Here is a 236,039-nt window from a genome sequence, read left to right as displayed (position 1 = left end):
ATCAGAAATAAAAAGTGCAGAGTGTTTTATCACCACTTCCATGTAGGCTGCCTTCTCCTCAACTGATAGATTCTTAGCCAACATTTTTTCTAACCCCTCCTTCTCGACCTTTGGAAGCTGCTGTGGAATTTCACTACTAGAAGACCCTTTTAATGTAATCTCCATCACTTCTAGAGAGCTTTCTTCCTCCTCATTAGAAGACTCTCCCTCTGTTATAGATGACCAACCCTCGCTGGAACTCCATTCATCAGCGGTGGTCTCTAACACAAGATCCTCCTGTCGGCCCTCCTTCATGTTGTAGATAGTGCTCTTCCATTTTTTATGCAGCCCCTTTTGTGGTCTTAGCTCTAAAGCCCCTGTCTCCCAATCTTGTCTGGCTTTCATTCCCATTAGCCATGATCACCCAAGAATGAGTAGATAGCCGTCCCCCTTCACTGGCATCACATACATGTCAAGCTCCAATTGCACTCCACACACCTTTACCTTGACTTTCTTTATAACTCCCAAACAATTTACTACTACATTGTTAGCCATTTTGGCCCCAAATTTAGTAGTTTCATTTACCTCTAATCCCAAATGATACATCAACTTTTCTGTCATGACACAAATCTCTGCACCTCCATCCACATATGTCTTTGACACTCTCTGCCCATTGATTTCGGCTTCCACTAGAGGCACAATATCTTTCATCTTTCTAGCTTGGATTGCATTCACATGTCTATTCTTCATGGATCTAATGCTTACCATCTTTGACCATTGTCACCGCACTGTTGGAGATAGATGTAGTAATTGGGGCCATGAAATTTTTGGCCCTTGATTCCTCACATCAGCAAGCAAATCATAAGCTCTAGTACCTTTACCCATGGAAAAATCATATGGCTCAATGTGTCGGCGTGACCGAGCCCTCCTCTTTTTACTGTTGCGTGTCTTTGCAGCCATTGATGACTCTGCCTCCTCTTCCATATTTTCAACCTCCTTTGGTGGTGTAGGCTCCATTCTCTCAATTCTCCGGGCTTTCTTCACCGGCATTGCTTCAACCTCTACTACTTTGGCCTTCCCTTTGACATCACTCTCATCTAAACTAATTATCCTAACATCATGATTCTTTGGCGGCTGGACAGGCAAGGGCGGCACCTCTGCAAGTGGTCGAGGATGCTGGAGAACTTGAACCGGTGGTGGAGGCCCTGGATTTGGTGGAACAAACCTTTCCCTAGGTGGTGTCACTTGTTGTCTCCTCCTTCTTGGTTGGAACCCATTTCCTGGAAAACACCTGGGATGAGGGCAAAAGTACATACCATGGCCAATCTCCCCACAATCATAGCAAACATACTCTCTTTCTTGTCTCCTTGGACCTCGATTGCCTTCATTTATGAGGAAAGGGGGTCGTACTCCTTGCACCAAATTTAACGAAAGGCTTTCAAGTTGATTAGTAATGCGTTGTAGGAGCTCTTGCTGTGGTATCTCCGGTTCAAGTGGGGCCTCTGCTATTTCTCTAGGCCTTGGAATGGTTGGTAAAACCTGCATGGGCTCAACTCCCCCCTTCAATTGAGCTTGATACTTCAATTTTCTATCTTTCTCCCTCGCATAAGTGACTGATTCTTCATAGGATGTGGGAAACTTTCCTTTGACCTTATCCCTTAGTAGAGGATGGAGTCTGGCTAGAAAACAATCTTTCTTAAGGCAATCAGATACTCTTTCTCCCTCGGTTAAAGAGGCTGTCCATTTATCCCACAATTTTATAAACATGCCTTCATATGCTTGGTACTCCCCTGCTACGGTTTGGCAAAGATCAAGAGTTGTCTCCAAATATCTTCAGGTGGCTCTGTAGCTTGGTACTTGTGCATGAATGCGGTCTTGAGATTCTCCCAATTACCCCTTGTAGCCTCCGGGAGAGCTTGATACCACAATCGAGCATCACCTTTTAGAACTAAAGAGAAAGCCCGTACTTTGGTTGCTTCATCATCCCGGCCTGTGACTAGGAAGGCCATTTCTAAGCCTTCGAGCTAACAACAGTTGAAGGTAGTCTCCATACTTTGCACTTCTACAAAACTCCACACCGTTCATGCATAGTTGTCCTCCTTTGATATGGATTAGGCCAGAGAGAGAGAGGGATTTGATGATTTGGAGATGAGGACCTCTCGGAAGGGCCTTCACTTTGTTTGCAAAACACTCGCCACAATTATGAGAACCTAGCAATTGATGGCGATATAATTTTTTTCCTTGTGAGATAATGGAATTTCTAAAGTGAACACCTTTTACCCGCATGCGTGCCGTCATCCGATAGGCATACTTTCTTTCTTGAGCTTCGTTAGGAGACAATTTTGGGAGTCGTGGACTTCGACCAGCTTCAAAAATAGTTGGTGAAGGCGTTGAGGAAGAGCCACTTGGGGAACTTGTTGTAGAGGATGCACCACCATGTGTTGTATCATTCCACATAAGGAGGTAGAGAATTGTGGTTGAGAATGTCCTCTGTGGAGGCACCAAAAATGAGGGCTGAAATGATGAACGGGTTGCCTCTTACCCATCCAACCTCCAATCCTCACTAAGAGAACTAAAGAGGGGCACCACCTAGCCAAAGGGAGGATGGGCTAGGACATCCATTTTCTCAAAGAGAATCAAGAGAACCAAGACACAAATTTACAAGAGAGAATATATGTACTAGACGCCATATTGGAATATAAGAGAGAGAGATGAGATGGGAGGGAGACAAGAGGAGAAGAGATAGAAGAAGCTTGCCATTATGCTACACGGAATGAGAAGATAAGAGGAGAGGGAGATAATAGAAGAAGAGGTAGAGGAAGCTTGCCATTATGCTACATAATAAAAGAACTCACTCATAGCTTACCTCAAAGAGATGAGGGTATTCTAGAATGCTCTCATGGACTTGTCATTGTCCTCCCTCTCCCTTTTCTCAAAGAGAATCAAGAGAACCAAGACACAAATTTACAAGAGAGAATATATGTACTAGACACCATATTGGAATATAAGAGAGAGAGATGAGAGGAGAGGGAGATAAGAGGAGAATAGGTAGAAGAAGCTTGCCATTATGCTACATGGAATGAGAAGATGAGAAGAGAGGGAGATAATAGGAGAAGAGGTAGAGGAAGCTTGCCATTATGCTACACAATAAAAGAACTCACTCATAGCTCACCTCAAAGAGATGAGGGTATTCTAGAGTGCTCTCATGGACTTGTCATTCTCCTTCCTCCCCCTCTTTTCTCAAAGAGAATCAAGAGAACCAAAACACAAATTTACAAGAGAGAATATATGTACTAGACACCATATTGGAATATAAGAGAGAGAGATGAGAGGAGAGGGAGATAAGAGGAGAAGAGGTAGAAGAAACTTGCCATTATGCCTCATGGAATGAGAAGATGAGAGGAGAGGGAGATAATAGAAGAAGAGGTAGAGGAAGCTTGCCATTATGCTACATAATAAAAGAACTTACTCATAGCTTACCTCAAAGAGATGAGGATATTCTAGAGTGCTCTCATGGACTTGTCATTGTCCTCCTCCCTTCTTTTCTCATAGAGAATCAAGAGAACCAAGACACAAATTTACAAGAGAGAATATATGTACTAGACACCATATTGGAATATAAGAGAGAGAGATGAGAGAAGAGGGAGACAAGAGGAGAAGAGGTAGAAGAAGCTTGCCATTATGCTACATGGAATGAGAAGATGAGAAGAGAGGGAGATAATAGGAGAAGAGGTAGAGGAAGCTTGCCATTATACTACATAATAAAAGAACTCACTCATAGCTCACCTCAAAGAGATGAGGGTATTCTAGAGTGCTCTCATGGGCTTGTCATTGTCCTTCCCTCCCCCCCTTCTTCATTCTCCATGGGCTCTTTATATAGCCTCCATGAGGGATTAGATTAAGCTAATCTTCTTGATTAACATAATCCTGGATGATGTATGGCATCTTTGAAAATATGGAGCATAGTGAATGGGACAACTCCCCACCTTGGTCATCATGCAAGAAGCCAAGGGTGGTGGTAGACAACATAGAGAAATGGAGCTAGATTACAAGAGGTGGGTGCCCAAAGCACATTATTATAATATGTTTACAAGAAGGATAGAGTGGAAAGTTGGTGCGGTGAAAGAGAGAAGAAAATTTCATGTAGCCAGCAGTCTGCGCCTTCGTAACTTCAAATCCGTGAGGAATTTGAAAAAAGTTTCTTCTGCAACTTTGTAGACCAGGTCGAAACCGATTGGGCGTTGCGAGAATTTTCTTGAAATTCGCTTTCTCTTGGGAGTTATTGAGATTATAAGCATCCTTTCTGTTATCAAAGCAATTATCATAACGTAGCACAAGTGATCCTTCCCTTATGTGTTTGCTAGCCAGCTTCTTATTAAAGGTCTTCCTCCTCTCTTCAGCCTGCATGGAATAGTGTTGGACTGCTGCTTCTCTGTCTAACTCTAGCATCTCTAGATCCAAGATCCTTTCCTCTAACTTCTTATCTTGATTCTTCTCTTGACTGGCTACTAAAACACGCAAACTGGCCAGTCCACCTCTATAGGAAGCAAAGCCTCTTGGCCATAAACGAGGTGAAATGGAGTATAGCCAAGTGAGGTTCTGAATGAAGTCCTGTAGGCCCAAAGAGCTGCACTCAATTTTTTATCCCAATGCTTGGGGTGCATGTGTACCTGCTTGGTAATTATCTTACAAATCAGCCCATTCACTTTTTCGACCAAACCATTACACTGTGAATAGTAGGGAGTAGAATGCCTGTGCTTGATTTTTAGCCTTTCCATTAGCTCCCCTACTAGGTTCGCCCTAAAACCAGGACCCCGATCAGAGATAATTTCCAAAGGTGTGCCAAACCTACAACAAATATTTTCAAACACAAATTTTTCCAATTCTTGGGCTGTGATCCTACTAGTTGCTGAAGCCTCTGCCCACCTCGTCATGTAGTCTACACCCATTATGATGTATTCCTTGCCAGATTGAGTTCGTGGGAGTGGCCCTATTGCATCAATCCCCCATTTCTCAAATGGGCCATATGTAGTTATGGGATTTTGTTCCTCATGCACTAGCTTCCTTGGTCCGGCCTTTTGGCAATTGTCACAAGTGCGGCACCAATGTTGCGCATCTCGATGTAGACTAGGCCACACAAAACTGGCTTGGAGAATCTTCCTACTGGTTATTTCTTGAGCAAAATGTCCGCCACAAACCCCTTCATGGCAGCTCTTAATCACATCTATAATCTCCTTTGCTGTTGGCACCCTTCTAAGCACTGCATCCTTTCCTTTGCAATACAACACATCACTTATCAAGCGGTATTTGGTGGCCTTAGTAGCTAGCCACCTTTTCTCACTTTTACACATATGTGTAGGTGCCTCACCTTGCTTGAGAAAATAAAGCACATCTTGTAGTTGAAACTTACCTTGAAACAAGGGAAGCTTTACTGTAATCATGCCTACCATTACCTCTTTCAATTTTTCAGCTGCTGCTAGAGCATCTGCGTCACCATTTGTGCGCCTTGGCGCACAATAGATTTGGGCTTTTTGTAGCTTTCTCATGAGAGTTTTAGCTTCCCTCATTTTCATTGCTAAGTTATCATTTTTACAAGCCCAGATTCCTTTCATTTGCTTAACAATGAGCATAGAATCCCCAAAAACATTAAGTCGAGTGACACCATGTGAAAGACACCACCTTAAACCTAAAAGCAAGGCTTGATATTCTGCCTCATTGTTAGAATGGACATCCTCCAATCTGATACCTTCTCCATAAAGTTTGTCACCTTTAGGACTGAACACCACTATTCCTCCTGCCGCTCTGTCTTTAATACGCTCGTAGGCCCCATTGAAGTAGAGGGCATGGGCATTCTCCACCCGTGGCGGCTCCTCAAGAGGAGGTGTCTCCTCTTTTACCTTTCCCTTCTCCTTTTCCTTCTTTTGATGGCATCTATGGGTCAACAAATCAGCTAGGCAAGGTCGAGTAGAATCCTCCACCTTGAAGGTGTAGTCAAACTCTTGGAGTTGTATCACCCACTTAGCGATTCTAGTTGAAACATCCATGTGCTGTAAGGCATAGGGAAAATGCTCTTCTGTCGTGATCACTGTGAATGGCCTAGGGAGAAGATAAGGACGAAACTTTCTTACAGCAAACATTAGAGACAAAACCATCACCTCGACCATCTTGTACCCTCGTTCTGACGCTGTCATTACTCTACTAGAAAAGTAAACCGGTCTCATTAGGCCAGTTTTAGCATCCTTTTGTATTAGTGCTGCCCCTAGAGCATCTTCCCCAAAACTCGGATTGACAAAAAACTCTTGATCCCAACACGGCTGTAAAATTATAGGAAGGGTGCTAAGAGCCTTCTTCACCTCATGAAAGCACCTTTCGCTGTCGTCACTCCACAGGAGCTCCTCAGAGTGGGTTAACTGTTGTAGTGGAAATATTAATTGGGAGAGGAGATGAATGAACCGGCCCATATATCGCACCTTCTGAATGAAAGAGGTTAGTTGCTTCACAGAAGATGGTGATGGCACCGCCAATAGGGCCTTAACTTTGTTTGGATCTGCTTCAATGCCCCTCTCACTTACGACATGCCCTAACAAAGTTACACTGCTTTCGCCAATGCGACAGTTCTCATGGTTTAACTGCCCCCCCATTTGTGCGAGTCGGTTGAAAGCTTCATCCACCTTTCCTAGATGTAAATCCTTAGAACTATAAATACAAAATTCATCAATAAAGACCCTGATGGATTTCCCAAAATATGGTTGGAAGACATAATTCATGAATCGCTGGAAGGTAGCTGGGGCATTTGTTAATCCAAATGGCATTACTTTGTAAGCAAAACAACCCCAAGGTGTAATGAAGGTGGTCTTCTGTCGATCCTCCTCAGCTATTCGGATCTGGAAATAACCTGAATACCCATCACAAACAGTGTATCTCTCATGCCCGGCCACCTCGTTGAGTATTTCATCCTGAAAGGGAAGAGGAAAGCGATCTCTCTTTGTTGCAGCATTTAGCGGCTTGTAGTCCACACAAATCCTCCATTTTCCATTCTTCTTAGGTATCACCACCACAGGTGAAACCCACTCTGAATCCCCTATTGGATAGACGAAGCCTGCTTTTAAAAGTCGTTGCACCTCAGTGTGTAGAGCGTTTTGTTGAACTACTCCCAATCGTCGTAGTCGCTGCACTACTGGCCGTGCTCCCTCTTTTAGATTAATGTGATGTTGTACTGCTATCACACCTGTGATGTGTTCATAATCAGAAATAAAAAGTGCAGAGTGTTTTATCACCACTTCCATGTAGGCTGCCTTCTCCTCAACTGATAGATCCTTAGCCAACATTTTTTCTAACCCCTCCTTCTCGACCTTTGGAAGCTGCTGTGGAATTTCACTACTAGAAGACCCTTTTAATGTAATCTCCATCACTTCTAGAGAGCTTTCTTCCTCCTCATTAGAAGACTCTCCCTCTGTTATAGATGACCAACCCTCGCTGGAACTCCATTCATCAGCGGTGGTCTCTAACACAAGATCCTCCTGTCGGCCCTCCTTCATGTTGTAGATAGTGCTCTTCCATTTTTTATGCAGCCCCTTTTGTGGTCTTAGCTCTAAAGCCCCTGTCTCCCAATCTTGTCTGGCTTTCATTCCCATTAGCCATGATCACCCAAGAATGAGTAGATAGCCGTCCCCCTTCACTGGCATCACATACATGTCAAGCTCCAATTGCACTCCACACACCTTTACCTTGACTTTCTTTATAACTCCCAAACAATTTACTACTACATTGTTAGCCATTTTGGCCCCAAATTTAGTAGTTTCATTTACCTCTAATCCCAAATGATACATCAACTTTTCTGTCATGACACAAATCTCTGCACCTCCATCCACATATGTCTTTGACACTCTCTGCCCATTGATTTCGGCTTCCACTAGAGGCACAATATCTTTCATCTTTCTAGCTTGGATTGCATTCACATGTCTATTCTTCATGGATCTAATGCTTACCATCTTTGACCATTGTCACCGCACTGTTGGAGATAGATGTAGTAATTGGGGCCATGAAATTTTTGGCCCTTGATTCCTCACATCAGCAAGCAAATCATAAGCTCTAGTACCTTTACCCATGGAAAAATCATATGGCTCAATGTGTCGGCGTGACCGAGCCCTCCTCTTTTTACTGTTGCGTGTCTTTGCAGCCATTGATGACTCTGCCTCCTCTTCCATATTTTCAACCTCCTTTGGTGGTGTAGGCTCCATTCTCTCAATTCTCCGGGCTTTCTTCACCGGCATTGCTTCAACCTCTACTACTTTGGCCTTCCCTTTGACATCACTCTCATCTAAACTAATTATCCTAACATCATGATTCTTTGGCGGCTGGACAGGCAAGGGCGGCACCTCTGCAAGTGGTCGAGGATGCTGGAGAACTTGAACCGGTGGTGGAGGCCCTGGATTTGGTGGAACAAACCTTTCCCTAGGTGGTGTCACTTGTTGTCTCCTCCTTCTTGGTTGGAACCCATTTCCTGGAAAACACCTGGGATGAGGGCAAAAGTACATACCATGGCCAATCTCCCCACAATCATAGCAAACATACTCTCTTTCTTGTCTCCTTGGACCTCGATTGCCTTCATTTATGAGGAAAGGGGGTCGTACTCCTTGCACCAAATTTAACGAAAGGCTTTCAAGTTGATTAGTAATGCGTTGTAGGAGCTCTTGCTGTGGTATCTCCGGTTCAAGTGGGGCCTCTGCTATTTCTCTAGGCCTTGGAATGGTTGGTAAAACCTGCATGGGCTCAACTCCCCCCTTCAATTGAGCTTGATACTTCAATTTTCTATCTTTCTCCCTCGCATAAGTGACTGATTCTTCATAGGATGTGGGAAACTTTCCTTTGACCTTATCCCTTAGTAGAGGATGGAGTCTGGCTAGAAAACAATCTTTCTTAAGGCAATCAGATACTCTTTCTCCCTCGGTTAAAGAGGCTGTCCATTTATCCCACAATTTTATAAACATGCCTTCATATGCTTGGTACTCCCCTGCTACGGTTTGGCAAAGATCAAGAGTTGTCTCCAAATATCTTCAGGTGGCTCTGTAGCTTGGTACTTGTGCATGAATGCGGTCTTGAGATTCTCCCAATTACCCCTTGTAGCCTCCGGGAGAGCTTGATACCACAATCGAGCATCACCTTTTAGAACTAAAGAGAAAGCCCGTACTTTGGTTGCTTCATCATCCCGGCCTGTGACTAGGAAGGCCATTTCTAAGCCTTCGAGCTAACAACAGTTGAAGGTAGTCTCCATACTTTGCACTTCTACAAAACTCCACACCGTTCATGCATAGTTGTCCTCCTTTGATATGGATTAGGCCAGAGAGAGAGAGGGATTTGATGATTTGGAGATGAGGACCTCTCGGAAGGGCCTTCACTTTGTTTGCAAAACACTCGCCACAATTATGAGAACCTAGCAATTGATGGCGATATAATTTTTTTCCTTGTGAGATAATGGAATTTCTAAAGTGAACACCTTTTACCCGCATGCGTGCCGTCATCCGATAGGCATACTTTCTTTCTTGAGCTTCGTTAGGAGACAATTTTGGGAGTCGTGGACTTCGACCAGCTTCAAAAATAGTTGGTGAAGGCGTTGAGGAAGAGCCACTTGGGGAACTTGTTGTAGAGGATGCACCACCATGTGTTGTATCATTCCACATAAGGAGGTAGAGAATTGTGGTTGAGAATGTCCTCTGTGGAGGCACCAAAAATGAGGGCTGAAATGATGAACGGGTTGCCTCTTACCCATCCAACCTCCAATCCTCACTAAGAGAACTAAAGAGGGGCACCACCTAGCCAAAGGGAGGATGGGCTAGGACATCCATTTTCTCAAAGAGAATCAAGAGAACCAAGACACAAATTTACAAGAGAGAATATATGTACTAGACGCCATATTGGAATATAAGAGAGAGAGATGAGATGGGAGGGAGACAAGAGGAGAAGAGATAGAAGAAGCTTGCCATTATGCTACACGGAATGAGAAGATAAGAGGAGAGGGAGATAATAGAAGAAGAGGTAGAGGAAGCTTGCCATTATGCTACATAATAAAAGAACTCACTCATAGCTTACCTCAAAGAGATGAGGGTATTCTAGAATGCTCTCATGGACTTGTCATTGTCCTCCCTCTCCCTTTTCTCAAAGAGAATCAAGAGAACCAAGACACAAATTTACAAGAGAGAATATATGTACTAGACACCATATTGGAATATAAGAGAGAGAGATGAGAGGAGAGGGAGATAAGAGGAGAATAGGTAGAAGAAGCTTGCCATTATGCTACATGGAATGAGAAGATGAGAAGAGAGGGAGATAATAGGAGAAGAGGTAGAGGAAGCTTGCCATTATGCTACACAATAAAAGAACTCACTCATAGCTCACCTCAAAGAGATGAGGGTATTCTAGAGTGCTCTCATGGACTTGTCATTCTCCTTCCTCCCCCTCTTTTCTCAAAGAGAATCAAGAGAACCAAAACACAAATTTACAAGAGAGAATATATGTACTAGACACCATATTGGAATATAAGAGAGAGAGATGAGAGGAGAGGGAGATAAGAGGAGAAGAGGTAGAAGAAACTTGCCATTATGCCTCATGGAATGAGAAGATGAGAGGAGAGGGAGATAATAGAAGAAGAGGTAGAGGAAGCTTGCCATTATGCTACATAATAAAAGAACTTACTCATAGCTTACCTCAAAGAGATGAGGATATTCTAGAGTGCTCTCATGGACTTGTCATTGTCCTCCTCCCTTCTTTTCTCATAGAGAATCAAGAGAACCAAGACACAAATTTACAAGAGAGAATATATGTACTAGACACCATATTGGAATATAAGAGAGAGAGATGAGAGAAGAGGGAGACAAGAGGAGAAGAGGTAGAAGAAGCTTGCCATTATGCTACATGGAATGAGAAGATGAGAAGAGAGGGAGATAATAGGAGAAGAGGTAGAGGAAGCTTGCCATTATACTACATAATAAAAGAACTCACTCATAGCTCACCTCAAAGAGATGAGGGTATTCTAGAGTGCTCTCATGGGCTTGTCATTGTCCTTCCCTCCCCCCCTTCTTCATTCTCCATGGGCTCTTTATATAGCCTCCATGAGGGATTAGATTAAGCTAATCTTCTTGATTAACATAATCCTGGATGATGTATGGCATCTTTGAAAATATGGAGCATAGTGAATGGGACAACTCCCCACCTTGGTCATCATGCAAGAAGCCAAGGGTGGTGGTAGACAACATAGAGAAATGGAGCTAGATTACAAGAGGTGGGTGCCCAAAGCACATTATTATAATATGTTTACAAGAAGGATAGAGTGGAAAGTTGGTGCGGTGAAAGAGAGAAGAAAATTTCATGTAGCCAGCAGTCTGCGCCTTCGTAACTTCAAATCCGTGAGGAATTTGAAAAAAGTTTCTTCTGCAACTTTGTAGACCAGGTCGAAACCGATTGGGCGTTGCGAGAATTTTCTTGAAATTCGCTTTTTCTTGGGAGTTATTGAGATTATAAAAAACGGCTTCTAAAAGCTGCTTTGACTTTAGTCCCCCATATGTATATAAATACATATAAGCATGTGACAAAAGGGGTCCATGCTTGTAAGCTTTTGTGCAAGATCCAAATAACACCATGATGTGGATATTGACTTGTGTGCTAGGATGAGTTGTCCTCTAATGATGGTGATAGATTCCAAATCTTAATGATGCAGACGGAGCCCATGTGTAGTTGGAGGCTAGTCCTTTGAAAAATCTATGCATTCACTCAACTCTTAGGTGTAATCCATTTTCATCTTCACTAAGATAACCATCCCTTTTACCCTTTACATTGACATGCCTTCTAAGAACTGGTTCCCCCCATTTGCTAGAGTTATCATAATCGAGAAGCAATATAGCATACCTAATGCTTGAAGAGTAAACCCAAAGTGATATGGTAACCTCTTGATAGGGGCTTTGGCCAAATTTTGTGATAATAATCCGGGTTGTAAAAAACCCGCATCATTAGCCCTCCCCTTAGGCTAGAGGTATTCATGCCTCTAGCTTGATAATGATGGTCCAATAGAGCAAGGAGGACTGCACCCCCTCATTGGTGGCTCTTCATTGAATGATTGCTCCAAAGTGTTCATATTTCTTTGAAAATAAGGCTTTAGTCCGCCATCCATTTACCCTTGTCTTGTGAACCTTCCCATCCATGTCACCTAGCTTATAGCTGCCATTTGAATATCTCCTTATGAGCATGAATGGCCCTTCCCACTTGAACACAAGTTTAGCATCCTTTCTGTTATCAAAGCAATTATCATAACGTAGCACAAGTGATCCTTCCCTTATGTGTTTGCTAGCCAGCTTCTTATTAAAGGTCTTCCTCCTCTCTTCAGCCTGCATGGAATAGTGTTGGACTGCTGCTTCTCTGTCTAACTCTAGCATCTCTAGATCCAAGATCCTTTCCTCTAACTTCTTATCTTGATTCTTCTCTTGACTGGCTACTAAAACACGCAAACTGGCCAGTCCACCTCTATAGGAAGCAAAGCCTCTTGGCCATAAACGAGGTGAAATGGAGTATAGCCAAGTGAGGTTCTGAATGAAGTCCTGTAGGCCCAAAGAGCTGCACTCAATTTTTTATCCCAATGCTTGGGGTGCATGTGTACCTGCTTGGTAATTATCTTACAAATCAGCCCATTCACTTTTTCGACCAAACCATTACACTGTGAATAGTAGGGAGTAGAATGCCTGTGCTTGATTTTTAGCCTTTCCATTAGCTCCCCTACTAGGTTCGCCCTAAAACCAGGACCCCGATCAGAGATAATTTCCAAAGGTGTGCCAAACCTACAACAAATATTTTCAAACACAAATTTTTCCAATTCTTGGGCTGTGATCCTACTAGTTGCTGAAGCCTCTGCCCACCTCGTCATGTAGTCTACACCCATTATGATGTATTCCTTGCCAGATTGAGTTCGTGGGAGTGGCCCTATTGCATCAATCCCCCATTTCTCAAATGGGCCATATGTAGTTATGGGATTTTGTTCCTCATGCACTAGCTTCCTTGGTCCGGCCTTTTGGCAATTGTCACAAGTGCGGCACCAATGTTGCGCATCTCGATGTAGACTAGGCCACACAAAACTGGCTTGGAGAATCTTCCTACTGGTTATTTCTTGAGCAAAATGTCCGCCACAAACCCCTTCATGGCAGCTCTTAATCACATCTATAATCTCCTTTGCTGTTGGCACCCTTCTAAGCACTGCATCCTTTCCTTTGCAATACAACACATCACTTATCAAGCGGTATTTGGTGGCCTTAGTAGCTAACCACCTTTTCTCACTTTTACACATATGTGTAGGTGCCTCACCTTGCTTGAGAAAATAAAGCACATCTTGTAGTTGAAACTTACCTTGAAACAAGGGAAGCTTTACTGTAATCATGCCTACCATTACCTCTTTCAATTTTTCAGCTGCTGCTAGAGCATCTGCGTCACCATTTGTGCGCCTTGGCGCACAATAGATTTGGGCTTTTTGTAGCTTTCTCATGAGAGTTTTAGCTTCCCTCATTTTCATTGCTAAGTTATCATTTTTACAAGCCCAGATTCCTTTCATTTGCTTAACAATGAGCATAGAATCCCCAAAAACATTAAGTCGAGTGACACCATGTGAAAGACACCACCTTAAACCTAAAAGCAAGGCTTGATATTCTGCCTCATTGTTAGAATGGACATCCTCCAATCTGATACCTTCTCCATAAAGTTTGTCACCTTTAGGACTGAACACCACTATTCCTCCTGCCGCTCTGTCTTTAATACGCTCGTAGGCCCCATTGAAGTAGAGGGCATGGGCATTCTCCACCCGTGGCGGCTCCTCAAGAGGAGGTGTCTCCTCTTTTACCTTTCCCTTCTCCTTTTCCTTCTTTTGATGGCATCTATGGGTCAACAAATCAGCTAGGCAAGGTCGAGTAGAATCCTCCACCTTGAAGGTGTAGTCAAACTCTTGGAGTTGTATCACCCACTTAGCGATTCTAGTTGAAACATCCATGTGTTGTAAGGCATAGGGAAAATGCTCTTCTGTCGTGATCACTGTGAATGGCCTAGGGAGAAGATAAGGACGAAACTTTCTTACAGCAAACATTAGAGACAAAACCATCACCTCGACCATCTTGTACCCTCGTTCTGACGCTGTCATTACTCTACTAGAAAAGTAAACCGGTCTCATTAGGCCAGTTTTAGCATCCTTTTGTATTAGTGCTGCCCCTAGAGCATCTTCCCCAAAACTCGGATTGACAAAAAACTCTTGATCCCAACACGGCTGTAAAATTATAGGAAGGGTGCTAAGAGCCTTCTTCACCTCATGAAAGCACCTTTCGCTGTCGTCACTCCACAGGAGCTCCTCAGAGTGGGTTAACTGTTGTAGTGGAAATATTAATTGGGAGAGGAGATGAATGAACCGGCCCATATATCGCACCTTCTGAATGAAAGAGGTTAGTTGCTTCACAGAAGATGGTGATGGCACCGCCAATAGGGCCTTAACTTTGTTTGGATCTGCTTCAATGCCCCTCTCACTTACGACATGCCCTAACAAAGTTACACTGCTTTCGCCAATGCGACAGTTCTCATGGTTTAACTGCCCCCCCATTTGTGCGAGTCGGTTGAAAGCTTCATCCACCTTTCCTAGATGTAAATCCTTAGAACTATAAATACAAAATTCATCAATAAAGACCCTGATGGATTTCCCAAAATATGGTTGGAAGACATAATTCATGAATCGCTGGAAGGTAGCTGGGGCATTTGTTAATCCAAATGGCATTACTTTGTAAGCAAAACAACCCCAAGGTGTAATGAAGGTGGTCTTCTGTCGATCCTCCTCAGCTATTCGGATCTGGAAATAACCTGAATACCCATCACAAACAGTGTATCTCTCATGCCCGGCCACCTCGTTGAGTATTTCATCCTGAAAGGGAAGAGGAAAGCGATCTCTCTTTGTTGCAGCATTTAGCGGCTTGTAGTCCACACAAATCCTCCATTTTCCATTCTTCTTAGGTATCACCACCACAGGTGAAACCCACTCTGAATCCCCTATTGGATAGACGAAGCCTGCTTTTAAAAGTCGTTGCACCTCAGTGTGTAGAGCGTTTTGTTGAACTACTCCCAATCGTCGTAGTCGCTGCACTACTGGCCGTGCTCCCTCTTTTAGATTAATGTGATGTTGTACTGCTATCACACCTGTGATGTGTTCATAATCAGAAATAAAAAGTGCAGAGTGTTTTATCACCACTTCCATGTAGGCTGCCTTCTCCTCAACTGATAGATCCTTAGCCAACATTTTTTCTAACCCCTCCTTCTCGACCTTTGGAAGCTGCTGTGGAATTTCACTACTAGAAGACCCTTTTAATGTAATCTCCATCACTTCTAGAGAGCTTTCTTCCTCCTCATTAGAAGACTCTCCCTCTGTTATAGATGACCAACCCTCGCTGGAACTCCATTCATCAGCGGTGGTCTCTAACACAAGATCCTCCTGTCGGCCCTCCTTCATGTTGTAGATAGTGCTCTTCCATTTTTTATGCAGCCCCTTTTGTGGTCTTAGCTCTAAAGCCCCTGTCTCCCAATCTTGTCTGGCTTTCATTCCCATTAGCCATGATCACCCAAGAATGAGTAGATAGCCGTCCCCCTTCACTGGCATCACATACATGTCAAGCTCCAATTGCACTCCACACACCTTTACCTTGACTTTCTTTATAACTCCCAAACAATTTACTACTACATTGTTAGCCATTTTGGCCCCAAATTTAGTAGTTTCATTTACCTCTAATCCCAAATGATACATCAACTTTTCTGTCATGACACAAATCTCTGCACCTCCATCCACATATGTCTTTGACACTCTCTGCCCATTGATTTCGGCTTCCACTAGAGGCACAATATCTTTCATCTTTCTAGCTTGGATTGCATTCACATGTCTATTCTTCATGGATCTAATGCTTACCATCTTTGACCATTGTCACCGCACTGTTGGAGATAGATGTAGTAATTGGGGCCATGAAATTTTTGGCCCTTGATTCCTCACATCAGCAAGCAAATCATAAGCTCTAGTACCTTTACCCATGGAAAAATCATATGGCTCAATGTGTCGGCGTGACCGAGCCCTCCTCTTTTTACTGTTGCGTGTCTTTGCAGCCATTGATGACTCTGCCTCCTCTTCCATATTTTCAACCTCCTTTGGTGGTGTAGGCTCCATTCTCTCAATTCTCCGGGCTTTCTTCACCGGCATTGCTTCAACCTCTACTACTTTGGCCTTCCCTTTGACATCACTCTCATCTAAACTAATTATCCTAACATCATGATTCTTTGGCGGCTGGACAGGCAAGGGCGGCACCTCTGCAAGTGGTCGAGGATGCTGGAGAACTTGAACCGGTGGTGGAGGCCCTGGATTTGGTGGAACAAACCTTTCCCTAGGTGGTGTCACTTGTTGTCTCCTCCTTCTTGGTTGGAACCCATTTCCTGGAAAACACCTGGGATGAGGGCAAAAGTACATACCATGGCCAATCTCCCCACAATCATAGCAAACATACTCTCTTTCTTGTCTCCTTGGACCTCGATTGCCTTCATTTATGAGGAAAGGGGGTCGTACTCCTTGCACCAAATTTAACGAAAGGCTTTCAAGTTGATTAGTAATGCGTTGTAGGAGCTCTTGCTGTGGTATCTCCGGTTCAAGTGGGGCCTCTGCTATTTCTCTAGGCCTTGGAATGGTTGGTAAAACCTGCATGGGCTCAACTCCCCCCTTCAATTGAGCTTGATACTTCAATTTTCTATCTTTCTCCCTCGCATAAGTGACTGATTCTTCATAGGATGTGGGAAACTTTCCTTTGACCTTATCCCTTAGTAGAGGATGGAGTCTGGCTAGAAAACAATCTTTCTTAAGGCAATCAGATACTCTTTCTCCCTCGGTTAAAGAGGCTGTCCATTTATCCCACAATTTTATAAACATGCCTTCATATGCTTGGTACTCCCCTGCTACGGTTTGGCAAAGATCAAGAGTTGTCTCCAAATATCTTCAGGTGGCTCTGTAGCTTGGTACTTGTGCATGAATGCGGTCTTGAGATTCTCCCAATTACCCCTTGTAGCCTCCGGGAGAGCTTGATACCACAATCGAGCATCACCTTTTAGAACTAAAGAGAAAGCCCGTACTTTGGTTGCTTCATCATCCCGGCCTGTGACTAGGAAGGCCATTTCTAAGCCTTCGAGCTAACAACAGTTGAAGGTAGTCTCCATACTTTGCACTTCTACAAAACTCCACACCGTTCATGCATAGTTGTCCTCCTTTGATATGGATTAGGCCAGAGAGAGAGAGGGATTTGATGATTTGGAGATGAGGACCTCTCGGAAGGGCCTTCACTTTGTTTGCAAAACACTCGCCACAATTATGAGAACCTAGCAATTGATGGCGATATAATTTTTTTCCTTGTGAGATAATGGAATTTCTAAAGTGAACACCTTTTACCCGCATGCGTGCCGTCATCCGATAGGCATACTTTCTTTCTTGAGCTTCGTTAGGAGACAATTTTGGGAGTCGTGGACTTCGACCAGCTTCAAAAATAGTTGGTGAAGGCGTTGAGGAAGAGCCACTTGGGGAACTTGTTGTAGAGGATGCACCACCATGTGTTGTATCATTCCACATAAGGAGGTAGAGAATTGTGGTTGAGAATGTCCTCTGTGGAGGCACCAAAAATGAGGGCTGAAATGATGAACGGGTTGCCTCTTACCCATCCAACCTCCAATCCTCACTAAGAGAACTAAAGAGGGGCACCACCTAGCCAAAGGGAGGATGGGCTAGGACATCCATTTTCTCAAAGAGAATCAAGAGAACCAAGACACAAATTTACAAGAGAGAATATATGTACTAGACGCCATATTGGAATATAAGAGAGAGAGATGAGATGGGAGGGAGACAAGAGGAGAAGAGATAGAAGAAGCTTGCCATTATGCTACACGGAATGAGAAGATAAGAGGAGAGGGAGATAATAGAAGAAGAGGTAGAGGAAGCTTGCCATTATGCTACATAATAAAAGAACTCACTCATAGCTTACCTCAAAGAGATGAGGGTATTCTAGAATGCTCTCATGGACTTGTCATTGTCCTCCCTCTCCCTTTTCTCAAAGAGAATCAAGAGAACCAAGACACAAATTTACAAGAGAGAATATATGTACTAGACACCATATTGGAATATAAGAGAGAGAGATGAGAGGAGAGGGAGATAAGAGGAGAATAGGTAGAAGAAGCTTGCCATTATGCTACATGGAATGAGAAGATGAGAAGAGAGGGAGATAATAGGAGAAGAGGTAGAGGAAGCTTGCCATTATGCTACACAATAAAAGAACTCACTCATAGCTCACCTCAAAGAGATGAGGGTATTCTAGAGTGCTCTCATGGACTTGTCATTCTCCTTCCTCCCCCTCTTTTCTCAAAGAGAATCAAGAGAACCAAAACACAAATTTACAAGAGAGAATATATGTACTAGACACCATATTGGAATATAAGAGAGAGAGATGAGAGGAGAGGGAGATAAGAGGAGAAGAGGTAGAAGAAACTTGCCATTATGCCTCATGGAATGAGAAGATGAGAGGAGAGGGAGATAATAGAAGAAGAGGTAGAGGAAGCTTGCCATTATGCTACATAATAAAAGAACTTACTCATAGCTTACCTCAAAGAGATGAGGATATTCTAGAGTGCTCTCATGGACTTGTCATTGTCCTCCTCCCTTCTTTTCTCATAGAGAATCAAGAGAACCAAGACACAAATTTACAAGAGAGAATATATGTACTAGACACCATATTGGAATATAAGAGAGAGAGATGAGAGAAGAGGGAGACAAGAGGAGAAGAGGTAGAAGAAGCTTGCCATTATGCTACATGGAATGAGAAGATGAGAAGAGAGGGAGATAATAGGAGAAGAGGTAGAGGAAGCTTGCCATTATACTACATAATAAAAGAACTCACTCATAGCTCACCTCAAAGAGATGAGGGTATTCTAGAGTGCTCTCATGGGCTTGTCATTGTCCTTCCCTCCCCCCCTTCTTCATTCTCCATGGGCTCTTTATATAGCCTCCATGAGGGATTAGATTAAGCTAATCTTCTTGATTAACATAATCCTGGATGATGTATGGCATCTTTGAAAATATGGAGCATAGTGAATGGGACAACTCCCCACCTTGGTCATCATGCAAGAAGCCAAGGGTGGTGGTAGACAACATAGAGAAATGGAGCTAGATTACAAGAGGTGGGTGCCCAAAGCACATTATTATAATATGTTTACAAGAAGGATAGAGTGGAAAGTTGGTGCGGTGAAAGAGAGAAGAAAATTTCATGTAGCCAGCAGTCTGCGCCTTCGTAACTTCAAATCCGTGAGGAATTTGAAAAAAGTTTCTTCTGCAACTTTGTAGACCAGGTCGAAACCGATTGGGCGTTGCGAGAATTTTCTTGAAATTCGCTTTTTCTTGGGAGTTATTGAGATTATAAAAAACGGCTTCTAAAAGCTGCTTTGACTTTAGTCCCCCATATGTATATAAATACATATAAGCATGTGACAAAAGGGGTCCATGCTTGTAAGCTTTTGTGCAAGATCCAAATAACACCATGATGTGGATATTGACTTGTGTGCTAGGATGAGTTGTCCTCTAATGATGGTGATAGATTCCAAATCTTAATGATGCAGACGGAGCCCATGTGTAGTTGGAGGCTAGTCCTTTGAAAAATCTATGCATTCACTCAACTCTTAGGTGTAATCCATTTTCATCTTCACTAAGATAACCATCCCTTTTACCCTTTACATTGACATGCCTTCTAAGAACTGGTTCCCCCCATTTGCTAGAGTTATCATAATCGAGAAGCAATATAGCATACCTAATGCTTGAAGAGTAAACCCAAAGTGATATGGTAACCTCTTGATAGGGGCTTTGGCCAAATTTTGTGATAATAATCCGGGTTGTAAAAAACCCGCATCATTAGCCCTCCCCTTAGGCTAGAGGTATTCATGCCTCTAGCTTGATAATGATGGTCCAATAGAGCAAGGAGGACTGCACCCCCTCATTGGTGGCTCTTCATTGAATGATTGCTCCAAAGTGTTCATATTTCTTTGAAAATAAGGCTTTAGTCCGCCATCCATTTACCCTTGTCTTGTGAACCTTCCCATCCATGTCACCTAGCTTATAGCTGCCATTTGAATATCTCCTTATGAGCATGAATGGCCCTTCCCACTTGAACACAAGTTTAGCATCCTTTCTGTTATCAAAGCAATTATCATAACGTAGCACAAGTGATCCTTCCCTTATGTGTTTGCTAGCCAGCTTCTTATTAAAGGTCTTCCTCCTCTCTTCAGCCTGCATGGAATAGTGTTGGACTGCTGCTTCTCTGTCTAACTCTAGCATCTCTAGATCCAAGATCCTTTCCTCTAACTTCTTATCTTGATTCTTCTCTTGACTGGCTACTAAAACACGCAAACTGGCCAGTCCACCTCTATAGGAAGCAAAGCCTCTTGGCCATAAACGAGGTGAAATGGAGTATAGCCAAGTGAGGTTCTGAATGAAGTCCTGTAGGCCCAAAGAGCTGCACTCAATTTTTTATCCCAATGCTTGGGGTGCATGTGTACCTGCTTGGTAATTATCTTACAAATCAGCCCATTCACTTTTTCGACCAAACCATTACACTGTGAATAGTAGGGAGTAGAATGCCTGTGCTTGATTTTTAGCCTTTCCATTAGCTCCCCTACTAGGTTCGCCCTAAAACCAGGACCCCGATCAGAGATAATTTCCAAAGGTGTGCCAAACCTACAACAAATATTTTCAAACACAAATTTTTCCAATTCTTGGGCTGTGATCCTACTAGTTGCTGAAGCCTCTGCCCACCTCGTCATGTAGTCTACACCCATTATGATGTATTCCTTGCCAGATTGAGTTCGTGGGAGTGGCCCTATTGCATCAATCCCCCATTTCTCAAATGGGCCATATGTAGTTATGGGATTTTGTTCCTCATGCACTAGCTTCCTTGGTCCGGCCTTTTGGCAATTGTCACAAGTGCGGCACCAATGTTGCGCATCTCGATGTAGACTAGGCCACACAAAACTGGCTTGGAGAATCTTCCTACTGGTTATTTCTTGAGCAAAATGTCCGCCACAAACCCCTTCATGGCAGCTCTTAATCACATCTATAATCTCCTTTGCTGTTGGCACCCTTCTAAGCACTGCATCCTTTCCTTTGCAATACAACACATCACTTATCAAGCGGTATTTGGTGGCCTTAGTAGCTAGCCACCTTTTCTCACTTTTACACATATGTGTAGGTGCCTCACCTTGCTTGAGAAAATAAAGCACATCTTGTAGTTGAAACTTACCTTGAAACAAGGGAAGCTTTACTGTAATCATGCCTACCATTACCTCTTTCAATTTTTCAGCTGCTGCTAGAGCATCTGCGTCACCATTTGTGCGCCTTGGCGCACAATAGATTTGGGCTTTTTGTAGCTTTCTCATGAGAGTTTTAGCTTCCCTCATTTTCATTGCTAAGTTATCATTTTTACAAGCCCAGATTCCTTTCATTTGCTTAACAATGAGCATAGAATCCCCAAAAACATTAAGTCGAGTGACACCATGTGAAAGACACCACCTTAAACCTAAAAGCAAGGCTTGATATTCTGCCTCATTGTTAGAATGGACATCCTCCAATCTGATACCTTCTCCATAAAGTTTGTCACCTTTAGGACTGAACACCACTATTCCTCCTGCCGCTCTGTCTTTAATACGCTCGTAGGCCCCATTGAAGTAGAGGGCATGGGCATTCTCCACCCGTGGCGGCTCCTCAAGAGGAGGTGTCTCCTCTTTTACCTTTCCCTTCTCCTTTTCCTTCTTTTGATGGCATCTATGGGTCAACAAATCAGCTAGGCAAGGTCGAGTAGAATCCTCCACCTTGAAGGTGTAGTCAAACTCTTGGAGTTGTATCACCCACTTAGCGATTCTAGTTGAAACATCCATGTGCTGTAAGGCATAGGGAAAATGCTCTTCTGTCGTGATCACTGTGAATGGCCTAGGGAGAATATAAGGACGAAACTTTCTTACAGCAAACATTAGAGACAAAACCATCACCTCGACCATCTTGTACCCTCGTTCTGACGCTGTCATTACTCTACTAGAAAAGTAAACCGGTCTCATTAGGCCAGTTTTAGCATCCTTTTGTATTAGTGCTGCCCCTAGAGCATCTTCCCCAAAACTCGGATTGACAAAAAACTCTTGATCCCAACACGGCTGTAAAATTATAGGAAGGGTGCTAAGAGCCTTCTTCACCTCATGAAAGCACCTTTCGCTGTCGTCACTCCACAGGAGCTCCTCAGAGTGGGTTAACTGTTGTAGTGGAAATATTAATTGGGAGAGGAGATGAATGAACCGGCCCATATATCGCACCTTCTGAATGAAAGAGGTTAGTTGCTTCACAGAAGATGGTGATGGCACCGCCAATAGGGCCTTAACTTTGTTTGGATCTGCTTCAATGCCCCTCTCACTTACGACATGCCCTAACAAAGTTACACTGCTTTCGCCAATGCGACAGTTCTCATGGTTTAACTGCCCCCCCATTTGTGCGAGTCGGTTGAAAGCTTCATCCACCTTTCCTAGATGTAAATCCTTAGAACTATAAATACAAAATTCATCAATAAAGACCCTGATGGATTTCCCAAAATATGGTTGGAAGACATAATTCATGAATCGCTGGAAGGTAGCTGGGGCATTTGTTAATCCAAATGGCATTACTTTGTAAGCAAAACAACCCCAAGGTGTAATGAAGGTGGTCTTCTGTCGATCCTCCTCAGCTATTCGGATCTGGAAATAACCTGAATACCCATCACAAACAGTGTATCTCTCATGCCCGGCCACCTCGTTGAGTATTTCATCCTGAAAGGGAAGAGGAAAGCGATCTCTCTTTGTTGCAGCATTTAGCGGCTTGTAGTCCACACAAATCCTCCATTTTCCATTCTTCTTAGGTATCACCACCACAGGTGAAACCCACTCTGAATCCCCTATTGGATAGACGAAGCCTGCTTTTAAAAGTCGTTGCACCTCAGTGTGTAGAGCGTTTTGTTGAACTACTCCCAATCGTCGTAGTCGCTGCACTACTGGCCGTGCTCCCTCTTTTAGATTAATGTGATGTTGTACTGCTATCACACCTGTGATGTGTTCATAATCAGAAATAAAAAGTGCAGAGTGTTTTATCACCACTTCCATGTAGGCTGCCTTCTCCTCAACTGATAGATCCTTAGCCAACATTTTTTCTAACCCCTCCTTCTCGACCTTTGGAAGCTGCTGTGGAATTTCACTACTAGAAGACCCTTTTAATGTAATCTCCATCACTTCTAGAGAGCTTTCTTCCTCCTCATTAGAAGACTCTCCCTCTGTTATAGATGACCAACCCTCGCTGGAACTCCATTCATCAGCGGTGGTCTCTAACACAAGATCCTCCTGTCGGCCCTCCTTCATGTTGTAGATAGTGCTCTTCCATTTTTTATGCAGCCCCTTTTGTGGTCTTAGCTCTAAAGCCCCTGTCTCCCAATCTTGTCTGGCTTTCATTCCCATTAGCCATGATCACCCAAGAATGAGTAGATAGCCGTCCCCCTTCACTGGCATCACATACATGTCAAGCTCCAATTGCACTCCACACACCTTTACCTTGACTTTCTTTATAACTCCCAAACAATTTACTACTACATTGTTAGCCATTTTGGCCCCAAATTTAGTAGTTTCATTTACCTCTAATCCCAAATGATACATCAACTTTTCTGTCATGACACAAATCTCTGCACCTCCATCCACATATGTCTTTGACACTCTCTGCCCATTGATTTCGGCTTCCACTAGAGGCACAATATCTTTCATCTTTCTAGCTTGGATTGCATTCACATGTCTATTCTTCATGGATCTAATGCTTACCATCTTTGACCATTGTCACCGCACTGTTGGAGATAGATGTAGTAATTGGGGCCATGAAATTTTTGGCCCTTGATTCCTCACATCAGCAAGCAAATCATAAGCTCTAGTACCTTTACCCATGGAAAAATCATATGGCTCAATGTGTCGGCGTGAGCGAGCCCTCCTCTTTTTACTGTTGCGTGTCTTTGCAGCCATTGATGACTCTGCCTCCTCTTCCATATTTTCAACCTCCTTTGGTGGTGTAGGCTCCATTCTCTCAATTCTCCGGGCTTTCTTCACCGGCATTGCTTCAACCTCTACTACTTTGGCCTTCCCTTTGACATCACTCTCATCTAAACTAATTATCCTAACATCATGATTCTTTGGCGGCTGGACAGGCAAGGGCGGCACCTCTGCAAGTGGTCGAGGATGCTGGAGAACTTGAACCGGTGGTGGAGGCCCTGGATTTGGTGGAACAAACCTTTCCCTAGGTGGTGTCACTTGTTGTCTCCTCCTTCTTGGTTGGAACCCATTTCCTGGAAAACACCTGGGATGAGGGCAAAAGTACATACCATGGCCAATCTCCCCACAATCATAGCAAACATACTCTCTTTCTTGTCTCCTTGGACCTCGATTGCCTTCATTTATGAGGAAAGGGGGTCGTACTCCTTGCACCAAATTTAACGAAAGGCTTTCAAGTTGATTAGTAATGCGTTGTAGGAGCTCTTGCTGTGGTATCTCCGGTTCAAGTGGGGCCTCTGCTATTTCTCTAGGCCTTGGAATGGTTGGTAAAACCTGCATGGGCTCAACTCCCCCCTTCAATTGAGCTTGATACTTCAATTTTCTATCTTTCTCCCTCGCATAAGTGACTGATTCTTCATAGGATGTGGGAAACTTTCCTTTGACCTTATCCCTTAGTAGAGGATGGAGTCTGGCTAGAAAACAATCTTTCTTAAGGCAATCAGATACTCTTTCTCCCTCGGTTAAAGAGGCTGTCCATTTATCCCACAATTTTATAAACATGCCTTCATATGCTTGGTACTCCCCTGCTACGGTTTGGCAAAGATCAAGAGTTGTCTCCAAATATCTTCAGGTGGCTCTGTAGCTTGGTACTTGTGCATGAATGCGGTCTTGAGATTCTCCCAATTACCCCTTGTAGCCTCCGGGAGAGCTTGATACCACAATCGAGCATCACCTTTTAGAACTAAAGAGAAAGCCCGTACTTTGGTTGCTTCATCATCCCGGCCTGTGACTAGGAAGGCCATTTCTAAGCCTTCGAGCTAACAACAGTTGAAGGTAGTCTCCATACTTTGCACTTCTACAAAACTCCACACCGTTCATGCATAGTTGTCCTCCTTTGATATGGATTAGGCCAGAGAGAGAGAGGGATTTGATGATTTGGAGATGAGGACCTCTCGGAAGGGCCTTCACTTTGTTTGCAAAACACTCGCCACAATTATGAGAACCTAGCAATTGATGGCGATATAATTTTTTTCCTTGTGAGATAATGGAATTTCTAAAGTGAACACCTTTTACCCGCATGCGTGCCGTCATCCGATAGGCATACTTTCTTTCTTGAGCTTCGTTAGGAGACAATTTTGGGAGTCGTGGACTTCGACCAGCTTCAAAAATAGTTGGTGAAGGCGTTGAGGAAGAGCCACTTGGGGAACTTGTTGTAGAGGATGCACCACCATGTGTTGTATCATTCCACATAAGGAGGTAGAGAATTGTGGTTGAGAATGTCCTCTGTGGAGGCACCAAAAATGAGGGCTGAAATGATGAACGGGTTGCCTCTTACCCATCCAACCTCCAATCCTCACTAAGAGAACTAAAGAGGGGCACCACCTAGCCAAAGGGAGGATGGGCTAGGACATCCATTTTCTCAAAGAGAATCAAGAGAACCAAGACACAGATTTACAAGAGAGAATATATGTACTAGACGCCATATTGGAATATAAGAGAGAGAGATGAGATGGGAGGGAGACAAGAGGAGAAGAGATAGAAGAAGCTTGCCATTATGCTACACGGAATGAGAAGATAAGAGGAGAGGGAGATAATAGAAGAAGAGGTAGAGGAAGCTTGCCATTATGCTACATAATAAAAGAACTCACTCATAGCTTACCTCAAAGAGATGAGGGTATTCTAGAATGCTCTCATGGACTTGTCATTGTCCTCCCTCTCCCTTTTCTCAAAGAGAATCAAGAGAACCAAGACACAAATTTACAAGAGAGAATATATGTACTAGACACCATATTGGAATATAAGAGAGAGAGATGAGAGGAGAGGGAGATAAGAGGAGAATAGGTAGAAGAAGCTTGCCATTATGCTACATGGAATGAGAAGATGAGAAGAGAGGGAGATAATAGGAGAAGAGGTAGAGGAAGCTTGCCATTATGCTACACAATAAAAGAACTCACTCATAGCTCACCTCAAAGAGATGAGGGTATTCTAGAGTGCTCTCATGGACTTGTCATTCTCCTTCCTCCCCCTCTTTTCTCAAAGAGAATCAAGAGAACCAAAACACAAATTTACAAGAGAGAATATATGTACTAGACACCATATTGGAATATAAGAGAGAGAGATGAGAGGAGAGGGAGATAAGAGGAGAAGAGGTAGAAGAAACTTGCCATTATGCCTCATGGAATGAGAAGATGAGAGGAGAGGGAGATAATAGAAGAAGAGGTAGAGGAAGCTTGCCATTATGCTACATAATAAAAGAACTTACTCATAGCTTACCTCAAAGAGATGAGGATATTCTAGAGTGCTCTCATGGACTTGTCATTGTCCTCCTCCCTTCTTTTCTCATAGAGAATCAAGAGAACCAAGACACAAATTTACAAGAGAGAATATATGTACTAGACACCATATTGGAATATAAGAGAGAGAGATGAGAGAAGAGGGAGACAAGAGGAGAAGAGGTAGAAGAAGCTTGCCATTATGCTACATGGAATGAGAAGATGAGAAGAGAGGGAGATAATAGGAGAAGAGGTAGAGGAAGCTTGCCATTATACTACATAATAAAAGAACTCACTCATAGCTCACCTCAAAGAGATGAGGGTATTCTAGAGTGCTCTCATGGGCTTGTCATTGTCCTTCCCTCCCCCCCTTCTTCATTCTCCATGGGCTCTTTATATAGCCTCCATGAGGGATTAGATTAAGCTAATCTTCTTGATTAACATAATCCTGGATGATGTATGGCATCTTTGAAAATATGGAGCATAGTGAATGGGACAACTCCCCACCTTGGTCATCATGCAAGAAGCCAAGGGTGGTGGTAGACAACATAGAGAAATGGAGCTAGATTACAAGAGGTGGGTGCCCAAAGCACATTATTATAATATGTTTACAAGAAGGATAGAGTGGAAAGTTGGTGCGGTGAAAGAGAGAAGAAAATTTCATGTAGCCAGCAGTCTGCGTCTTCGTAACTTCAAATCCGTGAGGAATTTGAAAAAAGTTTCTTCTGCAACTTTGTAGACCAGGTCGAAACCGATTGGGCGTTGCGAGAATTTTCTTGAAATTCGCTTTTTCTTGGGAGTTATTGAGATTATAAAAAACGGCTTCTAAAAGCTGCTTTGACTTTAGTCCCCCATATGTATATAAATACATATAAGCATGTGACAAAAGGGGTCCATGCTTGTAAGCTTTTGTGCAAGATCCAAATAACACCATGATGTGGATATTGACTTGTGTGCTAGGATGAGTTGTCCTCTAATGATGGTGATAGATTCCAAATCTTAATGATGCAGACGGAGCCCATGTGTAGTTGGAGGCTAGTCCTTTGAAAAATCTATGCATTCACTCAACTCTTAGGTGTAATCCATTTTCATCTTCACTAAGATAACCATCCCTTTTACCCTTTACATTGACATGCCTTCTAAGAACTGGTTCCCCCCATTTGCTAGAGTTATCATAATCGAGAAGCAATATAGCATACCTAATGCTTGAAGAGTAAACCCAAAGTGATATGGTAACCTCTTGATAGGGGCTTTGGCCAAATTTTGTGATAATAATCCGGGTTGTAAAAAACCCGCATCATTAGCCCTCCCCTTAGGCTAGAGGTATTCATGCCTCTAGCTTGATAATGATGGTCCAATAGAGCAAGGAGGACTGCACCCCCTCATTGGTGGCTCTTCATTGAATGATTGCTCCAAAGTGTTCATATTTCTTTGAAAATAAGGCTTTAGTCCGCCATCCATTTACCCTTGTCTTGTGAACCTTCCCATCCATGTCACCTAGCTTATAGCTGCCATTTGAATATCTCCTTATGAGCATGAATGGCCCTTCCCACTTGAACACAAGTTTAGCATCCTTTCTGTTATCAAAGCAATTATCATAACGTAGCACAAGTGATCCTTCCCTTATGTGTTTGCTAGCCAGCTTCTTATTAAAGGTCTTCCTCCTCTCTTCAGCCTGCATGGAATAGTGTTGGACTGCTGCTTCTCTGTCTAACTCTAGCATCTCTAGATCCAAGATCCTTTCCTCTAACTTCTTATCTTGATTCTTCTCTTGACTGGCTACTAAAACACGCAAACTGGCCAGTCCACCTCTATAGGAAGCAAAGCCTCTTGGCCATAAACGAGGTGAAATGGAGTATAGCCAAGTGAGGTTCTGAATGAAGTCCTGTAGGCCCAAAGAGCTGCACTCAATTTTTTATCCCAATGCTTGGGGTGCATGTGTACCTGCTTGGTAATTATCTTACAAATCAGCCCATTCACTTTTTCGACCAAACCATTACACTGTGAATAGTAGGGAGTAGAATGCCTGTGCTTGATTTTTAGCCTTTCCATTAGCTCCCCTACTAGGTTCGCCCTAAAACCAGGACCCCGATCAGAGATAATTTCCAAAGGTGTGCCAAACCTACAACAAATATTTTCAAACACAAATTTTTCCAATTCTTGGGCTGTGATCCTACTAGTTGCTGAAGCCTCTGCCCACCTCGTCATGTAGTCTACACCCATTATGATGTATTCCTTGCCAGATTGAGTTCGTGGGAGTGGCCCTATTGCATCAATCCCCCATTTCTCAAATGGGCCATATGTAGTTATGGGATTTTGTTCCTCATGCACTAGCTTCCTTGGTCCGGCCTTTTGGCAATTGTCACAAGTGCGGCACCAATGTTGCGCATCTCGATGTAGACTAGGCCACACAAAACTGGCTTGGAGAATCTTCCTACTGGTTATTTCTTGAGCAAAATGTCCGCCACAAACCCCTTCATGGCAGCTCTTAATCACATCTATAATCTCCTTTGCTGTTGGCACCCTTCTAAGCACTGCATCCTTTCCTTTGCAATACAACACATCACTTATCAAGCGGTATTTGGTGGCCTTAGTAGCTAGCCACCTTTTCTCACTTTTACACATATGTGTAGGTGCCTCACCTTGCTTGAGAAAATAAAGCACATCTTGTAGTTGAAACTTACCTTGAAACAAGGGAAGCTTTACTGTAATCATGCCTACCATTACCTCTTTCAATTTTTCAGCTGCTGCTAGAGCATCTGCGTCACCATTTGTGCGCCTTGGCGCACAATAGATTTGGGCTTTTTGTAGCTTTCTCATGAGAGTTTTAGCTTCCCTCATTTTCATTGCTAAGTTATCATTTTTACAAGCCCAGATTCCTTTCATTTGCTTAACAATGAGCATAGAATCCCCAAAAACATTAAGTCGAGTGACACCATGTGAAAGACACCACCTTAAACCTAAAAGCAAGGCTTGATATTCTGCCTCATTGTTAGAATGGACATCCTCCAATCTGATACCTTCTCCATAAAGTTTGTCACCTTTAGGACTGAACACCACTATTCCTCCTGCCGCTCTGTCTTTAATACGCTCGTAGGCCCCATTGAAGTAGAGGGCATGGGCATTCTCCACCCGTGGCGGCTCCTCAAGAGGAGGTGTCTCCTCTTTTACCTTTCCCTTCTCCTTTTCCTTCTTTTGATGGCATCTATGGGTCAACAAATCAGCTAGGCAAGGTCGAGTAGAATCCTCCACCTTGAAGGTGTAGTCAAACTCTTGGAGTTGTATCACCCACTTAGCGATTCTAGTTGAAACATCCATGTGCTGTAAGGCATAGGGAAAATGCTCTTCTGTCGTGATCACTGTGAATGGCCTAGGGAGAAGATAAGGACGAAACTTTCTTACAGCAAACATTAGAGACAAAACCATCACCTCGACCATGTTGTACCCTCGTTCTGACGCTGTCATTACTCTACTAGAAAAGTAAACCGGTCTCATTAGGCCAGTTTTAGCATCCTTTTGTATTAGTGCTGCCCCTAGAGCATCTTCCCCAAAACTCGGATTGACAAAAAACTCTTGATCCCAACACGGCTGTAAAATTATAGGAAGGGTGCTAAGAGCCTTCTTCACCTCATGAAAGCACCTTTCGCTGTCGTCACTCCACAGGAGCTCCTCAGAGTGGGTTAACTGTTGTAGTGGAAATATTAATTGGGAGAGGAGATGAATGAACCGGCCCATATATCGCACCTTCTGAATGAAAGAGGTTAGTTGCTTCACAGAAGATGGTGATGGCACCGCCAATAGGGCCTTAACTTTGTTTGGATCTGCTTCAATGCCCCTCTCACTTACGACATGCCCTAACAAAGTTACACTGCTTTCGCCAATGCGACAGTTCTCATGGTTTAACTGCCCCCCCATTTGTGCGAGTCGGTTGAAAGCTTCATCCACCTTTCCTAGATGTAAATCCTTAGAACTATAAATACAAAATTCATCAATAAAGACCCTGATGGATTTCCCAAAATATGGTTGGAAGACATAATTCATGAATCGCTGGAAGGTAGCTGGGGCATTTGTTAATCCAAATGGCATTACTTTGTAAGCAAAACAACCCCAAGGTGTAATGAAGGTGGTCTTCTGTCGATCCTCCTCAGCTATTCGGATCTGGAAATAACCTGAATACCCATCACAAACAGTGTATCTCTCATGCCCGGCCACCTCGTTGAGTATTTCATCCTGAAAGGGAAGAGGAAAGCGATCTCTCTTTGTTGCAGCATTTAGCGGCTTGTAGTCCACACAAATCCTCCATTTTCCATTCTTCTTAGGTATCACCACCACAGGTGAAACCCACTCTGAATCCCCTATTGGATAGACGAAGCCTGCTTTTAAAAGTCGTTGCACCTCAGTGTGTAGAGCGTTTTGTTGAACTACTCCCAATCGTCGTAGTCGCTGCACTACTGGCCGTGCTCCCTCTTTTAGATTAATGTGATGTTGTACTGCTATCACACCTGTGATGTGTTCATAATCAGAAATAAAAAGTGCAGAGTGTTTTATCACCACTTCCATGTAGGCTGCCTTCTCCTCAACTGATAGATCCTTAGCCAACATTTTTTCTAACCCCTCCTTCTCGACCTTTGGAAGCTGCTGTGGAATTTCACTACTAGAAGACCCTTTTAATGTAATCTCCATCACTTCTAGAGAGCTTTCTTCCTCCTCATTAGAAGACTCTCCCTCTGTTATAGATGACCAACCCTCGCTGGAACTCCATTCATCAGCGGTGGTCTCTAACACAAGATCCTCCTGTCGGCCCTCCTTCATGTTGTAGATAGTGCTCTTCCATTTTTTATGCAGCCCCTTTTGTGGTCTTAGCTCTAAAGCCCCTGTCTCCCAATCTTGTCTGGCTTTCATTCCCATTAGCCATGATCACCCAAGAATGAGTAGATAGCCGTCCCCCTTCACTGGCATCACATACATGTCAAGCTCCAATTGCACTCCACACACCTTTACCTTGACTTTCTTTATAACTCCCAAACAATTTACTACTACATTGTTAGCCATTTTGGCCCCAAATTTAGTAGTTTCATTTACCTCTAATCCCAAATGATACATCAACTTTTCTGTCATGACACAAATCTCTGCACCTCCATCCACATATGTCTTTGACACTCTCTGCCCATTGATTTCGGCTTCCACTAGAGGCACAATATCTTTCATCTTTCTAGCTTGGATTGCATTCACATGTCTATTCTTCATGGATCTAATGCTTACCATCTTTGACCATTGTCACCGCACTGTTGGAGATAGATGTAGTAATTGGGGCCATGAAATTTTTGGCCCTTGATTCCTCACATCAGCAAGCAAATCATAAGCTCTAGTACCTTTACCCATGGAAAAATCATATGGCTCAATGTGTCGGCGTGAGCGAGCCCTCCTCTTTTTACTGTTGCGTGTCTTTGCAGCCATTGATGACTCTGCCTCCTCTTCCATATTTTCAACCTCCTTTGGTGGTGTAGGCTCCATTCTCTCAATTCTCCGGGCTTTCTTCACCGGCATTGCTTCAACCTCTACTACTTTGGCCTTCCCTTTGACATCACTCTCATCTAAACTAATTATCCTAACATCATGATTCTTTGGCGGCTGGACAGGCAAGGGCGGCACCTCTGCAAGTGGTCGAGGATGCTGGAGAACTTGAACCGGTGGTGGAGGCCCTGGATTTGGTGGAACAAACCTTTCCCTAGGTGGTGTCACTTGTTGTCTCCTCCTTCTTGGTTGGAACCCATTTCCTGGAAAACACCTGGGATGAGGGCAAAAGTACATACCATGGCCAATCTCCCCACAATCATAGCAAACATACTCTCTTTCTTGTCTCCTTGGACCTCGATTGCCTTCATTTATGAGGAAAGGGGGTCGTACTCCTTGCACCAAATTTAACGAAAGGCTTTCAAGTTGATTAGTAATGCGTTGTAGGAGCTCTTGCTGTGGTATCTCCGGTTCAAGTGGGGCCTCTGCTATTTCTCTAGGCCTTGGAATGGTTGGTAAAACCTGCATGGGCTCAACTCCCCCCTTCAATTGAGCTTGATACTTCAATTTTCTATCTTTCTCCCTCGCATAAGTGACTGATTCTTCATAGGATGTGGGAAACTTTCCTTTGACCTTATCCCTTAGTAGAGGATGGAGTCTGGCTAGAAAACAATCTTTCTTAAGGCAATCAGATACTCTTTCTCCCTCGGTTAAAGAGGCTGTCCATTTATCCCACAATTTTATAAACATGCCTTCATATGCTTGGTACTCCCCTGCTACGGTTTGGCAAAGATCAAGAGTTGTCTCCAAATATCTTCAGGTGGCTCTGTAGCTTGGTACTTGTGCATGAATGCGGTCTTGAGATTCTCCCAATTACCCCTTGTAGCCTCCGGGAGAGCTTGATACCACAATCGAGCATCACCTTTTAGAACTAAAGAGAAAGCCCGTACTTTGGTTGCTTCATCATCCCGGCCTGTGACTAGGAAGGCCATTTCTAAGCCTTCGAGCTAACAACAGTTGAAGGTAGTCTCCATACTTTGCACTTCTACAAAACTCCACACCGTTCATGCATAGTTGTCCTCCTTTGATATGGATTAGGCCAGAGAGAGAGAGGGATTTGATGATTTGGAGATGAGGACCTCTCGGAAGGGCCTTCACTTTGTTTGCAAAACACTCGCCACAATTATGAGAACCTAGCAATTGATGGCGATATAATTTTTTTCCTTGTGAGATAATGGAATTTCTAAAGTGAACACCTTTTACCCGCATGCGTGCCGTCATCCGATAGGCATACTTTCTTTCTTGAGCTTCGTTAGGAGACAATTTTGGGAGTCGTGGACTTCGACCAGCTTCAAAAATAGTTGGTGAAGGCGTTGAGGAAGAGCCACTTGGGGAACTTGTTGTAGAGGATGCACCACCATGTGTTGTATCATTCCACATAAGGAGGTAGAGAATTGTGGTTGAGAATGTCCTCTGTGGAGGCACCAAAAATGAGGGCTGAAATGATGAACGGGTTGCCTCTTACCCATCCAACCTCCAATCCTCACTAAGAGAACTAAAGAGGGGCACCACCTAGCCAAAGGGAGGATGGGCTAGGACATCCATTTTCTCAAAGAGAATCAAGAGAACCAAGACACAAATTTACAAGAGAGAATATATGTACTAGACGCCATATTGGAATATAAGAGAGAGAGATGAGATGGGAGGGAGACAAGAGGAGAAGAGATAGAAGAAGCTTGCCATTATGCTACACGGAATGAGAAGATAAGAGGAGAGGGAGATAATAGAAGAAGAGGTAGAGGAAGCTTGCCATTATGCTACATAATAAAAGAACTCACTCATAGCTTACCTCAAAGAGATGAGGGTATTCTAGAATGCTCTCATGGACTTGTCATTGTCCTCCCTCTCCCTTTTCTCAAAGAGAATCAAGAGAACCAAGACACAAATTTACAAGAGAGAATATATGTACTAGACACCATATTGGAATATAAGAGAGAGAGATGAGAGGAGAGGGAGATAAGAGGAGAATAGGTAGAAGAAGCTTGCCATTATGCTACATGGAATGAGAAGATGAGAAGAGAGGGAGATAATAGGAGAAGAGGTAGAGGAAGCTTGCCATTATGCTACACAATAAAAGAACTCACTCATAGCTCACCTCAAAGAGATGAGGGTATTCTAGAGTGCTCTCATGGACTTGTCATTCTCCTTCCTCCCCCTCTTTTCTCAAAGAGAATCAAGAGAACCAAAACACAAATTTACAAGAGAGAATATATGTACTAGACACCATATTGGAATATAAGAGAGAGAGATGAGAGGAGAGGGAGATAAGAGGAGAAGAGGTAGAAGAAACTTGCCATTATGCCTCATGGAATGAGAAGATGAGAGGAGAGGGAGATAATAGAAGAAGAGGTAGAGGAAGCTTGCCATTATGCTACATAATAAAAGAACTTACTCATAGCTTACCTCAAAGAGATGAGGATATTCTAGAGTGCTCTCATGGACTTGTCATTGTCCTCCTCCCTTCTTTTCTCATAGAGAATCAAGAGAACCAAGACACAAATTTACAAGAGAGAATATATGTACTAGACACCATATTGGAATATAAGAGAGAGAGATGAGAGAAGAGGGAGACAAGAGGAGAAGAGGTAGAAGAAGCTTGCCATTATGCTACATGGAATGAGAAGATGAGAAGAGAGGGAGATAATAGGAGAAGAGGTAGAGGAAGCTTGCCATTATACTACATAATAAAAGAACTCACTCATAGCTCACCTCAAAGAGATGAGGGTATTCTAGAGTGCTCTCATGGGCTTGTCATTGTCCTTCCCTCCCCCCCTTCTTCATTCTCCATGGGCTCTTTATATAGCCTCCATGAGGGATTAGATTAAGCTAATCTTCTTGATTAACATAATCCTGGATGATGTATGGCATCTTTGAAAATATGGAGCATAGTGAATGGGACAACTCCCCACCTTGGTCATCATGCAAGAAGCCAAGGGTGGTGGTAGACAACATAGAGAAATGGAGCTAGATTACAAGAGGTGGGTGCCCAAAGCACATTATTATAATATGTTTACAAGAAGGATAGAGTGGAAAGTTGGTGCGGTGAAAGAGAGAAGAAAATTTCATGTAGCCAGCAGTCTGCGCCTTCGTAACTTCAAATCCGTGAGGAATTTGAAAAAAGTTTCTTCTGCAACTTTGTAGACCAGGTCGAAACCGATTGGGCGTTGCGAGAATTTTCTTGAAATTCGCTTTTTCTTGGGAGTTATTGAGATTATAAAAAACGGCTTCTAAAAGCTGCTTTGACTTTAGTCCCCCATATGTATATAAATACATATAAGCATGTGACAAAAGGGGTCCATGCTTGTAAGCTTTTGTGCAAGATCCAAATAACACCATGATGTGGATATTGACTTGTGTGCTAGGATGAGTTGTCCTCTAATGATGGTGATAGATTCCAAATCTTAATGATGCAGACGGAGCCCATGTGTAGTTGGAGGCTAGTCCTTTGAAAAATCTATGCATTCACTCAACTCTTAGGTGTAATCCATTTTCATCTTCACTAAGATAACCATCCCTTTTACCCTTTACATTGACATGCCTTCTAAGAACTGGTTCCCCCCATTTGCTAGAGTTATCATAATCGAGAAGCAATATAGCATACCTAATGCTTGAAGAGTAAACCCAAAGTGATATGGTAACCTCTTGATAGGGGCTTTGGCCAAATTTTGTGATAATAATCCGGGTTGTAAAAAACCCGCATCATTAGCCCTCCCCTTAGGCTAGAGGTATTCATGCCTCTAGCTTGATAATGATGGTCCAATAGAGCAAGGAGGACTGCACCCCCTCATTGGTGGCTCTTCATTGAATGATTGCTCCAAAGTGTTCATATTTCTTTGAAAATAAGGCTTTAGTCCGCCATCCATTTACCCTTGTCTTGTGAACCTTCCCATCCATGTCACCTAGCTTATAGCTGCCATTTGAATATCTCCTTATGAGCATGAATGGCCCTTCCCACTTGAACACAAGTTTAGCATCCTTTCTGTTATCAAAGCAATTATCATAACGTAGCACAAGTGATCCTTCCCTTATGTGTTTGCTAGCCAGCTTCTTATTAAAGGTCTTCCTCCTCTCTTCAGCCTGCATGGAATAGTGTTGGACTGCTGCTTCTCTGTCTAACTCTAGCATCTCTAGATCCAAGATCCTTTCCTCTAACTTCTTATCTTGATTCTTCTCTTGACTGGCTACTAAAACACGCAAACTGGCCAGTCCACCTCTATAGGAAGCAAAGCCTCTTGGCCATAAACGAGGTGAAATGGAGTATAGCCAAGTGAGGTTCTGAATGAAGTCCTGTAGGCCCAAAGAGCTGCACTCAATTTTTTATCCCAATGCTTGGGGTGCATGTGTACCTGCTTGGTAATTATCTTACAAATCAGCCCATTCACTTTTTCGACCAAACCATTACACTGTGAATAGTAGGGAGTAGAATGCCTGTGCTTGATTTTTAGCCTTTCCATTAGCTCCCCTACTAGGTTCGCCCTAAAACCAGGACCCCGATCAGAGATAATTTCCAAAGGTGTGCCAAACCTACAACAAATATTTTCAAACACAAATTTTTCCAATTCTTGGGCTGTGATCCTACTAGTTGCTGAAGCCTCTGCCCACCTCGTCATGTAGTCTACACCCATTATGATGTATTCCTTGCCAGATTGAGTTCGTGGGAGTGGCCCTATTGCATCAATCCCCCATTTCTCAAATGGGCCATATGTAGTTATGGGATTTTGTTCCTCATGCACTAGCTTCCTTGGTCCGGCCTTTTGGCAATTGTCACAAGTGCGGCACCAATGTTGCGCATCTCGATGTAGACTAGGCCACACAAAACTGGCTTGGAGAATCTTCCTACTGGTTATTTCTTGAGCAAAATGTCCGCCACAAACCCCTTCATGGCAGCTCTTAATCACATCTATAATCTCCTTTGCTGTTGGCACCCTTCTAAGCACTGCATCCTTTCCTTTGCAATACAACACATCACTTATCAAGCGGTATTTGGTGGCCTTAGTAGCTAGCCACCTTTTCTCACTTTTACACATATGTGTAGGTGCCTCACCTTGCTTGAGAAAATAAAGCACATCTTGTAGTTGAAACTTACCTTGAAACAAGGGAAGCTTTACTGTAATCATGCCTACCATTACCTCTTTCAATTTTTCAGCTGCTGCTAGAGCATCTGCGTCACCATTTGTGCGCCTTGGCGCACAATAGATTTGGGCTTTTTGTAGCTTTCTCATGAGAGTTTTAGCTTCCCTCATTTTCATTGCTAAGTTATCATTTTTACAAGCCCAGATTCCTTTCATTTGCTTAACAATGAGCATAGAATCCCCAAAAACATTAAGTCGAGTGACACCATGTGAAAGACACCACCTTAAACCTAAAAGCAAGGCTTGATATTCTGCCTCATTGTTAGAATGGACATCCTCCAATCTGATACCTTCTCCATAAAGTTTGTCACCTTTAGGACTGAACACCACTATTCCTCCTGCCGCTCTGTCTTTAATACGCTCGTAGGCCCCATTGAAGTAGAGGGCATGGGCATTCTCCACCCGTGGCGGCTCCTCAAGAGGAGGTGTCTCCTCTTTTACCTTTCCCTTCTCCTTTTCCTTCTTTTGATGGCATCTATGGGTCAACAAATCAGCTAGGCAAGGTCGAGTAGAATCCTCCACCTTGAAGGTGTAGTCAAACTCTTGGAGTTGTATCACCCACTTAGCGATTCTAGTTGAAACATCCATGTGCTGTAAGGCATAGGGAAAATGCTCTTCTGTCGTGATCACTGTGAATGGCCTAGGGAGAAGATAAGGACGAAACTTTCTTACAGCAAACATTAGAGACAAAACCATCACCTCGACCATGTTGTACCCTCGTTCTGACGCTGTCATTACTCTACTAGAAAAGTAAACCGATCTCATTAGGCCAGTTTTAGCATCCTTTTGTATTAGTGCTGCCCCTAGAGCATCTTCCCCAAAACTCGGATTGACAAAAAACTCTTGATCCCAACACGGCTGTAAAATTATAGGAAGGGTGCTAAGAGCCTTCTTCACCTCATGAAAGCACCTTTCGCTGTCGTCACTCCACAGGAGCTCCTCAGAGTGGGTTAACTGTTGTAGTGGAAATATTAATTGGGAGAGGAGATGAATGAACCGGCCCATATATCGCACCTTCTGAATGAAAGAGGTTAGTTGCTTCACAGAAGATGGTGATGGCACCGCCAATAGGGCCTTAACTTTGTTTGGATCTGCTTCAATGCCCCTCTCACTTACGACATGCCCTAACAAAGTTACACTGCTTTCGCCAATGCGACAGTTCTCATGGTTTAACTGCCCCCCCATTTGTGCGAGTCGGTTGAAAGCTTCATCCACCTTTCCTAGATGTAAATCCTTAGAACTATAAATACAAAATTCATCAATAAAGACCCTGATGGATTTCCCAAAATATGGTTGGAAGACATAATTCATGAATCGCTGGAAGGTAGCTGGGGCATTTGTTAATCCAAATGGCATTACTTTGTAAGCAAAACAACCCCAAGGTGTAATGAAGGTGGTCTTCTGTCGATCCTCCTCAGCTATTCGGATCTGGAAATAACCTGAATACCCATCACAAACAGTGTATCTCTCATGCCCGGCCACCTCGTTGAGTATTTCATCCTGAAAGGGAAGAGGAAAGCGATCTCTCTTTGTTGCAGCATTTAGCGGCTTGTAGTCCACACAAATCCTCCATTTTCCATTCTTCTTAGGTATCACCACCACAGGTGAAACCCACTCTGAATCCCCTATTGGATAGACGAAGCCTGCTTTTAAAAGTCGTTGCACCTCAGTGTGTAGAGCGTTTTGTTGAACTACTCCCAATCGTCGTAGTCGCTGCACTACTGGCCGTGCTCCCTCTTTTAGATTAATGTGATGTTGTACTGCTATCACACCTGTGATGTGTTCATAATCAGAAATAAAAAGTGCAGAGTGTTTTATCACCACTTCCATGTAGGCTGCCTTCTCCTCAACTGATAGATCCTTAGCCAACATTTTTTCTAACCCCTCCTTCTCGACCTTTGGAAGCTGCTGTGGAATTTCACTACTAGAAGACCCTTTTAATGTAATCTCCATCACTTCTAGAGAGCTTTCTTCCTCCTCATTAGAAGACTCTCCCTCTGTTATAGATGACCAACCCTCGCTGGAACTCCATTCATCAGCGGTGGTCTCTAACACAAGATCCTCCTGTCGGCCCTCCTTCATGTTGTAGATAGTGCTCTTCCATTTTTTATGCAGCCCCTTTTGTGGTCTTAGCTCTAAAGCCCCTGTCTCCCAATCTTGTCTGGCTTTCATTCCCATTAGCCATGATCACCCAAGAATGAGTAGATAGCCGTCCCCCTTCACTGGCATCACATACATGTCAAGCTCCAATTGCACTCCACACACCTTTACCTTGACTTTCTTTATAACTCCCAAACAATTTACTACTACATTGTTAGCCATTTTGGCCCCAAATTTAGTAGTTTCATTTACCTCTAATCCCAAATGATACATCAACTTTTCTGTCATGACACAAATCTCTGCACCTCCATCCACATATGTCTTTGACACTCTCTGCCCATTGATTTCGGCTTCCACTAGAGGCACAATATCTTTCATCTTTCTAGCTTGGATTGCATTCACATGTCTATTCTTCATGGATCTAATGCTTACCATCTTTGACCATTGTCACCGCACTGTTGGAGATAGATGTAGTAATTGGGGCCATGAAATTTTTGGCCCTTGATTCCTCACATCAGCAAGCAAATCATAAGCTCTAGTACCTTTACCCATGGAAAAATCATATGGCTCAATGTGTCGGCGTGAGCGAGCCCTCCTCTTTTTACTGTTGCGTGTCTTTGCAGCCATTGATGACTCTGCCTCCTCTTCCATATTTTCAACCTCCTTTGGTGGTGTAGGCTCCATTCTCTCAATTCTCCGGGCTTTCTTCACCGGCATTGCTTCAACCTCTACTACTTTGGCCTTCCCTTTGACATCACTCTCATCTAAACTAATTATCCTAACATCATGATTCTTTGGCGGCTGGACAGGCAAGGGCGGCACCTCTGCAAGTGGTCGAGGATGCTGGAGAACTTGAACCGGTGGTGGAGGCCCTGGATTTGGTGGAACAAACCTTTCCCTAGGTGGTGTCACTTGTTGTCTCCTCCTTCTTGGTTGGAACCCATTTCCTGGAAAACACCTGGGATGAGGGCAAAAGTACATACCATGGCCAATCTCCCCACAATCATAGCAAACATACTCTCTTTCTTGTCTCCTTGGACCTCGATTGCCTTCATTTATGAGGAAAGGGGGTCGTACTCCTTGCACCAAATTTAACGAAAGGCTTTCAAGTTGATTAGTAATGCGTTGTAGGAGCTCTTGCTGTGGTATCTCCGGTTCAAGTGGGGCCTCTGCTATTTCTCTAGGCCTTGGAATGGTTGGTAAAACCTGCATGGGCTCAACTCCCCCCTTCAATTGAGCTTGATACTTCAATTTTCTATCTTTCTCCCTCGCATAAGTGACTGATTCTTCATAGGATGTGGGAAACTTTCCTTTGACCTTATCCCTTAGTAGAGGATGGAGTCTGGCTAGAAAACAATCTTTCTTAAGGCAATCAGATACTCTTTCTCCCTCGGTTAAAGAGGCTGTCCATTTATCCCACAATTTTATAAACATGCCTTCATATGCTTGGTACTCCCCTGCTACGGTTTGGCAAAGATCAAGAGTTGTCTCCAAATATCTTCAGGTGGCTCTGTAGCTTGGTACTTGTGCATGAATGCGGTCTTGAGATTCTCCCAATTACCCCTTGTAGCCTCCGGGAGAGCTTGATACCACAATCGAGCATCACCTTTTAGAACTAAAGAGAAAGCCCGTACTTTGGTTGCTTCATCATCCCGGCCTGTGACTAGGAAGGCCATTTCTAAGCCTTCGAGCTAACAACAGTTGAAGGTAGTCTCCATACTTTGCACTTCTACAAAACTCCACACCGTTCATGCATAGTTGTCCTCCTTTGATATGGATTAGGCCAGAGAGAGAGAGGGATTTGATGATTTGGAGATGAGGACCTCTCGGAAGGGCCTTCACTTTGTTTGCAAAACACTCGCCACAATTATGAGAACCTAGCAATTGATGGCGATATAATTTTTTTCCTTGTGAGATAATGGAATTTCTAAAGTGAACACCTTTTACCCGCATGCGTGCCGTCATCCGATAGGCATACTTTCTTTCTTGAGCTTCGTTAGGAGACAATTTTGGGAGTCGTGGACTTCGACCAGCTTCAAAAATAGTTGGTGAAGGCGTTGAGGAAGAGCCACTTGGGGAACTTGTTGTAGAGGATGCACCACCATGTGTTGTATCATTCCACATAAGGAGGTAGAGAATTGTGGTTGAGAATGTCCTCTGTGGAGGCACCAAAAATGAGGGCTGAAATGATGAACGGGTTGCCTCTTACCCATCCAACCTCCAATCCTCACTAAGAGAACTAAAGAGGGGCACCACCTAGCCAAAGGGAGGATGGGCTAGGACATCCATTTTCTCAAAGAGAATCAAGAGAACCAAGACACAAATTTACAAGAGAGAATATATGTACTAGACGCCATATTGGAATATAAGAGAGAGAGATGAGATGGGAGGGAGACAAGAGGAGAAGAGATAGAAGAAGCTTGCCATTATGCTACACGGAATGAGAAGATAAGAGGAGAGGGAGATAATAGAAGAAGAGGTAGAGGAAGCTTGCCATTATGCTACATAATAAAAGAACTCACTCATAGCTTACCTCAAAGAGATGAGGGTATTCTAGAATGCTCTCATGGACTTGTCATTGTCCTCCCTCTCCCTTTTCTCAAAGAGAATCAAGAGAACCAAGACACAAATTTACAAGAGAGAATATATGTACTAGACACCATATTGGAATATAAGAGAGAGAGATGAGAGGAGAGGGAGATAAGAGGAGAATAGGTAGAAGAAGCTTGCCATTATGCTACATGGAATGAGAAGATGAGAAGAGAGGGAGATAATAGGAGAAGAGGTAGAGGAAGCTTGCCATTATGCTACACAATAAAAGAACTCACTCATAGCTCACCTCAAAGAGATGAGGGTATTCTAGAGTGCTCTCATGGACTTGTCATTCTCCTTCCTCCCCCTCTTTTCTCAAAGAGAATCAAGAGAACCAAAACACAAATTTACAAGAGAGAATATATGTACTAGACACCATATTGGAATATAAGAGAGAGAGATGAGAGGAGAGGGAGATAAGAGGAGAAGAGGTAGAAGAAACTTGCCATTATGCCTCATGGAATGAGAAGATGAGAGGAGAGGGAGATAATAGAAGAAGAGGTAGAGGAAGCTTGCCATTATGCTACATAATAAAAGAACTTACTCATAGCTTACCTCAAAGAGATGAGGATATTCTAGAGTGCTCTCATGGACTTGTCATTGTCCTCCTCCCTTCTTTTCTCATAGAGAATCAAGAGAACCAAGACACAAATTTACAAGAGAGAATATATGTACTAGACACCATATTGGAATATAAGAGAGAGAGATGAGAGAAGAGGGAGACAAGAGGAGAAGAGGTAGAAGAAGCTTGCCATTATGCTACATGGAATGAGAAGATGAGAAGAGAGGGAGATAATAGGAGAAGAGGTAGAGGAAGCTTGCCATTATACTACATAATAAAAGAACTCACTCATAGCTCACCTCAAAGAGATGAGGGTATTCTAGAGTGCTCTCATGGGCTTGTCATTGTCCTTCCCTCCCCCCCTTCTTCATTCTCCATGGGCTCTTTATATAGCCTCCATGAGGGATTAGATTAAGCTAATCTTCTTGATTAACATAATCCTGGATGATGTATGGCATCTTTGAAAATATGGAGCATAGTGAATGGGACAACTCCCCACCTTGGTCATCATGCAAGAAGCCAAGGGTGGTGGTAGACAACATAGAGAAATGGAGCTAGATTACAAGAGGTGGGTGCCCAAAGCACATTATTATAATATGTTTACAAGAAGGATAGAGTGGAAAGTTGGTGCGGTGAAAGAGAGAAGAAAATTTCATGTAGCCAGCAGTCTGCGCCTTCGTAACTTCAAATCCGTGAGGAATTTGAAAAAAGTTTCTTCTGCAACTTTGTAGACCAGGTCGAAACCGATTGGGCGTTGCGAGAATTTTCTTGAAATTCGCTTTTTCTTGGGAGTTATTGAGATTATAAAAAACGGCTTCTAAAAGCTGCTTTGACTTTAGTCCCCCATATGTATATAAATACATATAAGCATGTGACAAAAGGGGTCCATGCTTGTAAGCTTTTGTGCAAGATCCAAATAACACCATGATGTGGATATTGACTTGTGTGCTAGGATGAGTTGTCCTCTAATGATGGTGATAGATTCCAAATCTTAATGATGCAGACGGAGCCCATGTGTAGTTGGAGGCTAGTCCTTTGAAAAATCTATGCATTCACTCAACTCTTAGGTGTAATCCATTTTCATCTTCACTAAGATAACCATCCCTTTTACCCTTTACATTGACATGCCTTCTAAGAACTGGTTCCCCCCATTTGCTAGAGTTATCATAATCGAGAAGCAATATAGCATACCTAATGCTTGAAGAGTAAACCCAAAGTGATATGGTAACCTCTTGATAGGGGCTTTGGCCAAATTTTGTGATAATAATCCGGGTTGTAAAAAACCCGCATCATTAGCCCTCCCCTTAGGCTAGAGGTATTCATGCCTCTAGCTTGATAATGATGGTCCAATAGAGCAAGGAGGACTGCACCCCCTCATTGGTGGCTCTTCATTGAATGATTGCTCCAAAGTGTTCATATTTCTTTGAAAATAAGGCTTTAGTCCGCCATCCATTTACCCTTGTCTTGTGAACCTTCCCATCCATGTCACCTAGCTTATAGCTGCCATTTGAATATCTCCTTATGAGCATGAATGGCCCTTCCCACTTGAACACAAGTTTAGCATCCTTTCTGTTATCAAAGCAATTATCATAACGTAGCACAAGTGATCCTTCCCTTATGTGTTTGCTAGCCAGCTTCTTATTAAAGGTCTTCCTCCTCTCTTCAGCCTGCATGGAATAGTGTTGGACTGCTGCTTCTCTGTCTAACTCTAGCATCTCTAGATCCAAGATCCTTTCCTCTAACTTCTTATCTTGATTCTTCTCTTGACTGGCTACTAAAACACGCAAACTGGCCAGTCCACCTCTATAGGAAGCAAAGCCTCTTGGCCATAAACGAGGTGAAATGGAGTATAGCCAAGTGAGGTTCTGAATGAAGTCCTGTAGGCCCAAAGAGCTGCACTCAATTTTTTATCCCAATGCTTGGGGTGCATGTGTACCTGCTTGGTAATTATCTTACAAATCAGCCCATTCACTTTTTCGACCAAACCATTACACTGTGAATAGTAGGGAGTAGAATGCCTGTGCTTGATTTTTAGCCTTTCCATTAGCTCCCCTACTAGGTTCGCCCTAAAACCAGGACCCCGATCAGAGATAATTTCCAAAGGTGTGCCAAACCTACAACAAATATTTTCAAACACAAATTTTTCCAATTCTTGGGCTGTGATCCTACTAGTTGCTGAAGCCTCTGCCCACCTCGTCATGTAGTCTACACCCATTATGATGTATTCCTTGCCAGATTGAGTTCGTGGGAGTGGCCCTATTGCATCAATCCCCCATTTCTCAAATGGGCCATATGTAGTTATGGGATTTTGTTCCTCATGCACTAGCTTCCTTGGTCCGGCCTTTTGGCAATTGTCACAAGTGCGGCACCAATGTTGCGCATCTCGATGTAGACTAGGCCACACAAAACTGGCTTGGAGAATCTTCCTACTGGTTATTTCTTGAGCAAAATGTCCGCCACAAACCCCTTCATGGCAGCTCTTAATCACATCTATAATCTCCTTTGCTGTTGGCACCCTTCTAAGCACTGCATCCTTTCCTTTGCAATACAACACATCACTTATCAAGCGGTATTTGGTGGCCTTAGTAGCTAGCCACCTTTTCTCACTTTTACACATATGTGTAGGTGCCTCACCTTGCTTGAGAAAATAAAGCACATCTTGTAGTTGAAACTTACCTTGAAACAAGGGAAGCTTTACTGTAATCATGCCTACCATTACCTCTTTCAATTTTTCAGCTGCTGCTAGAGCATCTGCGTCACCATTTGTGCGCCTTGGCGCACAATAGATTTGGGCTTTTTGTAGCTTTCTCATGAGAGTTTTAGCTTCCCTCATTTTCATTGCTAAGTTATCATTTTTACAAGCCCAGATTCCTTTCATTTGCTTAACAATGAGCATAGAATCCCCAAAAACATTAAGTCGAGTGACACCATGTGAAAGACACCACCTTAAACCTAAAAGCAAGGCTTGATATTCTGCCTCATTGTTAGAATGGACATCCTCCAATCTGATACCTTCTCCATAAAGTTTGTCACCTTTAGGACTGAACACCACTATTCCTCCTGCCGCTCTGTCTTTAATACGCTCGTAGGCCCCATTGAAGTAGAGGGCATGGGCATTCTCCACCCGTGGCGGCTCCTCAAGAGGAGGTGTCTCCTCTTTTACCTTTCCCTTCTCCTTTTCCTTCTTTTGATGGCATCTATGGGTCAACAAATCAGCTAGGCAAGGTCGAGTAGAATCCTCCACCTTGAAGGTGTAGTCAAACTCTTGGAGTTGTATCACCCACTTAGCGATTCTAGTTGAAACATCCATGTGCTGTAAGGCATAGGGAAAATGCTCTTCTGTCGTGATCACTGTGAATGGCCTAGGGAGAAGATAAGGACGAAACTTTCTTACAGCAAACATTAGAGACAAAACCATCACCTCGACCATGTTGTACCCTCGTTCTGACGCTGTCATTACTCTACTAGAAAAGTAAACCGGTCTCATTAGGCCAGTTTTAGCATCCTTTTGTATTAGTGCTGCCCCTAGAGCATCTTCCCCAAAACTCGGATTGACAAAAAACTCTTGATCCCAACACGGCTGTAAAATTATAGGAAGGGTGCTAAGAGCCTTCTTCACCTCATGAAAGCACCTTTCGCTGTCGTCACTCCACAGGAGCTCCTCAGAGTGGGTTAACTGTTGTAGTGGAAATATTAATTGGGAGAGGAGATGAATGAACCGGCCCATATATCGCACCTTCTGAATGAAAGAGGTTAGTTGCTTCACAGAAGATGGTGATGGCACCGCCAATAGGGCCTTAACTTTGTTTGGATCTGCTTCAATGCCCCTCTCACTTACGACATGCCCTAACAAAGTTACACTGCTTTCGCCAATGCGACAGTTCTCATGGTTTAACTGCCCCCCCATTTGTGCGAGTCGGTTGAAAGCTTCATCCACCTTTCCTAGATGTAAATCCTTAGAACTATAAATACAAAATTCATCAATAAAGACCCTGATGGATTTCCCAAAATATGGTTGGAAGACATAATTCATGAATCGCTGGAAGGTAGCTGGGGCATTTGTTAATCCAAATGGCATTACTTTGTAAGCAAAACAACCCCAAGGTGTAATGAAGGTGGTCTTCTGTCGATCCTCCTCAGCTATTCGGATCTGGAAATAACCTGAATACCCATCACAAACAGTGTATCTCTCATGCCCGGCCACCTCGTTGAGTATTTCATCCTGAAAGGGAAGAGGAAAGCGATCTCTCTTTGTTGCAGCATTTAGCGGCTTGTAGTCCACACAAATCCTCCATTTTCCATTCTTCTTAGGTATCACCACCACAGGTGAAACCCACTCTGAATCCCCTATTGGATAGACGAAGCCTGCTTTTAAAAGTCGTTGCACCTCAGTGTGTAGAGCGTTTTGTTGAACTACTCCCAATCGTCGTAGTCGCTGCACTACTGGCCGTGCTCCCTCTTTTAGATTAATGTGATGTTGTACTGCTATCACACCTGTGATGTGTTCATAATCAGAAATAAAAAGTGCAGAGTGTTTTATCACCACTTCCATGTAGGCTGCCTTCTCCTCAACTGATAGATCCTTAGCCAACATTTTTTCTAACCCCTCCTTCTCGACCTTTGGAAGCTGCTGTGGAATTTCACTACTAGAAGACCCTTTTAATGTAATCTCCATCACTTCTAGAGAGCTTTCTTCCTCCTCATTAGAAGACTCTCCCTCTGTTATAGATGACCAACCCTCGCTGGAACTCCATTCATCAGCGGTGGTCTCTAACACAAGATCCTCCTGTCGGCCCTCCTTCATGTTGTAGATAGTGCTCTTCCATTTTTTATGCAGCCCCTTTTGTGGTCTTAGCTCTAAAGCCCCTGTCTCCCAATCTTGTCTGGCTTTCATTCCCATTAGCCATGATCACCCAAGAATGAGTAGATAGCCGTCCCCCTTCACTGGCATCACATACATGTCAAGCTCCAATTGCACTCCACACACCTTTACCTTGACTTTCTTTATAACTCCCAAACAATTTACTACTACATTGTTAGCCATTTTGGCCCCAAATTTAGTAGTTTCATTTACCTCTAATCCCAAATGATACATCAACTTTTCTGTCATGACACAAATCTCTGCACCTCCATCCACATATGTCTTTGACACTCTCTGCCCATTGATTTCGGCTTCCACTAGAGGCACAATATCTTTCATCTTTCTAGCTTGGATTGCATTCACATGTCTATTCTTCATGGATCTAATGCTTACCATCTTTGACCATTGTCACCGCACTGTTGGAGATAGATGTAGTAATTGGGGCCATGAAATTTTTGGCCCTTGATTCCTCACATCAGCAAGCAAATCATAAGCTCTAGTACCTTTACCCATGGAAAAATCATATGGCTCAATGTGTCGGCGTGACCGAGCCCTCCTCTTTTTACTGTTGCGTGTCTTTGCAGCCATTGATGACTCTGCCTCCTCTTCCATATTTTCAACCTCCTTTGGTGGTGTAGGCTCCATTCTCTCAATTCTCCGGGCTTTCTTCACCGGCATTGCTTCAACCTCTACTACTTTGGCCTTCCCTTTGACATCACTCTCATCTAAACTAATTATCCTAACATCATGATTCTTTGGCGGCTGGACAGGCAAGGGCGGCACCTCTGCAAGTGGTCGAGGATGCTGGAGAACTTGAACCGGTGGTGGAGGCCCTGGATTTGGTGGAACAAACCTTTCCCTAGGTGGTGTCACTTGTTGTCTCCTCCTTCTTGGTTGGAACCCATTTCCTGGAAAACACCTGGGATGAGGGCAAAAGTACATACCATGGCCAATCTCCCCACAATCATAGCAAACATACTCTCTTTCTTGTCTCCTTGGACCTCGATTGCCTTCATTTATGAGGAAAGGGGGTCGTACTCCTTGCACCAAATTTAACGAAAGGCTTTCAAGTTGATTAGTAATGCGTTGTAGGAGCTCTTGCTGTGGTATCTCCGGTTCAAGTGGGGCCTCTGCTATTTCTCTAGGCCTTGGAATGGTTGGTAAAACCTGCATGGGCTCAACTCCCCCCTTCAATTGAGCTTGATACTTCAATTTTCTATCTTTCTCCCTCGCATAAGTGACTGATTCTTCATAGGATGTGGGAAACTTTCCTTTGACCTTATCCCTTAGTAGAGGATGGAGTCTGGCTAGAAAACAATCTTTCTTAAGGCAATCAGATACTCTTTCTCCCTCGGTTAAAGAGGCTGTCCATTTATCCCACAATTTTATAAACATGCCTTCATATGCTTGGTACTCCCCTGCTACGGTTTGGCAAAGATCAAGAGTTGTCTCCAAATATCTTCAGGTGGCTCTGTAGCTTGGTACTTGTGCATGAATGCGGTCTTGAGATTCTCCCAATTACCCCTTGTAGCCTCCGGGAGAGCTTGATACCACAATCGAGCATCACCTTTTAGAACTAAAGAGAAAGCCCGTACTTTGGTTGCTTCATCATCCCGGCCTGTGACTAGGAAGGCCATTTCTAAGCCTTCGAGCTAACAACAGTTGAAGGTAGTCTCCATACTTTGCACTTCTACAAAACTCCACACCGTTCATGCATAGTTGTCCTCCTTTGATATGGATTAGGCCAGAGAGAGAGAGGGATTTGATGATTTGGAGATGAGGACCTCTCGGAAGGGCCTTCACTTTGTTTGCAAAACACTCGCCACAATTATGAGAACCTAGCAATTGATGGCGATATAATTTTTTTCCTTGTGAGATAATGGAATTTCTAAAGTGAACACCTTTTACCCGCATGCGTGCCGTCATCCGATAGGCATACTTTCTTTCTTGAGCTTCGTTAGGAGACAATTTTGGGAGTCGTGGACTTCGACCAGCTTCAAAAATAGTTGGTGAAGGCGTTGAGGAAGAGCCACTTGGGGAACTTGTTGTAGAGGATGCACCACCATGTGTTGTATCATTCCACATAAGGAGGTAGAGAATTGTGGTTGAGAATGTCCTCTGTGGAGGCACCAAAAATGAGGGCTGAAATGATGAACGGGTTGCCTCTTACCCATCCAACCTCCAATCCTCACTAAGAGAACTAAAGAGGGGCACCACCTAGCCAAAGGGAGGATGGGCTAGGACATCCATTTTCTCAAAGAGAATCAAGAGAACCAAGACACAAATTTACAAGAGAGAATATATGTACTAGACGCCATATTGGAATATAAGAGAGAGAGATGAGATGGGAGGGAGACAAGAGGAGAAGAGATAGAAGAAGCTTGCCATTATGCTACACGGAATGAGAAGATAAGAGGAGAGGGAGATAATAGAAGAAGAGGTAGAGGAAGCTTGCCATTATGCTACATAATAAAAGAACTCACTCATAGCTTACCTCAAAGAGATGAGGGTATTCTAGAATGCTCTCATGGACTTGTCATTGTCCTCCCTCTCCCTTTTCTCAAAGAGAATCAAGAGAACCAAGACACAAATTTACAAGAGAGAATATATGTACTAGACACCATATTGGAATATAAGAGAGAGAGATGAGAGGAGAGGGAGATAAGAGGAGAATAGGTAGAAGAAGCTTGCCATTATGCTACATGGAATGAGAAGATGAGAAGAGAGGGAGATAATAGGAGAAGAGGTAGAGGAAGCTTGCCATTATGCTACACAATAAAAGAACTCACTCATAGCTCACCTCAAAGAGATGAGGGTATTCTAGAGTGCTCTCATGGACTTGTCATTCTCCTTCCTCCCCCTCTTTTCTCAAAGAGAATCAAGAGAACCAAAACACAAATTTACAAGAGAGAATATATGTACTAGACACCATATTGGAATATAAGAGAGAGAGATGAGAGGAGAGGGAGATAAGAGGAGAAGAGGTAGAAGAAACTTGCCATTATGCCTCATGGAATGAGAAGATGAGAGGAGAGGGAGATAATAGAAGAAGAGGTAGAGGAAGCTTGCCATTATGCTACATAATAAAAGAACTTACTCATAGCTTACCTCAAAGAGATGAGGATATTCTAGAGTGCTCTCATGGACTTGTCATTGTCCTCCTCCCTTCTTTTCTCATAGAGAATCAAGAGAACCAAGACACAAATTTACAAGAGAGAATATATGTACTAGACACCATATTGGAATATAAGAGAGAGAGATGAGAGAAGAGGGAGACAAGAGGAGAAGAGGTAGAAGAAGCTTGCCATTATGCTACATGGAATGAGAAGATGAGAAGAGAGGGAGATAATAGGAGAAGAGGTAGAGGAAGCTTGCCATTATACTACATAATAAAAGAACTCACTCATAGCTCACCTCAAAGAGATGAGGGTATTCTAGAGTGCTCTCATGGGCTTGTCATTGTCCTTCCCTCCCCCCCTTCTTCATTCTCCATGGGCTCTTTATATAGCCTCCATGAGGGATTAGATTAAGCTAATCTTCTTGATTAACATAATCCTGGATGATGTATGGCATCTTTGAAAATATGGAGCATAGTGAATGGGACAACTCCCCACCTTGGTCATCATGCAAGAAGCCAAGGGTGGTGGTAGACAACATAGAGAAATGGAGCTAGATTACAAGAGGTGGGTGCCCAAAGCACATTATTATAATATGTTTACAAGAAGGATAGAGTGGAAAGTTGGTGCGGTGAAAGAGAGAAGAAAATTTCATGTAGCCAGCAGTCTGCGCCTTCGTAACTTCAAATCCGTGAGGAATTTGAAAAAAGTTTCTTCTGCAACTTTGTAGACCAGGTCGAAACCGATTGGGCGTTGCGAGAATTTTCTTGAAATTCGCTTTTTCTTGGGAGTTATTGAGATTATAAAAAACGGCTTCTAAAAGCTGCTTTGACTTTAGTCCCCCATATGTATATAAATACATATAAGCATGTGACAAAAGGGGTCCATGCTTGTAAGCTTTTGTGCAAGATCCAAATAACACCATGATGTGGATATTGACTTGTGTGCTAGGATGAGTTGTCCTCTAATGATGGTGATAGATTCCAAATCTTAATGATGCAGACGGAGCCCATGTGTAGTTGGAGGCTAGTCCTTTGAAAAATCTATGCATTCACTCAACTCTTAGGTGTAATCCATTTTCATCTTCACTAAGATAACCATCCCTTTTACCCTTTACATTGACATGCCTTCTAAGAACTGGTTCCCCCCATTTGCTAGAGTTATCATAATCGAGAAGCAATATAGCATACCTAATGCTTGAAGAGTAAACCCAAAGTGATATGGTAACCTCTTGATAGGGGCTTTGGCCAAATTTTGTGATAATAATCCGGGTTGTAAAAAACCCGCATCATTAGCCCTCCCCTTAGGCTAGAGGTATTCATGCCTCTAGCTTGATAATGATGGTCCAATAGAGCAAGGAGGACTGCACCCCCTCATTGGTGGCTCTTCATTGAATGATTGCTCCAAAGTGTTCATATTTCTTTGAAAATAAGGCTTTAGTCCGCCATCCATTTACCCTTGTCTTGTGAACCTTCCCATCCATGTCACCTAGCTTATAGCTGCCATTTGAATATCTCCTTATGAGCATGAATGGCCCTTCCCACTTGAACACAAGTTTAGCATCCTTTCTGTTATCAAAGCAATTATCATAACGTAGCACAAGTGATCCTTCCCTTATGTGTTTGCTAGCCAGCTTCTTATTAAAGGTCTTCCTCCTCTCTTCAGCCTGCATGGAATAGTGTTGGACTGCTGCTTCTCTGTCTAACTCTAGCATCTCTAGATCCAAGATCCTTTCCTCTAACTTCTTATCTTGATTCTTCTCTTGACTGGCTACTAAAACACGCAAACTGGCCAGTCCACCTCTATAGGAAGCAAAGCCTCTTGGCCATAAACGAGGTGAAATGGAGTATAGCCAAGTGAGGTTCTGAATGAAGTCCTGTAGGCCCAAAGAGCTGCACTCAATTTTTTATCCCAATGCTTGGGGTGCATGTGTACCTGCTTGGTAATTATCTTACAAATCAGCCCATTCACTTTTTCGACCAAACCATTACACTGTGAATAGTAGGGAGTAGAATGCCTGTGCTTGATTTTTAGCCTTTCCATTAGCTCCCCTACTAGGTTCGCCCTAAAACCAGGACCCCGATCAGAGATAATTTCCAAAGGTGTGCCAAACCTACAACAAATATTTTCAAACACAAATTTTTCCAATTCTTGGGCTGTGATCCTACTAGTTGCTGAAGCCTCTGCCCACCTCGTCATGTAGTCTACACCCATTATGATGTATTCCTTGCCAGATTGAGTTCGTGGGAGTGGCCCTATTGCATCAATCCCCCATTTCTCAAATGGGCCATATGTAGTTATGGGATTTTGTTCCTCATGCACTAGCTTCCTTGGTCCGGCCTTTTGGCAATTGTCACAAGTGCGGCACCAATGTTGCGCATCTCGATGTAGACTAGGCCACACAAAACTGGCTTGGAGAATCTTCCTACTGGTTATTTCTTGAGCAAAATGTCCGCCACAAACCCCTTCATGGCAGCTCTTAATCACATCTATAATCTCCTTTGCTGTTGGCACCCTTCTAAGCACTGCATCCTTTCCTTTGCAATACAACACATCACTTATCAAGCGGTATTTGGTGGCCTTAGTAGCTAGCCACCTTTTCTCACTTTTACACATATGTGTAGGTGCCTCACCTTGCTTGAGAAAATAAAGCACATCTTGTAGTTGAAACTTACCTTGAAACAAGGGAAGCTTTACTGTAATCATGCCTACCATTACCTCTTTCAATTTTTCAGCTGCTGCTAGAGCATCTGCGTCACCATTTGTGCGCCTTGGCGCACAATAGATTTGGGCTTTTTGTAGCTTTCTCATGAGAGTTTTAGCTTCCCTCATTTTCATTGCTAAGTTATCATTTTTACAAGCCCAGATTCCTTTCATTTGCTTAACAATGAGCATAGAATCCCCAAAAACATTAAGTCGAGTGACACCATGTGAAAGACACCACCTTAAACCTAAAAGCAAGGCTTGATATTCTGCCTCATTGTTAGAATGGACATCCTCCAATCTGATACCTTCTCCATAAAGTTTGTCACCTTTAGGACTGAACACCACTATTCCTCCTGCCGCTCTGTCTTTAATACGCTCGTAGGCCCCATTGAAGTAGAGGGCATGGGCATTCTCCACCCGTGGCGGCTCCTCAAGAGGAGGTGTCTCCTCTTTTACCTTTCCCTTCTCCTTTTCCTTCTTTTGATGGCATCTATGGGTCAACAAATCAGCTAGGCAAGGTCGAGTAGAATCCTCCACCTTGAAGGTGTAGTCAAACTCTTGGAGTTGTATCACCCACTTAGCGATTCTAGTTGAAACATCCATGTGCTGTAAGGCATAGGGAAAATGCTCTTCTGTCGTGATCACTGTGAATGGCCTAGGGAGAAGATAAGGACGAAACTTTCTTACAGCAAACATTAGAGACAAAACCATCACCTCGACCATGTTGTACCCTCGTTCTGACGCTGTCATTACTCTACTAGAAAAGTAAACCGATCTCATTAGGCCAGTTTTAGCATCCTTTTGTATTAGTGCTGCCCCTAGAGCATCTTCCCCAAAACTCGGATTGACAAAAAACTCTTGATCCCAACACGGCTGTAAAATTATAGGAAGGGTGCTAAGAGCCTTCTTCACCTCATGAAAGCACCTTTCGCTGTCGTCACTCCACAGGAGCTCCTCAGAGTGGGTTAACTGTTGTAGTGGAAATATTAATTGGGAGAGGAGATGAATGAACCGGCCCATATATCGCACCTTCTGAATGAAAGAGGTTAGTTGCTTCACAGAAGATGGTGATGGCACCGCCAATAGGGCCTTAACTTTGTTTGGATCTGCTTCAATGCCCCTCTCACTTACGACATGCCCTAACAAAGTTACACTGCTTTCGCCAATGCGACAGTTCTCATGGTTTAACTGCCCCCCCATTTGTGCGAGTCGGTTGAAAGCTTCATCCACCTTTCCTAGATGTAAATCCTTAGAACTATAAATACAAAATTCATCAATAAAGACCCTGATGGATTTCCCAAAATATGGTTGGAAGACATAATTCATGAATCGCTGGAAGGTAGCTGGGGCATTTGTTAATCCAAATGGCATTACTTTGTAAGCAAAACAACCCCAAGGTGTAATGAAGGTGGTCTTCTGTCGATCCTCCTCAGCTATTCGGATCTGGAAATAACCTGAATACCCATCACAAACAGTGTATCTCTCATGCCCGGCCACCTCGTTGAGTATTTCATCCTGAAAGGGAAGAGGAAAGCGATCTCTCTTTGTTGCAGCATTTAGCGGCTTGTAGTCCACACAAATCCTCCATTTTCCATTCTTCTTAGGTATCACCACCACAGGTGAAACCCACTCTGAATCCCCTATTGGATAGACGAAGCCTGCTTTTAAAAGTCGTTGCACCTCAGTGTGTAGAGCGTTTTGTTGAACTACTCCCAATCGTCGTAGTCGCTGCACTACTGGCCGTGCTCCCTCTTTTAGATTAATGTGATGTTGTACTGCTATCACACCTGTGATGTGTTCATAATCAGAAATAAAAAGTGCAGAGTGTTTTATCACCACTTCCATGTAGGCTGCCTTCTCCTCAACTGATAGATCCTTAGCCAACATTTTTTCTAACCCCTCCTTCTCGACCTTTGGAAGCTGCTGTGGAATTTCACTACTAGAAGACCCTTTTAATGTAATCTCCATCACTTCTAGAGAGCTTTCTTCCTCCTCATTAGAAGACTCTCCCTCTGTTATAGATGACCAACCCTCGCTGGAACTCCATTCATCAGCGGTGGTCTCTAACACAAGATCCTCCTGTCGGCCCTCCTTCATGTTGTAGATAGTGCTCTTCCATTTTTTATGCAGCCCCTTTTGTGGTCTTAGCTCTAAAGCCCCTGTCTCCCAATCTTGTCTGGCTTTCATTCCCATTAGCCATGATCACCCAAGAATGAGTAGATAGCCGTCCCCCTTCACTGGCATCACATACATGTCAAGCTCCAATTGCACTCCACACACCTTTACCTTGACTTTCTTTATAACTCCCAAACAATTTACTACTACATTGTTAGCCATTTTGGCCCCAAATTTAGTAGTTTCATTTACCTCTAATCCCAAATGATACATCAACTTTTCTGTCATGACACAAATCTCTGCACCTCCATCCACATATGTCTTTGACACTCTCTGCCCATTGATTTCGGCTTCCACTAGAGGCACAATATCTTTCATCTTTCTAGCTTGGATTGCATTCACATGTCTATTCTTCATGGATCTAATGCTTACCATCTTTGACCATTGTCACCGCACTGTTGGAGATAGATGTAGTAATTGGGGCCATGAAATTTTTGGCCCTTGATTCCTCACATCAGCAAGCAAATCATAAGCTCTAGTACCTTTACCCATGGAAAAATCATATGGCTCAATGTGTCGGCGTGAGCGAGCCCTCCTCTTTTTACTGTTGCGTGTCTTTGCAGCCATTGATGACTCTGCCTCCTCTTCCATATTTTCAACCTCCTTTGGTGGTGTAGGCTCCATTCTCTCAATTCTCCGGGCTTTCTTCACCGGCATTGCTTCAACCTCTACTACTTTGGCCTTCCCTTTGACATCACTCTCATCTAAACTAATTATCCTAACATCATGATTCTTTGGCGGCTGGACAGGCAAGGGCGGCACCTCTGCAAGTGGTCGAGGATGCTGGAGAACTTGAACCGGTGGTGGAGGCCCTGGATTTGGTGGAACAAACCTTTCCCTAGGTGGTGTCACTTGTTGTCTCCTCCTTCTTGGTTGGAACCCATTTCCTGGAAAACACCTGGGATGAGGGCAAAAGTACATACCATGGCCAATCTCCCCACAATCATAGCAAACATACTCTCTTTCTTGTCTCCTTGGACCTCGATTGCCTTCATTTATGAGGAAAGGGGGTCGTACTCCTTGCACCAAATTTAACGAAAGGCTTTCAAGTTGATTAGTAATGCGTTGTAGGAGCTCTTGCTGTGGTATCTCCGGTTCAAGTGGGGCCTCTGCTATTTCTCTAGGCCTTGGAATGGTTGGTAAAACCTGCATGGGCTCAACTCCCCCCTTCAATTGAGCTTGATACTTCAATTTTCTATCTTTCTCCCTCGCATAAGTGACTGATTCTTCATAGGATGTGGGAAACTTTCCTTTGACCTTATCCCTTAGTAGAGGATGGAGTCTGGCTAGAAAACAATCTTTCTTAAGGCAATCAGATACTCTTTCTCCCTCGGTTAAAGAGGCTGTCCATTTATCCCACAATTTTATAAACATGCCTTCATATGCTTGGTACTCCCCTGCTACGGTTTGGCAAAGATCAAGAGTTGTCTCCAAATATCTTCAGGTGGCTCTGTAGCTTGGTACTTGTGCATGAATGCGGTCTTGAGATTCTCCCAATTACCCCTTGTAGCCTCCGGGAGAGCTTGATACCACAATCGAGCATCACCTTTTAGAACTAAAGAGAAAGCCCGTACTTTGGTTGCTTCATCATCCCGGCCTGTGACTAGGAAGGCCATTTCTAAGCCTTCGAGCTAACAACAGTTGAAGGTAGTCTCCATACTTTGCACTTCTACAAAACTCCACACCGTTCATGCATAGTTGTCCTCCTTTGATATGGATTAGGCCAGAGAGAGAGAGGGATTTGATGATTTGGAGATGAGGACCTCTCGGAAGGGCCTTCACTTTGTTTGCAAAACACTCGCCACAATTATGAGAACCTAGCAATTGATGGCGATATAATTTTTTTCCTTGTGAGATAATGGAATTTCTAAAGTGAACACCTTTTACCCGCATGCGTGCCGTCATCCGATAGGCATACTTTCTTTCTTGAGCTTCGTTAGGAGACAATTTTGGGAGTCGTGGACTTCGACCAGCTTCAAAAATAGTTGGTGAAGGCGTTGAGGAAGAGCCACTTGGGGAACTTGTTGTAGAGGATGCACCACCATGTGTTGTATCATTCCACATAAGGAGGTAGAGAATTGTGGTTGAGAATGTCCTCTGTGGAGGCACCAAAAATGAGGGCTGAAATGATGAACGGGTTGCCTCTTACCCATCCAACCTCCAATCCTCACTAAGAGAACTAAAGAGGGGCACCACCTAGCCAAAGGGAGGATGGGCTAGGACATCCATTTTCTCAAAGAGAATCAAGAGAACCAAGACACAAATTTACAAGAGAGAATATATGTACTAGACGCCATATTGGAATATAAGAGAGAGAGATGAGATGGGAGGGAGACAAGAGGAGAAGAGATAGAAGAAGCTTGCCATTATGCTACACGGAATGAGAAGATAAGAGGAGAGGGAGATAATAGAAGAAGAGGTAGAGGAAGCTTGCCATTATGCTACATAATAAAAGAACTCACTCATAGCTTACCTCAAAGAGATGAGGGTATTCTAGAATGCTCTCATGGACTTGTCATTGTCCTCCCTCTCCCTTTTCTCAAAGAGAATCAAGAGAACCAAGACACAAATTTACAAGAGAGAATATATGTACTAGACACCATATTGGAATATAAGAGAGAGAGATGAGAGGAGAGGGAGATAAGAGGAGAATAGGTAGAAGAAGCTTGCCATTATGCTACATGGAATGAGAAGATGAGAAGAGAGGGAGATAATAGGAGAAGAGGTAGAGGAAGCTTGCCATTATGCTACACAATAAAAGAACTCACTCATAGCTCACCTCAAAGAGATGAGGGTATTCTAGAGTGCTCTCATGGACTTGTCATTCTCCTTCCTCCCCCTCTTTTCTCAAAGAGAATCAAGAGAACCAAAACACAAATTTACAAGAGAGAATATATGTACTAGACACCATATTGGAATATAAGAGAGAGAGATGAGAGGAGAGGGAGATAAGAGGAGAAGAGGTAGAAGAAACTTGCCATTATGCCTCATGGAATGAGAAGATGAGAGGAGAGGGAGATAATAGAAGAAGAGGTAGAGGAAGCTTGCCATTATGCTACATAATAAAAGAACTTACTCATAGCTTACCTCAAAGAGATGAGGATATTCTAGAGTGCTCTCATGGACTTGTCATTGTCCTCCTCCCTTCTTTTCTCATAGAGAATCAAGAGAACCAAGACACAAATTTACAAGAGAGAATATATGTACTAGACACCATATTGGAATATAAGAGAGAGAGATGAGAGAAGAGGGAGACAAGAGGAGAAGAGGTAGAAGAAGCTTGCCATTATGCTACATGGAATGAGAAGATGAGAAGAGAGGGAGATAATAGGAGAAGAGGTAGAGGAAGCTTGCCATTATACTACATAATAAAAGAACTCACTCATAGCTCACCTCAAAGAGATGAGGGTATTCTAGAGTGCTCTCATGGGCTTGTCATTGTCCTTCCCTCCCCCCCTTCTTCATTCTCCATGGGCTCTTTATATAGCCTCCATGAGGGATTAGATTAAGCTAATCTTCTTGATTAACATAATCCTGGATGATGTATGGCATCTTTGAAAATATGGAGCATAGTGAATGGGACAACTCCCCACCTTGGTCATCATGCAAGAAGCCAAGGGTGGTGGTAGACAACATAGAGAAATGGAGCTAGATTACAAGAGGTGGGTGCCCAAAGCACATTATTATAATATGTTTACAAGAAGGATAGAGTGGAAAGTTGGTGCGGTGAAAGAGAGAAGAAAATTTCATGTAGCCAGCAGTCTGCGCCTTCGTAACTTCAAATCCGTGAGGAATTTGAAAAAAGTTTCTTCTGCAACTTTGTAGACCAGGTCGAAACCGATTGGGCGTTGCGAGAATTTTCTTGAAATTCGCTTTTTCTTGGGAGTTATTGAGATTATAAAAAACGGCTTCTAAAAGCTGCTTTGACTTTAGTCCCCCATATGTATATAAATACATATAAGCATGTGACAAAAGGGGTCCATGCTTGTAAGCTTTTGTGCAAGATCCAAATAACACCATGATGTGGATATTGACTTGTGTGCTAGGATGAGTTGTCCTCTAATGATGGTGATAGATTCCAAATCTTAATGATGCAGACGGAGCCCATGTGTAGTTGGAGGCTAGTCCTTTGAAAAATCTATGCATTCACTCAACTCTTAGGTGTAATCCATTTTCATCTTCACTAAGATAACCATCCCTTTTACCCTTTACATTGACATGCCTTCTAAGAACTGGTTCCCCCCATTTGCTAGAGTTATCATAATCGAGAAGCAATATAGCATACCTAATGCTTGAAGAGTAAACCCAAAGTGATATGGTAACCTCTTGATAGGGGCTTTGGCCAAATTTTGTGATAATAATCCGGGTTGTAAAAAACCCGCATCATTAGCCCTCCCCTTAGGCTAGAGGTATTCATGCCTCTAGCTTGATAATGATGGTCCAATAGAGCAAGGAGGACTGCACCCCCTCATTGGTGGCTCTTCATTGAATGATTGCTCCAAAGTGTTCATATTTCTTTGAAAATAAGGCTTTAGTCCGCCATCCATTTACCCTTGTCTTGTGAACCTTCCCATCCATGTCACCTAGCTTATAGCTGCCATTTGAATATCTCCTTATGAGCATGAATGGCCCTTCCCACTTGAACACAAGTTTAGCATCCTTTCTGTTATCAAAGCAATTATCATAACGTAGCACAAGTGATCCTTCCCTTATGTGTTTGCTAGCCAGCTTCTTATTAAAGGTCTTCCTCCTCTCTTCAGCCTGCATGGAATAGTGTTGGACTGCTGCTTCTCTGTCTAACTCTAGCATCTCTAGATCCAAGATCCTTTCCTCTAACTTCTTATCTTGATTCTTCTCTTGACTGGCTACTAAAACACGCAAACTGGCCAGTCCACCTCTATAGGAAGCAAAGCCTCTTGGCCATAAACGAGGTGAAATGGAGTATAGCCAAGTGAGGTTCTGAATGAAGTCCTGTAGGCCCAAAGAGCTGCACTCAATTTTTTATCCCAATGCTTGGGGTGCATGTGTACCTGCTTGGTAATTATCTTACAAATCAGCCCATTCACTTTTTCGACCAAACCATTACACTGTGAATAGTAGGGAGTAGAATGCCTGTGCTTGATTTTTAGCCTTTCCATTAGCTCCCCTACTAGGTTCGCCCTAAAACCAGGACCCCGATCAGAGATAATTTCCAAAGGTGTGCCAAACCTACAACAAATATTTTCAAACACAAATTTTTCCAATTCTTGGGCTGTGATCCTACTAGTTGCTGAAGCCTCTGCCCACCTCGTCATGTAGTCTACACCCATTATGATGTATTCCTTGCCAGATTGAGTTCGTGGGAGTGGCCCTATTGCATCAATCCCCCATTTCTCAAATGGGCCATATGTAGTTATGGGATTTTGTTCCTCATGCACTAGCTTCCTTGGTCCGGCCTTTTGGCAATTGTCACAAGTGCGGCACCAATGTTGCGCATCTCGATGTAGACTAGGCCACACAAAACTGGCTTGGAGAATCTTCCTACTGGTTATTTCTTGAGCAAAATGTCCGCCACAAACCCCTTCATGGCAGCTCTTAATCACATCTATAATCTCCTTTGCTGTTGGCACCCTTCTAAGCACTGCATCCTTTCCTTTGCAATACAACACATCACTTATCAAGCGGTATTTGGTGGCCTTAGTAGCTAGCCACCTTTTCTCACTTTTACACATATGTGTAGGTGCCTCACCTTGCTTGAGAAAATAAAGCACATCTTGTAGTTGAAACTTACCTTGAAACAAGGGAAGCTTTACTGTAATCATGCCTACCATTACCTCTTTCAATTTTTCAGCTGCTGCTAGAGCATCTGCGTCACCATTTGTGCGCCTTGGCGCACAATAGATTTGGGCTTTTTGTAGCTTTCTCATGAGAGTTTTAGCTTCCCTCATTTTCATTGCTAAGTTATCATTTTTACAAGCCCAGATTCCTTTCATTTGCTTAACAATGAGCATAGAATCCCCAAAAACATTAAGTCGAGTGACACCATGTGAAAGACACCACCTTAAACCTAAAAGCAAGGCTTGATATTCTGCCTCATTGTTAGAATGGACATCCTCCAATCTGATACCTTCTCCATAAAGTTTGTCACCTTTAGGACTGAACACCACTATTCCTCCTGCCGCTCTGTCTTTAATACGCTCGTAGGCCCCATTGAAGTAGAGGGCATGGGCATTCTCCACCCGTGGCGGCTCCTCAAGAGGAGGTGTCTCCTCTTTTACCTTTCCCTTCTCCTTTTCCTTCTTTTGATGGCATCTATGGGTCAACAAATCAGCTAGGCAAGGTCGAGTAGAATCCTCCACCTTGAAGGTGTAGTCAAACTCTTGGAGTTGTATCACCCACTTAGCGATTCTAGTTGAAACATCCATGTGCTGTAAGGCATAGGGAAAATGCTCTTCTGTCGTGATCACTGTGAATGGCCTAGGGAGAAGATAAGGACGAAACTTTCTTACAGCAAACATTAGAGACAAAACCATCACCTCGACCATCTTGTACCCTCGTTCTGACGCTGTCATTACTCTACTAGAAAAGTAAACCGGTCTCATTAGGCCAGTTTTAGCATCCTTTTGTATTAGTGCTGCCCCTAGAGCATCTTCCCCAAAACTCGGATTGACAAAAAACTCTTGATCCCAACACGGCTGTAAAATTATAGGAAGGGTGCTAAGAGCCTTCTTCACCTCATGAAAGCACCTTTCGCTGTCGTCACTCCACAGGAGCTCCTCAGAGTGGGTTAACTGTTGTAGTGGAAATATTAATTGGGAGAGGAGATGAATGAACCGGCCCATATATCGCACCTTCTGAATGAAAGAGGTTAGTTGCTTCACAGAAGATGGTGATGGCACCGCCAATAGGGCCTTAACTTTGTTTGGATCTGCTTCAATGCCCCTCTCACTTACGACATGCCCTAACAAAGTTACACTGCTTTCGCCAATGCGACAGTTCTCATGGTTTAACTGCCCCCCCATTTGTGCGAGTCGGTTGAAAGCTTCATCCACCTTTCCTAGATGTAAATCCTTAGAACTATAAATACAAAATTCATCAATAAAGACCCTGATGGATTTCCCAAAATATGGTTGGAAGACATAATTCATGAATCGCTGGAAGGTAGCTGGGGCATTTGTTAATCCAAATGGCATTACTTTGTAAGCAAAACAACCCCAAGGTGTAATGAAGGTGGTCTTCTGTCGATCCTCCTCAGCTATTCGGATCTGGAAATAACCTGAATACCCATCACAAACAGTGTATCTCTCATGCCCGGCCACCTCGTTGAGTATTTCATCCTGAAAGGGAAGAGGAAAGCGATCTCTCTTTGTTGCAGCATTTAGCGGCTTGTAGTCCACACAAATCCTCCATTTTCCATTCTTCTTAGGTATCACCACCACAGGTGAAACCCACTCTGAATCCCCTATTGGATAGACGAAGCCTGCTTTTAAAAGTCGTTGCACCTCAGTGTGTAGAGCGTTTTGTTGAACTACTCCCAATCGTCGTAGTCGCTGCACTACTGGCCGTGCTCCCTCTTTTAGATTAATGTGATGTTGTACTGCTATCACACCTGTGATGTGTTCATAATCAGAAATAAAAAGTGCAGAGTGTTTTATCACCACTTCCATGTAGGCTGCCTTCTCCTCAACTGATAGATCCTTAGCCAACATTTTTTCTAACCCCTCCTTCTCGACCTTTGGAAGCTGCTGTGGAATTTCACTACTAGAAGACCCTTTTAATGTAATCTCCATCACTTCTAGAGAGCTTTCTTCCTCCTCATTAGAAGACTCTCCCTCTGTTATAGATGACCAACCCTCGCTGGAACTCCATTCATCAGCGGTGGTCTCTAACACAAGATCCTCCTGTCGGCCCTCCTTCATGTTGTAGATAGTGCTCTTCCATTTTTTATGCAGCCCCTTTTGTGGTCTTAGCTCTAAAGCCCCTGTCTCCCAATCTTGTCTGGCTTTCATTCCCATTAGCCATGATCACCCAAGAATGAGTAGATAGCCGTCCCCCTTCACTGGCATCACATACATGTCAAGCTCCAATTGCACTCCATACACCTTTACCTTGACTTTCTTTATAACTCCCAAACAATTTACTACTACATTGTTAGCCATTTTGGCCCCAAATTTAGTAGTTTCATTTACCTCTAATCCCAAATGATACATCAACTTTTCTGTCATGACACAAATCTCTGCACCTCCATCCACATATGTCTTTGACACTCTCTGCCCATTGATTTCGGCTTCCACTAGAGGCACAATATCTTTCATCTTTCTAGCTTGGATTGCATTCACATGTCTATTCTTCATGGATCTAATGCTTACCATCTTTGACCATTGTCACCGCACTGTTGGAGATAGATGTAGTAATTGGGGCCATGAAATTTTTGGCCCTTGATTCCTCACATCAGCAAGCAAATCATAAGCTCTAGTACCTTTACCCATGGAAAAATCATATGGCTCAATGTGTCGGCGTGAGCGAGCCCTCCTCTTTTTACTGTTGCGTGTCTTTGCAGCCATTGATGACTCTGCCTCCTCTTCCATATTTTCAACCTCCTTTGGTGGTGTAGGCTCCATTCTCTCAATTCTCCGGGCTTTCTTCACCGGCATTGCTTCAACCTCTACTACTTTGGCCTTCCCTTTGACATCACTCTCATCTAAACTAATTATCCTAACATCATGATTCTTTGGCGGCTGGACAGGCAAGGGCGGCACCTCTGCAAGTGGTCGAGGATGCTGGAGAACTTGAACCGGTGGTGGAGGCCCTGGATTTGGTGGAACAAACCTTTCCCTAGGTGGTGTCACTTGTTGTCTCCTCCTTCTTGGTTGGAACCCATTTCCTGGAAAACACCTGGGATGAGGGCAAAAGTACATACCATGGCCAATCTCCCCACAATCATAGCAAACATACTCTCTTTCTTGTCTCCTTGGACCTCGATTGCCTTCATTTATGAGGAAAGGGGGTCGTACTCCTTGCACCAAATTTAACGAAAGGCTTTCAAGTTGATTAGTAATGCGTTGTAGGAGCTCTTGCTGTGGTATCTCCGGTTCAAGTGGGGCCTCTGCTATTTCTCTAGGCCTTGGAATGGTTGGTAAAACCTGCATGGGCTCAACTCCCCCCTTCAATTGAGCTTGATACTTCAATTTTCTATCTTTCTCCCTCGCATAAGTGACTGATTCTTCATAGGATGTGGGAAACTTTCCTTTGACCTTATCCCTTAGTAGAGGATGGAGTCTGGCTAGAAAACAATCTTTCTTAAGGCAATCAGATACTCTTTCTCCCTCGGTTAAAGAGGCTGTCCATTTATCCCACAATTTTATAAACATGCCTTCATATGCTTGGTACTCCCCTGCTACGGTTTGGCAAAGATCAAGAGTTGTCTCCAAATATCTTCAGGTGGCTCTGTAGCTTGGTACTTGTGCATGAATGCGGTCTTGAGATTCTCCCAATTACCCCTTGTAGCCTCCGGGAGAGCTTGATACCACAATCGAGCATCACCTTTTAGAACTAAAGAGAAAGCCCGTACTTTGGTTGCTTCATCATCCCGGCCTGTGACTAGGAAGGCCATTTCTAAGCCTTCGAGCTAACAACAGTTGAAGGTAGTCTCCATACTTTGCACTTCTACAAAACTCCACACCGTTCATGCATAGTTGTCCTCCTTTGATATGGATTAGGCCAGAGAGAGAGAGGGATTTGATGATTTGGAGATGAGGACCTCTCGGAAGGGCCTTCACTTTGTTTGCAAAACACTCGCCACAATTATGAGAACCTAGCAATTGATGGCGATATAATTTTTTTCCTTGTGAGATAATGGAATTTCTAAAGTGAACACCTTTTACCCGCATGCGTGCCGTCATCCGATAGGCATACTTTCTTTCTTGAGCTTCGTTAGGAGACAATTTTGGGAGTCGTGGACTTCGACCAGCTTCAAAAATAGTTGGTGAAGGCGTTGAGGAAGAGCCACTTGGGGAACTTGTTGTAGAGGATGCACCACCATGTGTTGTATCATTCCACATAAGGAGGTAGAGAATTGTGGTTGAGAATGTCCTCTGTGGAGGCACCAAAAATGAGGGCTGAAATGATGAACGGGTTGCCTCTTACCCATCCAACCTCCAATCCTCACTAAGAGAACTAAAGAGGGGCACCACCTAGCCAAAGGGAGGATGGGCTAGGACATCCATTTTCTCAAAGAGAATCAAGAGAACCAAGACACAAATTTACAAGAGAGAATATATGTACTAGACGCCATATTGGAATATAAGAGAGAGAGATGAGATGGGAGGGAGACAAGAGGAGAAGAGATAGAAGAAGCTTGCCATTATGCTACACGGAATGAGAAGATAAGAGGAGAGGGAGATAATAGAAGAAGAGGTAGAGGAAGCTTGCCATTATGCTACATAATAAAAGAACTCACTCATAGCTTACCTCAAAGAGATGAGGGTATTCTAGAATGCTCTCATGGACTTGTCATTGTCCTCCCTCTCCCTTTTCTCAAAGAGAATCAAGAGAACCAAGACACAAATTTACAAGAGAGAATATATGTACTAGACACCATATTGGAATATAAGAGAGAGAGATGAGAGGAGAGGGAGATAAGAGGAGAATAGGTAGAAGAAGCTTGCCATTATGCTACATGGAATGAGAAGATGAGAAGAGAGGGAGATAATAGGAGAAGAGGTAGAGGAAGCTTGCCATTATGCTACACAATAAAAGAACTCACTCATAGCTCACCTCAAAGAGATGAGGGTATTCTAGAGTGCTCTCATGGACTTGTCATTCTCCTTCCTCCCCCTCTTTTCTCAAAGAGAATCAAGAGAACCAAAACACAAATTTACAAGAGAGAATATATGTACTAGACACCATATTGGAATATAAGAGAGAGAGATGAGAGGAGAGGGAGATAAGAGGAGAAGAGGTAGAAGAAACTTGCCATTATGCCTCATGGAATGAGAAGATGAGAGGAGAGGGAGATAATAGAAGAAGAGGTAGAGGAAGCTTGCCATTATGCTACATAATAAAAGAACTTACTCATAGCTTACCTCAAAGAGATGAGGATATTCTAGAGTGCTCTCATGGACTTGTCATTGTCCTCCTCCCTTCTTTTCTCATAGAGAATCAAGAGAACCAAGACACAAATTTACAAGAGAGAATATATGTACTAGACACCATATTGGAATATAAGAGAGAGAGATGAGAGAAGAGGGAGACAAGAGGAGAAGAGGTAGAAGAAGCTTGCCATTATGCTACATGGAATGAGAAGATGAGAAGAGAGGGAGATAATAGGAGAAGAGGTAGAGGAAGCTTGCCATTATACTACATAATAAAAGAACTCACTCATAGCTCACCTCAAAGAGATGAGGGTATTCTAGAGTGCTCTCATGGGCTTGTCATTGTCCTTCCCTCCCCCCCTTCTTCATTCTCCATGGGCTCTTTATATAGCCTCCATGAGGGATTAGATTAAGCTAATCTTCTTGATTAACATAATCCTGGATGATGTATGGCATCTTTGAAAATATGGAGCATAGTGAATGGGACAACTCCCCACCTTGGTCATCATGCAAGAAGCCAAGGGTGGTGGTAGACAACATAGAGAAATGGAGCTAGATTACAAGAGGTGGGTGCCCAAAGCACATTATTATAATATGTTTACAAGAAGGATAGAGTGGAAAGTTGGTGCGGTGAAAGAGAGAAGAAAATTTCATGTAGCCAGCAGTCTGCGCCTTCGTAACTTCAAATCCGTGAGGAATTTGAAAAAAGTTTCTTCTGCAACTTTGTAGACCAGGTCGAAACCGATTGGGCGTTGCGAGAATTTTCTTGAAATTCGCTTTTTCTTGGGAGTTATTGAGATTATAAAAAACGGCTTCTAAAAGCTGCTTTGACTTTAGTCCCCCATATGTATATAAATACATATAAGCATGTGACAAAAGGGGTCCATGCTTGTAAGCTTTTGTGCAAGATCCAAATAACACCATGATGTGGATATTGACTTGTGTGCTAGGATGAGTTGTCCTCTAATGATGGTGATAGATTCCAAATCTTAATGATGCAGACGGAGCCCATGTGTAGTTGGAGGCTAGTCCTTTGAAAAATCTATGCATTCACTCAACTCTTAGGTGTAATCCATTTTCATCTTCACTAAGATAACCATCCCTTTTACCCTTTACATTGACATGCCTTCTAAGAACTGGTTCCCCCCATTTGCTAGAGTTATCATAATCGAGAAGCAATATAGCATACCTAATGCTTGAAGAGTAAACCCAAAGTGATATGGTAACCTCTTGATAGGGGCTTTGGCCAAATTTTGTGATAATAATCCGGGTTGTAAAAAACCCGCATCATTAGCCCTCCCCTTAGGCTAGAGGTATTCATGCCTCTAGCTTGATAATGATGGTCCAATAGAGCAAGGAGGACTGCACCCCCTCATTGGTGGCTCTTCATTGAATGATTGCTCCAAAGTGTTCATATTTCTTTGAAAATAAGGCTTTAGTCCGCCATCCATTTACCCTTGTCTTGTGAACCTTCCCATCCATGTCACCTAGCTTATAGCTGCCATTTGAATATCTCCTTATGAGCATGAATGGCCCTTCCCACTTGAACACAAGTTTAGCATCCTTTCTGTTATCAAAGCAATTATCATAACGTAGCACAAGTGATCCTTCCCTTATGTGTTTGCTAGCCAGCTTCTTATTAAAGGTCTTCCTCCTCTCTTCAGCCTGCATGGAATAGTGTTGGACTGCTGCTTCTCTGTCTAACTCTAGCATCTCTAGATCCAAGATCCTTTCCTCTAACTTCTTATCTTGATTCTTCTCTTGACTGGCTACTAAAACACGCAAACTGGCCAGTCCACCTCTATAGGAAGCAAAGCCTCTTGGCCATAAACGAGGTGAAATGGAGTATAGCCAAGTGAGGTTCTGAATGAAGTCCTGTAGGCCCAAAGAGCTGCACTCAATTTTTTATCCCAATGCTTGGGGTGCATGTGTACCTGCTTGGTAATTATCTTACAAATCAGCCCATTCACTTTTTCGACCAAACCATTACACTGTGAATAGTAGGGAGTAGAATGCCTGTGCTTGATTTTTAGCCTTTCCATTAGCTCCCCTACTAGGTTCGCCCTAAAACCAGGACCCCGATCAGAGATAATTTCCAAAGGTGTGCCAAACCTACAACAAATATTTTCAAACACAAATTTTTCCAATTCTTGGGCTGTGATCCTACTAGTTGCTGAAGCCTCTGCCCACCTCGTCATGTAGTCTACACCCATTATGATGTATTCCTTGCCAGATTGAGTTCGTGGGAGTGGCCCTATTGCATCAATCCCCCATTTCTCAAATGGGCCATATGTAGTTATGGGATTTTGTTCCTCATGCACTAGCTTCCTTGGTCCGGCCTTTTGGCAATTGTCACAAGTGCGGCACCAATGTTGCGCATCTCGATGTAGACTAGGCCACACAAAACTGGCTTGGAGAATCTTCCTACTGGTTATTTCTTGAGCAAAATGTCCGCCACAAACCCCTTCATGGCAGCTCTTAATCACATCTATAATCTCCTTTGCTGTTGGCACCCTTCTAAGCACTGCATCCTTTCCTTTGCAATACAACACATCACTTATCAAGCGGTATTTGGTGGCCTTAGTAGCTAGCCACCTTTTCTCACTTTTACACATATGTGTAGGTGCCTCACCTTGCTTGAGAAAATAAAGCACATCTTGTAGTTGAAACTTACCTTGAAACAAGGGAAGCTTTACTGTAATCATGCCTACCATTACCTCTTTCAATTTTTCAGCTGCTGCTAGAGCATCTGCGTCACCATTTGTGCGCCTTGGCGCACAATAGATTTGGGCTTTTTGTAGCTTTCTCATGAGAGTTTTAGCTTCCCTCATTTTCATTGCTAAGTTATCATTTTTACAAGCCCAGATTCCTTTCATTTGCTTAACAATGAGCATAGAATCCCCAAAAACATTAAGTCGAGTGACACCATGTGAAAGACACCACCTTAAACCTAAAAGCAAGGCTTGATATTCTGCCTCATTGTTAGAATGGACATCCTCCAATCTGATACCTTCTCCATAAAGTTTGTCACCGTTAGGACTGAACACCACTATTCCTCCTGCCGCTCTGTCTTTAATACGCTCGTAGGCCCCATTGAAGTAGAGGGCATGGGCATTCTCCACCCGTGGCGGCTCCTCAAGAGGAGGTGTCTCCTCTTTTACCTTTCCCTTCTCCTTTTCCTTCTTTTGATGGCATCTATGGGTCAACAAATCAGCTAGGCAAGGTCGAGTAGAATCCTCCACCTTGAAGGTGTAGTCAAACTCTTGGAGTTGTATCACCCACTTAGCGATTCTAGTTGAAACATCCATGTGCTGTAAGGCATAGGGAAAATGCTCTTCTGTCGTGATCACTGTGAATGGCCTAGGGAGAAGATAAGGACGAAACTTTCTTACAGCAAACATTAGAGACAAAACCATCACCTCGACCATCTTGTACCCTCGTTCTGACGCTGTCATTACTCTACTAGAAAAGTAAACCGGTCTCATTAGGCCAGTTTTAGCATCCTTTTGTATTAGTGCTGCCCCTAGAGCATCTTCCCCAAAACTCGGATTGACAAAAAACTCTTGATCCCAACACGGCTGTAAAATTATAGGAAGGGTGCTAAGAGCCTTCTTCACCTCATGAAAGCACCTTTCGCTGTCGTCACTCCACAGGAGCTCCTCAGAGTGGGTTAACTGTTGTAGTGGAAATATTAATTGGGAGAGGAGATGAATGAACCGGCCCATATATCGCACCTTCTGAATGAAAGAGGTTAGTTGCTTCACAGAAGATGGTGATGGCACCGCCAATAGGGCCTTAACTTTGTTTGGATCTGCTTCAATGCCCCTCTCACTTACGACATGCCCTAACAAAGTTACACTGCTTTCGCCAATGCGACAGTTCTCATGGTTTAACTGCCCCCCCATTTGTGCGAGTCGGTTGAAAGCTTCATCCACCTTTCCTAGATGTAAATCCTTAGAACTATAAATACAAAATTCATCAATAAAGACCCTGATGGATTTCCCAAAATATGGTTGGAAGACATAATTCATGAATCGCTGGAAGGTAGCTGGGGCATTTGTTAATCCAAATGGCATTACTTTGTAAGCAAAACAACCCCAAGGTGTAATGAAGGTGGTCTTCTGTCGATCCTCCTCAGCTATTCGGATCTGGAAATAACCTGAATACCCATCACAAACAGTGTATCTCTCATGCCCGGCCACCTCGTTGAGTATTTCATCCTGAAAGGGAAGAGGAAAGCGATCTCTCTTTGTTGCAGCATTTAGCGGCTTGTAGTCCACACAAATCCTCCATTTTCCATTCTTCTTAGGTATCACCACCACAGGTGAAACCCACTCTGAATCCCCTATTGGATAGACGAAGCCTGCTTTTAAAAGTCGTTGCACCTCAGTGTGTAGAGCGTTTTGTTGAACTACTCCCAATCGTCGTAGTCGCTGCACTACTGGCCGTGCTCCCTCTTTTAGATTAATGTGATGTTGTACTGCTATCACACCTGTGATGTGTTCATAATCAGAAATAAAAAGTGCAGAGTGTTTTATCACCACTTCCATGTAGGCTGCCTTCTCCTCAACTGATAGATCCTTAGCCAACATTTTTTCTAACCCCTCCTTCTCGACCTTTGGAAGCTGCTGTGGAATTTCACTACTAGAAGACCCTTTTAATGTAATCTCCATCACTTCTAGAGAGCTTTCTTCCTCCTCATTAGAAGACTCTCCCTCTGTTATAGATGACCAACCCTCGCTGGAACTCCATTCATCAGCGGTGGTCTCTAACACAAGATCCTCCTGTCGGCCCTCCTTCATGTTGTAGATAGTGCTCTTCCATTTTTTATGCAGCCCCTTTTGTGGTCTTAGCTCTAAAGCCCCTGTCTCCCAATCTTGTCTGGCTTTCATTCCCATTAGCCATGATCACCCAAGAATGAGTAGATAGCCGTCCCCCTTCACTGGCATCACATACATGTCAAGCTCCAATTGCACTCCACACACCTTTACCTTGACTTTCTTTATAACTCCCAAACAATTTACTACTACATTGTTAGCCATTTTGGCCCCAAATTTAGTAGTTTCATTTACCTCTAATCCCAAATGATACATCAACTTTTCTGTCATGACACAAATCTCTGCACCTCCATCCACATATGTCTTTGACACTCTCTGCCCATTGATTTCGGCTTCCACTAGAGGCACAATATCTTTCATCTTTCTAGCTTGGATTGCATTCACATGTCTATTCTTCATGGATCTAATGCTTACCATCTTTGACCATTGTCACCGCACTGTTGGAGATAGATGTAGTAATTGGGGCCATGAAATTTTTGGCCCTTGATTCCTCACATCAGCAAGCAAATCATAAGCTCTAGTACCTTTACCCATGGAAAAATCATATGGCTCAATGTGTCGGCGTGAGCGAGCCCTCCTCTTTTTACTGTTGCGTGTCTTTGCAGCCATTGATGACTCTGCCTCCTCTTCCATATTTTCAACCTCCTTTGGTGGTGTAGGCTCCATTCTCTCAATTCTCCGGGCTTTCTTCACCGGCATTGCTTCAACCTCTACTACTTTGGCCTTCCCTTTGACATCACTCTCATCTAAACTAATTATCCTAACATCATGATTCTTTGGCGGCTGGACAGGCAAGGGCGGCACCTCTGCAAGTGGTCGAGGATGCTGGAGAACTTGAACCGGTGGTGGAGGCCCTGGATTTGGTGGAACAAACCTTTCCCTAGGTGGTGTCACTTGTTGTCTCCTCCTTCTTGGTTGGAACCCATTTCCTGGAAAACACCTGGGATGAGGGCAAAAGTACATACCATGGCCAATCTCCCCACAATCATAGCAAACATACTCTCTTTCTTGTCTCCTTGGACCTCGATTGCCTTCATTTATGAGGAAAGGGGGTCGTACTCCTTGCACCAAATTTAACGAAAGGCTTTCAAGTTGATTAGTAATGCGTTGTAGGAGCTCTTGCTGTGGTATCTCCGGTTCAAGTGGGGCCTCTGCTATTTCTCTAGGCCTTGGAATGGTTGGTAAAACCTGCATGGGCTCAACTCCCCCCTTCAATTGAGCTTGATACTTCAATTTTCTATCTTTCTCCCTCGCATAAGTGACTGATTCTTCATAGGATGTGGGAAACTTTCCTTTGACCTTATCCCTTAGTAGAGGATGGAGTCTGGCTAGAAAACAATCTTTCTTAAGGCAATCAGATACTCTTTCTCCCTCGGTTAAAGAGGCTGTCCATTTATCCCACAATTTTATAAACATGCCTTCATATGCTTGGTACTCCCCTGCTACGGTTTGGCAAAGATCAAGAGTTGTCTCCAAATATCTTCAGGTGGCTCTGTAGCTTGGTACTTGTGCATGAATGCGGTCTTGAGATTCTCCCAATTACCCCTTGTAGCCTCCGGGAGAGCTTGATACCACAATCGAGCATCACCTTTTAGAACTAAAGAGAAAGCCCGTACTTTGGTTGCTTCATCATCCCGGCCTGTGACTAGGAAGGCCATTTCTAAGCCTTCGAGCTAACAACAGTTGAAGGTAGTCTCCATACTTTGCACTTCTACAAAACTCCACACCGTTCATGCATAGTTGTCCTCCTTTGATATGGATTAGGCCAGAGAGAGAGAGGGATTTGATGATTTGGAGATGAGGACCTCTCGGAAGGGCCTTCACTTTGTTTGCAAAACACTCGCCACAATTATGAGAACCTAGCAATTGATGGCGATATAATTTTTTTCCTTGTGAGATAATGGAATTTCTAAAGTGAACACCTTTTACCCGCATGCGTGCCGTCATCCGATAGGCATACTTTCTTTCTTGAGCTTCGTTAGGAGACAATTTTGGGAGTCGTGGACTTCGACCAGCTTCAAAAATAGTTGGTGAAGGCGTTGAGGAAGAGCCACTTGGGGAACTTGTTGTAGAGGATGCACCACCATGTGTTGTATCATTCCACATAAGGAGGTAGAGAATTGTGGTTGAGAATGTCCTCTGTGGAGGCACCAAAAATGAGGGCTGAAATGATGAACGGGTTGCCTCTTACCCATCCAACCTCCAATCCTCACTAAGAGAACTAAAGAGGGGCACCACCTAGCCAAAGGGAGGATGGGCTAGGACATCCATTTTCTCAAAGAGAATCAAGAGAACCAAGACACAAATTTACAAGAGAGAATATATGTACTAGACGCCATATTGGAATATAAGAGAGAGAGATGAGATGGGAGGGAGACAAGAGGAGAAGAGATAGAAGAAGCTTGCCATTATGCTACACGGAATGAGAAGATAAGAGGAGAGGGAGATAATAGAAGAAGAGGTAGAGGAAGCTTGCCATTATGCTACATAATAAAAGAACTCACTCATAGCTTACCTCAAAGAGATGAGGGTATTCTAGAATGCTCTCATGGACTTGTCATTGTCCTCCCTCTCCCTTTTCTCAAAGAGAATCAAGAGAACCAAGACACAAATTTACAAGAGAGAATATATGTACTAGACACCATATTGGAATATAAGAGAGAGAGATGAGAGGAGAGGGAGATAAGAGGAGAATAGGTAGAAGAAGCTTGCCATTATGCTACATGGAATGAGAAGATGAGAAGAGAGGGAGATAATAGGAGAAGAGGTAGAGGAAGCTTGCCATTATGCTACACAATAAAAGAACTCACTCATAGCTCACCTCAAAGAGATGAGGGTATTCTAGAGTGCTCTCATGGACTTGTCATTCTCCTTCCTCCCCCTCTTTTCTCAAAGAGAATCAAGAGAACCAAAACACAAATTTACAAGAGAGAATATATGTACTAGACACCATATTGGAATATAAGAGAGAGAGATGAGAGGAGAGGGAGATAAGAGGAGAAGAGGTAGAAGAAACTTGCCATTATGCCTCATGGAATGAGAAGATGAGAGGAGAGGGAGATAATAGAAGAAGAGGTAGAGGAAGCTTGCCATTATGCTACATAATAAAAGAACTTACTCATAGCTTACCTCAAAGAGATGAGGATATTCTAGAGTGCTCTCATGGACTTGTCATTGTCCTCCTCCCTTCTTTTCTCATAGAGAATCAAGAGAACCAAGACACAAATTTACAAGAGAGAATATATGTACTAGACACCATATTGGAATATAAGAGAGAGAGATGAGAGAAGAGGGAGACAAGAGGAGAAGAGGTAGAAGAAGCTTGCCATTATGCTACATGGAATGAGAAGATGAGAAGAGAGGGAGATAATAGGAGAAGAGGTAGAGGAAGCTTGCCATTATACTACATAATAAAAGAACTCACTCATAGCTCACCTCAAAGAGATGAGGGTATTCTAGAGTGCTCTCATGGGCTTGTCATTGTCCTTCCCTCCCCCCCTTCTTCATTCTCCATGGGCTCTTTATATAGCCTCCATGAGGGATTAGATTAAGCTAATCTTCTTGATTAACATAATCCTGGATGATGTATGGCATCTTTGAAAATATGGAGCATAGTGAATGGGACAACTCCCCACCTTGGTCATCATGCAAGAAGCCAAGGGTGGTGGTAGACAACATAGAGAAATGGAGCTAGATTACAAGAGGTGGGTGCCCAAAGCACATTATTATAATATGTTTACAAGAAGGATAGAGTGGAAAGTTGGTGCGGTGAAAGAGAGAAGAAAATTTCATGTAGCCAGCAGTCTGCGCCTTCGTAACTTCAAATCCGTGAGGAATTTGAAAAAAGTTTCTTCTGCAACTTTGTAGACCAGGTCGAAACCGATTGGGCGTTGCGAGAATTTTCTTGAAATTCGCTTTTTCTTGGGAGTTATTGAGATTATAAAAAACGGCTTCTAAAAGCTGCTTTGACTTTAGTCCCCCATATGTATATAAATACATATAAGCATGTGACAAAAGGGGTCCATGCTTGTAAGCTTTTGTGCAAGATCCAAATAACACCATGATGTGGATATTGACTTGTGTGCTAGGATGAGTTGTCCTCTAATGATGGTGATAGATTCCAAATCTTAATGATGCAGACGGAGCCCATGTGTAGTTGGAGGCTAGTCCTTTGAAAAATCTATGCATTCACTCAACTCTTAGGTGTAATCCATTTTCATCTTCACTAAGATAACCATCCCTTTTACCCTTTACATTGACATGCCTTCTAAGAACTGGTTCCCCCCATTTGCTAGAGTTATCATAATCGAGAAGCAATATAGCATACCTAATGCTTGAAGAGTAAACCCAAAGTGATATGGTAACCTCTTGATAGGGGCTTTGGCCAAATTTTGTGATAATAATCCGGGTTGTAAAAAACCCGCATCATTAGCCCTCCCCTTAGGCTAGAGGTATTCATGCCTCTAGCTTGATAATGATGGTCCAATAGAGCAAGGAGGACTGCACCCCCTCATTGGTGGCTCTTCATTGAATGATTGCTCCAAAGTGTTCATATTTCTTTGAAAATAAGGCTTTAGTCCGCCATCCATTTACCCTTGTCTTGTGAACCTTCCCATCCATGTCACCTAGCTTATAGCTGCCATTTGAATATCTCCTTATGAGCATGAATGGCCCTTCCCACTTGAACACAAGTTTAGCATCCTTTCTGTTATCAAAGCAATTATCATAACGTAGCACAAGTGATCCTTCCCTTATGTGTTTGCTAGCCAGCTTCTTATTAAAGGTCTTCCTCCTCTCTTCAGCCTGCATGGAATAGTGTTGGACTGCTGCTTCTCTGTCTAACTCTAGCATCTCTAGATCCAAGATCCTTTCCTCTAACTTCTTATCTTGATTCTTCTCTTGACTGGCTACTAAAACACGCAAACTGGCCAGTCCACCTCTATAGGAAGCAAAGCCTCTTGGCCATAAACGAGGTGAAATGGAGTATAGCCAAGTGAGGTTCTGAATGAAGTCCTGTAGGCCCAAAGAGCTGCACTCAATTTTTTATCCCAATGCTTGGGGTGCATGTGTACCTGCTTGGTAATTATCTTACAAATCAGCCCATTCACTTTTTCGACCAAACCATTACACTGTGAATAGTAGGGAGTAGAATGCCTGTGCTTGATTTTTAGCCTTTCCATTAGCTCCCCTACTAGGTTCGCCCTAAAACCAGGACCCCGATCAGAGATAATTTCCAAAGGTGTGCCAAACCTACAACAAATATTTTCAAACACAAATTTTTCCAATTCTTGGGCTGTGATCCTACTAGTTGCTGAAGCCTCTGCCCACCTCGTCATGTAGTCTACACCCATTATGATGTATTCCTTGCCAGATTGAGTTCGTGGGAGTGGCCCTATTGCATCAATCCCCCATTTCTCAAATGGGCCATATGTAGTTATGGGATTTTGTTCCTCATGCACTAGCTTCCTTGGTCCGGCCTTTTGGCAATTGTCACAAGTGCGGCACCAATGTTGCGCATCTCGATGTAGACTAGGCCACACAAAACTGGCTTGGAGAATCTTCCTACTGGTTATTTCTTGAGCAAAATGTCCGCCACAAACCCCTTCATGGCAGCTCTTAATCACATCTATAATCTCCTTTGCTGTTGGCACCCTTCTAAGCACTGCATCCTTTCCTTTGCAATACAACACATCACTTATCAAGCGGTATTTGGTGGCCTTAGTAGCTAGCCACCTTTTCTCACTTTTACACATATGTGTAGGTGCCTCACCTTGCTTGAGAAAATAAAGCACATCTTGTAGTTGAAACTTACCTTGAAACAAGGGAAGCTTTACTGTAATCATGCCTACCATTACCTCTTTCAATTTTTCAGCTGCTGCTAGAGCATCTGCGTCACCATTTGTGCGCCTTGGCGCACAATAGATTTGGGCTTTTTGTAGCTTTCTCATGAGAGTTTTAGCTTCCCTCATTTTCATTGCTAAGTTATCATTTTTACAAGCCCAGATTCCTTTCATTTGCTTAACAATGAGCATAGAATCCCCAAAAACATTAAGTCGAGTGACACCATGTGAAAGACACCACCTTAAACCTAAAAGCAAGGCTTGATATTCTGCCTCATTGTTAGAATGGACATCCTCCAATCTGATACCTTCTCCATAAAGTTTGTCACCGTTAGGACTGAACACCACTATTCCTCCTGCCGCTCTGTCTTTAATACGCTCGTAGGCCCCATTGAAGTAGAGGGCATGGGCATTCTCCACCCGTGGCGGCTCCTCAAGAGGAGGTGTCTCCTCTTTTACCTTTCCCTTCTCCTTTTCCTTCTTTTGATGGCATCTATGGGTCAACAAATCAGCTAGGCAAGGTCGAGTAGAATCCTCCACCTTGAAGGTGTAGTCAAACTCTTGGAGTTGTATCACCCACTTAGCGATTCTAGTTGAAACATCCATGTGCTGTAAGGCATAGGGAAAATGCTCTTCTGTCGTGATCACTGTGAATGGCCTAGGGAGAAGATAAGGACGAAACTTTCTTACAGCAAACATTAGAGACAAAACCATCACCTCGACCATCTTGTACCCTCGTTCTGACGCTGTCATTACTCTACTAGAAAAGTAAACCGGTCTCATTAGGCCAGTTTTAGCATCCTTTTGTATTAGTGCTGCCCCTAGAGCATCTTCCCCAAAACTCGGATTGACAAAAAACTCTTGATCCCAACACGGCTGTAAAATTATAGGAAGGGTGCTAAGAGCCTTCTTCACCTCATGAAAGCACCTTTCGCTGTCGTCACTCCACAGGAGCTCCTCAGAGTGGGTTAACTGTTGTAGTGGAAATATTAATTGGGAGAGGAGATGAATGAACCGGCCCATATATCGCACCTTCTGAATGAAAGAGGTTAGTTGCTTCACAGAAGATGGTGATGGCACCGCCAATAGGGCCTTAACTTTGTTTGGATCTGCTTCAATGCCCCTCTCACTTACGACATGCCCTAACAAAGTTACACTGCTTTCGCCAATGCGACAGTTCTCATGGTTTAACTGCCCCCCCATTTGTGCGAGTCGGTTGAAAGCTTCATCCACCTTTCCTAGATGTAAATCCTTAGAACTATAAATACAAAATTCATCAATAAAGACCCTGATGGATTTCCCAAAATATGGTTGGAAGACATAATTCATGAATCGCTGGAAGGTAGCTGGGGCATTTGTTAATCCAAATGGCATTACTTTGTAAGCAAAACAACCCCAAGGTGTAATGAAGGTGGTCTTCTGTCGATCCTCCTCAGCTATTCGGATCTGGAAATAACCTGAATACCCATCACAAACAGTGTATCTCTCATGCCCGGCCACCTCGTTGAGTATTTCATCCTGAAAGGGAAGAGGAAAGCGATCTCTCTTTGTTGCAGCATTTAGCGGCTTGTAGTCCACACAAATCCTCCATTTTCCATTCTTCTTAGGTATCACCACCACAGGTGAAACCCACTCTGAATCCCCTATTGGATAGACGAAGCCTGCTTTTAAAAGTCGTTGCACCTCAGTGTGTAGAGCGTTTTGTTGAACTACTCCCAATCGTCGTAGTCGCTGCACTACTGGCCGTGCTCCCTCTTTTAGATTAATGTGATGTTGTACTGCTATCACACCTGTGATGTGTTCATAATCAGAAATAAAAAGTGCAGAGTGTTTTATCACCACTTCCATGTAGGCTGCCTTCTCCTCAACTGATAGATCCTTAGCCAACATTTTTTCTAACCCCTCCTTCTCGACCTTTGGAAGCTGCTGTGGAATTTCACTACTAGAAGACCCTTTTAATGTAATCTCCATCACTTCTAGAGAGCTTTCTTCCTCCTCATTAGAAGACTCTCCCTCTGTTATAGATGACCAACCCTCGCTGGAACTCCATTCATCAGCGGTGGTCTCTAACACAAGATCCTCCTGTCGGCCCTCCTTCATGTTGTAGATAGTGCTCTTCCATTTTTTATGCAGCCCCTTTTGTGGTCTTAGCTCTAAAGCCCCTGTCTCCCAATCTTGTCTGGCTTTCATTCCCATTAGCCATGATCACCCAAGAATGAGTAGATAGCCGTCCCCCTTCACTGGCATCACATACATGTCAAGCTCCAATTGCACTCCACACACCTTTACCTTGACTTTCTTTATAACTCCCAAACAATTTACTACTACATTGTTAGCCATTTTGGCCCCAAATTTAGTAGTTTCATTTACCTCTAATCCCAAATGATACATCAACTTTTCTGTCATGACACAAATCTCTGCACCTCCATCCACATATGTCTTTGACACTCTCTGCCCATTGATTTCGGCTTCCACTAGAGGCACAATATCTTTCATCTTTCTAGCTTGGATTGCATTCACATGTCTATTCTTCATGGATCTAATGCTTACCATCTTTGACCATTGTCACCGCACTGTTGGAGATAGATGTAGTAATTGGGGCCATGAAATTTTTGGCCCTTGATTCCTCACATCAGCAAGCAAATCATAAGCTCTAGTACCTTTACCCATGGAAAAATCATATGGCTCAATGTGTCGGCGTGAGCGAGCCCTCCTCTTTTTACTGTTGCGTGTCTTTGCAGCCATTGATGACTCTGCCTCCTCTTCCATATTTTCAACCTCCTTTGGTGGTGTAGGCTCCATTCTCTCAATTCTCCGGGCTTTCTTCACCGGCATTGCTTCAACCTCTACTACTTTGGCCTTCCCTTTGACATCACTCTCATCTAAACTAATTATCCTAACATCATGATTCTTTGGCGGCTGGACAGGCAAGGGCGGCACCTCTGCAAGTGGTCGAGGATGCTGGAGAACTTGAACCGGTGGTGAAGGCCCTGGATTTGGTGGAACAAACATTTCCCTAGGTGGTGTCACTTGTTGTCTCCTCCTTCTTGGTTGGAACCCATTTCCTGGAAAACACCTGGGATGAGGGCAAAAGTACATACCATGGCCAATCTCCCCACAATCATAGCAAACATACTCTCTTTCTTGTCTCCTTGGACCTCGATTGCCTTCATTTATGAGGAAAGGGGGTCGTACTCCTTGCACCAAATTTAACGAAAGGCTTTCAAGTTGATTAGTAATGCGTTGTAGGAGCTCTTGCTGTGGTATCTCCGGTTCAAGTGGGGCCTCTGCTATTTCTCTAGGCCTTGGAATGGTTGGTAAAACCTGCATGGGCTCAACTCCCCCCTTCAATTGAGCTTGATACTTCAATTTTCTATCTTTCTCCCTCGCATAAGTGACTGATTCTTCATAGGATGTGGGAAACTTTCCTTTGACCTTATCCCTTAGTAGAGGATGGAGTCTGGCTAGAAAACAATCTTTCTTAAGGCAATCAGATACTCTTTCTCCCTCGGTTAAAGAGGCTGTCCATTTATCCCACAATTTTATAAACATGCCTTCATATGCTTGGTACTCCCCTGCTACGGTTTGGCAAAGATCAAGAGTTGTCTCCAAATATCTTCAGGTGGCTCTGTAGCTTGGTACTTGTGCATGAATGCGGTCTTGAGATTCTCCCAATTACCCCTTGTAGCCTCCGGGAGAGCTTGATACCACAATCGAGCATCACCTTTTAGAACTAAAGAGAAAGCCCGTACTTTGGTTGCTTCATCATCCCGGCCTGTGACTAGGAAGGCCATTTCTAAGCCTTCGAGCTAACAACAGTTGAAGGTAGTCTCCATACTTTGCACTTCTACAAAACTCCACACCGTTCATGCATAGTTGTCCTCCTTTGATATGGATTAGGCCAGAGAGAGAGAGGGATTTGATGATTTGGAGATGAGGACCTCTCGGAAGGGCCTTCACTTTGTTTGCAAAACACTCGCCACAATTATGAGAACCTAGCAATTGATGGCGATATAATTTTTTTCCTTGTGAGATAATGGAATTTCTAAAGTGAACACCTTTTACCCGCATGCGTGCCGTCATCCGATAGGCATACTTTCTTTCTTGAGCTTCGTTAGGAGACAATTTTGGGAGTCGTGGACTTCGACCAGCTTCAAAAATAGTTGGTGAAGGCGTTGAGGAAGAGCCACTTGGGGAACTTGTTGTAGAGGATGCACCACCATGTGTTGTATCATTCCACATAAGGAGGTAGAGAATTGTGGTTGAGAATGTCCTCTGTGGAGGCACCAAAAATGAGGGCTGAAATGATGAACGGGTTGCCTCTTACCCATCCAACCTCCAATCCTCACTAAGAGAACTAAAGAGGGGCACCACCTAGCCAAAGGGAGGATGGGCTAGGACATCCATTTTCTCAAAGAGAATCAAGAGAACCAAGACACAAATTTACAAGAGAGAATATATGTACTAGACGCCATATTGGAATATAAGAGAGAGAGATGAGATGGGAGGGAGACAAGAGGAGAAGAGATAGAAGAAGCTTGCCATTATGCTACACGGAATGAGAAGATAAGAGGAGAGGGAGATAATAGAAGAAGAGGTAGAGGAAGCTTGCCATTATGCTACATAATAAAAGAACTCACTCATAGCTTACCTCAAAGAGATGAGGGTATTCTAGAATGCTCTCATGGACTTGTCATTGTCCTCCCTCTCCCTTTTCTCAAAGAGAATCAAGAGAACCAAGACACAAATTTACAAGAGAGAATATATGTACTAGACACCATATTGGAATATAAGAGAGAGAGATGAGAGGAGAGGGAGATAAGAGGAGAATAGGTAGAAGAAGCTTGCCATTATGCTACATGGAATGAGAAGATGAGAAGAGAGGGAGATAATAGGAGAAGAGGTAGAGGAAGCTTGCCATTATGCTACACAATAAAAGAACTCACTCATAGCTCACCTCAAAGAGATGAGGGTATTCTAGAGTGCTCTCATGGACTTGTCATTCTCCTTCCTCCCCCTCTTTTCTCAAAGAGAATCAAGAGAACCAAAACACAAATTTACAAGAGAGAATATATGTACTAGACACCATATTGGAATATAAGAGAGAGAGATGAGAGGAGAGGGAGATAAGAGGAGAAGAGGTAGAAGAAACTTGCCATTATGCCTCATGGAATGAGAAGATGAGAGGAGAGGGAGATAATAGAAGAAGAGGTAGAGGAAGCTTGCCATTATGCTACATAATAAAAGAACTTACTCATAGCTTACCTCAAAGAGATGAGGATATTCTAGAGTGCTCTCATGGACTTGTCATTGTCCTCCTCCCTTCTTTTCTCATAGAGAATCAAGAGAACCAAGACACAAATTTACAAGAGAGAATATATGTACTAGACACCATATTGGAATATAAGAGAGAGAGATGAGAGAAGAGGGAGACAAGAGGAGAAGAGGTAGAAGAAGCTTGCCATTATGCTACATGGAATGAGAAGATGAGAAGAGAGGGAGATAATAGGAGAAGAGGTAGAGGAAGCTTGCCATTATACTACATAATAAAAGAACTCACTCATAGCTCACCTCAAAGAGATGAGGGTATTCTAGAGTGCTCTCATGGGCTTGTCATTGTCCTTCCCTCCCCCCCTTCTTCATTCTCCATGGGCTCTTTATATAGCCTCCATGAGGGATTAGATTAAGCTAATCTTCTTGATTAACATAATCCTGGATGATGTATGGCATCTTTGAAAATATGGAGCATAGTGAATGGGACAACTCCCCACCTTGGTCATCATGCAAGAAGCCAAGGGTGGTGGTAGACAACATAGAGAAATGGAGCTAGATTACAAGAGGTGGGTGCCCAAAGCACATTATTATAATATGTTTACAAGAAGGATAGAGTGGAAAGTTGGTGCGGTGAAAGAGAGAAGAAAATTTCATGTAGCCAGCAGTCTGCGCCTTCGTAACTTCAAATCCGTGAGGAATTTGAAAAAAGTTTCTTCTGCAACTTTGTAGACCAGGTCGAAACCGATTGGGCGTTGCGAGAATTTTCTTGAAATTCGCTTTTTCTTGGGAGTTATTGAGATTATAAAAAACGGCTTCTAAAAGCTGCTTTGACTTTAGTCCCCCATATGTATATAAATACATATAAGCATGTGACAAAAGGGGTCCATGCTTGTAAGCTTTTGTGCAAGATCCAAATAACACCATGATGTGGATATTGACTTGTGTGCTAGGATGAGTTGTCCTCTAATGATGGTGATAGATTCCAAATCTTAATGATGCAGACGGAGCCCATGTGTAGTTGGAGGCTAGTCCTTTGAAAAATCTATGCATTCACTCAACTCTTAGGTGTAATCCATTTTCATCTTCACTAAGATAACCATCCCTTTTACCCTTTACATTGACATGCCTTCTAAGAACTGGTTCCCCCCATTTGCTAGAGTTATCATAATCGAGAAGCAATATAGCATACCTAATGCTTGAAGAGTAAACCCAAAGTGATATGGTAACCTCTTGATAGGGGCTTTGGCCAAATTTTGTGATAATAATCCGGGTTGTAAAAAACCCGGATCAATAGTTTCCACCTCTAATTGAGTGAAAGACACAACTAAGCTTGGCCAATACAACTTTAAGAAATCTAAATTTGGGTGAAGCACCTAATCTTTTGACCCTAGCCTAATTAAGAGAGGCTCTTACATGCAATCTAACATCCATCACAATGCTACATATTCCTTGGCAAAACTTGATGGTACGGCCTTGCGGATTCTGATTGCAGGGAAGAGAATCAAATTATTCAAGAGAAGAGATGATACAACCTATGTAATTGAGGAGTTGAAGTGTGAGATTTATGATGGACTTGAGCCAGGAGATGATGAAGATGAAGATATGGACATTGCATATATTTTTACTAAAGATGAGATCACCTTGATCGTCGAGCTTGGCGGTGATGGATGGGAGTTGTGGCCCATCCGAATGATGTGCAGGTTTGGAGGGGGCGGATGTCGTGACACTGTGCGTCCACCATTGCAAAATTGAGGGTGGATTTTTTCGCCAAGAATTTGAACACATTAGTCTGTGTCATTAGGAATTTATTTTGTATTATCCTTTACATGAGCCCCCTATAATAGAGGCCCCTGTCAATATCTGCATCACAACCATCGCCGAGATAGAGGATGATGAGGAAGTTGTTGCTCCAGCTTATTTACGAATCACGGCCACATCCCAAAAGACACATTCTTTTGATGCTTTGATTGATGAGGGAGCTAACTTCAATATCCTAACCCATGCTCATTGGACCCTCATTGGTCAACCCCAGCTGCAACCAACTAATGCTAAACTTAGCCCATTTGGGGGCGAATCCTATGCACTCCTTGGGAAGTGCAAAGTCATTGTCTCTATTGAGTCTGAAAGTTTTCCAATCATCTTCTATGTGTTGCCCAACACGAAGGAGGCATGCAAGGCGTCGTTGCTAGGGTGCACTTTCAAAAAAACAAACCCATTGTTACATTAATTACGACGTGCAGCATATCCACCTTGCCATAGGAAACGTGCACGTTGTGACAACTTTCAGCAAGGGTAGTGCGGGTCTCTCCAAGACCGCCACTCCACCAATAGAGAAGACCATGCCTAAGGCTAAGGAGGGGAGTCGTGATGTGTCACACCCCACTCAGCCCACAAAACACCACCCCACCAAATCCACTCCTAAGGTTAAGCAACCTACATTTCAATGGGTACATAAACATCAAGGCAAGCCTTCCCACAATAAGCAAACACGACCCCACAGACTTAGGAACTCTCATGCAAAGCCTAGAAAGCAGCCTAGACACCAAAGTCCTAAACACATCCTTAAGCCGCGATGGGTCCCCATAACCCTATTACATACCAAAGGATACTATGAGGGCAATAGCTGGATCTGGGTGCCCAAGTCATCAGTCCTTAAGAACAAATCCCTTACATAGCTTGCGGCCACACCTACTTCAAGCAGTGTGTTCACTAAACAACCAGCCATACCTAAGACCCAAGCTGTCAAATCTATGACAACCACAAAGGCCAAAGCCCCAAAACCTAAGCCCATCTATCGACCAAAGCCACAACCCACTGGCTCTAAACCAGCCACTACTGATCCCAGAGCAAATTCTCTAAATACTTAACCAATCAGTCACGTGCAGCCTGAACCCACTATGTCTCTCAAGATGTCACAAACCTATCAACTTACGTAGCAGCTAGATGTCCCGCAATCATCTAATGCGACCGACTCTTGCATGCTCAAAGCAGCTCACGATGAAGTTTGCACGTCTTCCAAGCCGTAGGACACACAACTAACCTTCCAAGTGGATGCTCATCCCAAGGAGCAATCTAGCGGAACATCATCGCTAATGCATCCATCTATTTCTGTTCCACCACAGCCACTAGCAAGTCTTAGGCCTTCATATGAGCGACGCTCATTTCTTGCTATGGATGTCTCTATCATTAGATCTTGAGGTAGATGAACTTTTTTCTCTCTCCTCTCCAAGTGCTCCTCTTTTTCCTGTGTTGGATACTTTATTCTCTATTAGGAGTTTGACTTTCTCTTTCTTGCTCTTCCTACTCTCTTCGCCTTCTTTCAACTATTCTTCTCTCTCTCTCTCTCTCTCTCTCTCTCTCTCTCTCTCTCTCTCTCTCTCTCTCTCTCTCTCTCTCTCTCTCTCTCTCTCTCTCTCTCTCTCTCTCTCTCTCTCTCTCTCTCTCTCTCTCTCTCTCTCTCTCTCTCTCTCTCTCTCTCTCTCTCTCTCATGTTCCCTAGATCCTCCTATGTGTGACAACTCTTATATAGTGGTAGCTCTTCTAAAAAATGTGACAATTCCTAGGATCGGCGGCACATCAATAGAGAGTCCTAAACCCACATTGATCACCCTACTGAGTGCACATTGTGAAGCCTATGAGCATCCCTTTGGTCTTGGAGGTTCTTGCATCATAGGTCTAGACTAGTGCTTTCTATGCCTTCATGATAGTTTTGTTAACTCTATCTATCCAAAAGTCATTTAGATTTCTAGCCACCATGAGATGTTTAGTGAATGAGTATGTCTTCCATGAGGTATTTGGAAATCCTCATTTTAGAAGCATGACGTTTATTATTAGTGAACATGTGGTGGAAAATCTAAGCTATTGTGCACAACTCTTATTGCACAATGGCACTAAATTGTACATCGTGTTGCATTATGTCATGTGATTTTCGTCTTTGTAGAATAGTGGGAATCTCATGGGTCCCCTATATTTTCCTTATTATTTTTCATTCCTAACGTACAAGCTATGGTGTAAGAGTCACTTTATCCATTGCCTATTTACCCCTTGCCCAATAGGCCAATATGCTTATTTTAGAGTTAGGATCATAATTACAAATGAAACTCAGGGCATATGGCTAGTTCATTCACACTTTAGTGTAAGTTTGTAGGCCATAACATTTCACAAGTTTATTAGCCATGTCATTGCCATTAACCAGCTCCTCAAAGTTTCTAATGAACTAGAATTTAAGATCCTACCATGATCAATGTTTGTATTGTGCGAGGGGATAAAGCCTTTCAAATATTATTTTCTTCAAAAACCTTGAAGCCAAAGACTATTAAGCCACCTCTCCTCCTTGCTCTTGGTACCGCTTCACTAGTTCTTCTAAATCTTCTCAATGCACTTCACACCCTCGGTAGTCAAGAGGAAGATCAGACACCTTTTGGTTAGGGGCTTGTAATACACTTAGCAATTTCATGTGGTGCTCTTGTATCTCTAGTGCTATCTCCATTACTAGTTGTGGGCCTTGAGGCATGTCACCGATGCTCTCTCTTAGCTCCTCAAATTCTTCTAGTTCCACATAGTATTTCATGGAGGACATGATCCTAAGTGGCTCCAGGTGTGAATTATTCTAGCTCAAAGGCTCTAGTTCTCTTAATCATATAACTTCCAACTATTCACCCAATCTCCCTCCGCAATCTCTTTAGGTCTCAGTTTGTATCTACTATCAAATCAGTTTTTATTGCGAATTCTGGCCTCTTTGAGATTTTGAACTGCTCTCTCAATATCTTCAGATCTTCTCTCCAATTGACAAATATGAAGAGCCAAAAGATCCTCTCTAGTCATTTCTTCTTTCCATGGTAAAGCACTCCAAGTGAGTGTGCAAGTCTCTGTAGGCATGACTGGCGTCTACCCATACATCAACTCGGCTAGCATATATCCTATAGTCACACTATGAGTAGTGTGATCAGCCCATAAGGCATAAGGCAACAACCTAGGCCACTCTCTGACCTGTCCACAGCGTGCTTTGGCCAAGGCTTTCATAATCGATGGATGGCCTCTTTCACTCTTCCCATTGCCTTCTGGATGATATGCCGAAGTCAAAGCAAGTTTAATGCTGAGGCGAGAGAAAAACTCCCTAGCCTCATCAGCATCCAACTCACCTCTATCCACAGTAATCTTCCCAATGCATCCATACTTACAAATAACATCCTCCAACAGAAACTTACAAACCATTGAAGTAGACGTCATCCATAATGCTCTTTCTTTCACTTGATTTGTGAGATCTTCTCGTGCCAAACCAATGTAGTGTATTTGCCATAAACCAACATGCATAATAATCAAATCAAGAATACACTTGTAGTGAATATATAGCCGGTAGGTAGGATGAAGCTCATCTCTATGCCTCACTGAAGACAACAACTGACAATCAGGTCATATCTCAACAAACTGTGAGATATCTTTGTACATTCCTCTCCACCAATAGCACTTTTTAATCTTCTCATAGGTCACCCAAACAACTTGATGTCCAGCCCAAAGACTTTCATGAAATTCTTTTATGATCCGCACCTGTGAAGCTCTATCACAGACAACTCTCAATGACTGTCCTCCTCGTTTTCACGGATGCTTCCAAAGTAGGCCACTTCGCAAGAAGAAACCATAAGCTTTTCTCCTAATCTTCTTGAAGTATGTATCAGTCCATCCATCCTCTCTAGACATGGTACTCAAATAATGACCAATCTGTAAATACTCTCTTGTATACAAAGACTCATCAAAGCTTTCCAAAGTAGACATATGACAAATATGATCAACATGCGCATCTAAAAGATCAGCTCCATCATCAACATCATCAATGCAAGAAAAATCCATGTCATCATACCTTGCTCATGAAAGCATATCAGCTCTACTATTGGGTTGTCGTTACATGCTATGTGCCTAAACTTAGGATTCATAGATTTTATGTACCCAATCCACCTAAGGATGGCAATATCTTGAGTAGAACAACTCGTGATCATAACAACAAGAAGAGGCAAACAATCAGTCTCGACCACCACAATAGCTCCAATGAAGTACTCTTTATCATTCTTGAGAGTCGTGACAACTCCCAAGAACTCCCTCATAATCTATGGGTACCTACTTTGCCGCTCGTTTAGGAATTTTGCCCCAAACCAAATAGCATAACTATTCCCATTTGCATCATCTTGGCCAATAGGCCATCCAATGCCGATAGGACTAGTATCAACAGTAAGAACAATAGGTCTCCCACACTCATAATCTGCTTTCCAAAGAGTTGGAGCATCTCTCAATAATTTCTTCAGTTTCTGCATAGCTTTGCTATGTCTCATCTCCTAAGAAAAACATTGCCCTTTCCTCAAGAGCTTGTAGAGATCATCTGCAATATGCAAAATGAGGAATCCAAATAAGATAAAACACACAAGCTCCAAGAAGCATGCGAATCTCCAAAGTAGAAGAGCAAGTCTCCGCAATCTTCTCTATGGCATCAACCTTTGCAGGAGAAGGCTTCCTGCCATAATATCCACATATATGTCCAATAATCAAAACCTCTTTAGCACCAAAAATAGATTTCAACCCCAACAAGGTTAAATTCACTTCCTCTAGCTTGCAAAGAATCCTCTCAACATCTTTGATATGTGCGACCACAAAGAACTTGCATCCATGATTATCTAAAGTCTCATCCTTCTCTTTTTTCAAACAACCTTTAATAGGCAGATCATCAATAAAAGGCATGGTAAGCTCTCGAATAAAGTCTCGTAAGACCTTGTTCATCCCGTTCATCATATGGGCAATCGAATTAATAGCTCCTTGTGAAAGCGTACACATTCGAAAAAGGCCTAAAGGTGTTTTCATCATAGTCAAATCTCTGCTCCCAAGGGCGTCATATCTGAAATAAAGATCACCAAGTGAATAGATAGCACCCCCATCAAAAGCTTCTGCAAACTCATCCATAGTAGGTCCTGCACCAACATTTTGAATAGTGAACTTGTTCATTGGCTATAAGTCCTATATGAATCTGAGTGTCCCATTCTTCTTAGGAATTGTGAACCATCTATTGGAATATGGAGTTGAAGATGACTCTAGAATCCCCATCTTGATCTACTCATTCAAAAGTTCCACCAATTTGAGCAAGTGAGCCCTAGGCACAAGAATAGGCCGTAGATTCCAAGGGACATGCCGAATGGTAAAAATAACCATAGGCGTCACAACCCTAGGATCAGCACATCCAATCTCATGTGGGAAAAAACCAAAAGCTTTTCCATGTCTACACAACATCTCTTCAAAACATCTCACCTCTTCTGGAAGTAGAAAATCTTCAGTCCCAATCTTCATCTCTTTCAGTGACTCACTTGAAAACCTATGACCAATACCGGCAAGATCTCGTAAAGGAGGTTGCATAGCAGCTCTCCCAATCATCTCATCACTGTCCAAAGGTAGCGGTCCTGCAAAACTGGTCTAACCTTCTTGTCAATTGTTTTATATTTTGTCTAAACTCTAGGTTCATTGCTACAACCTACAAATTTCAACCCTTGTTGAAAATACCATGGTAAATACAAATTTTGCTGTGTATAAATAGTAGCATCCAACTCTTTCTGCTGAAATATGTTAGCAAAGAATACTTTTTGCTAAGAATCCTCAGCACCCAAATTATCTTGAAACATGAAATTAGTAATTTCGCAATACATCGCCAGAGAATGGACTTGTAAGACATATGGCAAATCTTGATTGATAGTTTTCAACAATACTAAAAGTTCTTCCATAGTATCCGAGCATGAAAGCCCATCATAGACACCATCAACCCTGACTTCTTCCTATAAGACACATGCAAGCTCCAATTCTTTTTCTTTTCTTTTCACATACTGCATGGCAGCTCTAGGCATATCAAAAATATGTTGAAAACACAAAGTCCTTTAAATAGTTACACCATAAACACACGAGGAAAAAAATGCTGCTTCCAAGAGGTGAGAGCTTTCCCTGACTCGTACCACTATCGTCTCGCAAGACAGTGGTACCTCTCCTGTTGGAAGAGGGGAATCCCTCAAAGAATCCTTATTCCACTGATGGTTGACACAAATTGTCATGAATTGGACAGTCCTCTTTCCATCCTTACTAAGGATCCGTGCATAGGCAGACCCATAGTCCAGAACCTTAGTCTCCATTCGAGACTTAGCAATAAATGGATACCCCAAAATAATAGGATAGGAACATGAGTTTTGTACAAAGAAATGATAAGACTCACACACATCTCTAATATAAATCTTTAAGTTTGAACAAGGAGCATACAAATCTCTTGTAGTGTTGTTGGCCGCACGCATACGCCAACCATGATCCACATCAATTGGCCATCTACCAGTATCATATAAACCTCAAACTATGACATTAATCTTGGAGCCATGATCCAAAAGAGCAACACAAGGAGTCTCTGTCTCACCAAGCTTGACTGTAGTCTCTATAGTTGCACATGCTTAGTGGCTATGAGAAAAATGGCTACGAGGTACTAATCTAGACACATCTTCACTCTCAGCATACTGTATGGGCTAAAGTAAAGGCTAAAGAGTCTTCTTGGACTGCACACATAAAGCTCCATCTGTATACTCCTCAATAGTCTCCTTAACAGAATCAATCTCCTCAATATGTAACCCATAGAGAACAGCCTCTGCAATAGCTAAAGCCTCTCGATGGATCATATCTTGTGTTGGCTCTTCAATAACCTGTCGCTTTCTTTTAATGATGTCGATGATAACATCATGAAATTCTCTTTTGGCAATCCCCAAGATTTCTCCAAGAGTAAGTTCAATTTTGCAATTAAGAGTTCGATCCTCAAGTACCTTTTTCAAGTTCGTAGTCATCTCAATGTCAGAAAGTAGCTTAAATCCAGGTTGCTTTTTCGGCTTCGAATCCTTTGTTTTTGGGGTTTTTTTATCTTCTTGTACTTTTGGCTTTTGAACATTAGCCATACTTTGCCCTGGTCTTGAAGAAGAAGGCTGAGAAGCTAGGTCATTCCTCCTAATCACCCTCTTCGATCCTTCATGGCTAGTCATTATCTCTTTTTCATTTCTCCTCAACAAGTGCTTCACATCCTTGAGATTTTGCCATATAAGCATATATAGAAAACACATCAACTCGATCATTCCATCTAGTCCCTTTTCTAATCACATCTCCTATGGCTAAAAGTTTGGATGATGAAGCTTTTCCTTTCTTCTCTACATGCAATGCGTAGGACCATAAAGGAGATTTATCCTTTGGCAATTGCTCAAACTGAAGACCATAGGCAACAGCTTCTCTTGCCACCTCTCACATTACATAAGAAGAGCACAAAAGAGACTCCTCTAACAATTTCTTCATTCCACCCTTACCAAAATTTGGTTTAATTGGCTACTCTGTATCCTCGAAACATATCATCTTGTCCTTCCAAACTACCAACTTCAGCCTTTTTGCTTCTTCAAAATCTTGAAGTCCTTCCACTGATGATCTAGATTATCACACCACATGCAACAACCAATGTGATCATTCTTGGAAGAATTTGTAGGAGTAGAAGAAGCTGGGGCTGAACTTGGAGTTGGACTAAGTGGCTGCTACTCCATTCTGGTCATCGTAATTTGAAGGTCTTTTAAGTTCTTTGAAATTTCTTCCACCATATCTTCAATAGTTAGCTTTGCACATGGTCTGACAAAGGAATATGCATAGGCATATGCATAGAAGTAGGCTTAGACACAATATGAGAAATAGAAGAAGTAGTGGATGGTGCAACAGGGGAAGTAGGAGAGGTCGTGGTAGGAGAAGACATTACTGATGGTGTGTGCATTCTGTTCTGCAAGCGGGCCTTCCATCTCCACCTCTTTGTCAATGTAGAGACTGCATCACCAGCATCCTGCCAATCCATCTTCAATCCCATAAGATGTGTATGGTCTTCAAGAAGCTCTCCCAACTCATCCTGAAGTGCAGGATCAACCGCCTGCAAGAATAACTCCACTTTCTTCGAGTTTAGAGCTCTTTGCTCTAGTGCATCCAACTGGTTATATTACTTTTCAAACCCTTGCAACAACTCGGAAGCAACAAGTCCTTTGTTGGACTGATAGACCCACTCTCTAAATGTCTTCCATGTAGCAATACCATAATCCTCCATAAAATATTCATATTTGAGCACTTTCTTGAAACCATACCAGTTTGAGTCTTGCACAAACAAATCTGTCACTCTAACCCGCAAAGTAGGTGTGACAAGACATAAGAAATAGTTGCTCCAATTGGTTGGAACTTTGAAGAAACACATATGGATTTCAAAGGCTTTAAGGTAAGCTGAAACATTTCGGCCATCAAATAATTTGCGCTCCCTAACCACAACTTCAATCGCCTTGGTCGCACCATGCATATGCTCTTGTTCTTGATGCAACATTCGTTGTTGATTCAATTGCTGTTGATGTAAGTATTGCTGTTGCTGCATAGATAACTGCATTTGCTAATTCTGCATCATAATGATTGAAGAAAGAGTTTGTAATAATGTCTTCATCTCATTGATCAAAAGAGAATAAGCAGTTGATGAAGAAGGATTATTCTAGAAGTCTCCCAACACAATGATAAGAAGTGATGCTTTCATGTCAGGTTCACCAGATGTCAAATGGGATTCGCACGGGGTTCATGAAAGTCACTCACCACAGGGACACTTAGTAAGATGGGAGTCAAGATAAATACATGGAGTAAAAGAATGGTTAAGTTCAATGAATCAATTCACAAGAGATCTTCAAAGTTTGGTCACAAGAGAGCATCATACGTCATGGATATACATGAAAAGAGAAGCAAATTAAAAGTGTATTTGACAATGTTGATATGGTACTTTCAAAGTAATAAGGTTCCAAAGATTGAGAGAGACCTCTTCCTAAAGACATATTGATTACATCACTTAGCATGCCCATCAACATTACTTTAGAACATCTTCTTTAGAGACAAGCTGCCGTTGTCGCCACCTTGAAATGGCACATGTACAGCTAATCTTCCTTTTTCCATATACATACATGTTGAGGACAATTGTATCACGTGGTGGTTCTAGAAGGGTAGTTTAAGTTTAGCATAGCCCTAATTTAATCCTACCCATCTTTGCTCATTTTCTCCATCGTGACAGTGTTGCCATTTTTCATGCTTTGTTTGCCATATTTCGACTATAGTATAAGGCTTCATTAAACCACAGTCCTGCCGGTGTCACTTGTAGTGGGCATCACCAGCAATATAAATCTATCATCCACTTTGCGTTGTTACTCATGGTGCTTCATGACAACGATCTTCCAAGATCAAGCGGCCTCCACAGCCCTTACCATCATTCACAGTCGCCTTTACCAGCATAATGTCTCTTGTTGATCAAATTTCTCTTGCTTTTGCAGCCTTCAAATCTTTAGTTGTGATCAATACAATCTTCACAAAGCATTCTCTCCACATGTCCATGCACCTTGCCGAACATATTAGTTGTCGCCATGTTGAAGGGGTGGTAGTGTTGCTAGGATAGGGTAGAACGTGAGGATTCTGACAAAGCTTCTATTCACTGTATATTCTTGAGTGATGAGAATTATAACATATGCGTGAGTGCAAGAAAGTGTCTGCAACATGCTGGCAGGTAATTAGTAGGAAGATATTCCCACGTTGTCGCTCTCTACTCCCATTCGGAAAAAGCCGTCCTCCTTAAAGCGTTCTCGATGTATTCGGAAAAAGCTTCACGCAAAATTTGCTGTTGGTCAATCCGACACTGAATTGTTGTTCATCGTTCGTTGACAGCAACACGAAAAATAGCTCCTAAAGTACGATATTCATCACTATTTGTTTCATGTCGATCAACATCCTCAGATAGCGCCATCCATCCTTCGACACTATCGCTGCCATCTTGGCCTTCCTTTGCGCCTCCGAGTCTTCAACTTCTGCGTGAATTCTTCTGATGATTTTTGAAGGGAGAGAGTGATTTCTTTCCAATACATTTTCTCCTCATCGCTTTAATACATTTTATCACCTCGAAAAAGATTTTTTTAAAAAGCATCGTTCATAACATCAATGATGACGCTGTTTTGCAATGTTTGTAGGCGTCATCAATATTACCGTCCTGCACTTCTGTATGAAGTGCCATCAGTAAGAACGTCTCCAAAAAGCTTTGTAAAAAGCATCTCTGATTGACATCATCATGTCACTTGTCAAACATCGTAGCCTTTCATTCTTTTCGCAAGCCAAGGACCTCTTTTGTGTACTCTAACACCCATTATCTCCTCCATGACAAGTTCCTCATCGATGCTTGGAATAGCACTTGAAATGATGACATAATCTAGTAGTTGTACTCTGTCTTGATCCAAAGGATGAGTTACTTTATGACCTTCCTGCACTCATGCACCAGCTCTTCTCAAAGCCTCTAAATAAGAGAAAAAAGCTGCAATGCTTCTTCATCCATCATACCACTTAGCTCCGAAGGTAATCGTTTCATTATTTGGTTTGATTGCTTCGTGAACTTCTTGAGCATTCGTTACTTCCGGAACAAACTTTCGCAGCTTTGCATGAATATATTCATGTCCTTACCTTCGAAATTATGGAATAAGTTGTCAATTTGGTGGGTAGTAATGGGTGGCACAATACATCATGTCTCATAATAAAAGGATGAAGACAATTCATGATCCATGTTCTCAATGGTTAGAAGTGGCTTTGTTTCCATTTCCATGGATGGTGATTTCCTAGAGTAGAAAATCACTTCAAATGTAGTCTTCTCAGTAAGCAAAACCCATGTCTTTGAGTTTTCAAAATGGATATCTTCTTATAAACCTGTCTTTCCATGCATTATGCCCTATCAAAAATATGCTTTTGAAATAGAATTTTGTGCCCAATCATTCATGCAATTTACCAAAACTATGTAATGCAATCATTCTAATGATGCTTCGACAAAAAAAATATGAATGCATTGAAGAAACTATGCCTAGCCTAACTACATGTGCTCATGTGTTATGCAAATGCAAACAAAAAGACACACGCAATGCAAAATAAATTCCTAATGATGCAGACTAATGTGTTCAAATTCTTGGCGAAAAATCCACCCTCAGGTTTACAATGGTGGACATGCAGCATCATGACACCATTGCACCCACCATCTCTAGCCTTGATTGTCACACCTGTTGCCACTCTAGAGACCTCAGAAGTCCAAGTGGGCCGAAGCAACATGCTAAGCTCAAAGCAACTAGGCCCAATGCCCAGTGGTGGAGCTCCTATGTTAGGGACAAAGAGGCTGGTCACCGCTAGGGAATGCTAAATCTAGAAAGGATCCAAAGAAGCCCAAAGTAGAAACATCAATGACATGCATGTTGCTAGCCTTGCGACCAGCGCAGCTAATTATGATGAGTATGTATAGGAGCTCCAAGCACAGCCAGAAAAGATGAAAGAGGAAAGAAATGCCGCTATGGCAGAGCTGGAGATTGAAAAAGAGGCATTCGTTGCCTATTAGCTCAAGAAGACGAAGTAGGTGACTATTTATCAGAGAACACTAAACAACCTAAAGAAGGAGTTAGAAGCAAAGAAAGAGGTGGTTGTGAGAAATGAAGAAGAAGAAGAAGGCACATGAGAACTCCAATTGCAAAGGACAGAAAGGTAAGTTGAGAAGCTCTAATTGGAGAAGGTAGAGGAGGAAAAGATCTTGGAAACAAAATTTTCAAGTGTCATGCAAGGATAGAAGGACATGGAAGAGGTCCTTGAGCAACTAAAGAAGACCATGGATGAGTTCACAGAGGAGCTGAAAAGATTGAAGACTCAAGCTCATGCACAATACCATAAAGAGAAAAGGCAAAAACAACTACTGCTGAAAGAACTATAGGAGGCCAAGGCACAGAAGGACAAGGTGTTTTACTCAAAAGCTACTAGAGGTGGAGAACCGACTCGTCAAAGCCCTCCAAGAGCAAGAAAGACCACAAGAAGAGCTAGATCACCATAAACAAGACAAGGTAAAAATGCTTGACATCTGGAAAAAACAAGAAGAAGTGATGGTGGCATTATCAAGAGAGCTGGGAAGGATGGAAGAGAAGGCCAATACCTAGGAAGAGAGAAATCTTGGAAGGGTCAAAGACCTGGCCAATTATCTCCCTCTAGTAGAAAGTGGAAGGATCATGGTAGAGGCAAGGGCCAAAGTAGTGGAGGCGAGGCAAAAGGTCCAACAATAGGCCTTTTTGAATACTATGCTTCATGTAACTCATGCAGGAGATGAGGACGATGTAGAAGGCCTAAAGAAGAAACTGGAAATCACAAGAAGAGCCATAAAGTATGGGCTCCAAGAGCACACCCCCAAAACCAGCTCAAGCCTAAGTTTAGAACAACAAATGTATATTTTGCTACAAGCAGGGCTCTCTCCAGAAGACTTAGAGTAGCTCAAAATTCAAGACCAAGGACAATAGGAACAACCGACCACAACCACCCAAGCAGAACCATCAACGAAGGAAGGCCCAAATTTGGAACCGCTTGATGGCCCTGAAAGTCAGCTTGCTGAACAAAACCCACCCCGACTCCATCAAAACAGAAGTCAAAGGCCAAAAAGAAGTCTCAGCCACCTTGGAAAGAATAATTGAGGCAAAAAAAAACCGCAAGGAATTGGCCAATCTCACAAGGAGAAAATTTAGCACCAAGCTCCACAAGCAACACTCGAAAACCAAATGCTACTGATTGAGAAACAATTGCCAATCAATTGGGCACGGGAGTTGAATCACTGGGAGCAGTGGGAAAACATGTGCATGCCATTTGAATTTGAATTCTTCTACCCTGATGCTCTGAATAAGATGCTACCTCCACCAGTGATTGAAGGAGCCATACAGATCTTCAAGAAGCTAGGAAAGTGGTGGCAAGATGAGAGAGTCAAAAATCCCACATTGTGGAGAAGAGAACTTGTCTAATACTAGGAGGATAAGGTGATGGAGGAGCCAAGTAAACTCAAAGGCTATGAGTCCCAACCTAAATGGCACCAAAAGTTCTAGGACAACAATTTTGAGGCATGGATATCTTTTGGTAATACTCTCCCGTACAAAAGGAATGACCCCACCTACATGACTTACCCAAGGTGCCATGGTGTAGATTTTGACCAAGGGAAGCATGGCAGGTATGACTTCCCCTTGATATATAATGTCAACACCTCCAACCTTGAAGAGTGCCTCAATTTTTGAGGCTGAAGACCTCAGACCTTCCATCACTCACTTCCTTGATGAGTTCACAGCATGTCCTAATCCTACCTTCCTTACCACCTGTAATTACCTCTATCTCTTGAGAATCCTATTGAAACATAAGCTAGTACCACAAGAAGAGCGCTTTCCACCACTCTACTTTGATACTAATGTTGGAATAGATAGCTGTGCAATGACTTGCCTTATGCTGAGGGTCACTTTCTTGCCAGTATTTTGCATGACTCTCTTAGAAGATATGAGTGATAGTAGGTTCTCAATGTGTAACCATCCTTTTCTCTCTAGTACCCCACTCAATGTAAGATGGGCTACATGCTAAGCCATGCATTCCTTAGAAAATACCTTACCCCCCTCCTTGTGAAGCTCTAAAGAGCATGAGGATGACACCTAGCTTGTCTCCTCCTACTTGTACTAAAAAGAAAGAAAAAAAAACAAAGGAAATGGAAAAAGAAAACAAAGAAAAAAGAAGAAAAGAAAAGAGAAAATGAAGAAAAAGGAAAAGAATAAATGAAGTCCATTATAACATCAGAGTGCCACAATCACTACACTTAGGGGTTCTCAAGTTAGGTGCATCTAGGGGCCTCGGTCGGCCAACTCCTTGTCTAATCCCCTAGCCCCTCTGTTCCCCTGCTTCACACTTAGGGTTCATCAAGGGTAGGACACACCTAGGGAGGTCACATCACCTATGGTTAGACTTCTCTCCCTAAGCTACACCCATCGCACCTCCTCTTTACACGAATTAGGTCCTGAAGTGTGGGAGAACACCCCAGGCACCCAACTCCCAATTCCACTGGCACAAACAGAATGCACTGCACGACAAGGTAGACACACCCCCTAGGTAGTGCACCCTTTTTTTTTTCCTAGGTGAATTCAACCAACCACGATAACCCATCTACTTCGAAGGCCCTGTCACCCACTCAATCCACTCTCAACCCACTCCACAACCTCAACCATTTTGATATGCTTCTTCTCTTGCTTGCTTACTTCTTCTTCTTCTTCTTATCTTCTTCTTCTTCTTCTTCTTGCTGTGTGTGATCAAAAGTAGCTCTTCTCTTCTTCTTCTTCTTCTTCTTCTTCTTCTTGCTCTTGCTTACTTGTGCTTGTGCTTGAGAGAGGGAGTGTGAGGGAGCGAGTGTGTGATGATGAGGGACTATGGTGGAGAAGCTCTCCATCATCTCCTCTCTTCTTCTCTTCTCTTTTCTTATCTTCTCTTGTCTCGCACATGTGGTAATGGAGAACAAGAGCAAGAAGAAGAAGAAGAAGAAGAAGAAGAGAAAAGCTAATCTCAACCTCCATAACCTCAATCATTGATATCCATGACAACCCTTCAACCACCTGAGCCCTCATCAACAAAGCCCACAAGTGCCATGGGACTAACACTTGACTAGGAGGGGCTAATGTTAATCCCAGTGCAATAAATGCAAAAAATAAAAAACAATGTAATAAAAGAAAGTTTTAAAATATAAGGCAAAGTGAAAAAATGGAAGAGGCACATTTTAAAATGCAAAGGCGTGTCTAAATCTTTGTAAAAGAGTGCTAGGCTCCCTCCTATGTAATTTGTAAAGAGTAGACGGGAATGGGTGAAGCCATAATGTAAATAGAAGGGAATAGGAAAATAGGACCTAGGCTAAACAGCTGGTTATGTAAAAAAGGGGTGGGTGCCCAAAAGGGAGTAGGGTATGTATAAAAGCCAAAAAGTGAATAGGGAAGCTCATTCTTGTGTGTGACCAAAAGTAGCTTTTCTCTTCTTCTTCTTCTTTTTCTTCTTGCTCTTGCTTGATTGTGCTTGCGCTTGAGAGAGGGAATGAGTGTGTGAGTATGAGGGACCATGGTGGAGAAGCTCTCCATCATCTCCTCTCTTCTTCTCTTCTCTTCTCTTATCTCACACATGTGGTAATGGAGTATGAAGCTCGAAGCTTGAGGATCAAGCTTACTTGAAGCTTGCACTTGGTTCGTGGAGCTACCAAGGTGCTTGAGGGAGGAGGCAACTCGATCATGGAGGTAAGCTCACTATAGTTGTAAGTGTGAGAGCGTGTACAACTATGTGAGAGGTAGCCATTGCACTTGGCTTGAAAGGTCTAAAACAATAAGCAGTCTATGGGTCTTGGTAGTTGAGCGTGAGCTCCCACATGTGGTTCAAGTCAAACAATGGCCATGTACTATGAATCGTAAGCATGCACATGCTGTCAAAGAAGAAATTGAAAAATTATTGAATGCTAGATTAATTTATGAAATAGAGCACAAGGATTGGGTATCACCAATCGTAATAGTGCTTTGAAAAAAAAGGAAAAAAATTCGAGTATGTGGGAATTATACGAAAGTAAACGTAGCAAAAGAGAAACAACTATTCATTGCCATACACTAAGCACATGCTAGAGAGAGTCACAAAAAAGGAAGCTTATATAGCTTCCTCAACAGATTCTCGGGCTATAATTAGGTGCAAGTCCATCTGGATGACAAACATAAAATGGCATTTGCCACGAAATGGGGTGTATTTGGATATATAATGATGCCATTTGGATTAACGAAAGCTCTTGCTACCTTCCAATGGCTAATGTGCACAATATTCAAAGACATGGTTCACAAATGGTTAGATTTATTTATAGACTATCTCTACATCCATACCAACTAGGTTGAACATCTCAAAAACCTTCAAGTAGTCTTCGAACATTGTAGGTTATATGGTCTCTCCATGAACCCCTTAAAGTGCCAGTTTTGGATAAAACATGGATGTGTCTTAGGGCATGTGGTTTTGAAGAATGGCATTGCTATTGAATTTTTCAAAGTCCAAGTCATTGTCTATCAGCCACCATTGACAAAGTACAAGGGAGTTTGAGGAAGTTTCAAAGTCCAAGTCATTGTCTATCAGCCACCATTGACAAACTACAAGGGAGTTTGATGCTTCCTCAGACACACAAGATATTATCGATGGTTTGTGTTGAACTATGCACTCATTATGTGACCATTTTACAAATTGTTAATCATATTCGAGTGGAATGAGGAATGTCAATGCACTTATGAAGAATTGAAAAAGCCTTTGATTACTGTGCCAATCTTATGATCTCCAGACTCGAGCATAACCTTCTATGTGCACATTGATGCTTCAAATTTACTGTGGATGCAGTTTTGTGCCAGCTTGGAGAATATAATTTGGATTATCTGGTGAGTTTTGCCAGCCACCAACTCACGGATACAAAAATGAAATATTCCACCACTGAGAGGGAAGGATTAGCTATGATGTTTGTTATGAAAAAGTTTCGATACTATTTATTAGCAACCCCTTTTATTTTCTTTATGGATCATCAAGCTTTGTTGTACTTTGTGAACAAGCGCTGTGCTATAGGGTGCATAGCTACATAATTATTGCTTCTCCTTGAATTTGACTTTTTAGTGGTTGTGCAAAATAAAAATTATTATTACATGGCTGATCATCTTTCCCATATCCCTAACACGACGCCGGCTGAAGAGGGCATTATGGATCATATAACATAGATGCAATCATGCCTATAGAATTCTTTGTCTCGAGTCTAAGAATAGCTATCCAAGAAAAGTGGGAGGGATGAGCAATGTGGACTAACTACTTGCTTGAGTTAGAGCAACTTTTTGAAACACGATCATGAGCTACCCATGGACTTATTTGTGAAAAAGCATGATGGAAGGCCTAGTTTAACCTTCGACAAGGGCAATCTTGTGCTATTGTACTCCATTAAAGGACACGAGCCAAAAATAAAATTCAAAGGTCTAGGTCCATTCTATGTGCATGCTATTATTAGAACTAGTAATGTTGAACTCGAGATGCTTGATGGCAATGGATTAGGATTTTTTAAGGTAGCTGCACAAAAAACTATTATCCCCCAACACATCCCTTATACGAAACCCCAATGACACCATCACCCATTGCTATACGAGCAGTTAGAATCACCAAACTCAACCCTAAGGATGAAAATCCCATACTTGTAGCTTATTTGAGTATCACCCTAACTATAAAGACATCTTGCCACATTACTGCCCTACTTAATGAAGGTGTTGATTGCAACATCCTAACATTTGATGTGATTGGCTTGGAATTGGGCAAATGGCCATTCACGCTTATGACATCAAAAGTAAATCCATATGGGGGATCTCTTTAATCATTACTATGGAAATGTCAAATCACCATAACCATGGTGTTTGAAAGTCTACTAGCCATCTTCTATACTGCTTAACACTGAAGGATTTGGTGATGAAATACTATCGGGATGCTCGCTTAAATGACTTACCAAGTGTGCAATCAACCTTGAACTACAATGTATCCATTTAGAGTTGCCCAACGTCAAGATTATCACAACTTTCAACAAGGGTACTGACACCTCAATGAAGAAGATAGTACCACAAACATTTCCTACGCATCCCAATTCGCCCCTTAAAAAGAGTAATGTTTGATCTCCTCAATGAATTGCTCAAGGCTTAGGCAACCCACAATAGGCCAACTAGTTGGATATATCCATAAAATAGGAAGCATCAATGGGGGGTGCTGACATCGAATAAGAAAAGGCAAGGTGTCCACCCACACGCTTGTCCTTAACATGGACCAACATTCAACCAAATATAGTGGTGACATAGACAATGTACATCACATTTGACTGGGTGGGTTTCTAAAGCCTTGATAAAAGCATACAGCTACTACATTGGCAATAAGTTCATCTAGTTGTCAAATCTCACATGCAAGTCTACCCCAATATCCCCATTCATAGAATCTTGGGACACCAAGCCCCTTCAACCAGGAAAGTAAGCACCATGACCACCTTTACCCAATCACAGTCCTCCAGTTGAGTCTAGCCTCTAAACCCTAACAACTAGCTAGCAAAGGATCACAATCCAATGAGTTGTTGGAAGCCCATCACTATCCCCAATCACGAGAGTACACACTGAAGGCCACCCGAGTTGTGCCCCAATCTCATTCACTAAACCAAAATCACACAATGGATCACAAACCCCACCTGTGCTTAAGTCCACCCTCAATTCAATGCCTACGACAAGCCAAATCAAAGCACTTGTATCACTTGATCAAATCAGCCACAAAAAGCCAGATACCCCTCTCGGTCTCAGAAATACTTATGAGAGAGTCTCTCTTGGAACTAGCTGTCAACACGGCTGCAAATACTCGCGACAACATCATCACATGCATTCAATGACTCAATAACACTTTCACTCTATTTGCTCCTCGTAGCTACAAACGGCTTGAGTTAGGTCTCCTTGATGAAAAGACCGTAGATTATGTGAGGTCTCTACCATGATCATGGAAATAATATGAACTCATTTTTACCAATGTTGCTTTGATTGTTGAGGAGCTTATTGCAACTCGAGTTTCATTGGAACATGCCCTAAAAAGAAGGTTAAGCACTTCCTTTAAATAAAGTTGTCTGAGGCTCACATCCAATGAGCTAGCTAAGCTCGATTTCCTTGCACAAATTGATTCCTTGTTCTTGTAGTAGTGGTTTACTCTATGAGTGCAATGAGAACGAGAAGAATGTAAGATCATGACCAATGCAAAACAATGGTATGCCATTAAGACATCAGAGTACGATCCTACCTATGTTGCATTGAATCAAGAGACCTCCTCATAGATGTTCTAACCTACATCACCCATATTGGTATTCGTCCATAGGATATGGACCATTACACTGCCATGGAATACAATGTGCCCTTGTACGACTAGTGGTTGCAACCGTAGTGTTATGACCCTTTGTGCAATCTTGGAAGTATTACAATCATTTGGGAGGAGGAGGGGTTTTAATAAATTCAATATGTAAAATTGAACACTTTTTTGAACATTTTTTGAATCATTTTTTTACTTTTTCGATATGCAAAATTTTTCTTTAAGACAAAGGTCTCAAGGCAAAGATTTTAAATTTTGTTTGTGTGTATGTGATGGTGAAGCTTTGTTTTTCTTAACAAGTTGTACAGATAAGTTTTGTTCTTGATGAATTCATTACTTCTTGAAAACTTACTACATGTTGTTGTTAGACCTTGAGTATTGTAGGATAGGGAAACAAAGTTGCACGTGAAAGGACGACCAAGTCTAGACACTATTCTTTAAAGACGAACAGATTGACTACAAACTCACTATAGAAGTTAAAGGATATTGCCATTTGCAGTACAAATAGATCCACAACCTAAAAGAAGTGGTTGCGAAAAATCCAGATGCTAGAGAATTAATAGACTAGTGTGAATTGCATTACATGGAAATACTCGAAGGGGAAATAAATTATGAGCAGTGCATAGAATTCCTCATGACCCATAATCCTGACATGCATACTGAATTGATTACAATGAGTGACGACCATGGATAGAAATAAGTAGAGATCCCTCTTAATCCAATGATGGTGCACAAAGCTTTGGGCCTATCAAATAAGCAGTAGAAGTGACCAAAACAAGATGTCTACACAATGCTAGGGATGGATAAGTAGAAGGTTTTCACCAATGATGGCAGTAGCCTAGAGGACATCCCAGATCCCTCGAGAATAATTCAAGCTAAAATGATACATGCCCTATTCTCTAGAAATAGGTATAACTCCATGATGAGTAGGATCTAAGTCACAATGCTTGAAAGTATGGTTGCATGGGCAATGGATAACAAAAACCTCACTACCTACATCATAAAATTCATCCATGATGCGGCAAAGGTATTAGGCTTTGGTATACAAGAGTCTAAGAATTCAAGACCTGTGTTAGCCAGCAAGAAAGAAGGTAGCAAACCAAAGCCACTTTGGTGGGATTTGATGGAACATGAATAGCCATTATACACAAACTCGCAAAAGAATCACATCCAAGAGTAGAACCACTAGTGCAAGAACCACAAGGGTAAGCAAGGCAAGAGGTGTCATCGACCTACACTCAAACTCTAGAGTAGGGACCCTTGAAAGAGCAAGAGGAAGAGGAAATCATGAGATTGCAATAGGAGGTAGAAGAAACTACGAGGATATGCTTGCTACCACACGGTCTAAGCTCTAAACCAAGAAAGCACCTAATAAAAGAGCTACAATTGAAGCCCCCACAACGGAGAATAGATAACAATGTAGCCCATGTACATAATAATTGATATCCAAGCTCAAGCCATGGCATTAGAGCGACCACTTGAGTTGAGGAGGAAGAGGTTCCAAGATCCACAATATAGAGGGCTAGAAATGGAAGCCATAATCCATATCCATCAGAAGAAAATAAAGAAGAAAATTTGTCATCAAGGGGTCAACCAAACAAGAGAAGGACATGATGGAGGAGGAGAAAGAGCTCAAGAAAGCAAAAGAATTTTCCAAAAGAGAGGAAGAGGAATGAAGGAAAAAGCAATAGGAGGAGGAGGAGCACCTTAGAAAGAAAGAGTAAGAAAACAAAGCCTGAACGATTTGAAGATCAGTAGAGCAACCCTCAAGAGTTGAAGAGTTGGCTCTAATGAACCTCAACTAGGCCACCAGTATAATAGGACCTACAACTAGGCCACCACTTATCTAGGGAAAATGTAAGGCTCCATTAGAGACACCTTCCCCTCCACTTGGAGCCACAACACCACCCATCCTAGCTCCCATAGTGGACAATTTGGCTAGAAGTAGACTGGAGAGCATGGTCTATTAGCTTGCTACACAAGTTGCCACTCTCTCACATGCAAGGTCAGAAGAAGCCATGGCCAGTAGTATCAAAAAACAGATAGTAGTAATGGATGTGGAATTTGGCCAAAAGGTGCCTAAAATGTAAAGAGTAGAAGGGTCCTCAACTTCCTTACCCATAACCACCCTAGGTTTAGCACGTGGTTTTGAAGAGCCGTTAAAGGAGCTAGAAGAGTAGATGGATAAGATAGATGAGGAGTTGGAAAACGAGATAGAAGAATCCACACATAGCTATGCCCAACTCCAAAAGCAATTAGCCCATAAAGTGCAACAAAGAAGCATCCTTGCCCAAACTTGGCAAGAACATCAAACAATGTTGAAAATCCTTGACAAATGGCAAAACCAAGGGCTAGAGATAGCAAAGGAAATAATGACTCAATGTAGGAAGAAAAGAATGTGGACGCATTGTAGAACATGGCCACTTGTTTAGCACAAGTAGAATGTGAAAGAAGTATGGCAATCGAAAGAGCCAATGCAATTGAGGGATTGATGATGATTCAACAACAAGTATTAACACATCACTTGAAGTGTGGCAGCCATGTGAGGATGACATGATAGACAACGTCAAGAGATTGTGGTGAGAATTCCCCAACAAGAGTATAGTATGACAAAGGAAGAATAGGTGCAAAGGCTCTAGGAAATGGGGATCTCCATAGATGAACTAAAGTTAACTAGAATAGTCATCTCACTAAAGCACTTGTCCAAACCCCAGAAGCATCACCATCATCACCTCTTGCACTTGAAGTAGACAAGGAATAGGAAGAGAGTGAGCAATCATCATCCACACCACTAGAAACACTCACGGAAACAAAAAGAGCACTTACCCCTCCAAGAAATATTACAAAAGCCTTGCAAAGAAGAAGAGAATGGTTGGAAAAAAGTAGAATGAAGCTCATTTGCCACCACTCACAAACATACCCTTTTTGCAAAGAAGAGAGTACTTATTAATCATTGGGATAGAAAGCTCATCACTTGGGAACAATGGGAAGCTCAAAAATCTCCTATACATACTGTTTTTTGTGTGCGCATATGTAGGAATGTAAAATGTTAGATGTTTTGGTGCTAATGATGTTAATGGGGTTCCAATGGAGCTTGCATGCTTTGAGAAAGCAAGGAAAAAGATGCATGTAGGATATTGAAAGTCCGCAATGGAGGAGCTATCAAAAAGTGACATTGTCGAATTAGATGTGCTTTGTATGCCCTTTGCATGGTGATATCAAGTTTCTTGATTGTATGAGACACTTGACATCTCTTGAAAAAAGAATTACAAGTCCTAGGTGAGGGACTATGGAAACTTGAATGCCTATATAGAGAACATATTTAATATGTGGTTATCTAAAGTCAGGTGGGAGGTAAAGGGGTTGTGGGCCAGCACTGTGGAAACCAATCAAATTGCACATATAATCTTTAATGCTATGTGGAAGGTCCTCTAAGGAGAGGTGGAATATTTCCCCCACGGAGCATAAAACCCCCCCCCCCCCCAAAAAAAAAAAAACGAATTAATTTTTTAAAATATTTTCCCTACGGACCATAAACCCCCCCAAAATGAATTAGTTTTTTTAAATTATTATGCTCCCTGTCAACGCCAACAACTGGTGGAGGGAGGGGGAGACAACGTGAAGATGACAGGGGAGGAAGTTGATGATGTAGAGTGGATGATGGTGACGATAGCATCGAGGGAGGAGGCGATGACATGGAGGGGAAGGAGACAGAAATGACAATGAGGAAGAAGAAGAAGCAAATGATGATGATGAAGAGAGGCCATGGGGCCTATTACCTTCCCCCCCCCCTCAAGTTGCCATGCTTATGACAGGTGGTGGGTGGGGAAAGAGCATCACCACACCTCTTCCACACGTTCCCCCCAACAATACACCCCCACCACCTATAAAATCCCCCCCCCCCCCCCCAAATCCTATAGAGAGAGAGAGAGAGAGAGAGAGAGAGAGAGAGAGAGAGAGAGAGAGAGAGAGAGAGAGAGAGAGAGAGAGAGAGAGAGAGAGAGAGAGAGAGAGAGAGAGAGAGAGAGAGAGAGAGAAGAAGAAGAAGAAGAAGAAGAAGAAGAAGAAGAAGAAGAAGAAGAAGAAGAAGAAGAAGAAGAGGGAGAGAAAGGGAGTGATAGAGAGAAAGAGAGAGAACCCTCCCCCAAGAAGGTTCTCCTATCTTCCCCCCCTCCTAAGAGGGTGGACACACACATTTTTTTTCCCCATTGCCCGCAAGCTGACACCCTTTTTGCGGGATAGCCCTCCACCCCGTAGCTTAATTCTCTCCTCCAAATTGGCCATGCTAATTGAGTATAGCATGTAGATGTCTAGTGCAATTCATGTTTAAAGGAGACGAACGTCGAGAATGGCCCCCAAGCGAAAATTGTCAGACGCCGATGGAAATCCCATAATCCACAACGAAGCCTCGGGCAAGGGCATGCCAATCCGCATGTGATATCAGTCTCATAAGTAATGTTTTTCCAAATTAATAAATACTTGCCTTGATTTCCCACATGAGATGCATTAGACCCGTACGATAATAGGACATTAAAAAGGATAAATTGTATCGCAAGTATTCAAAAGATTGAATTCCCCAAATGCGTGTATCAAGAGAAGACCATTGTATTTAGATGCTATACGATGAATTCATAAATAAATAAAACTCAAGCATTGTCGACTTCACGTCCTCGCAATAGTAGGTGCATTTTTCATCACTTCAAAGGTATATGCCACAACTCGCATGTTTGATAAATTGCATGGCAAGCAACTTATTCTAGAGGAGAATCATTTTTGAAACCCTAGACCTTAACTCTTGCTAGTAGCTCATGCCGTTAGATTGGGAATCTTGATGTTGTGAATAACTAGTACAAACAATGATCATAATGATTAAAGACTAAGATGCCTTGGGATCCCGTTGATAACCACTACGCGTATCAATCCAAATCTGGGGATTGGGCTAGATAGAGACAACTCTTGGCCTCAAAGGCAAGTAGAGAGCTCAAGGGGTTAGGGAAACCTAAGGCAAAGGAAAGAACGATGCTTTCGTACTTGTTGAGAAGAGAGTTAGGCTATCGATCATTATAAGGGCTCAATAGAATTTACATTATTGCATAGTTGTATAAGACCTTGGCATGTGTCCTAGCTGAAGGTTAAGTAAAATTTGCATGGAATCACTTAGATCCCAAGAGGGAGACCAAATACGCAATGGAAAGGTTATAGCGACTATTCTTGCAATGTTTGGAAAATGATACAATTGTTTTGTTGATTGATCAAATAGCATCCTAAATGCTTTTGCATTAAACTGATTGTTGATGTGATTTGGATGGTTATTCTAAGTGCTTGTGCTTGATGGTAAATGCATGGCAGGGGTCAATGATGACAAGTTTCCATGGGGAAATAAAGGAGTGTTTTCTTGGAAGATGATACTAGGTTGATTGCCTTGATTGTGCTTAATTGGATTAATTAAGGAATGATATTTTGCAGGGGTGGATCATCTCCAAGATAACACTGCGGATTAACCCGAGAGGGCACTACTCAATTCACAGGTCCAAGGTCTAGTAATGCAAAGGCCAAGCACGGAAATTGTGTTTCACTCCTAGGTCTCTTGGGGTTAGTGGAGCTTTGGACACCCCTTGCCTAGTCCGGAACAGAGTTGAAGATTGCCATGAGCCCAACGTCTGTGGCGTCAGAATATCCTATTCTAGATATTGGTGGAAATTATGGTGCCATGTGATTTGGACTGGATACTTCTGTTGGACAGAAGGGATGCATAATTTCTCCTGTATGGGTAGGAGACAAATATTAACTTGAAGATAAGTTAAGGGACTTGTTTGCTAAAAGGACTGCTAGTTTTGTTTTCGTATAAGTACTGTAAATTACGTGAACCAACCTTGTTCCCTAAAAGGCCTAATGAAGGAAGTTGATTTTGAATATCACACATAAATGTGATAGGACCTAATCAGAAAACTAAAGCTAACAAGGGAAGCGGGTGGGCAGAAACCCCAACAGTTTTATCCTACGGCAGGGTGGTCACAGAGAACTGGGAGGCTTCTTAGAAGGTTTTTTTTTGTCGTTCGACCCTTAGATATGGTTAGGTTAAAGCGCGATTCATACCGTTTTAGGGGACTAGAATGGGACTATGCCCTATGGGTAGAGAGGTTGAGCAGCTCATCCCTCTCATTTCCCATTCTCTTTGAACCAAGTGTGGTATGGATTTGCTTCGAATTGGGTGTCTTTGCGTAAAGTAGAATGTCCAAAACCTGACGATAGAATACTGTCAAGAGACCTTGACCCCTAGAAACCCTGATTTTAAGACGATCCTAGTGGGTTCACGACCGCAAACATTTCGTTACGAGGCGGACTCGGGAAACCTTAGGCAACAAACCCCAAAACATTCCATGGGAGTGCCAGGCGGTGGCGCTTAGATTCGTTTGTCGATGGACTGCTAAAACGTGCTTTGATAGTCGATAAACAGGCACATTACAAGAGAACTCTCGTTAGAGAACCCACCATGTGCAAAAGCAAATGCATCCTACCTTTCACCTAGTTGACAAAGGATGTGAGTACTTTGCATGAGGAGGTTGCATCTCAAAAAATTTGTATGCAGAGGTCCAAGGGATTATAGTTGTTGATGAGTTGTAGACTCTCTTGAATGTAAGCTTCTTGCTACTTAGAGTTTGTAACATGGAGAGTTATGGGACTATCTTTGGATTATAGTTGTTGATGAGTTGTAGACTCTCTTGAATGTAAGCTTCCTGCTACTTAGAATTTGTAGCATGGAGAGTTATGGGACTTTCTTTGGCTAATATGTATGCTATTTTTCTTACTACTTGCAATGATCATTTCTAGAGTTCCTATTATTTTTCTTTGGCTGTGAAAAAAATGATTGCTTAGTTAATGGTAGTGCTTTTTTTCCCTTTGTGTTTGTGATGGTAATTTCAAAAGATTTATCATCTTATTTTTTGAATCGTGGATATTTTATTGTTTGAATTGGTGTGTTGTTCATTGTTTTATTGTTGTTCATTTCATTTCTAAAAAAAGTTTATTGAGATAGACTCTAGTGACATTTGGAAATGGAGTTTGGAGATGTCTCTCTAGACATAGTTTTGAGCATGCTTGTGGGCGAGCATGGCTGTGCAGAGTTTCCACAATTCAATTGTATGCAAAATATACAAGCATGCATTATGTGCATAGATGGGTGGTTCTTCCATGTTGAAAAATAAATATTGCACGTGGACTTATTACAAAAAAAAACCTATTTGGTGGCATAACTAGATAAGTTGGTGTTATATAATTTCAAAAGAGGGGTTGCCTCACTCTCATACATTGTTGATTCTAGAAGATTTGTTCAAGCCTTCAACAACAAAGCATTATGACATAATAGTTTGCACAAAGTTGCTAGACAAAGAAAAATTCCATGCATTGCATGAGATAGTGGTTAGATGCAACCATTTAATTCATGTAGTCCATGTATGAGGGAAGGAAAGTAAATGGAGGGGTACCCAAAGAAGTTCGTTCATGAGACCATTGTAAATTATATTGGTTATCGTGTTTATAAGAGATGTGATGATGGTAAAAGTGTGACATTAGAGGTAGTGCTATTGATCATCATTGGATTGTACCCTACAGTTTGTGTCTTTTAAAGAAATATAATACACAATTCAATATTAAGATATTTTCGAGTGTCACAACCACAAAGTATCTTTACAAATATATCCACAAAGGCCATCATAGAGTTATAGTTAGACTTGCATCTATGAGACTAGAAGGCGATAGTAAAAATGTTATTGTTCAAATGATTAATGAGATTGACAAGTACCTTGATACTTGGTACATCTCTACCGCCATGGCATGTTGGCATATTTTGGATTTTCACATACACAATGAGAAGCTCGATGTCCAAAGGTTGCATACCAAGAGAAAACACTATGGTTTTAGAAGATGGTGACGTTGTGTAAGATGTGTTTGCTAATTATAATGTTAGAAAGACCGCTCTTATGGAGTGGTTTTCATACAATCAACAGTATTTAGAAGTGAGAACGTTGTTGTACCAATATTTTCCTTCTCAATGGGTTTGAAATGCAAGCAAAAGGGCTTGGAAAAAGAGGAAAAAAGGTAATACCATTGGTTAGATGTTTTTTGTACCTCCAACATGCAGTGAACTATACTATTTGTGAATGCTCTTGATAGTTGCAGAGTGAGCACATCTTTCGAGGACTTGAAAATTGTTGGCTTTGTGTTGTATACCACATTTAAGGAAGCTTGCATAGTGATGGGTATGTTGGAGAGTGATGATGAGTGGTTTTAGTGTTTGCTAGAAACCTCAAACATGCAACTAGGTGTGCAGTTGAGGGATTTATTTTCTGTAATATTGGTGTTTTGTGAACCATGCTCACTAGGACTATTGTGAGAGAAATTTGAATTTTCACTTATTACAGAGGATATTGTCTATTAATTTAGAATGGATGGCATGCAAGGTGATCGACCATAGATAGAGGCAAGAAATGAAGCCCTGAAACGACTACAATTGCTCTGAAGGCAACATGGCTAGACTCTATATAATTTCTGAATTCCTCTTTTTCTTGAGGAGCTTGAATATGATTGATATGAAGAGGCACAAGCTATTGAATTGATGAAATGTGACTCAATGAAGGTTAGGTTGTTGCATTTCATGATGTTCTTGATACCTTACATGTTGGTGGTGAGGTGCAGCTCTTCTTCATGGATGGTCTTGGGGGATCATGCTAAGTGTATTTTGGTAACATTACATGCATATGATAATTTGGCTTTGGTAATTGCATCATTAGGGATTGCTGCACTGCTATTGCCAAACATACTCAAGATTTAAGATCCCATTGCAATTGGAGAGCCACTCTACATGCAAGATACATGTGCATAGTGATTTGGCAAAACTATTAAGGGAGACCTGCCTCTTTTTGTGGGATGAAGCTCGCACGATACACTGTTATGCTTTTGAAGTCTTGGATAAGAGGCTTTGAGATATAATGTCTTGTAATCAACCCTTTGGTGGACATATCATGTTGTTTGGGGGCAATTTAGATAGATTTTGCTTCTCACAATCAAGGGAGGTCACACCAGGACAATTGTGAGTTCGTCCCTTTATTGCTCAACTTTGTAGCAACATGTAAGAATTTTAAGTTGACGTAAAAAGATGGTTCAAATTATAGATTAAGGAACTTTATTTCAAGTATAGATCAATCAAAATTTTTTCGGTTTAAAAAGTAGTGTTGAAAGAGTAGTTGAGTTTTATCTATTTTGAGAAACTATGGCTAGAGCTATACGAAGTGAAAACTTCATGTGTGGTTCCCTCGGGGGAAAGGAAAAGTTTTCAACTAACTATCCTGATGTGTTGTTTATCGAATAATTGCAAGATTAGAGATGGTATAACCTTGATAAATGCTACTAATAGAGTTGCATTAACTACAAGCATGCTTATATAAGGGGGATAGTAAAATGGGATCTCATTGTATGTGTCTATAATGACTTCTCCAATGTGCACGATCAAGCAACTTTCTTTGTTAAAAGGGAGATTATTGCTCCAAAGAATGTGGAGATTGAATAGTTGAATTTAGAAGTGTTGTGCTTGATGCTTAGAGATGTGAGGCACCATTATAGTAATGATAGTATAGCTAAAAATGATGATAATACATTTCTCTACACTAGAATATTCGAGCTCTCTAGATCTTAGAGGTGGATTTTCATCGCACTTATTGCTCTTGAAGGTCAATGCACCTACTATTTTGCCTCAAAACTTGAATCTTGTGAATAGACTGTGTAGTAGAATGAGGTTGATATGCAAGGCTCTCAATAGCAACGTTTTGGAAGTTGAGATCATTACAGGTACAAACATTGGTGCATGAGCGTTTATCCCAAGATTAACCTTCATTCCCACAATCTGCACTTTCCCTTCTCTATGAGGCAATGACAGTTTCTAGTATGACTAGCATTTGTAATGATTATTAACAAGGCTCAACAAGGACAAACTTTGACTTCAGTGGGACTCTATCTTCACACATAGATAGTTATATGTGGCATTTTCTTGGGTGAAATTTTTTGTTGGGTTGAAAATATTACTGTAGAACAATGATGGCTATGTGGGTTCCATTGTTAATATTGTGTACAAGAAAGTACTGCAAAGAGTTTGATCACATCTTGCTATTTGTGTAGTTATTTCTAAGGATATGAGAATGGCCTTTTAATATGTTTTTTCCAATGATATATAGGTGAAAGCATGTATAGATGGCCTACTTTTGGTGCTAAAAAGTAGTTACTTTTTGGAGATTAAAAAATGGGCACTTTAGGCTTTTGACATAATGTAAATAGTGGTTGCTTAAAATAAAATTAATGAAAGAAAAGGCTTAGATTTGAAATGTGTGACTCAGAAAGGCTAATACAATTCTTAACTACTTTATGTGCTCACATACCAACATTGTAATGGATGCAAATATTACTACTAGCTCTCTTTCTCTCTCTACTCTCCACTGTCCAACTCTCTCTCTCTCTCTCTCTCTCTCTCTCTCTCTCTCTCTCTCTCTCTCTCTCTCTCTCTCTCTCTCTCTCTTGTTTGTTTGATCTCTTGTGTGATATTTCAATATTTTCATATATATGTGTGTATGTGTGTGTCACGCTTGATTGCTTTTGAACATCATTCCTCTTTGTGGACTCATTTAATATTTGTTTGTTTAGCTTTTTCACTTTTGTTTTTTAGGAAAATGAAGACCCTAATGTTTGTTTACTACTGTGCATCTCAAACTCAGATGAGATTGTAGGAGAAATTTCTACCTTTGACGCAAGGACCTAAAATACATAGATCTCTTGCATGCGTGGTGGAGCATCTTGAGAATCTTCCATTTGCTCAAAGGTACCAAGGTATGTTTATTGAGATGATTTACGAGGGATATGTACAATGTTATTATGTGGGGCCCCCTATCTACAACCACATTGTGTCTTGTTCACACTTGAGGGGGATTCCTCCATGATGGCAACGATGGGAGTGTCATCACGTGTGTTACTTGGTTGTGTTGCATCAACTTAATCTGGATATCGATCAAGGTATTTCTTTGCCTTCAATGTAATTACTTTTGTTGTTTTGTGTGTTCATAAAACGTACACATGCTAATGCTATGTTATACTGTTGCAACATATAATATGTTTTGCATAGAAGTAAAGTACACGTGCAATGCTTCAATTGAAATTTCATTGCCCATGCATGTGCAAACAAGGACACTTGCTATCATTGATAGCAATACTTGCAAAAGAAGACTATTTGAAGACTAGATGATAATTTGGATGTGTAAGCTACTTTGAGGTATCATTGTTTTTTTTCCCTCTCACAAATGTGCATTTTTTATGTATACACAAATAGATGCTATAGATCTGAGACTCTTTCATACTTTTTTGACGAATTGCAAGTGGCCCAGTATACATAGTGTTTTAGTTATATTTGCAAATGTAGGCACATGTTGTCGTTGGTAATGGGTGCTCACAGAAGAAATCTATTTGAAGACTGAATGGTACTTTGATCATTTGCCTTTTGTTGGTTTTATGTGTGGATAATTTGACATGAAATTCCAGTGTTTTACATATTCTCTCAAACATGCATTATGCTGCTGTTGTGAGAAATAATGAGAGAGGGTTGTGTATTGCATGTACATGGTAAGAAGTGAGTTTAGTGTTTCGTGTATAGTTTATGGAGAGAGAGAGAGAGAGAGAGAGAGAGAGAGAGAGAGAGAGAGAGAGAGAGAGAGAGAGAGAGAGAGAGAGAGAGAGAGAGAGAGAGAGAGAGAGAGAGAGAGAGAGAGAGAGAGAGAGAGAGAGAGAGAGAGAGAGAGAGAGAGAGTGTGTGTGTTAAAACACCATCACGTTATAGGCAACCTAAAGATCCATGCTTGCGTGGGTCCTAGCGCGGGGCATTATTATAATTAAAGACTATAAATTGAAAAGATTTCGGATTACCGCATGTGTGCCAGGTAGGTTAGGAGTTGTGCCACACACCCTGACTTTGAGTGGCAGAACCACTAATCGTGGGAGCTGATGCATGTCCACTCATTTGCTCGGAGTGTACGTGCACTCTTGGTCACTCTCTCACACACCTATGTTAAAATTGGGTTGGAGGTGAGTGAAAATGGGTAGTGAAGCTGATTCAAGCTACAAGGTCACCGATAATAGGCGAATGAAGCGACATGTGTCACACGCTACGACTTAGCTCAAGAGGTCTTGTCGAATGTTGCGCATTCGCGCGTGGCACGACTCTAGGCTCGGGAGTCGGGACCCAGATGAAACATACGCCTCGGTCTTTTCCCCGTAGCCGCAGCGCAACCTCAACGGAGGATTCGACATGGATGGGGCGCAAGTGGGCTTTTTTATTTTTGGTAGTCCGTCAAGTGGGTCATCTTCCATCGCTCATCTTAAAAAGGCATCTCTGATTGCTCATCTTCGGGGTTTATCATAGCAAGATAGAAAATCATCAGGTATTTTTGCTTCCTCAGAAAGACATACACACAGTTCATCATAAAAAAATATAGTCTAAGATCCTTACAAATGGACAAGCTCATCAAATTATCAGCCAGAATTGAATATAACTCCTTAGTCAGAATCAGAATTGCATATAATTCATTGATGTTTTTTTTTTTGGGGGCTTATTCAAAAGAAATAAATATATCACCACAGGCTCTAATCCATTAAAAAAAAAAAAAAAAAACTTGGGTCTGCTTTTTGATGCCCTTGCAGTCCAATCAGGCTTTCTAATAATCCTCTCTACAAGCTGCAATTCTGCTAAATCATCGACCCATCAATCGAAATGTCATCCCTTGCAAACGGCCAGATGTCTCCTGCCAACGACACAGACCTTGGGAGGCCAACCAATCCAATGGTCACGGCCCTCCTGACAGACATGTATCAATTCACCATGGCCTATGCCTACTGGAAAGCAGACAAGCATCTTGACCGTGCAGTGTAAGTACCATCTTATTTTTCCAGTCGATTAGATTACAATGCTCATAGTGTATTTGTGATTGAAGAAAACAGCTGCTTTTCCCCAATTTTCTAATTATAATGCTCTTAATGTACTTGTGATTGAAGAAAACTAGCAGACAAACAACTGTGCTATGTGTTATCATTCCAGATAGTTGTCTTGTCTGCTGCATATCCCTTGGAAGAAATAGATCTACTTCCAGTCTGTGCGATGACTAGGAGTTTATACATGTTAAAAAAGAAAAAAATCATATTGGACGAGCTTCCATCAAAACAGCATTGACTTGAACACTTTTGAAAACACTAGACAAATCACTGACCATCACAACCTAGCTGAAAGTAGGCTAAAAAATGAAAGGAAATAGCTTCATAACAATTATTAAGGCCATCGCTGATGGTGTTCTTGTTTCTACCGTGTGAGGTGGATTGCCAGATTTTGCTTTTCCCTATGTCCATGTCTGTATAGGGATTTGGGATTCATTCGGACTATTGAGGATTGAGATTTAAAACACTTGCTGAATACCTGGTTGAGATGAATAGTTCTTTATTGCCTTTTTCAGGAGGGGTTTGGGCTTCTCCAAAGGGTGATGGAGTATGAGGACCAGAGATGCCTAGGTTTGCTCTTATTGGAGATCCAGGCATACAAAGAGAAGCGTCTCAGGAGCAAGACAAAAACAGGGGCAGAGTCAGTGAGCCAGTAGGTTCTTACAGAGTTTTTCGGTACTAGCTCCAGAGCTAGGTTACTACATGCTACTAGTATAGGTGCTGCCACTATAGCAGCACCACCATACCATCCACAATTCAGGGGGGTCACATCAGACCAGGCAGCCCACACTCGATAGAGTGTGATGCCCACCACCTCGTTGTTGTACTGGTTACCTCCGGTAGATTTGAGCCGTCATCGCTTGCCATCAGAGATGAGTGAATCCCCTTAGTGGATACAATGTCCCGGATCACCCCATGATAGTTATTTGGTTTGTTATTTTCGTCATTGTTTGATTTTTCCCCTTATTCCTATCCTTATCCTTTTGTCCTTTGGATATTTGGTTATTTAGCAAGCAAGGTTTCCTTAATCTCAATTCTACTTATTCTTGTCCATGTGCACAAACAAGCTTTCTTTTTTTTCCAAATAACTTGTAAATTCACAAAACAACCAACTAGCAGCTTAGACAGTCTAGACTCCAGTCAAAAATATTGTTTCAATGGGTTCAATTACTTTGAAAGACTAAATGCAGAAAGAAAGAAAGAAATATGTATTTATGTCTCAAAAAAGCCAAAATGGCCTATGAGACAAAGAAATAAGTGAATCTGACCACACGAGATACAACTATGAAAATGAAAAAGACTAACTATGACTACTGCAAGCATAGGCTACCAGTGTGTACAAAATGATCTCTTGATGATCCTTCAGCTAACTTGTAGGACCCAACCCTAATCAATATGACTCTAGAAACAATTTAGCCTCCTCGAGGCAAGAATAAAAAGTAATTGTTTAAGGAAACATAAAAAATAAAATCCATAGCAATGCTGTGCCAAGGCTTGTCAGGTATAGGCAAAGGATGCACCAATCTCGGAACCGTTTGCCTATCATGATCTTTTGACATATAATGCATGTGTGAACAAACTGCTCAACATTGTGTCTCCAAGCTGACCAAAAAAAGAAATGCTCCACTGTCTTAATTGTAACATCAATGTCTCTATGCCTTGCATACTGAGGAGCATGACTTTCAATCATAACTTTTGGCCTCAATTGCTTTGTGACACATAACCGTACATGTATCACGTCAATCTATTCAGCTTTGTTGTGTACATGTAAGAGTTCTCTCTCTCTCTCTCTCTCTCCATCATGGAGCTTTACCCTCCATAGCCTGCTTACACAAGTGAGCTCCATACCTAACATCTCCATTATTGGAGGCTTTGAGGAGGCATTATGGACTCGACGAGGAAGACGACACCCCTCCTTCATCTTCACCTTCTTTGTTTTCTCCTATTCTAGATTTCAGTCTCATGACAAAGGAAGAGTTTGGAGAGTACTCATGCATTACGTATAGTCGCGAGGTTACACCCCTTCTACCAAATTTTCTACTCCATCGAGACCGGTTGGTGGGGCTGGCCACCTCTCGGATCATGGAGGACATATGATGTTTGGGATGACTCGTGACCCATCTTCTTTATCTTAGCTAGGCTTAGTGTCAGGTTCGTATAACCCCTTTGAGTTCTATGAATCAAAACCCTCTCCTGTTTACATATAGAAGTGCACTTCAATAGAGGGGGCTCTTTAAGCAGACATCCTTCATCAGTTATATCTACATCTTCTGATTCATTTGAGGATATAAACCACTCTTCTTCAATCTCTCCCATCCCACCCGCTTCTAATCAATACCGCGATTTCCTCTTCATTTCAAAACCTTGGATTACACTCCACTTCTGCATCTAGCACACTAGGAGTTGGATCCTCCATCTTTGCTCATAGCATTCTCTACACCATCTTCTACCTACCCTCACTTCACACACTACACTACCTCTTTGCACCCTAGACATTGTTATGGGGAATCCCACCATTTAACAATGTGCCTTCCATATACCCACAAGTGAGCACTTCTTTTCACATCGGGATGGCTGTGATGGGCATCCCCTCACTTTTACCAGACACTCACATTCCCATTCATTGATCTTTTAGATGCAGGGATTTCCATCCTTTGCTTATGGTGCATCGTTCCACATTTCTTGGATCACTCGCATGCAAGGATTTTCATCCTTTGCCCCACATATCCCTATCCCTCCTCCATGGGCTCCTCGTGGTTACCATACCCATGCCAAGCTAGTCCATGCCCATATTTGGATCCATTGTGTACGCCTCCCGCATGCATGGTGGGTACTTTGGGATTCATTCATAAGTGTACTTCACTCCGTCTTCCTATCCACCCTACCTCCATTACACACTCTATCCATCTCCTAGCACTACTATTGTTGCAATGGTCGAGAATGCCTTCACGGATAAGACTCATTTGTTGAATTTCACCACTTGGTCAAACTTTATGCAATAAGTGCTTGAATCTCAAGGACTTTGGGACGTCGTTATTGGTCTGAAGTCCCGACCCTCGATTAGCTCACCTTGATCACATCCATCAATGGAGAGCCCGCAATGCCACAACCAATGTTGAGTGAATGAAGGGGTTGCTTTCTGAGTTCCACTCTTAGTTACATCATTCCCCTCGCATTTGAGCGTTCGAGTCATCTCATTGACTGCTATGTGGGACGAGATCGTACTCTGTGTATCCATCTTGACTTTGAGATTTAGGATTTTCCCATTAACGAATGGGATGATTTGAAAAGTCAAGTTGGCCGAATACCAATGGTTACTTAGTGAATTTGCCACTATTGGCTCTCCAAGTCAAATGATGATCAAATTATGTTCTTCTTGAATAAGTTGCTTGAAAAATACTTTCATTTCATTGAGCACATTATCTCATTGCTCCGATTGCTGACCTCTATGAGTTTGAGTGTTAGTTTTTGTGTTATGCAAGGTTTCATGATCAAGTCCACAAGAAGTTCTTTGCATACTCTTATTCCTAGAGGGGTCTGGTTGCCTCTTCTTCACGAGGGAAAATCGGAGGTGGCAAGAACTCACAAGATGTGAAGGCAAGCCAAAACAAGGGTGTCACCCCTTCCTTTGATGGAACCAAAGACACAAAACCCATTTGGTAACAACTCTCTAAGAAAAATAGGTTTTGCATACACTGCTAGAGATCGGGCCATGTGGGTGAGGAGTGTTGTACCAAGGCCTAGGGTCTTCCTCCTAAGAAATCTTAGTAGACTACTGCGATTGCCTCCACTCGGCCTCCACTCCTACTAGATAGTCTAGTGGGGCTTAAGCCTCCTGCTGTTGCCCCATCTTCTCCATTTGCCCCAATGGCTACTAGACATGTGGCACATGGACAGCCTTAGCAGCCTATATCTCTTAGTACTCTTGAAGGTTTAGCTGATTGGTCTGCTAGCTCCCGACCCATTGCACTCTTTGCATCCATTCCTAGGTCATCCTCTGTACCTTCATCTAGGATCACTTCACCTCGTTAGTTGTTTCATCGGTAGAGATCTACTGATGGACGCATGCGATGGTGGCACCATTTATAGCCTTTCCTTCTTTAGTCTTCCACTGCAGTCACTCATACATCCACACATTGCATTGTTCTTTCATTTAGCTTTACCTTTTTGCTTTGTTTTGCTTTGGAGCATCTCACTACTAATCTCATGTGAAGTTCATGGATCATGGATCCACACACATCAAATGGACATCACTAATCTCACTGAGGTTTATGACAATTGGGGTCCATAGCATTGATCATTTTCACCTACTATGAACAGCAAATGCTAGGGCTGTTGAGCAGTCCTATTAAAATGACTCAAGGACTAGAATGTTTCAATTGTTTCTATGCTTCGCAATTTGAATGATTTGAAAATTCTCTCGTTCAGCTCCCTTTCAATATCTGTAATCTGAGAAGAGGCAAACTTACATGAAACAGGTTTGATTTGCTACATCGGAAGAATCCTTTTGGTGGTGAATATACGGTTTTTGCTGGTCTTGATGAATGCATCCGGTTTGCCGCTAACTTTCATTTTGAAGATTCAGAGATAGATTATCTACGTGGAATCCTGCCCATAACATGTGAGGTATGGTGAACCTCTGACATGATCTTACTAAAAGAAAGAAAAAACCAAAATTGAGATAGTTATTGCTTTTGTCTGCTTTCTAGAAGTTCTTAAGGGCCTCTCGTGCCATTCTACGCTCTACCTAAATTGTTTTCTCCTTTAGGCCTTTTTAATGGTCTGTATGGTAATGTTGTTCCCAGCAGTTAGTGTTGTTTGCAGCAGTTTGTTTTCCTTGTTGTTATTCAGATTAATTCCCAGCTTAGAAGTGATGGCGCGGTGTATGGCATGCTGAACTAACTGCAGATACATCAATGAGTTGATATTTTATTTCTTTATGGATGCATAGCAGGCAGTCATTCTTCGTAACTGACCACTTGGTGTCAATCTGCTGCTAGGATGCCTTTTTCACGTATCTAAAATCAGTAAACTGCTCTGATGTTGAAATCTATGCAATACCTGAAGGTTCTGTGGTTTTCCCTCGAATACCTATCATTAGAGTAGAGGGTCCTGTGTTGGTAAGTTGTGTTATTAAGAACTGAAGGATAGAATTTTTTTTATAAACTGTTATTCTGACTTTGTAGCCATATGCCTTACTACTATAGATCGCACAACTATTGGAGACTGCATTCTTGAACCTGGTTAATTATGCATCATTAGTTGCAACGAATGCTGCCAGACACCGTCAAGTTGCTGGAAGCTCCAAATTGCTTCTTGAATTTGGACTTCGACGGGCCCAGGTAATGCTGCTGTGTGTGATTTATGCATTTACTGCATATAATGATTTCTCTAAGCTGGCCAGTTTACTTTGAATAAGACAGGGACCTGATGGAGCAATCAGTGCATCCAAATACTGTTACATGGGTGGATTTGACGCTACAAGGTGTGAACTCTTCTGGTGTTTGTGATAGTGAATATTATCTTATCTCTATTATAGACGTGTCCTGATGGCCATTAAAAGGAAAATGCAAGAGAAATTGTCTTTTGTAGAGAAGCTGTCTGATGGCCATTACCATAAAAAGGCGAGAGACCCTCTCGAAGCTTTTCCTTTGTGTCTTGTATATGTTTTGTCGTGGCACCTCTTTAAGACTGCTGCTCTGTGTATTCTGCCATGGTATTTTAAAATTTCCTTATCTCAAAGTATGGATGACATCTTGCATTGAAGTGCTCTGATTCTACATTCTCAACAAGGCTTAAGCAACATACATGGATCTTGATGAGACACTAGGTATGATGGTTTTGAATGAGATGTTTAAAAGTTATGTTAGAAGTGGAACCACTTGATGCACATGGCTAGGGAGTTGACGAAATAACAAGATTGATTACACTATTAGAATGATCCATGATAGAACTAGAACATTTATGAATGTATCCAAGTAAGTTCAATATTGATCTAGATTGGACATTAGGGTTTTTTATGACATAGTTGAGCCCAATTGGCTAATGTCAGCAAATGATACCTTAGATAAATATGCAGTATCACCAAGCTACCTCTAGATAAGTGTTCTTGTCTAGAACAAGGGAGTGGAGGTACTACCTCCTTTGGAATGTCAAGCAATGCTCCAGATCTACGCTTCACTGATTTTGAATGAGTCATAACCAAAGTTGGTGCTTGTGATGTGCCTATCTAACGAATCCCTGATAGCATGAATATGGTAGTCCATCAAGGAGATACCTAGATGACTCCATTCGGAATTCCCATGGAATATCCGAACTTCGTGGCCTAGAGTCACTTGAGTCTACCCTCGCAGGGGAAGCTTCGCCTCATTCTTATGAGGATCAACATGCAATAAGGGTTCCTAATTGACTCAGGTCTCCTAATAAAGTTTCTAGCGAAGAACAAGTGGGAGCTAGATGCATCGACCCCTCTACCTTTAGGATAAAGTCTCACTCCAATCCCCTAAAACAACACTAAGTCCGCATTTGGACAATGTTCTAAGATGGTCAGTGTTTGACTTCTACCTAGAAGTTCTTAATATAATGCTTCTTGTGGGAAACCTCTTGGCTAATCAAGACCACCCTATAGTAGGACGAATTCATCAGGGGTTCACCCTTGTGCTTCCCATTGAGATAGGGTTTGCTTAATTTTTCTAATTACCTAACAGAGCTATGTTTGACATTTACAAAAAGCTTCCTTAATTAGCTCGTTACAACGCATTTATTCACATAATATTAACTCAGTCACTAAGACAATGCCAAATAATCTTTCTAAAAGCAAATTTTAACAATGTATTTATTAGCACCTTCTAAGGTGCAATGTCACATTGGCATTCTGTCCCTTACGCTGGAACCTATATCCAAAGCATCTGGATATCCATGTCCAACTCCATGGATAGAATCCATATAGTCCACTCTTCTCTAGAATTGGGGCTTCCAACGTCCATAGATGTTAGGCCATGGAGGTTTCTATCTCCATCCTAGATTTACTTGTTTTTATGATCTTAAGAGGTGTAAGTTCCCTAACATGTAATCAAGGAACTTATTAAGCAAACTCTAGCCTTAGTTCCAATAAGTTTAATCCATTATTCACGAGTCTTTAAATAGAGCATATTATTTAAGTGTAACTAATCATTTAGATGCGATTGATGATGGCTTTCTATTTAGCGATCACTCTTATGTAAATTTTATATGTTTCAATTTCTCAATTCAACATTTCAAGGCATCAACGTGCTTTCCTATTGCGTGCACACAATTTTGTTTTATACTTTTAGATACAAGATTCCAAGGCACTTGGAAAGCTTGCGTAGTAATTGGAACTATTGACGTGATTTCAATCATATGTTTCAAACACAAAGTACTTCTCTTGGATGCCATCACGAACCTTCGCACTTGTTCTTTGACTCCTTTTCTGCTCCTTTGTTATACTCCTTGGCCTTGGCACTAATCGCGCTCTTCGAAGTAGGACTAGAGCTAGGGATTAAGGGTTATTTGATTTGCATAATGGAGTAATTTAGCAATTGATTGTGGATAGGAGTAGAGATGAAATTAAACTTTAGGTAGATTAGATTGGGCCTCAATGTGATATAGGGTAGGGAGTTGGAGTTTAGGTGAATTATGCAATAGTTATGGGCTATTTCTAGGTGCTTGGAGATAGGATTTCTTCTTGAACTTCTCTCGTGATAGGATAACGGTAGGGAATATATAGAGATAGGGATTATTAGGGGTTTGCAATGGGGGTTTGATAAACAAAAAATGATGACTATCAAGGCTTGAGGGTAGTTCAATAGAAATTGATTGTTGGGAAAAACAATAAGGCCAAATTGATAGTGCAAGGAGAAGTCAATAGATTTTGGGGGAGGGGAGGCGGGGATTTTGAGGAGGTGGAGAACCTCCCCTCCCCCACCAACTCCCCCCTCCGAGCTAGAGCATAACACTATTGTGCCTATCTCAAGTTAGGGCACCCTATTTTACCTAGTAACTATCGGACTATCATGGTTGGGCATACACTAGTTGAGTTATATGCTTCCATCCTTGAGCATGAGTGGAGCAGGTGGGTAGAGATGTGGGGTCTTAGAGCAGAGGGATAGGTTGGCTCTAGAAGAGGCTTTCCCACATTGGATCACATCCTTACACTTAGAGCGATCATTGAGGAGGGAAGGGCCCCATGTCCCACAAACTTATTGCTACTTTGTAGACTTCCACAAAGCCTTTGACACAGTGCCGAGAGACAGGTTGATATATAGATTGCATGCTATGGTAGTATTGAAAGAGCTTAGTTAGGGTTATTTTGGAGCTGTATGAGAGGATTGCGAATAGAATACGAACACTTGAGAGCCTTCCAGCACCTATTCACTCCACCATTCTGGTGAAGTAGGGATGTCCCCTGTGACCTTAATGTCACATTAAATATCACTTTAATGTCACATTAATTAAAGTGATATTTAATGTGACATTAAGGTCACATCCCCACTCTTTGACATTATTTGGCTTGTTTATTGATGGGATTGCTGATTATTTCTCATAGGGAGGAGACAAAGGAGCTTCACTAGTTGACATGTGGATACCTCTCCTACTGTATGCAAATGATGTTGTATTGATAGTTGAACCTCCAAAGGGGCTATAGAGACACTTGTATGCATTACACTCCTATGCATTTGACAGTGGGCTTTTAGTGAACCTTGGTAAAACCAAGTGATGGTATCTAATACTACACCATAGTGGGTTAGGAGATTACCACCTAAACTCACATATGCACAAGAGGAGTTGGAGTATGTGGATTCTTATACATACTTGGAAGTCTTACTATGCGAGAGACAACAAATAGTAGACTAACTTGCGGATACACAACATTAGGTGGTTTGGAGAGGATATGCTTACAACTATAGTTCTAGAAACCCAGCACCAGGCGCTGTGGCTCTTTGATACACTGGTTACATCCACACTCCTCTATGGAGTACAAATATGGGGACCTAGTCTTGAGCATTGCAGCAAATCAAGGCGCACTTATGACTGATTGAGGTCAATGGAGAGATCCCTAGTTTCCAACTTTCCATGATATCTAGGATGATGAGATGTAAGAGGCCTCAATTTCACATGAGATTATTAGAGTTGAGCTAGTGGCTACAACAATTGTGGTAGAGGCCTTCACTCGATGAGTCACATGCATACATAGTCTATGGGGATTCCCTAGACACAGGTATGCACGGTTGGCTCTTGCGTCCTCTAGACAGCTTGCCAGAGAGGATGATACTTCATATTGGTATGCATAGATGTTGGCTTGGTTTGAGCTACATGGCTTTAGTGTGGACAGGTTATCCCCCTTCAGTACTCCCTTGATGCAATATCTCTTGATTTGACCGTGTCAGTGATTTGCAGGATCATCAAGATGGATCTTACCTAGTTGGGCGGACATGGTTGATGCTGGTGTAGGAGTTGGGAACGAAGATGGCTTTCTATTGTGAGCATTTTCTTTATACTATAGATGATGGATTTATTGTTCGTTCGAGATACATGGATACCCACCTTTCACATGGGATCAGATGTACTATTAGCTAGCTATGCACCTCCTTACATCTATTGCAGATTGAGATTGGTAGATATAGATCCATTCCATCAGAGGATTGCATATACCGGATATGCGAGCTAGAACCAAAGACAAAGGAGCATTACATTTGCCATTGCCCAGCTTATTATGAGGTTTGGGGCCGTTTCCACTATCTGTCCAAAGTCATGGATTTTATTGATTAGCGATGCCTTGGACTCTTCTTCCTTGAAATATGACGGCTTTGTGACATGCTCCTCAAGAGTATAGAGCTCCAGGACACCGAGGCCCTTCCCAGAGGTAGGGCACATATTTCTTTGTGAGGGAGACTTAGGGGACCTTAGTATAGTTACACCCCTAGTCCACATAGGAGACTCTCTCACCACCATAAGTCACACACAAATAGGGAGTACTGATTGATCAAGCCGTTCAATTTAGTTGATCCAAACGTCCTAGGCCTTGACACAGATGCTGACGACATCTTCATTGGTGGATACAGGAGATTATTGCTCAAACTAGAGCTAGGCCCTCCATATCCACATGAGATTGTACTATTTGAAGCTCACTGTTACTAGACAGAGTTCTATGTTTTACACACAGCCTTGGTTTCCTTCTTATTTGCTTTGAGGGTGATGAAGATGCTGGCGATGGTCGGAAGATGCCAAATGCAGCTTGGAGGAAGGCGTCAAACAGTGGGCGATAGCTTGGAGGAAGGTGCTAGGGCACTGCAAGGGCTGATGGAGAGGTGGCAGCAATCTCGAAGGCTGGACTACCACGTAGATGTAGATTGATGGCTGAAATCTGCACTCAAGGGTGTGAAACTTGCACAGACGGAAATGAGGCTGAATGAGGGCAGCTTGTCTATTTATAGATGTTGAAGGGTGCCCCAAAGAATTAGGGTTTTTAGGGGACCACTGAAACTCTCTCGGATCACTTCCTCTTTTAGAGTTTTTTATTAATTATGTTTGTTTTGGGGCTGTTTAAGAATGCTAATAAGCTGAAAAGTGTGTTTTAGCTCAACACCCCCTCTCAGGCCTAAAACTGAGCTGAAAGGTTAGGCTAGCCACTTTGTTATATAAAAATAAATTAAAAATAATATTTATTTACTTACCCCAAGACGTCCCACCCCAAAGCAACCAGGGCATTGAACAAAGGGTGTACGTTGGCTGCCTAGTGGCCTACCAAGACTATAGAGGTGATGGTTATCTTACCAAGGGAGTCCAAGTAATCACCCTAGAGAGGACAGGGCATCAGACAATAGGTGCATGTCGGCTGCCCAGTTGCCTACCAAGCCCTAGAAAGGCGGATGAAACCACATTGAACTTTAAAAAAAAAAAAGTGAGTTAAATTTTATGGGATGCGGTTAATTGAGTAACAATGACCCAGAGGACAGGAGTAGGGAGGGTACACCCAACACATCACAAAATAATACAAGCTTACCCATCCACTCGAGGGTGTCAATGACGAGGGAAAAAAAAAAGTGATGAGGTATCCATGTGATGGAGTATGGCGGTGTGATGACAACAGCCGTTGGTGGAAATAGCTTAGGATCCGCTCAAGTGGTGCTTTGTACAATGAGATACAAAGTATGCTACATGCTGAAGAATGCTCATGCAGCAGGTGCCACTTGGTCAGTGTCCCTTGTGGGGAAATTGTTCACTTGCCTAAGCGCCCTAGTACAAAGATGATGAAATCATGCAATGCAAAGGGGAAAGGTACAATTGGGGGGGGGGGGGGGGGGAAGAAGCTGATGTCGAAGACAAAGTGTTGAAGCCTATAGAATACCAAGGAGGGTAGGAACCCTCTCTCAACTTAGATGTAGATACTGAAGGAGGAAAAGGAGCCTAATGTCGGTCTTCGTGTGGTGCCGAGAACCATGATGAGTGGAAGAAAATGATGATGAAAAGGATAAAGCACCCTGTTGGAAGAGCAAGGTAGAAGTCACCGCCATGATAGCATCAAGAGAGATGCTGCACGTTTCGTCCCGGGAGGGCAAGCCTCCATGCTAGAAGAAGAGCAAACACTCCAAGGATGATGAAACCATGAAAGGAATGGTGTGCATCCCTATGTCTCTAGCCCCGGAAGGACCAAAGCAAACCTGCAAATTAGCCCGATTGAAAGACAAAACCCTCCAAAAAAGATAAGAATCTGCAAGCATAGAGGTCAATAGTGAGATGCTCCAAAGCAAAACATAACAGAAAGAAAAAGCTAATTGAAAGGACAATGCAATGAATGTGTATGTGTGTGAGTAAATGCAACGGAAGACATAAGAATGGAAAAGCTAAGGACAATGAATCCTATGGGCCGGACTCTAAGAGTACAAAAAAATGGATGCTAGACTAACCTATCCCATGCGGACAACCTCAGAAGACAGACTCTTTCACTACCCCTGAGGGATTGTTTGATTGGTCTGCAGGTTTTGATTCCATTGCACTTCATGCATTCATCTCACCTCCCTCTCCACCTCATCAGGCATTTCATTGGCAGAGATTTGCTATTGGGCGTACGCGATGGTGACTACACTCTTAGACTAGCCTGTCTGGCCCTTAGGATACCCTTGGTCAGTCTAGCATCCATTTTTTTGTACTCTTAGAGTCGGGCCCATAGGATTCATTGTCCTTAGCTTTTTCATTCTTATCTCTTCCACTGCATTTACTCACACACATACACATTCATTGCATTGTTCTTTCAATTAGCTTTCTCTTTCTGTTATGTTTTGCTTTGGAGCATCTCATTATTGACCTCAAAAGGGACCTAGAGACAGGCTAGTCTAAGAGTGTAGTCACCATCGCGTACGCCCAATAGCAAATCTCTGCCAATGAAATGCTTGATGAGGTGGAGAGGGAGGTGAGATGAATGCATGAAGTGTAATGGGATCAAAACCTGTAGACCAATCAAACAATCCCTCAGGGGTAGTGAAAGAGTCTGTTTTCTGAGGTTGTTCACATGCCACGTCCAATAGCAATGACTGGTACTAAGGGAGCAGATGAGGCAGAAGTGGGAGGTGTAGCCCCATTGGACTTTGCAGTCATAACAGTCTGTTGAGGCTTTTTAGCTAGGAGACCTTGGGCCTTGGTATGACATTGTCAGAGTGAAGCAATGCGGAAGCGAATGACCAAGACAAAGAGTGAATAGACAGAGAGGAGAGAGAGAGAAAGAGACAGTGAAACACAAAAAATTTGAAGTGAAGAATGTTGTATAAGGATGCATAAGTATACATGGGTGTAGAGAGAATATCTACGTATGTCCCCACCTCGAAGATCTCGGTCTCTGTCAGCCCGGAGGGCAGTCTCCACGGCCTATAGCCTGAAATCTGTGGGACACAACTCACTGAGACTGTTGGAGACAAAGCCTATAAATAGGCTGAAAATAATGGCAAAAAAAAAGCACGTCGACTGCAATTAATGCAGCCGACTGCTGCAGTCTGGATTGCAGACCATGTGGCACCTAGCTGACTGCCAGTCACGTGATGTCTACTTGTCTAGGAGATGACTTGCTAACACCCCCTCTTAGATCTTGGATACAGCAGAAGGCTAAGGGATCCGGAGTGGTGTTGAAGTAAAGCTTGGGGAAGCGCCTTGGTAAATAAATTTGCAAGATTATCCTCTGTCTTGCAATAGATCAAGACTGTAGAATAGTAGGACCTATTTGTAGGTAGCCAAGCTCCTCCAGAAGCCTGCGAAGCCACACTGTCTCACATATAGTAGAAGATGCCGCCCGATGCTTCACCTCAATTGAAGAGAGGGCAAACTTAGGTTGCTTCTTGCTGCTCTAGGAAACAGCCCCAACACCCAAGGTAAAACAATAACCTGTGACGGACCTCTGATGATCCATATCACCAGCCCAATCTGAATCACTCCAACTTGTAAGGACCAAGTCCATAGCACTTGTACCAGCAGGATAATAGATCCCAAAATCAGGAGTTCCCCGTAGGAACCACAAAATTGTTTGAGTAGCCTGCCAATGCACCACCTTAGGTTCACTCATGAACCTGGCTAGAACACCTACATCATAACATAAGTCAACACGTGTATTAAGGAGACAGATCAATGAACCAACCGATTGCCCATAACGGGTAGCATCCACCAAGGGAGAATTAGATAAAGCGGTAGCCTTCCAATTTAGATCCATAGGAGTTGTAAGGAGAGACTTGTATCTCTTCATCTCACATGTAGCCAAGAGTTCCTGAACAAAGCGCTGTTGGGAAATAAAGATCCTCCTTGGAGTCTGATAGATCTCATGCCATAGAAAGAAGTGAAGAAGTCCCATGCCCATCATCTCAAACTTCTCATGAAGTGCCGCCTTCATCTACTCGACCATCTGAATATGGTCACTTGTCACAATCAAGTCGTCTATATAAAGGACAAACAACACACGACCTCCATCTAAGGTTTGTACATACAATTGGGGGTTGACTTTGGAACGTTGATACCCTAATTCTCCTAGAGGAACGAGTCAATCTTCTCATTCTAAGCATGGGGAGCCAGCTTAAGGCCATAGAGGGCCTTTCGCAACCTATGCACCTTACCATCAGAAGAAACGAAGCGTGGAGGGTGCTCAACATAGATCTCCTCTTGGAACTCTCCATTCAAGAAGGCAAACTTCACATCCAACTAATAAACCGGCCATCTCTTGTGGCTAGCCAAGGCAAGAACTACGCGAATAATGGGTATTCGAGTTGTAGGGGCAAAAGTATCATGAAAATCAATGCCTGGGCACTGTGCAAAACCTTTAGCAACAAGGCGGGCCTTGTGCTTGTCTAATGTGCCATCATAGCGGTACTTGGTCTTGAAAACCCATTAGCTGCATGACACGAGCCATCAATTAGTAATAAGTGTAAACAAACTCAGTGTGGTGTGCTTGGTTCTTTCGAGAATGCCGCAGGCCATCCTGTGGCTACCAGTCCTCAGGGATCCCCTCAATCCCTACATCACAAAGAGTGTCTCAAGCCCAACAAGGAGGAGACCGGATCTCGTCTTGTCACTCTCCATTTGTCGAAGTTTTTGGAAGGTCCACCGACTGCGGAGGAACAATTGGTAAATTCGGTGGTTGTCGGGAACTGAGCTCCTCATCGAAAGGAGAGTCCTCAAGAGGCATAGGCTCCAGGGGAACAGTTGCTGGGGCCTAGCTATCATCGGGATCTCCAAGAACACGGTGTTCCTCACTCCTCTCTAGGGCTAGAACCTCCATGAACCAAATGTCATCACGGCTTGTGTAGACATCTCGCTTAACAGGATCATACAATCAATAGCCTTGAGATTGCGAGCTATAGCCCACAAATACTTGTCTTTTGGAAGTTGCTTCAAATTTGTCACGTTGTGTCTTCGGGATGTGAACATAAGAAGAAGCACATGGTGGGATTTTTGGAGGACATTTCAGTGGAGACACCATAGCGTGCAAGATGCTTCAATCTCAATCGTGGTGGCCTATGCTATTCCACAATGGAGCTATGTTTGTGAAGTAATGTGATGAGTGCCAATGGATCAAAGTCCCTATTTGTAAGCACACCAACCATTTGAGAAATGGGGAATGGATTTCATTGGTCCAATCAGCCTTGCGGCATAGTACTCACAAGCCAAGTACATCATTGTTGCTCCACAGACTATCTCACCAAGTGGGCACAAAAGCTCGAGCAACTCACAAAAATGACGCTAGGACTATAGCCAAGTTCCTTTGGGAGCAGGTAATCTCACAATTCGGTTGTCCCATAGAGTGTGTTCAAGCTTGTATCAATCCCCCCTCTCTATGGGGGTGAATATTTGTAATATTCTATCCCCTCTATCTCTAAGTGCAGCATGGTAGTTTCCCATCTCTCATTGAGGTGTCCATGAGATAGAGCTTGAGCACTTGCTCAAGCTTATATCAACAGTGTCTCTTTTATATGACATCTTAAATATCCTTGAGACATAGCTTGAGCATGTGCTCAAGCTTGTATTAATCCTTTATTTTCCAAGGGAGGAGCTTCATAGGATACGTTCATGGTATATCAATTCCCCTCATTTATCTCATGGATGTATTTGAGAGAGACCTCTCCACTTTTATGTGACCTTGAGGTTGTTTTGGGAGAGACCTTGTGAAGTGTGTTCTCAAGCCTGTATAAACTCTTCCTTTATGGGGGAGGTTCTTGGTAATATGGGAGATGTCTATGAGATGGATGTCGAGGATATGCCCATGCTTGTATCAAGACTTTGTTTGTTATATGAAAGTCTTTCTTTAGGGGAGGGGAGGGAAGCTCCACAAGATAGGTTCATGGTATCCCCTTTTCTGTTTAGATGTATTCAAGGAGAGAGGTTGACCCTATGCCGTGGCTTGTAATGATTCTCCTTGTTTGGCATGACGATGACGTGTCTGTAAAATAAAGGAGAGGGAAACTAGGCAAGATGGTGGGATGGAGATTGTCCACATGATGGGGCCTATATAGACTCTCTCCACTTCTGAGAGGGCTTAACTCTATGATCAAATGTTTCATGACCTTTTTTGTCTGCTGACTTGATTATAGATAGGTAGAAACAAGCTCCAAGGGTGCTGAAGACCACCTTGAAGCCTTGCTAGGAACAACATTACGAGTTTGATTTCCATGGATGCAGGATACACAGGGTTGCTGGCTCACCACAATATCTGGCAATCCTCAAACAAGTTGGCCCTTTGATGCCTTCCGAAGGTAATTATAATTGAGGTGGCCAAATCGAGAATGCCAAAGCTCGGACTGAGTTTGTGAGGTAAGAAGAAGAGAAGTCAAGGCAAAAGAAGACCGCAACTTGTAGACTCCATTCTCCTCGTAACTTGAAGAAAGAACCTGTCTCGATCCTCGATCAAGAATGCAAAAAGAATCCACATCAAATTCGACCAAAAGGCCGAGGGCACAAATCTTGTGCACCAAAAGAAGATGGTATCCCAAAGCCAGCACATAAAGTACCTTGGAGGTATGAGCACCACCATGTCTATTTGGAATAAGATGCATGTTGCCCCGTCTTTGTATAGGAATAGACGAACTATCACCAATGAGAATCTAACCATGGGAAGGCTGCAAATGAGCAACACTGGTGGCTGAAGGAGTCATGTGCCAGGAGGCACCACTGTCAACAATCTAGGCCCGAGTGTATGGGGCCGTCAATGTTGGGAGGCACCATTGTTAACAATCCAGTCCCGAGTGTATGGAGTTGTTAATGCAGCATCAGAAGCCGCCAAGGTCGAATCCTCAACCACCTCCAAGTGGAGGAATGTAAACGCCCCGAACAACGTAGTATGCTTAACAATTATGATATTCGGTTGTTTTCGAGATTCAATATAAAAGAGAATGAACACTTAAAACTGAAAATGAAAATTACTCACAAAATTACAGCCATGAAAATGTAAAAGTAATGGAGACAAGATTGAGCGTTGAAGATGGGCAACCCCCCCCCCCCCCCCCCCCCCGAAGGAATGTATTTCTGCTCAACCCAAGTCCCTTAGGGAAGAGCTCAGTTACAATAAACTTGAGAGTGAGGAGAAGTAATTCTCACTCTCACAAGATCATGCAAAGATGTACAAACACACATGCATTATCTATTATGCAATGATAAGAACTGATTTCTTTATAGTATGAGAGAAGAAAAAGGGAAAATCAGCCTTCTCCATCGTTGAACAGTAGTACATGGATAGGGCTTGCTTCGTGTTGCTAAAATGGAAGAAAGAGCTTGAAAAGGAGATGCTGTAATGAATTTACAGGCTTGCTGTCCTGTAAAACAACAGTGATAGAAGAGGGAATATGGAGGAATTTGATAATGGAGAAGTGGGGGGTGATGATGGGGATGGATAGGGCCAGTTTCTAGCTATCTGTGGGTGCTGTACATGAGTTTACAGCAAAGAAAAATGATCATGAATGAAGAAAAACGAGCTCTTATTTATAGGAGAGGGGAGAGCTAGTACAAAAGGGGAAAGTGGAGTAGCACAAGACAAGTGTCCAGCCACATGTCATGAGATGTGACAAGTGGTGGGACACTTGGAAACTTGTGTGACAAGACACTTGTCTCTTCTCTATGGCCTTTCTTTTTGGGTTGAATACTGTCAAGAATAGAAACAACCAAATTTAGTAAGCACAGTCAGAGTACAGAACTTACTATTTTTAGAATGACATCCCTATTTTTTAGGACTAGCATTTTTAGGCTAATTCGAGGCTCCTAAAATTTAGGGACCTCCTAAAATTTAGGGATCTCCTAAAATTTAGGGACCCTCCCAATATGGGTGTCATATGAAAGCTTTTTCCGTGTACATCGCAAAACCGGTATCAGAATCTTCATGTGACTTTTCTATGCAAAGAAATGTGCATTTCAAGCTTTCAGCCTACACATGCACATTATACAAGCATTTCATGATCATGCCATCTTGTTGATTGTAATTGTCTGTTCTGGTGGATCTAGCCCACACTTCAAGGCATCAATATTTTCTGTGTGCGAGTCTAACCCTGATATGTGTGAGTTCTGGTCACAGGCGCCCAATCGGGCCATATAGGTGGAAGTGTGAACTATCTTTTCTCTAACCCACCGCGTGGGTCCACCATAACCTGTGAGCACTCATCAGTGGCCAGCTCCAATGCACTTTTCTTTATATCTAATTAGTGCAAAGGAAATAAATTTAATAAATCATTATATAGACAAATTAATGAAAAAGGATACAAATCCTGTTTCTATAGAGTTGTGACAAGGAAAGTAGTTGATGAGCAAGCAGACATTGCTTCGAAATCCTTTGAAGATTTCTCCTTCTTCTACTTCTCCTTCTTCTCCTTGTTGGGGCAATGCTTCTTCTAGTTACCTGTTTTGCCACAAATGTGATAAGTAGACTCTGTCTTTGTCCTTCTTAGATTCGTCCTCCTTCTTTTGGTCCTTCCCCTTCTTTTGAGAGGATTGACCAACCAAGACCTCAGATTTCAAAGCATTGGTTCCTTTTAGTTGCTCTTCTTGGTCCAAGACCATAGAAACCAACTCTTTCCACCAAAGATTCTCAGAGCGGCCTGAAGCAATCAAGGCAGAATAAAAACCATTGAAGCGGGGTGGTAACTGTGAAAGAAGAATTATCACGTATGTCTCCACCTCGAAGATCTCAGTTTCCATCAACCTCGAGGGCAGTCTCTGTGGTCTACAGCATGAAGTTTGTGGGATACAACTCACTGAGAATGCTAGAGACAAAGCCTATAAATAGGCTGAAAATAATGGCCAAAGAATGCAGGTCGGCTGCAATTAATGCACGGTTGCAATTAATGCAACCGACTACTGCAGTCCGACTGCAGGCCATGTGGCACTTGGCCGACTGCCTGCCATGTGGCACGTGGATGCCATGTGGTGCCTGTCTATCCGGGAGATGACTTACTAACAGACACTCCTCGTCTACATGGCCGGATCTTTGGCAGAGTGTGCAAATCCTATTTTTCTTAGGGAGTTGTTGCCAGATAGGTCTTGATTTTTTGGTTCTGTCTGAGGAAGAGGTGTCACCCTTGGATGGGCTTGCCTTTGCATCTTGTGAATGCTTGCCACTATTGGTTTTCCCTCTTGAAGAAGAGGCAACCAATACTCTCTGTCTGAATAAGACTGTGATGAGGATTTCTTGTGCCCTTGATCGTGTAGCCTCGCGTAACGCAAAAACTGATACTCGAACTCGTAGGCTGGTAGTCTAGGCTGTGAGATGATGTGCTGGATGAAATTGAAGTACTTTGCGGTATTTTATTCAAGAAGAATGTAACCAGATTGTTGTCTGACTTTGGAGAGCCAGTAGTGGCGAACTTGGCGAGTAACTGTCTATATTCAGCCAACTTGACTTTCATATCATCCCCTTAATAGAACTCTTGGAGCTCAAAGTTGAGATTTATGTGCCGAGTACGATCTCTGGCCGCATAGCGGTTGAGAAGGTGACTCCAATACTTTGATGTGAGTAGGAAGTGCTGTAACCGAGAGTGAAACTTAGGAAGTAGTCCTTGCATCAACTCAACATTGACTGTGGCATTGCGGGCTCTCTATTAAGAGGATGTAGTCAGGGTGAGCTAGTTGAGGGTTTGGCATAGGCTCTAGACCAACGACAAGGTCCCAAAGACCCTGAGACTCGAGCACTTGTTGCATTGTAAACGCCCCGAAACAACGTAGTATGCTTAACAATTATGATATCCGCTGGTTTTCGAGATTTAATATAAAAGAGAATGAACACTTAAAGCTGAAAATGAAAATTACTCACAAAATTACAGCCATGAAAATGTAAAAGTAATGGAGACAAGATTGAGGGTTGATGATGAGCAACCCCCCCCGAAGGAATGTATTTCTGCTCAACCCAAGTCCCTTAGGGAAGAGCTCAGTTACAATCAACCTGAGAGTGAGAAGAAGTAATTCTCACTCTCACAAGATCATGCAAAGATGTACAAACACACATGCATTATCTATTATGCAATGATAAGAACTGATTTCTTTATAGTATGAGAGAAGAAAAAGGGAAAATCAGCCTTCTCCATCGTTGAACAGTAGTACATGGATAGGGCTTGCTTCGTGTTGCTAAAATGGAAGAAAGAGCTTGAAAAGGAGGTGCTGTAATGAATTTACAGGCTTGCTGTCCTGTAAAACAGCAGTGATAGAAGAGGGAATATGGAGGAATTTGATAATGGAGAAGTGGGGGGTGATGATGGGGATGGATAGGGCCAGTTTCTAGCTATCTGTGGGTGCTGTACATGAGTTTACAGCAAAGAAAAATGATCATGAATGAAGAAAAACGAGCTCTTATTTATAGGAGAGGGGAGAGCTAGTACAAAAGGGGAAAGTGGAGTAGCACAAGACAAGTGTCCAGCCACATGTCATGAGATGTGACAAGTGGTGGGACACTTGGAAACTTGTGTGACAAGTGTCTTGACACTTGTTTCTTCTCTATGGCCTTCCTTTTTGGGTTGAATACTGTCAAGAATAGAAATAACCAAATTTAGTAAGCACAGTCAGAGTACAGAACTTACTATTTTTAGAATGACATCCCTATTTTTTAGGACTAGCATTTTTAGGCCAATTCGAGGCTCCTAAATTTTAGGGACCTCCTAAAATTTAGGGATCTCCTAAAATTTAGGGACCCCCCCAATATGGGTGTCATATGAAAGCTTTTTCCGTGCACATCGCAAAAATGGTATCCGAATCTTCATGTGACTTTCCTATGCAAAGAAATGTGCATTTCAAGCTTTCAGCCCACACATGCACATTATACAAGCATTTCATGATCATGCCATCTTGTTGATTGTAACTGTTTGTTCTGGTGGATCTAGCCCACACTTCAAGGCATCAATCCTTTCTGTGTGCGAGTCTAACCCTGATATGCGTGAGTTCTAGTCACAGGCGCCCAATCGGGTCATATAGGTGGAAGTGTGAACTATCTTTTCTCTAACCCACCACGTGAGTCCACCATAACCTGTGACCACTCATCAGTGGCTAGCTCCAATGCACTTTTCTTTATATCTAATTAGTGCAAAGGAAATAAATTTAATAAATCATTATATAGACAAATTAATGAAAAAGGATACAAATTCTGTTTCTATAGAGTTGTGACAGTCCTCTGGCTTTTATTCAGCTGTCCTCAGCTGAAAAGCTTCTTGATATTGCTGTAGAATATTTGGGTAATCCTTCATGAATTTTTCATCTACCCACTGTGCATCTGTTGTGGGTAGATTCTTGAATTTTAGTAAGAATTTTCGTGTCACAAGGCCACTTCTCGTGGTTCGATCCTTGAGAAACAAAATCTTTTCAGGTTCCAAGAGTTGCTCTGTTTCTTCAACTTCTGGGGGATCTTCAGTAATGGGTTCCTTTGGTTCTGGTCCTATGTAAGGTTTTAGCAAACTTACATGAAAAGCATTGTGTATTTTCCAATGAGTAGGAAGCTCAAGTCGATAAGAAACTTCATTTATTTTCTCAATCACTTTGAAGGGTCCAAAGTATCTACTGGAGAGCTTTGGAAAAGATGAATTTTGACCAAAACCTTGTTTTGAGCCTGCTTTTATCAAACTTTAGCAAGACATATTGACCTTTTTCAAAAGCCAAAGGTCTTCTTCGTTTATCTGCTTGCTTCTTTTGTCGCTCTTGGGCAACTTTGATAGTAGCTCGAACTTGATCCATTGCGGTTTTTAAATTTGAAGCAAACTCATCAGCAGCAAAAATCTTATCTTTAGTGCGAATAATCGGAGGAGGAATCACTTTACCCTGTACTACTTCATTTGGAGCTTTCCCTGTGGATGAGTGCACTGTATTATTGTAAGCAAACTCCAATAATGGAAGATATTTCTCCCATTGTGACTTATGTTCACTAACATAAGCTTTCAACATATCCAAAAGAGTGACATTCATCACCTCTGTTTGGCCGTCAGTTTGAGGATGAAAAGCTGAGGAGAACTTTAAAGTGGTTTCCAAATTCTCAAATAAAGCACGCCAAAAGTTACTTGTGAATTTGGAGTCTCTATCTGAAATGATCTCAGAAGGCATACCATGTAATCTGAAGATATGTTGAATGAAAAGTCTTGCAGCTTGTGCGGATTTCAATGTTTTATGACATGGAATAAAATGTGATTGTTTGCTGAATCTATCAATTATGACCCAAATCATATCATGACCTTGAGGTGTTCTTGGAATACCTGAGATGAAATCCATTGTGATAGATTCCCATGGATCTTTGGGCACTGGAAGAGGTTGCAACAATCCTGGAATCTTCTGCCTATCATATTTGGATTTTTGGCATACCAGACAAGCCTCAATGAAGTTATGTGTATCTTTTCGTAATGTTGGCCAATAAAAGTAGCGCTCAATTGCACTTAGAGTGGCTGCCCTCCCTCTATGCCCTGCATAAGGGGGTTCATGACTTTCTTTAAGCACCTTTTGTCGAACAGGAAGAGTGACACAAAGGCGATTGTTCATGAGAAGGTAACCGTCTTTGATGGAATAATCTGGATGAGAACCTCCTTGCTGTAAATTTGACCAAATTGCTGCAAAATCAGTATCTTCATCATAAGTATTCTTCATCGTTTGAAAATCTTCATGATGAGCCACTGTAATAGTTGCAATGCGAGGCACTCTAGAAAGTGCATCAGCAACTACATTTTGTTTCCCTGGAGTGTACATAATTTGAAAATGAAACATAGACAAGAAATTTTCCCATCTTGCATGTTTCTCCTGCAAATGCTTTTGAGTCTTGAAATACTTCAAGCTTTGATGATTGGTTTTAATAAGGAATTCATTGCCTAAAAGATAATGTTTCCATATCTTTAAAGCATGAACCACTGCTAAGAGCTCCTTTTCATAAATGTCATACATTTTCTCCACATCATTTAGACGGCGGCTTTCAAAGGCTACGGCATGGCCTTCTTGATTTAGCACTGCACCAATACAATCACCGCAAGCATCTGCTTCCACCACAAATGGTTTTATCAGATCTGGAATGATAAGAACAGGTCCAGAAGTAAGAGCTGTTTTCAGCCTTGTGAAGGCTGCATTCTCTTTTTCCTTCCATTGGAAAGAGATCTTCTTCTTTGTAAGGTCATGAAGTGGAGAAGCCATATGTGCAAAATGCTTGATGAAGCGGCGGTAATAAGAACATAAGCCAAGAAACGATCGCACCTCATGTACATTACGAAGATGAGGCCATTCTTGGATTATCCTGATCTTTTCAGGATCCATGTGAATCCCTTCAAAAGAGATGACATGCCTAAGGTAATTTATTTTATGCATGAAAAATTCACTGTTTTTACCATTTACCAAGGGTTGATTTTGTTGTAGTAATTGTAGAATAATTTCCAAGTGTTGATGATGCTCCTCTTCATTCTTGCTAAAGACAAGAATATCATCAAAGAAAGTACCGACATATTGTCGATGCTCTCTAAAGATGCGCTCCATCATTCGATTAAAGGTGGCTGGTGCATTGGTTAATCCGAAAGGAACCACCAAGAATTCATAAAGACCGTACGAAGTGCGGAAAGCAGTTTTGTGTACATCTTGTGGTATTACCCTAATTTGATGATAATCACTCTTTAGATCAATGCGGCTGAAAACCTTTGAGCCTCCTAGACGATCCAAAATGTCGTCAATTCTGGGAATAGGAAACCGATTCTTCACAGTGATTTTGTTGAGGGCTCGATAATCAATGCACATCCTGAATGTGCCATCTTTCTTTTGAACAAGAAGAACCGGTGAACAAAATGGTGAGCTACTTGGCCTAATTAGCCCACGGTTGAGTAGGTCTTCGACTTGCTTTCTGATTTCTTCTTGTTGAGGACGGCTCACACGGTATGGTGCTATATTAGGAGAAGAACTGCCTGGGATAATATCAATATGATGGTCTTCTGGCCTTTCTGGGGGAAGCTGATAAGGAAGATCTTCCGAAAAACAATCTTTATACTTTTCCAAGAGTTGAAGTTGCTCTTGGTTTTCAGCATTCATATTATCTTTTACATCAGTGACATAAAGCAGACAACATTGAACACAATCCTTAATTGCTCTAGAGACTTGCATATGGCTTACCATAGGTATGGTGTCTCCAGAAACTCCAGCTTGGATCTCGTACTTCTTGCCTTTGTTGGCGAGTTCTACCTTCTTTTTCTGAGAAAAGATGGTTGAATCTACTCTATGATTCCAGGGCATGCCAAGAATCACATCGCAACCATCAAGGTCTCCGATACAGAAGGTATCTTCGTCACTGTAGCCTTGAATTTGAAACTTGAGCTTGCCAATGTAGGGTATCACAGTCTTCACTGTGTCACCTTCATCAGCATTTAAAGCTTGGCGAACTTCTGCCGGAGTGTCCATCTCTTCATTCTTTAATCCAAGCTCTTTAGCTAATTGCAAGGAAATGATATTTTCATTCGCCCCAAGATCTATCAAGAATAGTGCTTGCTTACCTTGCAACTGTCCCCAAGCTTTTAATAATTTGTGCGTCTCTGGAGTGTGAGTTGTGTTTGCAACTACATCACTGATAGCATTGATTTTCACTGGCGACTTAGGCTTGTTGTCAGAAACCTTGCTTTGTCCCTTGTTTGGACATTGCTTCGCTATGTGGCCTGTTTGTCCACATTTAAAGCACTTCCCTTCTTTCATGAAGCGTTGCTTTTCTTCTTCGGAAAATTGCTTTGCTTGTGGATATAGATTGGAGCGAAATTGAGGAGCATTAGGAGGTGCATAGGGCTTCATCTTCTTTTGATTTGATGGCTGCTTTTGCCACTGTTTTTGTCCTTCATTTGGGGCTGAATACTCCTATCATTAGCTACTCTCTTCTTATCATTCTTTTGGAATGATTTGTTGCCATTGTGCTCCATTTTCCATGTCTCAGCATGGTCAATGAGTTCCCTGAGACTAGAACAATGATAATGATTAAGAGCAGTACGAAGTTTAAAATGCAAACCTCCTTGAAACTTCCTAAGCTTTTCCGAACTGCTGATCTTCTTGAAATGTTGGACCTTCAAAAGTAGCTCCCAAAATCTCTTGGTATAGTCACCAAGTGACTCATTTTTCCTTTGCCAAAGCCGATCCCATTCCATTTTTACATCTCTTTTGAAATGAACAGGAAGAAATTGGCTTTGTATCAGGCAAACAAAGGACCGCCATGATTTTGGGGCAGCATGATCATATTCCAACCCCGTCCACCAAGTATGGGCTAAGTCGGTTAAATGTAAAGCTGCAAACTTAATCTTTTCTTTTTCTTTATACTTGTCACGACCATATAAAATTTGAAATTGACGAATAAACTTCAGAAGAAGATCAGGATTTCGGGAACCATCATACATACTGAACTTGATCTTCTTTTCAAGTTGAGATAGTGACTTAGTCTTCTTCTTCTTCTTATGCCTTCGTCCATGCTCGGATCTTGAGGTTGAAGATGATGAAGTGCTTGGGGATGAAGATGGAGACAAGAGTGAAGAATGTCGACGCCTTTGACGATGATGAGACCTTCCACGAGAAGGGCGTGACTCTTCATTACTAGAAGAGGATCCATCAGAATAGGCGCCAGATGACTTTGAAGAAGAGGATGAGCTTCGACGCGATCTCTTTCTTTGTCTTGAAGTAGAATGGGACTGCCTCTTAGAAGTAGTTGGACTTCTTGATCGGCTCCTTTCATTGGTATGGCTTTGTCTCCTTGAAGTAGATGGGCTTCTTTCCTTGAATTCTTTGGGATTCTCAACTTTTTCTAGTTTGAGAAGTTGCTCACGAATTTGCTGATTCTCCTCTCTAAGACTTTGAATGGCTTGAAGGATAGCACTCGATTGATCCATTGAGACTAAAGAAAAAAAATATGTTCAAGCACTCAATGCAAGGGCTGAAAACAAACAAACTTATAGTTGCAAGCACTACCAGTGTTGGGGGTGAGGACCAAGCCAAAGCTCTGATACCACTGTAAACGCCCAGAAACAACGTAGTATGCTTAACAATTATCATATCCGCTGGTTTTCGAGATTTAATATAAAAGAGAATGAACACTTAAAGCTGAAAATGAAAATTACTCATAAAATTACAGCCATGAAAATGTAAAAGTAATGGAGACAAGATTGAGGGTTGAAGATGGGCAACCCCCCCCGAAGGAATGTATTTCTGCTCAATCCAAGTCCCTTAGGGAAGAGCTCAGTTACAATCAACTTGAGAGTGAGAAGAAGTAATTCTCACTCTCACAAGATCATGCAAAGATGTACAAACACACATGCATTATCTATTATGCAATGATAAGAACTGATTTCTTTATAGTATGAGAGAAGAAAAAGGGAAAATCAGCCTTCTCCATCGTTGAACAGTAGTACATGGATAGGGCTTGCTTCGTGTTGCTAAAATGGAAGAAAGAGCTTGAAAAGGAGGTGCTGTAATGAATTTACAGGCTTGCTGTCCTGTAAAACAGCAGTGATAGAAGAGAGAATATGGAGGAATTTGATAATGGAGAAGTGGGGGGTGATGATGGGGATGGATAGGGCCAGTTTCTAGCTATCTGTGGGTGCTGTACATGAGTTTACAACAAAGAAAAATGATCATGAATGAAGAAAAACGAGCTCTTATTTATAGGAGAGGGGAGAGCTAGTACAAAAGGGGAAAGTGGAGTAGCACAAGACAAGTGTCCAGCCACATGTCATGAGATGTGACAAGTGGTGGGACACTTGGAAACTTGTGTGACAAGTGTCTTGACACTTGTTTCTTCTCTATGGCCTTCCTTTTTGGGTTGAATACTGTCAAGAATAGAAACAACCAAATTTAGTAAGCACAGTCAGAGTACAGAACTTACTATTTTTAGAATGACATCCCTATTTTTTAGGACTAGCATTTTTAGGCCAATTCGAGGCTCCTAAATTTTAGGAGGTCCCTAAAATTTAGGGATCTCCTAAAATTTAGGGACCCCCCCAATATGGGTGTCATATGAAAGCTTTTTCCGTGCACATCGCAAAAATGGTATCCGAATCTTCATGTGACTTTCCTATGCAAAGAAATGTGCATTTCAAGCTTTCAGCCCACACATGCACATTATACAAGCATTTCATGATCATGCCATCTTGTTGATTGTAACTGTTTGTTCTGGTGGATCTAGCCCACACTTCAAGGCATCAATCCTTTTTGTGTGCGAGTCTAACCCTGATATGCGTGAGTTCTAGTCACAGGCACCCAATCGGGTCATATAGGTGGAAGTGTGAACTATCTTTTCTCTAACCCACCACGTGAGTCCACCATAACCTGTGACCACTCATCAGTGGCTAGCTCCAATGCACTTTTCTTTATATCTAATTAGTGCAAAGGAAATAAATTTAATAAATCATTATATAGACAAATTAATGAAAAAGGATACAAATTCTGTTTCTATAGAGTTGTGACATGCATGAAATTCAACCAAATGGTAAAATTCGACCCGTTAAAACGAGTCTTATTCATGAAGGCATTTTTGGCTATTGCAACAAGAGTGGTAGTGCTAGGTGATGGATAATGGGGGAAAGTGGAATGTGGGTAGGATGGGGGAGTGGAGTACACTTGGAAATGTGCCCTGGAGTGCCCACTAGGATATGGTGAGTGTGCAAGGTGGATCCATAGGTAGGGATGGGCTGACTAAGCATGGGCATGGTAGGCACATGAGTAACCCAAGGAGGTGGGATGGGAACACGTGAAGCAGAAGATGGGAATCCCTGCATAGTTGTAACCTAAGGAGAGTGTGAAGACGTACCATAAGATGAGGATGGAAACCCCTGCGTCTGAGTGGTCATATGAGGTGTGAATCTAGGGGTAGTGAGGGGGATGCCCATCACAGTCGTCCTAGGTGCTCATTTGCGGAACGGTGAGAGGCATTGTGTTAAAGGGTGACATTCCCCCTAATAAAGTACCAAGGTGCAAAGAGGTAGAGAATGGGGTAGAGAATGAGAAAGTGCTAGGAGGGAAGATGGAAGATCCAACCCCTAGTGTGTGTGATGTAGATGTGGAGTGTAATCCAAGGTTTTGGAAAGATGATGAGAGGTGATCAAGGTGTGATATAGAAGAGGGTGGGATGGGAGGGAATTGAGAAGTGTGTGTTACATGCTTAAATGAAATAGAAGCTGTAGATGTATCTGAATTACTTCTTCTTCGAGAGCTCCCTCTATTGAAGTTCACATACGCAAAGCCATTCGGATCCTGTACCTTAAAAGAAGAAACAGGCGAGGGTTTTGATTCATGCAACTCAAAAGGATTGTACAAACTTGACATTGGACTTGGCTGAGTTGATGAAGATGTATTGCTAGACGTTCTGAATGCCATATATCCTCCATGATCGGATAGGTGGCCAACCTCACCAACCTGTCCAAATGTGGTAGTAAAACTGGTAGGAGGGGTGTAAACATCATGGTACTTGTTGCGATAGTACTCCTCAAAGTCCTCTGTCATGTGGGTGAAATCTGGAATAAGAGCAAAAAAAGAAGGTGACGGTGAAGGTGGAGTGTGATCCTCTTCACCGAGTCCATAATGCTGTCTCAGGGCCTCCAGTGATGGAGAAGCTTGATAGGACATCATAGGAACCGGAGAAGAAGGTGTTTGTGACATTGTGATTCGCTTACGAGTCGTATTGTGTGCCTTGCACAAAACCAAGCTTTCCACAATATTGCAGGATACACTTTACAAGAGCATCGGCTGTGATACCATGTGAAGAAAACTACTAGGGTTTGTATGAGTTAACACAGAGTGTAGGACCATGACAGAAACACAAAGAAGCAGACACAAACACAGACAAAGAAAGCAAAACTCAAACCCTAAACACAAAACTCAAAACTCAAACTTAGAAACTCAAACACAAAGAGAAGAAGGGAGAGAAGAACACAACTTTGAAGTGAATGAATACTGTAAATGAATGTAAGAGTGTACAGATACTCAAGGGCAGAGCAATGTGTCAAAGAGTGATGTCCACCGGAGACGGATCCCAAGTTTGTGACCACCAGTCAGAGTGAGGAATTTGCAAAATGATGATGCCAGAAGGGCTTGGAGCAACAAATGCAAGTAGGAGAAGTTGTGGAGATGGAAGGTGGCCTCCAGATGAGTGTAATGCAAATTATGGATGTCGCTTGGATGAGGAGAAGCACTAGCATCTATCGCTTGGAGGAAGAGACACCAAACGCAAGCAGCTAGAGTGTGTAAGAACTGTTGCTTGGCTGGTTTGGAACCAAACGCAAGCTGCAGAAGATGCTGGCGATGGCTAGAATATGCCAAACACAGCTTGGAGGAAGGTGCCAAACAGTGGGCGACAGCGTGGAGGAAGGCACTAGGGCACTGCAAGGGCTGATGGAGAGGTGGCAGTAGTCTCAAAGGCTGGACAGCCATGTAGAGGTAGACTAATGGCTGAAATTTGCACTCAAGGATGTGAAACTTGCACAGACAGGAATGAGGCTAAATGAGGGCAGCTCATCTATTTATAGATGAAGGGTGCCCCAAAGAATTAGGGTTTTTGGTGGACCATTGAAACTATCTTGGATTGCTCCCCTTTTTAGAGTTTTTCATTAATTAAGTGTGTTTTGGGGCTGTTTAAGAATGCTAATCAGCTGAAAAGTGGGTTTTACCTCAACACATGCCAATCATTCTCTCTCTTCCTTGCTTTGCATGGCAGCAGCGTGAGTGTCGTGTGATGATAAGAAGATGACGATGATTCAATTATGAGGAGGAAGTTCTTTCCATTGATAGCAGTGCATCAAGATGACGATGGCGGCTGCTTGAAACGTTTTGAAGCTTTAAAAAGCTTTATTGTAATTATTATTATTACTTTAACTTTGTATTTTTAGGCCCCCCATTCACATGTAGAGCTCGGGACATTACATGCTCTCCATGCCTATCTAACGAATCCTTGATATCATTAATATGCACGTCACAACTCTAGTTGAAATGCTTTGAGGTAAAGATGTCCAATTGAGGTGGATTTGCTAAGTTACACTCCTCCATCCGCTTCATATCCATGAGTGAAAAATTTTGAAACCTTGACAAATAGTGAGAAACTTTACCTTTAACCTTCCATGTTTTATATGCCAAAATTTACTTTCAAACCAATATCTCATTAAGTTCCTCGACCTTGGACTGCACCTCATCAACCATATCCTTTGGCATATTCCCATGGAAAGATGTAAAAAAGCTCACATGGAATGCATTAAGAATCTTCCAAATGATTAGTAGCTCCATTTTATAAGCCATCTCACAAATCTTTTTCAAAACTGGAAAATGCTTGTAGGATGCTAGATTCAACTCAGGCTACCTATGCTCTTTTCCCTTCAACTTTCTTAAGCCTTGTCTTTTCAAAATGCAAAAGAATAGTGTCACCTTCTCTGCAAACTCTAAAGCTCTAGAGTGATGATCAATTGTCTTCTTTTGCTTTGCTTGACTCATTTGGAAAGTTAACTTCACTTTAGCATGCGCTTCATCTTAAGTTCTATACCTATCCCCAAGATAGTAGCCAATGGAGGTCCTAGTGGTGGCACTTGCTGAGTTGGGTCTCTTCTTCAATGGAGGCAATTTTAGGCTCAAAGGAGGGCACATGGATGCTTATTGGGAGGGTCCCTTGAGGGTTGGTCTTATATACTATACTTTAGGTGGTGAGAACTATCAACATTAAGTCTTGCCCATGGTACATAATGGATCAATTTGAGCCATGGCCATTACTAGAGTGCCGAAGCTAGTGTACCCATACCTGTGTGTGAGCTAGTTCACTTCACCAAATCCTAAGAGCTAGAGCTAGAGATCTAGTTCCAATACCATTGTTTTTAAGGTTGAGCCACAAAGCAGGTGCTCATGCCACACACCTTTGTCATTGATGAACCTCTTTGCCTTGTGTATCTTGACCTTCCTCATAAGGTGTGGCTACATCAACAAGATTTGGTTTAGTAACATGTGAGATCCAGATACATCTTTCTTGTATGGATTGCTAAGAGAGTATGACCATCTTGCCTCCATTGGACTTAGCTAATGCACTTTCAGCTAGTTGAGCTTTGTTCACTTGTCTTAAGTCCTCACCCTCCTCGATTGACATGGGTAGAGATCTTGGTTTCTAGGACTTTGATTCACTATCTTTGCTTGACAGTGCTTGAAAATTTTCAGAGTCTATCCTTTGATCATCCATGTTGGTGTCTGATCAGAAGAGCTGAGCCTTATGTTTACTTTGGTACGGTGAGCTATTCTAGGTCATATCCTTGTATTTGGGCAGTGGAGTCATTTTCAAATGGAGGTATTGATGCTTGATGGCATGCTTTGTTTCAACATCTTCACCATGTGGCTTTCCTTGATGGCTAGCCAGATCATTTTATTGAGCTTTAATAGTGTGGTGCCACTTCATAGGTTCCTTTGGGCTCTCTTGTGGATGAGGAGCACCATCAGCCTTTGCATGGATGGTGACCTGACGTTCTTTTCATTTTCCTTAGATTATATCCATGCCAATTAGCAGGTGCCCATGCACACACTTGATACAGTTGGCAACAACTCTATTTGCTGCAGTGTTCATGCTTTTTTGAGACACGGGGGCCAGAGAGACGCAAGGCCAAGCATCTTATAAATTATCTACAGGACCATGGTGGAGAGAGATTCTTTTTTAGCTAATCATGGTGGTGAGTCTACTCACTATGTATTCTACCTATCATTGTGCTTTTATGGCATTCTTCTGGAGCTGAGCTTGTACTCATAGAGAGTGGTGTACTTGTAAGCAGACATGTCTTGTACCGTCATCTCTTGCTCATGAACCTCACAATCTAAGTCAGCTGAGGACATTAGGAGCTCTAACATTGTCTTTATCTGTCATTTTATGTGCTTTAAACGTTTTACATGGAGGGTACATTAGTGCATTTCTTTTTGGGCACGGTAGGCTGTCCCGGACGCTCATTTTATGGGTCTAGCCACTTGATTACTAGTTGTGGTCCCAGTTTACCTATTTGTAGGTGGCCTTCCCTCTCATCTGTTGCACACTCTTGCATGGTATCAGAGCCTTGTGTGGGAGCCGGAGTTTATGAAGAGGAGCAGCTGTCCATCTTTGAAACCAGCTGGGCAACACTTTTCAGGTGTGAAGATCTGCATTCCATCATCAACAGTGCAGGGCAGCCTGTTTTGGGGCCTCTTTAACTGCTGCATTTTTTGCAGTGACAGCCCCTGTTCCACTTGTGTTTTGTGCAGGTCAACACCTCCATGTGCTGTCTTTTTACTGCTGGGATCCCTGCTGACTGGGGGGACATTTTGCACTCTCTGGCGGCCTCAGAACAGATCCATAGATCTGCGTTTTGTGCAGACCTTTCCTCTGTCTGCTGTGTTTGGAGTCAGCAGGCCTTTATCTCCACCTGATGGCAGGTTTTCTGATCTGGGCAGCTTCCTATAAGCTGGGGGATAGGTTCTTTAGGTGGACGATCAGTCTGCAGGCTGCATTTTGTGCAGACCTGCTGTCAGTCTGCCACATTTTGTGCAGGGGAGGTTCGTTATGAGCTGGGTGGCTCATCTTCTGATCTGGGCGGCCTCATATCAGGCTGGATGGCATCTTTTCCGGCCAAAAATCAGTCTTTCGTGCAACAGCAAGCATCAACTCAGCTTCTGTCAACTCTTCATCAGTTAGGCGCCTGTTCCATTCAGCTTATGTAGGCAGGCATCAACTCTTCTTGAGCATAGGCGGTTGTCTTTGAGCAGGGAGTACCTGAGGAGCTTGAGTTTGCAGTTCAGTCTGCTTTCCTGGCCTCGAGTCACCTATCTTGCCTCGGATACTCACTGTCTACTGCCTCTGAGTCCTTTGTTGCCTTTCAGACCGACAGACCCCCAATAGGCGGAGTACATCCTAGTCGCAATATCTTCTTGTGTTTTCTTGCAAGTACTTTTTGAATGACATCTATGGCTGACGTGTATGCTATGGGGGATCATGTGGATCAGGTCCTTTTAGACTGACCACTATCCTATCACTCTCTCCCTTCACATTCTTTCGAGGCTTCTAGTCCTCAATTGGTAGTGTTGGCACCCCCTGTTCAAGTGCCTGTTCTACCTTTTCTACCTGCATTTGAGAAGCTAGATGGGAAGAACTACCCTCTATGGTCTTGCAAAGGCGAGTGCATTGACACTTAATGACCTTTGGGATCTTGTTGCAGTCCCTATACCTTGACCTATTGCCGCTCCCTGTGTTGGAGTGACCCTAGACTCGGTATGTTTGTGGGATTAGTTGAATACCAAAGCCTGCTCTTTTCATCTGCACCATTGTAGAGGTTTGGAAGAGATTGGTGACTCTCCACTAGATCTAGATATTTGCCATTGTCTATCTCTTGGGTTGAGGCTATGACAACTCTTTGTTGTAGATTCTTGAATGATGGGGAATCACATCCACATGATGGAGGAGATTTGGGATGAGCTTGTATCCCTTGGTAAGGACATTCCTTCAAAGGACCTAGCTGTGGCTCTTCTCTCACATCTTCTATCCCACTAACATATGATGTATTCTATACCAATTTCTCATCTCTCGTATATGGGATACTATTACTTGGGAGTTGCTAGTTCTATTAGTGCTTAAGCTGGATGCGTGTCACAAGGAGATAGATTCTAGTGGAGTCCATGCACATAGCTGTGCTTATTCGGCATTATCTATAGGTAAAGGACCAACTAGGTAGAAGACATGGAAGAGGAAGAAGTTGGAGTCATCTTCAAACTCTGATATAGATTTTGAGGGGCAGTGCAGAGGATACGCCAAGTGTCTTCACTATGGGAAGACCTTGCACCTCAAGGAGAAGTGCTAGAAGAAATACCCTCACTTTCATTTAGGAGCGAAGGGTGAATATATATCTCCCTCTCCTTGATCACCACAACTATTACCACCAAGTTACTGTTTCTTCATATTCACCAAGTGGAGGAGGCTTCTTTGGCTATCTCATCTTTGATTTATATTAATTTGATGATGTCCAATGCATGCAATAGATACAAATCATGCTTTAGTGGAAGACGTGTGCTTGATGGGAAGGGCTATGCCCCAAGCTTGAGACTTGGGTAGAGCTCATGACTTGGATGGAGTTCTAGTCTATGTTTTGGAAGAGGTTTGTAATTGATTACACAATTCAAGGATTGAGAACTTCCACAAGTTATTTGAGCTTAACATGGGAAGAAGTCCTTGGGCAGGTGCACATTCACAAGAGTTCAAGGATGTTTTGCATTAGGCGAAGTCCTTCGACGACCTACAAGCACTTTGGATTGCCCTCCGAGGATCAGAATGAGGTACTTCACAATCCTCAACTATTTAGAGAATGCCTATATGTATGCAAAGAATTTGGGAATACTTTGGTGGCCAGCAAGGGTGGCCAATTGATGAGTGGTTCCCATTGAGCCACCTCGAGTTCCTTCCCCAAAAGAGCACCTTCACATCAGTCAACATCGGGCTCACGGAAAAAGAAAAAAAGATGCAATTTGATTCATAGCAAGGATTGTTGCAAGGGCCATTTAGATTGGCAAGAAATGGAAGCAAAAAAAAGGAATTGATTAAAGATGATTATTGAAAGAGATTACATTTGGAATAAATGAAAGAAACACAAAAAAAGGATTGAGAAAAGTACACAACAGTGCAGGAATTAGGAATCAACTTTACTACAAGGTTCACCTTTTGTGTCTTCAAAGAGTGCGAATAGTTCCTGATTTGGACTCATCTTAAAAGCTCCAACACTACAGAACTCGTGATGCTTTGCCTTGGAGTTTTCATCCAGACAGTGTTGCTTGTACTGTTTATCTTCTAAGGTCTTTCCATATTAGAAAAAGGCAAATATCAGCTGCCTACACTGTTGCTTGTACTGTTTGCCTTCTAATGTAGTTGTTTCATCGCCAACAACTTTGCTTTCAATTATTAGCTGCCTACACTATTGCTGGTCCTTGTACTTGACTACAAGGTTGTACCACAAGTCCTTGGACTTCTTAGTCTTGGCCGCATGGATGTCATTCTCGGCATGCCGTGGTTCTTTGATGGATCACATACTCTCTCTATAGGTTATAAATCTCATGCAGTCTCTTTTCAGTTTGATGATCGTTTCTTCGTAATCGAGAGCTTTCTACCTCTCTAAGATCTAATCTTATGTAAATATGATATCAGCCATAGAATTCAACAAATGTATATTTGATCCTAATGTTGTCATTTATGCATGTTTTATTAAAAATTTAATCATCTATATTATAATGGAATCCTCTTTCATTTAATAATAATGATGATAATAATTCAAATGTTAGTACATATCTAAATTTGTTGTTACATGAATTTGCTAATGTCTTTCTGTCTGAGTTTCTGGTCTCATGGAACATTAGATCATAGGATAAAGAGATTGCTTGGTAGCCATTGCGCCTCTCAGCAACCTTATGAGCAGGTCGGGCAATGTGGGGGGACTGGCTGGACAGTCGCAGATGCCATGTGTCATCGCTGGACCGGTCCACACGTGTGGAGCAGTTGGCTGGTCAGTCGGGTAGGCAGTCTGTCCACGTGTGCAGTTGGACTTATCTTGTGACCAGTTGGCCATTATTTTCTGGCTGACCTTATTCAGATTAGGGGCTATTTATGTCAGCCCAAACCACACACTTTATCATGATCTGATCGCAGATTTCCAGGTGTTGATCGTCATGAGGATTCATGTGCAGTCTTTGACATTCACAGCCTGCAGAGATCATCGAGGTGGAGATATGTAGACATATGCATTGCGCCCGTGTACATATCTGCTTCCCTTATTCAGCATTCCTTCATTGTAGATCTTTCGTGTTCTTTTGTCTCTTTCTCTCTCTCTCTCTCTCTCTCTCCTCTCCATGTTCACTCTATCTCTCAGTCTCGCTCATATGCTTATGCATCGTTGCACTCTGACATGGTATCAGAGCAGCGTAGAACTAACTGATTGTGGGCAGACTTGAAGGGTAGATTTCACCGTGAGACAAGGCTGCATTTTCAGCATTTGAGGGCGAGGAGGAGGGCTGTGCATTGACACAAGGCTGAGGCGAGCGTGGCATGTGGGAAAGGAGCAAAGTTGCTGAAGTTGATGCTGTTTTTTGTTGTGCAAGGAGGAGGAAGGCTGCACTTTGAGCCTTCAATTGCAGATTTTATCTTTTCACCGCCTTCAGCGAGTGAAGACGGAGCGGGGTGACTAGAGGAGAGCCCCAACAAGTTGTGTTTTTCACAGTCAGAGGGGGACTGCTTTTTGTATTTTTGTAGTCATTGTAGGTGAAGATGTATTTTGAGGTCGACACAGAGTTCCAAGTGATCATGGAATGGAAGGTACCTGTTCTATTGGTGCTTCCATCAGATCAAAAGCTCGATGGTGAGAACTACCGCGTTTGGCATGGTAGAGTCTAAATTTTCTACACCAAACCGTTTGGAGTTGGCAAAGGTCTAGGCGCATAGGGACAAAACGAATGCCTGCATTTGTTTGTTTCTCTTTCTTTTATGCACTACTGTCGTGATCATCAATATAGAGCACCTAACTTTGGCTAGGAAGATATGGTTGGAGCTTGATTAGATGCACAATAGAATGACTGTTATGAAACATGTTTCTTTGGAGGTACAGATGAGGACCTTAATCATCAACAAATCGTCTTCTATGCAGGGGCATGTGAACAAGCTATAACAGCTATATTGTGATGAATAGAAACAACCGATTTTTAGATAGAGGCTTGCTACTTTTAGAGCATCATCCCTATTTTTTAGAACGAGCATTTTGGGGCCAACCCAAGGCTCCTAAATTTAGAAATATCCTAAAATTTAGGGATTCTCTAATATTTAGGGACCTCCAAATATGGGTGTCATATGAAAGCTCCTTTTGAGTACATTGCAAACACATCTTATTGATTGTAACTATAATTTTGGTGGGTCTAGATCACACTCCACGGTAGTAATTCTTTCTGTATGTGAGTTTGACCCTAGTATACTCGAATCCTGGCCATTGTGCCCAATTAGGTCGTGAAGGTGGATTCTGGAAATGTGCATCTTTCTTCTAATGCATTGTGTTGGTCCACCATGCCTATGACTACTTTAGTGGGCCAGCTTTGATGTATTATTCTAGATATCTATCTATTACAAAGGAAAGCAAATTCAATAGATGTTAAAATACACAAATTCACTAAAGAGAATACAAGTCCTTTTTGTTGTGTTGTGACAACCCCAGCTGAAGCTAGCCCCAAAGTTGCTCGAAGCCATCTCCACTATCATCCCTCTTCTCTCACTAAACTCACTGTAGCACCTCTTTTTGAAGCTCTTTTCCATTTCAGGATCATGAAGGAATCCATGTCAATGTTGTATTGGACAACCATGAAGAAAGGCTGATTTTCCCTCTTCCCACTCTCAATTTGTAAAAAAATCAGATGTTTTGTTGTATAATATATATATGCATGTGATGTATGCCTGCATGTCTTTTTGCTGTACTTTATTTCTTGAATAATTTAGTATATTCAGCCTCAACTGTTACAATCTTTCCATTTACTGAATTATTTAGTCATGAAAAGAAACAAATATTGTAATTGTTAAGCATAGTATGCTGTACAGGGTGCTTACATAATCTCGTCCAGATCTCATCCAAGAAGGGCAAATACCTAATATGCAAATTTTGTCTTATACTTTCCTGTAAAATCTCTTGATACTGAATGCATGCTTCATTTCCAATGGTCAGATGTTGAATGATGCATCAGACTTATATTTTCTTTTATCGCATAAATCCAGGCCATGAGCAGATGCCCTTCATTTTCTTCTTTGCTTGTTTTCAGGTCTTGCTACATTGACAGAAAGCATTTACGTCCTTGTCTTCTTTGCTTGTTTTCCAGTCTTGCTACATTGGACAATGACAGAAAGCACTTGTCTTTTTCATATTTTTGAGGTAGAAACTTTTGAAGAAACTGACACGTGTCATGAACCAGTAACGTTGATGCAGGTCGAAGATTTGGAATACCAGTTCGTGGCACTCATTCACATGCTTTTGTAAGCTCCTTCATGGTAAGTTAACAGCTATTTATTGTTGATTGATATGACTTTCAGATTTTCAAACAAGTTATTCCATCATCATGCTTCAACTGCTAGCATCATGAAGCCAAGCTCACCTTATGGAATTAGGTTTCTCTGTTATATGCATTTCAAAGCCAACCATCATCAGTTCTAGGGAAAGAGCTATATTTCTTGAAGCTTTAAATCATATGTGCACCAATAAATTTCTTTCATTGTGACTCTCTTTTAACTCTAGGGATTTTTCAATGCAAGTAACAATAGCCATACAGTGTATATCCACAAAACACATATTGGTTGCTATTGAAAACTACAATTTTAAAATATTTTCAAAGTTTCCTTTAGTCATTTCTTCTCTTAGACCTAAGGTAGGTGAGCATGAGTAAGCGTAGATGCCCATGCAGCACACATTTACAAGTTTCTCCTTTTCGTTGTCTTGATGTGCAACTCTCTGTATTTGTTAGGGGTCCGCATTTCCTCTTTTTCGTTTGAATACCTTTGGTTTATAGTTGCCGACTTTAACTTGCTACTTATTAGTATTGGATTGGAGTGGTTCTGTTCATCTTATCCCAAATTCAGTGAGATTGCAGGTTTGTTTATATGCTTTTATTGTGGATTAGTTTGGGAAAATGGCGTTCTGATCTTCATGTTGTTTCACACATAGGGTATTGAGGAGATTACTGTCAGGTCACTTGCATACAAAGCTGGTGATCGTGTTTGCGATGATTTTGTGGGTTTGACACAACGATGGCTCAGCAAGTTGCAGGTCATCTCTTGATGCCTTCCACTTTGTGTTATTGGGTGTCTTAGGATGAAATTTACATTTGTAAAGAGGATGCTCTTGATGTCATATTTTAGATTGGGAAGTTTTCTTATTTTAAAGATTTTCCAGTGCATAAGAAATGACAATAAGTCTTAATAAGAAAAAGCAGAGGGATAACTGTTGACTTTTAACCAGATTTCAGGCTATTTGAGCTGATGTTCAGGAAGTGTGTAGCAAACCAAATTTGTAGTGGCAACTCATGCCTGACCAAGATCAGCACCCCTGAAAAAGTTCCCAAGCCTGCATTAAATGTTATTATAACTAGAAAAATAACCTATCCAGTCAGGCCATGTTGGTTGTGTTGCTGCAGACACAAAATATGGGGTTGCATACACGTTATCTTAAATTGAACTCCATTTTCTACAGGCATACTTGCACATTATTAGTGAAAAAGTTAAGGAGAATATACATGATCGCATGTGATTTATATGCCCTGCATGGGTTCAGGCTTGTTGCCTTCCTCATTTGCAGCAGGGAAATAGTGTTTTAGTCTGTGAACTTTGTACCCAGCTTTCTAGCTAGCCATACGTGCAATCTTCTAGCTCTGTGCTTTTGATTACCAAACACACTTATTTTCACACAGACTGTGCAGTACTGAATGTAAAGAAGTGATGCTTGACCAAAAAATACAAGTTCACAGTAGTCACAACTGATATGTCATGTAACCTAAGTTCAAGTCAAGCACTTTAATTTCGTGCACTGCAGTGGAGAAAACACAAGAGTGTCTTGTGGGATTGATTATGACCTTATTTATGAGGTCTAGCAGGCCTGTGAACAACTGCAATGCAACAGTGGTGATGGGTTTCTGTTCTGAAAAAATTTCCTTAGCAATGAAAATATTAGCAGTCATAGTGAACATGCTCATTGGTTTTGTTACGAGGTCTTTTCTTTAAGAATACTGCAGTGATGTGGTCTGTTTGAAAAAAATCTTTTTAGCTATTAGTGTAACTTAAGATTCTGTGTAAACAGAGTCCTTGATTGGTTGCGAGCCATAGAAAATGCAATTCTCCTGTTGGACTTCTTATTGGAAACGATTGACTGCACCCAGTGATACTGAATATTGTTATAGCTTGTGTAGGTAGTGCTATTTGAGTATCAAAACTCATATTTTCCTTGCATGATTTCCATAAGAGAATTTGTGGGGTAAGGAACACATGGCTGGCTATAATAGGCTAAAATAATTACTGATATTAGATTTTATTGCATCTTGAATAAATATTCAACTCATTCCTATTGCAGGCAATAGAAGAATTTCAAGGCATTTTCTCAGAGACAAATCATAGTGAACTAGCAGCTTTTACATCTTATGCGTTATCGTTTCCAACCGCCTTTCAAGCATTGGTGGATACTTATGATGTAAGTTTTAATGGCATTCTCATCATGTTGTAGGGTGGTTAGAAAAGCAATAAAAATATCAGAATTTGTATATGCAAGGGTGTGGAAGTGCCATGTGCTTTGTGGTTTATTGTGCTTTATCTATATTAGAGCCCATGGGGCTGAATGATTAAATCCAATCAGCTAGCAAGCAAGGTGGTTTTTCAACATGTTGCTTGTAGAATGAAAGGTGTGGAGGAAAAGTGATATTCACAAGCATCTTTGCTTGCATTCAGCATGTTGAGGTTGTGCTCTCATTGCAAAGGAATTTCCAAAACTGCTTGTGTTATGCACACTTTGGGAGAGATTCCAGTGAATTACCTCATGGATGTGACCCTTTCCAACTTCTTGAGTACTTTAATGCTAGTCCCTAGTATCATCATTGATGCTTATTGGCCAAACCACAGCCCTAAGGTCCAATGTGATACCAATTGATCAACGAAACCTAGTTGGCATAACTTATCACAACTTTTGCCTTTTGACACCCACTCCATCCTTGGGGTCCTTGGCTTGTTACTATGGAATATTTGCCATGTGCATCACATGTGTCTAAACAACCTTGCACATTTGATTAATAACTTAATCAAATGTTATCAACAAGATTAAGAGCATCTCAAAATTTCACGTCCTCATGATTGGTAATCCAAAGGTGTGAAAGGTGGAGGCTGAGCCTCTGCCCCCAAGGGTACATGTTTGCCACCTAGAATGGAAGGTGTAGAGGTTCTAAAAGTTGTCTTTGTTTGACTGATCCCCAAGTGTGGTATGTGAGATATCATGTGGAAATTGATATGCAAAAGTGAAAGGGGTAAATGGTAATGGTGATGCAATGGAAGAAGTGGGTGGGATGGATGGGCTTGAAAATTGTGTTGATACATTAACTCGATTTTGATGAGGTGAAGGAAATTGAAATGATGGTGAAGATGCTGAAGGCAAAAAAGATAATGCACCAAACTCATTCTGACTGTTAGAAGCATAATGAAAAGAAGAAATGGAAGAAGAAGAGATACCAGACATTTTCATATGATCACCCCTTCTTGTATTGACATATATGAGTAGGTCTTCTATGGGAATTTGCCATGTTCCATATATGGCACTCTTGCTTCAATTTGGTCTTTATCAACATGTTGCAAAGGCGGTGAAAAAAGAGAATTAGAGGTAGGAACAAAAGTAGAGACTTGTATATCTTGCACCGAAGTAGAAGAAATAGGCTGAAACTAGGGTACATACTTCGGATCTTGCTCTCCAAGAAGGGGCCCATCCCTAATGGTTTCAATGGCCCTGTAACATCATCAAACTTGTGCACTACATTTGATGATAGAGAACCAAATATACCTTCATCATGTAGCTTTTGTTTGAAGGCTTGTTGACATAATTCACCTCTATTGACCTTTAGACTAGCATTAATTAATTAATTAATGCTAGTGCCTAGTGTCACCATTGACACTTATTGGCCAAACAACTGTCCTAGGATCAAAATTGATATGAATTGACCACCAAAACCCAATTGGTATAACTTATCATAACTTTTTTCTTTGATACCCACTGCATCCTCGGGCTCCTTGGCCTATTATCGTGAAATAAGTGCCACGTATAACGTTGCACATTTGATTAATAAGTTAATCAAATGTTGTTAGTAAGATTAAAGAATTTCAAAATTTCATGTCCCTGACAGACCTCCCCCTTGAAATCCATGCAATCGTCCTCAATTGCACTGCATTGAAGCATATTGCATTGGAATTTCCATAAGGCATCATAGTCACAACATTGGTTACTGTTGTCTAACCATGCCACATGCCCCAAACCTTGTTGAAAATTTCCAACTAGCATAAACATGACATAAATTTGAAAAATAGTCTAGAACTTTGCTAGAAACCCATTGGATGCATCCATAACTCATGTTTCTCAACTATTTTGACTTCACAACGATAGTAAAATATATTCTCAGAATAAACCATGGTTGAAACTTTCAATGGCTTGTTGTCCATGAAACTGGCTGTAAATCATTGAAAACTGAGGATAAACTGATTACTTGCTGACCTGAGAACTGATCACAAATTGCTGCAAATGTGACCCTAAATTGATCACAAATTGATTGCAAAATAGATTAGTAATTGATCCCAAAAGTGATCATAAACGGTTCTCAAATTGATCAAACATTGAGCTGAAACTAATCAGAATTTGATCACAAAACTGAGGTAAAAGCTAATGCCCATCATGAACTGATCTCAAATTGATGCAAAAGTATAGTCTTAGAGCTATGGTAATAACTATACTCATCTGTATGCATCTCATAGTGACTAGTACATTGAGTAGTGACCCCATGGTAGACATACTATAAGCACAATACCTTGGATGCATACTAAATATATTTGAGATCCATACATAGGAGAGCTGTCCAAAATTGGAGTGAAAGTGCTACCTTTCCCTTGAGCATTAGGCAACAATGCTCAAAAACCTTGAACTTGATTGAGCCCCGACTGAAGTCGGTGGCTTTGTTGAACTTGATCGAGCCCCGATTGAAGTCGGCTCTAATTGAAAGGTATCTAGGTAAAGCTGCAACAATTGAGAATGGTCAGTCTCAAAGATCTTATCCTTAGTTTGTAAGATAGGTGGTACTTTCTTGCCACCCTTAACCACTTCAAATGGAGCTTTGCTAGTGGAATATGCACTATGTTATTGTAAGCAAACTCAACCAATGGCAAATCTTGCTCCCACTGTGTCTTGTGGTCTAAAATGTAGCACCTCAAAAGATCCAACATTGTGGAATTTGCTTCCTCAGACTGATCATTTTTTTGGAAGGATGATGAGAATTTCAGCATGGTGTCACGAATATGCCATGATCAAGTATATGAATTAATTCTTGTCCATGCCATATGAATCCACACCCCACGCAAACGTATCCTTAACAGGACATCCTCGAGCCAACCATGTGGACCCACACCTTGCCATGTCATCACAGAACCTTCTAGAATATATGTCATGTCATCGCTTGCATCATTGATGATGTCATCATAGAACCTTCTAGAAGATATACCATGTCATTGCTTGCATAATCGATGATGTCATGATGGAACATTCTAGAATATGTTTAGCCGCCCTACACCTATAAAAGGAGGGGCTTGCCATAGAGCTCCTCAGTCTTGCCAATGCTAGTGTTGGGAGCTCAAGCAGTCGAGACCTCCAAGTAACTTCGAGTTCCAGTTCTAGTTCTTGTTTAGTCGTGGTATATACTCTTGTCTTGTCTTCTAGGCTAGAATCTTAGAAGAGTCAATCCAATACAATTACCCTGAGTATGGACCAACTTCTACACAACCCCTTCCCCTCACAACATTAACACATGATAGGGAAGGGCAAAGAAGCGAGTTTTTTGGACGAGCTTTTGAGCGAGTTTTTTTTGGCAACCCCTCTATTTTTATATACTTAGTTTACTTATTCTAGCCTTGGATGTACCCATCTCCACTTTCACTTCCACCACCACCACCACCACCGCCACCGCCGCCGCCACCGCCGCCATCATTACCTTCACCACCACCTTCACACACTCTCTCTCTTTCTCTCTCTCTCTCTCTCTCGCGTCATGGAGTATGAGGACCAGAGATGCCTAGGTCTTTTCCTCCTGGAGCTCGAGAGGCGCCGAACTGCACTACTGCGAGATAGGAGGCCAGCTCATCCAGAGGGACACACACAGAGAGCAATTACAGACTTCTTCTATAGAGTCGATCCTATTGACTACCAGCCTAGCAGAGATAGAGCCACCCCGCAAGACACCTTAGAGGCCACGCTGTGGAGTCACATTGGATAGAGCCATTTCCCTTCGTCGAGCATGATGACCCCATCTACCAGGATCACATCCGAGGAGGCCACACCACAGTCAGATTAGAGCCATTGCCACGAGACACCGAAGACTCACCACCAGGCATATCAGTGAAGTAGCTAGGGACCGCATCATAGCTGAGATCATGTGCAGATCTTGAGATCAGCTACAACCCATAGTCTCCACCACACTTCTGTACATGGTTCTGTTAGATCTGGTTCTCCTTTCCTTTTCTTTTCTTTTCTATCGATGGAACAACACTACACATGGTTCAACCCTAGTATAGTCCCATTGTATAGTTATTTTCAGTATTGTTTCATAGGCGATCCACTTATTTGTAATATATATTTACCTTACTGATGAAATGACATTAGACATGGATGCACTCTGGATTTTGTCTCATAGGCCACATTGGCCCTATCTAGACGTTAATATATCTTTCTTTCTTTCTTTCTCTCTCTCTCTTTCCCTCTCTCTCTCGCTTATTATACTCGTGTTGTATTGTCACCTTGTAATCTCGTAATATGAGATCTTGTCTAGTATTGTCTTATATCTTGTTCATCCCTGTCGAGGGAGATCTTGTAATTGTGATATCTTGTATTCATATCTATGGTCCTGGGTTGTGGGATCCTTTATATGCTATCGAGTCCTGATGTCTGTACCTATGGTCTCGGGTGATGGGATTTTCCGTATCTTGTTAAGTTATCATTGTACCTTGTGCCCCTATGTGGGATTATCTTGTAATTAGAATTCTTGTAACAAATGTTGGGTTTAGTCTAGTCTCTGGAGCACAGTCTAGTGCTTCCATAACCGTTTGGTGAGACTACTTTCTAGCCCTATTGAGCACCATGGAGGCGACCCTTGAAAGAATCATGGCTCCCTTTAAAACCTTCAACAACAAATTCAAGACTTGAATGAACGACAAAAGTGCAACTTCAAATAGAATACCCTATGCATCTAGGTCTTGCAGCTCAAGAGATGCAAGACTAGTTTCGAGACTTGCAGAACAATAGACAAAGTGATCAGATGATTCCGTGTGTTTATCAATCCCCAACAAGAGAATCCAGGATCAACTTGCCATAGAAGTTCAATGTTGACCATTCGAAGTTCAGGGGATTCTTGCAACAAGTAAAGCTCTATATCCGTATCCAACCGGACAGGTATCTAGATGATGCTTCCAAGGTGGGATCCATTGGGAGTTTGCTTTGTGGTCAAGCTTTATCATGGTTTGTCCCAGTCTTGGAAAGGATTACACCAGTACTTCATAACTATAAGGCATTTCTTTGCGAGCTCACTTCCACATTTGGAGATGCAGACATTGATTGAGTAGTAGAAATAAAATTGGAAGCTAGGATAAGGTAACAGCCTCTGCTTATGCATCTGAATTTAGGCAATTAATATGTGACTTCACTTGGCATGAGGAGTATTTTATTAGCCAATTCAGATGGGGTCTTTGAGATGACATCAAGGACCTCATGCTCACTATGCCTGAGACAAAAACACTCAACGATCATATCATGCAAGCCATCCAGTGTGATAATAAATTGTTCGAGAGGAAGCAAGAAAAGCGAGAAGAATTAAGGCCTTGCCAATGGAACCTAGTCCCAATAATGAAACATAGAGAGAAAATTTGCCCATCTCATATGATTCTCTAACAACTTTGTCTGTGCCAAAAAGTACGTCAAAGTTTGATGGTTTGTCTGCACTATAAAATCAGCCCCCAATAAATAATGTTTCCGTGTAGATAGTGCATGAATTACAGCCAAGAGCTCTTTCTCATAGACCTACAAATTCTTCTCTACATCGTGGAGAATTCAGCTCTCATAAGCCACAACTCGACTATCTTACATAAGAACAACCACGATGCTGTTATTACATGCATCACACTGAACCATAAATGACTTTTTTAGATCGGGCAATACAAGCATAGGATGTAAAGTCATTTTTTCCTTTAACTTTTCAAATATTGAAATTTCCACTGCTTTCCATCTTAATGGCACATTTTTCTTTTGCAAAGTATACAATGGAGATGCAATTTCAGCAAACCCACATACATACCTCCAAGAAATTGCGGATCTCATGTACATTTCTCAAAGGTAGCCATGATCATATTGTCTCAACCTTTGCATGGTCCATACGAATACCGTCAACCGATTTAATATGCCCTAAATGATGGATCTCATACAAAAAGAATTCACTTTTCTTGTCAATTGACAACCAACCTATGCTTATGTAGTTCATTCAACACAATGTCCAAGTGTGAAAGTGGTAGGAGCATTTGTAAGTCCAAATGGCATGACAAGAAACTTATACAACCCAAAAGATGACTTGAAAGCTGTTTTAGGCACATCCTCCGGTCTAATGCGTATTTGATAATACCCACTTTTGAAATCTATACGTTTAAATATGGCTGCCCCCTGTAATCTATCCATAACATCATTCATTCGAGGGATCGGAAACCGATTCTTTATCATGATTTTGTTCAATGTACGATAGCCAATGCACATATGCTAGGAACCATCCTTTTTCTGCACAAAAAGCAATGGAGAACAAAAAGGAGACGAGCTTGGCTGAATTAGCTCTTTTTCTAACAGCTCGTTAACTCGACTCATAATCTCCTCCTACTGGACTGCGATCTCATAATGCCACCTTAAAGGTACTTGTCAACCAATTTGATTCAAACATTTATTTGAATTTTATCCATATTGACGGCACTCTACCTTGGATCAAAAGAGTGGACCACCACTACAATGCATTCCCTTTCAAGAAAGTTGCTGCCTTTTAAATCTTCGAGGACTCAGTGAAGTTCCTCCCTGAATAGGCAGCATCAAAATGTTGAATGAAAGTCAAAGCTTTAAGCCTATCTTGTGCACCACTAAAGGACTCAAACTTCATTGCTTTTCCACCCTTATCATAGCCTTTTGCTGCCCCTTTGGGTGTTAGGTTGTCATACATTGGCTGCTGCAAAAAGAGTGTATTTGTTGAATTTATATCAAAATCAACACCAAATGGAGCATTTGCATGACCAACACTCATTCCTTGAGCCCCGTAAGTGTTCAGGGATGCAGACGCATTACCAAACATACTCCTTCGTGTCCCAGACATCAAGCTAATGCTGCCATAGATAGGATTTTGCACATTTCCAGCCATACCTGAGTACATTGGGCCTTGCACACCATGCATTGGGTGCTGCATACTATAGGGATTTGTGCCATACATTCCCGCATGCGGTCCCTATCCAACCATAGCATGAAAAATCATGCTACCACCAAAGTATTCTAGTTGCCCCATCATAGCATGCATGTCCGGCTGTCCAAAATCCATTGGATTGGCACTTCCATGATGGCCTTGCATTTGCATTCCTTGCAGGTACTAATTGTTTTGCTTCATTAGTATATTTGGAAGCTTCAAGTGAAGACTTTGGCATTACCTTCGGTGCACCTTGCTGTCCTGAAGGTATGGAAGATGACATCTTCTTCTTGCCCTTGCTGTCCTCCTTCAGAGCATTCAAAAATTGGGTAAACTGAGGATCCTTTGCCGATTCAGTAAAGAGATTTGCTATGTCCTCATCCGATTCTTGAACTGGTCATCAAATTTCTCTTCACTTTGCTGGTCATCAGCCTCATTATGCCTTGAAGGCCCTACATGTTGCCCAGCAGCAACATTTTCAGCTTGCTATTCATGGTCTAAGCATTGTCTAAGATGAGACATTGCATTTCCTTCTTACCTATGTAAATGTCCATGATGAGAAGAATCATCATTGCTTCATTCCATCTCATTGTATGAAGACATATTGCTGTAATTTCTCAGCTGAGTGCAAAAATTAGCACTAGCACTAAGCTGTGGCTTGCAATCAGGTGCCTTGGGCCTACCAAATCAAGGGATTGAGTGGTATCGTGGCAAGGGAGCCATGAAACCAGCCTTTCTTCTCGGATAGGATAGTAATTTTATGATCAAGCACTATAAATTGAAATGCACAATTTACCTTAATAATCTTGGACATTGGACACCATGTTGGCCCCGAAACTGGCATCCCTTTCAATATTTCTTTAACTTCAATTGCCAATGGATTGATTACAAGCCGAGATTCCACGATATCCTTGGCTAATTCAGAAGCCCCTTGCTAATCCAACAATTAGCAAAGAAATTGGGCAAATTTCCCTTGATTTTTACCTATGACTTGCTCTAATTGCACCCCAATTGGCCAAATGCTATCCCAAATTTACAATGGATGGCTCGGCATGTGAAATCCTTGACAATACAACAAATTGCAGGTGCTAATTTGAGTGTACCATGCCTTCTATTGGCACGGGTCCTGAGGTGGCTACTAAACCCTAATTTTTGCAAAAATTTAGGGTTTATATCGGAATTTCCTCTGTTGTCCACCAAATATGGCTGAGATCTACTCCAAATGACTGAGGAATACTGAGATCTCTTGAGAATTGATTGGAGAAGGTGAGAGAATGTCAGAGAAGGGAGAGATTCTTGATTTCTATGCGGGAATTGGCTGAAATTGATTGCTGCCTGCCCTGATCAGCCTAGATTGCTGTCGCCTACTGCCAGGGAAGTTCCCAGCTGCTGAATTGTGCATTAAATACTGTTGCCTGTATCTATAGGCATTATAAATGCTATTGCCTGCATCACTAGGGTCTCTTGCAGTAGTTGGCAGCCTCGTGAATGTCTCCACAACAACAAATTCTGATCAACAGCCTTCTCTCTCTCTCTCTCTCTCTCTCTCTCTCTCTCTCCTACTAGCACGAAACTAGTTGAATGGTTGAGATCCAGCCCTCAAAAACGTTTTCTCAGATTGCATGGGCATTTTTGCCAAAAGTGGTAGCCTTCTAAATCCATTTTTTAGCATTATCTAGTTGCTAGATTAATTTTCCAAATTAAATAAATCTGAAAATTAATTTCAACCCTTTTGACCTTGCCCAAAGTTAAATATGCCCATCCATAATTAAATTGGCTAGACCATTTGCAACCTGCAGTGGCCCTGAACCTCTATTGGCCCTTAGATTGATATTAATTAATTAATGCTAGTCCCTAGTGTCACCACTGACACTTATTGGCTAAACAACCATGCTAGGGTCAAAACTGACACCAAGTGACCACCAAAACGGAATTGGCATAACTTATCACAACTTTTACCTCTACTACCGACTGTATCCTTGGGGTCCTTGGGTTGTCACCATGAAATAATCGCCATGTGCATTAGATGTGCTAAACAACCTTGCACATTTGATTAATAACTTAATCAAATGTTGTCAACAAGATTAAAGCATCTCAAAATTTCATGTCCTTGTGGCAGGCACCTTTACGCGAAATGAGCCCCTGTGAGAAAATGGAGACTCTTAAGACCTCACAAGGCGATAAGCCCTCCTAGAGGCCCTCGTAATGCGCTATGGAGGTTTCTTCCACTATTATTTAGTTCAGTGGTTATGATGACCCTTGGCTCCGTAGTTTGCTTCCAAGGTTGTTGGATATCACGTTTTCTGCAGTTTGCTCCATCGAGAGATAGAGGTTATTCTCTTGCTTCGGTTTCATAGTCCGCTCTATTGCAAGGCAACCGGTGTTTGCCACTGCCTTCGGTTTCGGAGTTTGCTTCATTGAGAGAGAGAGAGGCTGTTAGGACCCACTTGAGGCTCCACAAGAGCTACATATTTCCACTCCTCTCTCATATGTCTCCACTGACATCGACTACAATGTGGCATCAAGCAGTTTATTTGTGATACCCCTCCTTACCATGCCTCTTCTACTTAGTTTTTGGGAGGCCACCTTTCGGAGTTGTTAGGCCTCAACACCATTGGTCATTCCTTCGTCATTAAATACCTTTAAGGCCATGATTCATGAGTTTTTGGATTCTTGGTCTCCTTTTAGAGGGGGATTCAAAGGGGGCTTTAGGGGGACTGGTGTAAACGCCCCGAGCAACGTAGTATGCTTAACAATTGTGATATTCGCTTGTTTTCAAGATTTAATATAAAAGAGAATGAACACTTAAGCTGAAAATGAAAATTACTCACAAAATTACAGCCATGAAAATGTAAAAGTAATGGAGATAAGATTGAGGGTTGAAGATGGGCAACAACCCCCCCCCCCCCCCTCTGAAGGAATGTATTTCAGCTCAACCCAAGTCCCTTAGGGAAGAGCTCAGTTACAATCAACTTGAGAGTGATGAGAAGTAATTCTCACTCTCACAAGATCATGCAAAGATGTACAAACACACATGCATTATCTATTATGCAATGATAAGAACTGATTTCTTTACAGTTATGAGAGAAGAAAGAGGGGAAATCAGCCTTTCTCCATCGTTGAACAGTAGTACATGGATAGGGCTTGCTTCTTATTGCTAAAATGGAAGAAAGAGCTTGAGAAGGAGGTGCTATAATGAATTTACAGGCTTGCTGTCCTGTAAAACAACAGTGATAGAAGAGGGAATATGGAGGAATTTGATAATGGAGAAGTGGGGGATGATGATGGGGATAGATGGGGCCAGTTTCTGGCTATCTGTGGGTGCTGTACATGAGTTTATAGCAAAGAAAAATGATGCTGAATGAAGAAAAACGTGCTCTTATTTATAGGAGAGGGAAGAGCTAGTACAAAAGGGGAACGTGGAGTAGCACAAGACAAGTGTCCAGCCACATGTCATGAGATGTGACAAGTGGTGGAACACTTGGAAACTTTTGTGACAAGTGTCTTGACACTTGTCTCTTCTCTATGGCCTTCCTTTTTGGGCTGAATACTGTCAAGAATAGAAACAACCAAATTTAGTAAGCACAGTCAGAGTACAGAACTTACTATTTTTAGAATGACATCCCTATTTTTTAGGACTAGCATTTTTAGGCTAATTCGAGGCTCCTAAAATTTAGGGATCTCCTAAAATTTAGGGACCTTCCCAATACGGGTGTCATATGAAAGCTTTTTCCGTGTACATCGCAAAAACGGTATCAGAATCTTCATGTGACTTTCCTATGCAAAGAAATGTGCATTTGAAGCTTTCAGTCCACACATGCACATTATACAAGCATTTCATGATCATGCCATCTTGTTGATTGTAACTGTCTGTTCTGGTGGATCTAGCCCACACTTCAATGCATCAATCTTTTCTGTGTGCGAGTCTAACCTTGATATGCGTGAGTTCTGGTCATAGACGCCCAATCGGGTCATATAGGTGGAAGTGTGAACTATCTTTTCTCTAACCCACCGCGTGGGTCCACCATAACCTGTGACCACTCATCAGTGGCCAGCTCCAATGCACTTTTCTTTATATCTAATTAGTGCAAAGGAAACAAATTTTTAATAAATCATTATATAGACAAATTAGTGAAAAAGGATACAAATTCTGTTTCTATAGAGTTGTGACAACTGGGGGGAGTTAGTTATTTTCATCTAGTTCAAGAGCGGGTCTTGTCACTTCTATTCTCATCATTTATGAAGGGGCTGTAGTGTGACTTGCCCCCTCCTTACTACGATCATCAACACACCCTGGCTTGGATCGTGGGTTTCATCCTCATCTTTCAACATCAACACTAGGGATCTACAGGTTCTACCTAGGTCAGAGCCTTGGGATTTTTCAGCCCTGACTTGGTGGCTATGCCTTTGCATTTGTATTAGCATGGAGACACAAAGCTAGTGGCTTCTCTTCTAAGGTCAAGTTTCAGGCAATATCAACTCACCTCACCTGCTATCCTTCGTTACATGTTTTCTTTCAAGTGGAATAGTTGGATTATTGGGTGGAGAATGTCTCTTTCACTCCTCCTAGGATACCTTTTTTTCCTACGAGGGGGTGTTGAGCAATTAAACTCATTAAGTGCATTGTATTACGTTAATTTCTATTTCGGTTTCCATTTACCACCCCAAGAAGGCTTTATTTGTATCATTCATTAGTGTTTGAGCTCCACTACAGATAGCTAGGGTGCCACCCTAGAAAGTTCAGACTCATGTGCCAATAAATAGGGCATGGATATTTGTCCAAACCTCACTTTCATTATTCATCAGTTCCTTCACCTCTCAGCATTCTCCAGTGCTGTCCACACCCAGACATGGAGGACACCTTAGTTCATTGAAGCTTCTCATGTACTGCCCAGTTTGTGTGCTATTCTCTTCATCATCAGGGCTACATTTTTGTTTCATATTTGCACACCCACCTGCTACCCGTTTCACTGCAGTCTGGTGACCGTCATCCACATGCTGGTGACTCATTTTCATGGCAACTTGCTCTCATTCTTCACTGATTTTCATTTTTCTGTGCCAGGGGTTTCTGCACATGCTGACGTCATCTTCAGCCTCCTTCATGCTGTGTTTCAGGTCCTGACCTGGTCATCCATCAGCAGTATTCTTTAGCCTACTACTAATTATCTTGTAAAGAAATCAATTGTTTTGTTGCACGGTTACTTTATGCTTGTGATGGATGTGTACATGCTCATCCTTTGCATGATCTTGTGAGAGTGAGAACTACTTCTCCTCACTCTTAGGTTGATTGTAACTAAGCTCCCACTAAGGGACTTGGGATTGAGCAGAAATAACTCTCTTGAAGGAGGGATGTGTGTATTGCCTGTCTTTAACTCTCAACTTATCTCCATTTCTTCATGTGTCCATGGCTGTAATTTTTTAAATAATTGCTATATTCAGCTTCATGTATTCATTCTTTCTATTTTCTCAAATGATTAAGTCTTGAAAATAAGTACATATTATAATTGCGAGCATACTATGTTTTTTGGGGCATTTACAAAAACCGTGTTTGTGGGTATACTTCAATGTGAAAACCCATGCATTGTGTAGCACGCTCCATTTCAGCTCATGGGCGGATAATTTTGGACTTCCTTGCTCACCCTTGAATCTTGAGCAACTACCCCACTCTTGGCAACATATCCTCATATCAACACCCTCGACAATGGTCTTGCACTATTGCTTCACTTTTTATAGTACTAATGAGACAGATTAAACATTTCCCAAAAAAAAAAAAAAAAAAAACCTAGGACTCAAAGTAGTTTCATTGCCTTTGCAATCATGACATGCCCTTGAGCAATTCTTTTTAGTCGTGGTTTCACTTAGATTGGATCTCATGAGCAACTCAAAAGAAGATATCTACTATCCTTGGGATCCTTGTATAGTATCTAAAAACAATGTATCAAATCCTTGTTTCAGAAACACTATCTCGGAAATGTTTCGGGAACTTTGAAATGCATTTCAAGAATGACATTTTTTTTTTTTTTGGGTTTGAATAAAAGGTTTTTTAAAGGGTTGAAAGGCCTTGAACATTATCCACTTGTGTTTCGATTTTGACCAGCTAGCAATGTGTTTAGTTCTCAACTTTCAATTCTAGCCTTCAAATTACACTAGTATTAGATGTGTTTGCATGTATATTTTGTTGAAAGATATGACAAATGATGTATGCTTCAGGAAGAGATGTCCTGAATCCCACGTGCATAGTGAGGAGAGTGGAGAAAGGTCAGAGACTAAATAATGATGTACTTGGTTCAGTTTTCAATGCAATGTCATAATAATTTTCTCCTTCAATCAAGTGTCTATGTCATTATCTTACCCACAAGATTGTGTTTATGAGTCCAAGTCTCAATCTTGGAACCTAGTTCACTTGTGTGACAGTTGGTCTTGTTTGTGTCTATGTCTACATGAGTCTTGTCTACAACTTTCATCCTCCATAGCTCATGCCATGCTCTAGATCCACGTCTTTTGACATGGTATCAGAGCTTAGCTGAGCATGGCCCAACTTAATTTGGCTCTCCTCTCTGCTCTCTCAAGCTTTCTTAACTTCAGTCTAGCTCAATGCTAGCTTATGATCTCATTTTCACCTCTACCTTCATTTCAGCCTTCATGGCTGCCATAGCTAGAATAGTACCTACCCTACTTTGAGCAGCTAGATCTTCTAAATCAAGCCATATCTTTTCAAACTTTCTTCTGGGCACATCTTCCTCAACTCAAGCGCTAACTCCCTATCACTTCAAATGCCAACATTGAGCTCCAGGAGCCTCGGCATTACATGAATTCAAGCTCGCTGACAGATCTTCACCCTAATCTGGTTGTGTCGTCTGGGCTCCCAAGATACAACGTGATTCTTCGTGCAAGTATGGGGCGAAGGAAGGCTACCATATGGACTATCTTCACCTCAAGTCCCATGCAAAATGGTTTAGTATATGAGCTACATGAGCTCAGAAATTTGTCGCCTATCTGCAACCCTAACTGAAGCCATAGCTAATCTCACTCAAGTTCATCCCCACCCCATTTTTCCACTCCTCTTAGCTCACTAACCCGGTGCCACTTTGATTTGAACCTGAACTCAGTTTCCACCAAGAGCAACTCAACTAGTGTCAGTTTGACAGTGATCTTCTTGTGTCTCTTGTTGACACAGTAAAGTACAACTTATTTGCTGGTTATTTAAAGCTGATCAACATGGCAGAGCTTGAGTAAATAGCCAAGTTCAATGGATAAGGCTTTCATGCTTGGAAGAGAAGACCATGTACCACCTTATGTGGAGGGACTTGTGGAACCTGTTTGAGGAAGAGGAGGAAGAAGAAGAAAGTGAAGATGGAAAAATCCTTGGAAGGGTCCAACCAAAGCATGAAGAAACAAAGTCCAAAGAGTGGAAAAAGATAAATAATAAAGCTCTAGGAATTATTGCATGGGGATTGTCTGACGATGTATTTTACCATATCTCTGGCATCAGAGATGCTAAAAAGGCTTGGGATAAGCTTGATAGGATCTGTGGAAGGCAAGCCAAAAACTTTAAGGTCAAGTTGTTAATGTAGTTCTATAAGCTTGACATAAAAGACATCACTTCAATGACTATGCATATTAACAAATTCAAAAGTCTAAAAACTCAACTTGCTACTTTGAAGAAAACAATAGATGAAGATGAAGCTATTGCTGTACTCCTTGCTAGTGTAAACCAGGATTCTATGAAAATCTTGTCTCTACTCTCAGCAATGTACCTAATTTGTCATAGAAAGATATTTAGCACTCTCTTCTTGATGAAGAGAATAAATATAAAAACCAAGATGCAAAGGGAGCTGTCTCAACATAGAAAGATTGTCTGTTGTACACCAAAGAAAATTATGGAGCAAAAGGCCGAGGTCGAGGATTCAACTCCAACAACAAAGATCGGATGACATGTCATTATTGTGGTAAGACTGGCCATATAGCTAGTGAACGTTTCCATCGTAAAAGAGCTCAACAAGTGCAAGATGATCGCCACCAGAATCAGTTCATGAATGAAAGAGAAGAAGAAGAAGATACTTCCGCTATCAACAACAACTTTGACAGATTGTTTTGAAGAAATTATCTTTCCCATAGTGGATCTTATGTTTTCCCATAGTGGATTTGCTTTGTAAAACAAAACCCTTGCCAAAGATGTAATGTTTCAATCTTTAACTTGACTGGGCTGTCTATGAGCTAGTCTCTCGGGCCATCATGCAGGGGGGAAAAAAGCTAGCAAGTATAGGAACTCATCATTTAAGGGGGGGTGTTGAAAGATATGATAGATGATGTATGCTCCAGGAAGAGATGGCTTGAATCCCACATGCATAGTGAGAAGAGTGGAGAAAGATCACAGACTATATAATGATGTACTTGGTTCATTTTTCAATGCAATGTCATAGACTTTTGTCCTTCAATCAAGTGTTTGTGTCATTGTCTTACACACAAGATTGTGTTTACGAGTCCAAGTCTCAATCTTGGAACCTAATTCACTTGTGTGACAGTTGGTTTTGTCTGTGCCTATGTCTACACGAGTCTTGTCTACATCTTCCATCCTCCATAGCTCATGTCATATTCTAGATTCACGCCTTTTGATATATTTCTCTTTAGTAAAGCCATCTATAGTGAGATGATGGAACCAATAACACAAATATTTGCATAAGTAAGAAGGTAGTACTAATTGTGAAGTTTTCCTAGGAACATGAGCTACTGAACAGTGACACCAAGGCTTGAAACCCTCAATTTGTTATAGTTCTTTTGATATAAGAGATGGAGACAAGTTCATGTGACATGAAGGCTTGGAGTTTTTTGTAAAATTTAAGCTGTGCTAGGTGCATTGATATATTAAAGTACATATGTATGGATTAAATGCTAAAATCCGAAACTCCTCTGCCAATTTCCAAAACTAGCTAAAACTTCGAAACTCCATTTTTGGCCATTTCTGTTTTCCCTGTTTCCGAAACTCCCTTGTATTATGGATCTTGGTAAGCCTTTAGATAGCACTTTGCAGCACCCATGTCTTGATGCCTTGGTCTTTTGAGGCGAGACCTTTTGGGTTGAGCACAAAGTCTACTTATGTCCCTTTGGAATGTGTTTTGGGCCTCAGAGGGAATGCCAAGCCACCTTAGAATTAGCTTTATAGATAAATCATTGGCTAAATTCATTCGGCTTTTGTATAACCCCCAAAAATATTCTTAATTAAATTAAATTATGAAGTTCCAGAGTTTTGGTAGGACAAGTGGCTTAGAAAGTTCTATAAAAGGAAATCGTGGACTAATTGCGACACCTTATCTCTTCAAGACTAGCTCTCCACTAGCTCAACACCATCATCATTTTGTTGTTGCTTGGTCCACATCACTCCTTTGTTTTGGTCTAGTATTGTTGCCCTCATTACTCCTTCCATAGCCAACATCATGACTCTGTTTGGTTTCCACTTCTATTATGTGCCTCTAGAGCTACTTTGCAAGTTGTCCTTGGTTATGTTTAGTATCTCTTCTCCTACGATAGTTATGTTTGTATCTCCAACCTCCACACAATTGTGGCTTGCATTTCGCCGTCTCTCCTGCTATTGCCTAGCTTCCAAGCATCATCTAACCACATACAAGTACATTTAGCCTTAGTGGCCCTCATCCACTTTGAACTACATTAGATAGTCTCCTTCGTCATTGTTGCTACTAGAGGTGTCTATGTTGAATTTTAGTATGGAGTATTAGTGGTTTACTACTCTCCATTCCAACTCCCATGAGTGACCGGCAGCCCTCCGCTCCTTGAGCATTTGTCGTATCACACCTAGCATATCAAGTTTGTTCATTGAGTTTCATTTCATCGTTTATTCTCTTTCTTTTCATTTGCATTCATATTTGAGTTGTATTCCTAATAAGTGCCTGTGTTCTCTCTCCAAGACGTTAGCATATCTTTTAGTATGAATGTATGTTATACCATGTGAATACACTTAAATACCAAGCTAGTATCTTTGCATCTTGGCGCCTGTAAAAACAACATGCACCATGTAGATTCATTCTTTTCTTCATTGTTAAAAAGTTGTCTTTTAATATTTCTCCTCTCAAAAGAAAACCCCTTTCTCTCTTTCCCCCCAATGGGTCAAGAAAAGTGACAGGACGGTATGCACTCATACCATATGAGAGAGAGAGTAGGGTTTGCGGGGAGAAACATAGTGTATGGCAAACATTGAGAGAAGCAAACTTAGAAGAGTGAAGAATAATGAACATTGAATCATGCTAATACAATGGAGCAAAAGCTCGAAGATGACTGCACTATCTTGGATCAGGTAGCAACATCTGTAGGGAATCTGCACAATGAAGGGAGTGAAATGCAGTCCTTTAGGTAGTAGGGTATCGAAGGTAAATGCTGAATGATGAAGGACAATTGTAGAGGGATCGGAATGCAAACTGTAAAATACTGTACAAAATGTATTGTATGTGCATGGAATGCAACCCTGTTTGAGGGACAGCAAGGTGGCTTGCCTCTGGCTGAAATGCGATAGTAGAGAGCCTCCCAGCATCAAAAGTCAACATGCTAGGGAAGTAGATACCCTATAGGAGCTGATGTGGATACCGGGAAGATGCCAGGCTGCAAAATGCAAGTCCTAGAGGCTGAGAAAGATGACACCTATAGCAATATAGTCCTCAAGACAATGGAAAGGTGAGAACCAGCTAGGTGGCAGCATTTGGCTAGTAAACACCGTCTGCAAAGGGTGGAACAAGCCACCAGGCATCAAAGCGTTGCGAAGGATCCTCCACAAACTAAGTTTTCTTTTTGGTAGGGGAGTAAACAACAGTGGAGAGGTTGAGGAATAGAGAGAAGACTGATAGAATGGAGTGATATGATAATAAAAGTGAATGAATGGTAGTGTGTAGAATGAAGGGAGACAGTGCCCTATTTATAGGCATAGACAATTTTGAGTGGCTCTTGAGAAAGTGGGTGCATAGCCCTTGTTGTGGCTGTAAGAGTGAAACTTAAATGAATTAATAAAAAGAAATGCTGTTAATGAATGGGTTTCTTGACACCCCCTCTTAGGCCCAAAAAAGAGCCATAAGAGGGAGGGGGGGTGAGAGAGAGGAGATCTACCTTGTAATCCTAGTGTTCCACTTGGTAGGAAACTTGCAATGAAGAACAATAGACATGATGAGCTAATAGTACCCGAAACTCAACCTGGGGAGAGAAGTCACAAGCTCTTGACTCCATGCTAGAAGGAATTGAAGGCCTAACCACCGAGTCATGGCTCAACATCCAAGGTCCTGAACTAGGAAGAACGTGTAAAACTTGGGTATCAATGGGTGAGATGGCATGGAGTGTGATTCTTGGTATGCCGTGGAGTCATATGGTAGACTCAGCCATCTTCTCTCAAAAGAAGAAGGTAGAACTTACGAACAAAGGCAAAAAGTATGAGAATCAAGCTAGAGTATTTGGAGACACCATACCTATGGTACTCATGAACAAGTCTCTAAAGTAGTTAAGGATTGTGTTCAATATTGTTTACTTTATATCAATGATATGAAAGATAACATGAACGATGAAAACCAAGAGTAACTTAAACTATTGAAACATTATAAAAATTGTTTTTTAGAACATCTTCCTTATTTCCTTACCCCTAGAAAGGCCAGAAGATCACCATATTGATATTAATTTGGTGAGTTCTCCTCCTAATATAGCACCATATGTTGTGAGCTGCCCTCAACAAGAAGAAATTAGAAAGCAAGTCGAAGACCTACTTAATTGTGGGCTAATCAGGCCAAGTAGCTCACCAATTTGTTCATCGGTTCTTCTTGTTCAGAAGAATCATGCCATATGTAGAAAATGGATTGATTACTGAGCCCTTAACAAAATCACCAGGAAGAATCGATTTTCTATTTCTAGAATTGATGACATTTTGGATCGTCTAGGAGACTCAAAGGTTTTTAACTACATTGATCAAAAGAGTGGTTATCACTAGATCAGGGTAATACCACAAGATGTACACAAAACTGCTTTTTGCACTTCATCTATCCTTTATGAATTCTTAGTACTTCCTTTTGGATTAACTAATGTACAGCCACCTTCAATCGAATAATGGAGCATATTTTTAGAGATCATTGACAATATGTCGGCACTCTCTTTGACAATATTCTTGTTTTTAGCAGGAAGAAGAGGAGTATTGTTAGGTTAGGGTTTAGCAATATGCACATACTCACACACACTCGTAGTGAATAAGTGAACAACAAGAGAGAAGAGTGTGCTGGAAGGTCACATCCACTATGTGAGAATGATTATGTAAGTACAAGTGCTAAGTACCACACCCATTGACGGGTGTTCACAATGGGAAAAAACCCTTCTCCAACTAGAAGGTAAAAAGTACTTGTGGATAAGGGAGCGTTCATACAAGAACTTAGGAGGAACACGATAAGTGTAACAAACCCCCTTTGAGTGAATGATGTGAAGGTGTATAAGAAATAGGCAGATCAATCCCCAAATGGTATCAAGCCTAAAGCCTTGTGAAAGGCTTCAAACTTCTCTCTAGAGAGGTTCTTGTAAACACATCTATCAAGTTGTCCTATGTAGAGATATAAACCAAGTCAGTCTCCCCTACATGGAGCCTCTCTCTGACATAATGATAATGTACCTCTATGTGCTTAGTGCGAGCATGAAAAACTGGATTCCTTGTAACGGCCATGGCACTTTGATTGTTAGTGTAGATAGGAGTGGGTGATTGCTATCCCACACTAAGATTGACCAAAAGGGGTCTGAGCCGTACACATTTCAATGTAGTTGTAAATGTTGCTTGGTATTGAGCTTCATAGCTAGATGTGGCCATTGTAGAGTGCTTCTTGCTCAGTCAAGAAATGCATGGATCACCAAGCATGAAACAATTACCAGTAGTGGACACCCTTGTGTCAAAACAACTAGCCCAATCACTCTTTGTGAATGTATGCAAGCAAAGAGTAGTACCTTTAGGATAAAAAAGGCCCAATGTCTGGGTGCTTTTGAGATAACAAAAGACACATTTAACTGCTTGCCAATGTGTGGTACCAGGACTATGCATAAAGCATGCTAGTGAGAGACCCCAAACCGAATATCTGGCTATGTATTACACAAATACAATAAACAACATGCTAGTGAGAGACCCCAAACTGAATATCTGTCTATGTATTACACAAATACAATAAACAGCCAACAACTTGGTAATAAAGAGAAGCATCAAAGGGTTCTCTTGCACCCTGAAGTGTAAACTTGTGGCTTGTCTCAATGGGAATAGAGATGGGCTCGTAGTCTTGCATATGAAAACGCTCAAGAAGCTGCCCAATGTACTTAGATTGTTGCAAAATAATGCCCTCCTCAACTGTAGTAAACTGTATGCCAAGAGAGTAGTGCAAGTGGCCAAGATCTTTCATATTAAAGTGTTACACTTATTGTGCTCCTATGTTTTGGTGTGAACGTTCCCTTATCCCACTGGCACTTTTTACCTTCTAGTTGGAGAAGGGTTTTTTTCCTTGTGTAAACACTCATTTGTGAGTGTGGTACTTAGTACCTTAGGGATTGTACTTTCATTCATTCTCACATTAGTACTCTTTTCTCTTGCTGCTCACTTGTTCGCTGTGAGTGTGTGCGTGTTATTAAATCCTAACCTAACAGTGGTGTTAGAACCATACCTCTTTTCAGCCACAACCTAGCTTGTGCTCTGCCATAGCTACCTTCGAGCCTTGAGCTCTTCTGCTCTCTTTCCTCTCAGTCGTGTGCAACCTTCAATGGGTTGTGTGTCGTGTCTTTATTGACAACTTGTAGCTCGTCAAATTTTGTCATACTAGCTCCGATAGTCTTGATAGTCTTGTGTCACATCAGTTGCGTAGACTTGATAGCGAGCATCCATCAGCTCCAATAGTCTTGTGTCACATCATGCTTGCCTCACCACGTTAAATGAGCCCTGACAGCGTGTGTCCACATTGTCGACAACGTGTGCCACATCATCCTTGCCATTTAATGTTCCGATAGATTTGCGCTTGACATTTGACATTATTTTCATTAAAATATTCAGCTTCAAAGCCCTAATTAGAACTAACCCACTTATAATTGTCCTTGTTCACGCACAATGCTCTTGTTAAGCACAAACTTTGGGGATTTCACAGTAGACACCAATTTCCTTAAAAAGTTTCAACCAATTTGGGGCTTTTGCATGAAAACCCCGAATCCCACCAGAATTTTGGGGATTTTGCATTTTGTGTTCCAAAATTACTTGGTCTTGTGGCAAAATTTGGGGCTTTTCAAAAATTTCCTCAAATTTCACCGATTAAATTTGGGGCTTTTGCAAAATTTCTCTAAATTCACCAACATTGAGGTCAATTACACCTACACCAACATTTTCGCATATTAGAGCCCTTTCTGCTGGAAATTTTTCATCAACACCATCAATTTACCTAAGAATTGTGAGTTTTTGTAGTCTTTTCTTTGCTTTATTTTTGTGCTGCAACCGTATTTGTATTTTGGACAACAATTGGTCACATAAAAAAACCAGAAATTTCAGCAACAAGCAATGGAGCTCAACATGTTCGGGGACTCACACAAATTGGATAGCACTAATTATCCCATGTTGGCATACATGATGAATCATGCATTGTTGCCAAGTAGCTTTGGGGTTATGTATGTGTTGGGTGTAAAGTCCTTTCGTCTCGTGTATATAGTCATATGGGTGTGAACATACCCTTATTGTACCCTAACTTATAAATACATTCTTTTATTCTTTGTGTACCATCACAATTTGGTACACCTATCTCTGAGCTCACTCTCTCTAACTCTCAGCTCTGTAGCTCACGCCTCGATCTCACACTCCATTGCGCACTCTCTCCCCTTCAAATTGGTATCAAAGCACAGAGTGCACGCTTCCCGAGATCAAAGGCAGCTCGTGAACAGCTCGAGGCAAAAGAAGGTCCATTGAGCACCAGTCAGGGTGACTGGCAGTTGTTGAGTGTGTGATCGTTGGGCGACAGACTAACATAGGCAGTCGACGAGACCGTTGAGTGATGGGCGGCAACTCATAGGCAACAATCGTGCAGCATCAGGCGGCAGGTCCAGTGTGACCAGCGTGGACCAACGGGCAGCAACAGGCATGACGATAGTGGATTTTGTGTCTAGCGTGACGCTGCAGACCAGCGACCACAACATCGCGATAGGGCACCATCACGACCAGCAGTGACTTGCAGGGCATGTGGGCACCAATCGCGACACGCCTGTGACCAGGCGCCAGCGTGACCATTACGGGGCAGCGGTTGGGCAGGCAACGTGATGCCTAACATGTCACGGACTTGGACGGTGGGTCAATGAACCCTCCTTCCTTTTTTTAAATAAATTTTTTTGGTTATTTTATCTCCTGTCTTCCGGGTGTTCGTGCATGCAAGCACAGTGCATAGATGTGTGCAGATTTAGGCCCAGAAAATTGGAGCTTTGGTATCTGCACCAGAAATCGCAGACATTGTGTGCGTTTAAATTGGGGATTTCGCCAAATTTAGTAAAATTTTGCTCATTTGAGTAAAATTTCTCAACATTGGACCCATAAAATTTGGGGATTTTGCTGTATTGGTGAAATATTGTTCAGTTGAGCCAGATTGGCTGACATTGGTGCACATTTGGACGTGAGAAATTTGGGGCTTTTGCAAAATTTTGTGAAATTTTGCTAAAATTGCCCGCTTAATGCGCTTGGGAACATGTATTAATGCAATCAGGGCAGACCGGTCAATAAAATTTTGGGGCTTTTGCTGAAATCTGTGGATTTTAGCAAAGTTGATGCATGAAATGCACTTTGGGAATCTTGCTGAAGCAATCTTGTTGCCATAAGCAGAGTGATTTGAGCATTTTAATCTCCCGCTTGTGTGATTTTGGAGAAATTGCAGAGATTTCTTGGTGTTTTGTGTATCAGAAGTTGATATGAGCACATATGTGTGCAGTACACATGTTGGACAGCTCCCATTGAGTTGATGTATTGCTGATTATTCATGTTGCAGTAGTCTTAGTGATCATTTGCAGATTTGGGATTGTTGCAGATGTATTTTTGGTGATATTGCTGAATTGGGAGTTACCTGGCAGTGATGTATGCATTTAATGTATGCTAAAATTGCAGTCATACTGCTGAAAGTCATTCGTTCTATTGCTGTACATGTACTTGGACTGAATCTTGCTATTATTTACTGAAAATTTGGGCTGAAATCAGCTGAATATTCAGCTCATTTTTGCTGTCATAGATTGTAGCATTGAATTTCTGGTGTATTGCTAAAAAATGGCTGCAAATGCTTCTAGCAGCAGTGGCACTAAATCCCTCTTTGAAATCAAGAGGTTTGATAGCATGGGCTTTGACTCGTGGAAGGATAGGATGCAAGGCATTTTGTTTCTCAAGGATTGTGAAGATGCTCTCTCAGAGACTAAGCCTGCAGCTATGATAGATGTGGGTTGGGCTAGACTTAACAAGAAGGCCATTGCATACATTAAGATAGCAGTGTCTGATGATGTACTTACAGACATTTGTTGAGATATCGAGCTCCACTCGTGATATGCCAGGGTGACCGTTGTACATTTATGTCACCGACGTGTTAGTTGCAGATGCGGTTGGTACACCGCCCATGAATAATAGCTACATGATAGCTATCCTTATCTACTCTAGTTCGTGGCTCAGTTAGTATGCCACCTTAGTTAGTTGAGTTTGGTTTGAGACCCATATATAGGGTTCTTCTATTTCTTTGTATGAGAGTTGTTTTGACTTACACAACTAAGAAGAGGAAAATTGTTTTCAGCCTCCACCTCTGTGTGTATTCCCCCATTGTGCAAGCAAGAAAGCTACAAGCGAGACTCCTTCCTTCTCTCCCACAATCTTGACATGGTATCAAAGCCTTGTTCGTGGTAAGGAGCTCAAGGAAGCAAGCCAAGCTCGCGGTGTTCTGGTAAGAGGAGCAGTGTTGCTTTCATTTTCTGTTTTGGGAGCAAGTCTTTGCAGGCAACACAGCCGGAAAGTGCATGAGTGCATTGTCTCAGGTTGAGATGCCCTTCGCGGTGAAGCAAGAGGGTAGTATATGCTACGGGCAAGGACTTTAGCCTCGGCGACCTTGTTTTTTTGATTTGAGGCCATTTCGGGGCCTGTTTTGGAGGTGGAAGTTTTCTGCACGCACTCAGGAAAAAGCCCTGTTTTATGCTGTGCGACCACTGTTCTACAGGTCGGTGAACAATTACCACAGAAATTGCATCGTATGCTTGTGTGCAAAGACATTGGGAGTTACAGAATCATCCTTGGTTCCCGTTTATGCAAAATCGTCACTAGGAAGTGACTGTGTGGTCAAATACCACTTTCGCCAGTTTTGCAGATTTTCCCTTGTGAGGGTGAAGCTGTGTTTTTTGCAGTGACAGAATTTTTTGCAGTGTTCTGTAATGGCGTCTGATTCTCTTTCACAGATTGTCACTGAAAAGCTTGACAAAAACAACTTCCAAGTATGGAAGTTTAGAATGACGAATTTCCTTATGGGAAAAGGATATTGGAAATTTGTTGCAGGAAATGAAGAAGAACCAGTTCTTCCTGATGTTCCCAATCAACAGCAAATGCAGGCATTTAAAGCATGGTATGAAAGAGCCAGGAAAGTTATGTACTGGCTGTCTATCAGCATTTCAGACTCTATGATTGTGCATATTCAAGATGCAAGTACGCCAAAGGAGGCATGGGATACTTTGTCAAAAATGTATAGCATAAATACGCAAGCCAGGAAAATGCAGCTCAAGCAAGAGTTGCACAATGTGCAAAGAGAAAGTATGAGCATCAATGACTACCACATGAAGGTGAAGAAGATTACAGATGCACTTGCTTCCATTGGGTCGCCAGTGGAAGATGATGATTTAGTCTCAGTGACCTTGAATGGTCTAGGAAAGGATTATGCACAGTTCCGAACATCTATTTCCGTCCGTGAAAGATTTCCTGATTTTGAGGAGTTGATTGCTCTTCTAATTTCTGAGGAGCAGAGAAATGGTAGTGCATCTTCTTTGGGAGGAACTTCAAACGAAGCTGCCTTCTACTCAAATGCTGGAAGAGGTAGAGGCAGAGGTAGAGGAGGCTGATATGGAGGCCGTGGTAGAAATCAGAATACGCAGCAAACTCAAGAAAACCAGTCCTATGGAGGAGGACGTGGTAACTCTAGAGGCAGGGGGAGCCAAAGAGGTCGTGGTGGATGGCAAAGAGGCCAAAATGCAAACAGTAATATTGAATGCTACTACTGTGGTAAAATGGGTCATAGGGCTAAAGACTGCTATAAAAAGCAGAATGACATCATGAATGGAAAACTGCAACAAGGGAATTATGCATCTTCTAGTAGACAGGGTGATGACAGAAATGAGCATTTGTTTATGGTGCAGTACATGAACAATTCTGTGACAAGTGCAGAAGAAAGCAATGATGTATGGTATGTTGACTCAGGTGCATCAAACCACATGATAGGTCATGCAGAATGGATAGAGGATGCAAGGAAAATGGAAAAACCAGGATTTGTGGAGACTGGTGATGATACTGCACATCCTATTGTGCAGATTGGAAAAATTCCTTTGTCTATGCAGGATGGGAAAAAGAAATACCTATCCGATGTATTTCATGTCCCGAATATCACCAAGAATCTGGTTTCTGTTGGTCAAATGGTTGAGCAGGGCTTGCAGGTCAGATTTAATTCTCATAGATGCTTTGTTGAGGATATAAAAAATAAAGGTCGCTTGATAGCAAAAGGAAAGAAGAAGGGCAGAATGTTTACGTTGGATGCAGACATGCCTGAATTGAGTGCAGCAATGTTTGCACATGGGACCGGTGTAGTTGCAGATATTGATATCTGGCATAAACGCATTGGTCATGTTAATGTACAGCGACTTAAATCAATGCAGGCCCAAAATATTATTGCAGGATTGTCCAAATTCAAGGTTGCAGAAATGCATAAGGTATGTGAAGCCTGTCAGTTTGGAAAACATGCAAGGAAACCATTTTCTAGACATGTTCAAGAGAGTGAGAAGCCATTGGAATTAATCCACTTTGATGTGTGGACTACTAAAGCTGCATCTCTTGGAGGCTGTCATTATTTTGTCACTTTTATTGATGACTATAGTAGAAAAGTTTGGGTGTATTTTATGAAAAAGAAAAGTGAAGTTTTTGGGCATTTTAAAACTCTTAAAGCTATGGTTGAAAAAGAAACAGGTCTGCAAATAAAATGCCTAAGGTGAGATGGAGGGGATGAGCACCTCTCAAATGAGTTTGCAAGGTTCCTGTAGGAGCATGGCATAAAGCAACAATATTCATGCAGTCATATTCCACAACAAAATGGAATTGCAGAAAGGAAAAACAGGCATATTGGAGAGGTATCTCGTGCCATGCTCAATGAAAAAGACTTGTCAGATTTTTATTGGGCTGAAGCAGTTGCTACAGCAGTCTACATAATGAACAGGACTCCCACTGCAACAATACATGGAATGACTCTAGAGGAGAGGTATACTGGTAGGAAACCAGATATTTCTCATTTGAAAATTTTTGGTTGCATTGCCTATGTACATGTGCCAGATGAGTTGAGATCCAAGTTGGATCCAAAAGCTGAGAAGTGTATCTTTATTGGTTACTGTCTGCAGCAAAAAGGGTATAGATGCTATAACCCTTCTACTCGTAAGTTTACAGTGAGCAAAGATGTTTTTGATGAGATGAGTAGCTGGTATAAACTAGTAAATGTGATTGATGATGTAGATGCACAAAATGGTAATGCTGCACAGAATTCACAGCAGCAGTCACAAAATATTAGTGGACCTGGAGCGTCCTCTAGCAGTGGTTCACATTCTTCGCCATGGACAGACAGATTGAGATCAGGAGAATCTTCTCAAAGTAATGCAGATAGTGGTATGCAGGTATCACGAAAAGGAAAAGAGAAGGTTGATCAGCCCATGTTTGATGTGAATGCAGGTCACTCTTATGTGGATGGTGAATCCAGTGGCTCAGAACAGAGCATTGATGATGAGTTGGGTATTCCTTCTATTGTTATACCTGGAGTAAGGAAGACCAGGGATGTTTTGAGAGCATCTGGGAGTGAACCTACTTTGCGCAGGTCTACGAGAGCTAGGTATCCTGTGGATAGGCTGAAATATGATGGATTTACAGCCATTCACTATGCATATATGGTCAAACTGATACAGGAACCAGAACCCACTTCTTTTGAGCAAGCCATGGGAAAAGAAAAATGGGAGAAAGCCATGGATGAAGAAATGGATGCCTTGGAAGCAAATGCTACATGGGAATTGGTACCTTTGCCTAAAGGTAAAAATGTAATTGGTTGTAAGTGGGTTTATAAGGTGAAGCACAATGCAGATGGTTCTGTGAATAGATACAAGGCAAGATTAGTAGTCAAGGGGTATGCACAAACATATGGCATTGACTATGAAGAAACATTCAGTCCAGTTGCAAGGATGGCAACCGTAAGAGCAATCATTGCTATGGCTGCATCAAAGGGATGGTCTTTAGATCAGATGGATGTAAAGAATGCCTTCTTGCATGGTGATTTGCAAGAAGAGGTCTATATGGAGCAGCCACCAGGTTATGTGCATGCTGTTCATCCTGAGTTTGTTTGCAGGTTGAAGAAAGCATTATATGGCTTGAAGCAAGCACCTAGAGCATGGTCTGACAAGATAGGACAGTATCTTGTCACTATTGGCTTTCAGATTTCCAAGGCAGATTTCTCACTCTATGTGAGAAAAACGGAGAAAGGTATTATGCTACTTGTCATTTATGTTGATGATTTGATTATGACAGGTGACAGTAATGAAGATATCCTTCATGTGAAAATGCTATTGAAGCAAAAGTTTGAGATGAAGGAGTTGGGAGAGCTGCGTTATTTCTTGGGCATTGAGGTGATTAGATCACCAAGTGGGATACAGCTCTTGCAGAGACAGTATGGATTGGACATGCTGTCCAAATATGGGATGACAGGCTGTAAGCCTATTTCAGTTCCTTTGGAGCAGAATGTGAAGCTGAGCGCAGATGCAGATGAGCTTTTGGAAGACCCTACTATGTACAGACGCATAGTAGGAAGCTTGATTTATATGACTATTACCAGGCCAGATTTGAGCTATGTTGTTGGATTGGTAAGTCAGTTTATGCAGGCTCCAAGGAAACCGCATTTGAATGCGGCTAGACACATACTCAGGTATGTGAAGTCCACATTGCAGTATGGACTATTTTATGAGAGTGGGATTCAGATACAGCTGTATGGATACACTGATGCTGATTGGGTTGGCAGTATTTCTGATGGACGATCTATTAGTGGATATGTGTTCTCTTTTGGGAGTGCTGCAGTCACTTGGAGCAGCAAGAAACAACCTACAGTTGCCTTGTCGAGCACAGAGGCTGAGTATAGGGGTGCAGCAATGGCTACATGTGAGGTAGCTTGGTTGCATAAGCTACTTTATGATATGCATTAGTCTACAGATGGGCCAGTTGTCATTTATTGTGACAACATGAGCAGTATACACTTGGCAAATAACCCAGTCTATCATGCTAGAACAAATCACATTGAGGTGCATTATCACTATGTGCGGGAGAGGGTTTTACTAGGTCTTATTGATCTAGTTTATGTCAGCACAGAGGATCAGGTAGCTGACATATTCACGAAGGCATTGGGCGCAGAGAAGCTGCGCAAGTTCAGAGACCTGCTTGGTGTGCAGGAATTGGGATTGAGCTCGAGGGGGAGTGTTGAGATATCGAGCTCCACTCGTGATATGCCAGGGTGACCGTTGTACATTTATGTCACCGATGTGTTAGTTGCAAATGCGGTTGGTACACCGCCCATGAATAATAGCTACATGATAGCTATCCTTATCTACTCTAGTTCGTGGCTTAGTTAGTATGCCACCTTAGTTAGTTGAGTTTGGTTTGAGACCCATATATAGGGTTCTTCTATTTCTTTGTATGAGAGTTCTTTTGGCTTACACAACTAAGAAGAGGAAAACTGTTTTCAGCCTCCACCTCTGTGTGTATTCCCCCATTGTGCAAGCAAGAAAGCTACAAGTGAGACTCCTTCCTTCTCTCCCACAATCTTGACACATCAAGCGTCTTGATACAGGTTATACTATATGGAAAAAGCTTAAGGACACTTATGAAAATACAACTCTTGTGAATCAAGTGCATCTTATGCATAAACTTGTGAATATGGAGTTGTATGAGTCTAAGCAAGCATCTGAGCATTTGAGTGCTTTCACAGGGGATTTGAGTCAATTGTAGGACTCTGGTTTGGCGGCTTTCGATGATAAATTGAAAGCTATTTTCTTATTGATGACTTTGCTTGGCAGCTGAGAATCTTTGGTTGTGTCACTTAGCAACAACCCCGCTTTGACTTTTGATGGTGTTAGAGGGTCAATCTTTAATGAAGAAAATAGAAGAAAGTCTAGCGGTGCAAGTAGTGGCTCAGCTTACCATGTAAGGGGCAGGTCTGAAAAGAGGGGTGATGTAGCTAATGAAGGCAAAAGCAGAAGCAAAAGCAAGGGCAAAAAACAGGATGCCACATGCTATCAGTGTGGGTGTTGTTGGGTATTTGACTCACGCCTCACTTACGCCTACGCTTATATGGGAGTGTCGGTGATCAGTAGGACACTGGGGCACTTTTTACTCTCGGTAGGAGAGGTTTTTTCCCCCAGACTTATAGTCTTATTTTCGTATGTGCTTATGTGCTTATGTTACACACTTATGGGCACTTACCGTGTGTTGGGTGTGAACACCCTCTACAACCTTAAGGTTTAAGGGTTGTACTTTGTACTTTCATGTTACACTCTTTCAGTTAATTGGATTGGGTGTCGTGTGTCACTCTGTCTCTCTCACTCTGACATTGTCTACTGCACTCTCAGCTGCATTTCGATCCTATCACCATCTTTACATTTGGTATCAGAGCAGTCTGTAGTCTACAGACTGTAGCCCCCACTGTCTGCGGCCCTCGTCAGTTTTGCAACTCTCGCTAGTAGAGCTGAAGGCACCATCAGTACCTGTGTACGCCACCTGTCCCTGCAGTGCCTCATCCTCATCAGGCACGACCTGCAGCTCGTCACCTGTATTGCTCGTCAGCTCCACTGGCCTGTTCGTCCCCCCTTACGTGCCTGTGCAGTCGCCAGCAGGCCTGGGCGCCGCCTGTCTCCAGTGCCGCCTGCCTCCAGCGTCGCTTGCCTCTAGCGCCGCCTGTCTCCAACGCGCCTGTCTCCAGCACGTCCGCCAGCTGCATGCGTAGTCGCCGCCAGGCCGGTCCACGTCAGGCGCCCGCTCGACTGCCCTGCCCACCTACGACCTGACCAGCGTCCGCCCTGGCCACGTCAGGTATTTTAAAAAAAAATATCCTTTTATTCCAGAATAAATTTTTGGCAGAGGGGGTTCCTACGCAAGCAGGCATAGAATTCAGGATACGTGTCTGGGCCATGGCTGATGCAAAATTTTGGGCACATTCATAAGAAATTTTGGGGCTTTTATGTATTTTGAGGACAATTGCATATGAACTGCAGTTACAGTTACAGAAAGACTGTTTTGAACGCATTTGAGGCAAAAATTTTGAGGATTTTGATATAACAGTGTTGCTGAGCACTGTTTGCACCTTGGAAAGCGTGCATTAAAGACAATTTTTGACAGAGTACGCCCTTGCACATTAATTTCAGAAGTATGCTTGCTGCAATTTCTGGAAATTTGCAGATTTCCAGTCCTTACTGCTTTGACATTGCTCATTTGTCTTTGGAAATTTGTCATCATGGCAAATCAGGGAGGTGATGTATTTACGTATGTATCCAAGGAAGACAGATTGGACGGAAACAATTATTCGCTATGGTCATTCATGATGAAGAATGTATTAGTGGCCAAGAATTTATGGGATTATGTCAGTGGAGAGGAAACTCGACCGAGAGTTGTAGCTCTCGTTACTCCTCCTCAAGGGGCACGTGGACAACGGGGACCTCAGCCCACTCCACCTCAGCCACTTTCTCCAAGAACTGCAGCTCAAAAAGCTTGGGATACACGTGATGCATAGGCCTTGTCGCTGATTGCTTTGACAGTTCAGCGCTCCATCATCCCTTACATTTGTTCAGCATCTTCTTCACGAGATGCATGTCTGACTTTGGAGCATATGTTTGCAGAAAAGAAAGAGACTCGGATCTCTTTCTTGAAGAAAGAGTTAGAGACTTTGAAGATGAAGGAGGGTGATTCTATGCAGGATCACTTGAATAAGATTCAGGACTTGAGGGAGCAGCTCATGAATGTAGATGAGTACTTTTCGGATGCACAACTGATATCCACCACCTTGAATTCCTTACCTCCTTCGTACTTGTCTTTTCATACTGCATTGAATCTCACCATGAGGATTTCCGAGCACCCACTCACTTTTATTCAGCTAGTTAGTTTGCTTCTAGAGGAGGAGCAAACAAGAAAAAATAGTGGTGTGGATGCTATAGTCTCTGAGCAGGCTTTTGTGGCAAAACCGAAAGGCAAAAACAGCAAGGTGAAAAATGCTCCACAGAGTTCTGGCACTTCGGGCACATCGCAGAATCAGACACAAGGGGGGATGCAAGCTAAAAAGGGAAAATGTCATTATTGTAAGAAGCCAGGCCACTATATCACTGAGCGCAGGAAGCGCATTGCCAAAGAGAAGGAGTCAGGAATGTCTGTTTCTACTACTCCTTCCCCTGCTAGTGAGTCCGCGACCTTTGTTGTGGACAGGGACTATTGTTTTTACACTTGCAGTTATGACATCTCTTGGGCCGATAGAGCACTTAGCTCTACAGAGGATGCTGATACTTGGTTCTTTGACAGTGGTGCTTCTAGACATATTACCTCTCGCAGAGATCTGTTTGCTTCAGTTAGTGCACCTCCCGTTGGGAAATCTGTACAGTGTGCCAATAATGCATCATACCCTGTTCGTGGTATTGGCGAGATTCAGCTCACAGCCATTGATGGCTCTATTCTCCGTCTACAGGATGCTTTGTTTGTGCCTGGAATCAAGAAGAATTTGCTTTCTATTTCTTCTTTGGCACGTTGTGGTTTGCAGGTCACATTTGATGATGACCGTTGCATGGTTAGAGATAAAGAACGTATGACTTTGGTCTTGACAGGATACTTGTGTCATGGTTTATATGAGTTGGATGCTCTTTTAGTGGATGAGTCGGCATATTTGATACCCACTCTTACTTCTGCTATGATATAGGCGGAGTTATGGCATGCTCGTTTGGGGCATGTAAACTTTGGCAGCTTGATGCTTTTGTAGCGTACTCAGATGCTGGATGGCTTACCTCTCTTGGAGAGACCTCCTGAGCACTTATGCGAGGGATGCATTTTGGGGAAAATGCGTTGTTTCTCATTTCCCCGTGATATTGCTTTTAGAGCAACAACCAGATTGCAGTTGGTGCATTGAGATGTTTGTGGGCCTATGCAAACAATGTCATTCGGCGGTTGTTATTATTTTGTGACATTCATTGATGACTTTACACGTTTTTGCTGGGACTACTGTTTGAAAAAGAAGTCAGAAGTGTATGATGCATTTTGGCTTTCAGTGCACTTGTTGAAAATCAATCTGGATGCAAAATTAAGACTCTCTGTTCGGACCGAGGGGGGGAATACATGTCCTCTATGCTGGATTCTTTTTTGAAGCAAAAAGGCATAGTTTATCAGTACACTACTGCCTATACTCCACAACAAAATGGGGTAGCAGAGAGGAAGAATCGGTCACTCATGGAGATGGCCAGATGTATGCTGAAGGCAAAGAGATTGCCTCATAGTTTTTGGATGGAAGCAGTCATGTGTGCTTGGCATATTTTGAACAGATGCCCTACCAAAGCCTTGAAGACCATCACACCTTTTGAGGCTTGGAACAGTCGTAAACCTTCTGTTGGCCACTTCCGTACCTTTGGGTGTCTTGCCTATGCCCATATTCCACAAGTACTTAGAAAAAAGTTGAACAACAAGGTTGTTAAGTGCATTTTTATGGGATATAGCAATGAGAGCAAAGGCTACAGACTCTATGATCCCGTTACAAAGAAGGTTTTTGTAAGCAAGGATGTTGTTTTTGATGAAAAATCAGAGTTATCCTTGGCTGGTTTGGACACATATCAGGCTGCCCGTGATGTTTTTGAAGGGCTGCTGCCCATTACTTTTGGTGATTCAGCTGGAGCTTCAGAAAATGAACCTAATGTTCAGCCAGCTGCTCCTATGGAAAGTGCAGAAATTCAGCCATTGGCTTATCGGAATATTCAGCATAATGCTGAAACTGAAATTCAGCAAGAGCTTGCACACAGTTAGGAAGCTAGACAGTTACCTAGATGGTATTTGCAGACTATGTAAGATAGTCCTTTGGATGCACCCATGGCTGGTCGTACTAGAAGGCAAACTCGTTTGCATGATTCAACACATACCATGGAGTTTGTTATGGCAGCAAGTACTTTTGATAATGAAGAGCCTGAATGTTTTAAGGATGCACAACACAGTGTGCATTGGATGGCAGCAATGCAAGCTGAATTAGATTCTATCACTAAGAATCAAACTTGGGATTTGGTGTCTTTGCCATTTGGGAAGAAAGCCATTGGAACGAAATGGGTCTACAAACTGAAAAGGAAAGCATATGGATCCATTGATAAATACAAGGCACGGCTTGTAGCTAAAGGCTACACACAGAAAAAGGGCATTGACTATGAGGAGACATTTGCTCCTACTTCCCGTATGATGACCATCAGGTCTATGATTGCTTTGGCTGCACATTATGGTTGGACAGTGCATCAGCTGGATATCAAGACTACATTTTTACATGGGGAACTTCAGGAGGAAGTTTATGTACAGTAGCCCATTGGTTTTGTAGTTGAAGGCTCAGAATATTTGGTATGCAAGCTCAAAAAGGCACTATATGGTTTGAAACAAGCTCCTAGAGCTTGGTATGCAAAAATAGATGCTTTCTTGCTTGGTTAGGGGTTTCTTAACAGCTCATTTGAGTCTACCCTTTACGTATGTAAAGAAGGGGGATCTATGTTGATTATATGTCTTTATGTTGATGACCTTTTGCTCACTGGAACACATGCTGATCAGATTTCAGCATTCAAACAAAATTTGCAGGAAACTTTTGACATGTCTGACTTGGGAGTTTTGCATTAATACTTGGGTATCCAGTTCATACATGATGGTCGAGGTATTGGGCTATCACAGTCAAGGTATATTGGGGAGCTTCTTGATAAGTTTGGCTTACAGGATTGCAAGCCAGTTTGTACCCCCATGGAACCTGGACTGAAACTGTCATTACATGATGACAGTGATTTGTTTGATATACATACATATGCTCCTGCAGTTGGATGTCTTATCTACCTATGCAACACCATGCCGGACATACAGTTTGCAGTTTCAGCTTTGAGCAGGTATATGCATCAGCCACGTATGTCACATTGGCAAGTTGTCAAGTGTGTTTTTCGTTACTTGCAGGGTACTCGATCTCTTGGGTTGCTTTATGCCAAGGGGGGACCACTGTAGTTACATGCTTACAGTGATTCTGATTGGGCTGGTGATTATGATATACGTCACTCCACTAGTGGCAATTGTTTCTTTCTTGGCTCTTTTTGCATTTCTTGGCTTAGCAAGAAACAATCCACTGTTGCTACATCGTCATGTGAAGCTGAATACAAGGCAGCTTTCACTACCACAGTTGAATGCGTATGGCTTAGACGCTTGCTAGTTGATCTGGATGTATCTGTTACGAAGCCTACTCCTTTGTTCACTGATAGTTAGAGTGCCATTGCAGTGGTACGGAACCCAGTGTTTCATGCCCGCACGAAACACATTGAGATCCATTATCACTTTGTTAGAGAGAGGCTACATGCAGGTGATATCAGCCTTGTCTATTGTCCTACCACCAGTAATGTGGCAGACATCTTCACCAAAGCTCTTCCTCGTGACAAATTTGAAGCATTTCACGATGCTTTAAATTTGATATCCTTTGGTGGCGGATGATCCTTGTACTCTTGATCACTCTTCACTCCAGGGGGGTTTGTTGGGTATTTGACTCACGCTTCACTTACGCCTACGCTCATATGGGAGTGTCCGTGATCAGTAGGACACTGGGACACTTTTTACTCTCAGTAGGAGAGGTTTTTTTCCACAGACTTATAATCTTATTTTCGTATGTGCTTATGTGCTTACGTTACATACTTATGGGCACTTACCGTGTGTCGGGTGTGAACACCCCCTACAACCCTAAGGTTTAAGGGTTGTACTGTGTACTTTCATGTTACACTCTTTCAGTTAATTGGATTGGGTGTCGTGCTTTACTCTGTCTCTCTCACTCTCACACTGTCTATTGCACTCTCAGCTGCATTTCGATCCTATCACCATCTTTACAGGTGTAAAGGGCATAAAAAGCCCGATTGCCAGTACTTCAAGAAAGAGCAATAAAGAAAGAAACAATAGTTTAAGAAAAAGAAGGATGATAAGAAAGATGATGGCAACTCTTCCTCAAAAGAAGTTGCAAAGGCAAATGCTGCATCTAGTGTGGTCATTGAAGAGCTTCTTGACACTGAAGAGATACTTGTTGTAGCCTCATGTAATGATGCAAATATTATGGCAGCAGCAGGTGATATACACATCACCAAAAAGAAGGTAATTGATGCCTTACTTTTAGCTCATGATGGGCTATCACAATTATGGATAGTGGACAGCGGTGCCTCTTTTCATGTTACCCCCTCTTTGGAGTCATTTTTTGAATACACTGCATGTTGCCTAGGCAAAGTTTGTTTGGGTAATAACTATATATGTGAGATAGAGGGTGTTGGCACCATTCACTTGGCCTTGAAAATGGCCAAGAGCTGATTTTGTAGGATGCCAGATTTGTACCTGGCATAAAGAAAAGTCTACTATCAGTTGGGCAGCTTGATGCTAAAGGGTATTTTACAACCTTTGGTGGCGGATCTTGAAAGGTTCATAAGGGCTCTATGCTGATTTTTAAAGGCAGCAAAAAGGGGACTTTATATTACTTGCATTGTAAAGCATTACCTGGCAAGTTTTTGGCTGTGGCTGAAGTCCATTCACAAATGGAGCTTTGATACAAAAGACTTGGTCATATAAGCCAAAAAGGCCTATAGGTTCTCTCCTCTTTACGGAGATTTGATGTAAAAGGCTTTGGTCTCAAATTTTGTAATGATTGCTTATATGGAAAACAAGTGAAGTCTCCTTATTACTCTGGTGTCATTAAGAAGTCTAATGCTCTTGACTTAGTACACTCTGATGTATGTACTATGCCTGTTAATTTGTAAAGGGGTGCATGGTACTTTGTTACTTTCATTGATAATTTCAATAGAAAGTCATGGGTGTATGTACTTAAGAGCAAAAAGGAAGTGTTGGATGCTTTTAAAAAGTTTCATGCTTTTCTTACCACATAGAAAGGGCTTAAGTTGAAAACCATAAGAATAGATAATGGGGGTGAGTATGTCTCAAATGAATTTAACAAGTTTTGTGAGATGCATGGCATTAAGAGGGAGTTGACAACCCCTTATAATCCTGCATCAAATGGCGTGGCTGAAAGATTTAATTGCACACTTTGTGAGAGAGTTAAATGCATGTTGTCCACAGCTAATCTCCCACAGTAGTTTTGGGGAGAGGCTCTTAAAACTGCAGTTCATGTATGCAATCGCTCTCCCAATCATGCATTGGAAAATGACATTCTTGAAGAGGTTTGGTTTGGCAAACTTGCTTCATATGACCATTTGTGTGTCTTTGGTTGTGATGTCTTTGTGCATGTACTTGTAGAATAGAGGACCAAACTAGACATGAAATCCATTAAGGGCATTTTCATGGGATATGGAGATGAGGGAGAGATGGGTTATAGAGTTTGGCTTCCTCAGAGCAGGAAGATAGTACGCAGCCGAGATGTAGTATTTAATGAGGCAAAGTTGCTGAAAAATGCTACACATGGTGATCTTGACAAAAAGAAGGTCAAATTTCAGCATGAACAGCCAGCCATTCAGCAGCCATTAGCTGAAAGTTCTGTCCCTTTTGATGCCTGAAAATGAGCAGTAACCTATTGTGCTACAGCCAGAAGATCATGGACAGCAAGTTGATGCATAGGATGAAATAGGACAGCTAGAAGAACATGCTGAAACAGATTACAGCAGCAAGAAAATGCTGAAAATTAGCCACCTAGCGATGGTGTGCACATTCCTCAGGATGTAGGCCCACTACATGATAATACAGATCATTGGGTAAGAAGGTCTACACGTGTCAGAAGGAAGCCACAAATGTTTTAGCCATCTTTGGATTGCATTTTTTTGATTGATGAGGGTGAGCCTCTGACATTTAAAGAGACACAATCATGTGAAAACAAGAGAAAGTGGGAGCTTGCTATGCAGGAAGAGATGAAGTCTCTATATGCAAATATCACATGGGAGCTTGTACCTTTTCCCAAGGATATGAAAGTTATTCCAAATAAATGGGCTTACAAAGTGAAATGCATTGATAGGAAGCCCAAGTACAAGGCACGGCTAGTTGCTAAGGGCTATACACAAAAGGAAGGCATAGACTTTCAGGAGGTCTTTTCACCACTGGTGAAGATGACTACGCTCTGTGTTTTGTATGCTCTCACTGCATCCTTGGATTTAGAGTTGGATCAGATGGATATGAAGATTGCTTTTCTTCATGGTGACTTGGATGAAGAGTTGTACATGAAGCAGTCAGAAGGATTTGCTATTCCAAGAAAAGAGCATTTGGTTTGTAAGCTGAAATGCAGCTTATATGGGCTGAAACAAGCCCCTAGACAATGGTACAAAAAATTTGATACCTTTATGCTCAGCTATGGATTTAAATGCAGTCATGCAGATTACTGCTTATACACTAAAAAGGCTGATGATGGAAGCTTTATTGTGCTGGTTTTATATGTGGATGACATGTTGATTGCAGGATAGCATAAGAGTACTTTGAATACTCTTAAAAGGTAGCTGAGTTCAGCCTTCTCTATGAAAGATTTGGGGGTAGTTGAACACATTTTGGGCATGTGCATTAAAAGAGACAAAGGGCAGCGTTTGTTGTTTCTCTCACAAGACAAGTACATCAGCAATGTACTTGACGGGTTTAATATGGTTGATGCTAAGCCTCTTGGTGTGCCTTTACCGCCACATACAAAGCTTAGCAAAGCTGATTGCCCTAAGGATGATGCAACTGCTAGTGCCATGAAGGGTATACCTTATGCATCAGCTTGTGGATCTTTGATGTATGCCATGGTTGCAACTCGCCGTGACATTGCTCATGCAATGGGAGTTGTTAGTAGATTCATGTCGAACACTGGCAAAGCCACATTGGGAAGCAGTGAAAGGTATCTTCAGATACTTGAAAGGTACACAAGAAAAGTATACATGGAGCCCCGAGAGGAACACCAAGGAAAAGGGAATTCTCTTGCAAGAAAATCTATCTTGTAACATCAACAAGCTTGTTTATCATATTTCATACGATCACAATGAAGAAAAGAACACCAGGCACAACAAATCTTCATGCAGCATCATGTAGACCTCCCACGGTTTTTAATAGAATCAACCATATTTTTCAACATCTTCACAAAATCCATCAATAGAACAAAGAAAACAAAGAAATACACCATCTTTGAATGGAAATACATCACATAGTATTCATCTTCAATATCTTCATAGTCTTCTCTCTCAATCTCTCATATACAATCACTCTGTTTGAGTAGAATTGACTATCTCTGACTCTCTCTCTCTCTCTCTCCATCAATAATACATCATATCCTCACTACAATCTCCCAAAAATTACTCTCAATAATCACTCTTAGGTCGTGGATACCCCTCCCAAGAGGTATGTCTGATATGAAGGGTCACCAGAGCCACTACAGTGTCTCTTCACAGCTCACTACTGTCACTTCACTCTAGTCTTCTCTTGAGTCTTCAGCAGCTACTTCTTCCACTTCTTTCAGCTCTTTTGCACTTGTATTCACCTCTTTCCAAGGCTAGAAAACTTTCCCCAAAGTCACACATACATTCCACAAAACACTTACAGAAGCATACAGAACAGTCTACAGAACAGTACCAGAACAGCTACAGTACAGAACAGAACAGAAACAGAACAGAAACAGAAGCTCTACAGAAGACCTACAGAAGGTTACAGAAGGTCATCAAAACCACATAACTCATTCTCAAACCATTTCAAACTCTCACAAACCATTCAATAAACTTTCACAATATCTCATTCTTCATCAATCAATACTTCATCCCTCCTTACAGAAGACAATCAGAACAAAACAGAAGGTATACAGAACCATTCAGAACCTATCAGAATATCACAGAACCATCAACAAACATCATGATCTTCCAAAACACAATCATTATCATTCAAAACACTCTCAATCCACTTCTAAATCAACCAATCATCCCATAAAATCAACCATTCAGCTCTCAAAAACAACAAAAATCAGCCAAAAAACAAGTCATTTCAACACTCAACATATCCCCACACTTAATAAGGAAGCGTCCTCGCGACCCAGGAAAAAGGGAATACAAGTTCATAGAAAAGCTCAACTTTGATCTTCAATATCTTTTCAAAAAGAATCCATCCACCACGACCCCAAATTATAACCTGTTTCTGATATAAAAATACAAAGAAAGGAAAACTCTTTATACATTAACTCCTCTTATCAAACTAAAAATCACAACAAATTTGTAAAGGATATAAGAGTTTGCTTCTTCTTTATCAGCATCAGCTTCAACTCTCCAACCACGACCCCATCTCTACAAATCTCCAAAACATAGCTCGTACACAAAATCCAATAGGAAACCACCACGTTCGTTTGACATACATGAACTCACAACACAAACAGTAATACACAACACAACCATCTGAATGACTTCCTCAAAAAAGAGAGTTGTTCATTAAAAAGCTTTCACTATACATTGGAAAGGCATCAATGAAGATGATCCCTCTTAAAAGATTGATGTTGTCGGAATCGATCCATAGATAAGGATTCATCTACAAAGTTTTTAGGAGGATTTTGGAAAAATTGGAGACAGCATATCCTTTCCAACAGGACCAAGTATCTGCTAGGCAAACAGAGGGCATGAAATACAGTATCTCCAGCTGCTGGGAATCAATGCTAACATTGACATTCATACACAACTTTGGAATAGGCTTTGAATCAGTATGAGAGTGCCTATGCATATACGCCAGGTACCAAGCAAAGTGAGCAGTTAATCTCACTGAGGGATCTGCAAACTGGGAATACTGTTGGGCAAAATGAACATAGTTTTGATAAGCTTGACTTGAAGCTGTCCATTCCCCTGGAATTACTGGCCAATTAATCTGCGGTCCTGTAAGGCAATCATCCGAACTCCATCCCCTTCTTCTGGAAATCTGATTATCAAAACCGTCACAGTCACTAACCAACTGAGGTGGTTGAGATATGGAAGTGTTAGGAGAGGGTAATGGAATAAGAGAAAGTGGATGTAGGGAAGGATAGGAAAAATCATAAAAGGAAGAAAATGTTAAAGAAGGAGTGGCAGAAATTTGTAAGGAATCACTAAGGAACGGTGTTAACTGATAAATAGGAAATGTAGAGGGTACATTAATGAGGGGTGAAGGACAGGGTGGAGAAGGGGAAAATACCCTATCCTCAATAAAGGAACAGTAAGTGAAAATAGGAATTTGAGGGAAAGATGAAGGTTGGAAAAGAAGTGGTAAAATTACTGTGGAATTAGTTTGACAAAGGGAAATATATATAGCATAGCGGTGAGCCAATTGTTGGTAATAGAGGAGGGTAGGAACAGAAGGTCCCAAGAGAGATCGTCTATGATAGGCATCAAAGAAGATAGCATCAAATGGATTATGTTTTGAAAGATAGGTTAAGAGATCCATCCTCAGTTGGTTAGTACTCTGGGCAAAGGTAGGAGCTGTGTTTTGTCTTTGATTGAGGACCACCGAATCAATCATGGGATGCCACGAACTATCCTGACAATCAGCTACTTTGGAGGAATAACTTTGAAACATATCAGCTATGCGCAACTCCAAATGATTGACATATAGAACAGCCTGTAAGACCACATCCCCCACATACCATGCCATATCTACCTCATCTGGAATTAACAAGTCTCCTCGGAGATACATGTATGACATCAGCATGGTGTCTGGCGTGACAGAATCTTCAAAGACCATTCTGACTACCTCTGTCAACAACTCAGCAGACCAAGCTCCACTCCAGCCATCCTCTGGAAAAGGTAAATCCATCGTGGAAAGCTTTATATAGAAGACCAACTTCTGCAAGTGGTAGTGGACAAAGAAAGAATGGTCTGGTAAGACACAGTCCTGAAACTGTTCAAAGGTAGACCATAACAAGTCCATTCTGGACTGCAATCTTTCCACTTTGTCTTGGAATAGAGGGCACAAAGTAGCCTGTCTCTGTAGGGCAGCCAAATCCTGCTGTGAAAGAGAAGGAATTAATGAAACAGGAGGGCTTGGAGGAACAAAGCGGGACTTTGCAAGCTGATCTTGCAACTGCTGGATTTGGGAGGCTTGGTTGGCCACTGTGTCATTAGCCATCTGTAAAGCTGAAAGCTTGTCATCTAAAATAACTTGGAATTCTTTCGCTTCGCTGGACATCCTCTCCTTCTCTGCTGAAAGGCTAGTAACCTGTGACTGTTCCTCGAATAACTGGGTCTTCAATGAAGAAATCTCATCACTTTGAATGGCAACCAGTTGGGTTTGCTGTTCCATTTGCTTAAATAAATCTGCTAGGGTATCCTTAGCAGATGCTAACTCAGATGTTGCCTTATGCAACTGGTCTTTGGACTGCATGAGCTCTTCATAGAAAGATGCGTACAACTGTTGAACACAGGCTGTCACTGACAACTCAATGGAACTTTGAATATCCTTGCAGAGGAAAGGAATGGCATCTCCTGAAACGAGACTGTTCAGGGAGGGAACTGAGATCTCCAAGGATCCTTCTCTATGTGCTCGGAACAGGTTATTGCAAGTGAGATACCCAGGGAGTTCACTGCCAGAAGTAGCAGGGATAGACACTGAGGGAAGTACAGCAGGGGCTTTGTCCGCTACCCTCTTCAAGCGTTTGCGCTGTATGACCAGGGGAGGCGGAGAATCATCATCCTCAATGTCAATAAGTGCTGACTCGTCTGAAGGTGGAGGAGGAGGTACTGGATCTGATGGAGGAGGTGGAGGTACAGTCTTCTGTAAACCTGAATAGGTCAAGAAGGCAGACAAATATGATCCATAGGTAACATTGGTAACATTACCCCTGGTGACTTTAACAAAATGCTGATCCATTTTAGTAAGGAGGTATGTCCTCCAATCAATGGCAACTCCTTTTAGCACCATCCTGGAAGCTGTGAAAAGCTCTTTGGACAAATAGTGGGATGGCGTTTTGGCAAGCATGAACCTGTCCTGAAGGAACTGACACATCGTCTTCCATACGGGATCAATAATCATAGAAAAAGAAACTCCTGAAGAGTTTATCACTTTCTTAACATCAAGGATTTCCCTTGTCTGCTTCTGCAACAGTTTGAGAATCTCTTCATTAGAGAAGAGCTGACGAGTGGTCACAAAAGGTTCTCCTTTGAAGGGTAAAGACAGAGCCTTCCCTAAGCCTCGAGACGTCAATGTCATAGACATGCCTTGGACTACGCCTGTCTTCTTGCTGTAAGAGGCCAGGAACTCATCACATAAGGACGGATCCTCTGGAAGTAATGGAAAAGGAGTGGCCACAAAAGCAGCAAGTCCCGCCTTCGTGAGGGGCTCAAAAGTAAGTAGGGACGAGTAATCCCTACTAACTAATGGGACGTATTGGATAGGGGGAGGAGCATGAGAAGGCGCCATTCAGATGGTTACACACACACCACAAACACAGACAATCAAAGAGAATGCCTGCAAAGCAACAGACAAAAAACCAAGGATAAGAGAATAACCAAAGAAAACGTGATACGACCAACTAACCCCAAGCAAACCACATCCTAGAAAAAATTTGACATGACCTTGAGACAAATGCGACCGAAAGCTTCATGCGATGCATCAGACAAACACCCTGAACCCCGTATCAGGCAATAAAAGAAAAAACTGCATACCGTACCCGTAACCGTAACTAAGACATGAAACCAAAACCATACCATATCCGACACATATCAATACGACATCTATGATAGAACCAAGACTGGACCATGGAAAATAACACTAATGACTGCGTAAACCCATCCCACGAAACGCTTCATTAAAAAGGGAATTAAGTGCAGTGAGGGGGGAATTAATTTAATGAAGGGTTGATTTTAATCAATTATTAAAAATGGGTGAATTTTTATTAGGTGATAAACCTTAACAAGAAAACGGCGGTTTCTTATTATAAATTTAATTACCAATTATTAGGTTAAGCGGTGCAGTTATTCGATTCCCGGACTTCGATTCCCGACTGGGTCTCTAAATGCAATTTATTGATTATAAATTAAGATGATGTGGAGCGCTTTTTTGCCAGCGCGTGCTCATGTGACGGTTGGTTTATTTTAATTTAAAATTTAAAGTGCCTCTTTAGCGCACGTAGCGCGTGCTAAGTGAACGACTGGTTGATTTTAATTAAAAAAAATGTGTGTTTAGCGCGAATGCGCATGCCATGGTGGTAGTTAGGTTTGATTTAGGTTAAATATTGGTTTGTTGGTTTGTGTGTTTGTTTTTTCTCTTGTTGTTTTGTTTTGTTTTTTTTTAAAAAAAAAATTTAAATAATAGTAACCGTGGGTTTTGGGATAGCTTGTGTGTATGTTTTATTTTGGTTTTTATTTTTAAACAAATAAAAAGGGCAATACCTGGTAGTGGGTGTATGAAAATGCAAAGAATGCGCTTCTCCGCTATCCAAAAATATCTGGATGTTTGCTCTAGACGGTTAGTTGGTGTGTTGAAGGAAAAAGGTTTGACTGATTATTGTATTGTATTTGTAAGGAATTTAGGGGGAAAATTAAATATTATGAGAGCTAAGAAAAAGATACCAAAAATAAATAAAAATGTGAAGGGAAGTGTTAGGAAATTTTCAGAAATTAATTTGAAATTTTTTAGCATGTTAAATGAATTTTTAGCATATTTTTGGGTATTTTGAAAGATTCTGGAATTTAAAAATAGGCAAAAATATTTTTGTTGAAATTTATAGGTTGAGAAAAAGAGGGCCATGGATTGAAAAAATAAAAGGAAAGGTTTCTAGATTTTCTGTAATTTTTCAGAATATAAAGTGGTTTTTTAAATGATTTATTTATATTTTTCAATGTTTTTGTGTGTTTTTTATTTGTTATTTAAATGGAAAAAAGAATGTACGGGTATGTTAATGAAAAATGTGGGAAAAATACCCAGCAACAGGCCGTGTGGCAGCTGCGTGGTCAGCAACCAATGATCAAAATCCGGCAGCCACGTACAATCAATCACGAACAGTCTCCAGCGCCCACACGTGTGTACACACTGGCGCGTGTGTCGACGTCGCGAGGGAGAACGGGGGTGTATGGGGATGTCTGCGGGGGGAACGGGGGTGGTAGTGTGATAGGGAGTTCTGCAGTTTTGCAGGGGGGGAACAAGGGCCTATGTAGGTGTCCGCGGTTCTGCAGGGGGAACAGGGGTTTAAGAAGGGTGGTTTCTGCTGTGGTGCAGGTGTGCGGGGGGAAGAACAGGGCTTAGGGGGGGATTTAGTGTGTCTTCGGGCCTTGGGGGGGGGTAGGGAAGGTGTCTGAATGGGGGTTTGTGAGGTGGGAAGGGTTGTGTGTGTGGGAATGAGGTATTGTGGAGGGGGTGTTTGTGACGGGGGGGGAACAAGGGTTTAGGGTGGGGGCGGGAATGGGGCAGGAAGGGGGGCTTGTAGGAGGTAGTGGGAAGGGGTTAGAGTGGAATGTGCAGGGGGGTAGTGGGGGGTAGTTTAGTGGGTGGGAAGGGGGGCTAGTGGGGGGGTAGTTTAGTGGGTGGGAAGGGGGGCTAGTGGGGGGGTAGTTTAGTGGGTGGGAAGGGGGGCTAGTGGGGGGATAGTGGGAATGGGGTTAGAGTGGAATGTGCAGGTGGGCACGTGGCAGGCGGGGCAGGCGGTCAACGGGCGCAGAGCGGGCAGGCGGGAGGAGACCACCGTGGTGCCAGGCGAGGACGGCGGGGGACACGGACGATGTCGGCGGCGACAACGGGGCGCGAACGGCGGCGGCCAAGGCGACGGCAGGCGGCAGGCCGGGCGTGATGGCGTCGAAGGCGGGGACGGCTGCAGGCGAGGCGTGAGGGCTGGAGACGGGGCGGGCGGCCCAAGACGAACGGAAGGCAGGACAACGTCGTCCGGGCACGACGGGCTGGAGGCAGGGCGGGCTGGAACTAGGGGCGGGGGGCGGTGTCGCGGGTGGGAGCGGAAGAGGCGGCGCGGTGGCGGAGAAGGAGGCGGCCGACGAGGCGTCCAGGAGGCGGGCCGACGACGACGATGTTGGAGTGTAGGAGGGAGAGGAAGGAAAGGAGCAGGACGAGGGGAAGAAGATGGAGGAAGGAAGGCGGGAGAGGAGGGAGGGAGGAGAGGAAGGGAAGAAAGGGAGTACGCAGGGAAAGGAGAGGGAGAGAGGGGGGGGATGCGGTTAGGGAGGAAACGGGTCGAGGTAGGGGGGGGATAGGGAAGGGTAGGGGTAGGGTGGGTAGGGGTAGGGGTAGTGTGGGCGGGAGGGGCAGGGGGTAGGGTACCCCCGTCCCGCGCACATGCGCGGGGCGGGGTAAAAAAATTTGCCGTGACGGGATTGTAATGGCACCGGGATGACGGGACGGGTCATGCGGGCACGACCGGGGCGCGTGGAGATACGTAAAATCGAAAAAGGGCGCGTTCACGCGCAAAACGGGCGCGAGAAAAAACGTAGAAATAAAGAAAAATTAATAACTCCCAATCCGGACGTCAAAACGAAATATCGTAAAAACGAAAAATGGGCAGGACGACAGGGGGGAAACAAGAAAAATATGGGACGAGGGTTCCGAGAGGGATAAAGGGCAGTCACGTGCAAAAAACACAAAAAACGAATTAAAAACGCAATTTAAAAATTAATATTGAAAGATCCGTGCATCGGAATGAAGTGCAGAAAAAAGGAAAACTGTGCAAAAAGATGTGCCCGACAATCCTATCACGTCAAAATATAATTCCAACTGAGATAAGATACGTTCACATGGGAAAAACCCAAAAAACAAACCCGAAAATGGGATCGTAAATTAATATCTGACAAACCGTTCACCGGAATGACATGCAGTAAGAAGGAAAAATGTCCGCAGAAAGGAGTGGCACAGGGTTATCACGTTAAACCGCAGTTCCGGCGGAAGTAGGAGGGGTTCACATGTGAAAAACTCCAAAAATACTCCCGAAAACTCATTTAAAAATTAATAAGGACAAATCCATAAGTCGAAAAAGGGTGGAGGAAAAAGGAAAAAGGTAGGGGAAGACACGGGCGACACGGTTGTCAAATCAAATTGGAATTCCGATGCAAATAGGGCAGGTTCACATGGAAATATGTCAAAAATACACACGAAAAAGTCTTAAAAAACCGGAAAATTAATAACGGACAAACCATGTAGCGGAATGAGGCGGAATAAAAAGGAAAAATGTCAGGGGAAAAGCGGTTGTCAGGGCTATGACGTCAGAGCATGATTCGGAAGCAAGAAAAGCACGTTCACATGGAAAACCGACGAAATTGCGCAAAATGTTTCAAAAATTAATAACTCGAAAACCGTGCACCGGAACAGGGGTAGGTAAAAAGGAAAAAATGAGCAGTTCGAAGGGAGGAACAGGGCTATAAGGTTGGATTTGGATTTTGGTGAACGTAGGATGCATTCACAGGACAGGACCGCAAAATCAGGGAATGAAGGAAAACTGCAGGGGAACAGCCCCAAGGGTGGGTGGAACATACCCGGGTGGGTGGGAAGGGACCCCAGGAGGGTAAAAGCAAGTCATGGCATACATGCATGAGCAAGATAAGGCATATGCAGATGGGTATGCAATGTAGACGCGCAGGGACGCGTCCCCACACTTAAGACCTTAACGGATAGGGTTAACCGAGCAACAGGGACCTAGGACCATGCCACAGACCATCCACTAACTTCCCCACACTTAAAACATGACCGGCACGAAGAAACCAAAGTGTAGGGTTAGAAAAACTTGGCCCGTTTCGTCCAGAATCAAGGTTGAGTGTCGACGGCACGTCCAGTGTTGTTGTCGGCGCTGGAGGGACCAAGGCATCTTCTCGGCACACGTTCGTCATGGCAGGGACCACGCCGCAGCACCCAGGGAGGTAGCTGATGGAAGGAATCGCAAGAAATTCGTTGTCGATGAGGGATATTGCACTCAACTCACAGTCACTCAATTGAAATGAAAGAACAGTCACTCGCCCCATGACTAATATCACTCGAGGAAGCATGATTAAAACTCATATCTCATACCCGGTTGAGGAATCGACAAGGGGGGAATGGTGCAGAAGGAGTATGCCAGGGTGCACAGTTGATGGTGCAGTAGTGCGTCCAACCCGTCTGGCATAGGTGCAAGGAGGAAGGCAAGGGAGCCTTATGGTGCAATGTACAGAACAGGGTGATGTGTCTTGTGATGACAGCAAAGGCCCATCCCGTGGGTGCATAGGGAAACGGGAACATACCTGACTCCAAGTGTCGTAACGTCCCTCAATCTCACCTCTCGGTAATTGATTGAAGAAACTCCAGTTAAACTCAACCCACCCTCTGTCTCACGCTCGGTGGATAGATACAGGAGGGCAGCCTTGTCCTGAAACCCATTAATGTAATCCTCACAATCACTTGTGCAAAGGGTGTATGCCTTGTGCGCAGTTGATGGTGCAACAGTGCATCCCGCCCTATGCCGGCATACGGTGCAAGAAGGAAGGCAAGGGAGCCTTATGGTGCAGTGCACAGAAACAAATTGTGCTTTGTGCATGGAGAGGCCCATCCCGTGCGTGCAACATTTCATTCACACTACTCACCTCTCATTTGATTTGAAGGGAAAAGACTGGTCTCTCGCCCCACCCTCTGTCTCACGCTCGGTTGATAGATACAGAGGGGCAACCTATACTCACTTCCCCATCCGGTTAGGATGAAAGCTCACATCACTCAAGGGGTTGTCGATGAAGATCGCGTCATCAGTTGTTGAAGAGGCGTACCCAGGGAGGTAGCCATCAAATCGATTATTGTATTGGATAGGAACATAGCGTCTGCTAGAGGACAGGAAATCACTTTGTAGAGGGACCCAGGACACAGCGTACCAAGGGAGGCAGCGTCGGAATTGGATCCTAGGGATATCAATTAATGAATCCACTTTCTGGACTGCTGGGTGTTACCACCTTTCCCACAGCCAGCTTATCGCCCAAGGGTGTTTACCACCCTTTTCTTGGAACGAGGCCCGCTATGACAGGGAATTGCTTCCTTTTCTCTCATAACAGATTTGTTTTTTTTTTTCTTGTTTTTTTTTTCTTTTCTTTTTTCCCTATTCCCGAGGGTGTTTCCACCTTTTCTCGAAGAATAGGTCGGCATGACAGGGACCTAAGTCCTTTTCTCCCATGACCGATATGTTTTGTTTGTTTTTTTTTTCCTTTTTTTTTTTCCTGCAAATTGAGCAAGGGAATGGTAGAAAAACCATGTGTCAAGACCAACCTCGCCACTGTCGCTGGTGGAAAATAGAGGATAAGAGATCAAGGCTAGAAGGGGGATTTGAGGAGATAGAGGGTTGCGTCCACTTCATCAGGAGTGATTGAAGAACGGCTATTAGAAGTAACATCATAAGAAGTACAGTGCCGTGCCAACGAGAGAAAGGATCAAGTGTGCGTAATTGTCAAGATCCCCAAGGAGGGAAGTACTTCTTCAGGCGATATCCATTGATCAGAAAGGGATCATCAGAGGCATCAACGGTCTGCACTTGGATAGAACCATTAGGGTTGACTGCAAGTACCTTATAGGGGCCCATCCACCGCTGTTGAAGCTTGCCAGGAAACTTGCCAAATCGTGAATCATAGGCTAGGACCAAATCACATTCTTTGAACTCCTTGTGCTTGATGAAGCTGTCATGGTAAGCCTTGCGTCGAGCTTGCGTGGCTTCCATGCACTGTAGAGCCATCCTACGAATTTCGTCCAAACATTCCAAGTGCAGGAGACGGCGTTGCAGTGAATCGTCATCCCCCAAACGCTCTTTGATCGCCACTCTCAAAGAGGGTAGTTCCAGTTCAAGAGGAAAAACAGCTTCTGTTCCATACACCAACTGGAAAGGTGTCTGTCCCGTTGCTGCTTTATGAGAGGTTCTGTACGCCCAGAGGGCCTCTGTAAGTCGATCGTCCCAATCACGACGATGTGCAGCAATTGTTCTTGTCAGAATCGAGCAGAGGATGCGATTGGTGACTTCGACTTGGCCGTTGGCTCTGGGGTAATAAGGAGTAGACTTGCGATGGCGGATCTTATACAACTCTGTCAACTCTTCCATGACTTTGTTAAGGAAATGAGTGCCTCTGTCACTTACCAGCTCTAAGGGACTGCCAAAACGGGTGATGATATTCTCGTACATGAACAGGGCCACACTGTTACCATCGTCCCGCTTAAGGGCTTTAGCTTCACACCACTTTGTAACATAATCCGTACATACGAGGATGTATCGGTTCTGTTTCCTTCTGGTGGGAGGATCGATTGGACCTACGAAGTCAATGCCCCACTTCTCAAACGGCTTCAACGGAAGGATAGGTTGCAATGGCATGGCACTTGTCTTGGTGGGTTTCCCCATTCTTTGACAAGCATCACATCTTTTACAGTAATCATAGGCATCTTTGTGAATGGTAGGCCACCAATAACTTGCTAGCAGAGCCTTCCTGGCTGTAGCTTCTCCTGCAAAGTGACCTCCACATGGCTCGTTGTGGCAAGCCTTCAGAACGATCCCAATCTCTTCTCCTGCAACACATCTTCTGAGCACTTCATCTTTCCCTTTCTTATATAATGCACCGCCGAGCAGGGTGTAGGGGGCTGATTCTAGCATGAGCTTCTTCCTTTCCCGACTAGAAATACCAGGAGGGTACTGTTGGGTTGCCAGCAGGTTGGCAATATCCGCATACCAGGGAGTGACAGTTTCTACCAAGAATAAGGAAGCATCAGGGAGGTCTGGATCATCTTGCTCCTTGTCTGCAGTTTGTGGGATACGCGACAGATGATCAGCCAGAACATGAGAACGACCAGGCTTAGTAATCACCTCAAAGTCGAACTCTTGGAATAAAAGGAGCCATCTCATCATTCGTCCTTTCACATATGCTTTGTTCATTAAGAAGGACAGGGCCTCACGATCCACATAAAATTTAAAGTGGGTAGATAGGAGGTAATGGCGAAACTTCTCCAGGGCAAACACCATTGCCAAGCACTCCAGCTCTGTCACTGTATAGTTCCGTTCCCTATCAGTGACTTTTCGGCTTGCGTAATAGATCGGTTGATCCAACTTTGAGGAGCCCTTTTGGCAGAGGACAGCACCTAAGCCTTCAATTGATGCATCAGTGTGTACATGGAACTCTTTCGTCCAATCAGGAGGTTGTAGAATGGGTGCCTCTATCAGACACTGCTTCAGAGTGTGAAAGGCTTTGTCACATTCTTCTGTCCAAGTAAACTCTGCATCTTTCCTCAGGAGCTTGTGCAAGGAGGTTGCCTTTGTCGCAAAATGGGCTATGAACCTTCTGTAGTAACCCACATGGCCTAGGAATCCCCTCAATTGTTTGAGGTTGGTGGGTGCTGTCAAAGCTGCGATCTTTTCGATCTTTGCAGGGTCTGTTAATATCCCTTGTGCTGAGACAATGTGGCCTAACAGAACTCCAGAAGAAACCCCAAAGATGCATTTGTCGGGGTTGAGGGAAATCCCATACTCCCGGCATCGGTCAAAGCATTGTTCCAGGTGTTCCCAGTGTTCACTGATCAAACTGTAGACAGAGAAGTCATCCAAATATACTTCAATAAAGTCATGCAGATGATTTTGAAATGCGGCCATCATGACTCGTTGAAAAGTAGCAGGGGCATTGCAAAGCCCAAATGGCATCACTCGGTAAGCGTAGGTCCCCCATTCTGTGGTGAAGGTTGTTTTGGATTGGTCTTCTTCTGCGATTTGGACTTGGTTGTATCCGCTGAATCCATCCAGAAGAGAATAAAGTTCATGTCCTGCCACTGTGTCCAACAGTTGGTCTGTGAAAGGGATAGGAAAGTGATCCTTCTTTGTTTTGGAATTAAGCTTTCGAAAATCCACACATATTCGCAATTTGCCATTCTTCTTGGGTACAACCACGATGGGTGAAACCCATTCACTATTTGCCACTGGATAAATGAACTCGGCTTCCAGAAGCTTCAACAGCTCCGCTTTCACCAATGTGGAATAATTCGGGTTCATTCGCCTCTGTCGTTGCCGTACTGGCTTGGCATCAGGCTCCAAGTCAATATGATGTTGACATATTGTGGGATCAATCCCCTTTAGGTCTTTGTAAGACCATGCAGACACGTCCAAATTTTCTTTCAACAAGTTGTACAAGGTTGACAACTCCTCTTCTGGGAGACTGCTACCCACCTTCAAGTGGCGTTCAGTGCCTTCAGCATCCACAAAGGTTAACTGCCTTTCACCTTCTACTTCACGGATGAAGATCCCGCGGGCTGCTTCTGGGTAGAGATCCGACTCCTTCAAGGGAATGGTATCCTCTTCTGATATCCCACTAGAACCAACTTCTTCTTTTGGTGGAGACTTAGGTTGCTCCTTAAGATGTTGAAATGGAATAAGAGCCGTTTCGGGTTTGGTTTCAAAATTAATTACCTCTTGACTTGAAGACTCCTCTTTTGAAGATGACACATCCAAGAACGTCACATAACAGGGACCCTCTGATTTCTGTTGGGTTTGTCGGACTGGTGCTTGTTGGCACGGTGCATTATCATCATCTTTCTTTGGCAAGGATGGGTTAGGACGGCACGAGCCATACGTAAAAGACGGCTTGTTCTTCTTAATCCATTTCTTATAAAGGTTTTGCATATGAGAAGATCCATTTACCAAACCAAATGGTACCATTGCCATTCTGTCCCGTAGCATGAGCTCATCGGCTTCTAATACTTCTGGAACTTCTTCCTCAATTGTATCCTCTTCAGGTGGGATAGATTCTTCCGGCTCACTTTCATAATCTTCTTCGTCCATATCATATCCATTCTCTTCTGTCTCTGTCTGTCTCTGCTTCTGCTTCTGTTCCTGTTTCTGCTTCTGTTTCTGCTTTTGCTTCTGCTTCTGTTGGAGCTCTGTAACAGAAGAACAGATTCTCTGTTTCCTCTCCTGCCTCTGTCTCGGCTTCTGCTTCTGCTTCTGCTGTGGCCATGTAACAGGGAGAGCAGTACATCCATGCTTCTATCTCACTGTCAGAAAGGGATTTCAGAAGGCATTCCTGATTCAGGCAGGAAGTATTCACCCATTGATAATGGCTTTGCATCTTTTGGAAGTCGGCTTACAGTATTCACTGTTAAGGAATGTGCCATTGTTTTCTTGGGAAGGATCTGTTTGACAACATCTTCGTCTGCTGATGTTCCATCCGTAACCTCATTAGGGGAGTCAGAAGATAATTCCAAGGAGGTGGATCCATGTCCTTTTTGAGAACCATACAGTTTCAACACCACTTTGTTGGGTCCTCTGCCCAAGGTCAAAGTTCCTTTGAACCAATCCGTCCTTGCTCAGGCTTCAAAAAGCCATGGTCTGCCCAGTAACAGAGGATAGGATGTACCATAAGAGTTTGGCTTCACCACCAGATAGGTTAGCCAATAATCTTTTCCAGCCACTGTAGTCTTCACATATGGAAGAATGCCCAAAGGCTTGATTCTACTCTGATCCGCCAGTCTGATGAGCCATTGGGTTGGTTGCACACCCTGTAAGCCTAGATCCTTCATTGTAATATCCGTCATAATGTTCACTGATGAGCCTCCATCAATCAGTGCATTTGCAATAAAGCAACCTTCTATCCATACGCCAGTCTCTGGAGTACCCGGATCTAGAAAAGCATTAGCCACATCCACTTCTTTTACAGGCTCTGGAGCCTTGTTGGACTTTGTTACTGTTGAGGGAGCAATCCTTAAACCACGTCTTTTTGTCAGTATACTTTTGAATCTTTTCCGGCAACTGGGAGACAACATCAATAATTGTCGAAATGTGAGGTTTGGTCTAAAGGTATCTAGATCTCTGACCAGATCGTATTCCTTAATAGGATCCACTGGCTTCTCTAATCGGTTAGGGAATGGGGCAACACCCATTTTCATTTTCCCTCTTTCTTCCATCAGAGGAATTACAGGAACTTCTTCTGCCACTTGTGGCACGTCCTCCTCTTCTGTATCCTGGACCTCTGGTCCTGTCTCTGTAACTGTCTCTGTAACTCTCTGTGGCACTGTAGGGCTCTGTACGGCACTGTTAGGCTCTGTTCTGTTCTGTTCTTCTAGTGGAAGATTGAACTTCACTGTTCTGGCAGGAGGGTTATTTTCTTTCTGGATAGGTGGGTCCTTCTGCTTTGCACGCGTGATGGCAGCAACTTCCAATTTCACTAAATTGGAGGTAGGCTCTTGGGCCTTGGACGGACTATCAGTAGCACTGTTTTTCACTGGGGCTGGGCTTGGACAGTCTTTTGCAGTGTGGCCTTCTCCTTTGCATCGACTGCACAAGGGCTTGTAATCCACTGACCTTCGAGGATTTGGACAATTTGGTGAAATGTGTCCCTTTTCTCCGCATCTGTAACACTCCACTTCTGATCTCTGACCACCGCTAGACTGTCTTCCTCTGTAACTTTGGGAAGGAAATCTTCTGGGTCCGAAATTAGGACCAAACTCTCTAGGCTTGGGTCCAATATCTTGTATGGTCATTTTGGATTCCAGCAGGTTGAATCTTGCGTCTTCTTCCTTCCTTCTCCTATCATGCATCTCCTTCAGAGAGCAAATGTCCTCTGTATGATTCTTCCGCAAACAGTAGGAACAGAAGGCTCCAGGGATGGTTGGTTTCCGTGTACATTCAGTGGCTAAATGACCTGCTTGATGACACTTACCACACCAAGTATTTGACCGCATCACATCTCTTCCTGCTCCTGCAACATTGGATATGCTTGCGGTATTCACTTTCAGCGTCTGTAGTTGCTCTGTAATCACATCCATCAACTCCTTTTTAATGTTTGCAACTGAGTTGGATAAATAATCCTTCAAGCTTTCTCCTCCGGACTTACTGGCAGGAGGGTTTTGAGGAGTCTCTGTAATTACTGCATAAACGGGTTGGGCTGGTACAGAGGGGTCTCTGTTCTGGTTCTGATTCAGAGCTCCTGTTTGAACTGTTGGCTGTTGGCTCCAGTTGGTAGGATTCCACTGTTGCTGCTGATTTGGCATTGAGGAAATTGGTTGGGACCATTGTTGTTGTGGTTGAGCCATCATTTGAGGCATGGCTTGTGGCCACTGTGGATTTGGTGCACTGTACTGTGATACCGAGGGCATCTGTTGGTAGGGGTAGGGAACAGTCCCTGGGACTGCATTTGGTGGGTACATCATTCCTGGCACCAGAGGAGGTAGGACTCCTCTTCCTGTATTCATTGCTAATCTAGCTTCCACTTCATCGTACAGTCTTGCACCTTCTGTTGCAGCTTGCAGGGTGGCTGGTCTTTGCAGCTCCACAAACTTACGGACTTCTGGTTGTAATCCTCTGAGAAATACCCCCTTTTGAATGCCATCATCTAGATTATGGTTAGTCCATCTCTTCAGGATGGATTCCATTCGTGAGACATAGGCTTTCACTCTTTCTCCAGAGGACTGACTTAGGTTCATAAATTCCTCTCTCATCCGCTCTTCAAAACCTTCACGCCTGAATTTAGTGAGGAAAGCCAACTTCAGGTCGTCCCATGTGCCAAAAGTTCCTGCTGCTTGTCTCTCATACCACTGAAACGCCGCGCCCTTGAAAGTGGCGGGAAATATTGCTAACCAATGCTCAGGGGTTTTGGCATTGTTAGCCACACATGCTACCATAAACTCTGCTACATGAAGATCGAGGTCTTCATTGTACTCTCCCTTAAAAACTGGCAATGGGACTACATTCGCTGGTCTGTCATCAATATTTCCAGAACGGATCTGGCTTGGAAGTGGACCTCCAGCAGGAGGAGGAAGGGCTTGATGTGCCATTGGGACTTCTGTAAAGAGTTCCGCAAGGGCGTCAAAGGCGGCTTCTGCTGCGAGCTCGCTCTCAGCCTTGATTTTTGCTTTCTCTCTTCTCACGTACCTCTGGACTCGTTCTAACGCTTGCCTTTTTATTGCGTCATTCATCAGGGGGTTGATTCCACTATGTTGTTAGTGCTCCACAGAGGGTTAACAGAAGGCTTCAGTCTCTGGAGGACTCTCTTGCCAACATTTCTTCTACTTCTTTCTTTTCAACGTCCCTGAATTCTGCTTTCATGCCACTGCACAGAGGAAGGTATTCGGTTCTGAAGGTGTCAAAATGCATACGTCTGAGCATGGTGGTGGTGCCATCATCATAGTAATGCCAGCTTCTGATGGTTTCAATAGTGTATGTTGTGAAAAACACTCTGTCTACCAACTTCCAGTGGGTTGCTAATTGAACAAACAGAAGATTATCAGTACACCAAGCATCCCATGTATCTTGCTGTTGAGCATCCACGAACAAATTCCAACTCTTTTCCTTATTGTCTTTGTGAACCTCTACAGACCAAGACTCCTGAAGCTTCTTCACAATCTCCCACTTGATGTTGTCTGGAAACTTCTCAATGAATGCCAAATCTTCCATGGATGTTCATTCTCTCTGTTTCTGCTCTTCAGTTTGTTCCCAAACAGTTTGCCACCAAGATGCAAGTTTCTGCTGCTTCAATAGGAAGAGGAAACTGTCCACCACATAGAGCATGCATCATGATGGTGATGTGTTTCCGCTATTGTGGGATGAACTTCTTGTGGAAAGTGGCTTTGATTATGAGGAATTCCAACTCTTCAGTGGAAGAAGGAACTTTACAAACATCCATTGAATTCTTCTCTTCTTGGCAATGCCAATTCCTTCATTTTCAGCCTCTTTTGGTGCTTGTTGATGGCAAGTTTCCCCGGCTGCGCACCAAAAACATGGAGCCCCGAGAGGAACACCAAGGAAAAGGGAATTCTCTGGCAAGAAAATCTATCTTGTAACATCAACAAGCTTGTTTATCATATTTCATACGATCACAATGAAGAAAAGAACACCAGGCACAACAAATCTTCATGCAGCATCATGTAGACCTCCCACGGTTTTTAATAGAATCAACCATATTCTTCAACATCTTCACAAAATCCATCAATAGAACAAAGAAAACAAAGAAATACACCATCTTTGAATGGAAATACATCACATAGTATTCATCTTCAATATCTTCATAGTTTTCTCTCTCAATCTCTCATATACAATCACTCTGTTTGAGTAGAATTGACTATCTCTGACTCTCTCTCTCTCTCTCCATCAATAATACATCATATCCTCACTACAATCTCCCAAAAATTACTCTCAATAATCACTCTTAGGTCGTGGATACCCCTCCCAAGAGGTATGTCTGATATGAAGGGTCACCAGAGCCACTACAGTGTCTCTTCACAGCTCACTACTGTCACTTCACTCTAGTCTTCTCTTGAGTCTTCAGCAGCTACTTCTTCCACTTCTTTCAGCTCTTTTGCACTTGTATTCACCTCTTTCCAAGGCTAGAAAACTTTCCCCAAAGTCACACATACATTCCACAAAACACTTACAGAAGCATACAGAACAGTCTACAGAACAGTACCAGAACAGCTACAGTACAGAACAGAACAGAAACAGAACAGAAACAGAAGCTCTACAGAAGACCTACAGAAGATTACAGAAGGTCATCAAAACCACATAACTCATTCTCAAACCATTTCAAACTCTCACAAACCATTCAATAAACTTTCACAATATCTCATTCTTCATCGATCAATACTTCATCCCTCCTTACAGAAGACAATCAGAACAAAACAGAAGGTATACAGAACCATTCAGAACCTATCAGAATATCACAGAACCATCAACAAACATCATGATCTTCCAAAACACAATCATTATCATTCAAAACACTCTCAATCCACTTCTAAATCAACCAATCATCCCATAAAATCAACCATTCAGCTCTCAAAAACAACAAAAATCAGCCAAAAAACAAGTCATTTCAACACTCAACAATACATGCTATGGAAAGGGTACACTAGAGTTGCAGGGATTTTGTGATTCGGACATGGCAAGAGATCTTGACACTAGGAAATCTACCAGTGGGTATGTTTATACTTTGGTTGGTGGGGCTATCTCTCTGTGTTTAAGATTGCAGAAAATTGTGGCACTGATTACTACAGAAGCTGCATATATTTCAGCCACAGAAGCTTCTAAGGAAGCTATTTGGCTCGGCCCTTTGGTCAAGGATTTTGGTCTTTCTTCACGTACTCCAGTGCTTGGTTGTGATAGCCAGAGTGCAGTATGTCTGGCTAAGAATGCCATGTTCCATGCACGTATCAAACACTAGATGTTCGGTATCGCTTCATTCGACAGGTCTTGGACGATAGTCTTGTCACATTGACTAAGGTCAAAACCCAAGATAACCCTACAGATGTTCTCACTGAGTGTCTTGCAGAGGCTCAGCATGAGCATTGCATTCATTTAGTAGGAGTTGGTTAGCGTAAAGGTGCCACTTTGAACCTTTAAGTGGGAGGTTGTTGGGTGTAAAGTCCCTTCGTCTTCATGTATATAGTCATACATTTGTTTAGTGGGAGTTGGTTAGCTTAAAGGTGCCACTTCGGACCTTTAAGTGGGATGTTGTTGGGTGTAAAGTCCCTTCGTCTTCATGTATATAGTCATACAGGTGTGAACACACCCTTATTGTACCCTAACATATAAATACATTCTTTTATTCTTTGTGTACCATCACGATCTGGTACACCTATCTCTGAGCTCACTCTTTCTAACTCTCAGCTTTGTAGCTCGTGCCTCGATCTCACACTCCATTGTGCACTCTCTCCCCTTCAGTATGTGGTTCAAAAGTTAGGCCGATAGGCCTAGCTACACAAAATATCACAAGTTTTTCCAGCTCATCTACCATCATCAGTGGATCTTTTGCTCCAGCTCCTCCTACACCTCCCATAGCAGATCATTTAAAATGGGATGGGTGTGATGTTGAAGCTTATGCTTTGATTGCACTCTTGTGCAATAGATAAGTTATCCTGTACATTTAGTTGTGTACGACGGTCAAGGATGTTTGGGATAAGCTTGCTTTGTTGTATCGGGTGCGTAATGAGGCTCGTGTTGCCTATCTATGTAAGCGGCTTGAGATGGAGCACATGACAGAAGGTGATTCTGTGGATGCATACCTTACACGAGTCAAGTACATTATGGAGCAACTTGCTAATATTGATGAAATCATTCTTGATGCATCTCTTGTATCTACAGTCTTGGTTGGGTCCACTTGATACTTATCAGAGCTTTGCCACTACACTAATCGCAAAAGGAGATGCTAATGCACACACATTTGATGCATTGGTATCGCTATTGTTGCAAGAAGCTCAATCAAGGCTGAATCACTTCTAGTAGAAGTATAGATAATCAAGTATTTGTAGCCAGCCATTGAAACAAAGGGACGTCATGATAGCATTCAAACTCGAAGGGAAAAGGCAAAGTGGATTTTTCTATGGACTCCTTATGCACCAAGGATGATGTTGCTAAGAAAAAGAGGTGCAATTATTGCAGGAAGAAGGGGCATGTTATTGAAGAATATAGAAAAAGGATGGCAAGTGAAAAGAAGAAGCAATTAGGCATAAGTGTTGTTGAAAATTCAGCAAATGCGAAGGATGCAACTGCACATTTGGCAAGCTTGGACATTGTTTAGTGTTATGCCTTTATTGTGCGTTGCTCGTATGATCCTTCTTTACATGAGCATGGTCTTTCAGTTAATTGCAAAAAATTGCAGCATATGGTATTTAGACAGTGGAGCTTCTAAGTATATAACGTTCTTTTGTAACTTGTTTGTATCATATGCAAATGTACAAAAGGGGGGATCCATTGTATGTGCAAACAATGCTTCGTATGCAATTCAAGGCATTGGTCAGATTCCCATTATTATAGTGGATGGGAAAACTATCATGCTTGAAAATGTCTTGTATGTGCTAAGCATAAAGAAAAAAATGCTTTCAATTTCAGCCATTGCATGTGTTGGCTTTGTGGTCAAATTCCACATGGATCGATGCAGTGTCTGTGAGTGTAGTGATGGGGATGCCCTTGTTATCACTAGTACTTGATACAATGGACTCTATTAGCTTGATTGAGGAGACCATCAAAGGATGCAGTATAGTTTGATGCCACCATTGCAGATGACACGAAGTTTTGGCATGTCCTGTTTGGTCATTTTAATTATGGCAATTTGATTTGTCTCAAAAGCAAAAATATGGTGCCTGATCTCCCTTTCTTGAAAGCATCTACTCACAATGTATGTGAAAGTTATTTACTTGGCAAAATGCATCGTGCTTCATTCCCAAGGTTGGTTCTATGCATGCTGATAAGAAATTACAGCTTGTGCATAGTGATGTTTGTGGGCCCATGTGTGTCAAATCCATCGAAAGATACTTGTACTTTGTTACCTTCATTGATGACATGACTCGTCATTGTTGGGCATATGCTTTGAGGCACAAATGTGAAGTGCTTGCATGCTTTAAAACATTCTTGGCCTTCACTGAAAATGGCACTGGATGCAAGCTAATTACACTATGTACCAATCGAGGGGGGGAATATATATCACGGGAGTTCAACTCCTTTTTGGTTGATAGGGGCATTATCCATCAGTGTACTACGCCTTCCACACCTCAACAAGACAGTGTAGCTGAAAGAAAAAATCGCACTTTGATGGAAATGGCACATTGTATGCTGTCACACAATAAGCTGCCCCCAAAATTTTCGCTTGATGCAATCATGTGTGCATTGTATGTGCTGAATTGCAGCCTAACTAAAGCATTGGCTGAATGTACGCCTAATGAGGTTTGGAATGACTGGAAACAATTGGTGTCACATATTCGTGTCTTTGGTTGTTTAGTATATATGCTTTGATGCCACAACCAAGAAGACATAAACTGGAAGACAAGGTTTTCAAATGCATTTTTATTGGTTAAGTGTAGAAAGTAAAGGGTATTACTTGTACCAATCCTCCAACAAGATTTTTGTTGGTAGAGATGTGGTATTTGTTGAACACGTTGGTCTGTCCTTCATGGACTACCAAAATGAGCTCAATGTGGAGCCTCTAGACATGTTTGACAGTTTGTTGCCTTGATTTTTGTCAATTTCAGCAACCTATTGAGGGTTTACAACAGCAAAATCAACAACAAACACATGGTGAGTAACAACCTGATTTTCACCCTATTGATCAAGGCATTGCTGATTATGAAGTGGCCGATGAGATTGTTGTTATTCACAGAGCTAAAACAATTCCTAGATGGGTGTTAGATACATTACTAGACAACGAATAGCCCGTTTCTCTTCCCGATAGAACTAGAACGGCCACTCGCCATGCATAGGGTAACTTTGTTGCGTAGGCACTCGTAGCTACTGCATGCAATGAAGAACCTATTTCTCTACACAATATTTTACAAAACGAATATTGGATGGCAGCTATGCAATCGGAGTTTAACTCTATTGAGAAAAAGGGCACGTGGGAGTTATGTGACTTGGCTGCTAGCAAGCGTGGTAGGCACTAAGTGGGTTTACAAATTAAAACCCAAATCTAATGGTAGCATTGATCGCTACAAGGCATGTCTTGTTGCCAAAGGGTATATGCCCAACAACATGGGATTGACTATGATTCTTTGTTTCAGTTGTCTTAGATACGGTAGCTAGTGAGAATATTACCTTGTCAAGTTGGGTTTTTGGAGAGCCCTATATTGCTTAATAACAATTACATTTGAAGTTGCTTTAACATGCACGATATTGGGAACTATGGCACAATTGAACTAGTGAAACGCCTTCATTTTTTAAGTCATCGATGGAGATAAGGAACACATTAATACTTGCAAGACATGCTACTTTGACAAGTGTCATCATATGCCTTTGTTGTTATTTTACTCGAGTTTGCTAATTTTTGGATTTTGGCCATCATATGCCATTGGTGTTATTTTACCTAAGGAGTATGCTAATTCTTGGATTTTGGCTCTTTCTTTAGTTCATTTTCAGTTCTAAGTCCTTGGTCTTTACGAAGAGGCACAGTCTTCATCTTAACATATTTAGATAAAATGCAAATATTCGGTTAGCCTCTATACATTGACAAAGGAAAAAGACAATGAAGCAATGGTCTTTCTAGGTTACAAAGGATAAAAGGTGAGGGAGGGGACGAAGAATGGAGACATTATGTAGAGAAAGGAGGGAGATGTAGGAGGCAAAGCGGACCTGGTTTACCTCAGCTCTCTCAATCTTGATTACAAAAGTAAGTGAAAAGAAAAATGGAAGACAAAATAGAGAGGTAGAGAGGAAAAGAGAACCGCAATGTGTACCGGTGAACTTTAATTCAATTGATCTACTGGGGAGCGTGAATTAGCCATGACACTCTCTTGCCAGCAATGTTAACAAACTTCACACCTAACGGACATACTTTAATTGTTGAATTCCATCTTTATTGATTTCTTAGGGTAAGGAACCATGCATCGATTCAACAATTAAAGTATGTTCTTTAGGTGTGAAGTTTGTTAATATTGTTGGCAAGAGTGTGTCATGGCTGATGCACGCTACCCAGTAGATCAATTGAATTAAGTGTCCACTGATACACATTGCGGTTTTCTTTTCCTCTTTACCTCTTTGTTTTGTTTTTGGTTTTTCTTTTCACCTACTTTTGTAATCAAGATTGAGGGAGCAGAGGTAAACCAAGTTCTCTTTGCCTCCTACATCTCCCTCCTTTCTCTACTTGATGTCTCCATTCTTCGTCCCCTCCCTCGCCTTTTTTCCTTCGTAACCTACAAAGACCTTTGCTTCATTGCCTTTTTTCTTTATCAATGTATAGCGGCTGACCCAACATTAACATTTACCCAATTATGTTAAGATGAAGATTGCGCCTCATTATAAAGATGAAGGACTTAGAATTGAAAATGAACTAGAGAAAGAGCCAAAATCCAAGAATTAGCATACTCCTTAGGTAAAACAACAACAATGGCATATGATGGCTAAAATCCAAGAATTAGCATACTCAGGTAAAATAATAACAATGGCATATGATGACACTTGCAAAAGTAGCATGCCTTGCAAGTATTAATGTGTTTCTTATCTCCACCGATGGCTTGAAAAATGAAGGCATTTCGCTAGTTCAATTGTGCCATAGTTCCCAATATCGTGTATATTAAGGCAACTTGAAATATGATTGATATTAAGCAATATAGGGCTCTCCAAAAACCCTACTTGATAGGGTAATATTCTCACTAGCTACCCTACCTAAGACAACCGAAACAAAGAATCGAGTGATTTTTGAGCACGGAATGTAAAATCCCCAAAATTTTCATGAGATTTGGGGTTTTCAAGAAAAAGCCCTGAAATTCTTGAAGAAATTTGGGGGAAATTTGTGTTGCTGTAAAATCCCCAAATTTTATGCTTTTTAGGGACAGTGCACAAAGAGGAGTAATTTTAAGTGGCTTAATGTCGATTAAGGGTTGAGAGCTGAATATTTTAATGTAAAATAATGTCGGATGTCAAGCGATAGATTTGCGAAGGCTGTCATGACATTAATAGTCAAGTGTAATGTGGCAGAGGTTGTTGGGGCTGCTTGTCGGCATGTGTGTAGTTGTTCGTGACGTGCCGGGAGTAGATGACGTGGCGTGAGGAGAAAGGTGCTGTCAAGTAGACTGCCAGGGCAAATAGGCAATGTGGCATGCAATTGTTGGCAATTTGATGGGCAATAAACGGCATGTTTTTGCTTGATGGGAGTAGATGACAGATTCGAGCCTGATGGGGTAGTCTTAATGATTCAATAGGAAAACAGATTGTTGGGTAGAGGCGACAGGCTTATTGGTGCATGCAGAGAGCAAAACAAGTTGTCGTGTTAGCTTTTGTGCATGTGAGCTTAGTAGAAAACTATCATGGAGGCTGACTGTGCTTGTTGGATGGACGTCACAGAGTAAATAGTGCCTGACATTACTAGCGTAGATACGTCGCAGGTAGTCGAGCTCGAATTGAAGGTGGCACGTAAATCTAGAAGAAGGAGAGAAGCAATGGTTTATGTAAACCGAGAAGAAGGAGAGAAGTGGTAGCTGAGAGGTATGACTCTGATACCATTGTTAGGTTAGGGTTTAGCAGCATGTGCACACTCATACACACTTGCAATAAATAAGTGAACAGTAAGAGAGGAGTGTTGGAAGCTCACATCCACTCTGTGAGAATGATCATGAAAGTACAATCCCTAAGGTTAAGTACCACACCCACTGATGGGTTCTTGTGAACAAGAGAGTGTTTATACTAGAACTTAGGAGGAACATGATAAGTGTAACAAGTACTGTCAAGTCATGGAGATCGTTCAACAACTATTTCAACAAAATGAACTCTTGATAAATGGTAGAAAGAGTGAATTTGTGAATTTGCTCTCTTCTGAAGGAATTCATATAGATCCTAAAAAGATTAAGATAATTTAAAAGTGGTCTAATCTTTATGATGTACATGAGATGCTATCTTTTTTTGGCTTATGCTCCTTTTATCACCGTTTCATCAAGCATTTTTCACATGTCTTCTCTTTTGTATGACCTTACAAAGAAAAATAGCTCCTTCCAATGGAGGGAGAAAGAGAAGGTAGCCTTCAAAAAGTTGAAAACAACCTTACTTTTGGACCTCTATTCTTACCATTCCAGAGTTTATAAAACCATTTGTATTGGTGCAATGCTAAATCAAAAAGGCCATGCTGAAGCATTTGAAAGCCATTACCTAAATGATATGGAGAAAATATATGATACTTATGAAAAGAAGCTCTTAGTTGTGGTTCATGGTTTGAAGATATGGAAGCATTATCTTTTAGGCAATGAATTCCTTATAAAAATTGATCATCAAAGCTCGGAGTATTTTAAGACTCATAAGCATTTGCAAGAGAAGCATGTAAGATGAGAAAATTTCTTATTTATGTTTCATTTTCAAATTATGTATATTCAGGGAAAACATAATGTAGTTGTTGATACACTTTCCAGAGTGCCTCGCATTGTAACTATTATAGTGGCCCATTATGAAGATTTTCAAATAATGAAGAATACTTATAGCCAAGATGTTGATTTTGTAGTAGTTTGGGCAAATTTACAGCAAGTAGGTTCTCATCAGATTATTTCATCAAAGACTATTACCTTTTCGTAAATAATCGCCATTGTATTACTCTTTCTATTGGACATAAAGTGCTTAAAGCAGTTATGTATATCTCTTTGTAATGTTGGTCAATAAAAGAAATGCTCAATTGCACTTTAAGTAGCTACCCTTCTTCTATGTCTTGCATAAGGTTGTTTAGCATATCAAAAGCCAAGCCAAGTATGATAGGAAGAAGACTCTAGGATTACTGCAATCTCTTCCACTGGATTCAGATGCTCCATGGGAATCTATTACAGTATATTTTAGCATTGGAACTAAACACGGTTCGAGGAGTGGTGGGCAAGATGACTGCAAATGATGATGGCAATGAGCTATTGCAGAGCTGGTGCTGAAGATGTGAGATCAAAAGGGCTGAGGTACGGTTGTAGCCATGATGTGTCTGATAGAACTTTTTGAGCCAGTTGTTTGTACCAAAGACATTGAAAGACTCCCATCTTCTTGACTTGGGACAAATTTTACTTGAGCAGTTCTGTTGATAAGTTAGATTTGGGAGATTGTTAGCCTTTAGTTATGCTGTCATCTCCCCATGGTACCATTCTAGTATTTTTCATGTAGCTATCTAACAAACATTTCAGAGGTGAGACTTGCCATTTGGGAAGATACCCAATTTGGTATAACCAAGAAAGAAGCAAAAAGGAAAATCAAAGATAAACCTTGCCTGCTTGAGCCACGATCAAAGGGAATAATAGCTTCAGTCTTCAACCCATTTTGTGGGTTACTTTCAGGGTTTAATTGGTTTACTCTGTTGAGGCTTCACTACACATGCTACATTGAGTGGTTCTGGATGTCACAACTGGTTATTAGCACGGTTATCAGCTGTGGTGTCATGCTGTACTTGTAAGTGAAATCCAGGAAGCACCTTAAAAATGGTAACATTTACTGAGGAATCCCAAGTACACATACATGTACATTTACATGTCAGAATAGGGGGGCAAAAATAGAAGCACGAGAAACTGTGGTAATAGACTGCAAAGAACAAAAGAACTCCAGAAGAATATGCTCGGGAAATGAAATCTATATATTGAGGCACAAGATGGTTCAAAGCTTGAGCTCCAAGTGCTAGCAGTGGGCATGGTCTCCCTCTCTCCACCAGGATGCACTGATGTGAATACATGACAAAGGGGGAGCCTGCCTATAAATAGACACAGGAAGTACGGAAGTGACCAGCCCAAAAAGAGGGCACCTCATGGAAGAGGAACTGGTGCCCACAATCTGGGTGGCCAGTTTTGATCCTCTCTCTGGCACAAAATGTGAAAAGCCCACTCAAATACACAGACTCACCCATGAGATGTACAATCTGCTAACATTACATGCCTTGATGAAAGATGTAAGCCCTTTTCTCTGTAATTCATGATGCCCAATTCATGCACGCTGAGTTTATTTATTGAAGTACTTCAAGGTTCTGCATTACAGCAACTGGTTCATGTAGCATAAATTTCTCAGATGCTAGAATAGCTGTCTAGCCTTTGTATGACTGTGAAGTAATGTTTACCTTATATTAGAGGACTCACCTAGGTATTGTAAAGTAATCTCAGAAGAAAATTTTGCATGTTTCAGGTTCTGAGGAGTGGTGTTCCAAATTTTTGTGCTGTTGCTCTTGCCCTGCATGAACTAGGGTAAGGTTTTTATGTCTTTCTATTACTTTGGATACAGCTATTTTATGCCATGGTTTGGGAACTGATGTTTTCTCCCGAGAGAATATCGTGCACATTAGTTGAAAGTTTATGTTTCAAGATTTTGTTGTCTCAAGGAACAAATACAGCTCAAAATCTTGAACTCATGAAATTTAAAGTTTCAGGAATTTGGTTGATGTAGGAATCTCACATAACTCTTTCCCATTTTAATTTTAGAAATCTGCTCAAATTTTAGACAAGTTTTAGTTCTCAAGCATTTACTGCTGGAAAGCATTCATTTTTAATGCTTTTGTTCATTTGGCCCCTTGGAATTAAGCTGTGGGGTAGTGCTCAAGAGGTAGCATGTATTAAAACTACTCTTGAGAAAGTTATATTTTGGGTGCCTGAATTGGAAAAAGCAGTCACTATCCGGGTTATTTCAGAGTAAGCTTTCACCAGTGTTTCTACTTTTATCAGGTATAAAGCACTGGGAATCAGACTAGACTCTGGGGACCTGGCTTACCTGTCAAAAGAAACTCGTAAAATATTTAGAGTGATTGGAAAGGAGTTTGGTGCTCCTAGCTTTGAAAACCTCATTATAACTGCAAGCAATGATATAAACGAAGAGACCCTTGAAGCTCTTAACAAACAGGTATAGTGAGTTTGTGATGTATGCACACCACATGCTATGTAAAACCTGAAGCACTGCATAACACTTGTTATCTTTTTGATCTGGTATGCCAAGTTTCAAACTAATGAAATAACAGCAAACAGGGCCATGAGATTGATGCTTTTGGAATAGGAACACACCTTGTAACTTGCTCAACTCAGCCAGCTCTTGGATGTGTCTACAAGCTTGTGGAGATTAATAAGCAACCACGAATGAAGTTGTCCCAAGACATTGAAAAGGTGACATATTCTTGCAGTGTTCTTTGAACTTTTTCTTCTTTTGCTTAATTCAATTTTTCTGGCAGGGTCATTTCTTACAACCTGTACCCCATTTATAAACCATTTGATTTCTTTGCTTTATTTTGAAACCACAGGTAACAATTCCCTGTAAAAAAGAAAGTTACCGGTTGTACGGTATAGAAGGTTATGCGCTGGTTGATATCATGAAGGGACAAGATGAACCTCCTCCAAAGGTATCATAATCTAGCAGTTTAACCGTTCATGTTTGTAATAAAGGAAGCTTTTTCCCCAACTATCAGATGTGGTTGTGCTATGAGTCTAATTGCAGCTGTTAGTTTCAGTAAACCATATCTTCTTACAAGCATCAGATACACTCCTAAGAAACATACATTATTGCATTTAGATGGCAAAAAAGCATGATGTGATATTGGCAAGATTTGGCACTTTGGCAAGTTAAGGAAACGTGGGTTCGTGTGATGCAAAAGTAGGGCCAGAGCTTTATGCAATCACAATCAATAATTGGCAAGCTTGGACAGATCACCTAAGCTAGCAGATGAATACAATCTCCATGTTTGACATTTCTCCTGAAATAAGCACATAAGGATTTCGTGTCTCCAATTGTGGAACAGGTTGGTGAGCGGTTGCTTTGCAGACATCCTTTCAGTGAATCTAAAAGGGCCCATGTTGTTCCTCAAAGGGTGGAGAAGTTGTACAAATGTTACTGGGCTGGGAAGTCAGGTATGCCTGCAGGAGTGGATAACGATTGAAAGTACTGTGATAATTTGCCTCATTTTAAAACCCTTTTGATTTCCATGACAATAGGAGTTCCTCTGGAAAGATTGCCTACATTGGAAGAGGTGCGCACACGTTGCAGAGAACAGCTAGCTGCCATGCGATCTGACCATCTCCGGAGCTTAAACCCTACACCATACAAGGTATGCATTCCTGGTTCAATTGCATATCATGGTGATGATCTTGTGCTGATTACCCATTCTTGCGGTTTTTCCCCTTGCAACAGGTGAGTGTCACTGGAAAGTTGTACGATTTCATTCATTTTCTGTGGCTAAATGAAGCTCCAGTTGGGGAGCTCCGGTGATCAGAAATAACAGCATCTATCTTGATTGTACATGACGGGATGAATTCTCTCAGTAGCACATTAAATAAACTTCATGTAAAGTTTCCAATTTTGTTGCATTAATATTCAATAAGGCATGCTATTTTGGGGCATGAGTGAATCACGATGACAGTCAGGCTAATGCATCAAGGCCTTTGTTCAACCATCAAAGGCCTTTACACTACAGATGTACCTGTTCGTGTACATGCATGCACATCATGCATCCATTTGTACAATAATGTTGTAGAACGGTAATCAAAAGGCTAGAATTAATGGGATGTATGATCCTAACTTTGATCCAGCATGGCCCTTGTGTGAGGCTTTAGGGGCTGGTGTGCTTGTTTGGCATCTCTTTGCCATGGTTAATAAGAAAAATGGGGGAAATATCAGTAAGGCTTGGAGTTGCGAGAATGAATATACGTGTGGTGCATGGTTCCTTACCCTCAAAAATCAATAAAGATGTAATTCAACAATTAAAGTATGTCCTTTAGGTGTGAAGTTTGTTAACATTGCTGGCAAGAGTGTGTCATGGCTGATGCATGCTACCCAGTAGATCAATTGAATTAAAGTCCACTACTACACATTGCGGTTCTCTTTTCCTCTCTGTCTCTGTTTTGTTTTTCGTTTTTCTTTTCCAAAACTTTTGTAATCAGGATTGAGGGAGCTGAGGGGAACCAAGTCCTCTTTGCCTTCTATATCTCCCTCCTTTCTCTACATGATGTCATTCTTTGTCTCCTCCATTGCCTTTTTTCCTCCGTAACCTACAAAGACCATTGCTTCATTGCACTTTTTCTTTGTCAATGTATAGAGGCTGACCCAATATTAGCATTTTGCCTAAATATGTTAAGATGAAGATTGCGTCTTATCATAAAGACCAAAGACTTAGAACTGAAAATGAACTAGAGAAAGAGCCAACATCCAAGAATTAGCATACTCCTTAGGCAAAACAAGAGCAATGGTATATAATGGCCAAAATTCAAGAATTAGCATACTCAAGTAAAATAACAATTGCATCTGATGACACTTGCTAAAGTAGCATGCCTTGCAAGTATTAATGTGTTCCTTATCTCCATCGATGTCTTGAAAAATGAAGGCATTTCACTAGTTCAATTGTGCTATAGTTCCTAATATCGTGTAAGTCAAAGCAACTTGAAATGTGATTGATATTAAGTAATATAGGGCTCTCCAAAGACCCAACTTAAGAGGGTAATTCACTAGGTACTCTACCTAAGACAATTGAAACGAATTTTTTCTCTCACATAAATTATGTTTACTATGTTATGATTCGAAAATTTTTTAAATTAAATATGGGTTTTCTCATGACATTTTACTAGTCTTATAAATATTTGATTACTCTTAGAATCTCTTTTCTTACCTATTTTAGTAATTAGCATTGCTTGTGAACAATGCTATTAGATTGGCTTTAACTATGCAAGTAATATTTATTTCCTCTACATACGTATCTCCTCTTAAGACCTTGTTCAAAGATTCAAAATTCATTAAAACATAATATATGTTTTCTTATCACATTTGTTTATTCTTTAAAGGTATTGTTATGCTTGGAATCTTTCTTCTTAGCAATTTTACTAATTAACATTGCTATTTGAATGGTGTGATTATGTTGGTGTTATCGATGTTTTTTTGATAATTATATATTAGCTTTCGAACTAAAGCCCTCCTAATCATGAGAATAATATATTCTCTTTGTCCCTTATCCTCCTCGTTACTCCCTCCCCCCCAAAGATGCAAGGATAGCACTTGTAAGGTTCATGATCTCTAAGTTAGGATTCGAATTCCCCCAATGATGCAAGGATAGTACTTAGGGGTTCATGGTCTCTAAGTCAGGATATATTGCCAGTTATAGGTGGCAGTTGATTAGGTTGAAACATAGGTTTCGGTGCAGCAACCAACAATATACACAAAAAATAATATAGATAGCAACCGTTTAATTGACCAACAATGTTGAGATAGCTTGAAAAAGTTCAAGTTAGTAGTGGATGGTTGGACAGTAGATGCCTAATGATAAGGATAAGAGCATGATGATGAACAACTTTGGTTGAGATATCCTCCATGAACATGGTATGAATGGTGAAGCTATAACACTTGTGAACGATAAAAATGAGATTGACTGAACGGAAGGGCAGCCAGTCTATTTGTAGAAAGTTTAGGGCCTTTCAAATTAGGGTTTGCATGTGGGACAGAGAAACTCTCTACGATCGTGTTTCTTTTTAGGTCAATACTCCTTATAAAGGGATTGCAAACAAGCCTAAGCCATTTTTCTTTTCTTTTTCTTAAGATTTTCCATCCCAAAGCAGTCAAGGCATTGGAAAAAGGATGTAGGCCAATTTCTCAATGACCTATCAAGACTACAGAGGCGATCATAATCGTTCCAAGGGGCCTAAGTCCCTCTCTCTAGAGCATTGGCCAAATAGTGTACATCTTTCCACCACCCTAATGGATGAAGAAGGGGTAGCAGCACCAACAACCTGTCCTCTAGCATTACGTCGAGGCGTTTAAGGTGGAAGGCCTCCTAGTCGCTACAAATCACCTATAACATAGTCCCACGAGTCCTTCACTACGAGAAGGTTATATACCATAAAACTCCACAACGGGTAGTTTGCTCCATCAAGTTTGTCCTCCTAAGTGAGAACACCAAGGATGTTGCTTTGATCATTAGTTCCCTAATGTGCAATGTTGTCAGTAATGAATAAAAATCTGCAGCCAAATACTTCTCTATTGAAGTATAATTGTACTTTCTCAGAGTACCAAAAATTCCCTCAAGATTACGCAACAAGTACCAAACCATTACACAAATGCCAAAGTGTGCCCACTTTGATCCAAATCGGCACTCAACCAAGAAATAATAACAATGCATTGTTGTACTACACTTGCCTCGTAATGTGTGTCCGTATAAGAAGTTTACCTCATCTATGTAACTTTCTAATGTGTTTATTATTTTATTATAAATTTAATAATTGGTTTTATTTATCTTGCACAAATAAGTAACAATGTAACTCACACATTTTGATAGATATCATGTCAAATATCCAAGTTTAATACTAGTCCAAATTGTACATCAACTATCTAATCATTAAGTGAAGCCACTTACTTCAATAAAAGGCCAAAGAAAACATCCAAACCCTAGGGCTTAAGAGAACCAACAAGCTAGAGTCTACTATTTAGAGAACCATACATGACTTAAATCCAATGCTAAAATTATGCAACTAGGCTAAATGAAGAAACCACCCACATATGAAGGAAGTCATTGATTGTAGGTGGAATAATTAGATATCACAAAGTGGGTCACAACTTAACAATACACAGTTCGACATAATAAAATGAAGTTAGATTACCCAATGTTTCCTTGAATTTGATTCTCTAAGATAATCACATTCAACTTGAAAGTAGAATGATTCTAAATTGTATTAATCATGTGCAAAAAGTATAGCTTTTTCCTCAACCCTTTCAATGTTGAATTTCATCTAAAACACAACGTTCTTATGCTACATGGGTTTCAAGAATGAGACAAAAACATTTGAGAGAGAAAGGTGATGGCACACAATAAATAGAGGGCATAAGATTTTCCAAACGAGTATGCTCATTGTATATATATCATGAGCTTTTGTCACACTATTGGCTTCCATAAGAGGCAACCACAATGGGGCTAATATGGATGCTTATTCTTTCTAGTTTTCCACTCTCTAAGATCAAGATACTTCTCACATAATTGGCTCATTTTCTAGTCTTGAATAATGCATTCTCTCTATACTCAATTCTATGTGTTAACCACAATGGTGAAGAAGAATGACGGTCAAGTGCAAGTGCAATGTGCCAAAATTAAGTTGGAAAGGATGATATTTTTTGAAGTGCATTGTATTACTCTGGCACTACCATTTGCAATGTAGTTCAATTATTTATAGCTGCATGCTTACTTTTGTAATATTAGTCTGAGAGTTGAGGTCACCATGCAAATTATAAAATATGCTAGGATAGTTAGGAAAACCTCTTGCCAAGTATAAGAGATTGGAGGTGGCGATCTTCCATATTCATTTTTTTTGAAAGAGATCCAATTAACATAAGGCACATACATGTATTAGAAAGGGACCAATCAAGAGCCTAAAAGGTGGAATGTGCACCCAACTTATGGAAGGGACCCTAAATCCTAAAGCCCATGTATAAAAGCTAAAGATTGAAGGAAATAGCTCATTTAGTCATATGTAAACTTGAGTCGTCTTCTTCTTCTTCTTCTTCTCCTCCTCCTCCTCCTCCTCCTCCTCCTCCTCCTCCTCTTCTTCTTCTTCTTCTCCTCCTCCTCCTCCTCCTCCTCCTCCTCCTCCTCCTCCTCCTCCTCCTCCTCCTCCTCCTCCTCCTCCTCCTCCTCCTCCTCCTCCTCCTCCTCCTCCTCCTCCTCCTCCTCCTTGTTTCCATTCATCTTCTTGTGTGCAAAACATGAGAGTGAGGGAGAGTGAGAGTGTGAGATAGTGAGTGAGGAAGTTGGTATAATGAAGCTTCCTCTTCTCTTATCTATCTTCTCTTCTTCCTATTCATGAAAAGAGAGTTAAGAGTGAGTTTAACCAAAACTTGCCAAATGTGGGTTTTCCAATAATCGAAGTTGTTGCCATCCACCTTGCCTATGTTAAAAATGGCATTATCCCCAAAAACAGATGCTAATATGAGTGCAAAGAATAAATGGGCTAGAGTGCTCAAACCAAGTGTTTGCTCTCAACAAACTAACTCAAAATGGAATTTTAGCATTTCTATCTATACATTTGAAGTAAAAGACTATGTAACTATAGGCAAAAGACCAAAATAACAAGTTTCTACTCTAGGGAAATGCATGTAGCAATCGGGATATACAATGCAATTAGTAGTGTCAAGAAAGAGCATAAACCATAGAGGTACCAAATAGTGTCAAAGATCCAAATATCCCACTTCCACCACTTGTGATTTACTAGGTTGCTTAAGATAGGTTATATTTTTTCTAGAGAGAAGACCCCTCTTTCACCTCCACCACCAGTTTACCAAGTTACTTTAGATACCAATCAAACCCTAGCTTTCTAAAGAAAACATAGCATGCTTTTGTAGTTGTTAAGTAATGGAATTTCTATTTTCTATGTTGATTGGATTTAGTAGATGTAACTAAGAACACATTGATTAGAAAAGATTGTATTCCTTGTGTTGGTGTATCTACTTTATGATTGTGCTTGTAAAATAATAAGAAAGCTACTGATGGATTGAGTTCATACGTAGTGTACAAGGAGCTCGTGTGGCTATCCCCAAGCACACAGTTGAGTTTCACCACCCTGAGCTGGTTCCATCTTACGGGCGCTTGGAATGGTCCCATAGATGAGAAGTATCTTCACAAGATTAGACTGGTCACTTGAGACCGTGAGATGACTAGCAGGGGTTTAGGGACACTTTCATAGATGAGAAGTCTCTTCACAAGATTGGATTGGTCACTCGAGAATGTGATGACTAGCAAGGATTTAGGGACACGTTCATGGGTCTTGCACAATATTAGGACTTGCAAGCTTGTGTGTTTTTTGGAACATCCCTATACTAGTTAGGAGATAACTTGGTGAATGCCTATTAATTACTGGTAGTTGTAGTCCAATGTAGCTTGCTTGGTGTTGGATGGTCTATCTAGGGTGGTTTTTGCTCGATATACAAGGTGATCTTACCCTAGAGTATTTTTGGCTTAGTATATGCTATGATATTTGTGCTGAAAGCGTAAACCATGATTAAAGGTTAGTCACCACTAATATGACCCCACCCATAAGCACCTTGAATCATGGATACATGATGTCACTTAAGTATTGTAGGTGACCTTTCTCACAATGACCATTGTAGCTGCACCTTCTTACTTAAGGCTCCAACAACCTAACAATAATGTTTTCTCTAGTACATGGGGAGCAATGGATGATGTGTAGGAGCTCTATATGTCATAAGAATTTTGTGACATACTTTCCAATTGTAATACTTGTGGTCCACCATCATATGTAGTGAAGTCCTGTTTTGTGATTTAATTTCCTTTACAACTTGTGGCCCCTTAAGATATATAAGATCCTACTTCAACTCTTTGAGGCCAATCAATTGAGTTAATACCCCTACGAGATCCCTATTGTAGCATACATCAAAGTACTCACAAGCTTATTGGTTTATACATGCAATCATAGGTCACTCGGTCCATCACCTCATTGAGGATGCAAGTGCATGTAAGAGATGTGCAATTCAACTAGGTAACTCACATTTCCTTAGGGTCACCGCAACCTTAGGGATGATCTAGACTTCTTAGGCCCCCACACACTTACAATTATGGAATTCTTTGCCGAAGCCATTCCTTTCACACCACTGGTGAATTGGAAAGCAAGGATAAAGTGCCATTGCATATGATCAACTTTGCCTACTAGCCAAAAATTTATAACAATCTGTTTTTCCTCCAATGCGATCCTTGCACATAGGAAGCCATGAACCCTCTAGACATACCCTTGGACACATACCTTGCATGTTATGCTAAGAATAGAAATTACATATCCCCAGAAAGTTGTAGTAAGGATAGACAGTTATCCCACACTTTGAGTCATGCACATCACACTTAGGGTGGATAGGGCCTTCCACCTCCATCCACGTCACACTAGGTGTATGTCGCCTAGGGCAACATTATATATTATTCACACATCTACATTCTAGCCACTTGTATTCATGAAAGAGAAAACAACAATGATTTATAAGAGTGTTATGCAAAGCTCAAATCATCTACTTAGAAAGACAAAAGCTATGAGGGTGTGCACTTGTTAAGTTATAAAGAAGGGAAAATATAAGTACCCAAGGAAAATAGAGAAAAATATAAGCTATACAGGACTAGGTATATAAGATGTATGGGGTTTCATTTTTGGGGCATTGGTTAATACAATAACCCCTTCATCTTCATCTTCTTCCCCTTAAGCTTTCATGGTTTGCTCTCCCTTCTCTCTCCTCTTCTTGGCATTCTCTCTCTTCTATTTGTGATGCAAAATAGCAACGCCGGTATTTGTGTCACAAATAGAAACGCTAAACTTATTAGCAATGTTAATAGCGATATAGATAGCGATGCTTATTGACACTAACTGCGACACTGATAGAGACGCTTAGTGATGTCAATTGCAATGCTAATAGCGATGTTGGTCTGAGAAAAAATGGGGTGAAAACCCGATCGCGGCATTTGCTGCAAACATTTTTAAGAGAGAGTGAAAGAGAGTTTGTTGCCTTGAGAGAGGGAGAGGGAGAGGATGAGGGAAAGAGAGAGAAGGAGAGCGAAGAAGAGGGAGAAGTGGGCAAGGGTGAAAGAAGGGACGTCACAAAGAGGAGGCAGAAAAGACTTCATCCCTAGTATTTGTGGTAGGTACATTGCCTCCTCTTGCTTTTTTTTGTGTGTTTTCTTACTTTCTTTTTTTAATTTTTCTTTGTAATGAGATGGATTGAAAGAGAGAGAGGAAGAGAGGAAAAGAGGGAGGGAGAAGAAGGAAGGAAGAGGAAGACAGAATGAGAGAGAGAAAAAGAGGAAAGGTAACAAGGAGAGACATAGAGAAATGAGATATGAAGGAAGGGAGAGGAAGAGAGAAAGAGATAAAGAAAGGGGAAAAGGGTAACAAAGAGAGAGGAAGAGAGAAATGATACATGAAGGGAGGGAGATAGGAGAACGAGTGAGAGACACAATGAGGAGGGGGAGAGAAAAAAATAGAGAGGCAACAAAGAAATAGAAAGAGAGAAAGAAAGAGAGGGGAGAGAGAAAGAGAAGCAGAGAGTGAAGGAAGAGGTGGAAGAAAAGGGTGGGTTAAGGAGATAAAGGAGAGTGAAAAGGGCAAAAAGGGATGGAGCTAGGGAGAAAAAGAGATAGAGAGAACAATAAATAGAGAGAGAGAGAGAGAGAGAGAGAGAGAGAGAGAGAGAGAGAGAGAGAGAGAGAGAGAGAGAGAGAGAGAGAGAGAGAGAGAGAGAGAGAGAGAGAGAGAGAGAGAGAGATGGAAACACTGAGATAATTAGAGAGAATGGAATGATAGTAAAATAAAGGGAGACACAAAGAGAGGTGAGGAGAGAGGGTCATTAAATATCCTTGTTTTATAAGTTTTTAATTTTCTATCTTTTATTTTAATTGTAGCAAGATGTGTTGAGTGAGAGTGAAGACGAAAAGAGAGAAAGAAATAGAGAGAAGAAGGGAGTGAAAGAAAAAGTGAGAAGAAGTGAGAGTGGGAGGGAAGATCACTACAAGGTATAGGCCTCATATCGGCGTTCAAAGCGGCGAAAATATTCACAAAAAAAATTGCCATTGTCGTCATCGCTAAACACGTCGGTATTAGCAACACCATAGAATCGTTGCTATTAGTATCACTAGAGGCGTCGTTATTTGCATCATAAATAATGATGCAAATAGTGACTCCAATAACGATGCTTTGCGACACAAACTGCGATGCTAATAGCGACACGTGCAGTAAATTTGTGACACTAATAGCGACGGTTACATAGATTTTTTTTTTTGGTGGTAGGGCAGCAAGCTACCTTGCCACATGTATATTTGGGCCATACAAAAGAGTTACAGTAAAGTATACAATGCTTGTTAAAATGAAGGCAAAGTGTAATTGAATCCATAAGACTGATACATAAAATAAATACAAGATCACATAATGAAAGCGCTGATGGAATCATGGCAAGATATAAAGGATGATAATATTATAGTGCATAGAAAATGCCCACATAAATCACATGACCAAAAAAGAAGAGAATGTGCACTCCATGGATCCAAGTGCGAGCTATAGATCCTCGCCATCTGAAAGCTCGTCTAGTCGCAAAGGAGCATCGAATAGACTTTGTAAAAAAAGAAACAACTACACATCCGCCCATTATAAAATAATTCATTTTAATTAAAATTAGTCACTATGAACAAGAAAGATGAGTGACTTACTGAGTTGCTGCGTGTATACAATCTATCAATCAATGCAGTGAGACCGTGTCTCTCTGCATATCGAGTCTCTAGGCTGGTGGGATCGCGGTTTGTAATGGAGTGCTGCAAAGAAAACAAAATAGAACTATTAGAAACACGATTGTCAGTACAAGTGATATTGCAAAAAAATAAGTGAGAAGAACAAAATAAAAACTTACAAAGTCCTCTAGATAAGTCCTATGGCCGCCACTCCCGAGATGATGGACCACTCCTATGCTCTCACTGTTGTCTCCAACGTCCTGGAGAATCTATAGCCTTCTCCCTAAGTTGGTGCCAATCATCTACATCTAGCCACTCGGGCTTTGAGGCTCCACTTTGAAGTGCCTTACGTGTGTTCACCGATCATCTGTGACATGTACGCATGCATGCACTCCATCATCCAACATGTGAAAAACCTATCTGCTATGGTGGGTACCAGAAACTCCTCATGCAAGGATGCTACTATGTAGTCCTTGCTCGCCTCCGGTATGTTCTTCCAATGATCCAAGACATTGTGCCGAAGAACTTCTTAGCACAACTCTCTTGTACGAGCCATCACCCTCCTCCCCTCATTATTCATGATGACGGCTCCTGTCCTATCATCTACAAGGTATCATACCCCTTTGGGGTATGTTTAACATGTGTCCTCTCCCACCTGCAATTGCACTCCTAGGCATATCGAAGAGACCCTTGTATATCTAGTGTATCCACGAGGGTGGTACCACTTAGAGTAGTACCCATAGGGGTGCCACTTGCGAAGGATTGAGCAAAAGTTGGAGTGATTGGAGTAGACGTCTCCACATGTGTGACAAATCCCAGAGGTGACACTACTCCAACAGAACGACGAGACAGAGACACTACATTGGTACCCAACAACCACTTGAGCCACCCTTTCTCAAACTTGCACGAGAGCGAGGAGTAGCACTTGTATCTCGAGCCGACTGCGGGCTCATGGCATCCACGTTTCTGCAACATCCCCCAGAACTACTCCCTCCGTTCGTTGGCCCAAGTTTGACGGCCCAAGTCTAAGCGGTGTCGACCTCATCTGCTGGAAACTGAAGCATCAGAGTGTACCAAAGTAGATTTAATAGAACGGCTTGATGGTGTTCGAGACAGCTCTTGGTCTGCCATATCTTTGAATTGAGCCATCTGATTTGGAGACATATGCGTGAAGATCTCCTATAGCTCCTCATCGCTCATCCCTTGACTCATTGTGCGGATTCAAATATCCACAAAGGTCACCTGCACATACAAAAATTGATGTTAGCATAATCAATATAAATCAAGCAAAGCACAATAATATACATTAAAAAAAAAGATCTTACTTAAAACACATATTCTAGAGTACCCTTATAAGCAATTCATCAACAAATTGTGTAGGTGGATGCTCCAAGTATGACATATCCTATGGTCCCATGTCAATCTCCCGACACAATTGTGTATACTCTGGAAGGTTGATAGAAAGGTCACCACAAAAGGATGAGTCCACCTTGTTCTCAAAGAATTCTTGGCCTCCTGTCTTTCCATCATTATTACCCGATTCTACCTCCTCTACATGCTCCAAGCTTTGGGTGGCCTCCACCCCTTGCAATATCGACCCTTCTATCAGCATAGTGTCCTCATCTACGATGGGAACATTGCTTTCATCATATACTCTCACACTTCAGGGAGATGAAGGTACAACATACCACCATCGAGGTTGTCAAGGGTTTGGATAGAAAATTACATGTTCAAAATCGCATACAAAGAGAGATTTAACATTTGTAACATATACCATGTCGTAATAAAATTTAAAAAAATATGAGTTCATGTACATGTTCACAATGGGCCAACAATACAAACGTGTAACGCAAATCTATCTATCTTTTTTTAGAATCTATTTTGAGAAATCAAGATGGATCTTGTTGAACAGTTGCCCCGGCTCCTTCCAGCATCACTTTGAACCATTGCACATTGAATAGGATCATGGAGAAGATATGGTAATCCACCACGATAATACTTTGCAAGTTCCTAAAATACTCCATCTCATCTATAATGGTGTTTGGATCCGCTGCTTGTAGTTGGATCTCTTACTCGAACTTTGCCATGACACCACAATTCGTTGTGAAGTGCATTTTGTTGATACACTCCACACGAAAATGTCGTCCGCGCGACCATGCTGCACTGTATATTTTGTACTGTATATTGAAATGGTTAATTAGTTGTCACATATAAAATCTAGATACGATAGCTTATAAAACACGTGGTCACCTTTGGACTACATCCCCTTTAAAATTCCCACTCCTCAGTTGAGACCTCCGCCCCTTTGCGAGAGACTGCGGTCATGAAATCATTGCATTGACATAAACCGCGATATCTCCTCCATGCCCTCAGGATATCAAATTGGTTGATGGTGCGCACTATGTTGAAATTCAGATCACACTTCTTCTCGATCTTTCTTGGCTTGCTTGTACCTAGCAAGCCACATCTCCATGGAGGAATAGTGCAACATACAAAAACAATTCACTTTCTCCTCCATTGCAACATCCATCCTTTTTTCTACTCCATTTCCAACCACCACATCTCTTGTCAGTCTATCATCAT

General features: G+C 42.1%; 1 protein-coding gene across 2 annotated transcripts; it reads left to right on the top strand.

Annotated features, from left to right (window-relative positions):
- The first annotated feature begins 115,505 nt into the window (after window positions 1-115,505).
- On the top strand, window positions 115,506-224,913 carry LOC148017371 (nicotinate phosphoribosyltransferase 2-like). 2 transcript variants are annotated; one of them, XM_087662595.1, is made up of 16 exons: window positions 115,506-115,750; window positions 116,019-116,234; window positions 120,776-120,923; window positions 121,298-121,417; window positions 121,505-121,639; window positions 121,721-121,782; window positions 154,191-154,266; window positions 154,937-155,038; window positions 156,335-156,451; window positions 222,422-222,480; window positions 222,955-223,129; window positions 223,252-223,386; window positions 223,521-223,619; window positions 224,016-224,124; window positions 224,209-224,321; window positions 224,405-224,913. In XM_087662595.1, exons 2-16 carry the CDS (start codon window positions 116,080-116,082, stop codon window positions 224,480-224,482), a joined length of 1,683 nt encoding a protein of 560 aa, XP_087518721.1. In that variant the 5' UTR covers window positions 115,506-115,750; window positions 116,019-116,079; the 3' UTR covers window positions 224,483-224,913. The 2 variants fall into 2 exon arrangements, with proteins under 2 accessions (XP_087518721.1, XP_087518720.1); XM_087662594.1 differs by having other exon boundaries at window positions 116,010-116,234; window positions 224,405-224,912.
- The last annotated feature ends 11,126 nt before the right edge of the window (window positions 224,914-236,039 follow it).

Source organism: Lygodium microphyllum, chromosome 22 (assembly GCF_053477565.2).
Source record: "Lygodium microphyllum isolate KBCC chromosome 22, Lygodium_microphyllum_v1.1.10, whole genome shotgun sequence".
Classification (NCBI taxonomy): Eukaryota; Viridiplantae; Streptophyta; class Polypodiopsida; order Schizaeales; family Lygodiaceae; genus Lygodium; species Lygodium microphyllum.
This window is presented reverse-complemented; position numbering and strand designations above follow the sequence as displayed.

Bases quoted from the DNA above. Each gene is read 5' to 3' on its own strand.
- LOC148017371 (XM_087662595.1), top strand. From the start codon at position 116,080: ATGTCATCCCTTGCAAACGGCCAGATGTCTCCTGCCAACGACACAGAC. The intron at 121,783-154,190 runs GTGTGAACTCTT...GTCATGAACCAG, and splicing joins GGTGGATTTGACGCTACAAG to TAACGTTGATGCAGGTCGAA. The intron at 156,452-222,421 runs GTAAGTTTTAAT...TGCATGTTTCAG, and splicing joins CATTGGTGGATACTTATGAT to GTTCTGAGGAGTGGTGTTCC.